Source organism: Numida meleagris, chromosome 3 (assembly GCF_002078875.1).
Source record: "Numida meleagris isolate 19003 breed g44 Domestic line chromosome 3, NumMel1.0, whole genome shotgun sequence".
In the NCBI taxonomy this organism is placed as follows: domain Eukaryota; kingdom Metazoa; phylum Chordata; class Aves; order Galliformes; family Numididae; genus Numida; species Numida meleagris.
This window is the reverse complement of record NC_034411.1, coordinates 31,145,819-31,351,879: the sequence shown is the minus strand read 5'-3', so window position 1 is coordinate 31,351,879 and position 206,061 is coordinate 31,145,819. Positions and strand designations below refer to the sequence as shown.

The 206,061-nt window shown below is 39.1% G+C and overlaps 1 protein-coding gene and 2 long non-coding RNA genes across 8 annotated transcripts; 1 reads left to right on the top strand and 2 right to left on the bottom strand.

Moving 5' to 3' along the window:
- Nucleotides 1,647-193,399, top strand: LTBP1 (latent transforming growth factor beta binding protein 1). 5 transcript variants are annotated; one of them, XM_021390336.1, is made up of 33 exons: nucleotides 1,648-3,009; nucleotides 3,257-3,327; nucleotides 18,460-18,748; nucleotides 48,999-49,174; nucleotides 65,554-65,721; nucleotides 86,609-86,833; nucleotides 89,661-89,938; nucleotides 101,116-101,218; nucleotides 106,890-106,961; nucleotides 119,300-119,422; nucleotides 120,834-121,001; nucleotides 123,834-124,067; nucleotides 125,971-125,993; nucleotides 126,961-127,060; nucleotides 127,618-127,713; nucleotides 134,303-134,428; nucleotides 135,564-135,689; nucleotides 136,421-136,543; nucleotides 140,220-140,339; nucleotides 144,865-144,987; nucleotides 147,114-147,236; nucleotides 151,263-151,385; nucleotides 154,346-154,471; nucleotides 160,214-160,339; nucleotides 162,546-162,689; nucleotides 169,519-169,701; nucleotides 170,941-171,027; nucleotides 174,177-174,305; nucleotides 175,611-175,751; nucleotides 178,418-178,588; nucleotides 188,739-188,861; nucleotides 190,930-191,079; nucleotides 192,349-193,399. In XM_021390336.1, the coding sequence occupies exons 1-33, from the start codon at nucleotides 1,787-1,789 to the stop codon at nucleotides 192,516-192,518; spliced, it is 5,763 nt and encodes a 1,920-aa protein (XP_021246011.1). In that variant the 5' UTR covers nucleotides 1,648-1,786; the 3' UTR covers nucleotides 192,519-193,399. The 5 variants fall into 5 exon arrangements, with proteins under 5 accessions (XP_021246012.1, XP_021246011.1, XP_021246010.1 ...); XM_021390335.1 differs by having other exon boundaries at nucleotides 127,615-127,713; XM_021390339.1 differs by having other exon boundaries at nucleotides 1,649-3,009; nucleotides 123,999-124,067; nucleotides 127,615-127,713.
- Nucleotides 127,722-160,204, bottom strand: LOC110395676. 2 transcript variants are annotated; one of them, XR_002436572.1, is made up of 7 exons: nucleotides 158,927-160,204; nucleotides 153,210-153,346; nucleotides 145,504-145,606; nucleotides 135,765-135,901; nucleotides 132,744-132,879; nucleotides 129,491-129,610; nucleotides 127,722-128,840 (listed from the first exon to the last, which is right to left on the bottom strand). It is a non-coding gene; the product is annotated as an uncharacterized LOC110395676 (long non-coding RNA). The 2 variants fall into 2 exon arrangements; XR_002436573.1 differs by lacking the exon at nucleotides 158,927-160,204 and adding an exon at nucleotides 153,982-154,329.
- Nucleotides 162,696-191,028, bottom strand: LOC110395675. Its single transcript, XR_002436571.1, has 3 exons — nucleotides 190,904-191,028; nucleotides 189,275-189,511; nucleotides 162,696-165,336 (listed from the first exon to the last, which is right to left on the bottom strand). It is a non-coding gene; the product is annotated as an uncharacterized LOC110395675 (long non-coding RNA).

The following is a 206,061-nucleotide window of genomic DNA, read 5'->3' as shown; positions in this document are numbered from 1 at the left end:
GGCAGGTGGTGTGGGATGCTAACGCCTGCATCTAACAGCACGTCCAGTTGATGCCTTTTCTTTGGGAGGTGGGAGGCAGCCCGAGGAGTTTTCTCTCCAGCAGTGATATTGTTTGCTCAAGGCCCCTCAGGAGCTGTAGTAGCTGCTTGGCTTGTTTCTGAAAGGCCAGCACCCAGCTGTTTGGTGCTGGCTAGATGTGCTTCTTGGACTTTGGAAACAGGCACTTCCATATGCTAAACAATTTTGAGCTGAGCTTTAGAATGCAGCAGCAGTTCACCGAGGTTCCCTTTTTAGCTGTTAAAACTTCTGTGGTCAGCCCAACTTGTTAATGAAGCCAAACCAGGTCCCTAACGCCTGAACTTTCCAGAGTTGGGAAGGAAACAAAGTAAAAAAAAGAGTGACCAAAACCAGACAAACAGACAAGAAATGTGTGGATGTCCTTATAAGAGGGAAAAAAAAAGACCAAGTTTGATCTGCTATGTAAATTTGTGAGGAAGGCTTGACCTCAACCAATTAATCTCAGCTAATACTTAACAATTTTTGAATAATGTTTCTGAACCTAGATCATCTTTTGCAAGGCATTCACCTTTGTGGATCTATTTCTCTTGCAGTCCCTCGCCATTTGTTGTACAGTAGCCGGTGACACACCGCCCTCGCCCTCTGTTTGACATGACTTAAAACCCACATTTCTTAAAAGCAACCGGCTCCTGCTGTGGAATGATGCAGCTTTTGCCCTCTGTACAACAAACCCAGCCACACAAGTAGTTGTGATCTCATGCCGGAAAACTTCTGAAGGACAGCGGCCTTGTGCAGAGCAACAATCCCGAGTGCCACATCAGTGTCACGCTGCTTACTCAGTCTTCTCACCACTTCTCTGGTTTCAAGGTATTTTTTGTTCCCTGAACACTGTAAAAATATTTAGCGTGCTTAGGATTGGCAGTAATTATCCTTTGGAAGAGTGAACAGTTCAACTGATCAGAATGTTAAAGAAAACACCACAGACATACACATTCGCTGAGGAAGGAGGCAACAGTCTCAACAGTTAATTCTGAGTTATTTTCAAGGTGGATCTGCTTTTAAGCTTTATTTCAGTTTCCTTCCAAACCTCTGGAGTGTAGGCTCTAGTGTAGCCCCGTGTGGATTTTTGAGCCCCCGGTGCCATTTTCTCCTCAAACACTGGTTTGAGCTCAGGGCACTGAGGCAGGAGCCTTTGTTGTCAATGTGGCTCCCTTATGCAGTGGCTAGAGAACGCTCCCAGCTCTCATCTATTTAAAACATCTATTTTAGAGCAGTTTTAAATAGATGAGAACTAAGGAGGAAGGGACCGCTGTGCTCTTAACTCCGGCTTTTGCCTGGAATCCTGTCAATGCGAAACCCTCCTGCTCCCGGTGCCGGCTGTGCCAATAGCGTTAAAGAGGAAAATCTCATGGGTTTGGAGGCAGGGTCAGTGTCCTTAAAGCTCTGGAAAGTAGCAGAGGAGGACCTGCGGAGGAAGACCTGCAATCCAAGCTGCTGCATTCACAAGCTGTTTGATTCTCCGGGAGGTTTTTTTGGAAAGAACTCAAACACATTAGATTCTGAGTATTTTAAAAGATGGAATCTTCCCAGTATTCTGCAAACTTTTTATTTACAACTCTAGAAGGTGGCATCAGTTAAGATACGCTGTAGATAAACATGGGCAGTTTTGCTTACACGTTAATTCCTGGGGTACGCTTCGGGTTTGTATTTTGTTCTTTAGGAAATACGCAGTGCTTTACAACAACAGCAACAGAGTACGGTGCCCAAGATGCTGCGGGGCTCTCTGCTGAGTGGCCTCGAGCTCCCGGCTCCGACCTCGCGGGCAGAGGCGCGCGCTCGCTTCTTACACGTCTCGGTGCTTTCTTTGCGCTCCCACCTGCGCAGCAACAGAGCACCTCGGGGTGCCCAGCCGCGGCACCCCGACACCACTGCCCGCCCCCGACGGGCCCTGACCTCGGGGCCGCGCTGCCGTCGCTCACTGCCCCGCGCACGAACGCACCAGGTGCGCTGCCCCGCGCGCGTCCCTTACGCCATCTGCGCAGCGCCCGCACCGGCGGCGCCCCCCGCGCCGCTACCTGGCGCCGGCCCCGCGCCCCCTGACGTCACGGTGGGGCCAACGCAGGGCCGGCACCGGGGCCGCCGCTCCCCTTCCCTCCCCCCGTTCTTCGTCCCCTCCCTCCCCCCGCACGCGCTCGCTCGCCGCTCAACTCTTAAAGGCGTTTTTTCAGCCCGGCCCGGCTCGCAGACCGCGCGGAGCCCGGCGCCGCTCGCATCTGCTCCGCGTTGTTACCACCCCCAGCTCGCACCCCGCTCCTCCTCCTCTTCCTCCCTGCCCGGCCCGCCGCTCGCACCGCCGCCGTTCCCCAGCGATGTGCTCCCGCTCCGCGGGGCGCTGAACTCCGCGGGCGGCTCGGGGCGGGCGGGGGCAGCCCGGGGCGCTCTCCCTTCCCGGCCCCGCCGCGGGCTGGGGGCGGCGGGAGGAGGACGGCCCCGAGCCCCGCCGCGCGCGCCTCCCCCCCGGGCGCCGGGGGTCTCGAAGCTGGCGGGGGCTCCGGCCGCAGAGATGGCTCGGATCGGATGGGGCTTCCTCCTGTGCGCCTGGGCGCTGCTCTCCCCGGCGCTCGCCGCCGCCGAGAAGGGCAGGCTGCGGAGAATCACCTACGTGCTGCACCCCGGCCAGGCGGGCTCGGCCGGCAGCCGGCAGCAGCGCCCGGCACTCCTCGCGGGGCAGCAGCAGCAGCAGCAGCGCACCTTTAACGTGCAGCTCAACGCGCGCTACGGCACCGCGGAGCGCACGCGGCGGACGAGCAAAGCGGGCGGCGCGGGAGTGCAGCTCCGCCTGGGCCCCGTCGGGCAGAGCCACCCCAACTCCGCCGCCTCCTTCGCCAAGCCGGCCCGCTTCGGCCCGCGGCCCAAGCCTCCGCCGGGACCCCACGGCAACAGCAGCGGCACGCCGCCCCGCCAGAAGCACCCGCTGCCGCCGCTGCCGGGGTAAGATGCTGCGAGCCCCGCGCCGTTACCGTTACCTGCCCGCTCCCCTCAGCCCTCCTCGGGCACCTGAGGCGTCGAGCGGGCGAGGGGGTGCCCCGCGCTCACCCTGCAGGCAGCCGACCCCCGGCCGCCCCAGCTCCTCGCGGCTTTCCGTTCTTCCCGCCCTTTTGTCTCCCGCCCCGGCCGTGGAGGGGCCGGCGGCCGAGGGGCCTCTCCGGACCCTCGCCCCTCTCTGCTTTTCCCGCAGGGTCAACGTCTGCGGGGGGCAGTGTTGCCACGGCTGGAGCAAGGCCACGGGCTCGCAGAGGTGCATCAAACGTGAGTAGCGTGGGGGGCCGGGGCTGCGCGACCCGGTCGGGTGCGGAACGGGGGGAGTTCCTCCTAAGGGAGGCGGGCGGCGCGTGGCCAACGCGGAGCTGCGTGCCCTGAGCTTAGAGAAGAGGGAATGGCATCCTTGGTCGGGAAGCCCCCGTGCGCGGCTGTGGTAGCGCTGCCTCGGCCCCGCAGCACGGGCCTCTGCCCCACGGAGAGCTGCGGGAAGCGGTGGTCGGGATGCGGGCTCTTGCAGGGGCTTTTGTCCCCGGGTGGGGTTTCGCACAGCAGGGAGCAGCGGCATCTGCAATCCTCGGGGAGGTCAAGTACCTGTGAGCTGCCGGAGCTGCTGCTGGCGGCGTCCTTGCGGTGGCTGTTAGGGACAGAGCTGCTCCGTTTCCCCGACCTACTTAGACGTGAGTTCAGGGCGGTCGTCTAAACGAACGTTTTCACCTTACGGTAAATGCTGGTGGGGTTAGGTGAGCTGCCTCGGTTCTTTTGCTTACCGCGTGTGAAAGTAGCGGCATGGTTTCCTGCAGCCTACGTTTTTCACGGTGTGGCTTTGGGGCTGAGCACAGAGCCTACTGAACGCGTGCCTTGGTTCAGTGACAGACCAAAGTGGGAAAAGCGTAATTTCATGAGATTGCAGTTTAATTTCTGACTTTTCAGAATTTCAGGGCTGTTGTCAACCAATCCAACCTTCATTATGTGGAGCAAAAAATGTTCCTTTTTGTGGATTTGATTCACTCTTTCTGTCTTCCAGTAACTTTCCTTTGCAGATAACTTCTGTGCAGATAACTTTGAAGCTTTGCTTAATAAATGAAGTAGTTTTCTTTGCCTTTTCTTGCTTACATTCCATCTTTTCAACTTCCCCCATGATTGTTCAGCTATTCTTTTTGTCGTCTTTTTTTTTAATTCATTTCAATTCTTAGGTCCTTCAGTAAGGACTAAGCCAGGCAGTTGGGTTGTTATGGGATAGCTCTGCAGAATCTAATTTCAATCTGTGAATTACTTGGTCCATTCACACAGTTACTGGAGGAATGGATTAGCAGAGGGAGTTCAAAGAAAGGGTGAAAGGTTTTTTTTGTGGGATCTTTCTCATGTTGTGTCTCTTATGTTGGGCCCTTCTTTGTGTTAAATATTTCTGCTGCCTGCTCTGATGCGTCCCAGCAGCAGTATCACACACTTAGCTTGTATTTTCCTATTTGTACCTTTCTGGCAATGTCATGAAACCGTCTGATTTGTAACTTCTCAAAACTATGAGATAGCATTGACTTGATTGAGCTGTGGAAGATGAGTGTCAGAGCTGTAAGGCCAGATATCTCTTTTTCTTGAGCCTCCCAGTAGTTCTTTCAGAAGAACGGAAACCCTGTAACTGAACAACTGTTAACTCCTTTGTTTCCTATAGGGATAAGTGATTTTTGAGGTCAGGTAGAGAACTATCAGTTTTAGAGCAGACTACTCCAGTTGTGGATTAATTGTGCCACAGATGCAGGTGCACCTGAGCTGACTTCATGCGGAGTCAGTTCGGACCTGTCAGCATTTATTAGCTCAGGCTCAGTATTGCTTTAATAAGCTATTTGGCCTCTAGGGCCAGCTTATATTCTTTTGCATGGTGCAAAGCCTGAGCTAATAAACCCCCAGGCCTGTACTGCCTCTTTCCAGGGCCAACTTCCATTCATCTGCATCATGCTTCCAGAACCAGAGTGCTGAGAGCCAGCTCTGATCACAAGAGTTATGAGCTCAGGTGTAACCCCAGGCTGCAGCAAGCACCATGTGTTTCTGCTATGCTGCACCTGTGGTAATAAGCTTGCCCATAACCTGCAGAAGCAGGGATCGAAGTGGAGAGGCACAGTCTTGCAGGCTTTGTTAGCCTTTCACTGCCTCCTGTGGTGGTGGTACTCACTGGGCTGTTTGTTACACCTGGGGCTGCTCCTCCCTCAGCTGACTCCTGTCCCAGGCCAGCAGCAGCCTGGCTGCATGCAGTGGCAACTGCGGTACATTTTCCTAAGGGAACAACAACTGAGCAAATTTGAAATGTTTTGTGCAGATCAGAGGGCAGCCTCTGGATGGAGGAGAAGAGTGCACTTTTCAAAGTCCTTTTCATAAATTTTAGCTGTAAGTTGAACTGCTAGTTGTGTTGACCATGCTCATGTTGTCTTTCAAATACTGTAGTCTCTCCTCAGAAGGTGAACTTCTGTGCTCCTGTTTGCTACCTGTAGGAGAGTGCCTCTCATATCCAGTCTTAGGCAAGTAGGCTTTTTCCACGCTGTGCTTAACATTTCAGTTTTACGCTGTCAAGTTTTATCTTAACTTTTTTCAAACTTGGTGTGATCTTGCTTGTGATGAACCACATAATCCTGATTTGAAATCATAAAGTTCAGCCTTGAAAGTATTCAGAGTTGCTTTATGCTGGGAAAATGACTTGAGATCTTCAAAAATCTTTTGGAAATGTTCAGAACATCTACCTTTGGGTAAAGACAAAGGTGGCAAAAACTCAACCATAGCAATGAACACTTTGGAAAGTTAGAAGCACGTGGAAATGTTTATTACAGATTGTCTTACAGTCATCGTTATCAGAAGTTATGATCTGTGTAAGAGCAATTACAAGATACCACCAGGTCTGGAGACATTATGCTTTGTTAGTACTTGTTGTGCTACCAGAACATTGTAGAGATGTTAATTAGCTTTCTAACGTGGCTGTAAGGCAAATGAAGCCCAGAATGTGGGTTTAACATTATTTATGGAAATTGAACTGTAGGTTAAATGTTACCTTGGACAAGTTATAACCACTGACTGGAAGATGTAAGCTGGAAATTCTTTCTCTTAAATGCTTGCTTATCCTGTTGAAAGCCTTTGTCTCCTACTTAGTTACTTGCTTCTGAATTTGTATTAGTTAATATTGCTTCCTACAAAACAGGCTCTTTTGCTTGTTCGTAATGATTACAGAGAACTTATTTGCATCTTGGGAAGTCAAGAAAGAAATTGCTCGTTGTACACAGGATCTGATATCTCCAAAAATGATTTAATGGGGCCACCTTGTTTTAATAGTAAACATCTCCTAAAGTGTGTAATATATTTTGTTGGGAGCATTACTATAGAATGTGTTCTCAGTGTAAACTGGATAGTTAAAAATAAAAATAAAAATAGAATTGTGTGGGGGAATTCTAACTTTTGCTAACATCATGATGCAAATTAACAAATGGTACTATGTATGGGAACTGCTGAGTCACGGCCTGAACAACTGATTGAGCACTTGGAGGAAAGATCCAGTCAGCCCTGGGAGCACAGGTGAAGGCAATTCATTGAGTGACCAGAAGCCTGGCTCCACCCCTCTTAGGTCTCATTTAAGGGTTAACTACCACTGAGGAAGGATCTCTTTCTGGAGATCTCTCCTTGGTGGGAACATTTCCCTGTGAACGCAGAATCTTCTGATATGGTTGAACGCTCTATTTCCCTTCCCTTGTAGCGCCTTGCTATTGTGCTGGTCCTTCCACCTCTTTTGTAACACCTTTTCCATCGCATCAGTCCTTCTGATCGCTATGTGGTAGGAAGGAGAGCTGATTGTTACAGGAATACTGAAATGTGAACTTGCTGCAGAGGTGTAAGGAAGGCTCATAGTGCAAATGGATGAGGAAGTGAACCTAGCAGGGTTATGTTTAAAATGAATTTAATATAGGGAGAATCTGCTCTCATGCAGAATTCATGTGCTCTATCCTTGTGGATTAAGAGAGAGAAGATTAATCTTTGTTATCTCAGGATGTTGTGTGTGTGTGTGTGTGTGTGTGTGTGTTTTCTGTGGGTGGGCACGAAGTGAGGGTTTGGGAGCTGGATCTGGGCAAGATTTCTTGAACTGGGCTATGAAGTTCTTCCCTTAGATGCCCAGACACCTTGGAAAGGTCATCAGAAAAGAAGACAATCAGTTTTATTTTTAATTTTGAAAAATTATCATGTTTATTCTCTTTTCTTTTGAAAGTTTTTTAGACTCCTTGTTAAATAAATGTGCTGGATATGGTCTAATTTTTTTTTTACAAAATAAGAAAATATACAACAACAGTCTTTCTGCTGCAGAAGGAGACAAGCTCACTTTGAGGACGGTCGTCTTTTTCGGTTCTCAAATCTGTATGGCTTCCACTTGTGGGTATTGCCATTTGGTTTGAGCTGTCTAGTCCCGAAACCCTCAGTGCTATGCATGTGGCTATTGCCAGGTGAGCTGTAGCTCCTTCTCTCCTTCAGGACAAGGGCACTTGATGTAACTGGTGCTGTGGGCACCTGGCTTTGCAGGCCTGGCTGGGGCATGCCTGATGCTGTTTCCAGATTGTGCTCCTGAGTTTTCTTGGAGGAGGTGAAGGAAAGGCTACATGCTTAGGTCTTGTTCTGATCTAGGGCTGGGATCCAGACTTGAAAACTTAGAAGCGTACGTGACCCCCAGTTCAGATGTAAAATTATGTGCTACTAAATGTTTTTGTACTGGTTGCTTAGTATCTCCTCTCTCTGCCTCCAGTGCAGCTCCGAGAAATGGTGGTATCCAGGAGAGCAGTACTTCTGATCACTGGAATGAGTACTTCAAATGTTTGCAGCTGTGTTTCTTGAAGGGTTTCTGGTCATAAATGTTTCCTGAGGCTTGTGTTTCCACAGTTTTGTGGCTTAGAGCTTTACCAAGCTCTGTTTATTTACAGTGCGTATACGAAGCCTGACTATAACAAGCTCTTCGCAAATGTTTTTTCTTCACATTGAGATCATCTCAGTAAAAGCTGTATCAGTCTCCTTCAAATTATGTCTAAATCAAAATGAAATGTTTGCATTTCTAAGAGATGTAACTTCCTTGACCTCACTTAACTTACCCTTTTAATCTGGTCTTTGATGTTGCTTTTAAAAACTTTGAAACTGAAAAACTGAAAGTCATCACTTCTGTGGCTTGGTTCTGCCTCTGCTGTGGGTTGCTACTGTAACACGTAAATAAAACTTTTAGTTTTTTCATGCAAGGAATGGCCTGGAATTTTATGATGGGTCAGCCGTCATCAGTCCTCAGTAATGGTTCCCCCCCTCCAAATAAATAAAGGGAGGATCCATGTTTTCTTTCATTGTTGGCTTTGCCTATATGAGCAAGCAGTGTACTCTAATGGGAGCGGATCTACGGACTGGAACCCTCGGTCTTGATGACCTGAGGCCCATGGTATATGTGTTTCAGAGTTTAGTGCTTTATTTTGCTGTATTCTGGTCTCATGGAATGAATGCCAATATGAGGCAAAGTACGTTAGCTGTGTCCTTGAAGTGTTCAGGGCTCTACTTGATGCAGGCACAACATCTGGCAGTGAAGTGACCCCCCTGCAGTACCCAGTGGCCCCTCACAAGATGCAGCCTGGGGCTGTTTCTGCTGTTCACTATGTGTCCCTCTGCTGTGCTGTGTCCCAGATGGTGGCACTCCTCTCTGTATGGCCACTCTTCCTGGCAGTAGAGAAGGGAAAGAGCTGGCAGTGGGATGCCTTCTCCTGTGCCTCTCAGTGCAGGTGAGGGCATCAGCATGTCTCCTGGCTGTTGGAAAGGGGTGGGTGCAGTAGGGTGTGGGGTACTGCCCTCCTTGGAGCCTTGGGACAGTTGAGTGCAGCACCTCTAGAGATAACTTTATTTGCAGCCTCAGTGTGTAGTGCAACTTGTTGGAGGCTGACACTTCCTTGAAGCAGGTTAAGGCTGCCTGGGAGTGAGGGAGTTAACAATGGTGGATGGAGAAGGGCACAGACCACCCTCAGCTGAGTTGTTGTTCAATTATTGCAGTGCTGAGCCTTAGCAGATTGTGGGTGGTTTGTGTTGTCAGGTGAGTCTGGTCAGTAATTAGTGCAGACTAGTGCTGGGCTGGGTTTGGGCTTTTCTGTTTTGTTTTTTTTTGTTCTGCTTTTAGAAGCAACAGTATTTTCCTTGTGTAGCTTAATTTATTCCCAGAAAGCAGATCCTCTCCATTGACTACAGAAAGAATGCAAAGCTCCAGTGTCTGTCTGCATTTCTCACTGCGCACAGGGAATCAAGGATTTCGCATCTTAGCAAGTCAAGATGTTCATTTAAATATGGAGCTTGAAATAGTTCTGGTAGGCTGTGTTCTCATGTGAAATGCAGGTAGTAATCTTTGCATCTATGCAGAGTTTCAGAGAGCTTCTTGCTGATAGAGGGGGTTGACTTGTCCTGTATCAAGGCTTGCTTTTTTCATAATTCAGATCAGTTTTCTGTCATCTCTAGATGGCAGTTTAGGCCTGGATTTGAGGTCAACTGCATAGTAAACTCTTATTGAGGATTGGTTGGGCTTAGAAAAATGTCATTGTTCTTAGCATCTGAGTTACTCTTTTATGCTAATAGTCTTTGGTATTTCTTTTCTGTGATGTTTCAATTGTCTGAATCCTGCATCCAGTTAAAATTTTTCAATTGTTTTATTGAATTTCTATTCAGTTTCCTGTGTGTTTCTTACTAAGTATTTTGTAACAAAATGAATGAACAATATAATGAGCAAGGTTAAAAGAATTAAAAGGATTATAGAATGCAGTGTTAACCACTCCAGCAAGCAGGAATAGTGCATAACATGGACTTCCTGGTTTTCTAGTCCATTTTGTAGTGATTTATTTCTTTTATAGTGGAATGAAAGGATGTATAGCATGTGAGAATCTTAATTGTTTGCACTATCGAAATGCATATAATTCTGATCACAAATCATTAAATACTAAAAAATGTCTCATAGAAATACATGTCTCATACAAACAATTAAGTTAGACTGTACAAACTCCAGTAAATACATGAATGAAAATGCCGGCTATCAACCAGCATGTTATGTTCTTATGCCTGATTAAAATAACATGCCCTCTTGCTGAAGTTGGGTTTTTGAAGTATTTGAGTATAGTTGCCATTAAATTCTGATCTGTTATGGCATTTGAAGATAATTATATGAAGGTGGGCAGGAAAATAATCAAGTGTGTTATGTGCTCATTGTGCTTGGAGTGCAACTATTTTATTTTCTAAAAAAAAAAAAAAAACAACTGTGACAAAGGCTTTTGTTGTTGTGCCTGTGTGTTTCCCTCCTTTCTTGGAGGTCATATTTATGGTAGTCATCCATGTCAACATAGGAATGCATCAGATGTTTGAAGTGGACCAGTGAATTCCTTCATGATGCATGATTTCCTTTGAAGTATATTTAAGGAAAGAATTCCCTAAGACCATGTAGTTGTGATAAGAACAAATTTCCTGTGTAGGAAGACACAGATGGTCGTAATATTTCTTCCATTAATCGTCTGGAGATCATGCCATCTTTTTCAGAGCCTAAGAATCAGAAGAAATGGCATGAAGTAACGTTAACTTTCTATAGGATTGTCTTACAATGTGGTTGTCTCACCCTTGGTCACTAATTCATCTCTCCATCCTCAACAACTGTGTAGATGTATTAGATACACTCCTGGTAAAATTCAGTTGTTGAGAACTGTCTGGAGAGTGATGGAAAACTGGATCCCCAGCAAAGCACTCAGTGGTGAGCACTAGATGTTTCTTCAGTTTGGAGACTAGAAATCCAAAACATGTCTTGCTTCCTTGTTCCTGAGTGATGCAATGCGTATGAAGATGTAAGATGTGGTATCCAGCGTAAAAGTCTAAAAGTAAATGGTAAGCTACTCAATAGGGCAATTGGGAGAACAGGAAACCATTGTAAATTTTGCCCTTCTCTAGGATGTCTGTGCTGTATTCGCATTTCTCTGAGGGAACCTGTGCAGAATGCCTCTTCCCATTCAGAATCCCCAGCTCATAACCTCTCAAGAGAAAAGAGGCCTTTCTCCTCTTTTCTTGTGGAATTGGTGGGGGATCATAGCTCTGTCTTTCAACACAGTGGGAGCTGGAGATGCCTTTGTAGCACAGATTTTATTTAGGATGCTCACTCAACCACGATATACTTAGGTTTGGTTTCTCTGTGTGCTTGAGGAATAGGAACCTTGAGTTAATGAAAGAGAAGACGGTATTTGCTATGCCCTTAATAGTCTATTCCCATGCTGAATGTAGCAGAACTTGGAATTGCTACTCTAAGCACAGGTATATTCATGTTAGTGTTTTTTTTCCCTTTTATGTAAACTTGATACATGTGTCGTTTCTTGACCATTTTCTGCTGGAATGTGAAGCATTCACACAATTCTAATCCTCCTTCCAATGAGTGTTTTCTGTTATTGTCCTCTAGCGTATATTTTGTCTGACAGGCTTTATGCATTCCTGTGAATGAGAACAGTAACAACATGGGCTTAGGTTGTTATAAGGGATTAGCAATATTTCACTGGCAGTATGGATAACGATATATACAGCACCAAATTCTGCAGTGATGGAAGCTGTTGGAAATCAGTACATCCTGCTTAAACTGATGCTTGATTATATGTGGTTGAAAAAGAAAAACATCCTCCATTAAAATCCAAGTTCAAAAAGAAAGATTCTACGGGATGGGATTGTTAGAAATAACACAACTCAAAACACTGTTCATTGTAGTGTAAACATCCTATCGAAGCATTAGAGTTTAAGAAATGTAATAAGTGTTTGTGGTCATTGAGTACAAACCAACAGCACTTATTTGACGAAGGAGATGCTTAAAGGTAGAACTGATAAAGTTTTCAGCACCATTTCAACTGTTTCTTGTGAAATTCTTATTTAAACTTTTCTGTAAATTTAAATTCTCCAAACCATCAGTGCTGACTAAGCTGAAGGCTTGAGCTTGCTGACAGTGGTGAGCAGTAGTTCAGTAGGGGAAGATGCAAAAAAAGGGTCAGTGTGTTGAGATGGTTTCACAGAAAACTGCTTGCAGTGTCTTCTGGTTCGGGGACTTTCAAAGCAAAGGTGATATGCTGGGTAAATTACTCCCTCTTCACCACAGGTGTGAGGTTAGTGTTTCAACCTGCTACCAGCTGTTTCTACTTGATACACTTAAGAGATGATGGTCTGTTTGCTTTTTCTTCCTTACCTGTAAATTTGCAGCCTTTTGCTGTACTTGTGCAAGTTTTCTGTACTGAGAAGTTCTAGAGTATTTAGGCATGACACAAAAGGTGATTTCCTGCCTTTGCTCATTGCAGTCCTGTTTGTTATTTGCTGGACTCTGATGTCAGGAAATCCTTTCCAAAAAGAAAGGACTAGAACAATTTGCAGCAGCCCAGGTGTGGGTGAGCTATGGGTATGTGTATACAGAGAGGGGCCTTGTAATGTTGTTCTATGTTGTTGTTCTTCATTCCTTTGCTAGCAGTTCTCAATACTTATGGATTTTTTGTTGTTGTTTTGGTATTTTCTTTTTATTTCTGTCATGACTGAGCAATGAACTGATGACTTCATGGAAGTGCTGACAGCAACTTGTTTGAGAGTGGTAGTGGTCTTCTTGAAGACCAGCAATTTCATCTGAGTTTGATGGCTTTTCCCCCATGTGCTTGCTTCATATGTATCTGCACTGAATGTCATTTGCTGTTTTATTGCTGAATCGCTTGAGGTGTACGGTTTTCATAATTTTTCACAGTTCTCCTGCGTCCATACTAACTCAAACAACTTTCTGGCTGATAAATTTAGTTACAGCTCATACTTAAACATGGTTTATATTTGCGTAGTGCTCTTTATGCTATGGGAGAAATGGAACAGTTTGGCCCCATCAGAAGTGGACAGGGTGCTGTCTTTTTGATGACCAATTCCTTGGACTTTCCATCTCGAATTCAAGTTTTGCCATCACTGTTGTGAAAGCTCATTTGCAATGGTATATCAATAATGAAATGCAAACATGGGTGAAAGCTTTACTCGGGGAACTGTAGTGGCTTATAATAAGATAATCCATGTGTGAATGGAATGGAGATACTGCAGCTCTGAGAGGAAGGTGAGCAGTATGCAGTGGGCTGGCATGTTAGTCACTGGTGGCCATTGTTGTTTGTGTGACTCAGTCACGTTAAGAAGGTTTGGGTTTTGGAAGAGAATGACTCTGCAGGTATGATTTCCCTAAAAATAAGAGTTCTTGATACCTAAGAGGTGTTCTTACGAGCACGCTAGTATGTGCAATGTTAAACATGTACTATTCTATTGAAATTGCTCTGAGTAATTTTGTTTATCAGAAATGATCCCTATGCAAGTCTCTTCTAGAAGAGCTACATGGGGGTAGCTTAAAGCAATCATAATGCTGTTGTATCGCAAACTTCAGTGCTGTGTTTTTGCCAGAAACTGTTGGTTAGTGCAGTTTCCACAAGGAAAAAAAGAAAAAGACCTCAGCCACAGCGTGTTGTGGACTGCCATGTATTGGTCTGTGGGGGTGTGCGTGTGTGTGCCAGTTAGCCCTGCATCTCCCATGCTGTGGCAATTACTGGGATCCAGCAGTGCAATGAGAGGTCTGTTGTCTGTGACCGTGCCATGTTAGGAAGATGGGTCTTACCACAGTGGGGAAAGCGGGAATGTCAGGAAGCAGGCCTGCACTAATTCTGCTAGTTATGGAACAAACTTCCTTTTTAACTCTTGCAAAAGAAAAAAAAACCCAAAGGAGGTTCGTGTTCTTTCACCAAATCACTCCTGTGGAGATCAGGGGGAGGTTTGTTACGTTGTATGTGCCCAGTCCTCTCAACTGTCCAACTTCCTTGGCGCAAGAAGTTTTAGTTCAAAAAGCAAATCAGTGAATTCCTAATGGAAAGCTCTGTTAAAGACTGTTAAATACAAAAACAGTACTCCTGCTCAAAAATTGCTGATCCTCTAATTATTGAAGGCTGTAATGGTACAAAGTGTTATTACTTCTCACCCAATTTTTATACCCATTCTTAAGCATCCACCTTAATAATGGGAGAGGAGGCTGAACTAAACCCATCTTTGATCTCACCCAGTAAGGCTAATCTTGTTACTTGCATCCTTGCTGAGCTTCATTTTGAATTTGCAGTCATGTCAATAGCACAAAGCCTGCCACCTTTAGCAGAAATGTATTCACTCATTTTTTTCTTCCATTTTCAACTTATTTTTTCCACACAACAGTTTTTTCAAGCTTAGCTTTATGGAAAATAATGGTGTTTTAATTTAAATGTGCCATTACTGTTGTGTTAAAACAAAGTAATTAGGTCATCCGTTTGGCACATGGCAGCTGTTTTGAACATTTTTAAAAATAAACTTCCGTATTGTATCAATTAAAAGTTCGTTTAATTCTTTCCTAAAAATGGGATCTTGTATCCTATTTTGTGATCTGTTACACAACATTAATGAGCTTCAGCCTAAGGGTGGGTTGTTGTGTAGATGTAATGGGTCATTTTTTCAGCCTGCTGTCGCTGGTCATGTAACTTGAGATGGACTGCGTCTCTAACGTTTGCTGGGGCTACTGACGCTCGCTTTGTTGTTAGAGTAATGCAGTTAGTCTTGGGGAGCTTTGTATGCTTTATGTATGTGTAAATTTGAGAAACTTTCTGGGTTTATATTGCTGTAACTGAAGTAAGAATCTTCAAGTCAGCCTAGTTTTAAATTTGTCGTGACCATGTTAGATTTACTTCGGTAAGTGTAAACTGAAGAATTCTTAGGTTTCTGAAGCATAGATTGGTTCCTAACCACAGGAAAAGGAGCTGCTGTTTTCTCAGTGCTGTCTTTTGTGCATGCATAAATTATTATTTCACTTTAAGTTAGGAAGTACATGACTATGATTGGTGTCCTAGGAGATCGGATGTTTCCTTCTCCCTTTTTGGGATGGACTTATGAGCTTAATTTTGTGTTTGATTTCAATTCTTTAACTAACTTGTTGAGAAGCCTTCAGGTCAATACAGATGGAAATCCATAAATCTCAGCGAATACACTCTCAATATCAATACTTTTTCGTGTTGTAAAAACGGAAGTTCTAAATCTTTTGCAGAAGATTCTGTTATTTTCTTTCTAAAACACTCTAAATTGTGCCAAAATTATTTCACTGTGATCTTTACAGTTACTACAGATGACGAAGGTGTCTGGGTCACTGCTCTGCTCTCAGAGTTTCTTCAAAGCCTTTTATCATACTGCTGTTTGTTAGGAATCATAGAATTACCAAGGTTGGAAAAGACCTCCAAGATCATCCAGTCCAACCGTCCACCTACCACCAGTATTTCCCCATTAAATGATGTCCCTTAGTACAACATCTACATGTTTCTTGAGCACCTCCAGGGACAGTGACTCCACCACCTCCCTGGGCAGCCCATTCCAGTGCCTCTCTGCTCTTTCAGAGAAGTTTTTCCTAACATCCAACCTGAATCTCCCCTGGTGCAACGTGAGGCCATTTGCTCTCGTCCTATTGCTAGTTACATGGGAAATGTTCTTTATGAACATGTCTGAGTCACCTGAACCTCCTAGATTTGTATGACTTGGTTATTTCTGTTTGAAACTGTGGATCTGTGTTGTTACTATCTGGTAGCGTGATTCTATCCAGACTGAAGAAAACAATTTTGCATAAAGAAACTGTCAGATTATTTTTAAACAACTCAAAATGCAATGCAGATTGGTTTTTTTTTCTGTATAGCAGTCAGACTTAGCAGCCTGTATTCAACGATTTGCATGCAGTAGAGAGGAGAGTTGCTGAGGCAGCTGTTCTTGTATTACATCAAATAGATGTCGTGTTCCTCGCTTCCTTCTTAGCTGGACAGCAGGAGTAGAACTGAGACCAGATGCCCAGCAGTAACAAGATCTTGTGTGGTTTGTCCTAGCAATGATGAGATTTATTTATTTTTCTTTTTTTTTCAGAGCAATACTGTAGTGAGAGTTCATAGGTAGTTGTGGAGGAGGTCTGTTGGAGTGGGCTGGTTTGCCTGTGGTTGTATGTAACTAAAAATACAGGTGTCCTCTTCAAAGAACCATGTTAAAAGGAGTTTGGAAAAGGTCCTTTTGAATGTGTGCTTTGTTTTTCCACATTTAGAAACCTTTTGGAGGGGTCTTGTGCTCTTAGATCTTTAGATCTTCTGAAAATATTTAATTTTAACAAGTCAAGGAAGATTAGAATAAGAGAAATCCCGTGAGTGTCATAGGCTTAGGCTTTGTTCAACAGATACCTGGTTCCAAGTTACGGAAATGTTGCAGTCAGTCTAGCTTGTAACTTCCTTAGATTTCTGGTGCATGGTGGTGCTTAGGGGAGTTGAATACCTCTACTTTTTTGCAGTATTTTTCAGCAGTTGGTATTCAGTGGTAGCTCATGACAATTTCAGTTTTTCTCCACTCCTTTAGTCAATGAAATTTCATTACAATGTAGAGTCCCAGAATCTATTTTCCAAATGTATAATCCATTTCAGTTGTGTGAATTTCTTCCGTGCCTAGCAAAATCCAGGTCTTAAAGGCAAGACACAAGAAAGAGTTGGTTTATGTATAATGACATGTGTTTGTTGTAAATCCCTTCTCAAGTTTTCAGTGAAAATTTTCTTCAGCCTTCTGGCAGTCAAAGATGCAATCCATGATTTTCAAAGTAATCAGAAATATGAGTAAGTGAATGACTACTTTTTTTTTTGTGGCCAGGGATGCAGAATGTGCAATTAAGCTAGCTCAATCAAACAGGATTCAAGAGGAGATAGTTGCTGAACAACACATGGAGGGAGGAGTTATTTGGAAGAAAACTCCACGTAAAGTGCAATTTCTGTGGCAAATCTAATGCCATGTGTACAGGTGATACACATTATATGTTTCTATCAAATGGTGTTATCAGCGACAAATAAGTCCCACTGAATTAACACACTTCCATCCTAGCAATTTTTTCATATGCAGACTTGTATGTGTACTTTCTTTTTATATATATTGTATATGTAGAAACTTGATTAAAGTGCCAAGTACTCCAATTTATTTGCAACAGGGCTGTGTACGTTTCTCCAAATTATTATGAAATTGGGTATACTGAAATATGGTATAGTACCATGTTATGTTTTATGATACAAGTAAGCCTGTAAAACTTGCGGAGTTGGTGACCTGGCATATCATTTTGTCTGTGCTTAAAAAAAAAAATCTCTCCTGCTACCAATATTAGAAGTATGCTCAGCAGTGTATCTTCTCATAAGTGCTGCATTGAATAACATCTCTGGGGGGGGCAAATGGGGGGGAAAATATTTTGATAAATATTTTAGTTCAAATTGTATTTTACTATTAAGTGTATCCAGTGAATAAAAGAAGGTCTTTGTTTTGCCATCTTTATTATTTTAAAATTTTCTAAATGGAATAACGTTGTAAGATTAACAATCTAAAATAAATCCTGAAAATTAGACTTACATTGCAGTGTTATGCATACATGCAATCAGTAGCTGCTTTTGTTGCTTTTTTCATTCCATCTTTGAGATTTGCATCTTCTCTATTTCTTGCTCATTGAAAATGGAACTGAACTGGTCCTGTTTTAACAAGGTCTAGGGGATGAGTGTTGAGACTAAGCTAATTATTTAAATTCCCTCTATAGTCAGTGGATAGGATTAACTACGCTGTTTGTATTGTTCTATCTGAGGGCCCATATCTGAAAGTGAAATGTCTTTTGAGGAAACTTATCCCTCTGCACAGATGGAACAAGGAACATACAGCAACTAGTGCAAGGCAATCTCAAGCACCTGTCTGTCTTCAGAGAACACCACCCCTAGTTGTAATTATGTCATTGTAGGAACAATTTGTGCATCTCTTATCTTAAATGTTATTGCAGTGGTGATTTTCTGGCTTTGGGTTGGTTGAAGCAGGGGAAGAGTTGAACTGCACCATGTATGTCTTTCTGCATCATTTTGGGCATCTACAATATGGCTGTAATGATCTCCAGGGCACTTTAAGTGATAACAGAATGAATCCAAGCCTGGATCAACAATGTAATTTTATAATCTGCATACTTTTTTCATCAATATGCAATTTGGTTGTTACAGTATGGAGAAGCAGGATGCAGGGAAAGAGTACAGAAGACTGCTAGGAGGCAGATTTATAACAGTGCTGCAGTGATTTAACTTGTGTATTTCCAGTTTTTCCGACCTGCACCATTTAGCTTTTTTAAGCTGTTCAAATGTTGTACATGTATGACATAGGAGAGTACCAACTTGTACGCTTCTGTGGAGCTTAGCAGTGTTACTATCTCATACTCTGATTAACGTTTATATATATAATTTTTAAATGTGGGGTGGGTTTGCATTTCCCATCATTCTTTGTTTCACAGGTGCATTTTAAAATGTCTTTTCATAGCTAACTGTGCGCCACCATGCCAAAATGGAGGGATGTGTCTGCGACCTCAGCTGTGTGTGTGTAAGCCAGGAACAAAAGGCAATTCCTGTGAGGATACAGTCGTGCAAGACACATCTTCCACTGGAGGCCGGAGCCCTGTTGTTCCCCCGTGGCCCATACCCCAGCAGGCTGCCCAGCAGGCCTTCTCCCAGAAGGTGCAGATCCCACCAAAGGTTGGCCCTATGACTCAGATGGCATTCACCATCAAGCAGAAGCCTTCTGTTGGATTACCTCAGCAAATGCAACCACAGTAAGTGTTTTGTTTGTTTTTAAATTTTTCTCTTTCAAAGAGGTTCAGTATGTTAGACCTATAAAATATTGTTCCTTGCAAATTGGAAACGTGACTATTGAAGAATTTTTTTTCTCTGCCTCCGGACTTTCACTAGTTGAAATACTTCAAATGAGTCTGAAATCTCTCTACCTATAACATTCCTTTTTTGAATGTGTGTAATTTGCTTCGGGGCTGCATGTGATATGGGAGGAGAGGAATGCAGAGGAACCCGGTGATTGAATTGAATGTTGACAATTTTAGCTGACTGCAGCAGCTACTATTCCTTCGGTTTCAGGTAAAATCAGTGGCAAAAAGTGTATCCCTTCTGTAACAGATGTTACTTTTGGAATGCTGTAATCAGGATACAGTTATCTTGCTTCTAGCCACCAGGGCAAGATTATTGGGACTGGGGAATAAACTGTGTTTTTCCATGTCCAGAATTATAAACATAATAAAAACTGCCAGAATGGCAGTGTATGGTTATAGAAGATTGCGCCTAAGTAGTTACATGCTCCTAATAACAAAGTACACCTCTCCAAGCTGCTTTTGAGAATAGAGATCACTGAACATTGCTTTCAGGTTGCCTCTTTATTGGGTTCCTACCTCCTAAACCCATCCAGTTCCTTTTCCTGGTGTTCTAGCTTGTGTAATTGTGGAGTCATAAGCAAAACCAGTTTCATATGTGACATGTAATAGGAAGAGGGAACTTAACTGAGTTCCACTGGGGTTCTTAACCTCTTTCCAATATGTAATTTGAGAAATGTAGTAGGTGAAGCAGGGAGGGCTTTAAGAACAAAGGGATTCGGAGTCTTGAATTACAGTGAAATTGCCACCCAATTTTAATATTTTGAAGTGCACTAAGCCCGATTTAGGCCTATCAGGGAAACAGTTTTATTGGTGTCACTAATACAAAGGGGAAATTACCACTAAAATCATCAGACTTTTCGCTGCTCCCTTTCATACAGACCCAGCAGGACTACTAATCCTCAGCACCTGGCTTCTCTGCTTAGTTCCACAAGGCTCTCTGTAGCAAATCATTTCAAAGAGGCCAGGCAATTCCTTTCTTATCAGTACTTATTCCTGTATGTCTTCCTCCATCTTTTTTCCTCCACGTAAAAGTATTCTCAAGGATCTCTTCCTTCCGTTGTGAGAAATGCAAGTTGTCCAAATTGGATAGTAAAATGTACTTTAAATAAAAGAAAAATGCCATTTGCTCTTGCCTGAAAAAAAAATCTGTCCTTTTCCACACACTCTGAAACTGTGCTTAGAAGAAGCTTATGGATATTTCCAGTGAAGACTTATCTGCCATTATTGCTGGAGATGCTGAGCTCAGGGATGAAGTATTTGTCTCATATGAAGAAAGGAGATAACAAACTCGTATTCCTCTTTGCTTGTGTAGATCACCAGTCTATGACTCAAGTTTGCTGGAGAGCACTTGCAGGGGTGTTATGCTTCACCAAAATCTGTTCCTGCTTGCATGGGGCAATGTCCCAGATACAGAGTAGCTGACTTTGGACTAAGAAACCATTATCTGTTATCCAAAGAGCCTCTGTACACTTCCGCAAGCAGTGCTAACCCATGTGAACTTTGTTAATGTGACTCTTCTTAACCTAAGGATTTTTTCCGAGATTTAGAGAGACTTAAGGTGAATGGAATTGTTCGTTTTTGAAATGACATGAAGATGAATTGTTTTCATGCAGTTTAATAATAGAGTGGGTGAAAGAAGAACTGAGTCTTCAGAATTATGAGATCCCACTTTACCTCCTTGGCAGGAGGCAGGGAGGAAATCAGCTGTTTGACAGGCTAGACACGTGAAACAAAAAGGTGCATGTTTAGATACAGCTGTTGAAATCAGTGCAAGCAGTAGTTCTTATGTGGACTCCTAGGGCAATTTACAGGGCTGGAAGATGATTGAGGTCAGATCTCTATTGTTAATGCAGAGCAAATAGTCTAATTCCTGCTTCATTTCCTCCTTTGAATATCTTGTGATTTTTGTCTGTTCTGTATACTGCTCAAATCTTCTTAGAATAGCTTTTTCCCATTGCCACTCCTAGAAACCTACAAGAGGCTATGGCAGGAGTAGAACTATTAGGTGCTGGTGCAGTTGATATGCTAATCTAAACACTGCTGCTATGCTAAGCTGTCAAGGACTGGTGAGAGCCAGAGCAGAACACAACCTGGAACACCAAAATAAGCTCCTACTGTAGGCTTGTGTCTACAGCACTTCTGTCTTGCCATTCTCTATCAATTTTCGTTTTGTTTTTTGATTGCAACTTTTCTAACTGAAGTCATCAAGATATGTTCTTACATGTTTTCATGGGTTATGGTAGCAACGATATTTAGGGGAATAGGAAGTCCACGTTTCTTCTTAGAGATCTCTTTTTGAAGAGCAGGGTGCTGAACAGAAGGAAACCTGGAGAGAGATTAATTTCCTGGAATATCTTGGATTTAGAACACACAGGTACTGCCATAGCCCTGGGCTGGGGATGGATGTTATCAGGTACAAGGTCTCATCTTTGAAGAATGTTAGCAGAAGATGTGGATGGCTGTAATTGAAAACAAATGGTGTCTTGGAAACAAAAATTTGGTTTTTATTGAAACCTGTTGGTAATTCTGATCTCTCAATAACAGATGTGTTTTGTGGTCCTGAATTGCTGTGATAGCTGTCGAGTAATTCTGAGCAGCCCCGCTGCTTCTCATTCTCTCATGTTGGCAGCAGCATAGCCCCAACAATTTGATTTTCTGCATTTACCAGCTGTGGGAGCAAAAAATAATGGATGAGGGAGGATTTTTTTCTTTAAGCTTTCCACTATGGTTTTCAAAATACTCACTAGCATCAAGCTCAGTAATATACTGAAGTGTCTCAGTGTTGTAATGTTCCTTCAGCCAGTAGAAGCCTCTTTGAAGAGACAATTGTTAATGAGATCTGAAAGTTTGAAAGTTTGCTTTTGTACTGGACAAAGCTCATCAAGGGAGAGGTAGATGTGTGGCCTTTAAGTGACAGAATTGGTATTACCAATGTGTCTGACGCATCTAGAAATAGTCTCTGAAAGGTCCCTTTCAAACTTATATTCCTAGATCGCTGGGTTTAGTTTTATGCTATTACAGGCAAGCACGTAACTTGATAATTTTGGTGAATCTGATTGACTTGTATATTAAAGTGGTTTGATTTTTTTCCCCCTCTGCTCAAGAAAATAATATTTTTTCCAGTAGTTCCTTTGTTCTTAATAGTTGAATAAAGACAAATGTGAGATCAGTACGAACTTAGATAATAAGCAAACCTGGAAGAAGAGTTGGGCATACTGTTGTAACCTTATTGAAATAACCAATGGGGAACAGTAGTAACTGAAAAGTGAATGTATTCTTTTGATAGTCTGTTCATAAGTTACAGATTCATGTAGATAAATCTAAATGGTATTGACTTCACATTGTACAATCTCTTGGCTGAGGTTTACTGCAAAATATAAGAGCTGCTCTTTTACCAATTATTCCATTTCCTGTCCTATGCATCTTTGTCCTTTTTGTATCTTTGTCTATATGTAATTTTTTAAGAATAACAAGTTTTAAGATAGATTTACAAGATTGATGACAAGGTGCAAATTTCAAAAAACACTTTTCCAGTCTTTTTTAAGGTTAACAACTGGATAGTAATTAATTCTGGAGGACATCCATTTACATCACTGTTAGGACTGTTCTTTGTACTAAAGATATTAAAGAAGTACAGACTAAGTGAAACTTCCCTACTTTCTATTCAGAAGAGCTCTGCTCTTAAACTCAACTGCAAGATATGCTTGAAAATATTTTCCTGAATCTCGTTTTGACAAAAGATTGGACTACTGTCCATAAAGACCCTGACTTTTTTAAATAAACTTTATTTTTAAGGGACTTTGGAGTAGCGTTCAGTTTAGAAGCACAGATGTATTCAGGTTGGAAGTGACCTCTAGAGGCAACCTGGTTCAACCTTATGCTTAAAGCAGGCTTGCGCTGTTGAGCTTTGAATAGTTCAGAGATTTCAAGACTGGAGTGAGCCCAGTGTCTCTGGGCTCCTACTGCAGTGTTGACCACCCTCAGGGTTAAAAAATAAAAATAAATGCTGCCACCAAAAAGCATCTTTATCTTGTTGAAATTTTTATTGTTGTACATTGTGATTGTTACACTTTGTGGTTTTGTGTCTGTCTCTAAAGCCTGGCTCTGTCTTCTCAATGTGTTCTCAAGAGGCAGTTGTAAATAGTAACTTCATCCCCTTGAGCTGCACAAATGCAGTTCTCTCTCTTCTCATGCAATCTGTGCTCCAGTTCTTGGCAGTTCTGGTGGACTTGTTCCACTGTGTCTGTATCTTTCTTGATTTGGAAAGCCCCAAACTGGACATAGTACTTGAGATGCAGTCTTGCAAGTGCCAAATAGAGGTGAATAATACTCTTTTGACCTGCTGGCTGTGCTGTTACTAATGCAGTCCAATACATATGATTGGTGTTCTTTGCTGTGGGTGCATGCTGCTGACTTGTGTAGATCTTGTCCACCAAGACCCTGAGTCCTTTTCTCCAAGGCTGCTTTCCAGCAATTTCAGCTCCAAATCTGTACTTTTGCATAGGGTTGTTGCATCTCAGGACTTTGTTTGGCTTTGAACTTGTGAGCCTGTCAAAATCCCTGTTTCCTACAGATTGAAATTGTGTGTGTACTTGCAGAGACTGTGTTTTTCCCCCTATATGGGTCATTAATAAAGATGTTGAACAATACTGGTCGCAGTATTGATATCTAAGGAAAATAGCTAGTTACTCACTTCACCTCCTGCCTGTTGGGTTTTATGTGATTGATTACCGTCTATTCAGTCAGGAAGTACTGGCAGTTTTTTTTCCCCTACTTTATAATCCATTTACCCATACTTCACCAATTTTTCCACAAGGTAACAACAGGAGACTGTCAAAAGCCTTACTAAAGTCTGGCTTAAAAAAAAATTAATCCCACTTTCCAGCACTGAGCTAGCCATCTCATCATGGAAATCAAACAAAACCCAAGCAAATAAAAAACAAAACAACTTTAAGCTAAAACTAGGAAGTCCTGTTTTGGCTTCTTATATTCTGGAAGCTGTATTTCAGTTGTATTTACTCTGGTGATATTGTTTCCTTTCAAAGGAAACAAGCCTTGCCTTCAGGAGAAGATGCTGTGTCTTCTCTTGGGGTATGTGGGGAAGTTGGAGCTGGAAAAGATTAAACTGTAATTCCAGTGATTATATGATATCTTGGAAAATTATTTTTTTCTTCTGGGCAAGATAATCCTGTATTAGCGTTCTTAAAGCTTTTTTCCTTGGTGCAAGTCAGGTTTTAATATGTGCACTTAAGAATGTGCATATGTGTATGCTTAGGACTGATACATGTAAATGGAAACTTGTGGATACTGCCTGTACAGAAGGACCTGAACAAATCCATGGTTAAGAGCCATGACTATACTGTTTTAGTTACAATCATAGAAAATTACCTTAGTCTTCAGAGCCTTTGTTATGGGCTGCTAGTTTCTGTACTCCTATAGCCCAGTGCTGTGGCTATTTGATTTAGTATAAGAAAAGAACATCTAAATCCTGTGAGTTCAGATCAGCACATATGCTTTGCAACATCAGTGAATTGGTATTTCTCAGATTTTAAAACTTAATGCAGTGATCAGAGAGGAGGTTTGTCTGTCAGTTCTTGAGCCCAATATTTGTGTTGCAGAGGGGTGGAAAACTTGTGCTCTGTCTTCAGTGTTAAGCTGATGGCTGCATCCTTTCAGTACATTCTAAAATGTAGTGGCCTCATGGTTCACTTGTCAGGGTTTCACTAACGCTAGGGGGCTCCATGGAGAATCAGGAGAACTCAGTTTCTGTCATGAGCTATTTGGCATGAATTCTAAAGTGTCTTTGCACAGTGCTTCGTGTGAGAAAACTGCTCCAAAGTAGTGCAGTGTACCCTCGGAGGTATCCTGAAGCATTTTCTTCCTAATGGACATGAAAAGCGCGTATGCAGGCTGTTTACCCAAGCTGCTCTGTAAGGCGTATTGCTTTTTAGAATGTCATTGTACCCTTTCTTCCCACAGTCTCATCAAATTGAGCACATTCCACGCAAGGTAGACTTAACTTTTAAATTAACTTGTCATCAAGTTACTCTTTTGAGTGGTACTGGAAAATGTCCACACTAACATATACTATTAACTGCAAAACACGGACAGGTGGCATAGACATGTTCCATGTATGTAGAAATAATTGCCACTGCTTTTCAGGGAGGTGAGTAACTTCTAAAACTAAAGCAGTGCTTTCAGTTCAGTTGTAAAGAGGAATGTAAGCCACTATTCCAAAGAATAACATTTCTCAATTTTTCTTCTAGTTCAAAAACAATGATACTGCTCATAAGGATGTATAGCAAATAGATTTAATGAGTAGTCTTAAATGTTATTTATTGCTGTTTTGTGAAGTGGTAGGCATGTGATCTTCTAGTGTGGCTTTTCCACTTAAACTGTGCTACTGTTAATTTATTCTGCTATTTATTGAGGAAGTATTTCAGGAGATGTTGGCAAACGATGTGTGATTTAATATATAATAGTCACTAAAATTGTTGGAGTTTTATATATTCAGAGCTTCACTTCTGTTGTGTAGCTTGTTGGGGGCTGAATTTTGTTGAATTTTTATGGGTAGGTAGCAGCATGTCTTCAGTTCTAGTAAGAAGGATTTACTTGATTTAGTTGATTGAAGTGTTTACTTGTTTACAGTTTGAGTCAATATAAAGCTTCTGAAATGTACTAGAAAGTCTAAGTATTCAGAATATTTGCTTTAAATGAGTTGCTCTATTAACAACTGTTTGTGTTATCCAAACAACTGTTCTCCAATTTTGTACTTGACTGATACTTTTTACTTACTGAAAGGGGTGAAAAGTTTGTTCTTTAAAGTGCTGTGCAGGAACAGTGATATAAGACATGGATGAACTAAAAACAGTATTTGAAGTGGCTTTTCTTAGAGCACATATGATTAATTAAGCTAATGGGAATCCTTTTCATGTCACTTTTATTGTCCTCTATACCCAGCTGTGGGACTAGATTTCAGGAGAGTGATTCACAAAACTAATGTCTAGTGTTTAAAAAATACACCTGTAACTTCCAAAGGAAGAAAACCAAATTGAGGATAAGGTTTCTTACTGGTCTCAACTATAGAAATATTATTGAATGGTATGCTGTCTTTAGAAAGATGTTTTTGTTCGTGGATTTTCTGTGTATGTGTTAAAGAATCAGTGGTATTTTGAACTTTTGAGAAAGCGCTTTGTTCTTAGTATCAGAAATCTTGCTTATTTGATCTTCAGCCCTTTTAAAAATTAACTGCAGGTATCATCTGATTTAATTTTTTTATCATGGGTATTAGTATAACTTAGTGTTGTCGGAACACATAGTTTGTACTGAGTTCATTTTTAATAACCTTATTAAATAGATAGCAAAGACATAAGAAGCCCCCCTCCAGGAGCTTTACTTAATCTTACCATTTTACTCTTGTAGCAGATAACTAGATAGTTCAAGCATTTTCATTCAGAGAATAATGTGAGCTGACCTCAGACAAAGACAGACATATTTTCAGGATTCAGCCTGTCTGATTAATTACAAATGCCTCACTGATTTCTCATCTATGAATAGCTTGCTTGCCTCATGATTTAGGATCCCAAGAGAGACATGCTTCATCTCTAGTAAACTCATTTTCTTCTTCACTGCTAGAATCTGAAAACTTTTTTTCACTGTGAGGCATATATCCCTCCTGAAAAGCAGTGTCTGCTTTGCTTAAACACAAAGGTTTGAAGGTTTTCTATGACATAGAGATCCTTGTTCTTCAATAAATTCCTGCCAGGAATCTAAAACTGCTGGATTCAGTTCAATTTGTTATCAGTGGCTAATGTAACCACTACCAGGAAGGTTTATTACTTGTGTCATCTTATGTTGAATTTTGAAATGTTACTGCTCATCAGTATATGGCAAGAGACAGTTTTTTTTTTCATTTCTGTCAAATACATGAGTGTAGATTCTGAAGAACACTAGGCAGTGGGAGGAAACAGGATTTTTGTGTTGCTGTTCAGACATGAGTTGAAGCTTTTTACCAGCCAGTATTCTACTAGAGGGGTCTGCAGTAAATCCTGTCCATCTTTCACTCTAGCTCATTTTCTTCAAGTCATCTCCTAGGAACCATAACACCACTTGGTGATATTAAAAAACTTTTTTTTTCCAGTTTGGAGCGTCTTTTACCATAGCACCCGGACTTTTCAGGCATTTTGTAAGCAGTTTAAAAACAGTTTAAAGAAAATACAGTTGTGAGTGCTTTGAGTTTTCCTGTTATTGGAAAAAATTGCTGAAGACACAATTCTGTACGTACTGTGTCAGGGAAATGAGTTTGAAAGGCGTAAGTCTGTGGAAAGGAAGGCTAGACAATGCTAGTACATGTTATGTCATTGGGCAGTAGGTGGCAAGCTTTGCTTTTCCTTCTCCTTAAGTTTTATTTTCATGTTGCACAATGCCAGAATTTTGAAAAGAGTTGTTTGAATTCACTGGAATATGTCATTTATTGGCAGCAGATCCTTTGAACCATCTATGTTGTTCAGCATTCAATAGAAAGATAATTATGCACAATGAAGTGAAGCCTTTTTCTTCAATGGCAGAGGAATACAAACCAATATGTGAGCTCCATTGTATTCTCTTATGGCTTCAGCAGAAAGATTACTAATACAAAAATTAAAAACAAATGAGATGCAGTCACAGTCAGACCCAAGTTATTTAATCTGTATTCTTTTCCTGTACAACTTTTATGCGGAGTGTGCTACAGATAAGGGGTGCTGTACTCAACACCATGCCTCTTTTAAAACGTTTTCTCAAAAAGACACTTAGGCTTCTAGTTCTGTAACTAGTGGCTAAGAAGGAAAATTAACCATGTTTAGCTTGCTTTCTCCTGGTATGTTTAGTGCCCCCTCTCGTGAATTGCTAGCCTGAGATTGCTGTTCTCACAAACTCGGCCTGTTCTGCTGGTGTGTGGGGTTAGGCCTGGGGGTAGTAAAGCAACAGCAAAGTGCATAGCTAAAACTGTGGGTGCGTAAAGGAGGAAGTGATCAATACTTGCACTTTGTTGTGGGTTGCCATTGATAGTCCATCTCTGTCCAGGCATCTTGCCTAGAACCCATCACCTGATATTGTATGGATTAGCAGCCAGCTGTGCATCTGTACCAAGGATACAGGGTGCCCAGTGCTGCTTCTCCTGTGCAGTTCCTCTCAGCCATTGTCCAACTTAAACATTCTCTCTTGTTTTCCTGAACAAATTTTTAATCTGTTAGACAACGTAATTTTTGCTGAGTTTTCCCACAGTAGATAGGTTGGAGTTCTTATTGCTTTGCTATATATATATTTTAAATTTTGTTCTGGAGTAAATTAAGGAAAAAAGTGGTGGCACTTCTCTCATTTTTCCTCTCTCTTTCCCACACAGCTAATTATTCTCAGAAAAAAAATTATTATAATCAGCTGTGTTGAATCTTCTTGATTCCCAAACTAAACATACAAATATAGATGATTATATAACTGTCATCCTAGAAATTATAAAACAGTGATTTACATTTTTTTTGTCAGAGGTTTCTGCTCAGGAGTCTCCTTACGTAATTGGAGGCTCTATGGGTTTATATTTTCACTGTGAGGCTTTGTGTCCTCGTGTTGTCTCTGATGAAGATCAGAAGCATTTTGGGCCTAAAAGGTGGTGTTCAGCTGTAATTTGAAGGCATGGTTCACTTAATTGTTGCAGCAACCCTAGGCATACATACAGTATCTTCGGCATTGACCAAAACTGAAACCCAAGTCTTTTGAGACCATTCTGATACTGCAGCTATTTTCACTTCTGTAGTCTTTGGCAGTGCTATTGACGTATGTGTGCTAGAACAAGAACTGGTTCAAGGGTAGTTACTCATCTCTTTTCATTGCCAGGCACTGAGTCAGCCCTCAAGAGCACCTCCATTCATCATTCTAGGGGAATGTAGTCATTGGGCCACAGGAGCTGAAGTCACTGTTCAGCTGAAATAGCTGGTCTCCATCAGGACTGGAATCATTTCTGTTAGTGGAGATGATTTTGCGATGACAGTGATATCAGTCTTAGTCCTGGTGTCCTTTTTGAACTGTCCTGGCGCACATTCTAATACTCTCGCCCATGTAGAGTTGGAAAGCTTATAAAGGCAACTCTGCAAGTTTTTATTGTGATCTTCAGCCTTTTTCTCTGAGGCCTATTCTTTAGCTTTCTAACAACTGGAGCACAAACACGGAGCATTTTGTTCAGCTTACTCCAGTGAAGCAGATTCTCTCTGTAAGCTAAAGGATAGTTTGTAGTTAACTCTGTTGGACTGAATATTCTTGCTGTTATTGAGATTGTAACAGACTTGGGTCAAAAGCAGAGTGTTGGACCATGGCCTTACTAAGTATTGTAAGAAAGGTAGACAAAAACAACTTTGTTACTAAATAGGCTGGCCATCTGATTTGTCCATTGGCCTCACCTTGGTATGAGAAGTGTGCAGCTGATGATGGCAATCTGCCTTGGGGGAAGCCTTTTGTATTTTGGTAGACAAAGCCCAGTCTCTTGTTCCAACTTGTAAGACTTTTTAGATCTGAACACTTGTGAATTTGACCACACCTTTATCCTTTCAAAAGTCCTTCCAGGATATCTTTGTTTTTTTTTCTGGTAGACAAAGACTGATGTTCTGCTGAAAGGTCACTGCGTATACAGTGTACTTTATGTGGCAAGGTGTTTTCTAGCTCTAGTTCATCAAAAGGAGTCTGCTGAACTCTTAGTGTAACTGAACTTGCGCCCAGAAAGATTTCAACCTGTATCCACCAGAAAAACACATCTTGGAAGTAATTTTGAAAGGATAAATTATCACCACTGTACCACTGCAGAAATCATTCATGAGGTTCAGTTGCAGCCATGGAGTTTGGATTATTACAGTTCTTGAGATGACACAGCCTAACTGTGTGGGAAGATCGTGTTTTATCCGTTCTTGAACTATGATCTAGTGAAGTAAAGGTCTTACAGGTGTTTGAAGACATTGTGTTTTCATTAGCGCAGTTAAGAGAAAAAGGCTTCTCAGGCAGATAATATCATTTTTATGCAGAGGCTTACATTATTTGGGACTTCAGTCCCAAAGCAGCTAAAGCTTAATCTGGAGGTTTATCTGTGACAGGAGGTTAATCTGTGTGATTGCAACAGCTGGTTGGTTGATGTCTTTACCTGGCTTCCTAGCACCATTTGCCTGAAGAGAACTTTAGTGCACGAAGTGGCTGATCAGTGCTGGAGTAATAACGGGGGAATGTTGCTGCACTTCACTCCTGTACAATTTCCTATACTTATATCATTTTCAGTTCATCAGGAAGATCAAGCAAATATGTTAAGGGGAGTCATCCAGTACAAGCCTTATTGTTCAGCCATGCCTCAACTAAGTTAGGAAGCCAACACAGTCATCATGACAATGAGAGATAAAACAGCTTGGGTCAAGATTCACATCAGTTCTAAAGAGCTCCCTGTGTTTGATTCACTTCTCCAGGCACTGTGCATGGATTTTAACAAATGGAATTAAAAACACATCCCGCATCAATGGTAAGGAAAACAAAGCCCTGTTCGATGCTTTCAGTCTGGAGAAGAGGAGTCTCAGGGGGGACCTTATCGCTCTCTGTAACTACCTGAAGGGAGGTTGTAGTGAGCTGGGGGTCGGCCTCTTCTCTCTTGTAACTAGTGACAGGACGAGGGGGAATGGCTTCAAGTTGCGCTGGGGAGATTTAGGTTGGACATTAGGAAACACTACTTTTCTGAAAGAGTGGTCAGGTGCTGGAATGGGCTGCCCAGGGAGGTGGTGGAGTCACTGTCCCTGGAGGTGTTCAAGAAACATTTAGATATAGCGTTGAGAGACATGGTTTAATGGGGTTATTGGTGGTAGGTGGATGGTTGGACTAGGTGATCTTGTAGGTCTTTTCCAGCCTAGCTAATTCTATGCTTTTATTTTTTAATATAATGGTTGAAAACTGCCATATAATACATATGTATACATATAGGTGTGTGTGTATATATACACATGCAGAATACTACATAGTAGGTAGTTTTCAGACAAAACTTCTAGAAGTTAAACAAGATTCTACCTATCAGGTCTAATGACCCATTGCTGTTAACTGACTGTTCCCTAACTTTTATCTATGCTACAATTTGAATCGGATCACGAGAGTCCCTCATGGTGAGAGGCATATGAACCTGTCTCAGCTCCTTCATAATGGACACAGATGAGAAGAATTGAGATTTTCTTCTCCAGCCTTTTCTTCTCTGTGTTCCTTTAATACATTGCTTACTGAGACTAAAGACTTTTGTGCAGGCTTTGGGCTTGTTTACTTTTTTTAACTAGCTTTCATTTTACTTTCATTTGTTATCTTTGAAACTCTTTAACTACTGTGGTGAATCTTCTGGCTTATATTCCCTCTTGAAGAATGTTAAGGCAAGTTTTCTCTTCAGTGGTAACATTTCAATTGGATTCTATACACAAGTTAGGCCAAACCAAGATTTTTTTACTTGAGTTCCTGACTGGCTGATCTGTGAAGATGTTGTTAACTGTGTTTAAAAAAATTAGTTCTAGTCTTGTGCTTTTGTTTGGAGTTAACTGAAATTTTATTTCATATTATTACAGCTACTTCGTAGCTTCAGTGATATGGTCAGTGACACTGTCTTAAGGAGCTGGTAATACAGTCTTAATACTGTTTGCTCTAATGGAAGTTAAAGTCTGCAAAGATGCTGTTAGTGATCTGCCTAATTTGCTGATCTAATTTGAGAGGCTCCTCTTATAAGTAGCATCACTCTTCCGGCTTCTGCTGTTTTTTTTTCCCAATCTCCCTATTTGTTTGTCTTTCGTACGGTAGGAATGCTTCCGTCCTAATGTGCCTAAACAAAACTGGTCAGTCTTTCTCCACTCTTTCTTGAACTTGTATGCACTCATGTTTCTGTGTGAAATGCTACAATTTGGTTACCTGCTCTATACCTGTTGGAAGAACATGCTGCTTGTTCTGGCTGCTCCCTTCTGTTACTAATTTTTGCTTTCTTTTGAGTATGCTGTCTTTGCTAAAAGTGGCTGTGTTGTTCAGAGGTGTTCTCTTTCTTCCCAGTCTTTTACTTAGGAATACTGTAGTAGAATTTATAAGTGTCATCAAGTTAGTTATGCTTTAAATGGAGTTTCTCTCTTCTGTGGAGCTTTCTCCATTACAGTTTTTTGACAGATGTGTGTTGTGCTTCCCAGCTTTCTGAGCCATGCACTGAAACCATCTACCTCTCTGGCTCTTTGTTTTTGCATGTTGTTAGCGAAAAGTTTCAAACTTTGGATCCAGAGACAAATACTTTACTGAAGTATTTGTCTTCAGACATGCAGAACCTTCATGCATGCAGAACCTTCCATCCAGGGGAGTGGAGGGGCTTGGGCTCACTGTTACAAATGCAGTTTTCCCTGCAATGTTTGTGTGTTTTATAGCAAAACTCCTTTTGGAGATGTCATAGGGAGTAAATCTTCAACCTCCTGCATTCTCTGGTCGAATATGTATAAATACTCTCTAGCTTCTGTAATGAGTGCTTTAACTTTATCCGAGGGTGAGATATGAGCTAGGCCTGGTAGGTACAAACAAGCTTGCGGTTCATTTGACTTTGACAGTGCCTAAGTTGCTCTGTACAGCTCAGAACTGCCATCACAATGCTGCTGTCTTACCCTTTTCTCTGTAACATGAGCTGCCTGTGCTTTTTCTACAAGATGCATAGCTTATTCTTCCCGGGATAAGGTGATATTGCTGCTATTTACTTACCTGATATTTACTTGTACTGTGTTGTCATTAAAAATAAATAAATGACCTCGGGGAAACCTGGTGATTGTTTGCTCATCTTCACTTTCCTTTTGGGAAGTCTGTTCCTCTCTCTTGGAGCTCAACCTCTTTGACTCAGTTTCTTCTTGCATGTATTCAGCCTGTGTGATCCTTGCACTGTAATTTCTGCCATGCTGTGTATTTTTGAAGCATTTTGCATGACAAGGCTGGAATCCTCACTGGAATATCTAATGTTGACTCTGTAGTAGTATTCTGAAAAGGTAAATGTTAAATGCAAACAAAGAGTAGATAATATTCTTCTTTTTCTGCATTTTAAAGAAGTTTAGAACTGCAGCCACTGTTGTGGCTTGCTTGCAAGTGGTTTCAAATAGCTTTTTCTTAGAACAGCCATTTTAAAGTTATTCATAGTAAACAAGGTTGTTCTAAGAAATGACTGAGCTTACAATTGTTTAAAAAGTAGCTATGGAAACTAGCTGATGAGTCTCAATTTTAAAATGAGTGTTCTTTGCTTTCATTGGCTGTGCTCCCTTCTTGAAAATGTCATACTTCATGTGCACTAGGCAACATTTTCAACTAATTTGATTTTATTTATATGGGCAAAATATTCATCCTTATTAAAATATGTTGAAGTCTTAAAACATAAAGCTGTTGTGTGGTGGTGCTGTTGATTAAGCTGTGCAATCATGAAATGAATCTTTCTGTTCCAATCTGGAAATGCTAAAATCCACTCCTTTTTAAGCTTGGCAAAAACTTCCTACTTGATACAAGACCAACTGTGCCAAATTTTGGCTTGAGTCTCTTAAGCGGACAGATTCTTCTCAGCAAATGTTACAAAGCATGTCCTGAATGCTCTAAGAGGTAGGAACTTAGGCTTAGAGGTGCAGAGTTCAGTAGGCATAATTTTCAGTTTGTTAGATGATACTGTAGACAATCCATCTCTTAACACCATTTTACTTAGATTACGGCATTTAAAAACTATTTGAATAGTCTGTTATTTTCTCTTTTCAAAAAAAAAAAAAAGAGGGGAACTATCTGGTCTAAAAGAATTGAGACCAAAGAGGCAATAAAAGCTGATGATGACCACGCATTTCTTTCTGTTTGGTATTTGGCTGCACTGTTGGATATAGAAAATTCTGTGGGAATGTGTGTGAGATGCTTCTCTTACCACAAGAAAGGTTCAAAGTCAAAGTTCCTTTTAGATGCCGAGAGGGGTAGATTGTAGGTCTCTGCTTAATAGTTGTCAAGTTGCTTGAGATATTGAGCTTGGTGTGGCTTTGCTAAGTTTGCATCTCTTGATAATATTTATGAAGTTCTAAAATACGAGTGACTCATATCGGAAGTACTTCATGTTTTGATTACAAAGAACATAATACAGCTCTTAATCAAGGATATTTTGAAAACTTTTCCAACTGTATAGAAAACACTATGCATGTGTTCTTAAATCTTCTGCTTCTTAAAATGATAGTGCTTGCTATAGAGCACTTAGCTTTAGAGCTTTTGAGCATACTTAGCCCAAGCTGTCAGAAAGTTTTCAGTTGTACCTTTAAACACATGCAGTTGGTTATGGTCTTTACTGTTGTTGTGTACCTCATTCAGTTGTGCTGTGTGTACTACCATGGTATTCTTCTGAAAATATATTGTTTTAATTGCCAAACTTATTACACAGAGTTGAATTTTGTAATAGAGATGCACATTATTTCAAGTGTCAGCACCCAGCTTTTCTGTTCCTTCTTACTACTTCTCCTGGATTCTGGGAAGAGGGCAGGGAGCAATACACCCACCTGCTTTGCACAGTTTAAATCACATGTAAGTGTTGTGCAGTCTGTTTGTTATAATTTTCTCTATTGATTTAGGTCACAGACTTAAGATAAAATCATCAGAGTTTGCAGGCAAACTACAAAAAAATGTCAGTTTGCTACAGAGAGTCTTAGTTCATAGAAGCTACAGTTGTGAAATCTAACGATCAGTAGGCTGGGAATTTTTTTATTCTACATTATTTCAAAATTAATAATGAAACACTGGGAACTGTGGCACTACAGAGGCTCGTACAGCATACAGTAGGGCAGAGAGCTATGGGACCTTGTCAGTATCAGTAAGATGCAGAAGAGAATGCAAAAAAACTTTAATGTCTCTTCTAAGGATCCAAACATTCTCAAGATTCAGCTGATTGATTTTAATTTTATTGCTAGAAATTGCTGGATTCCTTGTGCTTCTGAAATTGAACAAGTTTTTCAGGTGCTTGTGGATTTTTGTCTTCAGTTTTATCGGGAAGGTACTTAGCAATATTTGTTCTCAACATGTTAAGTGCCTTCTGCTGCATCAATAACAAAATGTAAAGAAGTTGCTCTTCAGGAACAACTTTGCATGGAAGTTATTTCAGTATGTGTAGATTGTCCTAGTTATGAAGACAAGCCATTATACTGTAGCAGGTGATGTGGTGATAAAATCATAGACTCACAGAATGGTTTGAGTTGAAAGGGAGTTTAAGATCATCCAGTTCCAGCACCCCTGTTACAGGCAGGGACACCTCCCTGTAGACCAGGTTGCTCTGAGCCCCATTCAGCCTGGCCTTGAGAACACCTTCAGGGAGGGGGCATCCACAGCTTCTCTGGGCAACCTGTTCCAGTGTCCCACCACCCTCACAGGAAAGAATTTCTTCCTAATATCTAGTCTAAGTCTACCCTTTTCCAGTTTAAAGGCGTTTCCCCTCATCCTGTTGCTACGTACCCTTATAAAAAGTCCCTCCACAGCTTTCCTGTAGGTCTCCTTCAGGTATTAGAAGGTCGCTATGAAGTCCCCCCAGAGCTTTCTCTTTTCCAGGCTGAAAAGCCCCAGTTCTCTCAGTCTGTCCCCATAAGGAAGCTGCTCCAGCCCTCCGATCATCTTCATGGCCCTCCTCTGGACCTGCTCCAACAGCTCAGTTCCATGTCCTCCTTGTGTTGGGGGCCTCGGAGCTGGATGTAGTACTCCAGGTGAGGTCTCACGAAAGCAGAGTAGAGGGGCAGAATCACCTCCCTCAACCTGCTGGTCACACTTCTCTTGATGCAACCCAGGATGTCACTGGCCTTCTGGTCACTGCCAGCTCATGTTGAGTCTTTCATCAACTGACACTTCCAAATCCTTCTCCTCAGGGCTTCAAAGTGATTGAAAGCTTTAACAGAGAAGAACCCACACTGTGATTTTGCTGTAAGTGGTCTTGTGGGCGCTGTGGTATTCAGCTCCTTTCTCAGAACGTCTCTCAGATACAAACCTTCTCTCAAAAATACCAGTGAGGAAGGAAGAAAAAAAAAGTACTGAAGTTCCTTCACAACTTCATAGTCTCAAATAGAATTTGATCAACTCCCTACCCCTTCCCCTGATATCTATGCACAGACGGGATCTGTGAAATCTCTGGGGTGTGTACTCTCATTTGTAAGGCCAGTGACGATCATCCTTCGTGTTACAAATTTGGTCTGATGAAACTATTAAGCTGTGCCTTCAAGGAAGTAGAGAGCAGAGAGAAGGAAAATCCAAATCCGTTCTTTCTCATCTGCTTCCCAGTGATAATGCTTTTTGGACACAGATATGAGAGCTGCAGGCTGGGGAAGCCAGACCTACCAGTGTTACGCAAGGATTCAGCTGATGTGGTCTATCACATGATGACTCTATCCCAGCATGAGGAAAAAAGGAGGAGTGATTATGAGTGTAATATTTCCTGCAGTCAGAGGCATTGGTTGAAATAAAGCTATTCTTCCTGTTTACAGTCTTGCTGATCTGTGCTTTTGTAAAACCAGTTTCTTCTCTAAGCTCTGTGGCAAAAGATGTGGACCTTCCAAGGTTAAGCTTTCAAGCATTTTTCTTTGAACTTAGTATATCTTTATAGTTTCACGCTTGCTGTTGTATATATGTGATACAGGTGTTGGTTGGGGGTGGGAGCAAACATATGTAAAGGTAACACACACACGTGTGTATATATCTATATCTAGATATATGTAAGCCTTTTGAGCCAAGGCTGCCCATTGTGTCATAGGAGAAGTTGGCTGGCTGAAACAGAACGGAAGTTGATTGACATACCAGTCCAACTTGATATACCTCCTTTGGAAGGCGGGCTGCAGATCTAGGAAGTACCTAAACATGGTTCAGCCATTTCCCCCAGCAGAATGGGAACCAATCTCATGATGGAAAGCTGCCTGCCCAGCAAGTACTAAGGGAAATCATAGGACTTCTGCATCCTCTAGTGAGCTGAAAGGGGACAGAATCAGTGACTTCCTCACTCATGCATCTGTGAGTGTGCATAGGGGAGATGATTTCTCTGTTTTCTGGCTTACTGAGCACTCACTGCGTGTTTTAAGATAATTTAGATTAGTTTAATGTATTTAGCATTAGAGTTCAAGCATGTATTTCTTTGAAGTCATTAACAAGGAAAAAGAACAGACACCGCAGACACTTCGGTACCAAAGCACGTGAATTAAAAGAATGTGAAGAGAAACTGCTAAATTGAGCCCTAAGGTTGTAATTACAAACACCTTATAACCTGTCCTTTTCATAGTTCAGACTTGCTGGAATGACAGTATTCATCTTACATTTAAAAGAAATCCCTTATGCAACAGAGGGGGGAAAAAAAAAAGGTTCTGTGAAATGTGGTTTGCCTTTCACCAATGTATTATACAAACCTGCAAGTCACAGACTTCAGCATCGTGAAGTACATGCAGCAGTAAGACCTGTAAACCAGAGTTAATGACTGGGACAGAATTAGAAAGAAGGCATGTAGGGAAGGCAAGATTTTAAATGCAGAGAAAAAGAAACAAAGTGAATTTTTGAGGAGAAATCGGAGACATCCTTAAAAACCAGAGGAATGCCTCACAGACTTCAAATTTACCTACTGCAAATAGGAAAACAAGCTATTCCTAGACCTCTGGAATGCAGTCTGGGCTTTTGGTCACAGTATTTTTTTAATTTTTTTTAAAGTAGGCAAAGTGGTTTGGAATAGGAGATCAAGTTCTTCCAGACACTGTTGATTCAGATGTATGTCAGAAATTCTTCATAGCTGCTTTCTTGCAAGCTGAATTGAATTGTGGTTGGACTTCTTTTTATAAAAAAGGAATCTGATTGTTTTCATATACTTTATCCCTGTGCTGATCATGGGCTGAAGTCGAGGATACAGTGTTCTTTAAATTTGTTTGTATTTCACCGTGTTCCAGGGTGGCAAATGTGGGTTTGGGATGTAGAACGAGGAACAAAGAGAAATCTTTATGTTGTGTTTGAAGGCTGGTCAAAGGCAGCTTGGTGTAGCATCTACGGGTTTTAAATCCAAAGATTCAAAGTTGCATTTAACAACTAACAAAGACCTGGATGAAATCACAACCAGCAATGAAGTAAATGAGAGTTCTGCTGTTGACTTTACTGGAGCTAGGACTGCATGGGAGCAACTGGGCAACAAATCATATTAAGACCAATGTAACGGTTTCAGTATTCCTCTGTACATGTATAGGCCACTGTCCAATCTTAAAAACCTTTCACTATTAAATGCTTTGCAGTATCTCTCTGGGTTGTGATGTAGATCATTGTTTTGTGGATACATAAATGAGGATAAAAAATGCATACCTATTCTGACCTTTTTATTCTAGTTTCTCCATCTCTGAAGTAAATGGTATTTCTTAGTGTAGCAAGATGGCTATTAAAATTGAGATCTGAGATAGTTTAGCTTTCATCACTAACATCAGTGCACTAGATAAACTTTTACCTATTTTAAAAATAACAGTGCATGAATATATTGTTCATTACAGGATTCGTTGGGCTTATTAGCAGTTGAACGTTGAGTCATAATTCAGTTGAAATCTACCATCACCTTTAGCCCTATAATTTTTGCTAAAAATTGTGAACTGTCTCAGAAATACTATAATCTCTATATTATTTACACTTGCTTTCTGAAAGGTTTTAGCACTCAGTTTTCAAGCAACCAATTTTTTGCAGTACTATGAAGTTAAGGAAGTAAATGAGAAAAAGATGATCCACATTTAAGTCTAGGTTCTTTGCATGTGGTTTTTCAATTTACTTGCTATATGAAATTTTGTAGTGATCTATATATATATATGCTGAGTTAATGTTGATGTACTACACTTTTTCTTCCTTTAACGTCTGAAGTTAAAAGACGTATTGTGCTGTTCTTGCTTCTGGGATGCTAATCTAGTAGAAATATTCTTTAAGTGCTGCCCCTGCTAAGTCTTAAAGCAATTATTCACACAGGTAAAATCGACTATATTTGGTCTCTGTTATTAAACAAGCTGATAATAGTGTTTTAGTGGATTTTAATTACTGTTCGTGGTATCTCTAGTTAAAAGTATAAATAAGGCACACTTATTGTTGCTAATTTTTTGCCTGAGTTCTTTGTCAATATTCTTTCTGCAGAGGAATTTCCCAGGACGTGACAGTGAATAAATCTTCATTACTTCTCGTAGCTTTAGTCAGTTAGCTGTGCTTTAGTTGGTTCTTTATCTCTTCCAAAGTGACTTTCTATACTAGGGATGTTGTACTCATAAGATCCCTGACATACAAACAGGATTAAGTAAACAGAATTACAACTGCCTCTTATTTATGATGTGATACCTTGTAGGCTTAAACACAATTTCACCAAAAGTACTCATCTGAAAATAGATGATAATGAAAAACCAATTACATTGCATTACATGCACTTACTTTTAGTGAACAGAGAATTATGTGACTGAAGTCAAGACATAAATAAAATTCACTAATAATTTTGGAAATTGCTGTCCTCTGTGCATGAATTTACTACCTGAATTGCTTAGAAAATGTACTTGTGTGATTTTATGCTCAAACTATTTGTAGATATGTCACAAGGCTTTGGAAGCTCCTGATCCCCAAAGTTAGAATTCCCGCTAAGTGCGACTGCTTGCTGCTGTCTCCCCTTTCCTGCTTCTTACTGCAAATAGAAACATTCCATTTTTGTGATGAGTTTAAACAAAGGATAATCTTTGTTACTCAATTTTGTGGTATGAAGAAACAGACTATCTGAGTTGTTTATCTAGTTCAGCTAAGAAAGTAGTTATATATTTTGAAAGTTTAGATGTTGTAAGTGTTCTTGGCCTAATACAAACATTACTTCTACCTCCAGAACCTTTCATCAGTTATCTTTCCATCGTCAGGGGTACAGCATAACTTGTACTTATTTTTTCCTTTTTCCCTTGCATTGCTTCCAGCTTTAGCAGATGTGGCCAGTAGCATGCTTCTGTTGCATTACTTGAATATGTGGCCACTGTGGAGGAGAACTTGGATAAAAATTTTGGTTCTGCTTTTCCCTCCCCACCCCCTTGCCCTGACTCTCCATCTTTAGGATTGCTAAATTCTGTGGCGTAATTCAGTAAGAGCAGTCCCTGGCGAATGGCAGAGATTGTATCCTCTAGCCAGTACAGTCTGTCAGAGCTGCTTACTCCTGATAAAATATGCCAAAGAGTTTCTGCTGAGAAGTACACATACTAAAGCTGGAGTCTGGACTCAGTCTTGAATTTTCTAAGCTTGCTTGCTGTTGAGTACTATGCATTTATTTTACTTTTTTTTTCGTTGGCAATTTAGAAATCCGTTAGTAAATGCAGTTCAGATGGTTGTCACAGAATAACATCTCACTGTTCAAACATAGGAAGGCATAGTTTATTCTCATGTAATGAGCACATTGCACTTTTTGTGGATACCACTTGGACAAAGTCAGTGTTACACTACATCTGCTAGTAGTTACTTACATATGAAATCAGTGTGCATTATGGAGGGGTACAGTGCTCTGATTTGCACACTTGCTGGCACATCCTTACAATGAGAAAATTAAGAATTGTAGTATTTATTATTTAAGAAACTTGTATGCTTAGGCATTTGTGGTTTTTTTTTTTTTCCTGCAGTCTTCTCATAATAGAATTTTAGGGATGCTCATAGAATCATGGAATAGCCTGGGTTGAAAAGGACCTCGAAGATCAAATAGTCTCAATCCCACTGCTGAGTGCAGGGTCGCCAACCACTAGACCAGGCTGCCCAGAGCCACATCCAGCCTGGCCTTGAACACCTCCAGGGACGGGGCATCCACAACCTCCCTGGGCAACCTGTTCCAGTGCGTCACCACCCTCTGTGTGGAAAAACTTCCTCATAATATCTAACCTAAATCTCCCCTGTCTCAGTTTAAAACCATTCCCCCTTGTCCTATCGCTATCCACCCTCACGAACAATCGTTCCCCCTCCTGTTTATACGCTCCCTTCGAGCATTGGAAGGCCACAATGAAGTCTCCCTGGAGCCTTCTCTACTCCAAACTAAACAAGCCCAGTTCCCTCAACCTTTCCTCATAGGAGAGGTTCCATTTACATTTGTTACATCCTCAGAAGCAGTCATGATCCATATTTTGTGATAGTTCTTTACGCAACTGATTGTGCAGTGTGTGAAAAATGTATTTCCTTTTTAGTCTTGAATTGATTTTGAATTAAGGGTTATTTTATATCTTTGTCATACATTGTCTAAAGAATTTTGCTCTGTAACTGAACAGCTTCCATCTGCGTGGGTGCGTCATCGGCTCTGTTTTAGCTTTATTGGTATTAGTGCATTGAAGTCCTTCCTTGCTCTCTGTATACAGAAGTACTTTAAGTTTTATCTTTTAATCCAGTTTTGTACATTAGAAACTTGCTGTGGTGATGCTCTTGGCTGGTCGGTTGCAGTCAGTGTAGACATCAGTAACACGGATAAGTTCAGATTGTGCACTGTTGAGCAAGAGAATCAGAATCATGCATCAGAAACAACTTCATTTACAGTTCAAGCACCCAAACTCTGAGTTCTTCTCTCTTCTTGTCTGCTAGTAATTCTCTTGTCGTTTATGCTTTTTCCTATTTGTACACAAGTCTAAATTATAAACCTAAAAGTGATTCCTTTTTTTGACCCCTTCTGAGAAGCTCTTACTACACCAGTGAGATACTTCTATAACAGTTTTTGTGACATAAGAAAATAAAATATTATAAAAATATTTTATAAAACTTTATAAAAATAAAATATCTTTGCTAGCATGTCTGTATCTACACAAAGCCTTGATGATGTAGTTCCTTGCTCATTGCATTAGTTTCTTCACAGTCATAACTTTAACCATCGGAATCTCGAAGATTGGCCAAGAATTTTCTTTACTGGCATATATTCTTTTGAGTTGTTACACTCCTAAATGACAGACATGCTTAATTCAGACAAGATCATAAGTTTATTCTCAAAATGAGTTTAACTTGCTTAAATATGTACTGTGCATAAGACTACATTAGATTTGAGGGTTTTCTGAAATAGTGTAACAAAATTTAATAAGCTTCTAAGCCACTTATTTAACTAGAGTGGGACATTTACAAACGTGTATGTGTTAGGAGACTTCAAAAGGGCATACCATAATTAACATGTGTCCAAGAAAAACATGTGCATCTGTTCTATCTCTTTGCACGTTTTAAGCTTACAGTGCTTTTATAATTTAGGCTTTCTTAGTGGACTCTTGTAAGATAAATCTTCAAAGCCTTTTTGAATTTCAAGTAAATTATATCAGCCAACTGTCTGCTGTTTTGTTTAATATGCTCAAGAATTTGAGTAGATTAGTGATGCATGGTTTTTCCTTTGCAGCAGCTGCTCTCATTTGCCTTTATTGTACAGCATCCATTGTGGGAGTATATATTTCTGTTTTTAATTGTCATTTGAACATACCTTTCTAATACCAAAGTCTGTCTCATGGATGGATAAGATAGAAATTATTACTAGTTAATGCATCTTTATCAGCGTTTTTTATTACCTATAATGTCAATGTAATGTTTGGTAACATGCCACTGGTACTATGAAAACAAAAGCAGTTTTGCAGTAGCAAGTGAAATCTTGGTCAGGGAAAAGAAATGTATTAATTTTACTGAAGACTGTGTGTTGAACTTTCAGCAAAGCAGCTTTTAATGATCTGTTTAAGTAAGTTTTTGCTACTGACTGCTGTATTTCATCTTGAGTCGCTGTTGCAACGTAGCAAATGCCTTGAATGTCGACTTTTTAATTGAAAAATTTGTGAAGTTGGTAGCAAGTCTTATAAAATATGAAGTTAGTAAGGAGTTTGATACCAGCAAAATTCAAGAAGACAAAAAATGTCTGTTGGAAATCTGGGAGGGTAAGAGGTTGCTGGCAGGATGAACATATATATATGGCTGAGAACTCGTATGAATCATCTAGATGCTGAATTGATTCATCTGGAATCATGAGGAGTTTCACTGGTTAAATGTTGGTGAATGTATACATAAGGTAATGAATTATTTACATCTTCTGGTTTTTTTTAGTGCCTGAAGAAGGAAGTTCATAAGTTTCTGTTAGTTGTGAGACTATACACTCGTGTCAGTTTCTTATCTTTGTATCATATTGAATTTTCTTAGCCTTCACATATGCCGCTACCTTATGTGTTGATCTACTTTGAGAGTAGCTAATACTCTATGAAGGTTCTGTAGGTTTCCATGAATGGTATTTTGATGAGACTTTGGGAGGGAAGCAGACCAAACTTTCTGTGCTTATTCTGATGAAAAGATCTAGTAGGCGAGCTTTCCTTCTTCTCAGTTATATAATTAACATTATATAGTCCAGTACCTTCCAACAGTGTTCTACAAATTAAATCTTTGAATGCTTTAGTTATGAGATATGCTTATCTGCTTTTGCATAACTTGTCTGCAAGAGCTGTAGCTTCCATTGAATAGTGTGAAAGCACATATGCGTTTGTTTATTGTACTTAGTATCTGTATTTTCAACTATCAGGTTTTCCTTTAAGACTTTTTTTGTGATTTTTGAGACGTAGGAAATAAATGTGTTCACGATCCTAGAAAACTCAGTAGAGTGCTTCTCTTTAGAAACCTGGAGGAATGTTTGAAATCTCTGTATTTCAGTTTATCATGTTTTGTGCAGAAGATACACTGAATCAGTGGAGTCATGGTTTCATAGCTTAGTTTGGAAACACTGTTAGTTTGTAGAGCTTTAGTTAAACTGTTACACCAGTTTATGCTGGAAAAAGGATTCTGTCTAACCTGTAAGCAATTCAAGTGAGTCTAGAAATCCAAGACTAGCTTTATTAGCAGACATTTAAGAGTAGATAATCCCTGTAAGGGTCTTCAACAAGAGTTTGACCACTGAAATTGTATTTAACTAAGATGAGCAAAGCTTGTAGTTAGGGATGGAAGTTAATGTTTTATAATGTATGTGACCCTTTCTTTTATTAAACCTTGCACCGGATGAAACAAATATATTAATCTTTAGTAAGATTTATAGTATTACTTCCCTTCCAAAACAAATCAGTTTGATCATGATCAGATAAGATCCTGTATGATGTAAATAACACCTGTACCTTTTAATCATTTGTAAAAATAAATAGTAAAACAAGCAAACAAAACCTGAATAACTTGAAGGTGTTGTTTGAAACAATTTATTCATATCCAAACAATGATATCTGCAAATTTTAGCCTGGGGAAACTTCATTACCACGGCATAAAGCTAAGGTAGGTTTATGATGAAAATAAGAAAGTAATCCTTGTTATTCTTGGGCAGGCATTTCTCAGTACCAGGTTTACAATGCCTACCCTGTATGTCAGGGTAAAAGTTTTCATTATGCATTAATGCTTTTTTTGTATGTAAAATAAACTTTGTGCTGGGTTTTTGTGATGGTGAGAAGAAAGAAAAGTTTGAGTACTTTCTCTTTCATCTTTTGTGACTGGAAGTACACTATGAAATAGGCCATGCTTGATTAATGCTGGGTATGGTAATGTTAAGGGGCTTTGAAGAAATCCCATATGTTCTTCATCGGCTGGGAAGTTGAATTTTTTTCTTGTATCTTAAATTAAAAAAAGAACAACAGTGGACAAGCAACCTAAGGAAGAAACAGCTAACAAAGGTGAGGCTGAACTAGCAACTGAATGCTAGTAACTTACAGGACAGTGGCATTTTAGTTCTATTTTCCTGCCTTTAAAACTGTCCTGCATGTTTTCTTTATTATATCATAATTTTAGAAAATGCTAGGTTTTCTTCCCCATTAGGCTGTTAATTCTGTGTTTGAGAGAAGGTAGAGAAGAAGGAATTAATTTCTAGGTTAAGATCGTTAACAATTCAGATGTTTTTTATTTTTATTTTTTTTCAATTATTGCTAGCTAGGAGCCAAGCAGGGAACATCAGACTCACAGTAAATAAAATGAAGAGAGTAGCCTGAGATAGGCTTGTCTTATTTAGTCTAGACAGTACTTTCCATGCTAAACATTGCTGGTTTCATTTCTGCTTGCCAGAGTTACTCTGATACATAGCATTCCTGGTCTGCTATTATCAAGCAAGAGAGTTGTTTTTTTTTTTTGCATGGTGGTTAACTGCAAATATTTGTTCTTCCTCTGCAGTACTGTTGTAACTTTTTAAGCTAGTGTCTGTAATTTTCTTAGTTGAAAATGACATTTTGTTTGACATCAAAGCATGTTTGACATCTGTCCTCTGTACACTATAGCAATGGAATTTTTGTATCAAACTTATTGAAGTTAATGTCAGTTTTGACCATTTAATTGTGAACTACCAGACAAATTAGCGACATAAACCTATGTAATGCAAGAATCGTATTTAGTCTTGGCTGTTTCACGCAAAATTTGAAGATTGAAACTATAAATTGCATCTTTTTAACTTGTGTTAAAGGGAGCATTAACAGTACTTTTTTTTTGTACGTTTTTTTGTACTGCAGCAATGCCCAGGGACTTAACTTGGTTGTGTAACATTCAGATGTGCAGTAAGCAACATGGCAAAGCTGGGAAGCAATAAAATGGTTTTGGTTGTGGTGATGATTGTTATTTATAGATAAGAGCTATTTAACTAATAATATTAAGTGTAGTGGCTGTGAGTTAAGTATGCCTTTCATTTCTTTAAGTCATAAAAGCCTAGTTTGGAGTATCTGAGACCTACTTTGAATATCCCTTTGTCTATGGTAGCAACTTAGCACCACTTACTTCTAGTGGCTTTGAATCCTGAGTAGTTATGAAGAAATTTTTATCATGCTGCTTGTTCTTTAATTTAGATATTCAAACAGTGACACAGTCAGTGCCTAGCACTGCTACTCCATGAGCAGGCTTGTCTTTTGCTTTGAAATGGGGGACCTTGGTACAGTTGATGGGAGTTTGGATACAACGCAGGGGTTCCCACAGAATGACAGGAGCAGCATGAGGGGCTCAGTTGTTGCTTCAGAACTCAACCCTTCAGGGAAGGGAAGAAACATTTGTGCTCATGGGCTGGGAGGAGGGTAATTTGGCAAGTTGGCACTAACAGTTGTAGCACCAAATGATTTCCAGAGGGTTGTAGTAGAGCTGTAACATCTTTTCCAAAGACATAAAAGGTCCTGAAGTGATACTTGTACCAGTCATCACAATTAGCTTCTCAATGTCCCTTTTGATTATAAACTAACATCTTTAAGAGCCAGATCATGTTGAGAAGAATTTGAACATCAAACGAGCAATCAGAATAGAGGGTTCTCATAAATGCTTTGATATTTGACCCTATCAGGAATTGCACGCAAGCAAGACTAGTCAACTGGTCAGATGACTGGCAAAAATGTGCTGCCAGTTAGTTTGCATCCGTGCTAGCAATGGATGTCCAGTGCTGAGCTGTTCTTAAACATGGGGAGTACTTTTATACATACCCCAAATCATGCTTTTTGGTAGTTACATGCCAAGAAGATCAAGTCTGAGAGAAAATGTGCAAGAGTCTAGACCACTCTTCGTTGCAAACTTGGTTTCATCTTCTGCTTTTCAATTACAATGCTGCAAACTTGTTGTAAACTTTCACCTTAATACAAGAGTAGATGATTTAGTCCCTAATAAAACTAAGAGTACCAACATAGACATACAGTGAAGATACTTCCTCTAAAGGAGTAGAGTTTCTGGAGTAGGGAACTTCTGTATAGTTCCAAGAAAACCACTTTCTTGTAGAATGAAGCCTGCTCTAGTACTGCCTTAATGTTAATTAGTTAACAGACTAAATATGAACTAAATCAAGAAAGAAAATTACAATACCTGAGAAGGAGACAACTTTTTTAGATTCTGACAGTAAATTTCAGCCTCTAGTGTATAGTATGCCTGTCTTTGGTATGGTGTGAGGGATTTGGTTTGGTTTTGGATTTTATTTCAAGTGTTATGATGGATTCGATTGTGGGTTGATGGACTTGGTCTGCGATGTGGCTGGATATGTAACATAGAGTAACTCTTTGCAACATGTTCCGGCCTTAACAGGAAACAGGCACAGAATGGCAGTGTCTGTGTACAGTCAAGAAAGTAACAACATTAAACTTGAAGCAAATATAAGCAACTTCTAAAAGGTTGCTGCAGTGTGTGCTTCTGTACTGTGTTGAATTCTGTCATCATGGCCTGCTTACACATCCTGTGGGAAAAATTCACGCGCTTATGTCCAGGTGCAGAAGTGGATGGATACACTGGCTCACAGATCTGTAGAGAAATGAGTTTGTGCAAGAAGGATTGTATTGACTTGTCTAGGAAATCAGTCATTATGTAAACAGTGCAGCTTTCTCTCAGGTTGAGGCATTTTTGCTGATACCTTGTCAAACTGAACCTGACCTCCACCATTGCTGATGTCTCTCTTTGATTTCGTATGTAGGATGCTTAAAGACAACACTGAAAGTGTATTATTCTCTCTTAATCTTGGAAAAGGACTTCTACTGAATATACTGCATGAGCACTTTATTCGAAAAGTTTGACTCTAGAGATAGTACAAAGAGTTAATGTTTTTGTTGTTTGTGAGAGTACTGATTTCTGTACTAACAAATACACTTTTCTAAAATTGATCCAAGTTTATAACAGTCTGTGTCGGACAAAACCTTGTTGTGTGTCCTAACTACAAATCCACTGGCTACAGCAGTTACTAAGCATCCTCAAAAAACATAACTAAGGAATCAGGCTCCAACTGTAGGTAGACAGTTCTGCTCAGCTGAACCTTCCTCAGTCTTACTGCTGTGGGGAAGCACTACCCAGCAATCTTTTACGATATAAGGCCCATTTCTTCCGAGGGCAGCTGTTTACCCCACAGAGCTGTGATTCTTTGAGGGATGGCTGTTATAAATCCCATGTTTTTCCCATATTTGCACTTTACTGACCAAACAGTCCCTCAGCTTAGAAGAAATGCTCACAGCATCCCACTCTTTATGCCTTCATTTGGCAGTGTAATCTTAATAGCCACTGTTACTAAGTTTAGTAGTTGACACTATTCTCATGAGAAACACACATGTCAGCAGTATGATCTACACTATCTACAGCTTCTCAAAGAATTGCTATTACTGGATTTATTAAAAAAGGCTTCCTATTATTGCTTGCTGGACAGTGAAACCCTGCAGCCCAGTGCCCTGAAATAGCTTGCAGTTTCATTGCATGTGGCTAGCAGCTTTGTGATTTGCTCCCTTCTTTGGTGGCACTGTGTGTGGAGTGCGGGAAGGCCAGTTTCTATGTTAGCAAAGAAACGGTTCCTGCTGCTAGTGGTATATGGGTTAATAACCATGGTTTCTGGGAATAGGAGAGGGGAATTCCTGCTAAAAATTGGCACAGTCTTGTGCAGTGAGGTTTTAAGGAGGAATCTAATAACACAAGTAAGGAACTGGGATTGTCAGTGAGAGAATCAGTGAGCTTGAAGGAATAAACTTGTTTGACAAGAGGAGGAAATAGTTCAGCTCTGAAGGGAAACCGTGTGGTTATGGGACATCTGTCAGAGATGTTCACTGGTGCAGACAAAGAGAAAGTAGATGGGAAAGTGATGTGGAGATGGGAAACAGAGAAACCTGATGAGATGGGGGAAAAAAAAACTCATCAGAAGGGAAAAGGAAAGGCAAGAGAAGCAGTGTTCTTACAGCTAGAGGGATATGGCGGGGAAGGGAATAGAGGGAAATTCATCTGGGCATAGGTTTTACTTTCCATGCCTTGTATGAAATGACAGTTGCACAAAACAGAGATCTTTAGTTGCAGTGCTGCTTCTCTGACTAGTCTGGAAAGCAATGTGTGCCAACGAAGTTGAGCTCCGATTCATGGTTTTGAGTAGGGCATTTCTCCCTGTTTTCTGAGATTTCTTCCCATTTTCATGACACTTCTTTATCAAAAAAGAGGTGATATAAGCCCTATAGTCTTCATATGCTTAAGTGTTTGTTGAGCTGACAAGACAATGAAAATGTTAAATGCATAGAAAGTTGAGTGCTTAATTTGATGTTAGTAAGTTTCCCAAATCGTCTTTTCAGAATTTGGAGTACAGATGAATTTGTCTTAATTTTTTTTACCAGTTGGTTTAAAGTCTCATTTATTAATACTTAGATCATTGTGTCTCTTCTGTTTTTTTTTCCTAAAACAGGATGATGCCACTTTCATCTCAGACACTGATGATGAATCTTCATCATGGCCAAACACAGGAATATGTGATCAAACCCAAGTATTATCCAGTAAAAAAAGTGATTCCAGGAGAACAATCCACTGAGGGCTCATTACCACTGAGACTGGGCCAAGATCAACTTGCGTCATCTTTTCAGTGTAAGTACAATTATAAAAAGCATATTATAAGCCTCTTTTATTTAAGATCTTGAAAATTTTGTCTGTTTATCTGAATTGCAGTAACACTTAAAGGCAAAAAAAAAAAGTAAGCTAATTACACAAGGTAATTCTCAGATTAGCAAATGCTTCAATATTGTGCATTCTGCTGAGAGATAAAACAGATTTCCTGGATGAATAAAAAAAATGGAACCTAATTCACTGTTGGACTGTCATAATGCTATTTCTAGATGATAGCTTTTCCTTCAGATTAAAGGTGCTTTGTGAACGTTTGTTGAAGTAGGCATAGTTGAGAGCGTAGTCAGCTTAGGATGACAGCTCCCTTCAATATGATGGATGCCCTTGGAAAATTGGAGTCTAGGACTGTCATTGGCAACTGTTTCTCTATATTTCATTTATAATGTGTTTATGAACTTCTACACAGTATGGAGGTTGCATGACTGTCTCTGCTTCATAATTAAAAAAAAAAAAAAAAGATTATGTTGATGCCCAGCTTGTGGCCTTGGCTCATGGTCCATTGTGTGGGGATCCTGAGGACAAGTTTTGGCTTAGAAGGTGAAGAGCTTGCTGAATTGTAGTTTAGGTATTACCAACCAGTGTTTGCTGGCTTGATTTGGAGAAAAGCTCCTGCAGTTAAGTAATGGACAGATTAACATGGAGAGCTAAGGTACATCCAGTCTTTTGACTCTGCTACAGCACAGAAAAATATGTCCTGAGGGGAAGAGGCAGGGAAGAGGCTTTTCTTCTAAATCTGTAAATAGTTTTCTTGTGTATCTTTGCATTTCTGTATTGCAGGTCTCTATGTTCTGTCCATTTATACTTTAAACACAATGATGGATAACAAGAATCATGGCCCTAATAGGGAGAGCAGCGAGCAGCCTTAGGCCTTTAGATTAACCTTTCAGAGAGTGAAGTATGCTGTTTGCAAAGCATGACACCCTTTTCTCAGAAGTTTCAAAAAGATGTTTCACCGCATTGTCAACATCAACCAATGGTTGCTTTTGTCAAGAAGGTACCATTGCTTGTCTTCTTCTGTAATTTTCCAGTATTAGTGTTCACCAGTGTTGGATTGTGTCCCTTGCTAGCCAATGCATATAAATCCCAAGCTGCGTAGTTCTCTGCATGCTGGTGTTCACTCCACACTCTGGAGTGAATGGTGTTGGTTAGATTCTGGCAAAAAACAAACAAAAAAACCTTTGCTTTTGCCCTTGACCTCTCAGGATGTTTGGCAGAGTCAACTTATCTTAGATAAAATCAGTGTCACTAGCAGGTACCAAATTGCCTCTAAATACAAATTGGTTGTGTGAGATTTTTTTCTTTTATAATAACATGAGGAAATAACTCCATGCAGCTGTAAGACAAAGGAGCCAGTGCTTCTAGCTTTTTCTAGCTTATTGGATCTCTGTAGTATGCTGAGGGACGTGACTCAGGGAAGGAAAGCCAGGGGTTGAAGACAGAATATTTGTTATAAAATCCTAATAAGCCCCTCAATGAATGATGGATTAGTAAAAATTATTAAACATTTATTGAATACTTAATTACCTGTCTCTTGGGTGTTTAAATAGATTTTTCTAACTGGGTAATATCAGCCATGAGTGAAGTGTTGCTTTGGGGGTAAAATGCAGGATTAAGCCTGAGGCTATTTGTGTGGTGGTGAAATTTCTGATACTGGACTTTTCAGCTGTCTTGAAAAGTGGACAGTACTAGTTTTTCTTCTCACTTCTACACTGGTGACATGGGAGTCGGTGACTGCAACTTCTGACAGAGGAGTTTAGAGTCCAGTTTGAGCTGCGTGTTATCAGAATTTAAGATTTTATACCCCAAGCCTGAACAGGAGTGTGGGCAGTTGTATGTGTTTTTGGTGGCTTCTAGTTTCTAGAGGTACTTGGAATAGACTCCAACAATAGAGATGGTTGCTTCCATAAAATTTACTGGTAAGCTTCAACAATGAGCTTAGGATTTGAAATTTCACTTCAAGTGTCCTGTGCCATCCACCAATATCTGGTTCCTAGTCCAGTCTTGAACTGAGAGATGAGCCGCTGTGAATTATGGTGTGTAGGATTGAAGCTCATTGTCAGGTTATAATGAGGAAATTGATGAGAGTGGCTGATGATCCCATGTGGTTTAGTCACAGCTGTTAGATGTAAAATCCTGTTTCATAGGAGAGCCTCTTATTTCACTGAGCAAAGGGAAAAGTAATGGCATTGTGGAGATGCTTGAAAAAGGAAAGGGAAAATATAATAACTTTAATAAGAAACAAAAGTGAGAAAGTTAGTAATGAACAATTCAAGACTTTTCTTATCATTAAATAGGTTTTTTTGAGATAAGAGATTAAATAGCTAGATAATATTTTCGAGAGTTCATATTTATCAATTATATAGAGTGCAATACAAGTCACTTTTATTTTTTTCCAAGCATTTCTAAACATTTTGTAGTATTAACCCTGTGGCCCATTATGGCATCTGTTCAAAGTGTAGTCCTTGAAATAAACTTGTGTTTCTAGCTGTAGCTACAATTGATGTTGATTATTCAGGACCTCTGTAGATGAATTCAATCCTGTGACATGAAATGGGTAGACTTAAAACTGGAAAAAGTGTCAGTCCTCAGATGTTCTTAGACAGAGGTACCTCTTGGTGGAGGAGAGTAAAGTGTGGGCTAGTGATGCTTTGGGAGCATAGCTGCCAAGCATGAGTAGGTGCTTCTGGGCATCCTGTGATTCACAGGCAGGCAGTTGTATTTGAATGACTGGTAATAGTGTTGCCAGATCACTATTTGGAGATACTATAGAGAAAGATGTTAAAGATTAGTCACATTTAAATATTTTTTTATTCACATTAATGTAAAGTTCCTTCTGGTATGCTTACTATGATGTATTTTGGCAATTTCATTTCTGTGATAGCTTTCAGAATGTACAATGTGTACATATAACTAAGACAGCAAAGTGGGGTTTTTTTGCCATTTAAACTGAGTTCTCCTATAAAGTTATGTATCATATCGACAGAGCTTGAAAATTCAATAAATAAGTGTTTAAGTTTAGAAGTCAGAAATCAGGACTGTAAATACGATACTGTATTGTTTTAGAGCACTTGTCTTCGGAGGTGAAATTCAATTCTATTCATGTGCCTCTAAATCATCCATTAAAGTTGTTACTCTACAAAGCGTCTGTCTATCTATTCTATGTAATTGTTGTGCTGGATGTTTAAACTACTTCAGATATCTCTGTGCAGAAGTACTTGAGGATAAGGTTTTGGAAATTCAGAGCCTTCTCAAAGAAATGGCTGTAGTTCATGTTGGATAGACTGACAGCTGCAGAGAAGGTATAAATGTAATTTAGCACCGGCAGAAAGATTGAATGAATACTGGTTAAAATAAGCTTGCAGTAGAACTTACATGATCAGCAAAGAATAGCTGCAAAGGATATGATCATGTGGATCTCAGCGTTCGTAATGTAAACATCAAAAATGCATTGACATGTTGGTGAGGCAAGCCAAATATCCTGTCTGATGTGAGCTCTCCATGAGCTCCAAGTAATTCTCAGGAGACGCATTGCTTTCTTACAAGTACATACCAACACATGACCTATAATTTGCCTGAACATTTGAAATCTCAGAGTTAAAAATTGTCTGATGCCAAGTGCAGTGAAGATATTGGCATGGAAATTTCAGATTAAAATTCGATATGCAACCTACTAGTCTATAGACCAGCAGGAAGGTGATACTTGTGGTAATGCAGGTACTTCTACCTCAGATGTATTCCTCCACTACTCTTTTAGTGGTGCTGTTAAACATTAACCACCAGTCAGCTTGAGCTGAGCATGATTCCTATAAATGTTAGTGCTGGTCTCCCTGGCCTTATTAATGTAATGCTGAAGAAAATCAGTTAAAGGAATTCTGTGTATTTTCTAACAGTCTAAAATGTATAAATATGTGATAATAAGCAGATTCTAAAGTAAACATGCAATTTCTGAAACTGCTCTCAACAGACTGTGAGAACTGCTTATTAGACCTGTAAGACGGTAGGCAGCTCTCCCTACGTTCTCAGCTTCACTCGGTCCACTTCTGGTATTAAATAATTCTTTAGAACTTCTGTCACGAATGTTATTACGTATGTTTATTTATATTATGTACATTTTATTGTCAAGTCCTTATCATTCAAGAATATGAATAAAAATAAGGTAAGTGTCTTGGGAACGCAGTGTTAGATTTTTTCACTCAACACTGAATTATTTTTGCTTCATTTGAAATCCATTTTTGAATCTTATTGTAATACAAGATGAGGTAGAATTAGACAACTGAGGAAGGCTGTTGAGAATTCTAAAAATGCTGCACATTACTCAGTAAATATCCCTGGGTTTGGAACCATTCTTTCAAAATAGAGAATACACATTTTTCTACATTGAGAATGTGAGTGGTGACAAATCACATTTGGTTTTGTTTGTCTGTTTTAATGCATTGGGAAGCACAATTTTATCCTTTGTAGGGATATGCTTATAAAGAATTGTGATTGAGAAGCTCCTGCTTCTCTTATGGAGTAACAAATAATAAATTAAAAAAAAAATCAAAAACAACAACAAAAAACCAAGACTGTCAGAAATGTTAAGCCACTTGCATGTATTTTTTTTCTACCAAAATTAATTCTTCTCTGGAAAAGTCTGATGCTTGTGCATATTCCTGTTCCAAAGAAGGTCAAGAAATAACTCTGTTCTCTCATGCATGGGGCTGTATGGAGCTCAGCAAAGGATGCTGAAAGAGCTTTCTGATAGGATTGCAAAGCCACTGTCTGCCACCCCTGGGGACTATGGCTGTGTCTCCAAGGCCAGATAAGGAGGAGCATGGAAGATCAAGGAGAGGTAATGTGCAGCTCTGTGTTGTGATAGAATGCTACGTAACATTTTGGCATTCATTCCCAGTTCAGTATGTCTCCTTTCTCATCTTGAGACAGTTGAGGACTAATTTTTAGCAGTGCTGTGCATTTTGGTATTCCAACTGAAAAAAAGCAGAATTTCTATTTCTGAAATTGTTTGCCCAGTGTTACAGTAGTTAATGCTGCCTGCATATATGAGCACATTCACCCAACCACCATGAGGTTACAATTCCTAATGTGTGACATGATGATGCCACCAGTTCCCAACCTTACAGGCATGTTGTGAAAAGTATGTTAAGTAGCACCTGAGGTGATTGGAAATTACACTTAAAAACAAAACTCATGAGGAAGTATTAAGAATATCTTACAAATAGAACTGCATTCTATGAATTAAATAAAACGTGTTTATATAAGAAGGTTATTCCAAAGATAAATATATTTTTAAGAAGAAAAATGGGTCTAATCTGTCTTGTTTATTCAGGAAGATGATAGGAAATGCCTGTGAGTTTTGCAATTGGATGTAAAGTTTATACGATTAAATAGTATGGGAGACTTTTTTTTTTCCTTTTATCTAGATGAGTTTTTTGGTCTTCATTGAAATTCCTTATACATTAAGGGGACTTGTCTGTGCAAGAAAGAATAAAGAGTAACTTTAGATAGGAAATAAAAATATGTCTGGAATTTAAGTAGCATGGGTTACATAATGGTAAGTGAATAACAGATTGCAGCTTTCTGGTTTGACTTAATGTTGTGTCTTAAAGTTGGATAAGGCTGTGTGTATGGATACCAGAACATTAAAGAGTCTGTCCATGGTTCTGTGGGCAGCACCAAGCTCTTTTTCTAAAGATGAAGCAGAAACAATCATGTCAAAGTTATATAAAGAAAATATATCAAAGTTTTTTGACTGTTCTAAACTGCAGGTGCACTATATTGCCCCAGATCTTATATCATTTTAAATGTGTTAATGGAGATGAAATATGATTAACACAGAAGAAAATGTTTCACCTTTTAGAACTGTGAAATGGAGAGTGCTCTCTCAGAATTTTGGTGTAAAAATAGCATTTGCAAGCATAGTACGCTGATAACTTAGAGAAGATCTTTTTAAGCTTGTACAGAATTTAGCCATGCTAGTTTGAGATGAGTTCATAGGCTGATTTTGGCAAAAATGTGTTGCTTGGAGATTCCAGTTCAGGCTGTTTTTATGAAATTGAACTATTCTGACTTTACTATGCAACACTTACATCATAATAATACAATTTCACCACCAGTAAGGGTAAACTGCTGTAAAATACATGTTTTAATATTGGAAACATGGGTTCAGAGATGCGATGTGTTCCATGTAAATGCGCTTGTGTGATGTGACATCCTACTGTGATTCTACTCTGTGTTGACTTTAGGGGAAAAGCTGTGTTGGGTCTTTAGTGGATCATATTTTCTTTTCTCTTTTCTTGGTATTTGTGAAACAGCTCTGCTTAAACTACAAAATAATTCTCTCAATGGCTTATTTTAACTAGAGCATTGCAATGTGTTCCTTGAAGTTTTTTCATATGTATGCATGTTAGGTTTGGATTCAGGTAACTTTTTCTAAAGAGAAGTTTTGAGGAATGTAGTGGTAAAGGAGGAATGTTATGGTTATGTTGTAGTTAAACAAGGTATAGCCAGCAGCATGAGATGTGTAAAAAGAGAACGAAGAGCTGGAAGGCTAACAGGCAGAGGAAAGAGATCTCAGTAACCGAAGGATCACAACACAGCCTATTAGAAGGGAATGCGGTGTCAAATTCACTTTGGTCGCTTGTGGGAACTGACATTCAGGTCTTGCTCCTGGGATTTACCTAATCAAATACGAGTAGGGATATGGGATAATGGACAAGGGAGTGGAGTGCTGTTTAACTGTCAAGGACTTTTTTTCTTATGTACAATATTTTCCTGTGTGTGCAGAGTGTCTGCTTCCCTTCAGGAGGTGGGGGAAATTATTCAGGGACGTTCTGAAGTGCTTAAGAAAAAATTTTGGTGCAGCCAGGGTCAAACAACAGTGTTCATCTTTTTCTGTGTGTAACAGAAGCCAAACAATTTTAGTAAAGCATCCTTTTCCTTTTTCTCATATAAGAGCATTAACAATACTGCTGTTTGAAAGGATGGCAATTTATGGCAGCCTTTTACAGTTTGTGTTTGATTCCAGTGGGACTTGGAAACAAGAGGCTAAAGTCCAAGTATAAATTGTTCCAACTGGTTTGACACTAATGCAGTTACCTCTATAGACTGTAGCAGCACATTTACTTTGTTTTTGCTTCACAAAGTAGAGTGACAAAAATAACTTTATAACGGCTAAATTATGTAAACTATTAAAGACTTCAGGGCTCTTTGAAACCCTTGGAGATTGAATAGCTCTGTATAAATGCAAACTACTTCTTTAAGCATGCTGGAGCAAGCAGGCATTTTAACAGTACCCTTTCCAAGCTGTCTTTACAACTGTGTGTCTCCATACAGTGTTTACAAATAAGGAAGCTGGTAAAAGGAAAAAAAGAAGCCCCCCCAAAAGTAATGTAATTTTCTGCTTGGACTGGAAAAAAAAAGACATGGTTCTGAGCTCACCAGTAATTGAATGTCTACATGACAGGTGAGGGAATTAATCTAAATTTTACATTCGCCCATAAATGGATGATCATCCTTTTGTGCTTTAAAATATGGAGGCCAAGACTGATAAGCAGCAGCGTGGGGAAAAATGTTGGAAAAACAGATTGCCAGATCACCAAACATCATTAAAATCGGTTCAAAATGTCTTATAGCTGGGGGAAAACAGAGTCTGAGACAAATGCGTCTCAACTGCTGTGATGAAAGAGAATTGGCTCCAAATCCAAAGATTTCTCAAGAACGAAGAGGGAAGAGACTTTCCAGAATTTTCTGTAGGAGAAAACCTCTAAGATGCATTTAAAAATTGTAATTCAGTTGGATAATATAGACAGATTGAACCCACACAATTAAATATTAAACGTCTCTTAGCTAGGTTAATACAAGAGTTGTGATACAACTTTGGATACCAGGAATTAGTTCTAACCGTTGCAAGTAGCTACGTCTGGTTTTACTCATAGGAGATGTGAAAGTGCTCTTCTCTGATGTCAGTGTCATCGCCCACGCCAGAAGAAATGAACAGACATAGCCAAAATGTGCTGCAAGAAGGTTCTCTCGTATCCAGTGATTTTTCTGAATCAGTGACGTCGATAGAAATACTGTGGACATTCCCATCCTACCCTTCCGAAAATTAAAAGGAAAAAAAGATCTTGGCTTCATGCAGTGCTGAGAGAGATGATTTTTAATGGTGATTCAGCATGTAGAGGATTGTATTCATTAATTCCATGACGTTATGTACTTTATCACTGTTTACAGTTTGTTGACTTCCTTAGTGCTTTTCAGTTGCTTCCTTTCAGGAAATAGGATGTTAAACGAGTATACTTAGTAAGGTAATATATAATATTTTTCCCTATTCCTCCTGGAAATTGTAAACAATTTTACAGTGTTACACTTAACACGGTTTCTCATATAAGGGAGTTATGTATCCTGGGAGGGGGAAATCATGACCATCTCAAGAATTTGTTTTCTAGAGAAACAGTGCTTTTCACCTGAAGACTTGTAATTCTATCTTAGGACATGTTAAAGTCTGAACTAAAATTTAAGTTTTTTAGCATCGTATCCCTTTGTGGATCTAGTTAACATGTAATGCCTTTAAAACAAATATACCAGTAAATTTAATCAAACAGATTTGAAGGCATTCTGTCAATCATCTCAAATCACATTGCAGTTTTTATTCATTTGTGCACAGTCCTGTTTTTCTGAAACATCATAAACTACGTAAAGGGAAATCATGGGTATATTTTTTTCACTACCAACTATTGATTAGAAGTTTTGTTTTGTTTTACATCATTTTAAATGTGGGAAATGGCTTGCGATTCAAGCTAGGTTGTTTTCTGCCTGAGGATGGCACGTATTGAATCTTTGAAGTGACAAAACAGACAAGGAAGAAAAAAGGTGATCCATTATACCTGTGGGCAGAAATCAGATTTCCAGTGTACGCGTAATTCATCTGTTAAGCACTTGTACAGAACAAAAACTATTCTAAATAACCTGAATTCCTTTGACCTGCTCTACAAAGACTGTGCCCTTAAGAGGATTTAACAGTGAAGGACTCCTGGGTGGGGGCATGAAAATACAACTATGAATGTCGTTTGTCCTGTCTCAGCACTTGTGCCTGCATGTTCTCCTTTGATATTTGAGTAATACCCATCTATGTAAAACACAGCGCTCTTATATTGTAAGCATAGATGATCAAAATTTGCTGAAGTTGACAAAGAAAGACTACTTGGATAAGGCAAGCTTCTCTGTAGCAAATTATTTTAAACAGTATCCTGTGTATCTATACCTCTATTTAAAACTGAAATAAAGAGAACTGAAGAATGGGTTACTTGCCTCTCCTAGAACGGATGAAAAACTTTTGCTGTATGTTCAGTTTTTTTGGTCTACGGAGCATAGATGAGGAAAATAGAAATCCTGAGTGCAAGGGGAGCAAGAAGTCTAGGAGCTCATTTCAGATTGGAGGGAGAAGACTGTGGAAGGGGCATGTAAATAAGGAGCAATAAGGAAATGCTGATGTGAGGATTTAGTTGACATGGCTAGAGACAGAAATAGCTATATATAGAAGTGTGCAATAGCAACGATGACAAGAATGGCAACAAAAAACAGCTGTGGAGACCATTGTTCACTTAACACCATAACTGATAGCTTGATGGTGTTTTGCTCTTTGAATAGTCATATTGGTTTGCAAGAAGGCAATAGAACTGAGTTTTTGAAAAGTGACAAAATATCAAAACTTAAGCTTTATTAACTACTGAAATGCTTGTAATAAGATCATGCAAATGCAACAAAAAGAGGGAGTTGAAGAAATAGCGAACTAGAAAGAATGCTGGAATTAATTACATTAATGTGTAGCTTATATGCGTGTCAATAATGTGTAGCTATAAATAAAAGTCAGCTTGAGATGCTCCCTATTTGCTCAAAACATTTGAGTGGGTGTGTGCACCCACCTCATGCAGGACTGTGAGAGGGCATCAGAGAAGGCATTGGATCTTAGATGAAATAAAACTGGTCACCATATTTTTAATTTCATTGCCATGTTTCATTACTCCCAGTGCTTGTGAAAAGAGAATCAGGCTTGAGGTGTGTAAATGTGGTGCAACAAGGCTGCTGATGAGATTGAGGATGTACTGCCATGCTTAGAGGTAGATGCTGTAAACTGAAAATGAAGTAACTCAGCAGCTGTGCCTTGCCTTCTTGAATCCATGCATTTTCCAGACTTTGGCTTGTCCTCATGACTGTAAAATACAATAAGGCTCATATTCTGCCTGTTTTTTAGATGAGTGAGGTTTGAATGCAGAAGGGCTTTCTCTCATGCTCAGAGGATAACAAGGGCTGAGTTGAGTGCTGTTAAGGCCTTCCAGGGAACGTTCCATGTTCACTTCATGAGTAGGACATCCATTCCAACCCATCAGAAGGCAATTTGGGATGTTTGTGTCCCTTTAACTAGCTTGCAGATTGTGTATGAAATATGAAGTATCAATTTCACACTATTGGGGGAGAAAAATAAGTCATATCAACAGGAGCATTTTCATGAAGATGCATTAATTAATCCTGCTTCGCTCACCAGCAACGATCAGACATCAGCTGCAATAATGTCTCGTTTTGGATAGCTGATTTTAAGAAAGACAAGAATGAAATGAGGGGAATAAAAAGCAAAACAAGAAAGAATGGAAGTCTGCAAAAGGTAGCTTATTAGACTCAAAAAAATAATTGAGATGGTTTTGGTCTGGAGAAAATGAGAACTGAGGGGGGACTCAGAGTAGCACTCTTAAAGTATGTTAGAGATGATTCACAGAGGAATAAGGTTTTCTCAGACTTTGCCATAGATGAGATGGAATAATACATGTGAATTGCAACAGGGAAAATGTGAATTAGGTATTGAGAATATCATTATAATAAGAAAGAGTGAAGCATTGGAATATGTTCCCTTGGGAAGCTGTGGAGTCTGTGTAATAGAAGGTTTTTAAGGATAGGCTGGACAAACTTTTTGGGTAATGCTTTTACTTCATCCTGTGCTGGGAAGAGGCATTAGAGGAGATCATACGATCTGTCAGTCCTTTTTCCATCTCTCCGTGTGCCTAGTAAAGGCTGTATAACAGCCAAGTTTCTTCTTGTTTTAAGCTTTGCAAAACTTTTTTTTGTTTAACTGGACATGAGACAGAGCTTCCTCATATATTATTAAATTAAAAAAAAATATATGTATAAAAGATCATTCAACAATAGCTCTAATAACTTAACAATTTTACTTATGGGTTGGTTTTTATACTATGTCAGCTTTTCTTTTGGCTGACCAAGCATTTCTAGTAGTAAGAACTTAAGCAGGTAGGCTGGTAAAAATAACTGTGAGACACCTGTTTTAGGAAAGAAGTAATTTCTTCTTGTTTCTTTCCTTTTATTCTGTCAGTGTTTAATTAAGAAAAGAGAGGATAAGGGAATGGGTCATGTGATAATTTAAAACTTTGAATCTGTTTGTCATTTAAAAGATTAATTGGCTTTGATATAAGAAAATAGATTGGCATTCTGAAGTTCTTCTCATGCATCATGGCTTTTGCTTGAAACGTAGGAAACTGTCTGAGATAACCCTGTCACAAAGTATCGTGTCTTTGGGAATAGACGTGCAAATTTTTTCTGAGATAGAATCTTCAGGCCTTATGTGTTGCTGTATAGATACATGTACGAAAATGCACCGGCTTCAGTGCTGAATTAGGTAGTGTTATGAAAACACTGAGTTCATGTCATTTTTGGAGGTATTAATGGAAAGCCTCCAGATCAAGTAGTTCGATCTCCTCAGGATATTTTTTAAATAAATAAACAAAACAAAAAGATGAAAAACACCAAAACCCACCACAACACTAACAGCAGTCAGAAGAAATTTTTGTGCCAGTATTATGAGAGAGGTATGAGTAAGCTCCACCAGCCAAGTCTGCAGTATAAACCCCTGCTTGTTTTTTATAGTGAATAAATACACTCCTTTGATTAGATCACTATGAAGTATGAGAACATTATACACACAATAATATAATATTTTTTTTCAACGCATTAAAACATTTTCTTCTCTTTGCCCCACTTGACCTATGAGACAGTACAGTGTAGTCATCTTTTTACCAGAATACCAGTTCTGCTTTCACTAGTCTATTGTCTTCCCTCAGAGCTAGGGACATGCCACAAATCTTCTGAGATCCACTACAGCTATTGAATACTGTCTGGTTAAATCTTTTCAGAATGCTGGAGCCATGAGGGCAGTCATAAAACCAAGAAAAAAAGATGTGTTTATAGAAATTCTTCTAGAAAGAAGCTAAGGCTGAGCAGCAGCCTTACAAACAAAGGGACCCAGGAGATTCTTTAGGAATCCTTCTTCTTGTATAAGTCTGCCGAGGAATGGCTGCATGAACTATTGTGACCACCTGGACCTAAAACTTGCCAGCTGCCTGCTTTTACTCATCCACCTTTCTGGCTAATGCAGGAAAAAAAAACAAAACACCAGTTTGTTGTGATGGACAGTGGAAGAGATTCTATGAAGAAATCCTCTTACTTCTATTTTCCATTTATCCTGCAGTTGTTGTTGTTGTTAGATCATAAATTCATCACAGCAGGAGCTTGCCGTACTCATAGTATTCTATCATAGTTACTTACAGAGATGGAAAAAAAAATCACACATACATGGTGCCAATTTTCAACTAAAATCTCATCCGTTTATCCAGACATCTTTCACTCTGTCCCAAGAGAGTTTCCTGGGTTTTGGAAATTACAGATACATTCTTCCACTGATCTCCTTTGACAGCATCCTTGAGTGTGAGTGAACGTAGGCTAGGGGGCAGGGTGACTGTGTGATTGCCTGAGCCTCCCCATGACAAACTTGCTGTGCAGTTCAGGAATAAAGATTAGCTGATGCAAGTAATATTGATTGTCTTATCTTTAGTAAATCAACAACCTGACTTTGTCTCTAGTTATGCTTTTTCTTCAGTAATTTTTTAATTTATTTGGTGTTTATATCTTCTGCTTGAGTTTTCTTTCATTGAGCTCATTTATTTATCTGGTCTCATGCTGATATTTTGTCACAGTCTGGTGTTATACTTAAGAGCAGAGCAAGGTGTTTCATTTCCATGTGCTTAAAATTCATTTTGAAGAGTTTGATACATTTATCTTTCTGTATAAAAATAATGATTTCAGGTATGTTGTGGTGCTGTAGTACCTTCATTTTTTTCTCCAGAAGTGAATCTGAGATAATCTAAGTTGCAGATCCATTCATACTTATGTCACAGTGGTGTCATCGGTTAAAGCTTCTGGAGTTTAAAGATGAAAATCATGTGTGTATCCTTTTTTTGCACAAACTAGTCCAAGTACAAAGGAGCTTAAGGTTATGGCAGTAATGTACTTCTAGCTTGAAATTGTGACTTAAACATTCACGCAGCCAAACCATCTAAGAAGCACTGAAGGATATTGTTTCTCATTTGGGATTAAATCTTCCCCTCTTTACAGAAGTGAGAAAAAACATACACAGATACGCACCCTCTCCCACCCACCCACTGGAAAAAAGAAAAAAAATGGTGGGGAGAGGATTTGAGGAAGTCCAAGATGCTAACCTTGCAGTGCATTTTGCCAAGTGCTTCCTTTCAGAAGGGTCTGCAGTCTGTTTTCAATTTAAATCTGTATGTGTTATGCTCACCATTAAGATCTCTGAGCCTCAGACTGTGTGAGGATAGTATTTTCTCCTTGGTGCAGCTACAGAGAGTGATGAAGATGGCATCTCTGCCTTGAATCACCTGGCTCCTTCTCATACACTGACCAGCTTTCAGCTCAGAGGTCTTAAGAAATATCTCCAGAAGAATTGAGAAAGCTAAAACCGGTGACTTGCTAGTGGAAGAAAATATGAGTTTCATTATTGTCTGTAAATTTGAGAAAGGTGGAAAAAATCTTCCAGTGTCAAAATAATACAAAGTTGTCTTATTTCTGGCTCCTGGTAAAACAACAATGGCCATGAGAATTGAATTGGTTCTGTAACAAGGACGTTGCTGAAAATTTATATATTTGTAGGGGCTAGGGCTTATATCAGATAGTTTTCAGACTTTTTTCTCCTGAAAAAAAAAAAAAAAGCCTGCATTTCAGTACTGTTTCATGGATGCTCTTTACCTCTGTAGATAATGGCCAGTAGTTTTGAAGGTGCCATTCAAGTACTGTTTCTGTATTGTTACTCCCAAATTTACATTCTAATGTTTTCTCACCAAAATTAGACGAGAAGCAAATTTGCAGTTTCCATTCAGTCTCATACTGCGGCATTTCTGCTGCCAAAAGAAGTATGCTACAGATTTTTTGTGATAAAATGTAAAATATGAGATGAATTTTTTTTTTTTAAAGAAGTTTTGGTTATTAAGATTGTGCCTAAGTTCTCTAACAGCTTAGGACTCCACAATGTAGTAGAAAATATTATGAGAGAGAATTAAATAACAATTTTGTTCCAGTTTTTTTTTTTTTAACCAAAGCTGGAAAACTTATGTGGGTCCCCCAATACAGTAGTTTTTACAGTGTAGGCAAGACTGACTTTTGTGACTCAACTAACCATGTTTTTTTAATTACATCACATCCTGAAGGAAAAAATGTTACTAAAACATTTGAAAATGTAAAATAGAAAATGTATTAGGCTTTTCTAGGAAAAGATATATAGAGATATAGAGATCTCATGGTAGATCACGTATGTATATATACAAATCTATATACATATATATATATACAATACATACATATATATATAATCAAACAAATAAAATACAAAGAGAGCAATATTGCTTGTGGAGCTCTGTTTAACAAAAGGAGAGCTTAGAAGTTCTAGCCTCAGCAGTTCACAAGTTACTAGATCTCTATTCATTGGGAAAGGTGTATTAGTAACTTTCTAAGAAATGATGGCATCCAAGAATCCAGGGTGTCTTCTAAATTGACCAAAATCACAGTACTAGCCTTTAACTGAAATATTTATTTCTGTCTGTGTTCTGCTTTGAAGTACTTTTTCAGTCTGAATAAGGTGGTAGCATCTGTAATGCAGCTGCTGTTCAAATAGAGCTGTAGACAAAACAGTTGGCTCAATTGCTTTAATTTATTTGTTTATGAAGAGCCAAAAATAAGAGGCTTTATATTCTTTTGAAGTGGAAAGGTTTTCTTCATTTTCTTGAGATTTAAAAATGAAATAGAAGTTGTCTGGAGGGGTATTCCATGGCTAGGTTGTATGACTGTCCAAGAACTTCTATAACAGGAGGAGGATGGAGGTTCTTCTGTTCCTGTGCATCGTTTCTTGGGATTGTTAGGTTTGTTATATAGAAGTGTTTATGGGTAGTGTTCTCAGAGATACTATGGTACATCTTCTAGAACTTACTGAAGTTATTAGTAGGTGTGCAGAGGACAAAATGTTTTCTTTGTAAATAACTGTAAATAACACCTGTTCTTTCCCCATAATTTTCCCAATTAGTAGTTTTAATCTTTTTTGCCTTCTGATGTTAGATTTGGAATTAAATACATCTGGTTTTAAATCAAATTCTATAACAAGTAGGAGTTGATTAAATTAGCTTAATATAAAATTTGTGTTTACTCAGTCCTCATTACATTTAAGTTCTTCAAATGACTGTAGAGAAGTACATTAAAAAAAAAAGCTTTCTTTTTTCCTTTGAGCTCAGAACTAGTATTTTCAACTATTGACACTTCCTCACCCTTTTCTCTGACTGAGCTATTTATTACTTAAAGAAGGGCTGTGAGCAGAGCTCAGTCTATAATATGTAAATACTTGTGGAAAAACGGTGCCAGAAAACTGTGAAAAAATGGGTCCAGGCAGCTGCGTCACAAGGTTTGACCACTTCGGACTGGGGTGCCAGGAGATTTGAGACAGATGTTTTCAGACATGCTGCATGCCTAAAACATTTCCAGGGGTCGAGCTACAAATAGTGACTTAATAAGTGCAGAAACAGGAAAAGTATGCGGGAGGACACAAGAGTTTATTCACCCCTAGGTGCACAGCCAGCCTCTTTACATTACATCTGCCTGTCAGGGTTGGCTATTTAAGCTGTCATGCCCTTGGTATTGCTCTTTGTCTGACTGTGAATAAAGTGCAGCATTGTGATTACTAATCCCACTCCAGTGACTTGACTTTAAATGTGGTTTTGGAGCGTATCCCGGAGCTCTGTTTGCTAAGCTTCCTACTCCTGTTTCAGAGACACCACTGGAGATCTATGAGAGAGAGCACTGCAGACTGCCCTCCTCCTGGAGACCTGTCGCCTTTTTCTCCCCCCCCCGCCTTTTTTTTTTTTTCCAAAAAACTTTTTGAAGGAAATCAATGGATACCAAAGTGATCTGTTTACTTTTCTTTTTTTCTTTGCCTCCGCTGACAGTGGGAAATCACACTGGTCGCATCAAGGTGGTCTTTACACCCAGCATCTGCAAAGTGACTTGTACCAAGGGCAACTGTCAGAACAACTGTGAGAAGGGAAATACCACCACCCTCATCAGTGAGAATGGCCATGCTGCTGACACGCTGACAGCCACTAACTTCCGAGTAGGTAAGTACTCTGAAATTGCATTTGTCCTTAGCTGTCCTCTCTTGACTAACAGAGGGAGGAGATTTTTGTTATTAATACCAGTTGTGCATCTGCAGCTCTTTGTTTGGAGGGCTTTGCTGGGTAGGAACCATTTTCTGTTAGACAGGCTTTCTGGTCTCCTTCTGAAATGATCCCAAAAGTTTCTTTTGTGTCACAAGGAGGAAAAAATAAAAAGTATTTTTCATTTGAATTTTTAGCTTCAGGGCTACAGAATGCTAAAAGCTGAAGCTTTTGATAAAAATAGTCCCTCAGGGTTTGTGTTGCTAAAAAGAAAAAATGCCAGATTCCACAAAAAGTTCTGTTTCCTCCACTTTTTAGTTGAATAGGTATCAAATGCCCATAAAAACCGAGCTAATGTCTTCAAAAAAATGTTCAAGAGTTCCTTTTTTTTTAAAAAAAAAAAAAGGCAGTTTAATTTCTTCCTTACTGCTGAGAATAAGTCAAATTTCATATTTGTCATTTTTAGAAACTGAGATAATGTGAAGTCCGGTTATTGAAGCTAGTCATCTTTCTGTTCATGTTTATTCTTCCTGCTTGCTCAATAAAAGTATCAGCAGTATGCCAGTCTAAACCCTGTAAGTGTTTGACTGTGTTAAAACAAACCCTGAAAGCTGTCTGGGTTAGTGGATTTGCATATTTTAGCTATGGAGTATATGGTGTTTGTAGGAATTCGTGTGCAAATAGTAGTCTGGTAGGCTAAATGAAATTCAGCTATATAGGTGTATACTTAATCACCTTATAGATTTTTTGGTTTATGATATATTTGTAACTCCTCTTGGGAAGTATTTTTGTTGTGATTATGAAAATATTGCTGTATCTTTCTCTAAAAAGAAAAACACAACAACCTTTAAAAAATTAATTATTTTGCAAATTTGTACTCAAAGAATGCCAGATATGAACATTGTAATTTTCAGTCTACTTTTAGTATAAACATAATGTCAGGCAGTGCTGATCCTGGCCAATACTGCCCTTTTTAAAGTGCACTATATTTCATTTTCTGAGGGAGGAACAAAGCTATTTCAAATTATTCTCCTTTTCATCCAGACAGATGATACAAAGTGCAGTTCCCTTTCTTAAGACTTCTGCTGGACTATCAGACTGTAGATGAAAGCTCCTGAAATGAATAACACATTCCTTGATAACATCAGTATTTGTAAAATATATATGTGTTGAAGTAAGAATAATAAAAACTGCTTTAAAAAAGCAATACAGCACACTTTGTTTATCGTGGTTTTGAAGCATTAAAAAAGGAAAGGTTTTTAGAAAGGGATGGTAAAGCAAATACTTCAGTACTTCAGACTTGTGTTCACTGTTAATACAAATTTCTTTACTGATGTTTTGGTGAGAACCACAGTTAAGTTTTTGATTTAATTGTTCTGACTTTCACGAGAGGATAAGGTTATTTCCTCCCTTCCTTCCCCCCCCCCCATGTGACCTAATTTTTTATTGAAATTATGAAATGTTGAGAATGGGCGGTCAAGTAGTTTGTCTGCTATGTAAATCTGTGCTGTAACACAGCCTTCCCTCAAATACTTAGAAACTTGGAGTGTGGAAACTGACCTGTAAAGGCATGTTCCACACCTTCCTTCCTGGCCTCGGGCCATGCAATTTGTGATTCAGTGTGTACAATAGCCTGCTGGAAGTATTCAACAAAAGCACTTCATAATTGAACTTGATGGAAAGATAAGGGAGCATTATGTTTAAAAATGGATTAAAAACAAGTCACTACTAACATCGGGGCATTTTTAATCTGTCTATGGCTATCTGTCTTGGAGCCCTTAAAAAAAAAAAAAAGGTATTTACCCAATTTCTGAGTGTCATCAATTTTACAGAAGATGAATAAGGAGGAGATCTAAACTGTGACTCCAAAGCTCTCCAGTTAAAAATGCTGAGTGAATCGAACTTGTTATTATGGGGTGGGGAGAGATCCCACACCTGTGGGCTGAGTTGTGTCATTGGTCACAGATTTTCAGGAGCTTTTGAAGCAAGCTTAAGATGCATTTTATTTAAATAATTTGTATATCCATTTTCTTACTGAGTGTCTCATTAGCTAGGGCTTGTCTTGATCAAGGTGTCTCCTGGTACATAAAGCAGAAGCAATTTGGATCTTATGAGATCATTTGTTTTTACTATATTTTTAACATCTGAATTATGTTTTACGTGTGCTTCTTGCTTTTAAGGCCTTGTTCCAAACTTGTTTACTTACTGTTTATCAAAAATGAATGGAAATTCTTCTTCTGACCATTTGATACTTTAAGAAGTGCAAATATGAAACAGAATGTTGTGTCAGAAAGTGCATACTTAAAGCAGTCAGCAGCATGTTTTCAGTGTCACTTGAAGTGTTTGTTCTTCCTTAGACCAAGAAAAGATAAATTTGCATGCCCTATTTGGAAAACTAACTCCTATTTCTAATAATAGACACCTACTATGAATGGGAATTAGGAAACTGCTTTAGATCATCAGGTTGTCATTAATCTAAATGCATTTCCTTAGCAGGAGCAATATGCTTGATTTAATTCAGCTTCTCCAATGTCACACTGCAATTAGGCATCATTTTGGTTTGTTCTTAAAATTCATTATTTCTAGTAATGACCAGAGTAAAATTTTGTGCTTAGCTTTTAAATGTTGTGCTGAGTTTTGAAAGATTTTTTGATTTTCAGAGAGAACAAGCTGCAGTGTCTGTATTAAAACTGCTCAAGTTTTTCCATGAGCTGTTTCAGATTCTTAAAACTGCTCAGTTGATCCTTTCAACTGAAACATGGTACCAGCGAGTCCAGGCAAGAAACAAATCCTGTTTCCTGAAAATTTTACTAGATATGGAGAAGCCATTAAAAATAAAAACCCACAAGAAGAAACAGTATGGGGAAAATGTAACTTTTCAGGTACCTAGGACTGCCTGTTTTCATAAAGAGAGCTCTAGCATTTCAATTGAAGGTGATGATAACTTGGAGTTTAAAAAGGAAGGATCTCCTTGATTGCCAGTGTGCTTCAGTGAAATGTATTTTTCTGTTGTTGCTTCATTTTTGTGAATGGGATATGTTGCGCAGTTAAACTAACCAACCTCCCATATTTTTCTGACTTGGAGAATGAAAGCATTTAATCTGAGTGGAAACATTCTGCTGAATAGATGATCCTCATTATTCTGTGTGATTGGTGGATGTGAAGGTTACATGGTTTTTCAGTTCTGATGTTCCTACAGAGGCTTGTAAAACTGAGTTGGTATATGTGCATAGGAAAGGATGCATATAGAATAACATATGAGCTTCCTGTCTCATTCACTCTTGAAGTTACTCAGTAATGTGTCCTGTTTCTCCTCAAAATAATTCTGCATTCCGAAATACCCTATTTTTGAAATGAATTTTCTCTCTGTAGGGAGTGGGAGGAGAGTGACTAATTTGTAACTCTAAAATGAAGTGGTAAGAAATTAAGAAATGTTCAAGTTAGTGTTCTTCATATGCTTTAATTTTTGCCCTATTGTGCATATGTATTTAATTATAGGTTTACATCCTACTTTTTTCCACAGGATCCTTGCCTTATTCATTGCACAGGAATGACAGAACTTAGTAAAGGAAGCACTCATTTAATACTTAGGTTTATTTTTACCCTTCATTTGCAGTGTCTTATTTAAAGCAGTTTGTTCAAGCTGTTATGAATGGGGAGGTAAAAAAAAAAAAAAAAAAGTATTTCATGCTATTCAGTGGAAGTGCATATCTTTCTGCAGAAATTTTTGTTTCCAAGTGCTTGGCAGTATCCATTCCAAACAGGGAAATAACAGCTCCCTGCAGGTGAAGACCAGGAAGAGTGTGAGAAATTTTTTCCCAAGATCATAGAAGATATTGTGGAAAGATCAAGATCACTGACATGGGGATAACATTATTGCTCTCCTTCTCCCCCTTTAGGTCTCTCTTTAATGTGCATCAGTATCTCTATTTCTCCTTCTAATGTTTCCTCCTACTTTTCTTCTGATCCCTTTTCATATAGCCTGCATAATTCTCCATATGAAAGTGTCTGATCCTTCATATTTTGGAGAGACTTAAAAAATTTAGAACTCTTAACGTGGATCACAGCAATCTGTGTATCCTATACCTTATTGAATAATGCTCAAATAATATTCCCATTCAAGTGTTGTCACTTTCCGTACTGGAATTTTATATCAAAGATTTTTCCTGTTCCAATGTGTTGACTCTGTAAACTGCTTTTGAATAATTGAGGTTGTCCAGAAGTTTTCAATTATGTACAGACAAACTTCCAAGAAGGAGCATAAACATGTTACTTACATTTTATTTAGTCTACTGTTGAAAGTAATGAAAGAAATTTTGCCCAACGTATTTTAAAGCAATAGTTTATTTGAAGGGAATTTAGTAAGGAGTTGAACTACATAATTATTATTTTAAGAGTATTTCCTATCTAGGAAACAGTCATAATTGGAGCATAATTACTCAAACTGTGAAAAGGTAAAGCAGTTATTATTTTACTAAAAGTTGATTGAATTTCTGAATTTATGATCATTAATTCCCGTTGATACTTCAGAATTTAATGTATCTTTTTATTCAAGCACTTTTTGTCTTATCAAAAAATGATGGAAATGTCTTAGCATTTTAGTGTTGGTCAAAAACAGCAATGACCTGTGAGCCAACACATTTTCAGCTGTAGTTCACATATGACAAGAGATACAGGGGTTACAAATGGCATTAAACTTTTTTTTCCCCAAAGGAATTGCTTTTAAACTCAAGGTAGACATAAGCTGATTTCTTTACTAAGAGACAAGATGCAAACCTTACTGTTTTCTCGTTGTCATTTGCTGTGTAATAAAAAGTTACTGTTTCTTTGCTCTGCATAGTGCATGCCATCCTACTACATTTAACTGATACTATATATGACATTTGAGGCAGTTCTGTCAATATTGTTTGACGTTAAAAGGCATTTATTGCAAGTACTATTGTAGGGAAATATTGATGACTTGTAAAGGCTTGTGTGCTGGGGAAGGCAGACTGTAAGACCAGTGGCTTTTGGAAGTATTTGCTCTGATTGAGAAGAAATTGGAATCTCTTCTGACGGCTCGTGAGGTGTTCTCTGTTCAGTTTTCTGCCCTTGTAGTTTGTTCTTTGATACCTTACTGTTCTATTATACTGGATTAAGAGCTGCTAGAATGGCAGTATGTTATGAGATGCTTTCTTTTCTGTTATGAAGTGGTTTTTACTTGTCAGTGGGTGGTGTCACCCTAGGTAGATAATCCGTGTATGATCTATGAAACTTGTCCCCCAGCAAATCACTATTCCTATGGCTTCAAATGAGTCTTAGCAGGTGTAGATGTATCTTCTCAAGTTGCAGATTTAAAATATTGATAACAAATGTCATGCGAACTTTTAGGAATTCTTTTTAGTAACTTAACTGTGGTGGAGAAGTTTGGGGTTTATTTATTATATATTAAATGCTTTAGGTTTTTAGTTGATTGCACTCCAACAGACATCTTAATTGATGAGGAGGTCATCTCTGGAATAGGTGCTTAGCTGAACAACGATTCTGTAATTCATGATCTGTTTTTAGTTTTGTAGTCTCTGTGTGTAAGAGCAAAGTGTTACTTTGAAATATCCTTGGTTATTTCACTTGAATTTGACATACTCTCATCCTGTTCTGAAGCAGTTATGATGTAAGAACCAAGCTATTCCCCAAGTATTATCAGTTTGCCTTTTTACTCTCTGCAGTGGCTACCTTGTAGCCTTATTTGGTAAAAGCTTTGTTTCTACTGTTCCTGCAGTAATTATCATTTCTGGTCTGTCAGACTTCATTGTTTTATGCTCTTTTTGCTGCCAGATGAAATATTTTTTTCTTTTAACAGACACTGGCAGACACTTGAAAAGTTCAGTATTCTTGGATAACTTGGTTAAAAGATTAGCTTTTAAATTTTCTGTAACAGTAATCAAGGAAGTTGGTCAGCCTGTCAGAGCTGCTCTTGCACTTTTTCAAGATCAAGACATTAACGTTTTTATTCACTGTTTTAGCTGGTAATTTGAAATACAATCTTTATAAATGATGGCCATGCTTGGAATATTTATTCATGCAGCAGCATTGTAACAGCTGTAGCAAAATGAAGGCCAAGTATTTATCCTGAAATGCTGGACTGGGAGGGTAAAATAGAAAGACAGATAACAGTAGAACTATTTTATGAATTGTTTACATCCTCTGCCTTGTAAAAGATGCTGAAAAAAAAAAAAAGGTATTTCCTAGTCTGCAGAGTTGAAGCAAAACATTTGAATGTTGATTCTAGGAGGAATCGCTTATTAGGAGCATTAGTTTAAGAGGTATTCATTTTTCCAGCCTCTGTTTGTCCTGTAATGTAAACTTGAGTGGACAGGAGAATGAATTTATTTACTTACAATCCAGTTAGGGTAGTGTAGGCTTTCTGAATCTGAACCACAGGTGGGCTTAAATTCTGGCTTATAATGCAAATGTTCCTCTGCAGCCTGATCTGCATTCAAGGTTTTAGGGCATTTTCAATTTTTGGTCACCTATGCTCAAATTACAAAAAGAAACGATATCTTTTGTTGTTGTTGATAATCGCATCTGCTCAGAAGGAATGCTTTCTTTCCCCCATGTTTTTATCAGAACTTTGTCAATAAATAGCTACGATATCCACCATACAGTTTACAGCATCTGTGAGTTTTCTTTGTAATCTTAAACTAATTACTCAAATTTGACATCTTTCCCTCTGGTTCTTACAGAGGCCAGATGCTATTTTGAAGAAAATACATTGTTCAGCTAGACGATTTTAATTAGGTTGAACTTAGGCCTGTTGGCAACTCATTTCCATTCCTTTGCTCACCTTAAGGACTTTAGACATCGCTATGAAGCAAAAGTCCATCTGCTCTGAAAGCACTCACCAAACTGTGTATTATAGAGAACTCAGTTTTTTGGATGTGCAGTCATAGGAAAAACCACAAATGGAAATGGTACAAAATCCACACCTGCAGCCATTCAAAGACACATGGAGTATGGTTAAAGCAAAACAGAACACAAAGTTAAAAAGCATAATGCTTTATTTTACTGTATGTGGATTTAATTTATAGGGATTAGTTTATGTATATCTGACTTCAAGTACTGCGAAAAGAGAACTAAGAGTGCATTTGTTTGAATGATTACATTGTTGCATATCCAAATAAATACACTACCTTGTACAGCTATAATTTTGTTATTGCTAAACCAAATGTCTTTGCACATACCTCACTGAAGATCAAGCATATGCCAACTGGCTTTAAAAAAAAATTCCCTTTGAATTATGCAAGCACAGAAGAGTCTGACAGATTTCTCTACTGGTTAAAATGTGCCTTAGATTATGAAAAGTTCTCTTAGCATGTATTTAACATGTCCTTTTGGATGTAACACAATCAGAAGGAAACAAGCAGTTTTACTGCTCTCTACTTATCACCGTCTTTCCAAGTTCAGCCTCTCTCTACCATGTTTTTTTTAATTCTAATCCAGATAATTCCCATCTCTGCTCAGCGTGCTGCCTGGATAAATTTAACCTTCCCACTCTTAACCTACAATTAGCTCTTAGATTTGAGTAGCACTCTGCAATCAAGAGGCCTGTTTTGTAGCATAGATGAAGAGAGATCTCTGGATCTTTCTTTTGGAACATGAACTGTATCTTCACTACACACCTCTTAATTCTTTGAGATTTGTATCTATACATAAAAAGAATATAGTACGTGTAAAGAGAACTGTGATCTTTCAGTGAGGCACATAAAGATTTGCATCAAATTGAAGTCCATGGGAATTTTAAACTTGTTTTAAATAAACCTCTTACAAAGTCTTGAGATCAGGTCAGTGAATAGAAGGAAAATGGCTATTTGCTTCTCACTCAGGAAGAGGTTTGAGCTGTAAGAAGCCCTGTTACAGAGAGCGTTCTCATCTGTATCTTATTCAACCAAATATTTTGTTAATTTGTCCTGTTGGTTGTATTTTAATTTAATTTTAAGATGATAAGCTGAACTACAGAGTTAGATTTTGTTTTTATTGATGACCTGGATGAGGGCATTGAGAGCACCCTCAGTAAGTTTGCAGACGACACCAAGCTGGCAGGTAGTGTCAATCTGCCTGGGGGTAGAGAGGCCCTACAGAGAGATCTGCACAGGTTGGATCTCTGAGCTGAAGCCAATGGGATGAGGTTCAACAAGAGCAAGTGTCGAGTCCTGCGCTTTGGCCGCAACAACCCCAGGCAACGCTACAGGCTTGGGGCAGAGTGGCTGGATGGTTGTGTGGAGGAAACGGACCTGGGGGTATTGGTCGATGCTCGGCTGAGCATGAGCCAGCAGTGTGCCCAGGTGGCCAAGAAGGCCAATGGCATCCTGGCTTGTATCAGAAATAGTGTTGCCAGTAGGAGTAGGGAAGTCATTGTCCCTCTGTACTCAGCCCTGGTGAGGCCCCACCTTGAGTACTGTGTCCAGTTTTGGGCCCCTCACTGTAAGAATGACATTGAGGCCCTGGAGCATGTTCAGAGGAGGGCGACGAAGCTGGTGAGGGGTCTGGAGCACAGGCCTTATGAGGAGTCGCTGAGGGAGCTGGGATTGTTCAGCCTGGAGAAGAGGAGGCTCAGGGGAGACCTTATCGCTCTCTGTAACTACCTGAAGGGAGGTTGTAGTGAGCTGGGGGTTGGCCTCTTCTCTCTTGTAACTAGTGACAGGACGAGGGGGAATGGCCTCAAGTTGCGCCAGGGGAAATTTAGACTGGACATTAGGAAATTCTACTTTTCTGAAAGAGTGGTCAGGCGCTGGAATGGGCTGCCCAGGGAGGTGGTTGAGTCACTGTCCCTGGAGGTGTTCAAGAAGCATTTAGATATAGCGTTGAGAGACATGGTTTAGTGGGGTTATTGGTGGTAGGTGGATGGTTGGACTGGATGATCTTGTAGGTCTTTTCCAACCTAGCTAATTCTATACTTTTATTAAATTCAACCTGTTATGTTAGTTGCTGAAACACCATTTTCCTATATAATGAGAAGCTACATAGGTCCCAGGATGCCCATTGTGGCATCTGGGGCAGGAGGATTTTTTTTACTATTGTACGCATCCCCTACAGCACTACAGCGTGAAGCTTGGCAGTGGGGCTGCATACAGCTCAGGGGATTTACATACACATTTAATTCTTTGTAACTGTGAGTGACCTGTCAGTGCTGATTGTATGTAGGATTGTGTGGCTTGTACATTAATTCATACAACTATTGTATGTTGTTAAAAGAGCCAGAATGATATGTGTTGAAGTTGTTTGGTTTGTAGTGGATTTTCAGCTGCGCTTTCCCTTTAGGGTACCTTTAGCTTTCCTATTCATTAACACTGACTCTGCCCCTTTTCTTCTTCAGAACTTCAGGATTTGAGTCTCTTGCTTTTCACTGGTCTCCTCTGTCCTAATTTATTACACTAACTGTGAATAATATCCTTCCCAATATTCTCATATTGTGTCACCTCCTCAAGGTCAACTCCCTAGAAAACTTTCCACTTTCCTCTGATGTAGCCAGTGCCAGGAAATCTTAGATAGCTTATATTTTTTTTTAACTTGTCCACAGAGATCTGGATTACGAGCTATTCTTTGTGTGTTAATGGGTATCCACTTGAAAAAGTCTATTCCAATTTTTTTCTTATAAATTTTCTTACATAAAATGAGCACTATGGTGATATTACAGTAATTGGAGAGCAGTGTCCTGATGTTTAGGAATATGGACCTTTTAAATGGCTGTTGTATTATTTGTGGCTTTTCTTTTTCTATTCTAAACTTAACGTTGTCTTGTGGCTTGGAGTGCAGTGGATCAGTGCTCAACAACCTTCAGGACCTAAGGGTGGCGCTCACCAAGTCTTATGGAGGAGGTGCCTGTGTGAGGGCCCTAGTAGTGATACGGGAAACACTTGCATGTAGACTGGCCCATTGGTGGCCCAAATAGCCTTCTGGGTGAGCCTTTCTTTACTGACAGAGTGGGGAATATCAGGCAGAAACACTTCTTGGATGTCTCAGGAAGGCATGGAAAGTTCAGTGGGATGGATCTCTGCTTAAGTATCTATTACTCAGTTTTCAGAGATGATAAGGATTCTGATGACCTGACTAGTGGTCTTCAGAGCCATTGCATAACAGAGATATGACCACTTAGCTTAAATGTTTCTTGTGACATTTTTCCATTTTGACTGATGGTATCCAAGTGGTCTGATGTCTTAGGGCAACTCTTTTCTCTGCCTTACACTACTGGCTGTTTCTACTTTCTTACTTCATGCAGGAGTCCAGCACACCTTTTGGAAACAGCTTAAATACAATATTGACAGAGCAGAGAATGTGGTGACACTAACAAATTGTAGGAGTGCATGAGTACCAACAGCTTACTGCCTTTACAGTCCAGTTAGTCATTAATCTTGTAGTCCTTCAAGGCAGGTACTGCTGCTCAGCTGGTACCAGAAAGGAAGAATACAGCCTGGAAGGATCCTGTAGCAATGAAGGTGCTTAGTAGTCATTGAATTCTGTTGAATTCTTTTATTCATTTATTCATTTATTGAAAGCAGATATATTACAAGATCATCTAATAGACATTAGTATTATGCATTCTCGGGCATACACAAACTATATGGAGTCATAAGAGCATTAGAAGTACTGGGAATATAGGAACTGCTGGTTTTCATCAGACATAGAGCATACTGTTTTCAGTGTTCTCACTTCGACAGTGGCAATTATTAAGTTACCCAGGACTACTTAAAATGATATATATGAAATCTTAATACTGTAGCATACCATTCTACTATATACACATATACTTGTATTCTGCAGGAAATTGTTTTAAGAATGATGATTTTAAAGCGTTGCTAACGTGCTACATTTTCAAATCCAGGTTTTCCTAGAGATTTTAATTGCATTGCATATGTCTTAAACAAAAAGGAAAATTTATATCAACATACTGTAGAAATCTGAATAAATGACTGGAGTACCTTGTCTGTATGCGTTAGCATCATTTTCAGAGGTCTGACATTAGTCATTTGCAATGCAGTAATTCCACAGCAATTAGTGTTGTTTTTTCCTTAGTACCCAGATTCAAGGCCTAATATTTTTGTTACATTCAACGTATCTGGATCAGCTCTAATATAATCAATAGATTCATCAAATGTAATCAGGATAGGAGTAGGTCATCGCTTAACACTTTCTGCGTCTCCCTGAAAATAGTGTCTGAGTCATCTCAGATGTTCAGAATATTAGAAGCAGATTTAACAAAGAGTAACTGTGAGGATCATGCGCGTTAGTGAGTCAGGATCCTTGTGTCAATGTTTCTCAACTACCATTTTTACTATACACTTTTTACGTTGAATAACCACAACTTTAGGCCATTTCTCTTAACAGGGAATGCTTTTAATTTTTCTAATAGCATTTGAATAGTCTGTTTTTTTCCATCCATCCTATTTCTTCTACAGTTGCTGTTTTTTTCTTTTCTTTTCTTTTTTTTTTTTTTTTTTTTTGCATCTGTTGATCGGATGGTGTTTATTTCAGTGACCTAGACTCAGGCCTCTGGTGGCATTTGACATGCTTTATGGCAGTGATCTTGAAAGGAGGTGATATGGGTCCTATGAGAGATTTAACCTTTGGATTTACATTGAGTGATAGGTGACACACCTGGGAGTGTATCTGCTGGTTGACGTTGTGTGCTCTTCTTTATGAAGTCACTACCATCCAGCTTTTGTTCCTGGGTTTTTCAGAGTACTTGATTTAAAACTAAGGAAGGCCTAAGAGTGGCATGGTGAGATTATCTTCCCTGTATTAGTTTTGAATTTCTTTCTTGGATTACTCGAAAATGTGTGTTTCTCTAAAATGCGTTGTTACCTTGTTCTTTATGACGTAAACCCGCTCCCCGGTTTTCAGTGTCAGGATCTCTTACACTTGACAGTGTCGTCTCCATTGAAGAGTGACCGATACCCCAACACTGATATGTTTTTATGATGAAAAATTGACATCCAGTGGGATTCAGCTTTTAGACCATGAATGTCAGCATCAGTGTTGGAGGTGTATGTTGAAACCTTCTTTACAGTCAATAGAGATTTATAAATTTGTTCAGCTCACTCTAATATAGACGTTTAAAATTGGTCAGATGAGTAGCTGTCTCACATACATTGACCTCACTGGGAGAATTTGTTATTAACAATGGAGATTTAGACACGTAGCCCTAATGTAAACACCCAACATTAGCAGTCTTTAATCTGCAGTTTGTGCTCCATCTCTTGTTTTAATTTATCTCCTGTTCTGTAACTGTTTCCTGGTCCATGTCTTGGCCTCATGCATCTGAATTCACTTAATTTTTCAGGAAGTGTAAGACTGTTTCTGAGGACTAGGGCCCTCATTCCAGTCCTGCAGTCTGATGTACAGGTTGCTTGCTGCACACTTTCAGAGCTATGCTGCCTTCTTGGAGTTCAAGGGAAGGTGACAGTCCCTCTGTGTAGGTCATATGGCAAGTTTTTTGAGGGGGTGTGGGGATTGCTAGAGAGATCATATGGATCTATGCTGAGCATGCTCATTGAGAGCAGCCTCTGGAATTAATGAGATTAGTGATGTAAATAAGCGTGGAAAGAACTGAGGCAACACCTAGTCCACTCCATCTTTTTCCTTGCATAGAATCTCAATGCTTTCCATTAACTGTGAAGACAGCATCCCTCCTCCTTTTTCATAAATAAATGGTTCTTCTTTTCTCATGGATTCTAATTTGTTACACATACTGCACCTTGTTTACAGTGGGTTGACGCCATCACTAAATGCTGCTAATCATTAGACAGCCTTTCAGCAGCTCACATAAAGTTCAATTATTTGTGGAGATAATGATCATCCCAGGGCTGAGCCTGTACTTCTCAGCTGAGTTAGAAAATTAATTTTAAATGGGAAGCTTGCTGTTAGCAGAGATAGATATGTAAAATGCCTGAAAATGCAGGTAACCTGAATTTGTGAAATGTTCTGCCTCTTGCTTTCCTTGGTGATTGTCATGTAGTGCTGCATTAAGTAGCACCACAGACATTCTTCTAATTAGGCTTTAATGTACTGCATGATTTATTAAATTGATGCTGATAGTGGTACATGGAGGGGCTTGAAAAGAACTGCCATTAGTACAATTTCATTTCAAGAGATGTCTCTTCCAAAATCATGAGAGCAGCAGTGAAAGTATTAAGAGAACAGCTAGTGTTTCTTTTCTGTATATAAATGTATTATTGCAGATCTGTAATAAAATAATAATAAAAAAAACAACTGTTGTAGTTCTTGTTTGTGGAACTGCATTCAACATATGTATTGTGAGGAAAATAGATTTTGTCTATGAAAAAATGCAGGAAGAGTTTATTTAGAAGAATGATATTACAGCAACTTGAAGATGGTCATCTTGGTCATCTGGAGCTGAGAGATAGTGTATCTGTAAGGTTTTTCTTTGCTAATGTAAACATTCAGTGACTTGAAAATTACTAGCCGCAGGCATCATGGTAGCTGTTGAGCTTCCTTAGTGCAATGTCTTTTTATTTTTAAATATGTACAGTATGACATTTCATGGAGTAGAGAGAGTGGCTAAAAGAGAAGGCTGTCTGCGAGTTTATTGTATATGTTGAGTGGAAGAATCCTTTTAGAGCAAGAGTAATTCCCTGGGATCCTTGACCAGCATGTTTTAAAGTGTAAAATCATGCCTATTCAGGCCACTTTAGTGACTGCTACTTGCTCGTAGTAATTCTACTGCTTCAGTCATGTGACTAGATTGAAGATGAGAACAGTGATTTGCATCCAAACCTCAAAGATCTCTAGACACCGGGCTATTTTAAAGGCAGTCTCCTGCCCCAGTCTTACTAATCAAAGAATGTGGTTGCAATTAGATCAAAGGGAAGTGTTGTTACTCGAGCATGATCCATTCTCTTGCTCAAAAATTCCCTACTAGTTGAGTACATCCTTTGACTTGGATGTTGACTTACATCTTTAATGTTAATCTTGAAATGTCATGTGTACCTAGCAATAAACTAATTAAATTACCCTGCTAATTAGCTTGATATTATTTTGTTCAGAGGTGGAGATGTTAATAAAAAGTGAATAAATATAATTCCTGAGCTATGTCATCATTCTGCATATATACTTGTTTTTTAAATTATTATAATGGTGCAAATGTAAGATATAATTTTGCCTGCTGAAAATAACGTATGCAGAAAGAATTGTATTTTGGAAATGTTAAACTTCAGGACTGTTCTTTGTGGCTAGCATGATTTTTGTACTGAGTCTTTTTTTTTTGTTTGTTTAATTAAAATATGTGAAGCTTGTTTATTTTGGCAATAATTCGGTTTCCTTGTCTGGATAAACTGCAGAATTTACAATCCCATTCCCAGCTGGGACTGTGCTACTTTCTAAAACATCTCGTGGTAGTAATAGTTTGAAAATATAGATAAATTCTAACAAAGTTCATTTGTGATAGCTGAGAAAACAGTTTAATAACTGCATATTTTTCAAATATGCAGTTCAAACTGTTAAGTTTGAAGTAGGTTGCCATTTGAGTTTTTCCCTCCAGTGTTGTATATCTTAACTTTTTTTCCAGAGGAAACATCTGAAATGCCTTCTCTATCACATTCAGCCTTTCATTTCTATTTTTATTATTGCATTGCAGCGTTTGGATTCAAAATTTATTTGATAAGGTCCTTATTAGAGTTGTTACACATCTGCTAATAAGCAATATGAAGGTGATTGTACAAAGGAGCACGCTTAGTAGTTTCTTTATTACTCTGTGGTCAAAAATCCCACATAAAGGAACGTACTACCTGGAGTGACATGACGTAGAGTTTTTTCTACTTGTAAACGTGTATTGGGAGAGAAATAACAAAAATGTGAATTTTAAAATGCAGTAGTCACTTCAGTAGGTATATCTTCTTAAGTAGTTTCTTTTATGAATGAAGCTCAGGATGAAGGAGCATTGGGTAGCCACTTTGAACGTACTGTGTTGACAACTACATATATAGGAGCTCAGAATAAGGAGAAATCAAATCCTGGGAGAATATAAACTAGATGTTAGTGTTTTTATTCACAGTTGGTATCCAGGAAGCCTGATAAAATCAGCCTCTGATAATAAAATACTTCAGCAAGAACATTCTTGGAAGTACACTCTTTACCTGTGCTATTTTACTGTCTGTTGTTCCTATCAGTGTACAGCTTGTCATTGCAAAAGTCTTATAGGTTTAAATTCATACAGTTTCAGGGCAATCTACATTTGTGTAAGCTTAATTAAGTCTAATTGTAGTTAACTAATAATTAATAGTCTAATAGTAATTAACTAATTTTTTTACTGCTGAGATTTCTGTATGTCCCATTCTCTAATGTTTTCATAAATGACTTGAATACAGGATTAAAATGTATACTAAGTTAGTTTGCAGATGATACTCAATTGGTAAAAGCTGTTGACTCCCTCGAGAGCAGAGAAACCTTGCAGAAAGATCTTTACAAATTGGAGGAGTGGGCAGCCACCACCCACATGAAGTTTCAAGTGCTGGATCCTGCACATTTAACAGATCAACCCTAGATGAATGTACAGATGGAGGCAAGGCTGGAGTGCAGCCCTATGGAAAGGGATCTGGGGAGTTGAACACGAGTCAGCAGTGTGCTCTGTCACCCCCAAGGGTCAACAGCACCCTGGGGTGCACCAGCCCAGCACTGCCACTGGGCAAAGGGAGGGGTTGTCCCGCTCTGCTCTGTGCTGTGCGGCCTCACCTCCAGCACTGGATGCAAGGTTGGGTGCCACAACATAAAGAGGACATAAACCTATTAGAGAGTGTCAGAAAGAAGGCTATGCAGAGGGGTCTAGAGGAGAAGATGTCTGAGGAGCAGCTGAGGTCCCTGGGTTTGCTCAGCCCAGAGCAGAGGAGCTGAGGGTAGGTCTCATGGCGGCTGCAGCTCCTCACAGAGAGCAGAGGGGCAGCGCTGAGCTCTGCTCTCTGCGACAGCGACAGGGCTCAGGGGAATGGCATGGAGCTGTGTCAGGGGAGGGACAGGTGGGGGTTACGAACAGGATCTCCATCAGAGGGCAGTGGGCATGGCAGTGAGCTGCTGGAGTTCAGGGGGCAATTTGGATAACACTCTCACACATAGGGTTTGAATTTTGAGTGGTGCTTTGTGGAGGCATGGGTTGGACTCAGTGATCCTTGTGGGTCCCTTCCAGCTCACGATATTCTATGATTCTATAGATAGATAGTTATCGATACATATTTTTTACTTCATATGTTTTTTGCATGCTCAACTGAGGAAGTGTGTGCTGCTGTTCTACCCATGTTTCCTGCACTGATTTCCCAGGAACACTTACTTCTTAAAAGCATGTTTCAAAATAAAAGTTCAAGTTATTATGCATATAAAAAGATATTAACCTACCTTATATTTAGGTCATCAAATACTATCTTGTGCATAAAAAAAAAAAAAAGGAAACCAGAGGAGACCCTCAAAACCATTTTTTCCCCATTTTCGTTGCTTTAGTAGTAGTGATCCCATTAAAAAGGGCTTTGACAGGGAGGATTCACCCACTATACAGCACTGCCATTTGTCAAATATTCTGAGTCCTCTCAGCAGTAGCAAAGTGGGGCTTAAAAAGCCCATCACAATTTCTACAGATTTCCTGTACCTGTCACCATTGTTTATGTTTTACCTCCTGCTGTAGGAGCTCCAGCTATCTGTACCTTTTGTGCATTCATGTTGCAGTTTCTGCACCTAGAAAGCAAGAGTAGATTTTCAGCAATTGCGCAGAACCACATGTACCACCCTTAGGATTTTAACTCTTGCCTAAAGCATATGGTATTTTGAACCATAGCATTACAAGAATATTGTTCTGTAGGATAGTGCTACACTTCAGTGCATACAACCCCTTCTTTCATATGAAAAATGAGTTGAAAGATCTGTGCTAGTTCTTGCATTTTCTGTATGCTTAGTAACATGGAAGAAAGATGCAAAAATTGCTGTGGGACATGTAGTAATGCTTGAGTAACTGTGTAGTACTCAAAGTCTACTAATCCATGAAAATACTGTGATCTAGTGAGCAATATTAAAGTTCTTGGAGAGCCTGCTGATGTATTTGAATCATGCTTACACTGGAATAGTTGATAGCTAGGAAGTCGAAAAGGCAAACAGTGATGAGGGAAAGTGAGAGAGAAACTTGTCTGTTCCCGGAGGTGCATATCAGAAGGGATTTGGAAAGCCAGATGAGGAACATTTCAGAAGTCATCTTCATTTTCTTCAACACTTTGGCTACAGGAAGGGAGTTTACGTACATCCTCGGGGTTCATTTTTGTAAATATATGCTATTTTATAAGGATTATGAGGATTTAAGTTCTTGGAATTTGTTTTGCTACACATCATTTTGATTAAACAAAAACATTCAGACTTGATTAAATTAGTTTTTTTGGAGCTGTTCAAGGTCATCTGAGTATCTTGAAAACAAATTAGGTGATATAGTTACAGTCCAATCCATAGCCACGGTAACTTTATCAGGACTCATAATTGTAATGTTGTAATATTTCTCTTTTTTCTCTGAATCCAGCCTTTTATGAACTCCGAATGGGGACATCTGAATGCAGCATTGCACCAAGTTGTGCCATATGGGGGTAATCAAGGCCTTGGGATGCCAGAGAAATCAAAGCTTCTAATTACCAGTTAACTGCTCAAGAATTAGGAGAAAACTTAAAGTGTTTCTAGATCCTTAAACAGTCTTCATGTATCTAAAACATGAATATTCATTTATATTAATAAATAATTAAATTTGTTTAAGTGTGTGTTGGCAGATCCTTAATATACAATTAAGAGATTGGATTTACTAGTCATCACTTGTGTAAAGTGAAGAATTTCTTGCTTTTCTTAGGTCCATTTGTACTTTCTTTGTTTTGTTTGTAAGATACCCATCTTACTTTGTAAGATGTGAACTGAAATTTCATGTCATCTTGTGTAGGTCTGTCCGTGTTTTTATCAGACTCTGAGCAGCTAGAGGATTTCACACTCTAATGAATGTTTTTACTTCCTTCCTTTTCCTCTTTCAGAGGAAATGAGGAAGAGCCCAGTGAGAATCAGGCTCCAATGGGTCCTTTGTCTGAATGCGAGTTATGAATGTATGAGCAAAACCAGCATCTTCTAATGGTCTCTCCCAGTGCCTGGGTCTGGGTTTTGTCAGAATGGTTTTGTCAGAGTGTTCCCTATGCCTGCTGGCAGCTTTCAGCCATTCTGTTTGTTTAAGTTCTTTAACCTCAATGACAAAACAAAACAAAGCAAAAAACTTTCATCAGAAGTTGAGCTGTTCAAACATCCACTGGCTTTGTATCCTGTTTCTGCCTTAAGTGGTCCTTTCCCCAGGGCTCCTTGCTCTTAGTTAACCTGTTATTCCCAGAGCCACGTCAAAGAAACGTAGCATTTACTTCCTTAACCTTTTTGGAGGCCTACTCCCTTTCAGCTCACTTTTCTTGAGTGGTCTATGTACGATCCTAGCTCTGATAAAATTAGTTGCTTGTGATTTCCAACGCTGGTGTCATAATTGTAGCCCTTTCTCCTGCCCATTAACTACCCGAGGAAGCATCACAAGTAGCATACGTGGGCCTGTTATGCCTATTTAGAATTACCAAATACATTATTTCAGTGTATGTCTTTCTTTTTTGACAAAGTTCTCTATTACTCATAAAGCTTGCCATTTGAGATTATCAAGTTTAGCCCAAACATACATCCTGTTTGTTCTTACATGGCTGAATAGGAATCAGAATTGTATAGTTCCAAATTTATTTATTTATTTTTATGTCAGAATTTTTTGTTTTCAGAATATATTTAATGTACTCTCATTTAAAGTTCATTCTTCATGCGCTAGGGCCAGACCCTCAAGAGATGTAAATTAATACATTCTTCACTATTACTCTTAGATTTGCCTTTTAAGTAGTATTTGTTTGCACTTAATTGCACAAGTTACTAATGTGAATAATCACAGCAAACCATTATGGAGAGGACAAGGAGCGCTGTTCTGTTGTTATCCTTCTGTCTAGTATGTTTAGCACAACCCTTTGAAGCAAAGCTTTTGGTGTGCCTTCAGGAGAGGAGTGTCTGGTCAGGGAGGGGTACCCAGTGATCCTGCCTTCCCGAAACCAGCTGCTTTACAGGAACAGGTGCTCAGAAGTAATTATTTGGTTTTGGTGGAAATATTGATTATGTTTATGTTATTTAAATGCTGTTTTTTGCTCATTTCCTTGTTGCCTTGGGGCTGGAGAGAGCAGGAAGAAGGTTGATGGGTTAGGCTTTTTACTGGCTTCCTCAGTGAGACCTTTTGATTCATGCTACTTCTCTCAAACACCCAACTGCTATCACCTAACACTACTTAAAGCTGTTTCACTGTGCAATGTGTTCTCAGCCTTACTTAGGCAAATCTTTACAAACATCTGAAAATCTTTGTGCATTGTTGTCATTAAGGTAAACCTGCTCATTTGGGCAGTTCATAAAGAAATGGTATTGAGAGAATTATCTTGTTTCCATTACTGTTGGGATCAAATTGTTTTTCATTTTGTCCTGAAGTATTGGCTTTTCTGCAAGGACATCTTTTGTACGCCAGGATAAAGTCACAACAGCATTCTAATGACCCAAAAATGGAGGCCTGTCATGGAAGAGACTGTCTTCTAAAGGCATCTAGGCTTCTTGCTGCTTATTTGCAGTTCTGCGGCTTGAAGTACTTTTGGTTAGTTTATATGAACTGAAAATTTGGGATAAGACAATAAAAATATTATATAAACACTTGCAAAATAGGGCAGAAAAAAAAACAATTTTAGTTGTATATGTTTGTGTGCTGACCTATCTTGATGATGAGGTGAGCACACAACACATCCTGTCAATGTGACGATGTCTGCTCCAGGGCAGTCCAGTCACTGTGTTTCTGTAGCACTTCTGGGCCAAGTGAATTACACAGCTGCTCAATGTCCTGTTTGTCTTCTTGTGACACACAACACACGCGTTCTTTTTTCAATACTGATACTAGTACTTATAATGGCAACAGGCTGTGGCTGTATAGACATAATACCCCTTGGGCTAACAAGCTCCAGGTTCCTAATTATCTTGCATTATCTACAGTTTCACATTTTTATTGTAATTCAATATAAACCAAGCCAAACCAATCCAGGAAAATTACAGAATTACTGCAAGACTAGATTTTCTTTCTGAAATTATTCATTCAGCCAGAGTCTTATCTTAAAACTGATAACTAACAAATGGATACTTCTGTTATTTTTCCAAAAAATCTCAAACTTCTGAAAAAATGAGCTTGCCTTGCACAAAGTTACAGTATTTTTCCTGTTGTTTTTACATCATTCAAATCTTGAAAATGTTGACAGCACTCAGTAAGACTTGGTTTTCCTGAGAACAGCTAAGGTTTACAGTGAAAAGTTTTCCTCAGTACAGTCTAATCTCCAGTGAAATTTTTCCACTGTCTTCCAGAGAAGCATAGGTGGTCCAAGATTATAGAAATGGGAGGCTGACTGAATAGAAATACCTGTACAGTAAAGATGCAGCCAGGCACCATAGTAATTTAGCGTCTTGCTTAGAAGCATAATAAAATAGCTGGTACCTCTAAGAGAAGAATGTTCTTTCTGTGTTTGTCATGAAAAGAAGATGTGAAACAGGCAGAAGATAGAAGGAGGGGAAGGAAACTGATTCTCCCACAAGGCAACCAAAAGTGTGTGTCAAATGGGTAGTCATTCTTCAGATGTCAGAAGAATAAAGGGTCTCAGCCCTTTTTCTTTCCTCCTCAACTGCCATGTGAAATGTAGTCAGATAGTACTGACTGTAGTTACAGTTGAAGCCATTAATGAGACTTTTCTTTCTGTTTTCGTTTCAGTTATTTGCCACCTTCCCTGCATGAATGGAGGCCAGTGCAGTTCTAGAGATAAATGCCAGTGCCCTCCTAATTACACTGGCAAACTTTGTCAGATCCCTGTGCAGAACGGCAATACTCCAAAACTGTACCATCACCCACAACAAGGGAATAAGGCTGTAGGATCACAGATAATCCACTCGACTCATACTTTACCACTGACAATGTCTGGACAGCAAGGTGTAAAAGGTAATTTCTTTTCTTAATAGAATTTTTTTTTCATTTGGAATTGATTCTATTTGCTTATCGGCATTAAAAAAAAATCTGACATAAAACTAAATATGCAATCTATGTTTATCGTTGTTATATCAATTGGCAGAGTCCTGTAAGTTAATTTCATAGTCAACTTTATAATGTAGGGAGACTATGATATCATTCAATTAAATAGAACAGTCTTTCCAGATAATATAAAGATAATATAACAAAAAAAAAAAAAGGTTTTTCTACTGCTACATAATTGCTGTAAAGAAGGTAGAGGAAATAGTTTCCAGTGATGTGTTGAAGTATTAGTCCCTAAAGCTCTCCAGAGTGTTTGTCACTTGAAAGGGGGTATGGTGGTGTGGGGAAGGAGAATAAGGGAATATAGTTGCCTAAACATTTAGCAGCACAGAAATTTATTTCTGCATCTCTTTAACTCTAGATCAGGTCATTATGGACAAAATGGTTAACCATAAAAATACTCTTTACAATTTTCAGATTTAGAGTGCCTGTCTTAAAACACAAAATAGATCTCTCATTGCTAAAGAGTCTAACCTCTTAATTATTTTTCCTGTCCCTCAATTCCTCATTAGAACCATCAACAGTTATGAAATCTTTTCTTCCTTTTGCATACCCAAATGAGGGTGTTGGAGAGAGGAATGGTTCCTTTCTTACAAGTACAACACATTTCATCCTGAAATGGCTAACAGAAATCAAAATTAATCAGCACATCTGTGCAGCAGTTCAAGACATGGTGAGGAGATCTGTGATAACACTGCATGGGAATCATAGAATCATAGAATGGTTTGGGTTGGAAGGGACTTCAAGATCATCTAGTTCCAACCGCCCTGCGATAGGCAGGGACACCTCTCGCTAGACCAAGTTGCTCCAAGCCCCATCCAGCCTGGCCTTGAGAACACCTCCAGGGAGGGGCATTCACAGCCTCTCTGGGCAACCTGTTCCAGTGTCTCACCACACTCATGGTAAAGAATTTCTTCCTAATACCTAGTCTAAATCTACCCTCTTCCTGTTTAAAGTCATTTTCCATCATCCTGTTGTAACGTGCCCTTATAAAAAGTCCTTCCCCAGCTTTCCTGTAGGCCCTCTTCAGGTACTGGAAGAACCAGCCTAGATTTAATAATGTGTTCAGCATTTGAACATCTGTAGGTGAATTGATAGATTATAGCAGAACAATTCACTGATTTCCTTTTGAGAGCTAATACGTTCTTTAGATATATCAGGCAGAAAAGCTAGTGGAAGCGATCCCTCTTCATACATAAAACAGTGTGTGATAATGATTTGGGATGAGTTTCATTCTTATCACAGGTAGACCATTCTGACTTGAATCACCCTTCAAAAACCATCTTCCCTAGTAGAATAAGAAGGGCCTTACTACTTCTCCTTTTGAATCTTTTCTTTATGCATTTACCTGAAATAAACTTACTCAGCATAAATTTTGATTTAAGGTTGCTTTCTGCTGTGAACAAGGTTTGAAGAGCCAGTAAAGCCCTGGAGCCGTATTTTCCTGACTTAATACTACCTTCTTACTGGTGTTGCTCTTGGGAATATACTGAAGTTTTTCCTAAATGATGCAGAACAAAGTAGAAATAAATTTGGTTTTTTTTGTGTTTCTTTGCTTGGTTTTTGTTTTTTTTTCCCTAGGAATAACTATGAGATACTAGTTAATACTGAAAATATGCCTAGCAAAATCAAAATAACGTGAAAAAATTAATTTCTACAAAATAATATAATTACAAAACAGCTAAAATAAATGAAGTATGCTTCCTAAGAAATAAAGCTGTGAGGGTGAAATTTGTAAGTGAGATGTGAAAATATCTAGATGAGTTTAAAAGAAAAAGTAGGCAGTTCAGAAGACTCAACAATCCAGTATGCATTTTAGAGGAAGTATTTCATGACATTTGTCTGTTCTTGAAGCAGTCTGATGTTTAGTTATTGGCTGGCCTCGGGTAGTCTATGCAGTACTTGCTGACCAGAGAGACCCGCCAGACACAGTAAACGTTAACTTTGTTATTCAGCTTACCAAGAATAAATCTTTTTGTGTACCTCTTTCCCTCGTCCTCTCCCAAACTACTCAACTGAGTTGAATGTTCAAGGACATTTTTGTTACGGTGAAAAGAGGCTTGAGGGAAAAACAGACCAATGCACATTTAAGTGTTCAGAGGTTCTCAATCTATAACCAGACTTAAAACTACACCATATTATATATGTGTGTATATATATATGTATATGAAAAACATTTCCTCCCTCTTTATCTGCCAAATCCTGAATTCAAAGTTTAGTGAAGGGAGTGGTGGTTTTAGATGATTGAGATGTTGGCAACTATTGCAGGGGCAAACTCTGGACTTGGCAGATATATAAAGGTGAAGGAATGAAATCTGAAGCTTTTTCTGTGTTCCAGAGAAAGATGATAGATCTGAAAAAGACAATAAAACTTACTATATATCCAAAAATAACGTGGTAGAGTTTGAATTTTGGAACTTTGAATGAGATTCTTTCAACACGTTATGACCACAAATCTTAATCTTGCAGCAGCCAATTTGGACGCTCATGTTTATGTAGCAGTCTTTACAGTCCTATAACGTCTTTCTTTCCTGTGTGAAGTTTTCATCTTCTTGCTTTGTAAATCAGGCTGTATGCATTCTTTCACCTTTCCTTCTAACCCCCAAGTTTGAGGGTTGTCTACATTTATCCAAATTCTGATGTACAAAAAAGAGATGTCTTAGAAGTGCCTGGGATCTCTTTTTTGATGTATTTTATTACTGATTTTTCTTTTGTGTTTTTCTTTCAATTACTTTAGTGAAGTTCCCTCCTAACATAGTGAATATCCATGTGAAACATCCCCCTGAAGCTTCAGTTCAGATCCATCAAGTTTCAAGAATTGACAGTGCATCAACAGGACAAAAATCGAAAGTACCTCAGCCAGGACATCCACAGGTCTCTTACCAAGGTCTTCCATATCAGAAGACCCAGAAAGGACATGCTACTTACACAAATCAGCAACCCATTCCTCATGTGTTTCCTGTTTCAGTTAAAACTCAGCTTGGGCGCTGTTTCCAGGAGACTATTGGAACACAGGTAAGAAATATTTGCTTAGAGTTCTGAGACAAGTGCCTTTAAAACAATATTATGAAAGATTGAAATAATTCTTCTAGGCTTGATGGGTTCCTGGGCAGACTGATCTAGTGGTTGGCAATCCTGTGAATGATGGGGTGGTGGGGAGGGATTGGAACTAGATGATCTTTGAGGTCTCTTCCAACCCAAGCCACTCTGTGTTTCTGTATGATTATTCACCAGCTACGGGGAAAAGATTCATTTGACCATGTTTCCAAGGAAAATTCTTTTGGAAATGGAGTGTAAAATAGGGTAGCAAGAACATTGTTTAGATCCTGCTGTTCCATCAAGCAAATATGTTGTAATTTTCTGTAGGCTTGTATCACTTATGTTCCGATTTCAAATGTTCTAGCTATCTCTTCTCCATTTATGAGCTATTTCTCCAAATAAAGTCATGACTCAAGTCATAGCTCCAGCTCTTCTGATCAAATAGTTAAGGTTACACCATTTTTCACAGCTTGGACTGTCCTTTGCTTTAATGAGCCTAATTGCTTGTGCATGTCAGCAGCCAGGGTTTTTCAGGGAGTTGTAGCCTTCTCTGAAATTCCTATTCAACTGCTGCCTAGGTTTGACAGTATTGTAGGCTAATGTTTTTACTCTATTTAGATGTAACCATTGAATGGAATAGAAAAATCAGGAAAGCCAAGTGAAAGTTTGCTAAATCAATAAAACTTTAGTTCCATTTTAGAATAATATGTTTGCACCAGCATCTTTTTCAAATGACTGTTCAAAATCATATATTCTTTTGGGCTCCTGAAAACACTTTGAGTAACACAGCATTATATATTTCCATGTATATGTAGATATACAAAGAGAAATATATATGGATAAATTGCAAAAATGTTAGTGAGACACCATTACCTACTGCTTATTGCCTTGCCAAAACTGAATTTTAAGATGAATTTTTTTTATTCTCAATGTCTGCCTCAGGCTGAAATTTGTGGGGACATTTCATTCACCTGTTCTGAGGGAACGTGCTTAAGAGTGAATATATTGTTTTAGGCTAAAAAAACCTGAAACTGTTTCATTGTATCATCTGCGTGCTTTGAAGCAGAAACTTGAGTCTATCAGGAAGGTCACTGTGCTTTTGGTTTTTCAAGTAACATGCACATAAATTTGACCAATTTACGAGCATCTAAAAATGTGTATATTTCCAGATATATTCTGCAGATAATTGTTAGATACTGGCAGGTAAATTATCCAAAGATTTCATCTTCTCAGAGCATAGTCAGCCTTCTCCTCAAAGAGAGGGCAACCATCATCTCTGAAATGCAGGATTAGAGCATGATATCCTTTACAGGTGTTTCTTACACCTGTCAGTGAATACTGTGATGCAGGAGCAGAAGAAAAAGGAGTCTGAATCAGGGTGAGAGTAGCGTAGGTGGCAGAGGTCGTGGGTCATGATAGCAATTACCTTCTGGAATCTCAAACTGAAACAACAGTTCCTGAGTCTCAGTCATCCTCTGCAATCTCCAAAGAACTTTTTACTGTAAAATATTTTTAGCTTCTTTCAGTGATGGGCTCGTGTGAAGAGTCATAGCATTCTTACTAGTGACCAAATTAACCTTAAATTCACAAGTTGTTGGTGTGGAATTAAACATTCCAAAACCTGCTGATGCAAGACCATCACAAGAGACTGTTTGTTTGTTTGTTTGTTTTTAGAGGATTAGTTCTGAAAAATGCTATGGAAAGAGTAAATTTAAACATCAGCATGCCCGAAATGTATTTCTGACAATCAGAGTTAAGTTTGCATATGGAACATTAAAAGCTAGTCTTCACTAATTGTTAAATGCTTGATTTGAGATCCCCGGTGTTAGTTTATGCTGATGAGATCTTTGAGCTTGTCTGTTTCAAGAACAGTAAAAACCTTAACTTGTTCTTTGGGAGCCTGATTCTGGCAAGTGTTGAAGTGTATGTTGAACTGGAAGTTTATGGATTTGACTTAAAGATCCTGCGCCTGTGTCTAAAAATGAATCAATCTCTATTTCATAAGAACGAGAGTTCTAACAAACATGGCATTGCCATGTGATGTCTTCAAATACTGAAATAAATTGTGATAGTGTTTTATAATTATTCATACTTCTCATATGTATAGGAAGATACAATTCCTTCCTCTGAATGTTAGACTTGGTATCTTTTTTTTCTTACCTGTTATGCTGGATAAATTTCATGCCTGTTCTTACTGCTACATGCATGAGTGGGATATGTCAAATGATTTATCCCTATCCAAAATTTGCTCTGTGCAGTGCTTCCCTCTCACATTGGTTTTAGAACTAAAGCTTAATTGTCACTCAGTAGAAAGCAGTGATGTGCTCCTTTTTAAAGGGGGATGTAAGGGGAAATCTACTTGCGTTGTCTTCAGGCCTGACTCAGAAACCTACGAAATGCTCAGTCTCAAATTTTTCTAATGGCTTTTGTTTTTTAATACCTCCCTGAAAAACTGTGCCTTTGCAATGCTCTCAAGAGTGGAATAACATGTTCCCATTTTTTACAAACTTCATTCATCTTTAGTGTCTGTATTGGACAAGAGCATACTAAGATTTTTTTGATATTTAATTTTATAGTTCCATTTGGAGATGGAGTTGTAGGATTGCATTTTATAGAGCATTTGTTTAAGAATTTGCTGTAAATATAGATTCAAGTGACTCATTCACCTTTCAGTTTTGAAATTGAAATGTTAGTATGCTTTTCCTGCAGTCAGACAATGAATATTATTTATTTGTATGTTTTAAATATACCTTTAAGTGGGAAATATACACAATGTTATTTATTCTTACATAGATCTGTTCTAAAAGAACTTGGTTTTTTGTTTGTTTGGGTTTTTTTTTAATGTTGGCTTTGCTAAATAAGAGCATTCTTTTTATTTGTACAGATGAGCTGCTAAACATAGTTTTCTTTATTAATAGCAATGTGTTGGAGGTTCTGGAGTTTAGGACAGATAATTCTGGTATCCTTACTTTTCCTACCATTATCAGTGTTTAGACATTTTTTTGTAGGGCGGATTGTATAGTTGGCTTGAGAAATGTTTTATTAAATATCCTGGGATCAGAGGTGATTTTATTGTCTATAGAGCAGAATGGTGTGGAAGGATGTGTGTGGCCTCTGCAGGCAAACCAACCAACTTAAAATAAGGCTTAGCTGAACTTACCGTTTTTAGCCTGGACCAAAAGTATCAGAATCTTTACTGCTTTTGTCTGTGTGTGTGTGTGTGTGTGTATGCATAGCCTCCATCATTTTATCTTCCTTTCTTTTTCTCCTTTTTCTCTCCGTCTTCTCTCTTGAATTTTGTTAAAATCAGATTATTATTATTTTTTTTCCCCACCACAATCTTCTGTAGAGTATCTGCCATCCCCATTACATTCTTTCTCACCCCACTTTAGTTAAATTCCTTTAACATGTCTTATTCAAAAACAGTAGTCCTGCACAAACTGTAGGCTGGTTGCTGTACTCAAATCCCAGGATAGCCAGGATGTGTTTTCTGCAGTCAAATTCCAACCGAGTGCATACTGTTTCATTTAGCCATTGGAGCTATCCTGAATTGAAGCTTGGAAGACATTACACCACAGACAGTTGAAGAACCTGGTCATATTCTCAAGCATCCGTTCACTCCTAATTCAGAACAGAAATTCTTCTAGACGTCATGTTTGCTTACTTGTTTGTAGTATCGTAACTGACTGTAGCCAAAGACAGCGACCATCAGAAAAGGATGGTAAAAGGTTTGTGAAAAGACAGCAGTCTACATGCTTAGGAGGACAAAAGAGGAGGATAGTGATTGAGGGGGGCTAGATGAATGGAATTTCCTATTTTATTTAGAATAGATAAATGAAAACTTGTTTTCATAAATACATATACACATATATGTTTATGCTCCTTAATTGTGACTGTTTTGTGGATTGTCCTCAGCATTAGGGAAATAAAGTGGAGAGAGTAACTAAAGAATTAGTATTAATATTACAGTTTGACAAAAATGTCAGAAGTAAATAATATTCTGAGTGACTCTCTGTCTACTAAAGTTGATTCAATGGATTCTGACTGCTTTTCTCTGAGCAGTGCATGTAACAAATATTTCCCCTCTGGAAGGTGTTACAGTGATTGAAACAAAAGGGCTCAAACTTGTACCTAAACTCATACTTTGTTGTGTGTAAAATGATGTTGAGAAATTAGAGACCTGAAGTTAGAAAACAAATACAGTGGGAGCAATAGGACAAAAATGCTACTCCAGATGAGAGCAGTTGATTTATAGACAGCACTGTGCACTTCAGTGCCTTCCATAGCTGGACACGGGACATGGTGTTCTGCAAGGTCCTCTACTGCCCAGTATACTGTGTTTCTGAAACCCAAGGAGTCATCCTTGAGCACTGATTTGCAAAGTCCTATTTAAAAAGAAAGTAAAAAAGGTGGTTCCGTTTCTTTTTTTTCTTAATTCCTCCTCTTCAGCTGCTTTTGACTGTAATTCTAATAAAAATGCTTTTATTATGACACAGAATATCTTTCCCAAAATAATTCTACATTGTCAGTGGTGCACCTAATAACAATTGTGGTGTTAATCTCAAATGCTAATAAATTGCTTTATGATTGCTTTGTATTTAAATTGAGAGAAGAATGCAGATGCCTACTATCTATCGAAATTCATATAAAGAGAAGCAAGCACTGAGGTTTTCTCCCCTTATGATCGCTTTGAGTCTATTAAAATTTTTTCTTGTATTTTTTTATGGTTACTACATTTAACTATTTTGGCTAATTTTTTTTTTCTCAGAATTTCTTTGGTCTCTCTTTTGCTTAACTGTAAAGAGGAGGGTGTTTTTTGCAAAACAGCAAGAAATTGGAGAAGCCAGTATTTCCAGCTTTCTCTAGGGCTAGACTCTTTATGGCTAGATTCTTTACCAGGTATTTTTAAATATCAGTTTTATTTAAGAAGACTTCTGGTACAACTTCAAAAAAAAGTTTTGGTTTTTTTTTTTTAATTCTGAAGAAAGACTGTTTTTTATGTCCTTACCTGGCTGGAAGCAACATTCCAAAATGCCCAGAAGAGGCACTGGCTAGGAAGCCATGTCTGCCTGTCCTTGTTCATTCCTCTTCCCTGTCTCTCGGTTGTACTGATGCAGCTGCAGAGAGTGGATGGCCTGCTCTCTGAAGTGGTTGTGGAAATAATTTCAGTTAATAATGCTCTTTTCTGATCCTCTTTTTGGGGATTGTATTAAGTTCAGATCAACTCCATGCCGCAGTGTTCAGGGGACATGTTCTACCCCTCATCTGTCATCTGTCAGTTGTTTGCTGAGTGATGCTTTGTGTTCTCTTGCAAAATGCTGTGAAAAGTGTTGTAGAAAAGATCTGCATTTGTTATGACCCCATTGAGAAGGAAACCTGAATTAGAGTTGTTCTGGTATTGTGAGGCAAGACTTCCTATATTACAATACATTGAAAAGTCATATTAAAGAAAAACAAAATGTACCATGTATAGCAGACAAGAGAAGCATCTTTTGATAGATTTACTTAATTATAAATGAAGCTAAATAACAGGAGGAGTGAATAAAGACTGCTGGCTCCAAGTATTTTGTAGTGTGATCAAAATTGGTGCATTCAGATACGTTTCAAGTGCTGCTTTGTTCTGACCAGTAACAAATAGGTTTGATAGCAGAAGTCAGTTGATCAGCATTTTTTTGTGGGATACATTTTAATGAAAATTCTTTATTTTTTAGTAATGTCTCTTACAGGAAGCATTTATCTTGATTTGAGCAACCCCCTCCTCCCTGCTGTTAGAGTTGGTAGAATACAAAATAATCCAAGTGATAGGTGATAGCCAGGAAAAAACTCAGGAACTGTCAGTGCTGTATCAAGATAAATTCTGACTGCAGATCATCAGGCATTTACTTAATTTGGTTGACGCGAGGACACACACTGACCATGTACTGAACTTAGAGAGTATACACACAGTTTTTAGGAGCTGCACTTAGATCACTGCTGAGTCGCAAAGTGTGTTGATAGTTCTTAGTGTGTGACCTGATCTTATCTGTACTACTGCACGCAGTATGTTCATAGCACATATAGTCTGGAGGTGATGACAATAATAATATGCCAACTGAAGTTATTCACTCAACCATAGAAATATCCGTGATGAACTTCAGATTTAATAAAACATTTGCTTTGGAGGTAAATTTCAGGGATTTTCATTTTTATGATGGCTGTATGAAATGAACTTCTTTATTTATTTTCTTAAGACAAGAAAAATGATAGAAGTAAAATCTTCTGCTGCATACTGGTACTTTTTCTCCTAAAGCACTTCTAAAGAAATTTTTTCTTTAGAATAGTCTTAAAAATACCATCTCATAAAATAAAATAACTGTCTGGAATTCCTTGAAGCTCATGGTTTGGCTTCTGAAGTTTTTAAACAAATAGACTGTCAGAAATGAGTGTGGATTCATTTACAGGATTAATGCTTCATTCACAATAGATTTTTTGCAAAATCAGTACCCCGAAATATCAGAAGATTAAAAGATGTATCAGGTACCAAAAACACCAAACATTGTTCTAATTACTCGAATAAAAGAAAGCTGGGTAATTTTTGCTTGCCTATGAAGAATGTTCTACTTAAGCCAAAGCAAATTCTTTACCAGTTCTTTTAGAAAGTCTGGAAGTATTTAAGTTCTCTCCTCTGCTTTTGAGACAATGGCTGCTAGTGTGCCAGTACTACAGCGGATAATGCTCTTCATTTGTCACTCAGCTATGGTCAGTATGCTAATTAAGTGTTTGTTAATTGTTTCAGTAATAGGGTTTATTAAGTTTGAGGTTTCCTACGCTGTTTGTAATACCTGTAGGAAAGAAAAGGAGAAAGAAGTAACAATCCGAGGTCTGTGCCTGTTGAATAGTTTACAGAAAGTTAAACAGTGTATCCATTCTCTTCTGCTATTGTGGTATGTGAAATGCGGTCTTTTGAGCTGAATCCCGGAGTCATTAGCTATTAACTCGGGCAAAGCACCTATCGATTTCAATCATAGTTAATCATGTGACACTCCTTTATTTATGCCTGTTTTGTGGTTTTAACTAATAGCTCGTGACAGGGATTTGTAGATGGGTCACGCTGGAGTGAGAGTCTCAGGAAACCTTCTGGTCCTTTATCAGAGCCCTTTGCAGTTGTCCTGACACTAATTGCTGGACTGGGCTCCCTACTGCACTTCAACAGGAGCTGAAAACATTCCTCCTACTGCCTTAGCAGGGGGATTTCGAGGGCATAATCCTTCCTTTTCCCAGGCATTGGAAAAGATATTAAACTTTAGTAGTGGCGCACAACTCAAGTACTGTTAGCACTTGTGGAGATGGGACAGAGGCTGGACAAGGGAACAAAGAGGTGATGTGGCTTGGAGTTGCCTTTGTGCACCAGCACAGGGTCAGCCAGAATTCCAGTCGACCAGCGGGAATATTTGGTACTTCCTCCGGTTATATAAAATATTGGCATAGAAGCCCAGGCACGCATGGAGAAAATATGTGGACTCGAAACAATACTTTCAGTGTCTGTGAGTGCTTTACCCTGGAAGAACTTTGTTTTATAGCAGTACCATGTGTGCTTCATACTGCTGCTACTGCTGAGCCCCTTTCAGCACAGTTTAAGCTCTTTTATACCGATCCTTCATGACTTCTTTTCCTTCTGAGCCAATAAGAATCATTTCAAAACCATAACCTTGTGACAGATGTATCATTCATGAAAATCTGTTCTCTCTCTGTGAGGAGTTTTCCAGAAGCCCTCAGGAATACGGGCTGGATTAGTTTAAAACATGTATGGATGATGGATAGAAAGTTGTAAACCTAAGCTTAGAAAATGGCATCACCTTCATGCATAATACAAGCTACGTGCACGTGTTTAGCTTCACCGCTTATTTTAGGCCCATGCTTATGTGTTGGAGTTGTATTGAATAGTGAGACAAACTAAAAATAGCCATGGATTCCCCCAAGTGACTTTTCCAGTCACTTGTGACTCAGAGACTGGAATAGACTGTCTGAAGAACTAATGAGTTCTTCTCAGTGGTAGGAAGTGGATAAGATTTTTGACGAGGAGAGAAATTACCTAAAAGTTCTTGAGATCTCTAGAAACAGAGCTTCAATTCAGTAATGCTTAGGGCCTGAGAGAGGGAGGAACATCTTAAGAAATTGTTGCTGGCTAGGAAACAGCTTGTGCGGTGCCATGAGTATTGAAAGTGTCTGAAGTGCTGTTAGAGGTACCAGAGAAATTAGGCTTTATTAGCCATTGAAGAACGCGCTGTTTCTGCTTGGCTTAGTACTTTACAGTGGAATCATTTTTTCTGATACGTAGCTCCAAAATTACACAGACCTTACACCACAAGGAGCCCCATGTGGCAGTTGCTTTTCCTGGCTGGCCAGTTTCTACAATGATCTGGACACTAACCAAATTATCATTGATTCTTCAAGCTTTAATTCACCGTAGAGGCAGTGGGAGCAGCAGCTTTAAACGTTGCCAGTTTTTACTGACAGGACTACAAACCACAGTTGCCAGATGACTCAGACTTTGGCATCCTTATTTTTGCTCATGGTTTTTTATGGAAATTTGAAAAAGTTATGACCACAGAGATCATGATTTTCAGTAGAGTGCAAATGCTATAGCACCACACCTAAACTCAAAATGGGCTTCAGTCCATCTTCCTCCTCCTTTCCTTTTTATTTTTTAACCTTAATTTTGCTTTTCATTTACTATCATTAAATGACACCTTTTCTATTTCAGGGGGAAAAAAAAGTACTAGTTAATGATGGCATGTTGGCTGTCATGTCAGTGTAGTCTTGCCTCTTCACATGCATACTGCTGGAATGTGTCCTTGAGGCCTGTGACCTTGCGAGGAGCACTGGGTGTTACGTTATCTGCCTGGCTGCCCAAATGCTCAGTTTCTGAGATCATAAGGGGAGGTGCAGCATCAGCCTCAATTCCTCCCACTTCTTTTCAGAGGGAGAAGAGTTGTAAAACTGAGGCACAAGGCGGGGAGGCAGAGTTGAGTGGAAATTGGTTGAGCTGGTTCTCGCAAGCTGCCACAGTATATGACTTGAGCGTAAGAGGTTTCTCCTTGGGAGAAGCAGTACCAGCTCTATGAAAGGACTTCAGCAGGTGTAACTGAAGTAGCACAGTCTTCCTGAGAGCATGCTCACTTCACACGTAACTTGAAAAACCAGTGTTGTGTAAAGACATAATATGAATTCTGTACTTTTTTTTTTAGCTGCCAGTTGAAGGAGACGTTATTAGTAATCCTCAGCTAGTTCCCATTTTGAGAAGAGCTGAGGTGCTGCAGCAGACTGGAGGTGTGCAGAGTCCCCTGTTCTCGCACCTTGCCTGCCTTTGTGCCTGACTGAGAGTTGCCTCTGAAACCAGAGCGGAGTGAAACTGAAAGATCAGGAATGGTCAATCATACCAATCCTGCCAGTTCTCAAGCCAGTGGAGAGCAACATAGCTCAAAAGACATGCTCAGCTAGTGTAAGCCTGGGCCTGCATCTGAAAAGCTTAGATACTTTACTCTTTTAACATAGCTAAATGCAATTCAGGGCAGAAATGTTTATGACCCCTTGGAAGATGGGAAAATTTGATACAAGACCCTCTGCAGATGGTCACATGAAAGCAGGCTTCTACAGGGTATCTTCTAACCTGTCCGGGTACTCTGTTCTTTCTGCAGCCCACGTATCACCTCAAAATGTGGCTCGAGGAACAAGTGGTACTACCCTCTGTTGTATAGGGATGATGTGCAGAGGCACACAGTAACTATGCTAAGTTGCTCTGTACTAAAAGCTCCATTTCATATAGGAGGCTTGGGCAGAGGATGCTCCCAGCTGCTCAAACATGATTTATTTGATGTTTCAATTATGCTGCTTTTACTTTGTTGCTAAGATATTTCAAAATTTTCCTGGGGAATGTGTGAGAAAGGGGCTGAGAAGATGGCTGGGATGGCACCTTGCCAGTCCTCCCCATAGGAAGAGGGAACGCACTGATGTGTTAGAGCTCTGCGCTGTATGGTGGCCTGCTGTCCTGCTGGTATTCATGCTGTGCAGCCACATAGACTTTAGAAACATCAATGACCTATGAGCATCAGCATACTAGAAGAAATTTGGGAAGCTCAGAAGAAGCTGTCACTGCCTGCATATTCAGCATGCATCCCCACTGCAGAGTGACAGGGTTACCAGAATAAGTGAATGCAACCGCAGGGCCACGCAGCCTGTGCTGGAGGACAAGATAGCTGTCTTGAGCTGAAAGATAAACACCAGTGATCTTTTGGTTCAGAGGTTTTTATATTTGGTCAGGAAGAAAAGTTAGATCAGGGAAGGTTCGTTCACTCTCGTGCGGATTCGCACTTCAACACATTTGAATTATTTGCTGCAGTGCCTATTTATATCAGTATTTGCTTTTAAAGTGCACCTGTTGTGCACTTCTCTCGTGCTTTGAACACTTCCATTTTGTACCTAGTTGACAGGTGTAGATGTACTTTTTAATGTCTCCAACTCACATAGAGAAATACACTTAAACTTTGTTTCTTAATCAGGAAAATAAATACAGGGAGTATTTGCCTCGGAAATGATTGCAAGATATATTTAAATATTTGCATGAAGCATTTTGAGTAACACCTGTTGCAAACTTCGACATGAGTCATCTTATGTATTCCTTAATTCTTTAGTATCTGGACAGCAGAATCTTTCATAATAATTTGACAATTTTCAGTAGCCAGTCATAAACATTAAACACAAGTTAACAGAAAGTTGAGCCTTATTAACAGATAGCAAATAACAATATAGAACTCAGTTATACTCTTAAAAATATTACTTCTTTAAGAGAGTTATTCATTTAAGGTAGTGCATGTGGCTTTTGAAAAAGCAGAGGAGGACGTTTTTATGAGGAACAATGACATACAGTCTCTTCTCTTTCTTTCTCCTTCTTTTCAAGTTGAAGCAGAGGAGGGTAATAATGTAATCTAACCTGCTTGTTCCTGTGGAGAGAGCCATTCATGGGCATTATTTATGCTTGGCTAAGAGCTCCAGTCATCCTTTGGTGTCTCAATTACACTGGCAAGAAGCTGACCCAAGATGACTGAAAGAGGACATTATATTAGAGGTAAGCATCATACAACAGCACTAACCTGAGTATTCTTTAACTTTTCCAGTGTGGCAAAGCACTTCCTGGCCTTTCAAAGCAAGAAGACTGCTGTGGAACTGTGGGTACTTCCTGGGGTTTTAACAAATGCCAGAAATGTCCCAAGAAGCCGTGTAAGTGTCACTTTGTTGTTATTCTATGGACAAGTTTGTAACTTCTTTCCTCAAGTAGTAGTTTCATTTCTGGGGGTTGGGAAAAGGAAAGGAACATAGTAGAAAGAACATACCATGCTTTGATTAGGGGCAGGTTGCAGAAACTGGAAATCTCTTGTGTGCCAGCAGAGTTACAGTACACAGGCACTCAGCACAGCCAGCAGTGCTAGCGTGGTTGTGGTTTTTTCCTTTTTTTTCTTGCTTCTCCCTCTTCCTCTAAGGCAGTGATGCACTGCTGCATTTTTCTCAAGACGGATAATGACATTGAGTCATTTTGCCTCTTCCAGCTGGATTTATTTAATTTATTTATTTATTTATTTTAAGTCTGCACAGAAATGTTAAATTATTGAGGCGCCAGTCACTGCTTGGAGAGAATGCAATGACCTCTTGAGACTGCAGATGAACTATCAAGTTTGGAGCCAAATTTTTGTAGGCTCTAAATTGTCAGTTATATATATATATATACTGCTCTGTTTTGAAGTATCTTCCTTGACAATTTAACTATGACAAAGACTTTCCTTACTGGTTTGTTATGATTTGACATTACGTTATAATGAGAAAGAAATTCCAGTGATAAATGCAGCTAGTCTCTTAAACTTTTATGAATTATACAATTATTGCACAAAAACAGCAATACTTCTCTGTCATTTATATTTTTATCACTCAATGAAAGTAGAAAAAGGTGAAGTTGTGAACAGAGTAGATAGCTGTTTACTGGGTCAAATGTGGTGCAAGAAGTTACAGTCATTATCTGGGTCTCCTAGGCCACTGTTACTCCTACAGATAGCAACACATGAAGCATGTTCAATGTTTGATTTTTTGGAAACATATTATTGTCCAAAAGTCTAATGTAATAAATCAAATATAATACCAGAAGAAAATATACTTTGACTTCTACTTCTCTGACCTCCTTCTACAGGAGAGTCTGATCTGCTAGTTTATGAAACATGAAAGTTTTATGTTTTGGTGTATGTTTACCTTCTGCTTTGCTTCCAAAAGAGAGCATACTTGGGGTAAACTTCTGAGTGTCCCTGTTAGTAAATTTCTAACAGGGACATTCCTTTAGTGTAACGCCACCACGAATTGTGAAATGTGTCCTGATTTTATAGCTTCCTCCAAATAAATAGCAATTTAACTACAGCTAAAAGTTTTGTTCATCAGAAGTATGTGGATATGCAGAATGTATTGTTTAGTAGATTCAGGTTTCCCTCCGGAAAAATTGCCCATGGCAGTGGAATTGGAACTAGATGATCTCTAAGATCCCTTCCAACTCAAACCATTCTGTCATTCTAAGAACTAATATACATTTTTGGTGCCTAGTTCCAAGGGAAGTCCATGTGCTGATTCTTCGTAGCTCAGGTAAAAAACTAACTTCCCCAGCCTGGAATCCACTATGTTGTCCAGGAAGCTGCTTAATACCAGCATGCTCTGTATGCTGTTAAGCCAGTAGGGAAACACTGGGGCAAACCACCTTTGAAATCCGGGTCTCCAGATTCCTCCTAGAGGGTACAGAGAAATGTTTGAACACACCTGGGATGTACATCCCTAAAACCTCCACCACCCTTTATCAAAGCACTAAGTAGAATAATTTCTTTGTAAATACTAATGAGAGGAGCATTGTCCTTTTTGTATAAAAGCTTAGTGGCTAACACATTTGCTCAAGATGAGGCAATTCAGAGTTCCTTTACCTGCCAGAAGAGTTTCAAATCTACATTTTATACCTATGAGGGGGAGATGCCCTAATCCATAAAAGGAAGAAACAATCCTTGGAACAGGAATGGGAATTCAGTCTCTTTCCTGGTGTTGTTAATTACTAATAGTGTGAGTCATCCTTACTCCTGCCTTCTGACTCAATTAATTTGGAATTGTTTTTTGAAAGTAACTGTAATTTCATGAGGAGACAGAGAATGTTGTTACTTAGAATAACCTGTTCTTGTGGTTAAGGTATTCCTGGAAAGTAAGAGTTTGAAATTAAGTGGGATACATTTCTTATCTTTATAGGTGAGAGCTCTCACTGTACATTATCTTTCTCCCCTTCTTAGGGTGGAGGAAATGTGTATACTGTTTTCCACAGATTAAAATACAATGTCATCTGCCACTACATTATGTCAAGAGTATGACTGGGTAGGTGCTTGCTTTAAGAACATTCACTCACTGCATTGGTCAGGAAGCTTAGGTAGAAATATCTGCGACTTAGCATTCTAGATTTTATTTAGAAATTATTAGAGATTGTTATTACTGGAGATTTCTAGGAACTTAAGTGATCAAATTTGGAGTGTTGCAGGAGTTTAATCGATCTTACAGCATCTTAGAGTTTTATAGATGTCCAATTTGAATTTAGGCACACAACTGGAACTTTCTAATCTGGATCTGGGCCTAACTGTCCTTTGGCTAAAGGTACCAATTTAAGCTTCATATCACTATGAAAGTGTTACACTTCTTTAAAGCAATTTCTAAGGATAAATGTAAATTTATGGTAAGATTTAATGGAAGTATGTAGTTCTTGCTTATGGATTTATATTTCATCAATTATTCTTACTCTTTTTCTTTTTTTTTTTTTTTGCAATAATGGGAATGGTTTCAGTGATAGAAAGAGTATGCATAGCTGAGTAGGATGTTAGGTGGGCAAACATGGGAGTCAAATAAATTATTTGTAAATTGTCAGTTAAGTGGTGTCTATGGCTGTGTCTCAGCAGGCAGAGTTCCTGCAATGTTAGTCCCTTGTCATTTTTACATATTTCAAGACCTCGCTAAATTGATATTGCCTTTTTTGCTGTAGACATTTTGAAGCAAAGAGGTTTCCTTTTGCTTTTGTGGTTTTATGGTTCTAAACTTCATTTAAGGATGACCTGTTTGTATAATAATACTTCAACAGGTTGTATTAAACACGATCACTTGGGATCCACTGTTCAGCAAAATACTTAAGCATGTATACCAGTCTCATTAGCAGGCACTTACCAATGTGGTTTCTTTATTTCTATCTTCAGTCAAACACTTAAGGGGGTATTTAACTTTGTGCCTGTCTTGTTCCCATGGACTTAGGCAGGGCTTTGTCATTTTGCAAAGATGCATTTAAGTATTTTGGGTCATAGCCACTGCTCAGTCGGGGACCAGTCCTGTTGCAAAGTTGAGTGCCTTGGCCTGGGACAATTCTTGTGGCTGTAAGTTTATGGATTATTCAGTATTACTGAAAAATAAAGGAAGAATTTTTGGAACAGATCTCCTTTTCTGTGAGCTTCTACAGAGCAAGACTTTTAAAACAAACTTCATTTCTGTGTTACATGGGAAATGTTGCGATTGATCAGGCTTCTTGGTAACAGTTAATAATTATAAACAGAACAGGTTGTCTAAGTGAGTAAAGGGTAAGTAATGTAGGACTCCATCCCGCTCCAACATGGATGACTAGCCATCACCGCACAAGCTTCCTACTCTACTATGACCTGCTTATGTTGCTGCTTTTTGTACAAGGAAGAAAACAGCTGCCAGTAAGCCACTGTTTCCTGTTCAGTGTGGGAGCAGAATGAGTAGGGATGGAGAGATTAAAGTCTCTGACCTCACTCCACCATGATGCTTTCTAGAGCAGCTGAGTCACCGTGGAATGGAAAACACATTGTGGCACTGGAAAAGGCCTGACGCAGCTTATGGGCTGGTCTCCATGTGCAACTGGAAGAGCTCTGCTGGTACTGTGTTAGAGCTGCAGGGTATTTCCGATTCTGTCCGTGCAAATTATGGAGAAGGTGTCTCGGTTTTCATATTAATTGAATGAGATCTGCAATGGGAAACATAGATAAATTAGGACATAATCAGTGTAAAAATGAATCAAATCCCGACAGCATTAACATTTAGAGTTCCATGGATGTTTTTAGGGGCCAAGAGCAGGCTAATGCATTTCACTTTCAAAAATCTCACCTTAAATTTAAACTAATTTAATGTTAATATTGTGAAAAGATTGGAGCAGCCTTGAAAATAAATGCGTGGCTGCCATTTGTAAAATTTTCAGATTTTAATTTGTGTTTCAAAGGTTGTAGTCAGTGTGAAGATAAAAAATGTATGTGTTCAAAACTGTAAAAAAGTTATAGCTGTATTTGTACCCCTCACTATTTTAGTATTTAACCTCTTCATTGCTTCAGGCCATTTTGAAAGTGTCTTTATGTTCTAATTAATTATTTGAAATAATTACAGCAATTTAAAATTATCTCACTCCAAAAACTGCTTCTCAAGATCATCACTTAAATTTTTCCAACGCATAGGAAAAACTTGAAAACAAGTTTAAAAATGTCATTTTTCTTGTTGTTTCCCCTTGTAGTGAACTGGTTTCCAGTTTTGAACTAAACTGCAGGGATAAATGTGCAGTTAGGGCATGAGCTGTGAAGTGAAGCCAAAGTAAAACATTATCTCACTCTGTTCTAATTTGACAGTTTTTATACAGTAAGGATGGAAAGTAATGCTTTCTTTTTTTTCTTTTTGGCCAGCTTAACTTTTAAATTCTGACCAAATGTTGAATGTATCCTATTGTAGCATTCAAATTATGAAAAACTCTTGACTCTTTACTAAGGTCCCTTTTGTGATCACAGTGCCAAAAGTCAGATCTGTGTGTTTGATAAAGTACTGGGTTTTGCCAAGAGGTTAGCTTTTACTGCATAACATGCAAAGAAGTTACTGGTCTCATTTATGATGCTAAAACAATTTAAGAATCAATAAGAAGTTTTCTGTAGTCTCAAAGGCAACCTTAAGTGGAGGAAAGAAACAATAAACAGAAACAAAAATCTATTTAACAGGGAAAGAAACAATAAACAAAAGTAAAAATCTACTTAACAGAACACTTTCTATTTTGTCAAAATTGAACTTGGTCTGCGTTTTGTGGTGCTGCTACACCCTTGGTAGTTTCCACTGATCAGCCAATAAGTGACACAGTCTTCCAAAATTCAGAAACATTGTCAGGTAAATCAGAGATGTGCCCCCTTCTTCTTTTTGTCTTGCTTTAGAAGTTTAGTTGCTTCTGTTGTTTCCTATGCATTTCAAGAATTTTAATTCACTATGGTAAAAGAAATGGTGCACTACAATCTTGCTTAACATTGCATGTATTTTTGCGTTCTGAAGCTATTTTCAGTTTTAAAAGCATTGACTTTCCGTGGTAAATCTTCAACCTTATATTTTCTCAACATGGTATTTGTTGCTGGTTTGTAGAAGTAATTATTTGAATATCTGAGAACAGGATGATTTCACCTTTTTAAATCAAAAGCAAATTTGAATGGATAATAACCCTCTTTTCACACAGAGGGTGGTGATGCACTGGAACAGGCTGCCCAAGGAGGTTGTGGATGCCCCATCCCTGGAGGCATTCAAGGCCAGGCTGGACGTGGCTCTGGGCAGCCTGGTCTAGTGGTTGGTGACTCTGCCCAAGGCAGGGGGGTTGAAACTCGATGATCTCTGAGGTCCTTTTCAACCCAAGCCATTCTATGATTCTGTGATTCTATGAATGGGAGATGTTAGTGGTATACATGCAGAAAGACTGAATTAAGGTTACTTGTATTTGAATTTCTGTATAGAGTTATATAATAACTTGGCTGTCAGGTTCTCTAAATAAGCATACAGTTCAGCAGTATTTAACTGATGTAATTTTTTTCTTCAGCTTACCATGGATACAGTCCTATGACAGAATGCCCACAAGGCTACAAGAGGATCAATGCTACTTTTTGTCAAGGTACAACAGTGTCCACGGCTGATTCTGTTTATTTTGAGTTTTGTGTGATACATTCAGTGATATTTATGACTTAGATGATTGAATCTAGTCTATTTATTTGTATTTGGGAAAAAATGTTGGGGATCTATCTATCTACCTATATATACACACGTTTAACTTTTTCCAAATATTGACAACACTATAGACTGTCCTTTGCTCCAGAATAAAGAAGTTTTAGAACTTCTATGCATATTTTCTTTGACGTATGAAAATGGCTTCATATGAATTTGGTTACTTTGTTTTTCAGTAGAAATGCATGTTCTTTCAGTTATTTTGCTAAACAGTGAGCCTTCAGACTTGATCAGTTAAGTCAGATGAAATTCACAACAGAGAATAATTCCTATAACCATTATGCTATAGAGCATATAGGGAATGATTATTTTGGGCTTCAGAGGTGAGACGCAAAAATACTGACAGTAGCCAGATGATGTCACTGGCAAGTGAATATGAAAAACCGTGCATACCTGGCTGCTATGTAAAGGCATGAACCACATACTTGAAGAATGTACATAGGACATTTCTATGGAGTTATGGTGTATAGGCTGTGTTACTTCCAAGATCATGCCTTGTATCTCCAGGCTATAAGCACAAAAGTTACCAAACCCCAGAAATAAAGGGGTGTGGGAGTTGCATGATCAGCCATGCAGCTACACTGAAAAGCCTCAGGGTATTCAGGTTTTCCCAGCCTGTGGCATCTCTGCCTGAGGAAACTGAACAGATGACAGTGGACATATGCTCCTTTCTGCATTTCTTGAGGTATTGAAAAGAAATGTCAAGTGAGTACGTAGGAAAACATTTAATTTCTTGTGCCCTGAGAACATGTGAGCAGTCCTGCAAGTGTTGCTCTTGAGACAGAGATTGAAAGGAAGGGAAGCATGAGTTCTAGTGAGGCTGATGTTGACCTGTGATCCAGTTTGCTAGTCACCGTTGCCACTGCAACAGTGAAAGGTCACCCAACAACTAGCTGTGGAGGTGGAGAGAAAGATAAAATGAAAGAGTAATTGGTGTTAAAGGATACGTGCAGGTACTTTGGAGATAAAGTTAATTTTATTTAACTGAAAGCTCTCTTAGCATGTGGATGAAGAAATGGTATGGCAGCCTGCTACACAAATAATTTTTAGAAAACAAAACAATAAGGTTTGTATATCTCTAAACACAAATAAATATGTTGCTTCCGTTGCTGAGAGAGATGTGAGCTGCTGTCTGAAAATTGCTCTGTCAGGCTTCTTAGCCTACCTGCTGCTCAGCTCCCTACCTAGTGATTTATCAGTATGCAGGGTAGGGGCACTTGGAGGATTGTGAGAGAAAATTGGGTTGGATCAAAATACTAAGAAACTAAATGGACCAAACTGCATCTCAAGAACTCATTCTATGATCTGCAGAGAGGGATTATAGAGTTCTTCTAGTAAACAAAAGAGTTGGGGAGATTTTGATGGCATCTTACTGAGGATGACTGCAAAGTGAAAAAGTGTAGGTGAATATAAGGCATCCAAGGACCACCTTTTCATATGTCAAATGCACAGGTGATGAATATATTTCAGCCATTTCAAAATTGTCTCATTCTGTATATTAGCTATGCGTTTTTTCAGAATACGCAAAAGAGAGACTATGAAGTGTCTGAAAGATAACATTGTGCATCAGAACTGTCATACATCCCTCTGAACACAGTCCAGGAGAGATAGGAATTTATGATATCTCCAGCAGTTGGGCCCAAACCTGACAGTATACACATGGCATTCCTAGACAGCAGCAACCCAGCAGGCATTTAAAGTAGAAGAGGACGTTCAATTCTTTTCAAGATTCTCGTACCTAGTTGTTGGCAATCATTACTAGATGGAAACCAAGATCTCAAGTCAGGGGCTACAGACAGAAAATGGTCTGATTCCTGTGAAAGTTGCCAGAAGTAGTTTGCCAGGTAGAAAAATGTTGCCAAGAAGTTGTTTCCCAGAGCAGCGACAGGCTGACAGAGAAGGAGAACGTATGTTTCTGGGTAGGAAGGAATTCAGTCTTGCCATGGTAGCGTGTGGTAATACAGCAGTACCTGCTAGGCTAAGCATTGTTTGTTGTACTGGGTTTTGATAGTTTTATCCTGACATTTTTGTACTATGTAACTAATACTGCAAGAAATAATTAGGCTTTAAAGAGTTTGTTTTATTTCTGCTATCATTATCCTGGAAGAAAGAGAGCTGTAGAGTCTGTATGTGACTTGTAGTTGATGCATGGAAACTCTGTTATGAGTTTAATCAGAGAGTGGGAGTCAGATTATCCCACTAGGAAGGAGACTGTTGATTAACTAAGGATGGGAACAATTTCTTAACTTTCTGGAAAGGGCAGAGGTGGTGACTGCTACAGGTTTCTCGCTTTGCAGTATTGAGACTTGGGTGGCTTCTCAGTAATTTACTCACCAATGTACTCTGAAAATGTGGTACAAAAAAGGAAGGACCCGAGAGAAGGAATGCCCATGAAACAAAGACAGGATTAAAAGATTATCATTTTCTCTCAGAGGGTCAGGATTTTGACCTTTGAGCAGTCATCGGGAAAACTAGCTTCATCAGTGACAGAGCTGCTTGCAGGATATATTTCAGTCCCGATATGGCCAATAACATGTGCTTCTCAATGGGAAAAGTGTCCTATTTGTGTTTGTCTGAAGCAGACACATTTTTAGAAAAGAGAATGGGGCTAATGAAGAAATAGCTCTCTGTCTCAAGAACTTGAGCAAAGCAACAGCAGTAACTGTGAAGAGAAAAATGTTTAAGCTGCTGGTGAGGGAGTGTTCATTTTTTTGTAATAACCGTTACAATTAAATTGGAAAGGAGCAGCACAGCATGTTTGTATGCAAGTATACATTTTAATTAGATTATTCTTTGCTGAAAGGGTGTGCATGCTGTGCCCGTGCTCAGAAAAGGCCAGCATTGCCAGACCAAATAATAATGGGGATATATTTCTGAATCCTTGCCTGCAGCTTAAAGAGAGTGCTGTTTTCACCTAGATGTCATCCAACTTTCACTGCCTTTGAAAACTCCAGCCTAAAAGCCTAATTAACCATTTGTTCTACATTGGTTTTGCAGTAAAAAGCCTCCTTAGTTTGCAGAGCCTGTGTGGTATTAGCGTGATTAATAACCAGATCCTGATTTTTTTTCCCTTCAAGTGAATGAGCTAAAGTAATGAATCACTCTTCTCTCTCATGTGTATGTGGGACAACAAAGAGCCATCTGTGGGTATGTTAATTTGAACAGTTTAGTATAATCGCAATCAATAAAGCTTTTTTCCCCCTCAGTAATTATCTTTTCAATTGGATGACTTATTACATGTACACGCCTAGATGCCCTTAGGCTGTCATTGAAGACAAAATAGAGTTTATCAGAGTTGAAAGTTCTTTGTCAAAATACATACACAGTCCTAATTTCTGGTTCCCTGTTTAGAGTTATACTGTTTCCTTCTTCTGCTAATGGTTTTCTTGGAAAACTGAAACAGGATGAAAAAAACAGCTGGTAAAAAACAATTTGGATTCCTTTTTCAGGAAACTAACATGTGCCAATAGAGCACTTTAAAAATCTTATCTTGAAGAACTGGAAAAATACCTGAATATTTGTTATTTTTCAGTGAAGAAGAAAGTTGAACTTTTATTGAGAAGCCCCCATTTGCTTAAAATTCAATGTAAATAGCCCAAAGGATCTAGTATTTATATGTTACTGGATCAAATTCTGCAATGACGTGCACTGGGGACTTGAAGCTTTTTTCCCTTGATAACATCATGATTTAAAATACATTTTGAAGGTATATTCTGCCCTTCTACATTTGTCTCTAAAATACAGTGATGAATTTGCTCTTTTTCTGTCATAGATGTAAACTTTATTGCTTAAAGGAGCTTAGCATCAAAAAATGCTAATTATTGTTGCTTAGTTACTAAGTTAACAAACTTCTTTCAAATAAGTTATTTTATGATGATAATACTGTGAAATAAATATATCTCCAGAAACTGGGCTGTGTTATTGTTTGGACATTGATTATGTGTTTGAAAAGACTGGCTCTGCAAATTTGTGTTCCAGTAAATTCCACACAGAAGCACAAAATGATTTGGACTGATTTCTCCTGCTGTTGTTCTGTTAGCACACAGAAATCAGTAGATCATTTCCTAGAATAAGAAACTGTTTTTTCCCTGTAATTTTTAAAGAATATTTTGAAAAAGTTCCATTGCCAACCAAACCTTGTTGTTTGTTTCTTTTACCTCATCTTGTTCTCACTGATCAGATTATTATTGAAACAATGATAATGGAGGCAGTATATCCTGAATGTTATGTATTTCTTAGAACTGAAGATTTTACAGTGGTTGACCATTCAGTCAAGTGCCACTCCCAAAGAAGTTTAAAGTACACCTATGAAATTGAGTAGAACTTCCTGTAAGTTATTATTCCAGTCTTAATTTTTAGCATGAGATACTGCACATATTAAAGACCTTACTGTATGAAAATCTGGGCAGATATTACTGAATAACGTTCAGTGGCTGACCACTAAGTCACTGCTAATTAAGTCACCCAGTACTTTGACAAATGCTGATCAAACGCTTAAATGCGGCAGACTGTCTTAAGAATCTGGGGTTGTTTTTGAAAGGCAAGTTGTTTGCTTTGCATCGAATGCAGATTGTTTTCTGTTCAGTTTGATTACTTAGCTATTTAAACAAAGGCCAGTCTGCTTACCTCCAAGAGGTTTTGAAAAAATTAAAATCTGATTTCAGAGCTAAGTGTAGAGGTCTCCCTTCAGAAATTTACTTTTCCATAGTGGTTAGGCCTGGAATCAGATGTGGGCTGCAGATGTTATGATTGCTTGTGTCCTCTGGCACCCAACACTTGTGACAAAGGATATGAGAAAGTCTGCGATACTTGTTGGCTCCTTCTTAGCCACAAGTTTGTCTGAATATTTCGGCACAGCTACCAAGTCTGTGGTGTCCTGAGTAGGCTTTCTGCTTCTACAAGTTCTCTTTCTTGGTCCAGTATGTATAAGAACATCCTGGATATCAAGATGTCCTATCTGGAGCTGTTGCGTATTTAGTTTTTATGCCCTGTCATCTATGTGACCACTTCAGTCTCAGGCATGAAAAAAAACAAGTCCAACTCAAGATCATTTGAAAAAGATGGAAGTTTTCACTCTTCTAAAATCTCTGGTCAGCTAGCTTGCCTTTGGACAGCTGCCACGCCAATTCACTAACTTTGCATCCTGAATTTTTTTTTTGTTTAGAAGAAACAGTTTTTCTCTCAAGTTGCATTTCTTTGATTTTTCAGTCCACTTTTATTCTGGATTCCATAGTAAAAGAAAAATTGCATTTTAAGTTTACCAAAAATGTTTACCAAAAGCTAATTGTTTATTTAGCTTTTAGTTCTCTCTAGGTACTAGCAGAAGGAACTAGATTCTTTCTTCTTCTTTTCAAACCACAATTCAGAATTTTCTTACCTACAGTGCTCAATAAAACAAAGGGGAAGTCAGCCTTTGGGAAAGGGGGATCTTGTTTCATAGTCAAAAAAAAGTCTTAAAAGTTGTGAAGATAGAAGCTATGTTCTTCTGTTTATACTTATAATATGACTTTGAAAACCTGAATTTATCATTGTCTTTTGAGGTGGATTTGTTGAGGTTGTTACCAAAGTCACGTACCAAGTATATGAAGTAGAAAAAGCATTGTACAAAAATGAGATCTTCTGTTTCAAAAGGGAGATTAATTAATACTAAATGACTTCATAGTGTTTTTCAGCCTTTTTTCTCATATTTGAAATGTCTTAGTTCAATATATTATAGGTTTTTTTTTAAATCCAATTTTGATAGCTGATACTGTCATCTGAAAGTTATCAGTGCTCCTGAAAGGAAGGTTGACTGCATTCTTTACATGAATGGTAGCAATGATTTCTTTAAAAAACACCCAAAACAAAACAAAAAAAAACCCAGACTATCTCAGTTTACATTTCCATTGTTCAAAATTTGTGTAGTAACCTCTGATTGTTTTTTGAACTTGCAGACTGTTTTTCTTTTCTAGATTTAAATCACATACTCTCATGTGATTACTGCTCTAACCAGAAAGCATTAATAAACAAGAACACATTAATAAACATGGACATTCAGTTCTAGAATTTTGTTTTTAAGTTAAATGCTTAAGTGTGGTTAAATACTTCAAGCTGTGTTGATTTTGACGAGCATAGATTCAGTGCATTAAACATGGAGATGAAAGAATGACTTTCATTTTATGGGAATGAATGTTTCAAATTCCATTATGTCTGTGACCAAATATGGGCCTCTCTTGCTATCTGAAAAGGGTGAGTGTCCTTGCTCCTCCAAACAAGCTACGAGGCTGAAGTGGGAGAAGACAGCTTTACACCACCTTAGTGTTTCCTGTGATTCTGCATTAGGCCAGCTGGGTCTGGGTGGTCTGAAGAGCTGCTATAATGGTTAACACAGCCAAAACTCAGTGAAGTCCTTTTCCTAAATACTCTTCCATCTGGAGGCTGCCGAAGGGAAATACTGCAGGGCTGATATTCCAACCATCAGCTTACGTATGTTGGTCTCCAGCAGAACAGCTCTCTGCTGATCAGCTAATCCCTTTGCAACATTTGACTTGGCTAGAGTGGACATCAGGCTCGGTAGGTTGTGTTGGGCTGTTAATATGTCGCAGACTATTAAGCTGTGAAGCAATTTCATTTTTGCTTGCAGAAGAATCCAAGTCCAGTATTTCAGTAAATGGGTAAATTATAAAGGAAGCTACTGTAGCTTTATGATGCACCATGCAAATCACTCAGCGTGCTTTACAGTAGCCAAGCAAAGCGTATTGTTTCAGCAGTAAGTGGCAAGTCCTTGAGTATAAGTAGGCACAGGAATTTTTCTTAGGACTTGGTGTTTGCACTTGGCATAGTTTGTTATCCTTGGAGAAGGGATTCTCAGGCTACATCATGGTGTCGTTAATCCTGGAATGAACCTGAAATGATTCACTTCCTGAATGCAACTGAGTTAGGCATGCCATTGCTCAAGGAAAGATGGGAGAATTTTGCATGTAGGTTTCCAGTAAAGAACCAGAGTAGTGTCAAAGAACAGCTGTTGCAGCCCCAAGAGTGTTTTGACCTACTTTAGAAGCAATTGTAACAATTAGGAATGCGAGCAGAAAATGAGAAGGTAATACCTCCTGCAATATTTCTTCCCTTCCAGCACAGATTTTTTCCATCCACTGACATACGGCAGAGAGAGGGAGATTCTAAGTTGTGCACTTTTGTACACAATATCTATACAACAGCCAGAGGGTGACTTGCTGTTACATGTCTAACTGCTTTTTGACTTAAGTACCTCAGAACAGAATTTGATCACTTTTCTAACCCCCTGTCCTTTTAGAGTTTCATCTCATGTATTTTCTTCTTAATTGTCAGAATTCCCCAATGCACAGTCCATGTAAGCAAGCTAAATAAATAAATCATCAAATTACGTATTTGAGTAATTGAGCCTGACTTTCAGAATATAGACTGAGGTGTTGAAAAGCCACAGGGCTTTTGTATCTTTAAACAAGAAAGAACTTTTTGGAGAAAAGTAACAAAGAAAGGTTACATTTTATTTGCTTTCTCCTGGATTCTTCAGTCCTTCCCTAAATCACAGTTATTGGGTGAAAAAAAACGTGTTTTATGATGCATGCGCTTAGACTAACGAAATTTAATTTACTGTTGCGATATGCACAACATGTAATTCCAAATGTGTTTGTGTGATTATGGCCAAAAACAAGTCTGTTCTTCATCTAAATCCATTACCTCTTTGTGGAATAGGATTCTGGTAATGTGCTTTCCAATCACTTCAGTGTGTTTGGTACTTTTAATGTGACTCCTTGAAGATTGAGTTCCCCTTGAATCTTTTTAGAAATCAGCAAAAAAAAAACCAAGTAAAGTAAATGGTATTTCATTATTTTAAATCCAAGGAAATTTTCCATTTGATATTTTACTTACCCACTCATTTCCATCTCTCTAGTTACTAATATATGTAAAAGTTTTTGAAGATGAAACTATTTTCAGACGTGGTAAAATCTTGTAGTTATTATCGTTTGTAACAAAGTCACAAGTTCGCATGTGCTTGCCTTCCTCCTTTGCTTCTGCCAGATTTTGTGGGTCGTTTTTTTTTTTTTTTTTTTTTTAAGTATGAAGATAACACTTGTCATGTGAGCAGGCAAACATTCAGTTAAGAAATGGCTGTTACTTTTTTCCTACTTTTTTCCCTCAGGAAATCCAGTGGCAAAGTGATTAATTAAGGCATCCCATTTTCTAAGAGCAGATTCTCCTGTCACCTAGTAGACCAATAAAAAAAAAACTGTGGAAAGGTGTCAAATGCTAACTGTTGTTGAGAGAGTTTTAAGCTCTTAGTGTGGAAGATTGTGGGATAGGTCAACAGTGTTTCAAGTGATCTAGTTGCAACATCTGGGCTGTTCAAAGACTGCGGTGCCTATGGTGGAGAGCGTGATAGCTGACCTCACTGAATATCAAGTTGTTTGCTTGGATGAGAGTATAGAAGGAGCTGGGACTGTACGCTACTGCAGCATCATTGTCAAGTCTGGTTATGGCAAAGCTTTTGTACGTTAGCATGAGTATGTGAGAGCAGAGTCACCAACAAAGACTCTGGGATGGCACGTGGCTTCCACTGCCACTATAACTGATTTGAAATAAAACCTTCATTTCTTGTCAAGCATTCAGGGAGAGGAACCACCAAATCTAGGAGTGCAGTGTGTTAAGGACCTGTCCTGTGTGTTTGGCATGCATAAAACTAAATAACAGCAAAGGGTAAGACTGCCAGTGCAAAATGACATTGCGTCATTGATGCCAATGGAGTTTATACTCATTGAGCAGGGTCAAATCATTCACATTGCCAACAAAATCAACACCTTATCAATTCCTTAATTATGTATAACAGCACCTACTGTGAGAGATTGTGGTAAAGCCATGCCAGGTGCTGTGTGAAAAAGCTCCTTGCGTAACCTTTTTTCTTTTTCACTAACCAAGAATTTTACCAGAAGAACTTCGTCACTGTTTTCCTTGAGAACTGAACACGAATATTTAGTTGGTCATTAGAAACTTTTATTTACATATGTGTGGTTTATAGTAGTGCTACAGAGCTCCTTAAAATATTTCCGCTTTGTAGATGAGTATTTGATCAAATCACTTCACAAATATGCCATCAGTCTGTACTCCACAGCAAAAGACTTTAAGTTAACTTCTTCAATGTTTTTTTTTTACAATGAGGCAAACGAATTCTCATTGTAATACAGTTTTTAAATGTATTTTTTTAAAGTCCATATGTAAAAAAAAAAAAAAAAAAAAAAAAAGAGGTGGATTTAAAAAAAAAAAAAAAATATTTTAATCTTGAACCAGATTTCTTTTCTAGCTGTCTGAACAAGTTGATTCCAGTGCAGTTTGCACAGCTGGACAGGCTGGCAGGTGGTAAGAAACATTTTGGGTTGGTGACATTTTACAACAGTCCGAAATGAAATAGATAGTCAATCCTGAAAGGATTTTTCCACACAAAGTTTTTAAAACTATTCTGATGTTTTACGGGTTGTTTTTTGGTTTTGTTTATGTTTTTTTGAGAGAGAGTTTGAAATTTGTCATCAAATTCTGGCTGGTTTCTGTTCACACCCTAAATAGACTTGTGTAATTCAGCAGAGAGCATCAGCTCAATAATTCTATGAACTCATTCAGAAAACATGACTTGGCAAAGAGATATTAAAGATACATTATAATTAAGTTCCACTGGGACATCAGAACATGCACAATGAAGGTAACATAAAAAGTTAGACAAATTTAGCAAGAGAAATGTCCGTAATGTCCATACGAGGAACTGTGGAAAACTGCAGAAGGAATATTCATTGCTATTTACATATGTTTTAAGCTGGTACTTGCATGTGGCAGTGCTTACATTAAATACCAGTAGCATTACATGTGAGTGGGGTCCCTGTACTACAGACAATCCAACACAGTATTTTTAAACGCCAGACATAAAAGGACATTTCATCTACAGAGAATTTTAATAGAGACAGTAACGTTAGCATTGATTATATTTTTCTATAACAACTGAATCATTTGGAAAGGAAGATGATTGTGTCTTTATGAATGATAGGCAGATCACTACCTATTTGCAATTTAGACACTTTAGTAAATCATGCTATGAAACCTTCACTATTAGTAGGCAAAGCATGACTCTGAGATCTCAGAGTACTGCTGAATGCTTTTGATACATTCCAATGCCTGCTTTTCTAAGCAGCAACATGGAATAAAGTTCTGAGCTGTTATTTGTTATTTTTGTTTATTTGTTTTAAAAGCATTTCGAGGACTTAGAATTTGAGGGCTGATCTGAGAGTGGCAAGGCAATGGCACAGGCTGCCCAGAGAATCTGTGGGTGCCTCATCTCTGGAGGTGTTCAAGGCCAGGTTGGATGAGAACTGTGGGGCAGCCTGAGCTGGTGGGTGGCAGTGGTGCAACAGCAGGGACTTGGAACTGGATGATCTTTAAGGTCCCTTCTAACCCAAGCCATTCTGTGATCTAAAACCTCGGTAGGTTTCTACAGTATGTAGAAAATTCAGTAGTGGATTCAGAGTGTTTGCTTTATATTAGCTTCTAGGTATTTCATAATAATCTCCGTATCTTCCCTGTTGAGCCTAATATGTTGAAAATGGAGAGTACAATACATCCATTCCTCCCAACAACTTTGCAGCAGTGTCAATATGTTTCTACTTAGGGATGTTTCAAGAAAGTCTTCAGCTTGTGAACTGTTTTGTTAAATTCATTCCCCTTAGTAGTCACAGAAAATAAGATACTGAAACAATGATGGTATTTTCTTTTGGAGTCAGTTGGCACTCTATAGATTCTTTCAGTCCCGTTTTAAGGTTTCAGGGCAAAATAATGAACCTAGTTAGACTAAGCAACTGAAGAAGCTGTCTAAAAATTTTCAAGTGCATTAGAACAAGTCCAGCTTACTACATCTTCTGTATAAGTGAAATTCATGAACAAGATACTGATGTGCTTATATGGGACAACTTCCTGCTCGAAGATTGAATGTGTCAAAACATAGACTGCTATAGGAAAAGATCTTTAGAGAATTTCAGCAGTTTTTTCTTTGTCTTTACCATTCTCCTTTTTCAATAGTCTGCTCCCTCTGAGGTCAGAAAGTCATATAGTCTGGGAATTCCACTAAAAAATTCCTTTGAGACAGAGCTGGTCTTCTGTAATTCATGTTGTTTCCATCATATTTCATCCAAAGTTATAGGCTATAAATTATCACTCTTTGTCACATGTGGCTAAGTGCATAGAGGTGAAGTCGGTGTCAGGATTAGACTGGGTACGGTAGTGGAAGAGCTGAGGGATAAGATCAGCACTGAATGTTCGCAAAAAATCACAGCTGACATGACAACTGCTCGTCTGTTGTGCTGTGAATTTAAGTCAGATGCTACTGCACAGAGAGACAGGTAGCCAAACCCGTGGAGTAAAATGACGAAGGCAGTAATGTGAAAGATTTTAAAGATGCTTTGTGTAGGTTTCCAAAAGGTATCTCCAGCACATCTGTTACATTTTACAAATTCAATTTCTTATCATCATTGATCACGTTGAATCCAGTAGCAACATACAATATTGTCAAAACTGTGAAGGGTTTATAAAAACTAAGAGGAAAGGTGATATAAAATATGTACTTTAATGATCACTAATATCTGATTTCCAAGAAGCAGGCTGAAATATCAGACTTGTGCTCAAATTTTGTTTATACAGCAGTGTAGGCAATTTTTCCTAACTTAGAGTTAGGGAGGAAAAGTCTTATGTAGGATTAATGTGCATAAACATTTTTAAGTAGACCTATTTCAATGTGCTTCTGCTATTTTTCTCAAAGAGGAGACAGGACAGACAAGTTATGGGTTTGTGCTTACCTTCGCTTTCCTTCTTTCCCTTCGTTTCCTTCTTTCTAAGATTTTCATTATTGGTGCAAACTTACATTGTTACTGTCTCCTGGAATAAAATCCCAATTTGCCTGACTTGGTTACAGCTGGTATGCAGACGACTGTCAGAATAGGTCCTATTCGAAGAGTAAGTAAATTATAGATCCAATACCAGGCATGATAAAGGCCTGAATCCTAATGCATGAGACATTGGAGAATAATCAGTGACACCCTGAAAGTGACAGTGTTGCAACCAGCCTAGTAACAGCAGACTTCATCTAACAATTCTCAGCAATTGTTAATTATTACAAACTTATGGTTCCTATAGGTGCAGTCCTGTTTCAGTATCTGATTATTTTCAATTTTTCCACAGATATCAATGAATGTCAGTTACAAGGAGTATGCCCTAATGGTGAGTGTTTGAATACCATGGGCAGCTACAGATGTACCTGCAAAATAGGATTTGTGCCAGATCCTACCCTTTCAAGATGCATAGGTGAGTAGTAGTGCAGATCAAAGTACTGAAATAGTTGCTTAGTTGCAGTTCATTATGACAGTTTGTATGACTGACACCAGCTGCTCCAAGCTGTGCTTGTCCTTTTTGCTGGCCCTGCCTCTTCACCTCATCTTACTGAACTTATTTAGCCATTCTGAGTGCTCACGCTTCTTTTCTGCCTCTGTCCTGGAGGCCTTGGATTCCACCAATGGCCATCCAGATTCTTGTCCTGTTTTTTCTTTCTCAAAGCCTTCAAAAGCCCAGTTCAGGCTCCTCGTACACTCCTGAGTCTTTCTCACCAGTGTGTAAGTCTTTTTCATATTTTTTTTCCCTTTTCTGCTATCTCCTCAGCCTAAATCAGCTCTGTATCCTATTCTCTCCTCTTCCACCTCTGCAGCTTTAGCCTGGGTAGTTTCCATTATGGTTTTATAGAAGGCTGAAAGGCATCTCCCTCACACACCTCGCTTTTCTTCTCCTTTGAGAGTTTTGAAATCCCCATGCTGTAAAAGCACTGGAGCTTTTGGGGATGGAAGACTACTACACAAAGTATTGATGTGAGCAAAATAATATCTTATTCCAGGTCTGAGCTATGGGACATTGTTGCCTTAGATTTGTGAAGTATAAAAAAATCAGACTGAAGCCAAATGGATTGCAACACTTCAAATGGTTTAAGTTCAATGAAATTTAAGTGAGAGAAAAATTTTTACAGTGTTAAGCGTTAAGGAAGTTGAATGATTGGTACTGGTCATATCAATAGTTATTGTCAATAAAACAAAATTTCTTCAAATCTAAACCTCAAGGTATGATGAAAAGAATGTGGGTTATATTAGATACCGTCTTATCATTTTTATCTTACTCCTTTTTTTATTTCAAAAGGAATAGATATTTTACCTTATAATCTCAATAATCTGATGTTTTCTCACAGTGGTATTTTATGTGGTAAAGTAAATTTGTACAATTTTCAGAAGAACTTCTGGTTTCTTTGAAGTGTAAGGTATGTTCATGTGTTACTCTAGCAAAAGAGAATTAGATTATCCAGTGCTTCCATCAGCTTGGTACAACACCAGCTTTTAACTAGAGTTTTAGTATGGAGTGCAAAGTTATATATGGACAGTGTGCCTAATGGAGTTCTGCAGAGCTCTTGGTTAACATTCTGGGCTTGAAGACTAAATACAAAATGCATGCCAGGAGATCAGGCTGGACAGTAATGCAGACAACATTAGGAGCTGAAAAACAAGACAGGAACAATGAAAAATACTGTTTTTATGTATGTACAAGTCACAGAATTATAGGGTGTTAAAAAGAAAAAAAGCGTGAATAAGAAAAAGCAGCATAGATTCAGCAGCCATGTAGATTAGACATATGTTGGAAACAGTGAACAGTACCATCCTCTCTTCCACTTCCATTGCAGCTGATAGTCCTATGGTTGCTGAAGAGAAAGGACCCTGCTACCGGTTTGTTAGTGCAGGAAAGCAATGCATGCATCCTCTTTCTGTGCAGCTCAGCAAGCAGCTTTGCTGTTGCAGTGTTGGAAAAGCCTGGGGCCCCAACTGTGAGAAGTGCCCCCTTCCAGGAACAGGTAAGACTGCCCATTAAAACTACGAAAACTTTGTTACGCATACTTAAAAAAAAAAAAAAATCCAATAATTGATTTAAAAATAAACCGTGAGTGTCAGTAAATTAGGACTGTTCCACTGTTTTAATTTGTGTGTTGGTAGAATAATTACATACTGTTTTTTGTTCGTAAGGATTCATGATTTTTTAAAAAGGATTTATCTTTGATACATTGGAATAGAATTCCAGGTTAATAATATTTTCATCTCAGAATGTGGCTTTAATCATATGAAGATAAATTTATCGTATATTCTATTTTGAATATAGGTACAGACAAATTAACCCACTTCTTAAAGGCAGTGGTGAAAGGATGACAGTGTTTGATAGTTATAAATGCTGGTCACTGCTTCAGAGTTCATTCTGTTCTTAGACTTTGCTTAACACTTACATGACCAAAGTTGGAGTCTTTGGTAAAAATTGGTTGAATGTTACATTTTGTCCAAATGCATGGTCAAATTAATATTTTTAAAAGCATCATTGACCACTGCTTATCGTAACACATATAATGTCCATTCTGATCAGTATTTTAACACAGATAATTGTAACATAATGTAACCTTCATACCGAATTTGCTGCTGAAGATGTCACTGTTGCAATACAAATCATGTATTTCCCTGGAATATTGTATAAAGATTCACATTTTGAGAAGCAATTACTTGTTTGGGGAAATTTACAGCTAAAAGAGGTGTGATGAAAGTAGTGGGTTCCTTACTTCCTTAAGCTGGGCATACGAAATGAAGTAACCATGATTTTTGAGTATTTTAATTGTTATTTAAAGCCATTATTTCCCATTATTAGGTTGCTAGTTTGCTGATTAGGATTTCAAATTCCAGTTTCATTTCAGATAGATAATATTTCTTATAACCTTTTAATGCAGCAAAATGCATTTTCATGGGGTGACTAGCAATGTAGATGCTTTATATCTATAAGAATATTGCATGAGCCTTCATGCCCAACTCCGTATTTTCTGGAGCAGAGAATATGTCTTTTTTTACTAAGGTGACTGCTTTCTTGTCGTAAAAATAGACCATTTAATATTATGTGCAATTGATTGTTTTAATGACTGTTCTTAATGAAAAGGCTTGGGAGAACGTCTGTGAGTAGAAGGTTCTGATGAGCTACGTGGGAAACACTTTTCCCATTTCATGGCAATTTTCGTTATTTAAAAACATGTTCCTTTCTGTAACAGGTTAAGTTCATAATGATCTTTCAGAGTTTTCAATGAAAAATGTGTGAAAGTGGGGTGTTCCAGAATGGGGTAATGTATTTACTGCAGCATCCCCTGTTATTTTAAGCGTCATTGGATTTAAAAGTCATCATCTCTTTCTCTCTGATATCTTTTAAAATATTTGTATGAAGTAGACCAGCTTTGAAAGAGAGACAGAGAATGGCCAGATTTGTGTATGCAGGTGTTGACAGCACTTTTCTGAGCTATGTAAGAATCAAGTTCACCTCTCTATTCTGGATTTGAGAGAATGTGACCCAAATGAAGATTTCCTACATCTGCATCTGAAGGGATGGGTTTCAAATTGTCTCTGTCTTCCTTCTTTGATCAGAACTCTCACCCTCAATTGGGTGTTCTCCTGGCAAGATTTGACAGTAGCATTTCCCAACAAAAAGTATTTGATTGTTTTGAATCCATTCAATTTAATCAGTTTCACTCTTCATCTTTTTCTATGACTGATGCAGCATATGAATTCACTGCAAGACGTGTAGCATTTGTAGTCAAAAATCTCTTAACTTAATATATTATTGAAATACTTCACTTGTGAAGTATCTGTAGCTAATATTTTGTATTTTTATTTTAGATGCTAATTTATTTTTTAACCCTGGTGTGTTTCCAAAGCAGAATTTGTGAACCTACCAATGTCCCACTCTGTACATCTCTTAAGAAACTGTAAGAAAACACATCAGGCACTTGGAAGACTACATCTATGGTGTTTCATCCTGATGTGGCTTTACCTATAGCAATGAGAACAGTGAAGAAGTGCTCCTTAAAGACTCCTGAAGGCCCCCTGTCTCCGACAGGAGCATAGCTGTTATCTTTGATGGGAGCAAAGACTTCCACTGGGACTGCAAAACCTGATGCTCGTGTAGAACAGCTGCACAGCTCAGAGCAAGTGCTGCTGCCTAACTTTTATTATCTTTCAATATAGCAGCCTTCTAAATGAGATCACTGCCCCTCTCTTCCAGTGGTAATTTTTTTTTTTTATTTCATGATCCTTATCTTGTTTTTATCCAGCCCACTGAGGTCTTTGGGAGGACTCACTCGGTTCAGTAGAATTTGCATCAGGGCTGGTATGAGACCTCTGCAGGTTATCACTTGGGATCTTGAGAATGAATGTTGTTTCTGATTGCTACTCTTCTGTTCCTGTTTTACAGGGATGGTGAGACTTTTTTCTTTAGTTTCTGCAAAAAAGGAGTGATAGAAATAGTAATCTTCATTCCTTATGATAATGACAATTTACATATTTAAATTTGCACTCAGGATGTACTGTTTGTACAGGATTAATTTAAAAAATGATCTTAATAGATCATAATGATGGATTAAACGTAACTGACAAAAGATGTTAAACTGTAGAGGAAACCTAGGAATAAACATCCAGAAGATGCTTTTGGGAGAACATTCAGTCATATTAGCTTGCAATGCATAGTTTCTCTTTAAATATTTTTTGAAATAAATATGTGTATACAGTAGCAGATTAAATTTATTAGTGGTTTTCATTATATTTTCCACTATGTCAACATATTGCACTTTTAGACTCCTAAAAGGAATATTTTCCCATCCCAAATCTAGCTGCTTTTAAGGAAATCTGCCCTGGTGGAATGGGTTATACGGTTTCTGGCCCTCACAGAAACAAGCTATATCATCACCCTGCAGTTAGAGTACAGCCACCTGTCATTGGCAAGACCCCGATTACTCAACCTGTTGCTAAAGGTACTTCTCCTCCACCTCTCCCAGCAAAGGAAGAGCCAGTGGAGGCACTGACCTTCTCACAGAAAAGTGAGCCTGACATGGCTGTGCAAGAAGGTGAGAGTGGGAAAATTCAGTCTTTCTATATTTCTGTGCATGTGTCTTCAATGGTATGTTTCTTTGCACAGTAGCTGCATACAACAAAGGACAAAGAGGAGTCACTTCCCAAGCCAAATCATTGTGTAGTAAATGATTTGTGTTACGTGATTGATTTCTGAAGTTATGTATAGCTCCTAGCATATGATGACAACACTATGGAGGGAGAGAAATTGCTTTAGTCTGATTAGTATTTATGATAAAAAAATAGCAAATGTATGATGTATGAAGATGTTATCGTCCCTGAAATATAACAAAGGACTCAGCTCAGGCTTTGATTCACTAGTATTTGGGGTGGTAGGGTGAAGGGCTAATCAACATCTCCTGTAGGATAGCATCGTCTGATGTGGGGATGCCTTACCAGCCCGTGGTTCAGGTATCATCCCCCTCATCTGTGCCCTCCCTCAGCCTGACTACTCCGGGCTGTTTAATGGTTAGCTGATTCCCTTACTATATTTCTTAAAAACTCTTAGCAGTTTTCTACAAGCTCTGCTAAGAACTTTTAGCAGCTGCAATTGCCTTGAGTTTAAAACAAAGACAGAAACAAAGAAATGCAGAAAGTAGCACTATTGCAAATACATAGCCAGCAAACATAGCATGATCTAATTGTAGGCAAGCAGAAATACATTCCTGAAAAGCCTCCTGATGATATGGAGTGCGTAATAGGTTATTTCCAAGCAGTAGCTACATATCCATATGTCTGGCCATTACTAGAAAGAGTTTCATTCCGTTGACTTTGCAGAGTTCTATGCAAGAGGAGTTACCTTCCTGTTAGAATCAATGCTCTTGGTTTTGCTTTTGGGAAAAAAATGGAGCTAAACTGAATCTGATGAGGAAATAAGCCATTCAAATATACTTAGAGGATAATGATTGTATAATCTCACATATGCCTTTGGGCTTTTCTGTGTTAAAAAGTGGTACATAGTTTCCTCAAAGATCAATTTAGTGATCTGAAGGATTGCCACATTCTGGTAAATCCTAAAACACAGAATCTGATGAAAAAAGAAGTATTAGTTTTAAAACTAATTAAAAAAGTAAAAGCCTTTGTAAATGTTTGTCTTAAGTCAGTAATGACACACACAAATGTTTGAATTTCATATTCCATTTTGGGATATGTTCAGATTTTGAATTTTTGAAATTTTATTTAGAAGACCTCCTGGGTCTGCTAATCAGCCTCCTCTGCTAATACTGAAGATACTGATTTTTCTCCTGTGAAAAATGTTGATTTTCAAAAGAAAAACATTCTGAAAAGGTCTTATAGAGGCATGTAAATTTTCATCAACAAAAGGCAAATTCAAAAAAAAAAATAAAAACATACATGACATTTCTACCTCTCTTTCCTAAAAACAAAATAATTTTTGTGTGAAAAACATGACAAAAATACTTTCGCTTACATTAAAAAAAAGCTACTTTAAAACTCTTTTCTTTAACAGTAAATTCGTAAAAATTGTTACTGATTAGCTACATATCATTATGATATTTTTTATAATTTACCTTCAAATAATTACAGATGTTGGTGTTCATTAGAAGGAATTTTAAGAGTTTAGTCAGTGAGTAAATAACAACTGAGTTTCTTGAACTGTTTAAAAAAAAAAAAAAACCCTATAAGAAGGCTGAATGTTAATTAAATAATTATAAGCATTGGTTGGTGCCCAGAATCTTTTTATGGTTGCAGGTTAGATTTTACATTTGCTTTAGGAACACTGCTTCAAGTTTTCACTATTTTGGAATAAGGATAAAATCTGAAAGCTTTCTGTAATGGTGACAACCATCTCCAAGCGTGGTAGTAGTTTAAAATTGAATGTGTAACTAAGTAAGTGTTATGTGAAGATTAATTAATTTTCTTCTTTCTTTCTGGTTTTAGTGGCAACTGCAGCCCCTGATCAGGTAAAGCACTATGTAATATGTCTAGGAATTAGAATGCAGGCCATGTGTACAATCTGTGATACAATAACTCTGAAGAGAATTGAGAGTTTATGAGGAACAAGCAACTCTCTGTGGACTGAAAGAGCTCGTGTTGTTTCTACACATAAAAAATAGGCAGATAGGGAAGTACAGCAAATAAATGACTTCAGCCTCCCTTTGGTGTTGGTAAAGGGTCTGGTGCTATATTGTTCTGTCCAGTCCTTGAGCCTGTATTTTGAGGAGGATATTGAATACTGAAGGCAGTATGAAGGGGAGACACTGGTAGAGACAGCTACAGAAAATGAGTTGGAGACAAACAGTAGGAAGCTCTGAGGACTGCTTGTGACACCTGCCTGAGAGAGTCATTAATATCTACTTTAGTTGCATGGTTTTTTAGGATCAGAATGTATTCAGTGGAGAAGAATAGGTGCTTAGCTGTTTTAAGTCCTCCACTGTGGAGGTTTTAGGTCATCTCTGCTGAAGATAACAGGATTCATTATGAATAACTGCAGCTGTGCTTCATACCTTTTTCCTAAAGGCTTACAAGCATCTGACACGAAAATAAGATGTTCAGAGCAATAGCTACGAGAGAACCTTTCACAGTGGTCAGAGATTTACAGATGTGACTGTATACTGTTATGTGCTGGTGAACTGCAATTAAATGCTGTTTCTAAGCAATTAAAAACTATGGAGTGACAAAGCCAAAGACAGGATTAGAATCTCCTTGAAATGGCTCCTTCAGATAAAACCAATGTTGAACTGTATGCCATTGTTTAAAAACAGTATTACTTGTTCTTCCGTGTTTATATTGGTGATGATTAATGACCTGCTATCTAAAACCTCTCATGGGAGAATATTAGCAGTTTCTCAGTCTAGGAGTTTGTGGTTTCTTATGATAGCTGAATTAAGACAGTGTTTTCAGAAAGTAAATTTCTAATTATTCTTTTAGGAATTAGTTTCACTTGATCAAGAAAGGCAAATCCTAGAGCCTGGACAGCCTCAGCTTTCTCCTGGAATTTCAACAATTAACCTGCATCCACAGTTTCCAGGTAACTTGTCTTTTAGTGAGTGAGTGCTTGCAACTCTTCAAAGAATGGGAGCAGATTAATGAAAAATTGACTGCAACTTAATAAGCAATTTTTCAGTGAGCAGAAAGGGTGCAAAAAAACCCACCAACTGTGAAAGATGAAGCAGGATGAATTGAGAGGTTGGCATTGATTGGGTGCTATGCAAGTCATGTAAAACAAAGATATGCTGTAGAAAAAAGTGATATCCTGGAGAATGTGTGTGAGAATTTGAATGTCAGCAGAGTTAAAGCCTTATAACCCGCTCAAGAGGAAACTTTATTTAGGTACCTTCTTGTAGATCTATGCATAACTTCAGATGCTTAAGCTTTACTATTATTGCTTTCTTTAGCACCTCAGTTTTTTTAGTGAAGTGGTAGAATGATGGCTACCCGGTTATACTAATTTTTCTACTCCAGATTCAAGCAGAATAAACTAGTGAAAAGCCTCACAGTATCTGGCTAGTTCAGTATCATGTGTGGATGATCTGAGGATTTGTTTTTTTTTTATATGATTGATTTCCATTCCATGTCACACAGTAGTGATTGAGAAAACATCTCCTCCTCTGCCTGTTGAAGTTGCTCCTGAAGTCTCTACTTCGAGTGCAAGTCAAGTAATTGCACCTACTCAAGTTACAGGTATTGTGCTTCCTTTTAAGTTCTAAAGTAAGTTAAGAAATGACTGTGAATTCCTGATGCAGTAACTTGTTCCACATTACTTCAGAATTAGAGTAGCCAAGGCAGTATTGCTGTAGAACAGAAAGAAATACTCTATGGAGAGGCAGACAGAAAGAGTACAGAAAAACCCCCACAGAAATTAGGGTGCTATCACCAGAGCCAGGAATGTGCCCTCCCAGGATTGTGATTTGTGTGCCCACAAATATACCGTAGAAACAAAAATGAGTAATTCTACCTCAGACTATCCAGTCGACAGCTCCAGACCAATAGTCAATGTGAACATTTGTGCTCGTGAATTGCAGAGACAAATATGCATTTACAGCATTTTCAGTGGTTTAAAAAGATGCACAACTCTATTTTGATCTGTTCAGAATCCCTAGTTCAGAGGGGCTGTGATTTATAACTGGAGTTTCTACGCACTACCACAATTCAGAAAATAAAAGTAAGACAGTACAGTCAGTGAAGTGAATAGTATCAAGTACAGTTCAGTCTGGTAGATGTCCTGTCCAAGCACTACAGACTAGCCAGGCTGTTGGAGGTGAAGGGTTCAAACAGTGACAAGAGGAACATCTTGGTGCAAGCTTTGCTGTCAGAAAAGTACTCCGTAGCAACCAGATAGTGGAGACAGTGGACAAGGAGTAGTAAAGTTTGCTGTTACATTGTCCAGAGGTAGAAATTGAAAATATGAAAGGCAAGGAAGTGAGACTGAGGAAGTGTATGCATTTTTTTTTTCCCTTCAAGACCACAAAGAGGCCTCTGCAGGTAGAGCGTATGACAAACATTATATACCACTAAAGGTGTTGAGTGGTGTGAGTGAATGAAACACTGAAGAGCAATATCACATTATACCGTGAGCTGCTAAATGAAGGTTTGCGTACTAAGTAAATGCCAAGCCAAGATAGAAACAGCAAGACAGAGAGATTATGCCAGACTCCAGATGTGATGATGGATGGTGAGTTTCACCTACAGTCCGTCTCTCTTCTGGAAAACTGTGGTAGAAGCAATTCTTTGGCAGTGATAGAGCAGGATCATACGTGAACTAAAATCCGTGTTGTTATCCCCATGTTGTCCCTTGACACGGAAGGCATCTGTTAGAAAGCATCAGAAACCATTTTAGAAATCTGGAACAGAATATCTCCCAACTAAAATGAATTACAAAGACCCTTTCTCTTTGAAACTGAAGGGGACTATTTCCAATGTGATCTTGCAAGAACTGAGACAGAAGCAAGCAGACTGTAGATTGTTCTTACAAACTTCCAGCTTTTCCTTTCTCTCTGTACTCATTTTTTCCATACATGCAGATTGTATGAGTGAGCCTTCAGATCTTCTGCCTTGTCTGTACAGCTAATGCTGTCCTGCAGAAGTTCACCACATTTTAATATTGAAATAATGATTAGCCAGGAAAAAAACATAAATGTTTTTTTAAAACAACCAATTTAAGAGAAGACCATCTGTGGAAATTCCCAGAATTTTGTGTGTTACACATGAGGATGGAAGCCCATTTTGCCACAGTTCACTTACAACATACATAACTGTAGGATTCTTCTCAACCATTTCTTATACCAGAGAGTACCTGCCAGCATGAGAGATGCTAGAATTATGTCGTGGTTTTGTCAGTAATCTCTGTGTATTTTAACTTCTTCTTATGATGCTCAGCTTAATGCTCTGTGTCATTAAGTTGAATGCCATTGAATTTGAAACAGCAAGTGTATGGGGAGATCTGTACTGCCATACTCACGGCTAGACATTTCTTGCTCCGTCTGTGCATAATCTTCTCTGTTGCTGTTTTTGTCCAATGCATTAAAAGTGATTGCATGTTTCTATATCAATTCCTCTCACAGTGTTAATTCAGGAGCACCTGTGGAAAAAATGTTCAATTTCAGTTGGTCAGATACATTGAGGTACTGATCTTAGTATCTCTTTGCTCCAAATCTGTGAACTTTCTTTCATGCTCTGGCATTCAAGCCCAATTTTAGCTCTTAGGTATTTTCATAGACAGGTTGGTTGAACTTCATAATTGGATAAGAGCTTGCTGATCTAGGTCAGCATGCCCTACAGTCTTTGCATTCCTACTTTATCATTGTGTCTCTTAAACTCCTATTTTTATCATTATCTCCGCACATAGTGTGTTATCTGAATACTAGAAGTTTTGACCATTCCTTTCCTTGTAATACATGAGGGCTTCTCTGAAAGTAATGCTTCCTATCTTATTATATTGGTCCACAATGTCAGAGCCAGATGTTGGTGGTATGGCAGTAGAGGTTGAACCTTCCTGTCGGTATTCCATTCCCTTTTGTTGCCGTGTGACAAATGGCAGTAGAGGGGCAGTATGACATGGAAGTGCGTATGAAGCAAATATGTGTCACTGAATTCCTCCATGTGGAAAAAATGGTCCTCGCTGACATTCATCAATGCTTGCTGAACATTTCTGGAGACCAAACAGTGGATGTTAGCATGGTGAGGCAGCGGGTGGTCCACCATTTCAGAAGTGGTGACAGTGATGTGAAAGATGACCTACATTCTGGATGGCCATGCACAACTGCCACACCACAAAATAGCACCCCAATCATCTCATCGGTGCAAACTGGCGGATTATGACCTGGGAATTGTGTATGGAGCTGCATATCAGCTTCAGTGCATTGGAAACAATGGTGGCAACGCTGGAATATTGCAAAGCTTATGTCTGGTGGGTCTCACCAATGCTCACACAGGAACAGAAAGAACACTGTATGCAAATTTGTCAGGACTTTCTGAACCAAGGCTGAAACTGACAGTTTCCTGGATCGATTGCATCACTACCGGTGACAAGACATGGTGTCACCACTGTGACTCTGTGGGGTAGTGACATGTGAATTCCCCATTGAAGAAAAAGTTCCAGAGGCAGCCCTCAGCATGTAAAGTGATGAGGAATGTCTTTTGGAATAGGAAAGGGCTGATTCTTCTTGATTTCCTGGAACCTGGACAAATAATCTATTCTGACCACTACGTTGTGATACTGACTAAGCTGAAGACTCAAACTTGCAGAGTCAGACCAGAGAAGAAGACAACCTTTCTTCTGCAGCACAATAACTCCAGGCCCCGTAGCAGCTTGAAGACAGTGGAGCATATCGCCAATCTTGGCTGGATTGTCCTACCACGCTCACCTCAGAGTCAGGGTTGGGCACATTCTTACTTCCATCTGCTTGGGCTGATTAGAGATGGACTTCGTAGGCAATGTTTTCCTAGCAGTGATGTCATCATAGCAGTTGTGAAACAGTGGTTCACCTCCTCTGGTTCAGATTTTTGTGAGCACAGCATGCAGGCTCTTGTTAGCTGCTGGTGAGAATGCATGGCTAATGGTGGTGACTATGTTGAAAAAGAGTGTTCTGTAGCTGCAACTGTGCTCTATCAAATAGTGATATTGTGTTCTTTGTTGTAGTTTCCACTGAAATAAATAGGAGGCATTACTTTTGGAGAGACCTACATACTTGCATTAATAGTAACTGATTCCAGTTGTTTGATGGTTGGTTTAACCCACCAAAGCTTATGGAGAATTCTAGAATTTTCCTTCATGTCGGATGTTGTGCATTCTATAGTTAACTATAGTTAATAATATCTATAGTTAATTCTGTGTTTTTCTTGGCTATCATGACATCAGCATTTACATTTATTCATTATCTAAACTATCTATTTACCTGTTAGCTATACTGCCTTGTGAAGTACTTCTTCTGAATGTCTTCCCAAAGGCAAGCAGTATGTGCCAAATCTTGTTACTGTGTGTACAAGTTATGGAACTTGATTTGTCTATGAGAAACTGACAAATCTCTGTAACCCATCTAATTTGACGAAGAATTTGCCTCCTGCCATATCAGTAAATATTTCATATTTTGAGAGGGAAAGGAAACGTTCCTTCTGCATTTTCTGCTTTAGCTCTTTGAGGTCAGTGCAATGTCTGAATGTACCTTTTATCTCTGAGATTACCAAGGAGGAAACCTAGTACTTAGTTCTTTGAGAGAATATCATGTTCTGTTGTTTTCAAGCACTCCAGTCTTTTTTCAAGACTTACAAGTGAATAACTGGCTCTGTTTTCACCCCTAATTTTGTCTCCTAAGAAATGAAAGTCTGGTGTTTGCAGAGAATAAATCTTCATCTAAGGTAAGCAGGTTAGGTTTGGGATGAGTTACAAGAGTTGCTTTTCTGACTCTCCTTGGCAAACATTAGAAGTGAGTAACCCCATGATTGTGTGCATTCCTTGGTGCCTTTCACAAACCTCTGTTTTAAATTTTCACTTCAAGTGAGTTTTGTGTTTTTTACTTCAAGACTTCAGTCTTAACATTTCCTCTGAACTACTCTGTGTCAATTTCTACACTTCTGTGCTCCAGTGCCACTTTTTGTGTATATACTACAATGAGCTATTTCTTAATTTCATGCTTTTTCATGTTCCAAAAAAATGGTTGAGCTTGAATCCTGTGTTGAAATTTCAGTTTGCCCTTTTGCTTAGTGTGTTTATTTACATGTTAGAAACTAATGAATAATTGAAGAAAAAAGGATGATTCATCAAATAGGTTGCTTAGTAATTTTTCTCTTTTCATTTCTATTTTTCTTCTCCAAAATCAAAATCCTTTGTGAGTTCTTAATAGTTAATGTGTACAACTACAATGTCCTTATCAAGAAACCAAGTTATTCACAGATTAAATGTTTCTTAAGGAATTTTTCACAGTTACCCCTTTCCAGAAGGATTTCAAAGTTATTAATTCTTCTCACTGGTAGTAGAATGTGTTGTAAATATAAACTACATATAAAGTACTCTTCAAAAGACTTACTTTTACCCTGAATGCTACATTAGGAAAGGTAGTGAAAGATGCTGTTAACTAAGAATTTAGTAATGTAGAATGTTTTTACGTTTAGAAATGGGATTGATAAGATGGGGAATTTTCTCTTTATTTATCTTACTGTAATAAAGCCCTGTATTTTGCTGTTTTGTGTTTTCTTAAATGGTTCTTAGACATTACCTTAACAACCACTCACTTGTAGAATTCTGGGCTACAGGTGAGTTCTGTAGACAGTCTGCACATATCTTCATTGCATCTTACACATGGCCATGGTCTTTGAGGGATGTACACTTTATGGGATGCAGATCGGCATGTTCTACAAAAAGCAGATACGGAGTTACTCTGACATCTATTTTGAAGTGGTCTTTTAATGTTTTTGTTCTTCCTTCTTGATTTATTGAAGTTGTCTTTTCTACATCCATGTGTCAGGAAGTGAAAATAACAGAAGTGCAAGTAATATTTCTTGCATTGCAGAAACCTGTCAAAGACATTGTTCTGTGTCAAAGGCCATGGAAATTTCACTTGCTATAAACTTGAAAACAAAAAGCTCAATGTAGTATGTATACATGAAAGCATTACAATGTCAGATTGGCTAGTGTCAGAATTAACACAGGCTTTGAAGTAATTGCAGTGTCCAGGTAAATAATTTGATATGGTAGAAATAGCCAGACATGTAGCTTTTCAGTTTGCATTCACAAAGTGAAATTGTACATGATTTAGTATTTAAAAAAAAAAAAAAAGCTTTTAAAAGACGGCTTTCATTCATGCAGATGTGGCCAGCATGGATTTTTGAGCTGTACATAATGTATATAGGGTCTGAATCACCCTGCTGTTTGTGGTACGATTCTGTCCCCAGTTAAACCCCCTAAATCTATGGAAAGAGTTCTTTGTTTCCTCAGGAAAATGAGTGGAAGTAGAAACTGCTGTGAAAGAAATTAATTAGGTTATTACATAATGTAATAATTATTAAATAATCTGTTCAGATACAACTCCAAGCGTTGTTCAGATATTTAAGAGATAGTAAAGTGCAAATGAGGTAAGATTTGCAAGATAAAATCTTACGTTAGATAAAATAAACTGAACATAGTCAGTTGAGGTGATTTTAAGAATCTCAATTCTGCACTTTCAGATTTAGTTAATTTAAATGTGACTTGTTTCTGAATAGTCTGAATAAATGATTTTTCTTTTATAGATTATAACTTCTTTCTAAGAAGTTACCATTTCATATACAACCTTAATTCAATTTGCACTCAAATATATTAATTAGTATTCTTTACAGTAACATGTATACTCAGAGAATTTCTGGAATGACTCAAAGGGTTGAGCATCCAGTGCTGTCCATTACTGAATCTCCTTATCTTACAAAGACATCCAAGCTGTTAACAGATGCATATTCTGTAAAAAAATAAAATAATAATAATAATAATCAGAAACCCACCATGGGTATTTTCTTAACCTTTTCTATAAAGATTAAACTGTATATTTTTTCTTATATTCTTGTAGTATATTTTTTATGTTTTCATTTATAGATCTTGGATGAGACATGAAAATATGTCACTAGGAAAAGCCTGGATGGTTTCCATATCTACCAGAAAATTTATCTATTTCTGAAGCTCAGGACTTAAAAGCTTGTTTTATAGTAGCTCGCAGGCCCAATTTTTTTCTTGGATTACAGAATATTGTGCATTTCAACAACTTTATGGGAGAGTATAATTTCAAGTTTTGTTTTGTTTGCTTAGAAATCAACGAGTGTACGGTTAATCCTGATATCTGCGGAGCAGGACACTGCGTCAATTTGCCTGTGGGATACACTTGCATCTGCTACGAGGGATACAGACTTAATGATCAGCAGACAAAATGCTCTGGTATGAATGGATGTTTTCAAAAATCTGAAATAATGATGTTATGAAATGTTTGAAATGTAGAGTCTAATCGGGTGGGATATGCTACAGAGCAGTCAGGAGCTGCTTCCTCCACTGAATGATTCCAAACTACACAGAAACTGGTTCTTGTATGTCAAATGAAGTTTGCCAGCTTGTCTCTGATACAGCTTTTCACCACTCACAACTGAATGTAAATTTAATTAAATTTGAGTGAAAGACTTTGCTTTGTGAGATGAGAGAAAAAGCGATTAGACCATCTCTTCTTAGTTTTGAATCAAGTATCTAAAATTGTCAAACTGTTAGGAAAAAACATGCTTCTGTTCAGAGAAAGAACGGCCAAAGTAGTGCCTGTTTCTCAGAACAATTTGACAAACAACCAGCTTTTGCAGCTGCACTAAATCCGGTCATCTTGTTAGGCCTTTCCAACCACTTGGAGAAAAAGAGAAGGAATACTGTAGGCATCCCAGAAGTACATTAGGATATCTGTGAGTGAAGTCTTTGTCCCCTCAAAGCTACCAAGTTTTGGAAGAGGGAGCTCTGATGAGAATGAGGCGGAGCCCAGGCAGGCTCTGAATGAGCCATTTCAAATATGGAAGCAGCTGAATTGATGTCTTTCCTCCATTCAGAGAATGCTGGTTTCACTGAAACTTGGATCAGGAAGACTTTATGATGTCATGTTTCCAGATTGTATACCATCAGCTTTCTGTGCTACCAAAAATCCAGTATCTTCAGAGTGATACGCATACTATCGCGTGCAACTATTGTATTTAAAAAATAATTTGCATGCACGCATGTAGCCAAATGGCAACTTAAAATCCTTTCATTTCATCTGAATTGTATTAATGTTCTATGCTTGCAGCTCATGCTCCACTCACACTCAGTGTACTGATTTGAATAGTAATCATGTCACATTTTTCAGGCCAGTGCCTGGAGTCATACAGTCTAAGCCAGTAAGAGTATTTTTTTCCAACCAAAACTATTCAGTGCATCTTTTCAAGTAGTTAAAATAATTACAAGACAGTCTTTTCGGTCTTTTCAAAAGCATCACATATAAGCATTGAATGAATTGCAACTAAATATGTTATTCTATAGTCTTATATTTTTATTTGTTTTGTAGATATTAATGAGTGTAATCAGACTCCTCATCTCTGTTCCCTTGGACGCTGTGAAAATACTGAAGGAAGTTTCCTGTGTATTTGCCAAGCGGGATTCATGGCCAGTGAAGATGGAACTGACTGCATTGGTAGTTACTGCTCTCCTTTATAAAAAAAAAAAAAAAAAAAAAAGATAAAATACGAAAATGAATCAAGAAACTTACCTAAACCTCCCTGAAATCTCCTTTCACCTTTTTTCCTCAATGTCATTGGTAGTGGTCTGGTGTCCAGAAGTATTTTTAACTGTCCCTCACCAGGTATTGTGGAGAGTATTTGAGTGGTTTCTCCTACTGATCCGCTGCTGAAAAAAAAAAAGAAAGAATTTATTCAGTATCATATTTATTTAGGAAAACTACCATTTAGTACAGGCACCTTACGAGGTGGGAAATGAAAAGATTCACAACTCTTTCCATCACTAGCAGTTGTAACATCCATATTTCTAGATGTAACTGCAAACATCCAAGGATTTTGCAGAGTAACAGAAGCAGATGGAGGGGCTGTGTTCTTCCTTAGGTTAGTGCTGCCTTGAGCATAAGGCGCACCCAGTGACAAGCAATGTATTTGCAACCATAGGGCTGGTCACTGCCTCTTCTTACCACCTGGCTGTTTCTAGATCTTATTCTCTCTTTGATTACAACTGATGAGGTAAAGACAAAACTGCTCCAAAAAAAGCACTTGAGGGCTGTGACTTGGAAACAGCTTGAAAATCTGAGCTTATTTACTGATGTTTATTTATAGCAGGGTTTAGGGGTGATGCAAGCATTTGGTAATTTCACGGTGGAGCAGAATTTCTCTTAATGTCTCTTTTTCACCTCTGCAGATTTTGATGAATGTTCACGACCTCATACTTGTGGGGAAGGCTTCTGTATAAATACTGTTGGCTCATATAGATGTGAATATTGTGACAGTGGGTACCAAATGAACAGGAGAGGTGAATGTGAAGGTAAGTTTGGACTCTTCACCAGTAGTAACACAGTAATGGTTGCCAAGCTAAACGAATGCAGTGGGAGGAGACATTTGTTCATGTTGACTGTTTCCCTATCGACTGCTGTTTCTGATTTCAACAGCAAACTTTACATCTAGTTATTTTTAAAGAAAGCTGGCAATTGTATAGAAATATTAAAATAACTCCACAGAAATTTTTGCATGTTTATTATTTTTCTACCTGATATTTCTTTTAATTCATTTCACTTTCCATTTGCAATTTGTTTTCAGATGTCTTGGCACAGTAGTATTTTATCTGTTTGTGTTCAGAGTTCCTTTCTCCCATTCTACTCTGTGCTTACTTCCACAGGTGATTTCTTACATTTAGACTTACTGCTGGATTTCTCTCACATTTAGTTTGCCTTCAGGTCATTTAATTCCCTCCTGTACAGCAGCTAAAAATGGCAGAAGGTTCAAAAGAGCATTGATTGTACTATCTTGCAATATGTCCTGGACAATTAAGTTAAGTTACAAGTTCTTCATATCACAGCAAATTCCAAATGTTACTGCTGTTTGAAAAGATTATCACTGCCTGCTGCTCAAGGCAGGCTTGGCACTGAGGTGTGATCTGCAAAGGGAGAATTCTCAGAGGGAGCAAGCTTAAGCAAGAAACCTTTTCAGTTATTTGATGTCTGCAACTGCAGTTCAATTTCTCTTATCTAGATTTAAGATGCTGCAAAGGAATTCCCCCAATATGGACAAAATCTGGAATGGCTTATACTGTTTCATCTCAGGATAGATATTTTTTAGCAGCACTTGCCATGGAATCCTCTAACTATAAAAGTTCTTGTTTCCAAAAAGATTGGGTAACAAATGATGGCTATATTTTTTTATTAGTTTGGAAATGCATAACTAGCAGATATTTTATGTTGCAGGAGATCCTAGGACATCTGAATCTTGCATTATTTTCCATTGTGACATTTTTGCATTTTTTGTTGCTCTTTTTTTCCTTTCTTTTCACTTTCAGCACAAATTGAGAACTAAAAACCACAGGCAGCTGTTTCATTTTAATGTAGTTTTTGTTCATCCTTTATTCTAAGTTACCAATGACAATAAAATTTTTACCGTATTAGGTTGCCTAGCAGATAAGCAACATAAAGTTGCTGTGGACATATTTGCTGCTCTGAGCATTACTAAGACATTCCTTTTTCTATTCAGACAGTTTTTTTTTCTATTTAATAAAACTTCACACACTGCTCTTACAACTGTTTTTCCAAATCTTCTCTGTCAGTAGGGAATCTCTGTGACTAAAATAGACTAAAATATCATAATATCACAGTGCATCAGATTTCTTATTAACGTGTATTTTAAGTAGTGTCATAGTGTAATAATATGTAATCTCCAAAATGATGTTTTCTGCTAGAAGTTACTTAAGGTTACTTTGGGGAAAATCCTTCCTACGCTAAATCCATCAAACCAAGGAAATGACACATTCAGGGAATCATTTTGCCATGTCATTACACCTACACGTTTTAGTCAGCCTACTGACAAATTTCGAATTCCACAAATAACTCCTTTCTACCTCCTCCTCACTTCAAAAACAAAAGCAAAAATCCTCTAAGCTGCACATAATACATGCAGTTCATTTATACTTCCTTGCCCTATCTGAATTCTGCCTTCAAGCTAGATGCACACAAACAGCATTGTGGGTCCAGCTGGGAGACACAGATTGTGTGTATGTTCTTCTTGCTGAGCTCACTGTTCATGGAGTAGTGTTACACGCATAGTGGAACATCACTGCAAACAAGTAAGTATTCCTATAAAAAACTTAGAGGTGAGGCTGCACCTCGATTACTGTATTCAGAACTGGGCCCCTCACGACTAGAAAGAGTCTGAGGCCCTGGATTGTGTCTAGAAAAGGGCAATGAAGCTGTGAGGGGTCTGAAGCACAAGTCTTATAGGGAATAGCTGGGAGAACAGGATTTATTCAGTCTGGAGAAGAGGAGGCTCAGGGAAAGACCTTTTCACTCTTGACAACTCCCCGAAAGAAGGTTGTGGTGAGGCTGGTGTTGGCCTCTTCTCTCGGGTACAGCAATAGGATGAGAGGTGATGGCCTCAAGTTGTGCCAGGGGAGGTTCAGGTTGCATATTAAGAATTTCTTCTCAGAAAGAGTTGTGAGGCATTGGAACAGGCTGCCCAGGGAGATGGTGGAGTTACCATCCCTGGAGGTAGGTGTTAAGGAAAGGGTAGATGCGGTACCTAGGGACATGGTTTAGGGGACAGCATTGGTGGTTGCTGGACTGCTGGGCTAGACAGTTGTAGAGGTCTTTTCCAACCTTTATGATTCTACGAAAATCTTGTGATTTTCTTAAAGCTTTACAGCATTTATACTTCATTTTGGCAGAAAAAAATCTGTACCAAATACATTATTCCTGTTGTGTGTTTTGAAGGTGAATACAGTCCAGGCAGTTCTGAGAGCAGGTTTCAGAGGAAGGTAGTTTGTTAAAATTAAATAATCACAGCTGTTTCACTGAGAAGCATTTGCAGGTCTGAAACTTAAAGGCTTAAGAGGTCTGTTGCTGTTTTTATGAGAAAGTACTCTGTTGGACAGTCATGATTCTATGAAAAAAATGTGATTTGCCCACAACCAGTGTGTGCGAATCAGACTACTTTGGAGGCAGAATGTCAAATTCTCTGGAGGTTGGAGCACTGTCCAATTAAGGTACAGGTGCTGGAGGCAGTTTTCCCTCTGTAAGCTTCTTCTAGCTTCTAAGAACTAGGAGTAAATTGCCACCCTTACACTATCTATGGTGGGAGTAGAAGTCCTTAATTGCAGAAAGTGCAACAAATAGAAGGCTTAGAGCAGGGAAGGGACAGTTGCTTCAGGAGATAGTATAAGTTATCTCTAACTCAGTCTGAATTTCATTGGTTCTGTGCACTGCGTGAAGCAAGTCTTCAGTAGGAAAGATTACTGTTGTATAATTAGACCATATCATAAAATAATACTCAGGTATGAGAGCAGGCTGGATTGAGGCTGCTCATGTAATTTGAATTTGATCATCTAGCCATTAGTCACTGGACAGCAAAACGTCTTTGAATGTCAGTTTTTGCATGCAGTCTCTATTAGATTGCATATGCTTCATGTATTGTGGGTTTTTCTGATGCAGAATAAGAAGTTATTAGTAGCTGCTCAGAGCTTAGCCGCAAATACTTGAGTTTTTCAGAATCTATGTCTTGCTTTGTCATGAGTAAATTACGAATACCAAATTCTCTTTTTTGCTTTGAAAAGCCAGTTACAGTTGGTCACGCCAGTGCACTTCCAGAGTTTCCTGAGACTGATGATAGGAGGTACCTCAAGACATTTCAGTAATAGACGATGAACATAAACAAAGGAATTCATTCCTATTTAAGCCAGTAATCTGATCTGTATGCTGTGCAGGACCTGCCAGGGAATTGCAGTATAATAGAGAATTCAGATTGTTGCATGCACTATGAACCAGTTTATATCTCAGCAATGCCTCTTCACTGGTCTAAAACTGTTCCTACTTGTACCTTCCTGGGTATCTTACAGAAAGTACACAACTCTTTAAATTTATGAGTATAAAATTAACACAGTCAGAATAACCTTATTAGCTTATTGTTCAGTGTTCTGTTATGATTTTGACCTGTATTTCCTTCTGTATTCTCTTTTGAAGACATTGATGAATGCATGACCCCAACTACTTGTCCAGATGCACAGTGTATTAATGCTCCTGGCTCTTATCAGTGCATACCCTGCAGAGTGGGATTCAGAGGCTGGAATGGACAATGCCATGGTATGTTCAGTACTGGTTATCTGGTTTCTGTCTGGTTTCTGTCTCTGGTTATGATTCTTGTTTGGTAATGCTGTATTTCTTATTCCATAAATGCTAAAACCTGATGACAGCATTGTGATGTCTGTCCCCATTTCATCTGATAATAGTTGAGAATACGATTTTTTGAAATAAGTTTTAAGTTCTCAGACACGGGAGATACAAGGAAATCTTGTTTTAATGTAGATAAATGAAAAGACTGGACTGAAAACCATACAATTGTCATTACAAAACAATATTACTGAAATAAAAATATATAACTGTAAGGGATTTATTACTGGCAAAATACTAGTAAGCTATTGATTGGAGGTATTCAACAAATTAAAAAATCATGAGAGTACTGACACATCACTGTGTCTGGCGGGTTTTTCTGTAGAGTATGGGAGTTTGTTCATGAATCATATTACTGATATCTTCATTATACATACTTCCAGCAAATCTTGTATTATTCAGCAGATCTTTTAACATCATGTCTTGCTCTAAGTTAGCTTTTTAGGACAAATTTCTCGCATATTTTTGTCTATTTGTTTTAATTATTAGATTTTTTTTTTCGAATGAATTTTAGTTATTTGAGGTAGAAGTATGAGAGTAAGTTTATGCATTGTGCAAAAAGAAATAAAATCTTTCAGTTTTAAGGGCCATTTCTCTGTGGTGCTACTGGAAACTTGGAGTTGACTTCCATTGTGAAAGATGTCCTAGCTCGGTGTACCAGACGTTTGGTATCTATACCTACATGAAAAGTACCTGGTTGAAAATGTGATGACGTACTTTTCACTTATTTCGTTCTTACTAGCCAGATTAGTAGGAGTAGAATGAGTGATAAGAACTCACTGCACTGGTCAGATTTACAAACAAACTTATTTAGGGAATAAGTCTTAGATGCAGATACTTCTTTTCCTTTTATTACTGTATTATAACTTCCTTTTTTCCTTTGTTTTATGGAATGTTCTAAGCCTAGACATCTCACATCATTTGTGATGTGATCAGTCTTTGTTTTCTATTTATCCTAGACTTACATCATGTTGGAGATGAACTATATACATTTTAGGAAATGTAATGCAGATAGTTTATCTTACTGCTTTGCAATATGGTACCATTTAAATACACTGCGAAGGAAAACATTTGCCAAGATATCTGTGATGGGTATTTAAGCCCATTGTTCCATAAATGTAGTTGTTCCTAGTGTTAGTTCAGATCAGTTGAAGCTCTGCTGATTTTTCTCAGAGCTGTTTTCACAAATTTTGATTTATTTGCCTCAGCTCATTCCTCTGCCAGCACTTGATGTCCTAGAAAGCATAACATAACAATTCTAGAGTTCTTTAATGCTATTTATATTTTAACCTTCCAAGATTTAAAACCAGGAACATATCTGTTGTTTAATAAAGGCAAGTCTATCAATTCACTTCAGACCTGTGTAGAATATATTTAACTGCAGTTCAGCTGGGACCAATGCAACATGAGATGCATATTGGAAGAGATTAAAAATAAGCACACCCTGCCTCCCTAGGTTGCATCATGTGTTTCTGTTGTACAGGGACTATTTGAATTTTTTTTTTAAGTTCAATTGCAATCACTGTTGTTTTTTTTTTTTAAATAATTCTCTCTCCAAATTTGTACTTTGAAATAAAGTGATGTATCATGATATATAATGAAAATGAATAGTATCAGAGTCTAGAGTACAGTACAGTGTGTTGTTATCTGTAAGAAGCAAGTTTGACTTTCAACTGTCTTGAAAAATACTGGACTACTGAGTTAGGTTCTCTGTGTTCTAACAGGATTAAATTATAGAATCATAGATTATCCTGAGTTGGAAGATAATTACAAGGGTTACTGAGACCAACACAGAACCACACAAAAATCAGACCATAAGTCTGAGAGCATTGTCCAAACACTCCTTGAACTCCAGCAGCTCAGGGCCATGCCCACTGCCCTGGGCAGGCTGTTCCATGCCTGACCACTTTCTGGTGCAGAATCTAACCCCTGCCCATCCCCTGACACAGCTCCATGCTGTTCCCTCGGGCCCTGTCGCTGTCTCCAGAGAGCAGAGCTCAGCGCTGCCCCTCCGCTCCCTGTGAGGAGCTGCAGCTGCCATGAGGCCTCCCCTCAGCTGCTCTGCTCTGGGCTGAGCAAACCCAGGGTCCTCAGCTGCTCCTCAGACATCTCCTTCTTCAGACCCTTCACCATCTGAGTAGCCGTCCTTTGGACGCTCTCTAATAGGTTTATGTCCTTCTTGCATTGTGGCACCTAAAACAGCACCCAGTGCTGGAGGTGAGGCCGCACAGAGCAGAGTGGGATAGCCCCTCCCTTTTCCCGGTGGCAGTGCTGAGCCTGGGGCACCCAGGATGCAGTTGGCCCTTTGGGCTGACAAGGCACACTGCTGGCTCATGTTCAGCTTGCCACCAGTGAGAATCCTCAGATCCCTTTCCACAGGGCTGCTCTCCAGCTTCTTACATCAAGGGTTACTTGGTCCAAGCTGCAGGATCTGGCACTTGCTCTTGTCCAACTTCATGCAGGCGGTGGTTGCTCAGTCCTCCAGTTTGTAAGTATCTCTCTGCAGGGCTTCTCTGCTCTCAAGGGAGTCAACAGCTCTTACCAACGTACTGTCATCCGCAAACTTCCATAGTATAACTTCAAGTCCCCCATTCAAGTCATTTACAAAGTTTGTTTTTTGTTCAGTGAGATCATTTTGAAATGTTAGGAATTTCAAAATTCGTCTTGCAGAAGAGTAGTAGTAGTACTGCCTACTGAACTGCTATAGCAGAGGACCTGTGGACCTATGCAGTTGTCTTGTCTTCTTAGCCAGACAGCAACAAAGCGTTACAAAGGCTCAAGTGAGGGGAAAAAAAGAATTATAGATGATTTGAAATATAGGTAACAGTGGTGATTTCCTTTGTGTCTGAGGACAGATGGGCATTGTCAGAATTCCAAATGTCCAGTACTGCGTGAAGAGCCACAAATAACAAATAAATCTGAGGAAAATAGTTTCTGCAGAAATTCACAATAAATAATAGCTATGATGATGAATTCAAACTTTTAATCTTTTTTCTGCTCTCCCTTTGCTTCAGCTGCCTAAATAGCTCAAGTCCCTCAATCAGTGATTTTACTTTATATTGACAGATTTTGTGTGCTTTGTGGTGGCAAAAGACATGATATTTGAGGGTAATATGATTCTGATATATAAAAGCAAATAAGATTTAATTTTTTTCTGCATCAGTGGAGCTGTAAATACAGCTTTTTCTATTAAAAACAGGGACACCTGCTTGCTGTTAACTAAACACCCAAAATAAATAAAATTAACATTTTATTTAAGTGAAAGTCATCCCTAGGAAAAAGACAATGCTGATCAGTTTGGAATACTGAATTAATTCTGGCTGGGTTTATTTATCTCTGTGCTTTATTGTTTGTTTTTTCTTTAGACAAATTGCATTCAGAAGGAATTTCTGAAAATATTTTAGTAACAGTGATTTTCATGTTGACTAAACAGAGTGGTCTACTGAGTTAATATCGAGGGAAAAATAAGTTCAAGTCTCCCTGTAAATAAAGGTTGTTCTGTAACCATAGGAGTTTAAAACTTTTGTTATAAAGGCTTAGCTCATTAGAATTCTATATAGAGCCTGTATAGACAGACTACCCTTCCAAAGGGGTCTGCTTGAAGTTGCAGAAATTCCTTTGAAATTCCTCGGTGTTAGTTACATCCTTTAGAGCCTAGTTCCCTTAAATGCTTTTGAAAAACATCATGTGGTACTGTCTCACATGCGCGTGTTTTGTATACAGTTTTGAGTTATGCATTAGAGAACTCCTGCACATAAATTGCCCTAGCTTTAAAAGACAGCAAAAGCTCAACAGGAAACATGGTTGACTTCTGTACTTGTTCCAAGGAGAATTTTCACAGACCCTTACCTCAGTATATTAACAGCGGGTAAACAAGCAGAGGCAGCAGGTGGGGGGCTCTGACAAGAGCACGTTTTTAAAAAGGTAAAAGAGAGAACAGCTTCAAACACAGCCCTGCCAGCTTGACCTATGTCTGCAAGAGATTTTGCTGTACTGTTCCTTGCAATAGCAAAAGATTAGCAGTAACTGTTACAAGGTATTGGCAGCTGCCAGTGCTTTTATCATAGCCATGTATGCTTCCTAAGAGTACGTCTATGTAATGCAAGAATGAAAGTGCTAGCACTTGCTGACTTCTTCTCTGCACTACCGTCACTGTAGTTTAAGACACTGTGAGGAAAATTATGGGCAAAAATAACTTTATTTAGGTAAGAATGACGTTGGCACACCATTCATAGTATATTGGGGGAAAAAAAAGTTTTTTAGTCTAAACTGCAGTACTAGGATGAAAGCAATATTTTGGTCATGTGGACTGTGGACATGTTTGTGTCAGAGCACTGGCCAGCTCAGGTCTGGCAGAAGTTGAATAATTTCCCAAGCCTACCTGAGATATGGTGGTACTCAAGTTAATAATATATTTATGCTTTCTTTATATTCACAGATATAAACGAATGTCAGTATGGCAATCTCTGTGAAAACGGACATTGTGAAAATATTGAGGGGTCTTTCAGATGTATTTGTGGCCAAGGTTTCAAACTCTCTGCATCAGAGGATCAGTGTGAAGGTAGGAAGGCATATGATTAAAATTCTTAAAGTTGCACATTTTTAGAAAATGTTTAATCTAATGGCTTTCCTCTTAATGGAGACACAACAAATGTACAACACTGAGACTACATAACCAAACATGTAAGAAGAATGTGGATTTCTGTTTTATGGCTTCCATCGTCACGCTGTATTTTTTGAGATTTCTTATAAAACATCTGGGGTCATAAAGCCAATCAGCAATGTTTAATAATACTTATATTGCTTATTTGGAGTTTCTGCAAAATGCTTGACATTTCTGTCATTTTAGAGATTTGGGGACTGTTGCTTTTGCTGCCTTAAACTTATAGTGTGGCATTTGCTTATTTGCCTTTCTGTCCATCTTGTTTTTATCTTTCATGTCAGGGAGGGGATCAAAAACCCAGGCTTAGAACCTAAGAGTGTCAATTAAATGCTGAGCTGATGCCTGCTTTGCTATCACTGCTTTTTGAGCAGCATGCTTAGAGGGACTGTGGTGTAATATTTCCAATAACCGTACCTGCACCTCAGAGTGTTGGGTCCTGCATTTCTTCCACATACGACATTCCTCTCACGGCTGCTCTGGTGGATCAAAATCAGGTCTGATGTCAGAGCAGAGAAGTCTGAGAGGGAACACAGAGTACATGTGTTAACCACGAATATCCCTTTTCTCCTTGAGCAGGCATTAGGACTCCTTGCAACCTCTCCCCCAAAAGTGAAAATCTGAGAGAATGTCTCAGAGAAGCTGTGGAGGCACACAGAAATCTGAGTTTCTTGTTCATTGTTTTTTTCTTTTCCTTTTTTCTTTCTTTTTTCCCTTTACACAAGTGTCTGTGCATAGCACCAAACACATGCAGACTTCTGAGTGCTAAAATAATACAATAAAACTAAATAATCATTCATTTAACTTCGTCAGGAAATTTGAAACAAAACATCACTGTACGTTACATGGCGTGAGTGAGTTAAATGTGCTGTCCGGGACACAGAGCAGACCGGTTTTGGGGAAAGTATGTAGACAAAGTTTGACTGCTTCCTCTGAGCCTTTCATGGAAAAGAGCCCTTGCCAAGCTACACTGGCATGTGCAGACAGCTCTTCTTAAAGTGCACCCTTCTCAAGTCAGGGCCTGTACACGCACCCAGATACTTCGTGCAGCCCCACAGAATTTGGTGATACTTAAATGCAAAACTTTTCTGGTCGCAGGGGACTGTGACTCAAGAAGGAGATCGATCAGGCTGTGTAGCCATAACACAGACCAGAAAAACCTCTGAGTAACTTTTTCCTGTTTGAATTATAGAGTATTTTCAGAACAACAGGCACCCGTGCCTGAATCCTAGAAGTGACTAACAACCTGGCCTCTAAATTTAAAACATTTATTAAGAAACTGTAATTATAAATAAGAGAGGGAAAGGAGGTTCCTAGCTTATGCAGAGCACGTGGTATGTTCTGAATTCACAGTGCTGTTCCCCTCCGTTATTTTGACTTTTTCATAGGAAAATTTAAACTTAGTGTTCAAGTCCATTTGGTAACCCAGGCTGACCCCAGTTTATGAGAACTTGAAGCACTGAGGGATTAGCAGTGGTTGTGGAAGTAAAGAGACATTTCTCCATACTTAGAGGATTATTACTGTTACAAGGCAAGTATTTAAAGGAGCCTCAATGTACAAGTTAATAGGGGAATGGCCTGTCAGTGTGCATCTGAAAACCACACCCTGTTAAAAGGTGGTGAGCGGGCTGGAAAGTATTTTGTGGGTTTTGCTGACTCACTGGAGTGGTTGGCTTGTTACCTCTGCCAGAGAGAGGAACAACAAAAGCAGCTCTCAAGCAATGTGTCTGTGCATGCACTTGTGAGTCTGTGTGTATTTGTATGTCCACTGTGGGATATATTGACACTACAGAGAGAATGTGGGGGAGAACAGTGAATGCCGTCACTTTGAGGAAAATATTCTATCTGCAGTTTCATACATTTGTATGCACTGTATTGGCTGTCTGCATTTGTAAATAAAATCAAGAGAAGCAGTACTTGATAATGATGCTGTGCTTTGCTATTTTGTTCTGAGATGGTTTTTGCACTATTTGCTCAGTAATCTCTATTTTTGATGTGTCATGTCATCCATGTCTCTTCCACTACAGATATAGATGAATGCCAGCACAGATCACTATGTGTCAATGGACGCTGCAGGAACACAGAAGGATCTTTCAGATGTGTTTGTAGCCAGGGTTACGCGCTATCCGATACTGGAGATCAGTGTGAAGGTAAGCGTGTGGACTTAAGCTACATTTTTTCAAAAAGATCTTGAACATTTCAGCCATAGGCGTGAAGTCTTTTTGAATAGGACAGAAAAATATGTTTCTTCTTTTTTTTTTGATACTTCACTGTCAACTACTTAACAGTTCTCATCTGCACAGCCACATATTTATGGTTTCTTAGAAACACTCCCTGTCATCTTTCCACATACAAGAAATCAGTATGTGTGTTGCCAACAGTAAGACTAGAAGAGCAGTTGACACTGGTACCAAAAACAATTCAGCTTTTCTAAATCTTGTTGCTGATGCAGAGGTCTGTGTTGGATTATGTATTACAAAAGCTTTTGCCAGCAGACAATGTTCACATGGGGGCCTGCTAAGTGAAAACTTCTTCAGCTGGTTTTGGGAACCTGTAGCCAGTCACTGCCATCCCACATGTGCAGAGGCAAGAGAAATGCACAGTCCGAGATGTGCTCCAGAGGGATCTGCTGGTGCTCACAACTTTCACTGTCTCGGAAGGCAATCTGTGTACTGTGCTTTTAAAAACAAAAGAAGTGAAAGATGTTAGGCAAATGTAGGGAGAAATGCTAGGCTATAGAAAACACATATGTTCTATTTTCTCTCAAGTCGGACAGCTTAATGCCCAGTAATCAGCAATCAGACTTGTTATTTTATTATTATCACTGTTGGTACAGACTTTTGCTGCACTGCTCACGGTGACCCTGAGCATGTGGAATTTCTTGCTGGAGAAACAGTTCTACCTCCATTGCTTCCTTATCTCCCACCTTAGGGGGAAAAACTCTGTTAAGCTCTTGCCATAAGTGTAGCATTAGCATACATAGCCTTTGCAGTCTCTGGTGTGCTTTTTGTAGCTGCTAATAGCATGGAAATGAGACAGCTCCTTACTGATGCTCTACCTGCTCTGTGTTCTGCTGTTAGGTTATTGTTCACACAGCGTCTAGGAGGCAGTTACCGCCTTCTCATACAGAGCAGTATGTCCGGAATCCTTTTCTTCCATTGATTAGGACAGCAGAGCATTTCACTCAGATTTGACTCAGTGCTGTTTCTCAAGACAAGCGTCTGTCAGACCAGACTTTATCAAATGCTGATGTTGTGGAATTGTCCACATTTAATGAGTGGCAGCATCTCTTGAAGTTCTCACCAACGTAAAACGAGGATATCTTATAATCTCTTCAGCACCCTTTGGTACTGACCTGTTTGGAGAGTCTGGTCATAGAACATAAGATCTTCTCAGAATTCCTAGTGAATTACCAGCATCGCTTGCATCAGCTTCAAGAAATGTGAGCTGATGACGCATGGCACTAGAAAATTGTGTCAAAGAATTTGCTCCCAGTTGGTTTCAAGACATCCATGTGTTGTGACAGAAGCGGAGATACTGTGTCAAGAATCAAAGAAGAGTGTGGTTGAAGGGATCACTGGTCCAGCCTGCCTCCCAAAGATAAAACAGGCTCTGTTATTCCTGACACTCATCTAACCTGCTCTCAGTAGACTTCAGCAGATGCGATTCCAAAAATCTCTTTATCCTGTCCACCTTAAAAAAGAAACAATTTTCTTTCTTTTTTTCTGCGCATAACAGGAGAGAGAGGGTGGAAGGGAGGGATGCAGAGCTGTTTCAAGCATTTTGATTGCTTCAGCAAGAGGCCTTACAAAGTATTAAGTCTGCAGAGAAAGATGTTGAATTAGCAAATGCTGCAAATAGAGTGTGAGCTTAAAAATGGTTACTTAAAGCATCTTGTAGTGAGGAAGAGCAAATGAAACAAAGAAGTTAATTTAAATCCACTGTAGTTTCTAGCACATCTCCTCAGACTGTTTTAGTGCATTTCATACCAATCATGGTAACTTTTGCTGCTTTCCATCACTGTGCCACTGGCCGTCAGGAGAGATCCATGCTTTATCCTCTTCACTGTTCCCATTCAAGGGCAATTTTCAAGAAAAAGATAATTACATTAGTTCTTGAGGCTAAAGAGGAGGAGTTGGATCATACAGGAAACATGGGTAAAGCTGTGCTCTTAGTCCGGAGTCTTTGTCTCATTCACAAGCTTCTGTAACCAAGTCTACAGTGGCTTCACCCAGGGACAAAGTGGTTAATTTCTGCAGAGTCAATTTGTTCACTGAAGATTTTCATGTTAAAAGTTCTGCACAAAATCTGTTAAACACTTGAAGTGGAAGAAATTCTACGCTTCCATTATATCTCTTCACTACTTTCGGAAGTATGTGATATTGCTGACTGCTTTTTGCACCTCAGAAACTATGTTTGAAAAGATGGTGCTAGTTCTACTCTATAAGAATGCTTTTGTGTAACTGCTTTATGTGCTGTAAGTACACTTTTCTTGTTTTTCCTCAGCTTAAGAAACATTTACATGCATCAGCTGAACTTACAATACAGACTGTACGTCTTAAAGAACTTGAGCTGCTGGAAGAGAGCCTGTCTAAAGCGCAGGAGGCTCCAGTGTTTTCCCAGCAGCCTTCAGAGATTTTGCTAGCCAAAATGCTCTAGACATGCACCTGTGAAAGTTGGTAAAAAGCACTGAACATTTCAAGCATGAGTTACTGCTTTTCCTTGAGATTGTTGGGCTGTAACCACAAAAGTACCCGCTCCTGTGGTCTCCGGTGGTTACTGCCCACTCTGTTCCATTAGAGAACAAGAGGTTTGCATCCTATACAGAAAATAATGAATTTTGACTGAATTTGGCAAAAAACGCTTTCTTGTTGTGAGACTTGGCATCAACTCGGTGCAGGGGAGTCATTAATTTTTTCTCAGGCTCCCAGTCAAAATTAATTGCTGTTTTTTTTTAAATAAACCACAATTTATTTCTTAGTTGAAAATGATTATAAAACGTGGCTATCGAAAGGTCACAAGTTTGTCAGCATTAAGTGCAGTTTTATCTGCCATAATATTCACTTATGCAAGAAAGCTACTACTTCTCCTTATTTTAATCAAATAGATTAAATCCCAAGGATAGTTGCATTTTCATGTGCAGAACACGTAGAAATGAGGTTATGTCCCCCTCTTTTTTTCATTAGAATTGTTATTATTCCTGCAACGTACAAAAAAGTTACAAATCTGTTCAGATCAAATCTTGGTTAAAAAGAATATTCCAAGGCAATGGAAAAACTCTTTGAGGACTTTTTCAGTGGAAACTGTCCTGTTATAGGAATAGACTCAGTGAATTACAAGGTAAAGCACTGTGGAGGCAGAGGCAAGTTACTTGTGTTTTTTTTATTCTCTTATTCTCTGTTTGCTTTTTAAAAACCAAACTGTAGAATATCACTGGAATGCAGGTACTTTCTGAGTTAATACTGTACCTGCACTCCATTTCCTGAATGAAAAGACTTTTGGTGGAGACAATGCCAGTATCTTGTTCTTTAAATATTTGGTTGCTTTGTACCTAATTTCTAGCCTGAAACTTGCCCTGCTGTGTGTCAGGCAACACGTCTAACCCATGGATGTTAGGACTGCATACAGTGTGGTCTGTGTCCTACAAACCCGTCCACGTGGTTGTTGTGTCAGTTAGCCTCCACAAGCACATCTTGTCTGGTGTGGCACACCAGCTCTGTCTGGGCTTGCGCGTGCTGTCAGATCACTTCAGGCTCAGCAGTCTTTGGTCTAAACATGTCTGAAGATACATATTTCAAAATACAGGTTTGCATCACTAGGTATGTTTTGGATCTATTTTCTAAATGTACAGCTGATTGGGTTTTTGTTCTACTCTTAACACCACAGTCACTATTAAAGTAATGGAGAGATTGATACAAAAGTCTTTTATGATAGTTTTCATTAGAGATGCAGATGGCACATAATAGACATGCTTGGTAAGAAGAAATGTCACAAACTCAAATTTTAAAGCTTTCTAGGAATATAAGAAGTTTGACAGTATGATGAAAGAAATTAAAAGGACATCCTAACACACAAAGTTACTAAAGGACACGTTGTATCTTCAAGTTGATAAGTATCACTTAAGAGCTTCATCAGCTTTTGTATCATCTAATTACTCAGTTACATTTTTATTTCAGATATTGATGAATGCCTTCAAGACAGTGATATTTGCCTTGGAGGAAACTGCATGAATACCGATGGATCTTACAAATGCTCTTGTCTAGATGGTTTCCAGCAGATAGCCGATAGGGGATGTCAAGGTATGAGATAGCTGTTAAAAATAATTGGGTCATTTTTATAAGTGTGCAAGTCTAAAATCATAATTTGTGATGGTCATCAATCATGATAATTAGGATAAATTCATTTTATTAATGATTGGTAGTACTTCCATTTTCTTTTCACTTAATACCATTGTCTCTAAATACAAGCTAAAAAATTATTTCAGGAGGCTTAAATTTCAGCCTTCCTAACTTGAAGGAGAAACTGTTAGAATTAACAGAGATTCAGTGCTGCATTTTCCCAAATCCTAGGAGCATTTATTTTGACAGTATCTTCTGCATTTGTGAACTGATGTTGTAAGAAAGCAGTATAGCTAGTGTTGAATCACGTTAGGTAAACATGTCTCATCCCTAACACATTTTGCAGCACTTTGTGGAGGATGAGGAGGAAGAGAATGTGTTACCTGAGGCTAAATCAACATTGCCAAACCCAGAAAAAGTACATCCCAGCTTTTGGGTCTGAAGAATCCTAACTGTGTTGACACAACACTCAGGCATGCCTCAGCACTCCCTTTTACCTTCCATTTTTATGAGACAGGAAGCGTGATATTAGAGCTGGAAGTGGGTAGCATGTTCCTGCTGTCGTTGAGCTGTTACAGGATCTAACAGTACAATTTTTACTAGTCAAAGATGGAAATCTTGAGCATCTTTTCTTGTCCTGCATTGTGGACTGGGCAAAACCAGCCATACTATTATAATAACTGATTACTTCTTTTTTTTTTTTTCCATTAGTACCTTCAGAATATTTTGCACAGCGGTGAAATGGATAAATTTTTAAATGACTGAAAATCAGTTCTTATCAGAATTCTGTGATAACAAAAAAAGTACATTAAAAATTAACAGAATGTGAGTGGAGAGATTAGGGGTATGGCAAAAGATCAAGATAGTGGGCCACTAGGGTAGAGCGATCACATGGTAAGCTTGATATGAACTTACAACATGTATTTTAATATAGCGAGATGCATACTGAAGAAGGAATCTCAGTCATATGTGCAGCTTAGTGGATTTCCTTCTGGAATACAGTGACTGAAATGGATGTAGGGGTCAGAGAAAGGTAGCTAAATATAAGCTTTCAGTGCAGCACTGTGGCCAGGAGGACTAATGCACTGCCTGAAAGACAGAAAAAGCAGAATATCTAGCAGGAGTATGTATGAATTATTTACCTCTATTTTACAACTGATGCAACTGCTCTTGGCGCATGGGGCATTTGGATGCTCACATTTCAGAGTGGATGTTGATGAGCTGAAGAGAGTTCACAGATGAACCCAAAATAGATAATGACTGGAGGACAAAGGACTGAATGATTTAAAAATATTTATTTTGTTGAAAAAAATGATCTGTGATTTGATCACAGCCTGATTCCTTTCAAAGGAAATCACAATTCAAAGTAGAGAATTAAATTAATTAAATAATTAGCTGTTGAATTAAACTGGCAAATGTATCACAGAATGCAGTGTCTGTAAAGCTGCATCTGGACTAGTTCAGACTAGAAATTAGGAACGTGTATTTTGGTAAGGAGCAAAGTTGAAGAGAGTCCAAAACATCAGAAAGTATGTAGTGTGCTCTTAAGACAAATTAAAACTTTATTTCCCTCACATTTTTAATTTTGTTTTCCTGATTTTTAATACATTGTTCTACCCTCATGTAATTAGCTGTTCTGGCAGTTTAAAAAAAAAAACACACAGCTCAGTCCTGAGAGCAGCGTGTGTGCTAAGAAGGTACTGTGCTGCCCTTGTCACTGCTGACCTGACATGACTTAGACGCTTTCAGAGAGCTTCACAGAGTATGTCACTGGCCTGCATTTACCTGGAATTCAGAGAAGACTTCATCCATGCAGGAGCTGTGCAGTGCACTGACTTCTCCCTTTGCACCTCGTACAGATACTGCCCGTCCTGAAGTTGCCTTTGTTCTTTCCACTTGTGCCATGTCTTCAGGACAGTAGCCTGGAAGATTTATACACGCAGGATACAATCAGTCTGTATCTAAAGAAAATTCTATAATGCTGCCATGGGACTTCAAATGATAGTACTGAAATCATAACTATCAAAATTATTGTCTATTTCAATACACTTTGTATGGCTGTAACAATAGCTGGAGCCTAAGCAACAAAGAGACAGTGAAGAGGAAGAAATTCTGCTATCCTGTTACGATGGATGAATGAACCTCTTGTGTCATTGTTTTTTTCTAAATTTGTGTCCTTTGCATTTGATCTCAGCACAGTACTTCTTAAAAAGTTTTCTGTTAAGCAAAATATGGAAGTTCAATTACATTTTTTTCTTAGAATTCTTGTAAACTTAGTACCTCCTGAAAGAATGCATGCAGTCTTTAAGTTCTGACGGCAGGTAAGATAAAACATTAATCAGAAAGAAATGCTTATTTTTCAGATGCAAAAGTAAGTTTTAAATGCAGTATTTGAAAAATGCTTTCTAAGTTAAAAACAAAGCAAGCAAACAAACAAAAAACAATGATTACAAACTCTTATATACCAACCTTTGGGGACCATTCCCCATATACAAAAAAGAGTATTTGGCTTTAAATTATATAATATCAACTGAATGGAAAAGATGCAACTCCAGACCTGCTGATAACACATGGAGCCAGATGCAGAAGCTGACCAGCATAGAGCAATCAAGAAGCAGCGAGATGGAGCCAGCTGAGAATTCTCCTAACAGAAAAGAAATGTTGGCTTGTATAGAGCTTATACTGACACCTCAGAATTCATTCTCATCTGCTCATCCTCACTGGAGACAGGGATACAGCGAGAGTGTGATACATCAGAACATATGGTGTTTAAAAAAGATCCCACTGGATTTGCTTACTCCTGAAAATGAATGCAATTTGTATAGGTGGTAGAAATGAAAGCTGCTTTTAAGAATAATCAAACTGAGGACTGGTGTTAAGGGAATGACTGCCTGCAAAGCTGTTAATGTCTCTGCTTTCAGATATCAATGAATGTGAGAGATCTGACCTCTGTTCACCTCATGGAGAGTGTCTAAACACAGATGGTTCCTACCAGTGCATATGTGAGCAGGGCTTTTCTGTGTCTGCAGACGGCCGAACCTGTGAAGGTGAGACAAGTCACAGTAACCCGTGAGCTTCCCCCTGCATTCCCACTGATTTGCTGATACTAGCTGGGGCGGGTGGGGGGGAAGCAGTCCATTTTTATGCAATATTCCAGAACCATTATTAACTCAGTCTGCCACCTAAAGGTCTTTTGTGGCTTTTTTCTCTTAAATGCATGATGTGATAAATTGCTGTTTATGTCATAAGAAGTATAACATGAAATATATGGGCTTCTTACCATTTTACGTTGTTGTTGTTGTTGTTGTTTTGGACTTTTCAACCATTAGCAACCATCTGCAATAATACGAAAGCCTTCTTGGAGTGAGAAATCATTTCTGTTATCCAGCAACGCGGGGAAAAGAAATACATATAAAATGCAAGTAAAAAGAAGTTAGAATTCAGGCTTCTGAGAGGTTTCAGATGGGTAGCCTTTACTGCCATAAATATTTAATGTCATTTAGTTTAAAGTGTCTTAAGGGCATTAGCAAACAAGCCTGAGCTGCCTGAATGTTCTTATTGCTGGATGTGAGACAACAGAAACTTCCTTATCAAGACCTTGACAACCAAGCCGAAGCATCCATGCAACAGAGCTCCAGAGAGAAACCATGGCATGGGGCAATTCCAAGTTTTCTGGTAACCAGTTGCTAAAAAGCATGTTCTCAGACTCTTTTGGCTGCACGTATACATTTCACCCAGTCTTTATGTAGGATATGGTTAAATACCTTCAGTTTCTCAGCAAGAAAAGTAGTAGCAGGTGTTTTGCCTCACTGTTGAACAGTTTTAAAAAGAGAGAAGAATGCAGCCTGCTTTTAGTAGAAACCAAACATTTGTTCCAAATCAGTTAGAAGAACACTTACCAGCCTTGTGAAATCTCAGAAATTAAAAAAGACAACACTGAACAGAAACAGCTTACAAAGTTAGTGGCATCCGATTTTAAGGGACACACCAGAAACAGAATCCTCTGTGTCTTGATCTCTGACAGTGAATAAGCACAGTTCTTAGGGAAGGGTTACTATCACATATGATGAAGTAGTGCATAGGTAATCTTCATTAAAATAAAAAAAGCCTGAGTTTTACTAAATAGAAAAGGATGCAATCACAAGATCTGTTTCCAGGAGCACGAGTAGTTTTGGAACTTTTTTAATGAAGAATAAAACAAGTACAAAACCAGGTCACTGTGCTTCACAAGTAATTGGTGGTGTGTATGGAATACAGATCAGACTTCAGCACTTGGAAAAGTATTTTAATAACTTGGCGAAGCAGGGGTACTTCTAGTCTTCTGAAACAGCAGCACTCGTTTTTCACTGTGACTAGTTTCTCCATTCTGTCATTTTAATAATAACAATTCTAGAGTTGAAGGAAATCATTTAAGGGAAGCACTGATGACTTCAGAGCTTAATTAATATTCAGTGCTTAGTTCATATTTGTACTGATGACAGTTTCAAGAGTCAGCTTGCAAAAAGACAAGATGAAACGGTAAGATTAAAACAGAAAGAATGTGTGATATTCCAGGTACTGAGAAAAGATGTGACTTCAAGCTGCAGAAGCTACTGTTCTTTACATGAGGTGCCTCTGAATTTAGCTGTAGTTAAGTGAGTGAGGATAACTGCTTATGCCATCAGAGAAAGAACCCAAGGAAATTTTGCTGGATTCAGATGCCTTTCTGTACATGGAGCACAGGTTTTCCACATCTCCAGGCTGTTTTTGTATGAGCTTGAATAATTCTTTGAAAAGTCCAAAACAACAACAACATAAAACGGTAAGGAGCCCGTGTGGTTCAGTTCTGGTATGGAGTTTTTATGGCCATAGCCAAAGCAAACTTAACAGCTGAGTAGACTGTGTCTTCTTCCAAGGTGTGGACAAACTTTTGCTGTAGTGGTGACATTTCACTGCTTCATGGCCCCAGGCTCAGCAATTTGACTGTGCCAGGCTCTCAGAACAGGAGGCTGTCAGAGCACTCCTTAGCTCCCAGTGGAGCTCTCTGGGGTTCCTATAAAGATATGTTACCCAGTTGGGCTGCTAGTCAACTGTGTTGGCAAAAACTCAACTTAGAGGTCCTCTGATGCTTAAGTCAATGCCCTGCCCCATGCACTTCTTCTGTTTCCATATCAAATCTCATCTGTATCTCAGTGGCTCCCTCACTTTTCCCTCTCTGCTCCAAGCCCGTAGTCCCACTGCCCACCTCAACAGGCACTCCAAAAGAACTTACATATTTCATCAGAGCTCTCCAATGTTTGCTTCTTCCTTACTCTCAGTTGCCATCTTGTAAAATGTATGCAGTAGGCAAACTTAATTTTCACCAAGTCTGTGGTTAAATATTGAGGGTTTTTTTGCCAAACTCTGATTCACGCATGCATCTCCAGAGTGCCCCTGTGAGCTACCTCTTCGTTTCACAATGAACAAAGAATATTCACAAACTTCACCAACTTTCTTAACATTTCCTGCTAGAGATGTGATAGGGCATCTACTTTTTAACAGGACACTAAAGAAATAGGAACACAAAGGGAAAAACGAGTCTTTCTTACTTGCGGTGTCACAGTCTTTCAATGACCATCCAGAATCATTGCCTCTAGATGACCAAAATCTTTATTCAGATACTCACTGTCCTGATTTTTATGTGTGGGTGTTATGAGATAGCCCTGGAAGTCTCAGAACCACAGCTGTTCTTCTAAGCAGTGTACAAAACTGTCCTGACGGCAGTTCTTCTTCCAGAAACTTTGCAATGTAAATTGATTTCAGAGAGATTTAAATACTGTGCCTGAGGTTAAGTATACCTTCACCTTGTTCACGATGGCAGAAAACAGCAATGGTCTGTTGAGTTGAGTAGGGACAGGCTTGAGCACACAAGCACTGCCTTTCTTTACACCTTCATGATGTTAGATCTAAGGAGTTTTGGTTTAAGCAGGCAGCAATGAGTCATGGATTCTAAAACAATCATAATTAGAGAGCTACTTTAGTCACTGTATAGACATAGGATATATTTATTTCATATTTAATTTTTTCCCTTGCTCTGTCTCTATATAGCAAGAGAATTGCCAATTACAAGGCTCATGCTTTACAGTGTGATTAAAGGAACAAATGCCCTTTCCGGCTGTAAAACAGGAGTCCTTTGAGTGAGCTGTCTAGACAAGGAAAAATATTTGGTGCTTGGACCTTCTCTGTAATTTCCCATGCACTGAAAGATCCACTCATGTTCAGACTGTGTACTTTTTAAAAACAAAGCCATCTCCTGCGGATATATTATATACTAAATTAGGACACTTGCTACAATCACAAATTTTGTTTCTGCAGGTTTTCAGTCAATGACATTAGTCTACTGAAGAGCACAATCCATTCTCCTATCTGTTTTCTTTAATATGTAAGGTATTCAGAAAACGAAATACTATAATTCATGTAATTCCAAAATCCCCGGTTGTAGTCTCTTCTGTCTGGGCTTTCAGCAGCATGAATGTCCTGTGGCTCAGGAACTTCTGTTATTAAACTGTAGCTGGCCACTGAAAATACAAGCACTGCATTATTGTCTGTTTTCTTAAATTCCTGGCTGTCAATCCACTACTGCTTACTCAATTTGAATTCCCCTAACAGGGTTTTCTGAATAAAAGATATAGTGTTAAGATTTTTTTTTACCAGATATATGAAACTCCAGATGGTCATGAGACTAAAAATTAACCTGAAATATGTCATGCAGGTCTAGTGCTCAGTAGCAGAAGTGAAGGATCACAAAAACACGACTGTAACTGCTGCTGTACCAGTTTTATCTCCATTCTCCCAGTAGCTCCATATGCATCTTTTTATTATTCTGTCATTGGGATACTTGACTTCTCACCTTTGACAATGTCTTTAATACGGATATATGTTGTTTGCTCCTACTGCCGAATTAATCCTACTGAGGAGGCTTGGTGGTAGATGTCAAAAAGTCCAGTATCCAGAAAGCACTCTAACTCTCACATTCAGTTCCTTCAGAATAAACACAGTAGCAATTGTATTCTTTGCCAAATATAAATTCCACTTTATAAAATTCATTATTTTGTCTGTTTAATAAATCAAGGTACAAAGATCATAAAAACTTCTACTGACAAAACCAACAAACCGAATAAAATATTCCGCAAGTTCCATCTGCAAGTATTTTCAAAATATAATTAATTTTATTCATAAATGTTCCTTAGATTTCAGTGTATTTAGTACATCCAGTTTTTGCATGAAATTTGCATTTTAGCTGAATGTTGTTAACTAGTGGATCAGTTCAGTGAGAGGTGTTTTCCTTCACTTACACAACCTCAGAATGGCACTGGAGGCCTTTACAAAAAGTATGGTTCCACAATTTACTTATTAAAAAAAGAATTACCAGAGGTGGTGTTTTTTTTTTAACCCATTTAAGATGTCAGGCTACATGATGTGTTCTCTCTTCTGGTCTTGAAAATCTATATGCAGTTCTAAATCTGTCAAATGGTGCTGCTCACCTGTTCAAAGTCATCCTCTGTGTCAGTGCAGGGTTCAGTCCTCCCAGCCCGAGTTCAGTGAGTGCCTAAGGCCTTTGCTTGAGGTACAGTGTTGGTAGGCTCCATCACATGGTCTGCTCTAATGTGCAGGATTAATAATGTAGCTAATACCTAGGTAAATCAGAAGTGAGTCATTTTTTTCACCATTTAAAATGTAATTATCTCAGAGGCACAGCACAGAACATAATTCCAGGTCATCAGCAACCTTACTTAACAGTCACAACGGTTTCTAGTTAAGAAATTCAGCAGTAACTTTTCCACTTCAAACTGCGGAGGAATTCAGAAGGCAGAAGGTACTAATCCTAGTATCCTGGCAGGTTCCCAGTTTTTTGAGTTAATGTTCTTACTCCTGAAAAACACACAATGACATCTTAAATGACCACAGATGGTCAGGGCCTTGGTTTTAGGTCTTGATTCAAGTGAAGATAAAAGTAATATATTCCTAGCACTTGTAATGCACTTATAAAAATAAACCACATTCTGTCACAAGGAGATCTGCTTCATTATAGGCTGGTGGGCAGCTGAGTCAAGAACAGACTTGCTTGTGCAGTGACTCCTAAGACCAGTAAACCACAAATGGGAACTACAAATGAAAGGGCCGGTATAGAAAGCATGCAGGCATTGTAATTACTTTGCCTACCTACCTAATTTATTCATATGTGTAAACTTTGAGGATTAAAACCAGAAGGCACATGCTGCAGATGTTTACCACTTACACATGCACCACAAAATGTTCTTCTGTGCCAAGTGCTAGAATGAGATCTGTGCAGCACTTCTAAGTCCCACATAAACTCTTTGGCCTGTGTTCAGCACTTCTGCAAAAGGAATGTAACCATACTCTTAAGCTCTTCTTGCACGAGAGATTCAGTTTCACACGTGCTGTTGACTGTGTAACGTTACACTGGCAGAACCTGTAGGAAATGCGGAGATGGTCGTGTTTAAACTATGTCTTATTCTGTGCTACACAGCATTGTGCCAAGATTGGGCAGTTTGGTGAAACACATGGGAGGCAACTGAACAAAATCACTGTCTGATGTGAGATATTTCCAGTGAAATTAACAGTGAAACAATTTCCAAAATTGCACATCTTCCTACTTTAGGTTTTTGGGTCTGTCCTTTGTATAATCCTTTCCATTGTGCAGAGGCATCACCGCTCTCTGTTTGCCCTTTGGTTGTTTTCCTGCACTCCTCATGAATGTCTATTTTGACTGTCGCATGGCCTGGCTGACGTCAAATACTTCTTTGCAGACATTGATGAATGTGTGAATGGCACGGTGTGCGGCAGCCACGGGTTCTGTGAAAACATGGATGGCTCTTACCGCTGCCTCTGTTACCAGGGCTACCAGGACTCACAGGATGGGCAAGGGTGTACAGGTGAGTTCCCACTTGTAAGTGCTCTCCCTTGCAAGGTTCTAGCAAGCAGAAAGCAGCTGATAAGCAAAATGCATTTCCTCACAAAACATATTTCTTTTTTCATCATTTTTGATTGAAGTTGTGCCGTGTGCTAGCGAAACAAAGTTGAGCTGTGCTTGACCCACTGAATGCTGTGCTAGGTGGAAATGTAACCGTATAGCCATGTAGTGAGAATTTGTTATTAGAACTGTACAGAAACCAACAGCAAATAAGCTGAGCCACTCATTTTTTCTCTTGGAAAAAGATAAAAACACAAGAAAACCTACTGTTTCTGAATGTCAGAACCATGCACAGGTATAAATCCTAACAGAGTGAATTTAATGCTTTAGCCTATTTAAATACAACATCTGTTTAGTCTCTTAACTGAATAACCAGAACTGTGTAGGACCTCCTACAGGAAATAAAGTCTGGCATGTGGTACAGGCAGACTGAGTTAGACAGCATGCCTCCCTAGGCACGCTGTTTGAACATATTTTAACATTGACTTCAAGCTCCAGGAGAGATACCTATCACCATGAAAAGATGTGAGATTTTCATACATTTGTAAATAGTGCCCGTTTCTTTTCTAATAGATTTTTCTATCTATTAATAGCAGTGGTTGGTCCGAACAAGTGTGTGAGGTAGCACAAGTTTCTAATATAAAATTAGTACCAGATCAAGGAAAGGTATTCATTAAGCAATTTCTTCAAGCCAGAATCAGGATGAAACACATTTACCAGGAACACAGACCTGAACAGAATCCTGCACACAGAGCAAGACTTACAGACTGTACGGAAGTATTTGTATCCAATATGTTTCTAATATGTTAAATAGTTTTATCATAAAATCATTTATACCATCTAGCAATTAGTTCACAACAAATCGATGAATATTTTTATATAAGGTGTCTTTTCACAGATGAAAACCACTTAAGCAAAGAAAAAGGAAAGTGAAGTCATTTTGCACCATAAAACAGTCTTTCAATTCTTATCTTCTTTAATACACACGATCCTGGGAATATGGTGGACAATTGTAAAATGTTTATACATTCTGAGGCAAGTTATTTAGCAAAAGAATGTTAGGAAAAATGTAAGTTCCAGGCCGGGCAACATTCTTCAAAGTTAAAATGCATATTTATATAAAAACACATACAAATCAGCGTTCAGTCATATGAGTAGATTTTCATTCTTTCTGGATAAAAGGCAAAAAGGATAAAAGACTGCCTCACAAATTACGCTTTAGACCATACTCAATTATAGATATTTCCAAACTGTGATACAGAAATTAGAACTTTCAGATTCTGTCACTAGCAGAAAGACTAAGTAGTTTTCAACGGTAAACTTTAACAGCCTAAAACAGAATGAAGTCATACTGAGAATGTTTGGTAACCTTTGTTTAAACAGCAGACAACTCTTTCGACAACTGAAAGCATTTCAGGGTAGACTAATTAGCAGGTATATGGAATCCAAGTTAAAAATATGTGGATTTTTTTGTTTGCTTGTTTTAACAGTTGGCCAGTCACGGTTATTAGTTGGGAGCATATGAAGGTGGGAGAGGAAATTTACGCTGTTCTGCAGGAAAATAACCCTTATGGGCTGCAGAGCAGCCTGTGAGGCCTCATGCAGATAAAGAACACATGCAGTGGAGGTGCAGGTGGAGAATTCACTGTTCAGTGGATGTTCACAGGAAAAATGGGATTTTGAGAGGAAAAGGGAATTGTCTTTTCATAGTGCAGTCTGTGTCACACCATAATGTACTTACTTCACTCCCTGCATTTAGTGCAAGTTTGATAATAAAGAGAACAAGTTTGGTTGTAGTAGTTCTTTAAGAAAACAAATGAAATGAGACTCAATCTTAAAGCCCAAGGAAATGGTGCTGAGAAAAGCTAGTATTTAGAAATGAAAAAGAAACCCCCCAAAAAAGAAACAGAAGAAAACTGGTGTTCCAATCTACAAGCAGTACCCAAATAGCACCAATATTTTTATAAACTGTACCGTGGCTTTCAGGTACCTTTATTTCAAAGGGCCTACTTGTTTATGAGCCCACTTAGGTATTAGTGAGGTTTTAATCCTTCCCTAGAGATCACATCTGAAATCTGGCAGACAGTATTGGCACAGATACAGCAGATAAAAGAACAAACTGTCAGTAGTGGCTCTGAATTGATTTCTGTTTCTGCCTTTTTCCCCAGATGTGAATGAATGTGAAATGCTGAGCGGGGTATGTGGTGAAGCCCTCTGTGAAAATGTCGATGGTTCTTTCCTGTGCCTGTGTTCTGATGAAAACCAGGAGTACGATCCCATGACCGGACAGTGTCGTTTCCGTACCTCACCAGGTAAAATACCAGCAGATTTTTGCATGCTTGGCATGATTTTCACTGAATATGTAACCTATGCAAAGGTAAAGTTGGTAGAAATTCTTGTGCTAACAACAGAAAACTAAAACTTCATTGTCTTGAATGTGTGTGAATGAGAGGAGTTGTTTCTACGACTGAATAATGTTATCAGTGCATCGTTAGCAATGAAAATATACCAGAAATACCTTTTAAGTTTTTAATACTTAGAACTATTTATACTTTTATAATACTAGTATATAATACTTGATAGTAACAGCGAACGCTTAGAGCAGTTAAGATCAAACAGTCTCGTATTTGCTGTGCTGTAACAGTGAAATGTGGTATGGCATCAATTCTATGGCATGATTGATTTTTTTTTTGACATTTTTACAATGATCTATCAGTATTCTTGGACAGTGTTCAAGGGAGAATATGCTTAAAAACAAAATTTGTATATAGTGGTCTCCTCATAGTGTTAAATAGTACCAATGTGAGTCCTCAGAAAAGGTGGTTAGGAAATCCTAAACACTGAATTGTCAGTGTCTGTGCTCCCTTTGTGCGTTTTACTCCATCTTTTGTCCTCTTTTTTTCTCATTGTCCATCTTAAAAGATTTGTGAGGTTTCATTCAGGTGTTCTGAATGTTGCAAACACTACTGGAAATACACTCTTGAAGAACAAACTTAGACCTTGTGAATTTGCTTCTGGTTTTCTACACTGATCCAATCTGGAGAGAAGAAGCAACCCAGTATAGGGAGCAGCCGAGAACAATAAACAAAGAACTCACACGGTTTTCCCCCTCTGGCATGCAAATCTTGGTATTTTTCTATTTCTTTCTTGCACTGTAGTCAGATGTAGCTCCTGGAATGCTTTAAAAAAACGGACTCTTCTGCTGGATGCAGCCTCCAGAACTTCCAAAGCTGAGGCTATTTTCTGGTATCACTCAGACTTGTAAACAAGGCTGAAACATCTGTGACCCAAGCACAAGTATTTAGATTCTTGAATGTAGCACTCAGCAGCACTCAAGATGTTGCCTGTGAAGTATCATTAACAGCTGACTGACAAGCTGAAACTTCTACAAATTCCTGTAAGAAAGAGTCAGGCTTCCAGGAATGAAAAAAGGAAGATGGCTGAGGCAGAAGCCCCATGCCCAGGTGCACTGCCTCCACTCCTCTTTGTGAGCAGTGTTTGCAGTCCTACAGTACCTTTCTACCATGAAGCACAACAGGTGATAACTGATGCTAACGCAAGTAGCAGCATTTAGATTTATTCCATAAACTGATGGAATAAGAGCGTATGAATTATATTCTCAAGATTTTCAGGCGTGAATGATATTATTTTGGTATTGTGTTTGGGTAGAATTTGGGAGAATTCAGCAGTTTTCTTGAAACAAAATCAACGCCAATAAATTAGCAGAGCACCTGAGCACAGAAAAAAGAAACCAAGTTCTGAGAGTAGCGAAGGCCATACCCAACCATTACTATGGAGAGCGAGACCTAGAGTGTGGCAGACACACTCTGTATAGATGAGAACTCTGTTGGAAGTACTAGTGCTGTTTTGTTCTCATCACAGTCTTACTGTGACCAGTTTGGAAGAAGCCATTTTTCCTCCTCATCCAGCGTTCACTGGGCCCTCACAAAGCGCATGCTTCAGTTTTGTCTCCTCTGGTAAGATCATCAAGAAGGAAGACGTCACACAGGAGACATGGAAATTAGGAATTTCCATGTGAGATGTTCTTTATGCCATATGCTCTTGAACTAGAATAAGGGAAAGTCACAGTTCTATGAACAGAGGTCTTACTTTCTTACTTTTCTGCTATTGGTTCAAAAAGTATTTGCTTTCCTGTACACCCTGCAGCCTTTCTGGTTTCTTGGGTTTTTTTGTTTTTTTTTTCTCCCTCTCCTCTTACAAAAATTGACTTTTGCTTCAGAAGATCTCAGAGACAGACCGGTCAGATGGGGAAACCGCCATGTGATGTTTCAGAAGTGGACAATATGTATCTCATTCTTTGACCTCCGTCCATTTTGCATGTTCCTATTTTGTTCTGGAAACGTTTCAGAAGTGGACAATATGTAGCTCATTCGTCTACCTCTGTGCATTTTGCATGTTCCTATTTCATTCTGGAAACAAATGACTGTCAATTGAAGAGGAATTCAAGTCTTTTCTTCCCCATTCATAAGTGGGCACAAGCTCTATGTGGTCACTGCAGGATGAGCAGAAATAAATAATGTTGGTTTGCCCAACAGTGAATACTTCAGCCCTCCCCCTGAGCCAGCTGCAGCATGTTCATATAGGAGTAGTATGCTATCTCCCTACGAAGCATGACAGGATAGCTGTGCATCTTGTAGCTTTGACAAACCACATTCAAATCTGGTGCAGTGCTTCCACAGCCCCAACAGTGCAATTGGGCATCAGTTGTCAGCACTGGCTTGCATCATGACTATTTTGAGAAAGGAAGAATTTTATCTATGTTATCCTGTTGCAGATAGCTGTAGCTTAACGTGGTTTACTCAGCTTTTGGTTACTTCTTATTTGTATTTTTGAGACCTCTGTTTAGATTTCATTTGGTGGAAATTCATCTGTTGGCTGTGTCCTGATGTAACACTCTCAAGAGTACGTCACAGGAGATCGAGCCCACGTTGTCACATTCTAGAAACAAAAGAACAGTAATTGTGCTAGGTTTGATTGTGTTATTCCCGTCCAGTCCATCCTGCCATTTGCAAAATGTAATGGACAGTTCAGAAGCAAGAATAGATAAAGGAAGGAAGAACTAGTTTTTGTGTTAGAAGAAATTCTGGAGTACTTCTGTACATCTCCGTACCTAGGAGAAAAAAAGATGCTCTCTTTGAATTACTAAGACTTCTGATTTATTCTTTTAACAAGATAGAAGAAGCCATTTATTACGAACTTCTAGGAAGTACGAAGCCAAATGCAGAGTAATAATTCTTATTAACAGGTTTTTAATTATTTCCACTTCAGAAAAATGAATAGTCCAGTCTGCATCTAAATTATTAAAATATGCTAATATATTGCTACTGAATATGATTGCTTGCATTGAATCCAGAAGCTACAAAAGATAGTACGTATTTGGGAATTATGATAGATATGATTTAAAATGAGAATTACAAACAAAAGCTTATGTATAAATGTAAGCATATCAGCAAGAATCTGGTTTGTTTGTATACAGAATAGTCAGTGAGATCAGAAGTTTGGGTTACAGCTTAGCCTGTCAATGGATTCCAGTGAGAGAATTCTCCTCAGCTATTAGGGCGCACTTAGGGTACCTCCACCTAATTTGGACATTGTTTTCTCCTGCTTATGTGAAATGTGATCAGTTATTTAGGGAAAAATAGCTAACAGTATCTACTGTGATTTATAAATAAAAGTTAGAGATATGGTGTCCAAACGAGGTATGAATACCTCCTCAACTCATTTGTACTAAAATCAATCCCCTTCAATGTAACCAACTGCCACCACAAAAAATATTGAGGTAGCTAAGTAACAGTTGATAAATCTGATCATAAAGCTTCCTTGAGGCTATAAACTTAGTGCCTGAGTACGAACTCTAAACTTCCCAAGCAGGAAAACTCCTCATTCTTGGATTACTTTCTTTACGACAATCTGTCCATGTTTTTCTAAACTATATCGCAATCTGAGTTTCAGTCATCTACAAACATGTGGTCTCGGGTACCGTTTTTAAACACGCATCACTTCCACTACTTCCTGAATTTTGTATATATGCTTGTGTCTGTATATACACTGCATACACACATTAGGCAGTGTAGCTTGCCACATGTGGAGCCATACCAATACATTTTTTACTGTATTTCTGAAAATCGAGCTCAGGAAGCGTGTTACTCATACCATTTACTCAGTCACTTGAGTCTTTGCTGAGGTTTTAGAAGTCGTGAATTTGTAACGATTCACACATTTTCACTTTAGCGGCTACATCACTGATTCCATGTGCAAATAGGAGAGAGGTACAACGTAGCAAAGATCTCATCAATTAAATATATTTAAAAGTTTTTTCTCATCACAGTTGTCTGAGACCACTACTTCAGTAAATAAATGTGTATGCTACAGTCTAATCACATACTAATGTCCTGATTACCTACTGAATCTTCTAACACTAATGCACATTTTTGCACTGGTCACATACTGAAGCATATTGTTAGATCAAGGTTACATTAAGGTATGTAAATCTATTTCTAACGAATACTTCATACTGCATCTAGCAGCACAGATTCTGTCTTCCAGGCTGTTAATTTAACAGTTGTAACAACCTAATAAAATTACTTTACCCTAGTGCCTTAGATAGAGGGATATTTTGCATTTTCTAACAGCAAAAAATGCAAAACAAGCAACAATATGAAATAGCAAGTCTATTTCCCATCATATTTGGTCAGAATACTTACTGAAACCACTTCCAAAAACAACCTGTTTGCTAAATGGTTAATAGTGTATGAAAGAAATTATAAGCTTGTAGACACAGACCCGTCTTGATTTAAAAAATAATAAAATTTGTGTCTCATTTGCTTTCCAAACATTCATGAAGCCTGCTTGACTAACCCTCAGACACAGCTGTGTAAACAACAGACCTTTAAGCTGCTGAACAGATAATGGGAGGAGAAACCAACACATCATATGTAAAATGGGAATAAACAATCACACCACGAGATTGTCTCCCCCTCCTCCTGGGGCAGCTTCTGATGTTCTTTCTCTGGTAAACAGCGTGAAAAGTGCTATGCATTTTCTCCTGCTAAAGTGTTTGGCTTTGATTCAGTTAGACAGATGGCAGACAGCCAAAGAAAATGTATAATTTGGTGGCTCAAGTACTGCTCTCTCACCTTGGAATAACAGATTTAGTTCACTAGTTTCTGCGACACACAATAGTCTTAACTTAGTTCCTATTGGACAGCAGTTGATACCACAAAACCACCGTACTTTATGAAATTCAGCACATTATGGAAAATTGTAATTACCTGATGAGGGGAGACCACAGACAAAACTAACAAAGATGAAATAAACACTCAGCTGGGTGTTTCCTTTAATGTACAACTTAGTTATATTGGCAAAGGAGTAAAGGAAAATTTGCCTTGTAGGTGGCAACATTGTACTACATTTGAATAGAGATGTCTGCCAGCTTCTCAATCTCCAAAAACAGACACAGGCGCTTTTCTGAGGAAAACAGAAATAAATCTAATTGTCTGTTTGGAATGAGAAGCCAAAAGAACTATTACACACGTTCATACTATTAGAGTGCAGCAACCGGCAATCCTTACTGCTTTTCTGAAAATGAATCTATTATTTGCATGCTCAGTAAAGCTGCCTTGTCTCACCTGCTTGGCAAAATGAGGTTGGGAAGGCATAATGGGTTTTAGGTAACGAGCTGGAGTTCCTTCAGCACCTGCTGGGCAATCACTACTTTTGAGCTCCCACCTCACAGCCATTTCTTTTTATGAGGAGGGGACGAGAAAAAAGATGCATTCTGTAACTTGTGTAAAGAGGCTGAGCACTGCCGCCGTGAGACAGCCAGAGGGAGGGACAGACAGACTCACTGGTCAAGTGAACTTGGTTCTCCCAGCTACGCAATGACTTGTAAGCTGGCAGCCTTGAGTATCTTCTTGAGTTTTAATTCCCACCTGGACACGTTACTTTTCAGTTCTCTGCTGCTTGGCATACTGTGCAACACACTGAGAAGAAATGCATGAAATCTCAAAACAGAGGAAAATCAATCAATATGCAATCATTTGTAGTGTGTTTTTATGAGTTTCAGTATTTCTAATGTAAGTGCTAGGCATAAGGCATTTCCCAAGAAGAAAAGGGAATGAACCAATCACCTCAAGATTTATCTAAAGCTCCTGAACAAAGCTTTTGTTTTGATTAATAAACGTGAGCAACTCTGTTACCTTACGGATGGCACACGAAAAGTTTGTCACGTTGATCAAGTGTGATAAACAGTTTTATGTGATAGTTTCTATTACTGAGCTCTTGAAGAGAATTTTTATGTAAGTGCAAGGCTAGATAGGATTCTGAAAATATAGAAGCTAAAACTATGTGTTGTGTACATAAAGAGTGCCTTGCTTTTAAAAATCTTTGACTGTTAATGTTTTTTATTGGGTCTATGGGAAGGAGTGTTTTTCCTCAAGCCATCATATATAGCAGGAGAGGACCTACTCTACTGCAAAAGGCAGAAAATACTATTTCTTGGCTGGATGCCTGTAAAGCCTATTTTAAAGTAAAATGCGGTGTCGGTTAGCTCGATACCTGTATTATATTCCTCTACTTACTGCAGAGTTGCACAGTTACTTTTGCCAAAATCATAAAGGACCTTGTTTTCAAGTGTGGACTGTGCTTTTTTTTTCCCAGTAAAATTAGAAGGAAATGTTCATTCTTTGGAGAATCAGTCCTTTTCAGTTTGTGCCTTAGCTCTTCTATCTGTAAAATGAGGTCGTGTAATGTTTGCTTATGTCTGTGAAGGACTTCAAGATTCATACATGAAAAGCACCACGTTGGGCACAATAGTTAGATAGTTAGGCACGACAGCAGGTAGTTCATGCACCACTTGAAAGTGAAGGAAGTGCAAGTATGAAAAATTCCGTTTTGGGGCAAGTTGGAGAATGGGTCTGAAGAAGAACAGCTATGAACTCCCATCATTCTTCCCAAGAACAAAAAGGTGAAAACAGAATTTGTACCTAACTATTTTCTTCTCATCCAGGTGACACTACTCTTCACTGTGCTGATTTCAGAAGAACTGTGACTCACATGATTCTCCTGTAAAACGGATCTGTTTTGCACATCATCTTACACAGATGTTCTCTTCATTTTTAGAATTGCTAATAGAGCCTGATCAACATGAAGATGGAAAGAAGGAGTGCTACTACAATCTGAATGATGCTAACTTCTGTGACAACGTGCTTGCGTCCAATGTAACCAAACAAGAGTGCTGCTGTACTTTGGGTGCTGGCTGGGGTGATAACTGTGAAATCTTCCCATGCCCTGTCTTTGGAACTGGTAAGATGAAGCTGTCTATCCACGTGTAAATTTTTGAAGCACTGTTTTATGTTAACTTTACTATGGTTTGCTGTCAGAGACGGCTTTCACATTAAATTCCATATTCTGTAGAATATAGCCATGACTTTTTCAGGGGAGATTTCCATAGAGGAAAAGTCGACAGGAATAATTCATATCTGGTCTAAATCCATTGGCTTCACTGCAGTTACCCTAGGGATAAAAATGGTCTGTTACCAGGCAGCGTTATCTCCAATAGATTTTAAACAGAAATGGATTCTCACAGAAGTTTTTTGTAGATGCTATGGCATCATTTTAGTTAGATTTTTTTCCACAAGCTGGAAAATAAAGGTAAGCATCACGTGTTTGAGTCTGTAGTTATTCTTCATAACGTTGTTTCTACGCCACTATGAATGACTGATATATATTATGACGTTAGTTTTACATTTTGCTACTTACTGATCAATACAGTTAATCATGCTGTCTGCAGACTATTGTGTAACCTCTAAATATTAAATTAGAAAAACTTAGCCATATGATACTTGTCACAAACACTGAAAACAATACTTGAAATATAAACAGTGATGGCTGAAATTCAGTATCCATCTGGAAAAAATCATGTTAAAAGAGAAGATGTAAACTTTTTGAGATTAAGTACTAAAGATTACTTTCTATACACATGCATCATCTTGTTTAGTTCCTGCTTTAGCTGTAGTTTAAAATCAGTAAAACTGTAATGAAGCACGTTAGGTAAACACTCTGCTTGGATAGGTTTACTTGATTCTGTATAGTCTCCAAGACACTTTAAACAATTTTCCTCTGTAACCCATACCATGTTCTCCTGTTGCAGTCAATTAGTGTTTTCTCTGAAGGATATGCACAGAGGGTTGTATCTCAGTTGGGATACATTTTGCTACTGGTATTGTTATAACAGCAATGCACTGTGTAACCCAATGAGGTCTTTATTCTCCTGATAAATGAGTTTGTGTGCAGCTCTGCAGTGGCTGGGTATCCTAGCTCTGTTTTTTCAAAGCTACCTCTGTCAGCTGAGAGCAGGAAAAAGTTGAGCTGTAGAATTAGCATCCCCCATTTCACTGAACGTGTGCACGATGGCCTGATAGATGTGAATAAGGCAAAAGGTTGCCTCAGATTTCTCAAACTACCCTGAAACATGTATATAACAAGTATATGCAAGTAAGGTTTTCTGGACAGCATAATTTTTGTTTTCTCCCTCTCTCGTAGCTGAATTTACTGAGTTGTGTCCTGAAGGGAAAGGCTTCATTCCCTCTGGAGAATCATCTTACGGGCTTCTTGCTGAGAACTACAAAGGTCAGTGCTGACTTGTATCAATTACTTCAGAATTTCTGGTAGTTGACTGACTAGAAATGTTAGCTAGCAATGTAAACATATTAATTCAAATTTTAGTAGGTGACAAAAATCACTTGTGATCCGGAACAGTGCTGAAAATCATCATTTGACAGACAATATCTATTATATAGTCTCTGTAATATTCTGGTATATTTTATGTTAAGTGCTACATACTCTAAGACTAGATGCCGAGACTACAAACTTCATATACTCTTTTATATACAAAATGCAAATCCACCTTAACTTTGTAGATAAACGTATGGAGAGCTGGGAGATAAAGTGTTGTGTTAAATTCAGACCTAGAAGAAAGAAGGAATATAAAAACTGGACAGAAGTTCAGCAGTGACATTCTCAATACAGAACTTCATGAAATTATTACTGAACAAAAGACTGTAGAGAATGTGAGTGACAGAAATCTGAGCCTGTGGGTGTGGACAAGAGGGAGTTGACATCACTAAGAGAAGAGTGAGATCAGCGAAATTCCTGTTTGAAAAGTAGTCACTCGTATAAATAATTTGTGAAATTAATTTTCCTCAGCATATGGTGTCATGCACTGTATTTGTTAGCTAAAATGAAATCAACATGTTGTGTTTGAGTTACATAGTAGCTACAGTATCTTAAAAAGGTATACGAATGGTGTATATTTTTTTCCTGTTAGAATCACTGTTTTACAAATCAAGAATTTATGTAGAAATTACCATGTGTTCACATCACATAAAAATGCAGTAAAATCGGCTATTTTTAAAAGAGCTAATATTAATAGAGGCATACTGTCATATGGTTGATAAATATTGGCCGGAGTTGCTTCTAGCTAAATCCCTGCTCTGTCAGTCCTAAATCTGAGAAATGACAAAAACAGACGGTGAAAGGTTTTCTTCCTAATGGCTGTTACCTGTACTTTTTTTGAACTATCCTTCCTCAATGACTAGGATACTGCTAGCTCCCTATTTTCCCTATCCAGTTAGTGAATAGTTCCACTCTGTGCCCTCCTTCTGTCTCTTAGTGTTATCCTCGTGAAGTATTTCTTTGTAACTTTCCTTGCTTTTCACAAACTGAGGAAAATGCTCTACTTTACTTCACAGGGACATGGAAAAGATACTGAAAGTTGTGAGGCATTATCACCCGGATTCATTAAAACTAATGTGGGCATTTAAATTGGGTTCTTGTGTAAGACCTTCACTCTCTGGAGGCGCCTCTTTGTTGACCACCTTAGAGTAAAGAAAAAAGTGTCATGGGATCACTCCAGACCTATGAGTGATGACAGCAGGGACAGGCGCTGGCTAGGCTGACAGTTTCCATCTAGAGAAGTCAGGACACTGTTACAGAGCTTCTCGTGAAGGACTTAACATTCTCTGAGGGTATTTTTATTTGAGGATTGTTTAAGCACGTTTTTTATCTGTATAGATTTCTGTAAAATCTTTGCAGTGTAATTCTGGGACACACTGCGTGTGCGGGATGTTCAGATGTCTCAAATCAAAGCTGCATTGGTTTCATTGTGCTACCTCAGGCTTGATAACGTTTCTAGCTGCCATAAGTACTGAAGGGTGGAAATACTTCATCTGGAAATATCCTCAACAACTCCTTGCCATAATAAGACCTTTTCTGTTTTTGTAAGTTTATTTCCTAATAACCTTAGGAACGGCACAGAGGACAGACAATAAATGGACAAGTCCTTTTAATAATGTGATCTGTTACATTAACTCATGTTTCTGTTGCTTTTGTCTGCAAACTTCTTATAGGAAAAGCTTCTGTTTTATTTGAAATTATCTGTCAGAAGTGAATATGCTCAGGCAGCCTTCCTTGACTTCACTCCCAGGTTCTCCCACTTTTCCCCAGACAGACACATACCTCTGTTCCATAGCAAAAAGAAAGACATGTACAGACATCCAGCTAAATAACATTTCTGATTAATCTTTGCGTTGTTCTTGCTGCTAAACAGTCCAACTTAAAATATTTAATGTTTGAAGCCACTTAGGGGCTGGAAGAGTGACTGTAAAAATAAATAGCTTTATAGCTCTTTCAGTTCTTCTGGAAAAGTATTTGAATAATTCGCCTTTAAAACTGCTGTACAACTGGAAATGACAGTTTGAGGCTAAAGTGTATATTGCCCCAGCGTAAATGGAGAGTAGATCTACAGAAGACAGTGAATTGAGACAATTGGTATTGAGAAGAAAATCACCTACTTTACACTGTGCTTGTTACTGCTGTTTTTAATACCAGCCTAGCTTCAACAGACTGCTTTAGCAGTCTAGCAGATAGGTCTAGCAAATGAAGGTGGGTTGGAAAAAAAGAAGTGAATGGAATTCCAGCACTAACAAATACATAAATACACGGCTGGGAAAAAAAAACGTGTATAGCTATGAAACGGTGTGTATGAGCTGGCACATGTCTGATGGGGAACCTCCCTGAAAACATCTAACCTCATCTGAAAGTGTGGTAGATTCTCTTTCTTACTTGGTGGCTCTAGGAGCTGCAGCGCTGCATTTAGCAACAGACACAGTTATTCCTACGGAGAAGGAAGTCTCCACTGAACTTTTTGATACATGTTCATATAACAAAATCACAAACAGTGCCAGTAGGAGGATTCTCTACTATGCACAGCAGAGTTGCCAAACTCTGGGGAGAGAAAGAGAGCAGTGACAAAAGTCAATAAGCATAACTGCTTAGTTTTGTAGTTTGATGATGTGATTTGATTGGATTTCATGGTGAGAATCCCTTGGCTGAAGCAAATTATGTTGGAAAGCTCAGGCCTGGCCATATTCTGAGTCTGTTTTGCTTGCCCGAAGGCTAGATAGAGGAGCTGCAGGCTATCCCACAGGTTTTACTCTGTCTGTGGGCAGTTCATCTGCTGTGTGTGTGTGCCACAAGGGTTACTCCGACAAGAGGAAGTTATAGTGCACAAGTTTGCCCTTTTCCATTTTGGCTATCTGCACACCATTGCCTCTTCTATACCAGTCCTGGTTTTTCTATGGATATCTGTGCTGCTTATCTGCCACTGTTGAAAGTGCATTTTGCTTGAACAGAGACATGTACAGGCTTTATTCCATTCTGCTCCTCTGTGTGGCCTTGTAATAATTACAATAATACAGCCTTTAATGTTTTCTTTTCAGATGCTGATGAATGCCAGCTCTTTGGACAAGAAATCTGTAAAAATGGCTTCTGTTTGAATACGCAGCCAGGTTATGAGTGCTACTGCAAACAGGGCACATACTATGACCCTGTTAAGCTTCAGTGCTTTGGTAAGTTTATTTAAAGTGGTCTTGTCACTGTAATGGTATGCAGATGGGCAAAACAAGCAGACTCAAACGGCAGAATTCCCACCAGAACTGCAGTACTCCCAGTAAAGGGAGGTACACGGGGCCTCCAAACTCCTGTAGTAGCAGCTTTTTCAGAGGCACTGGGTCATTTCTCTTCCCTTCTGCTTGGCTGGGCAGCAATTCTGGCTGATGTGGTAATGGCATGTAGAGCAGAGTTTGCAATAGTTGCTTCCTTTTTCAGAAAACTGCTCCCAAGAGTTTGCATCTCCAGATCCAGCTCCTTGTGCTCCCTTGCGTGTAGTTTAGAGCTGCTACCAGCCCTTTTCCAGGCAGCACAAAGTGATCGGAGGTGGCTCCCTCCCTAAAAGCACATACTGCTGCTTTACTGCGCCAGCTACGATTTAGCTTTCTGCTCTTTGTACATGAGGCGAGTGCTGAAAGTCAGTATGGTGAAGCCCACCGTACATTTGTTAAGCATGCTGGTTTTAGTATAATAAATCAACACAGGTTTTTTTTTTTTTTTTTTTTTTTCCAAGGACAGATTATTTTCCACAAGGAGTTAATACACAATGTGAAATTACAGTTCAGGTCACTGAAGCTACGTTTAGTGTGCAGAACTTTGTACTCTTTTGGTTCTGGTATTCCGCTGAAAATTACTGTGACCCTGGCTTTTACTTTGTAAGCAAAAACCCTTGTAAAATGTGCAGAATAGCATAATGAAAGGAAGTAATTTTTGCAACCACAATAAGAGAGCCTTTCACCTTGGGTTTCTAAGATTGTGTCTTTACAAAGTTTGGCTGGTTTTGTTTTCATTTTTCTTTGCTAATTTAATGTAATTTATTTTAAGTAAGGCCTGTTCTTCCCTTTGGGCTAAATTTCTGCTTTTCTTCTCCAACCCAAACTAAGAAACGTTGTGGCCAGATAAGCTCATCCTTCCTCCTGATGAGCTCATGAAGAGTCTCAGAGAGTATGCCCACCTCTAATGCCTGCTGGTACTGTCCTAAGGGGATAGGAACTTGTGAACCAGCTGCAGCTGTGCTGGATGCAGGGTATGCCTGGCACTCCTACCTCAGGAAGCCTCCTCATCCAGATGCTTCCTTGTATCTGAGGATTAGAGATCAGCATCCTACTCATCTGTCTGTTCTTCTCTATGGGCACAGGCAAGATTTCAGTACTTAACAGAAGACATGCAGGGAAATCTGCTCCTAATTTAAGAAAATATAAACACTAACACGATATGACTGCTTTGTGCTGGCTTTCCTTGATACATTTCCTTCCATTTTAAAGACACGGATGAATGTCAGGACCCAAACAGCTGTATTGATGGCCAGTGCATTAACACAGAAGGATCTTACAACTGTTTCTGTACACACCCAATGGTTTTGGACGCAACAGAAAAGCGATGCATCAGACCAGCAGATTCAAGTGGTATGATCCATTATACATATTCCTGGAGTGAGTACACCTCTGTAAGGTGGTGCTGTATATGGCTACAGACCACAGTAAGCTTAGACTGGGTCGTGCTTGGATGAGCCTGCTCTTTTTTTTCCCAAGAGGATTTTGGAAGGCAATGCTTAGTTCATCACCTGTTCATCCAGAAGACATCATGATGTAGGGCTCTGCCTTGCCACATGAGACAGGAGATTGCTGGAAGTATCAACTGAAATTAGGCTTGGGCTGGGGAGTCTTCCACTTCTGGTTCACCAGCTCCGCATTGGCGTCTTACAGCTTTGTATGTAAAGAAGTGCATCTTGCTTGTTGGCTCTGTGAGACTGGGGTTTGGCTAACTCCACAGTTAGCCCACTCTAATTCAGAGTGAACGAGTGCGAGCTTCTACCACTGGAATAAAACCAGGAATAACAAGATATAGAAGAAAATAGCTTAAATTATATCTGTGCTTTCAATTGATTAATATTTGAGGGTACTTCAAGCTCACATTTTCAAGCTGTGAGCTGCAATGACGCTATTTGATTTTTTTCATGTTCTTTTGATTTCAGTAGACACTGATTTCTGAAAAGGATGTCAGCTGTTCTGAGATTCTTAGAAATGTTTCAGAAATCCAGAGCATTATGCAGTCTATACAGATTAGTCTATGCCATGCTCAACTTTTAAAGAAACATTACAATGTTTTTTATTAGTATTGGCATTGTATAACCACAATCCAGACCTCTGATTCCTGCAACTCTCAATAAATTTTCCTAAGGTGCTTCTGTGAAAGGAAATGTGGATATACAGACCAAGTGCCTGGTTTAGTCATGCAGAATTACAGAACTGGTATTTCTGAGGAGCGATGTAGTCATCCTCTTGCCTGGAACTGCGAAAGAACAACAGCATTCCTATGGTTCAGTCTTGAGTTAAACAAACCAAGAGCAGGACTGTTCTTTGCTTTCCTTCAGGGCTTGAAGAGAAAAGGGCTTAAAAGGGTTTTCCATCGTTCAACACTGCAGCCAATACAGCAATGATCTTTTCACCAGCACAAAGCACTCAAGCCTAGTATCACTACTGGCACTGTCCTCCCTGCTGCAGAGGAGGACAGCACACGCTGGTTCCTTTGCTACCAGCAGAATTTGGAGCTGGTTGCAGAGAACCAATGCTGCTCTTCACTGCATGTTCTGGCAAGTTCTTAGCAGAACATCTACCTAAATTCTGGTAATCTTTTCACTTGCAGAACACACTATAGATTTCTGTTGTATACTTACCTGCTCACTACTGCATCTTGTGGCTGTATCACGTAAAAATGCAGTTAATAGATTTGCATGATTTTGGTTTGTGACAACACTTATTTTTCATTCTGTGTTGGAACAAAACCAAAACCTTTCAGATGTTTTCACAAAACAATTGTGCTGCAGTGTTTACTTTCCAAGTAGAAGATTAAGTTTTCCGTTCTCTCTCTGATCAACGGTGATCACATTGCTAGGACTGGGAAATAATTGTTCCTGCTGAGAGCTTTGTAAGAACTAGTATGCCTCTGAAATATTCCAGCTCTGACAAAAATGCATGTTTTGTTAATGTTCATAAGAATGTGACAGTAGTTCACAGCAGTATTCTGTCTCTAACAATAGCTGTAAGTGGATGATTAGGGACCAGAACAGCAGATAAACAATACTTCCCCTCACCCACCACCCCCAACGTTCTCCCAGCCGCTAACTATTTTCAGCTGAGGGGATTTCATTAGTCTGATGCAGTTTGTTTAGTTAATGGGACTCTTTCAAGTATTTACCCAGTCTTCTGTTGAGCCCATGTAAAATTGTTGTTCAGCTCTGTCCTAGCAGTAACAGTTCCTTCTGATATCATTGCTAGCCATGTAAGAAAAGCAAAATAACCCTTATTAAAGGTTCATTTCAGTAATTCCTCAATTCATCACTGTCCTAACACTTTTTAGAGCTATGCAAACTTCCATGAGAGCAGAGCTGAGTCAGTGTTAAGCATTCAGCAATGACTCCTGATTTAGAATCATAGAATCACCAAGGTTGAAAAAGACCTCCAATACCATCCAGTCCAACGGTGCACGTACCACCAGTATTTCCCACTGCACCATGTCCCCTAGTACAACATCTAAACTTTTCTTGAACACCTCCAGAGACGATGACTCTCCCACCTCCCTGGACAGCCCATTCCAGCGCCTGACCACTCTTTCGCAGAAGAAATTTTTCTTAGCAGCCAACCTGAATCTCCCCTGGTGCAACTTGAGGCCATTCCCTCTATCACTAAATTCCTCTATCTATCACTAATTATTAATTATTATTGTTAACTGTTAATAATTACTAATTATTAATAATTCTTAATGATTGGTTATTAACTTAGGAAATTTTAGTTTTTGTGTATTTTGTGTCTAATAATGCCATTGAAAAAGCAAAATCTTTTAAGACATTTGCAATCCTGAACACTCAAGGGGTGAGTCACCAAGCATTTAAAAATGGTCATAACTTCTAAGCTTAAATTTTTCATTAGTAAAGTCTGTCTTGTCTTGGGATTCATGAGCAGTAAAGCTAGGTTAATCTCTAGTGTGTATTTACAAAAATCTGCATCATGCCAGTATCTTTTTTTTATATGATAGTACTGCAAAGATGATGTAATACTGTCTTCTCCATCAGAACAAACTGAAGAAACTGAGGTCTACCAGGATCTTTGCTGGCAGCATCTAAGTGACGATTTTGTTTGTAGTCGACCTCTGGTTGGAAAGCAGACTACATACACTGAGTGCTGTTGCTTATATGGAGAAGCCTGGGGTATGCAGTGCGCCTTATGTCCGATGAAAGAATCAGGTAAGGAAATGAACGTTTCCATTCTTGGAACAAATTCTGACATAGTTAATCAGTTTAATCTCTTACATCCATACCTGGGTTAATTATGAACAAAAAAAAAGTAACCCTTCAAAAGCTAATGGAAATTGTTCTCATTAATTAAGGGGAAGTTATTGACGTCCAGATTTTGAAAATGTACTGCTTTTATTTTTTGGCACTTACTGGACTCGTTTCTTTTGGGTGGATCTATCAGTGACTGGCAATGTAGGACCCTGGTGAAAATAGGAGGGCATCTTAAGGGTAGCAGAATTCCTTACCGTGAAAAAGAAGTTAAGAACTACCTCTGAAAAGATATACACAGTTCATGTGCACATGCATGCTAATACCCAGCAGGCTACACAAATGTTTCTGATTTTTGTTGCAGGTATTACACATACAGATATATTTTCAGAGTGATGTTCTGCCAGGCTGGCTGCAAATAGATGTTTGCTTGATAAGGGTCTGCTAAGTGGTGGTTTCAGATCACTACATCAAAGAAATTGTTGTTGTATGGTTATATGCTCAGTTATTATGAAATGTTTGGACAAGCAATTTAAGATAGGTAAGGGAAATGGAGTACCAGTAAGGACTAAAGGATTTTCAAGGATGTTAAAGAGTGTTTTTAAGCACAAACTGACTAATAGGTCCTGTTTTTTTATGACTACATTTTGGTTTAGTGTTTAGAAATAAGATACTGTTCCAAGACACTTCAAGTAGAAACTATGTCTTGTGGTGTATACAAAAGCTAAACAGATATAGAGAGAAATGTTGTTATTGACACACAGACATTTTCTGTGAGCTGAGGACTGGAGAAGAGACCCATGGAAGCAAGAGAGTTGTAAGTCATTGCGCATGAGGTGATACATCCATGCCTTTAACAGCCCTGGTATTAAAGAATCTGGTACCATACTAACTTGTATTCAATCCGTGTAACTTCTTCACCTATATAAACTATTAAAGGGCCTAGTTTGAACGTGACTTTCTTACTACTTGTCTTTCAGTAATATGGTTCAAAGTACACAGAAAAGCTTATCAAAGTACTAGTGGAGCTGTGTTTTTGTCTGCTTGAGTTTTATGTTTTTATAATTTACTTGCAAGTTCCTTGAACCTGTTCATATATATCTTTCCATATTTGAGTTTGCTTTGGAAGTACAGCAACCAAAAAAAAAAAACTTTGATGTTGGTTGGACTGACTTTGATGTTGGTTGGAGTAACTGCTCGTTAATGCTCACTCTTCTTCAAGAGACTGAAGAAGAAAAACAGCGTGACATTAGCTGGATTTATAAGCTCTGAAATGTCTTTGTCAGAACAAATCTTATAGGAGGACATGTACGGGAATGAAATTATTACATCTGCTAGAATAACAATTGAAATGGAATGAAAAAAAATACAAGGCAATAATTCATGGTGAGAATTGTTGCTTTGACTTGGAGCTCCTCAGATGGAAAGACAGCGCAAAATAAAGTAGAGTAAACCTGAAAAGAAACAGAGAACTACCATGATGGTCAGGCAATGGAGAACACATCTTAAAAGGGAAGACGGAAAAAGCCAAACTTAAATGCAGAATAAAGGTTGCAAATGATAAGACTCTCCGCAGTATCAATATCATAGAGGAGTCCCACTACCTTTTAAATAGTGGTACTGATGTAAGATAATGAGGGAACAAGTTCTGTTTGACCATATTTAGACTTGAATTTAGATCAGTTTTGATCCATCCAGAATCCACAGGATTCTGGGCAGCAACCCTGTGACAATGGTGGGATGCAGATCCCAACTAACTATGAAAGGACTTGAGCAATTCTTTAAAGAAATGTTAGGAAGGATCACAATGGATAACAAGATGCCAAAAGTCACTTGAATGATCCTCAAAACTGAAGAGCACTGCAAAATATCTGACTTAAATGGAAGTACAAGGCATACTTTGATCTCAGATTACATAAATCGGATTGAGATATAGAGAGTTAAAAAGAACAAAAGCATACTGAATCTTTAGTATGTCAGAAAAAAACAGCATTCCTTAGCATAGGTGGTACATGTTCACGTGTCCACGTACACAGACCTGGAAACCTCTCTGTTTTCAGGAACATTTACCAAGAAAAATTTGAAGCTGACTGAACTGAATAAATGATTCATTTGACATGTCTTCATTTTGTAGCATTTAAAGTGATATCATTGGCTCAAGAGAGTGCTTTCACACTTCTGGGCCAGCAGGTCACAGGTTCAAGTCCTGGCTGGGGAACCTGGAATTTCTCCATTTTCAAATAGCTGTGTATTGTGTTGGCCAAATTTACTACTGAAGGTGTTTGCTTATTTCCCCAGTTAGGGGCGTTCTGAAGATTTGTGGCACATGTTAAAGAAGTCCTGGGGATGCATGACCACTGAAAGACTTTCACCATGAAATGGATTAGATAATAGATCATTTGCTGATCTGTGGTTTCTTCTTACATTACCTATACTCTACCTATATATTTAAGATCTTACAATTAGAAGGATACAGATATCATACTTATCTTAATTATCTTATACCCAAGGATCTAGGTGTTGCAGTTAGAAGGAAATACGGGGCTAAAGCTGTGAGTGATAAAACTTAAAGCACCTTCTAAAACAAATGTGTATTGTGTCCCAGCTTTTTCTGAAAGCACTTGAATTTTTCATTATAAGATTTAAATGGCCTGTTTGAATAGCATCCAGCATGGAAACAGTGGGGAGATAAAGAGTTGATCCACATAAGTGAAAAAGAAATCCAGCCATTCATGAGCATGAAAATGGAATTTTTGTAGTTGCTCACGTTCTTGGAAACTACCGATTGGGATTCTCCTACCTTCTGGTCTTGATCAAACAAATCCCCCTGAAAATGACACTAAGTATTTGGAGACTGAGACAAAAAGAACTAGCACTAGTTGAAGTATTGCAACCGAACAGCACCATATTACCAGAAGTAAGGCTGGTAAGTATTTTGATGACACCACCAAGGAACAAACTCAAAATCCTGATCAAAATAGTGCAAACATCAAATATAGTGATGTGATTGAATACATCTTATTTGTACTAACGATTCTGGAGGGTAGGCCTTCTTGTCATTAGAAGTAGGAAGCAAGGACAGATTTATTTCAGTTACATTAGTTCTAACATGACAATCTTATGATATCATTATATTACAGAAAAAGACTTTCACTGATTGCATCCAATAGCAAAACGTTAAGTATTGAAACGTTTTGGGTTGTTTTTTTTTTTTTTTCTGGAATCACTGCAATCTTAAGCTGTACTTGTCCAAAGAACTTTCAGTTATTATCTTCAAGAAACCTCTGAGTTTCTTAAAAACCCATTTGGAGTTTTAAGTATCATTTGCAATCTCTAATAATTGACAGATTGATGAAGTTTGGAAAAGTGGATATTTTTGTTTTAGATAACAAAAGTAAAGCATCCTTTCCTCAAAAAACCTGTCAGCCAACCTGCCTTCAGAACTTCTTCTTTGCTCAATTTACTGTTAGTGTTGTGAAGACCCAACAGTTTCCATATGGAGTCCATGCTCTAGTAATTGGCATCAGGACAGACTCCAATGGGTTTAACAGCTGGGTCAAAGTATCCATGCCAGAAAATAGAGAAATAGGCCAAGATTGAAAAAATCTGGAATCTAGAATTCGGCCACAGACATCTCATGTTAACCTGAACATTTAACAGCCTGATGGGTGTTAAATATGCTGAGACTCCAGAAGCTCCTGTGAGACCCTTACAAGATGGGAATGGATTTTAGGCAAGGTGTGTTGTTTCAGGGTACAGTAAGTTCGAAGGGAGGGGATAGAAACAAGAGTTAGAAAATGTTGAGTAAGGTAGTGTGCCAGGGTCAGCGTTTAATTTAAGGAGACTGTCTCTTTTTATATTTGTAAAATGTTCTTCAGAAACCTGCCTTGGAGTTTGTTTTTGCAGTGCGGTACCTCCTTCGCTTCAGAAGGCAGCTTAGGATGCTAGGAAGGTGGAGTTAGTGCCCCTGAACTAAAGATATGCCAGTCTGTTAAGTCTTCTCTTCCTGTATGTAGGTAGCAGCTGAGGGAAGTTCTGATATGGAAAAAGGTGGTAGGACTGGGACTCTGCATTTCCTACGGACATTTTAATAACTATTTACTGAGGATGAAGGTACGCTGCTGCATCTATAGCAATATATATAGCGTATATAACTTGGTGGTCTGACTACTAAGGTAATGTCATGAAGATATTCCTGCAACTGTAGAAGATACTACTGTTCCATTTTTCAGCCTGCTTACCTGTTTGAACTTATACATACTTTTTCAATGTTTTACTCTAAGTTCTATTAGTTTGTGGGTGCATATTTTATTTATGCATATATTATTTATGTTTAGAAGATCTACAGAAATAGCAACAGAAACTCCAGTCAGTAGATGTTACAGGAGTTTATACTTTCCTAGTAGAAAGTGCCTATGTCCATGGCAGGGAGGTTGGAACTAGATGACTTTAAGGGTCCCTTCCAATGCAAACCATCCTGCAGTACTCTGATTCTGTGTTTTGTGTGATCAGGCACCGCTGAAGACTCATGCTGCACTTAAAAGTTTATCTCCACTGTAGTATAGGCAAAGCCCTGACTAAGAGAACTACTGAGGGCAGTGGGTAATGTGAATCATCTGGAGTGTTAGATAATGTAGGATTCCTCTTGGCCAATTTCATGCTTTTTATACAGAAACCTGCATGTGTTTTGGTCCTACCAGCTTCCCATCCCACCAGGAAAAAGAAATAGGCACCCTCAGGGTTAAATTTGTCTGACCTATTCTAGACATCTACTTCAAGGTGAGATAGTGTCCTAAAAGTAGTTACATCTTTCAATGGACTAAGAAGGAGCACTGGATGACCAACTCAGGTGCAGACCATGGAGATGCCTACACGTGGTGGTTGAACTTCATGGCTTCTGGCAGAACAGATTGTTTGGATTTCATTTTTGTGGCAAGGAACTTTGTGTATCCTTTGTAAACATTCTGACTTAGTTCTGGGCTGAGCTTCCATATTATGAGAACATGTTGTTCCCTCTGAGTTCTGGCTAGTGTCACTCATGAAGATCTTGAAGTATAAGGGAAACCGATGTGTATAAATGATGAGTTTCCATCTGTACTCTTTCAAGATGGTAAAGATCAGCAGGGAGGCACTGGATTGATTTCTGGAGATCATTGTTCATCTTCCCATGTAGGATGGCATTGTGCCTGCTTCCTTTCTGGTAAGGATCCTGGACAAATGAATTACCTTTTGGGCACAGAAAATAGCAGTGATTGGTTCTTGAATATTTAAAGTCTTATGCTCAGTTGTACAGATTTTTGGCTGCCTTCATTTCAGCCGATGATTTTCAATCCCTTTTCTGAAGTCTAGAAGAATAACTTTGGAAGGGTTTTCCTCATGGAGTCTCATATTCCAAGCATATGTGTAAGTCAGCAAGGAGTCAGAAGGCCATTTGCAAAGCTATGGCAGAAACAGTCTGACTTTTAACAATCTACCACAAGCAATAGGAGAAAAACTTGTTTTAGCAAGTATGAGCAGCCTCAGTTGAGGAACATAAGGTGAATTCCAAAAGATTTTGGTATCTTGAGGTTGGTTCTTCCTTCAATCTCAACCAGAGCTTTACATCCACTGTGAGCTTTCCTCAGCAATTTCATTTAGAGTTTCTTCATGCAAAGACATGTTATGTCATGAAAAGTCCTGTAAGATGGGTGCCCTTCACATTTTCTTGAGCACCAAGAGTTGTAGCATATATATGAATGCTGTCTACCGCAAACCTCAGCATCTGTTTATGAAGGATGTTGATAAAATTATCTAAATTGTCAAACAGCACAGTCTAAAGGTAGAACAAAAATATTTTCAGCTTTAGTTCGCAAGTGATGCAATCTCCTGAGACAGCAGAAACTCAGCCTATGCAGACTTATGTCCAGAAGCTCTGACAGGGAAGGGACGTACATTACATGTAATAAATGTTTTCTTGGCTTTGTCCTTCCCTCCAATAATGTCTTCTATAGTCAAACTGTTGCATTTTTAAATAATGTGAAGGGCTTGCCATGGTGTTGATAGCCTTGGCTGCTTTTTAGTTTGTGTGATGGTGACAGTTCTAAGAAGCTGGAACAGAAATAAAGCTTGTTTTATAGGCAGGAGGGAGGACTGGCTGTGGTTCAATCATGGTTATGTCAAGAAATGCTTTTTTAACATAGTATTTTGTCTTACATGCATGAAATAAGCAATGTTTTTTCTGACTAGAGAGTGTAGTATTTCTGTGACTCCAGGTGCAAATAAGGCCTGCGCAGGCTTGTGCAGTTACAACTATATGCAAATTAGATGCACAGCTGTACTTGTGCTAACAAGAATCTAAAAGCAGTCAATCCATCCAATTTATGTTTTGTTGTCTTGTCAGCCTAGCTTTCACCACCAATTATGGCTAACATCTGTGCCAGTACACATGAGCATCTAGCTATAATCCCGTAACACACTTGTTTTGTGTGCATCCATCTGCCTTAGAAAATGTCCTTTACATTTTTGGAAGCATAAATCAGCTTCCTTTTATGATAGCTCTCCTAAGTCACACACTAAGCTGTCTCGAGGCTTCATTTGAAGAGAAGAACACAGAAACAAAAGGGGCAACACAGATTAACTCCTATTAAAAACATTGCCCTGTTATTATTATTATTATTGCTGATCACAACCAGGATATGAGCTAGCAGAGAAAATGAATCCACATGAAAAAAGGTTCTACCATTGACTGTGATTACAGAAAACACTTTTTTCATCATTTGAAATGAAAGACTATTTTGAAAGCGAGCATTAATTTCTGTGACAGCTAAAATGTTTTTGTAATTCAGGGGTTATTACAGATTCCTCCCTGTTCTCTGCCTCCCTCCTGCCTTCATGATGTCAGTCTCCTCCAGCCATCTCCCTGGGGCAGCATCGTGCTGTTCTCTCATTTGTACACTTGCTGCAACTTTCTGTGCACTATTCATATGTCTTTACCAATGTATCTTACAGCACTTTGTTTTAATTACCTTCCCTGGGAAACTGTGACCAGCGTAGTGTGGTGACCCAAAATATATTTTTAATTGGAACTGTAGGAACATAGCATAGAAAGGGGAAAAGTTTAAAACAACAACAATTATACATACACATCTGTCTTGCAATAACTTGTTCTATCATCCAGAGAGGGAATCTAAAGGCATCCAAGTCTCTAACTGACCTTGATTTTCCGTAACGTATCCCTCCTAGTGCCTTCCAGTCTTAGTACTCTCCTCTGCCCACCCTTCCCCTCCCTAGGGGGAAAACCAAGGTCAACTATGTGGCGTGTTTGGTTATTCGTCCTGAATTTCTGCTTGTGATTTCTTAGGTGGCTTGCTGTTGCCCTCCTTGGGTTTAATCTAGTAGCTGAATCAACATGTTACTTGGACAATTAAAAAGAGCATACAGTATACAAACGATATTATAGGTAACTCTGAAGTCATCGCAATATGCATCAAAACAAGCATGTACATTCTATATAAGTACTATAGATGTGTGCATTTTAAAGTAACTTCAAACTATTTAAATGCTTTGCGAGCTTCTGTACTAGAGCTATATATACAGGTAATGTAAAAATTATTAAGGATCAGATTGCCATTAACAAATGGTTAATTAAGTATGAGGGACTCCAAGAGTTTAACAGACTGTTACAGTTGTAGGTGTAGCCTTGTAGAAGACATTGATATAGTTAAAACTCATTGTAACAAAGACAAATTTTACAGCAAGCTCTAAAACAGCTCTTCATCATTTTGTCACCACTAATCTATTTATGAGACCTAAAAATGCAGACATGTCAGAATGTGACCAGCAAAGGACCGGTATGGCAGGAAACAAACTTCTCTTGTCAACTTTTCTTTATTCTTATTTAGATAATAAACAATATTCCATGGACAAACATGCAAGATTAATAATCTTGCACAATCATGAAGTTATTTCATGTCCATGAGATCTCCTGCTCTATAGATTTTCAGATGTTCTGACTGCTTCCCTCTGAGGAAAACCATTGTTTCTACCACTGAAATTACTAAGAACAAAAGAAGTAAGTAGAGGGTAATCTAAAAAGCCAACTTCCAGAGTCAGTGCAATGCTTTCAGGGTGAGGCTGGATAAGGGCCTGGGCAACCTGATCTAGCTCTAGATGTCCCTCTTCATTGCTGGGGAGTTAGACTAGATGGCCTTCAGAGGTCCCTTCCAGGTCTAAGGATTCTATGATATTATAAGTAGTGATCGCTCAGACTGGCCTGCCTTGTTCCCTTGATGTTCACTGACTAGTTTTGCTTGGTGGTTTCTTTCGCAAAGGCCAGAGTAATTGGTATTTTACAGCAGTGCCTGTGTGCAAAAAGTGCCTTTATATGTCTGCACAGCTTTCCTCTGTTTATGTATCAAAACTCTTGGGCATTAATAAGTAGTTCAGCACAAAACAATGGAAGAGTCAGTCTGAGATGACAATCCAGCTGTTTCTGTACTTTGAAGTGAAATGAGGGGAAGGAAAAAATGTGTTTCTGGTAACAGCTGTTAGAACTGTTCATTATCATAGTAACTCCGTGGGAGGCTGTGCATTAAGGGATGTAGGTAACATTATATACTGTTTGTTTTCTGATGCTGGCTTTGTTTGGTATGAGTGCCGTGGTATATCTCTCTTGGGTAGTGTCCTTTTTCACCTGGGTCAGGAGGAAAGGATTGTTCAGATATGCAGATTACTGTGTCTAAATGTAATATAAAGGGGCAAAACAGAGGAAATCACCTTGCACTTGAAGCAGAAGGTGGTGAAGTTTAGAAGAATTTCTAAGCTAAACTGCATTCTGCAGTCTTGGGCTGGAAGAACCCAGAGGCAGTTTTGCAAAATGCAATGGCAAGCTGTGCCCTCAAAGTACAGTGTTCTGCACTCAGAAGAGCTGAGTTGCTGGCCACAGAATTAATTCAAGCAGACTTTGAGCACCTTATTCTTCTTGGTACAATATGAAACCGTCCCATGTGAAGGAGACTGTACCTAAGAAAACCCAAAGACAATGCTGAGCAGCAAGAGAGGCTGTCCTCTGGGCTGTCTGGAGGCAGTCTGAATATATCCGCCTATTTGCTGTCTGGGACGGTTCAACACAGCATGAGGTTTCTGGCTCTGTAACCACCTGCAATTCTTGGATTTTGTATCTACTTAGGGCTTTTTTTCCTCTCTCTTTTCTGGTGGTTTTCATTCCCGTCCTTACTCTGCCTGATTCTCAGAACACCAGGCAATCTTCACAGAAACAGATGCTAAACAGTCTGTAGCAAGCGTAAAGAAGCACCTGGATTACTGGATTTTAAGAAAGTTTCCAGTCACAAATAAATTACCATTTACTAAAAATACAGGAGACAAACTGAGGGAACACAATAAATCAAATTAAAAAAAAAAAATCAAACTCTGTACACCAGCATTTCAGACATGGATTCTGACACCTAAAATCAAGAGTTGCTTTGGTATGTTTTCACTTGAGAGGCAGAATTTCATAGTGTAGCTATTTCTCCCATACATTTCCCCTAGCCCTGTCAGATTTGCAGCCAAGCAAACTTTGAACTGCACTAATAATTAAGCCTGTGGTTTGAAGAATTGTTTGCAAAGGAGCGCATGCTATTTTGGAAGGGTTTTTCATTCTGTGATTTCTGCAGGTTGGCTGGCACTGCCAGAAATACAGACTTGTTTGCTTCCTTTGAGATGGCTTCTGCTAGCAGACAAAGGGCTGGGAGAGCCTTTATTAAACCAGCAAAGAGCGTAAGCACAGCCAGTCCTGGTCAGGGGTGCACTGGCAGTGGGATACATAGCATCCCTCTGCTTGAGGCAAAAGCAGACCAAGAAGAATGTGACCCATAACTTTTGGTACAGTTACAGACTGAAATCTATCCATGGTGTTATCACCATCATGACTTAATAGTCTGTATTTGGCTCGTTACATTTTAATGACATTCTTCTTGAAGAGAGAATGCTTTATGGAAATCAGATTTATGGTGTTTCTAGGAAGATAAGTTTATTTCCAGCTAATATGAGCCACAGTGCACTGCGACTAATGCAGTGCAGCCTGTGTTACAAGTGTGATTAGTTTTATATCCTCTCTTCTTTCTCCCCTCAGAGGATTATGCCCAGCTGTGCAACATTCCTGTTCCAGGATCTCGACGGCCATATGGACAAGATGCTTTGGTTGACTTTGAGGAGCACTACACTCCAGAAACTAATCCATACTTTGTCGAAGACCGTAAGCAACTTTCTGTTATGTAAAATGCTCAAAATGAGGGTTGTAACTTGGATTATTTCCCTGTAGCTGGCTTTATTCTTCTGTTTGCTTCTGAGTAATGCGTCCTATTTATGTTTTAGTTATTCCTATGACATTAGCTTTCGGTCAGGTGTTCTGGTTCAAGAGCCAGTGTTGTATAAGAGTCCAGTTGAGCTCAGAGTACAATTTTAATTTTTAATACAGTGGAGTATTCTGTGCCAAATGTACTAAATTTATATTTACCAACAGATTTACAGCTGAAAGTAGAGAGGATTGCCAGTTTTCTTTCTCACAAATTAATTTTCCGCTGGAGCATGGGACAGATTTCTTTCGAGTACATTTAGTTGAAAATACATACACAAAAAAAAAAAAAAGAGAGAGAAGAAAAGAAATACCTCCATGCCAGTTTTTCCTGATTTTCCAGCACAATTCATATGGAAGAAATAGCATGCAAGCTGTTCTCACTCTGCAGCAAAACTCCAGAACAAAGGATGACTAGAGAGCATACACGCATACAGCCTTCAGACTGGAATAGGCTGCAGGCAGGGTGTGAGGGATTGTATACATCATCTCAGCTGTGCTTCAGGAATGTCAGGGTTGTAGATGGATCTGGCCCAGCTCACTGTTAAGTCCTGAGGGAGAGAAATCCTTACAAACCTCAGTATATTCTTCAAAATCAGCTTCTCTGTGTAGGTCCAACATAGTTCATCACAGAGTCAGAGAAGAAAAGTGGTGGTATGTGTAGCCAAAGAGAGGCAGGGAGCGCATATGACAATACAGAAATTAAATGAAGGACAGTACAGAAAGGGCAGAGTAGAAAGAGCAAGGCAGGACTAGAAAAAAAGAGAGACTCAAGAACTAAGACAAGATGAAGTGTATATAAAAAGACAGGAGAGCAAGCAAAGGGAAAGGGAGAAATTTATATTCCAAGGTAGCTTTGCAAATCAGTTACGACTGTTGTAACATATGAATAGATAACCAGCTTTTACGTAAACCAATGGTTTCTGCATTCACTCCACTAATCATATGTTACGAGGCAGATAGGGAGATGTGTTATACTCTGTTCCATCCCAGCTCCAATTTCACCTCCACTTCTGTGCAATATATTCATTACACTGGTAGGCCAACAGACTCCTGCATGCTCCAGCCTTTTTCCTTAGAAGGCCTTTCGATGTGATGGGCTGCCATCTGCAGTCCTGTTACAAACAGCTCAGTGAACGAGCTCCTCTTAGGCAGAACTAAGAGGAGCAATTCAGTCTTACAGAGAGTCTGTGAATGCATAAAAATGTCAAATATTTTTTTAAATACATTATCCCTCTTTATACATAAATTCATGACTGCCTAAAAAATAATAAAACGGAGCCTTTGGCTACTCACCATTGAGAATTATGACACGGAACGATGGGTAAATTACAAGTATTTGTACTGGCACTGATTACTAAAGTACCAGCCAAAGGGTTATTAACCAAACCCACAATAGTAAAGCAGTATCTGATTTCTTCTTACTTTCCTTAAGGCAATTGAATTTTTTAAGGTGTATTTCTTCTATATAAATTAGAGCATGTATTTTCCCCCATAAGCACACCTCACTTTTTGAGAATCCCGTTGTAAGGAACTTTTGTCCCAGACTGCACTACCACTGCTTACCTTTGTTTACATAAAGGTCCATGTACTTAAATATTAAAATAAAATGTGCAACTGAGAAAACACTGATTTATCCTTAAAAAAATAGACAAAGCATGCAGTGTCATTTACAGAAAAAACCCTCATATTTTTAACACAATTTTAAAATACAGCATTCACTAAGTCATTCAGTTTTCATCTTGAAACATCAGAGCACTTTTCTAGTGCATTGACAACTCCAGATGGTGTAGCTCTGCTAAAGCTGACCTGCATTCTGCAAAGTCAACTCATATTCCTGTAAACCTCTGAGAGAATTTCAGTCTCGCTATGTGTTTTTATACATATATATATAGAGAGAGAGCGAGCAAATAATGTATATATTCAGCAGCGCAGTAACTTACTTGTTTGTAATTCTTTCTTCGCTCAGGTTTTCTGAACAGCTTTGAGGAGTTACAAGCAGAGGAATGTGGTATTCTGAATGGATGTGAAAATGGCCGATGTGTGAGAGTCCAGGAAGGCTACACCTGTGACTGCTTTGATGGTTATCATCTGGACATGGCCAAGATGACTTGTGTTGGTGAGCACAACGTATTTACTTCTGATTCTTCTCTTATTCTTCTCTCAGCCTGCCAGTTTTATTCAGCCATCTGACCTAAGGAGAGGCTAAAAAAAAAGAAAAAAAAAAAAAGGTTACCAATGATCACCTAAGTTCTGTTCAATATGCCAATTTTATGCTTGATTTACTGCAAAGGCTAGTAAATCTTGTTACACAAATAACTCTGGTGGTGCTCCTCAGTTCGTGACAGCTGTGTTCAGTTAAGAGCCTAGAAATGAACAGACACACCCTTGTGCAATGAAGCTTAAACTTGTATCAACAATGTAACACTGTAACATGAAGAGGAAAGCTTTTTCAAAACCAAACTGAGAGAATAGATCCAGATCAGAGTAGAAAAGTAATTTCAGGAGCGAGTTTTTAGAGCAGTTGGATCTCCCACATATTCAGATATCCATTTGGAGGGATTTGGCACACTGAAATTCTCACTGATTTCAGCAGTGAAAATGAACAGTCTGTCCTCTCACTCTTCAGCCGGTCAATCTGCACAACAGACAACCAGGACATCTAGTGACTGTGCATACAATTAAAAAGCAGGGAAGGCCGAGTAGCAGGGTGAAGATGGAGCAAAAGAACCAGCACTTCTCAGTGTAGAGCCTAGCACACAGCCTGTGTGTGGGTATTTCAAAGTGTCCGTGCTAACCCTGCCTAGCAGCATGCTGTGTAACTCACAGCTTTGGTCTCCTAGCTGTATCGTGGTAAGCTTACCTGCATGCCTTGTAATCTTTAGAACTTTACAACAAACTGGCCTCCTTAGCTCCGGTGTATTTCAGGGCAAGTGCTGCACATTATGGACTGCAGGTAATCTGCTGTTCTCAACTGTTTAGTTGGCAACACCAACAAGGCCTGAAATACTTGGTAATTTTTTTAATACAGATCTTATACTAAGAACCAGCAACCCCTTTCTTATACAGCCACTTTATGCAATCCAATAAAAACCTATAGGTGGCTATTAAAGTTCTGTGTCACCGCTTAAGCTGAGTCTGGACTCTGTAATATAACAATTTAAGGTTTTCAAATACACTGATTTCCTATGATAACTACTTGTTCTTCCCAACAAGATGTTTATGTGTTACAGTTTTTGGGCTAGCCGAATTCCACCTGATTTTAACCGAATCCATAGTTCTCAGTGTCTTCCTACAGCACACTCTACTCCTGCCAACGCTGGAAACAGATGTGTTTTACCTACACAGCGGGCTTAAGTACATGTGTTTTGCTGTCCACTTTTTGCAGATGTGAACGAGTGCAATGAGCTGAACAACAGGATGTCTCTCTGCAAGAACGCCAAATGCATTAACACAGAAGGTTCGTACAAGTGTTTGTGTCTCCCAGGGTACGTACCTTCAGACAAGCCAAACTACTGCACACCACTGAACTCAGAACTAGACAGTGAACTGGAGTAGAGGAAACTCTCCATATCCTAAGCCCATATACTCTGCACTGTATAAAGAAAAAGAAGAAAAAGTATTTAACTTGAGAAGAGAAGGCACCAGAGTAGTGAACGTGAGGGGAAAAAAGCATTAAATATGTGTCAAAGGTGAGACATGATGGGCTGACTGCTGGTCAGCTTCACTGAAGTGACAGACCAAACCAAACGGACACATTACTCTGTATGAAAGAAATAGTCAAGTATATAGTGTGTTCATAAAAAAAAAATCATTGAAAATAAGCAAAAACAGTGCTGTTATTTTAAACAGAAGAGCTTTAGTTTTCTGTTTCTTTGTTGTTGTTTTTGTTTCTGTTTTGTTTTTACTATTGCTTGATTTAATTTGGCATTTAAATAGCGATGGAAATATTTTATATTACTATGTCATTTTTGATTGTTCAGTTCCTTGCCTACTGTTTCTTCTCAGACCTTTTTTCTGATCAGTACAAATTATTTGATACAGATATTCTTAGGATATTTTATAAGAACTGTTACACAGGGTAATGCTCCTTCTACTCTGGAACATTGGTCAGTGATTTGTTTTAATTTGCCAGTTGTCTGCCCTGTGGAGCAGGCACCATTTGTTTTCAAATGTTTATATACCTTGGCGAAAAGTCCTTGTACTCATTTTGTATTCTGTATGGTTGTTACTGCACTTAAAGTCTCTAGAACCTTTCTTGCCAAGTTCAAAGCTGCTAGTGGACAACATTGGATTCCTTTTGTACATTAAAACAAAAGATTTTAGCTCACGTCTGTATTGTAATGTGTAAATTGAACACGAGAGATCTTGTATGATTACCCTAACATATTAAAGCTGTATATTAAAACTCAATAAAATCACCTTTTTTTTTAGAAAAAGCTATTTACTAATTGTAGGCTTTTTTATTTCCCTTATTGGTATTTAAGTTACATGAACGTGACCCCAGGGTGTTTACAGTACTGGAATTAACGTACATTACAGCAGTGAGGGAGAGGTGCCTGGCTGTTGTTTTCTTCTCATGTTGTTTTAATAAGACCAGAAACTGAGTTAGCTGATGCCTGAAGTTAGACTTCCAGGGTGAGGGTTTCAAACCCAGACCTACAGAAACTGTTTGACTTGGAAGCTGTCTTCCATGGAACTTCTCTCGTTACCTGGCTTAAGCGTAATTCCCACTAAGTCTGCAAATCGGGCTCTTCAGGATGATGGCCCGGTTTTCAGAAATAGTTTAGAGAAGAGGGAGAATTTCCTTTTCTTTTCTTGCTGAACTGTACCTTCCCATCGGCTCCATTTTTCAGTGGAAGGACAGAAAGATTACTAGACTGACAGATGTTTCACTTCGACCTCCTCCAGAATGAAACGGTTTACTTTGGCAATCCCATAGCAGGTCCTTTTGATATTTTCCAAATGAAACATTTTTGCTGTGTCTTTCAGACCTGCCCTGCACTAAGAGGAAAAGGATAAAATGAGACTTTAAAATTGCCTGAAAATTTGATTTTTATTTCTCATTTCACCAAAGAAAAGGAATACCTGTTTCGGGTCTGAGTATTTTACCATATTTAGGTCAGTCACAGAACTAAAAATGCTGCAAGCTGTATCCTTTTAAGTAAAGTACCAAGCGCTCAGTAGGCCTCGTTAAAGCCTCTGTGCCTGTTACCTGAGGCAGCACTTGTCCCTCTCAGGGCCTCTCCTCTCTAACTGCTTACGTCTGACACAAGGACTAGTGAAGACGCTGCACATTTAAGATCTGACTGTATGCAAAAATGAAGGAAAATGTCCTGAATAAAAATGCTGGGGGGAGATCTTCAAGGAAGAGACTACTTGCAAAGTACCCAACATGTATAATTTTTTTTTTCCTAGAGTTAAGCAGGAGAGGGATGGAGGGCCAGTCTCTCTTCTCAGTCAAAAGAACAACATTACAGCTTATCTAAAATTAGAAGAAAAGCTACTTGCTTACCTGCTGTGGTTACAGAAAAGGAAGAAAGATCTGATCGCACTAGGGAATTCTGTAACTATACAGCTCATAGTTGTCCTGCTTAAAGTTAGTAATTCTACAGCCTATTATCTCCTTAAATTTTCTCAAAAAAGAGTGCGAGACACACAAAAAACTCAAAAACCAATAAACAGAGTTAAGGCTGAGACACACCAAATGAAAACTCTTAACATACTGCTGTGGCTTCCTTCCAGTCAATGTCCGTTTATGATAGATATTGATGGAAATGCTTTTCTCTGATGGTTGAAAATTCACATTCTCTTTGACTCTCCTTATGTATGATGATTTGCCTATGGGAGCTGAGTCCACCACTTCATTAAAAAGAGGCACCCTGAAATGTAAGAGAACCCATTCTGTGTCTGAGCAGGATTCAGAACTCAGTAATCGTCTCACTAAATCATTCATCTTCCAGTATGTAGCTCTGTAGACTAAGCAGATCTGCCTCCAAGGTTACCGGAACCTTCCTTTCATTGAAAGGAGTGTTCCTGGGTTTGTTGTTTTTTTTTCATCCCTTTTTTGTGGAAATTCACAAATCCTCAAGAAGCAGAGAAACAGATGCTGAAGAATTTAAAGTAGAGAAACTGAAAGCACAGTAACAACAGAAAGCTGTACTTCTGAGAACAGAGCAGCTCTTTAATGGGTGGAGAAGCTACACTCTTCTGAAGATCTGTGGCTTTTCCCCAAACTTTAATAAGCTTCCCATCATCACCATGTTCTAGAATGATGCTGCAAAGAGCTGAGTACTTTCACACTGGATTATATTCTCATCTTTGACAATCCTTGTTAAAAGGAGCTCTTCCTGAAAGGTGTTACCCTGAAATTTGGATTAAAGATTTCTGTTCTGCATTTGGCTGTCATGAAAATTCAGAGACAAGCCCGCACTCCCCACTCTCCCTCCCCTGGATGGCCTCCTCCTGCCTTAGAAATGGGCTGGGCTCATCTGTGAAATCTGGCTTACACCCCAAAGCTGCCGTTGCAAGCCAGCACCACAGCCTCAGGCTTCCCACATCTCGGTACTGCTCCAACCCTCCCCCAGCTGGGGAGGCAGGATGGCAGTGCAAGTCTCCGCTGCTCCTGGGAGCATCCCAGTATGACAGCTGAGGAAATAACAGTTAAACTTCGGTCCCCTTAGAAGACTTTGCTTCAGGACAAACACTGTGCTGAGCATGTAATTCTGAGCCACAGGATTGACTCCTTGGTGATTCATTGCATCTTTTTAAAACAAGTTTAGAATAGCCTGGGAGTTTGCCATTCTCAAACAATATACACTCCAAGTCACTTTGTTACTTCAGAGAAAAAAACACAAACCCAAGTCATTCCGTGAGCAAGGACACTAAAACAAAGCCTGCTTTCCTACAGCCTTTCCCCGCAGCTCCACTCAGCAGGCCAGCTCCTTGGAGCTCCTTCAGGCACAGGTCTGCAGCTGGGGGTCAGGAAGGGCTGACAGCCACACCAGCAGTGATTCAGCCACTGCCGCACCAACAGCCGGCCCTGCTCACAGCAAGGGTCGCTTCTTTCTAGCCGTTCATCAAACTGTAACGACCTCAAAGTACCGCCCTTCTGGTCCTGTCTTCCTTACACACATGGCTGGAACAAGACACAGGGTTAAAAGCTACCAGTATGTTCAGGCAGACGCACACTCACTCTGGGTCCCAAAAAAAAAAAAAAAAAAAAAAAGCCCAAACAAACCAACCAGTCAACCCGTGCCTGAATGACCCCTTGGCCTATCCGTGCTGTTATCAGCAGTACACAGAAGAGGTTTTGGTATGTTCTTCCATCTCCCCTGCCTGAATCAAAGGTGCAGCGGTTGACCCAAGCCCTGCCTGCAGCTTGGAAACATTCTGGTTCAACAGCCTCATTAAATCCACACTTATCCATTGCTGACTCTATATAAGCAAACTGCATGTTTCTGCTTTCTCCTTTTGCCTCTTTTTACGTCTTATTTGACTTAAGACAAACACAGAGAGGAAGCCAAAAGCATACCAACCAGCCTAAATCCCATTCAGATCCCAGTGTTTAGTATATCTCATGTTGACTGGCTCCAGGCCTTCAGAAATGCCTTAAACAAAATACAATTGAAGGAATTAAGTGAAATCCAGCTCATCTGAACCCAGGCCCTGGGCCCACCTACTTTGCCCCAGTGTAGCATGACGGGTTCTGGCACTTCACCTGAAAAGCTGCAGGGCTCAAGAATACAATTTCAACTCATAGTTAAACAAACATTTTCTTTACATCATTAAGAAGAGGGATTGGACACCATGGATGTAGCCATTTACTGGTTACAAGAGCTGCGGTTTAGGTGAGAACCCTAAAAATACAAGAACCACCAACTACAATTCCTTGATTCAAGTTTTTGAAAGCAGCAGTCTGGAACCGATTACAATTTAGACCAAACGGCACCAACACTTTTTATACCCATATGGACCCTTTAAAAAAAAAAAAAATTGTTAGCTCTTTTCAAGCCAGCCGTTTCTTTGCTACAGAAGAAGTAGTGTTACCAGATCGCTGATGTGGTTAAAACTGAATTCTGCTAGCTCCATTATAATGCTACTGTGCTGAAGAGAACAAAGGCACTACGGCACCAAAGTGACAGAGGCGTCTCGGTTAGACACTTGATATGAACGGACACTTTCGTGTCAGGATGCTGGTCAGTGAAAAATTAGCCAAAATTAAAACAGCATTCAAAGCGAGCACTAACATTCCTCGGGAAAAACTCTGTCACAGCAGGAAAAATCACTTGAATCCAAGAGACAAAATTGGCAGCCATGAAAATATTCGGCTGTTCAGTGGCAACTGACATAAATTCCTGACTAAGAAAGAGAAGTCCTAAGGGCTCCAAATTGTTTTCCTGAACATTAGCTCACAGTGATCCAGTTTGAATCCCTCACTGCCCCTGGGGGATTGTCCACATGGCAGCTGTGGCAGCAGAGAGAAACCTGGCTTTGGCAGTCCCTCCCAGTTTCTCAAAAGGAAAGGTGACAGACCCCATTAGAGCATGGCATGGGTTAGAGCTGGCCACCAACTGAACCACTGCACATGCCTTCCAAGTACACGCCAAACTTAAAAACCCCACTGCTGCCTCTCAAAGAGACTACAGTATTGTTCTTTAGTAATGCCACCCACTTTGAAGAGCAGTTTGTTCTTGCTGCGGGGACTCTTAACACCAAGCTGGCCAAGGGAGCCATTCAAGAAAAGAAGAGGTGAATTTGCTGTATGTCACAGAGCCTACTCCTCACTTCTGAAATCATAATTTGTTATTTCTACAGCTTTTTCTATCAGAAGATCTGACATTCACCTAGGAAAGCTATGCAACGCGTCCAAGAGACGCGGAATTTGTAAGAGCGAGTGAATGAGGAAAACCAGCCCTTCGCCGAAGACTTTCCTTTGAGTGACAGCAATGTCAGCTTGTTAGAGAGCAACTGCAGCCTCGGAAAATGCCAAGGACTGGGCTGCAGTCACTGCATTCACAGCAGGAGAACCACAAAACTTGGAGCCTCCTGGGTCACTACTCCATAGCCTGCAAAGGCTGAGTTTGCACGCCAAGCTGGGAAGATAGCCCTGCACCTCAGCAGCTGTGCAGCCTCACCGAACTCTGAAGCTTGCCCTGCCTGAAGCGGAAGATTATACTAGAAGCCTCCAGAAGTCCCTTCCAAACCACATTTTTTCCATGGCAAGAGGATGCGATTTGATGCAGCAGCCTCTGTGCCCTATCCCTACGTGAGACAGGCAACCTGACAGAGGGGACGTGAAGTGGGGATTGGAACGAGATGATCGTTAAGGTCCCTTCCAACCCAAGCCATTCTGTGACCCTCTTCCCCTTCCTCTCCCACATCTGAGAAAGTGCCAGGAGCACGCCTTTCACTCTGCGGAAGACACCATCCGCTCAGCCCACCTCAGCAGTACCCTGTCCTGAAGGAGCATTACGCACCACGTTTTTCAAGAGTTAAGCAGCAATCTCAGGTTAGAAGGAAAGTTCTGCAGTGAAGCTTTTGTCCTGACGAAAGGCACAGAGGAGGGAGGAAATCAGGATATTTTTATTACTTTCTATGCCGATTTTCCTTTCCCCGAAAGTCATGCTTCTCTACACACTGCTTTCCATTAGTTCTAAACCAGAGGGGATGAAGAGGATACTGTTAGCCAGCATGGAAAATTTCTACGTGACAATTTCAGCATCACCTCCAATCCCTATCTAGTTAAGCTGCCAGGATCCATTCCGGGCTGGATTTTCCAAAGCACTCCATATTGATTTAGCTGTCCTCCCACTGAAACTTGTGGCACCTCCACGGAGTTCAGTGGCAGCAGAGCAAAGGCTGTGCCAAGCTCTTTTGAAAAACCCCACCAAGAGTGTTTGATGAGGAATGTCTCTGGCAGGAAAGATTTGAGTACAGCTAAGAAAATCTTTATTATTATTATTTCACATTAAAAGCTTCATTTATGCCACTTCACTTCCAGGAGGTAACTGCCCTGAAGGGCGGGTAGGACCTGTTCCAATATCCCCAGCTGAAGACGGTCTGTTTCCACCTTAAAATAAAGTCAATTTTCCAGCCATCTCAATGGTCCCCGGTGTGCTACGAGTGGGCACCGTTCCCTGGATCCATGCTCACCCTCTTTGCTGCAGGCAGCCATTCACAGAAACAGCCCCTATTTTCTGTTCCATTTGATACTCCTTTCCATTGATACTCCCTCACCTCTGGTATACGCTGTCATTTGCTCACAATCAAAGCCTCAGCCTCCCATACTAATGCGCTAACTCCTTCCTGTTTATTGGTACAGACATCCACAAAGCAGTTTTCAGTCTCTAAATACAGATGTGGCATGTGGTGAAAGTGATAGCTACTATCCGGTACTGAGATTCATCTTCTGCCAAAGTAAGCTGATCACATCCGTCACGAGTATCACATCATCTCACAGCGTTCTCTCACCTCACAGAAGCAGAGGACACCACCACCACATCACATTTATATTCTTCTTAAAACTACCCAGAGGGCTGCAACGTGCGTGTTTGCCTTCTTTTACCATAAGCAAGAAGTTTCAAGCATGCTTTTAGCAGCTAACGTGCTCTTCTCTGGCCTGCAACATCACCAAAAGGAACTACACGGCAAACATGGGATAAGGAAGTTTCAAAAATAAAGCAGGAAAGGAAAGGGAAATCATTCGGTTTTTGCAACGGCGAGCTGAATGAACATGGAATTTCATTCACGTTTGCTCACACTTAAATGACATTTTTCAAAACACTGAGGAACTACATTAACTGCATTGCTTGTTGCGATGCTACCTCATTTCAGTACACTGAATATAAAACAAAGCCGATTAATGGTAAAGAAGCTTTTGAGGATTTCACTATTGAAGGAAATAACACATAGTGCATCCAGCTATATATATTAATTTAACATCTGGCAATAATTCTGGTATTGGGTTATTCCACCGCAAGGCAGCAATAACTGCTTTCAGCCAAGCCGGCCCTTACTTCATCCCATAAAACTTGGTTTACGTTTGAGCGCTAGCTACAAACATTACATCTACCACATACTAGACTAAAACAAAACACTCGCAAACATGCACCACAAGGAAGACAGGCCAGGAAAATCTAATTCTAAGTATTCTCCTGTCTAAATACCTAACTGAAAACAGCTCCAAGACCTTGGTGACACACGGGGCTCAAGCGCGAGGACCTCAAGCGCGGTCTCCCTGTGGATGGCCTCATCAGCCTCCAGAGCAGACCAGAAAGGTCCCCGTGGCAGCCCTCTCTCCCCCTCTCTCCATTCCCTTACACTTTCAGTTTCACAGCTTCCGTTCTTTGAAATTTCCCCTGACATTCCTTCTCTTTGCTCTTCTTTATTAACAGTGTCTGTTACTCCGTATCAACATTTTCTCATCTGATTTTGGTGCAACTTCTCTGACTTGTGGGGATTCATATAGGGAGCTCACAAAACAGGAAGAAAAACACATATTTTTTATAACCCTACAAGATTTTTTAAATGTTCAAAATGGTGCCAAATAAAGTGCTTAAAACTTTTTGAAAGAAATCTAGCAGTACTGAAGCAATCTGCTAACACAGACCGCTTCTGTGTTTCAGAACAAGTATTATTTCATTGAACCCTTTCAAGTCCCCCACTGGCAATGCGAAATGTGAATTAAAGCATACCTGTAATTAAGTGACAAACAGGAAGATTCACATCAACATTTTCAAACTCTGAGTTTTGGGGCTAAAGTTACCTTTACATAAATAATTTTCTTGTAGCATCATAACAGGCTGCCCAGGGAGGTGGCAGAGCCGCTGCCCCTGGAGCGCTTCAAGGAAAGGGGAGCTGTGGTTCTGAGGGATGGGCTGACGGTTGGACAAGAGGATCTTAGAGGTCTTTTCCAATCATAAGGATTCTACGATTCTATAAATGGGATGAAGTATCAGCAGGCTGTAAAAACATAATTTTATTGTTAATATGTTAATAAATGCTCATAGAATTCTCTTGTTGCAACAACTAGATGATCAGGATTCAGCAGCAGCTGTTCAACAACTGGGCAGAAATATAAGCCCCTCATCATTTGTTTGGGCTGGAAACTGCAGAAAGGAGAGCTACAGGGAAGCTTTGGCATTCACAGGTGTTAAAAGCAAAGAGACTTTTTCTTCTGTCTTTGTCACTAGAGGTCAGCACAGCATCTGAAGTGCCACACTCTTCGGGTTTAAGGAACGATGATAAAATCGGCAGCTCGGAGGGAAACAGTGCATCTCCAGAAACAGATGCGGGAAAACACTGTCTGCATGTCTGCAGCAAAGTTCTGAGCCAACTGTGAAGCCTCAGACGGGGAACACAGCTGATGGCAGCCAGTGAAAAGTCTGGACTCGAAATCAGAATAAAAACATGCAGGAAGAGTAAAGGTTCCAGCAGAGCAATTAGTGTCTAACAACGGCTATTTTTAAAACATCCATTAGCCCAAGGTAAAAGCTGTCACCTTAGAAGCCCAGCTGACTAGCTGTCTGAGGACTCTTCCTGATGGATGAGAAATAAACTATTTAATCTCCCTGCACAACAACATTCCTACCCCGACTGCGAACAGCTGGGCTAGCTCATGTAAAGCGAGCTCCTCCGGGCAGGTCAAGCAGATACAGAAAGCATTAACTACACTGGAACATTTCCTAGGAATGCTGAACAAAAAACCACAGGCAGACGCTCATCTTCCCAACACAACAGGACGGACAGCCCTGGTGTAATCCTCATCCTTCTGAAGTCATGGAGAAACCTCACAGCCGCTATTCCCGCTCCTGGGCCTCCCAAGGGCCCTGCTACTGCCAGCCAGGAGGTGACGTGCCACCACGGTAGGGACTGGGAAAGAGCAGCTCTTCCTTTAGTGAGATCATGGGAGGCTGCAGCACTCAGCTGCTCCTGAGACAGGTGCAGGCAACAGACTTGGCACCGAAGAAGAGACGTCACCTAAGGCAGGGCAAAACCACTCCAAGAGCACGTGCCAGAAATAGGCCCACGTTCTGGTGACTGATGGCACTTGATTACCACTCCAGTGAGAGAGCATCTTTGTCAGCGTACTCAGACTCAAACAGAGAGCTGTGCCGCTTGCAGCTATGCCTCAGAAACCCATTCAGGACAGAATGCCCTACCTCAAGCATCAGCAAAGGGGGTTGGACACCAGGGCCCTGCACAAGCTGGCACAACTTAACCTGTGTACTTCCCCTGGCCTGTCAGCTAAATGGATGTTGGCACCTTGAAATCCAGAGAAGTTTGATTAGCAGATGGGAGCCCTTTGAACTGTGGCAAAAGCAGCAACAGGAAAATAAACTCACACTGACATAAGTGGAAAATAACTCACCTTGGTCAATGTATCATTGCAAGAGGAAGTTAGCAAAAATAACGTGCTAATCCTATCCACCTAAGAGCAAAGCAGGTAAACTTCAGACATTTTTAAAGATTGTTCTTTCTCAATCTGCACCTGGCTACAAAGGGTAAACACAACAGTGGGCACCAAGCCTCTGGCAGCCATGATAAAAGCCCTTTTGCTACAGACGCCTTGCCTGTATAATACATTCTTGCTCCTTTATTAGTACATCATACAGAAAGGTAGAAGCAATTTGTCACTGCTATATGTTTTCTAACTTTTTCTCTTGGAAATTTCAATTCTAAAACACACACACTAAAATAAATCCAGGAGTAGAAAAGTAGACCTTTGAGATCAAACAGCTACAGGCTGAAGTTTGGGTCTATAAAGCTTGAGCGCTTCTAACCATTACTAATGCCTTCGAGTCAGAGCGCAGGCAAGTCAAAAATGGGCTCGGTGCTCTAAAAAAGGCTTTCCCTCCAGGGATATATAAGAGGGGAAAATAAGAAGGATGCAGATGGAAGCAGTATGCAAGTGTATAATGAGATAACACTGATAATACTGAGGGTAGCCACCCACCCTGTCACTACGAAGGATGCGGCCAGGAAGGGGGACTTGCAGCATGGCACTCTGAGCAGCCAGGAGAGCAGAGAAGCCACCTACAAAGATGCACAGCACAGGCTTTACAGAAGAACCTACTAGACGTCATTTCTGACAGTTCTAGAACTCGCTGAACTTTTAAGCATCCCGTTTTACCTCCCTGGAACAAACCACCGCCTGCTGCCCCTCGGGACAGTGGGACAAAAGGGCTGTGCACAACAGGGTGGGAATGTTGCAGTTATTTATAGCAGCTTTTCACAAGTGGAGGAGAAAGATTGAGGGCACTCGCATGAAGACTTTACAAGTAGGAACATAATATGAAACTGTGAGCTGGCTGCAAGCAAAGATCAACTCTGCCAGAATAAATTACGCATATACTAAACAGGAGAGAGGTAGAACGCAAAGAACATGGAATAGAAAGATGGGACTGAAATGGGAACAAGAGACGAGTACAATACAAGGAAAACAGACGAAAAGAAGAAACAACCAACAGAATAAGCATCCCAAATAAAGTATTACTTCCTGTGAGACCTTTGGCAAGTTACTCAATTTCCTCTTCCATAACATGGAGGTAATGTTTCCCGCTCTCACCATCTCCCCAAAAGCTTCAAGCCTCCGATTGTTTGGATAGCAATCTATCACAGGGAAGAAATGGAGACATATGTAGGGTTTAGGCCTTTACTTAAGGACAGCTGAAGTTGTTAAGCTTTAACATTAATCATCTCTATTATGCTGCCATCGTGCTCTTTGTTCACACTACAGAGAAAAAAAATACATATGCCATGTTTGGTAAGCAAGAAGGTGAGAAATAGAATAGCCTTCTGCCCACTCTACTACTCCCTCACTTATGGAGGGAGCTCTATAAGCACACAACCTAAGACACACTCAAATAGGTGCAGGCATGAGGGATTACAGACAGCAGCAGTGCTAACCTCACGAGGCCACAAACACAGAGGACAGATGATGAGCACGTTACCCTCTATGTGTACACTGACTCACAGCTTGAGTCTGACCCCTAGTTTTCCCTTCTTTTTTTTTTTTCAGATCACAATGAGCTGTTCTTCAGCTTGCCCCACAGCTGCAAGCAGTAGATCTGTCGGGATATTTTTATGTTTTGATGGCTTGCTTGAATGGCGGAGGGGGGGAAAACAATAAACTTTCTATACTGTGAACATAAGCTATAATTAGAAAGGCCCTTAAACTCACACATCCTCAGCTGCTGTAAACTGTCACAGATCCATTAAAACCAATTGGCCAGATTCCCCAGACAGCTCAGATCAGCATCGCTCCACTGCGGCCGATGAAGCGACAGCGATTTGTGGAAGCGAGGGATCTGGCCCACAGCCCACACTGCAGTCCAGAACAACCATCTGTGTTTGACAGGATGGGAAATCAAAAGAAAGATCAGCGTCCTCATTGCCTACTCAGTGCTTCTGAGGCAAGTGTTCTCCATGGCACTAAATTAGGTAGACTAAACACGAGCTATAAAAGACAAAAACCTGTTTATTGTTTCTTTCTCAGTATAGCTTCACCAGGGAAGATTACATAATTTCTTGCAACATATTCCATAAGGTGATGAAACGTGCAGGCAAGAAGGAGACAGCTGAGGAGAGAAGAGGGACAGAAACAACACTACAAAGAATTCAAGCTATTTTATGAATTATAGACGGGACAACCTAGATGATGCTGCCTGGCTCACACTGAACAGGACTTTATGTCAAACCCGTTCCCCACTGATGTCAGCGGAAAGAGTGGCGTAACACAATGCTGCTCAGCACCACAAGGGAAGGGCAGCATAAAAGGAGAGTAGAAGGTTCAGATATTTCAGCTTTTTGTTTTGGAAGCTGTTCTTAAAAGCTCCCACACACCAATTTCATGGGAATTTGGCTACCACTGTTATCATTCCAGCTATGAAAAGCCAGGTGCAGAGCTAAACGAACGCAGTCATCAGCAGTACGGGGGAAACTGTATCAAAGCATCCGGAGTCGTGTCCTGCTGCTCACTGGCAGAAATAAAGACCATCTGTACAAAGCCCCTTCACGGCATCCAGTAAAAAGCACTGCCTTTGGATCACTCACTCTGAGCTTTCTATAGTGAAGAATTCATGTCAGGAATGAGCTGACTCTGCACATGGGCACTCCCCAGAAAGAAAAGATTGCTTACATACTTAACACATGCACGCGTGCATGTATTTTCAGGGAGCAGAGTGTAAATGAGCAGTGAAAACTGCTTTGAATTCCAGGGGACCAAAAGCATCCCTGCAGGAACGGGCACCACAGTGTTACTCTGCTCTGCATCTACTCCTGCAGCCATTATTTATCCTAGAGCGTGGTGCATACAAAAGACAAGAAATAATGGGGCTTTCTGAGAAAAGACATCTCTTCTGCTTTAACACAGAGCAATTTAATTGAACCTTATGAGCATTTGCCCTCAGCATCTCTTTCTCACCCAGCTCCTAGCTCTCTTGTAGCTCCATGAGCTACCTTATCCCCAAGGACACTCTGAACCGGAAACTCTCAAGACCTCTCCAGGCAGGCTCTCTCTGAGCATAAAAGTGAGAATGAAAAAGTTTGCGGAGGCTAAGAATATCTCCCACGTGCAAAGTCAAAAAGACAGAGGAGAAGAATCCTGCCTCAATCTTGCCTCCTATCTGCAATGCCTTCAAGATGTTTTGACTGACACGGAGACAAGGTGTGCGTGCTTGAAAGAAAGGCTGCCCCAAAAGGCAGTGCAAGCAGGCTGCTGCAGCTGGGCACTGCTGGCACCATGCTGACCCAGACTAAGCCTCTCCAGGGCGCTGCCTGTGCTTGGTGCTGACTGCACCACAGAGCACAGAGAACACGTGATGCGAGTTCAAGTCTGTAATCGCTAGCAACTCACTGAGCAGATTTAAGCTTTAAACTAATTTGAATAAAGGCATGCACAACTGAAATACTGCTAAGCAGCTTTGTATTTGAGTGCTGTTACACTGCAGAAACAAACTTTTCAGAAACAGGGTTAGTGAGGTCTACTCCATAGCAGTTACACCCCATCAACTTTTACACGCTGCCACATCTGCAGCCTTAGTGCCAGGTCTGAAAGAGCCAGAAAGACCACAGCTTGCCTTCAGTCATCTCCACTGCA

Excerpts from the sequence above, each read along its gene's own strand:
- LTBP1 (XM_021390335.1), top strand. The coding sequence starts at position 1,787 with ATGCTGCGGGGCTCTCTGCTGAGTGGCCTCGAGCTCCCGGCTCCGACC. Across the intron at positions 144,988-147,113 it reads ATCAGAGGATCAGTGTGAAG|ATATAGATGAATGCCAGCAC; the intron begins GTAGGAAGGCAT and ends CTTCCACTACAG. Across the intron at positions 188,862-190,929 it reads TCCATACTTTGTCGAAGACC|GTTTTCTGAACAGCTTTGAG; the intron begins GTAAGCAACTTT and ends TTCTTCGCTCAG.